This window comes from Chelonoidis abingdonii, chromosome 7 (assembly GCF_003597395.2).
Source record: "Chelonoidis abingdonii isolate Lonesome George chromosome 7, CheloAbing_2.0, whole genome shotgun sequence".
In the NCBI taxonomy this organism is placed as follows: domain Eukaryota; kingdom Metazoa; phylum Chordata; order Testudines; family Testudinidae; genus Chelonoidis; species Chelonoidis abingdonii.
The window spans coordinates 38,880,614-39,168,971 of NC_133775.1; the positions used below are offsets into that span (position 1 = coordinate 38,880,614).

Genomic DNA, 288,358 nt, shown 5'->3' on the forward strand with positions numbered 1-288,358 from the left:
CCCCTTTGATTGATTACCTCCTGTACCACAAACAAAAGAACAAAAGAAAATGATAAATGATCACATGTACTTATGCTAGCTAGCAGGCCTAAGAATGTAAACTTCTGACCCCACGCCATATTGCCTAGTTACTTGGAGCTTTTCTCCCCCACCCCTCCCAACGATGCTGAGCATGCATAAGCATCATGTATGTCACACTTTATACAGGGGCAAGTGAATCACTTGAGATTATTACGTTAAATCCTTGCTGCTGTGGAAAGCATACAAAAAACTATCATTCCTATGAACTGGAGGTTTCCATCCAAACAGATGGACAACACACAATGTACAGAGAGAGGAAGGTTCTTCCTTAGGTTGTATTTTTTCTTTTTCACTTTAACATACCGGGGCACTGCATTTACAAAGCTCTTATTCTGGGGTGAAAGTAACACTCAACACTTATGGGTACGGAGCTGGCTCCCCCAGCCAGCCCATCTGCGCTGCCTGGCCCGCGCCGCGGGGGCTCCAGTGGCAATTTAAAGCACTTTAAGCAGGGTCCTTTGTCCCGGCAGCACTAACGTTGTTGCCTCTATTGGCCCACCTCCCCCATAGCAGCCCTGTCGGTAGGGACCTGGCAGGGCTGCAGACGGGGAGCACACAAGGGGTAGTGACACTACACTGGTAATGCTTTAATGTCGGTTGCTACTGACCAGTACTGGTAGCCACTTTTTACCAGTACATTGTACAGGTCTGTACTGGCTTACTTTCACCCCTGATATTTCTTATTACAAGGTGGGTTACAGTACATCTTCTTCTCACTGACTTTCCATCATGCTCCCAGGCCATGACCTCCCTTCTCTGGCTCCGAGTATTGTTCCCCTGCAGTCTCTGACTCAGGGTTTGGCACAACGTGTGCACTTGGCCTGCCCTCTCCTCTCTTAGTACCTGGGGGGGAGGGGAGACAGATTGTATCAGTTAAATTATCATGCTGTCTTTTCCAGGCACTGCCCCAACACCTATATGACTGCTGGGTCCTGACCTCACACCCCATGGCCCCCCACCACCTTAGATACCTACAGACCCCTCTGCCCCAAACACTCCCACGCACACCCCATGCCCCCATCACCCTAGATGCCTACAGACCCGTGCCCCAAACACCCCCACGCAACCCACGCCCCATCACCTAGATACCTACAGCCCCGTGCCAAACCACCCACGCACACACACGCACCATCACTAGATACTACAGACAAGTGCCTCAACACCCCACGCACCCCAACCCATCACCCTAATACCACAGACTCCTCGTGCAACACACCACGCACACACGAACGCCCATCGACCCTAGAACATACAGACTCTGTGCCAAACACCCCCACATTTACGCCACGCCCCCAATCCAACCTAGATACCTTACAACCTGTCCCCAAACACACCACGCAACACACCTAGCCCCCATCACCCTAGATAAATACAACTCTGTCCCCAAACACACACGCAACGCCCGCCCTCGTAGCCTTACATCTTTTTGGACGAGCCACAAACCGCCTCGTCCTGCAGCGCTCGGGCTGCGGCGGCTCCGGGCCGGGGTGGGGCAGCCCAGCCGCTTCCCGCGGCGCACGAGGCCAAGCCGGGGACCGCCGGCGGCGACACGGCTCAGATAGAGCTGAGAGCGGAGCCAGCTCGCTGCGCGCCAGGTCTTGGGAACCGAGCAGGCGGGGCAGCGGCTGCAGCCGGGGCCTTTGCGGAGCTGGACCGACCTAGACCTGGCAGCCGGAAGCGCCTGCACAGCGCCGTGCGGGCCGGCGGCGAGGGGCTGGCAGGGAGCGGGGCCGTGCTCCCAGCGCGGGAGGTGAGACGCCTCCTGGGGTCGGGGCAGGGGCAAGGGTCAGCTCGGTCAGGGCCGAGACCGGGTAGCTACGGGACTGAGGGGCCGGGCATGGGATTGGGACAGCCCCGGCGAGGGGCTGGGGTGGGGAGAGGGGGTTGTATGGGGGAAGGATATAGGATTAGGGTGGCCCGGAGGAGGAGAGGGGGGCTGTATGGGGCGGCTGTATGGGGCGGCAGGGCACAGGATTGGGATAATCCCCAGGGGAGGAGAGGGAGGCTGTATGGGGGGCGCAGGGCACAGGATTGGGGTAATCCCCAGGAGAGGAGAGGGAGGCTGTATAGGGGGCGCAGGGCACAGGATTGGGGTAGCTTCTGGGGGGAGGAAGGGGGGCTGTATGAGGGGCAGGGCACAGAATTGGGGTAGTCTCTGGGGGGGGAGAGGAGGGATGTATAGGGGGAGGGGGTGACGTGTGTGAGTGGGGGGGGCTAGGTTATGATATTGGGGTAGAGGATATATGTTGGCTTGAGGAACAGGAAGTTGTGTTGAAATAGCCAGGGAGAGGATGAGGTGAGATCAGGAAGCAAAAAAACATGGACAGCAGATGTTTCTCAATTCCGGATGATGAAATCCCAGTTGTCACTCACCTGCCTGGGACAGTATCTCTGATTCACACCAATATAAAATACACACACAGATCCCTTCAAATAGCACATAAATTATACCACATTTAATACAGTACTAGGTATATTTTATAAGAAAAATTTTGTAACATTGGAACTTTGTATCGGGCTTTTGAGATCAAAATTTTTACAATCTACATCAAGCAAACAGAAAATGAAGACAAAGGACACAGTAGGCAAGAGTAAACAATACTGAGAATTGCACTGAATGAAGTGTATATTTTAATTGAGAATGTGGCAGAAGGGAAAGGAGGTTGCTTGTGGAAAGCAAGGGAAAAGCAGTCTTTTGAGGAAGAATTTGGAGGAGACTGAGAACATTTGATACACTGAAAGAAGGATGTCATTTTGAGCAGTGTGGAAAACACATACAACAGACTATTCAGCAGTTAAGCTTCCACAACAATGTTAATTCATCTGCATTATACAGAAGTATAATTTGATTTGTAATTACTGGTTTTTGCTAATAAGCACCTGTGGGTTTGTCTTCATTGTGAGTTAGCTCAAGTGAGAGTGGCCACACTGTGAAACAACACTTGAACTACACAGAATGGTTGTATTAGCAGTTATTTGTAGCTGCATCCCCATTAGTAGCTGAGTCATCAGCAGTATTCATGGTTCAACCGATAACCCTGCAAACTAGCTTGAGTTTAAAGCACTAATTAATTCAAATTGGAGGTTTTTGTGTGTGTGGACAGGAGTTGGGATGGGGACAGTACTTGAGTTATACTTGGGACTAATACTGTAGTGAAGACAAGCTCTTTGTATGCATTTATATTTGAGGTGGGGTCTGAACCAAAACCCAGAGCTGAAGACCCTCAGATTTTGGGGAAATTCAGATTAGATCTGAATTTTGCAGCTCAGACCTGTTTCTACAGTGATATGTACAATGAATAGTACAGTGTATGCACTGTTTTTTTGTTTGTTTTTTTTTTTGAAAGAGAGAGAGAGAAATTTGATACCGTATGCCTTACTGCCTATGTTGACAGACAAGGTTTGGCTTGATAAATGTTATGTCAATGTAAAACTTTTACACCAGGATGTGTGTACAATAACTCTTAATATCATAAACACTACTGATATTAGATTCAACTCAATAACTTCCTCAATTTCCTACGTAAAGGAATACTGAATGTTTACAGGTTCAATATTTGATCTCGCTTACTGGTCATCTAACTTGTGAGATCTTATTTCTAGGCTCTACATTTGTGTGTAAGAGGTGAGGTAGAGAAGGAGCTGCAGATTTAACCTCAGGTAACTTTAAATATCTCATGCAATACTTGAGCTTCTCAGTTTCCAATTCTTGCTGTTCATATATATGCATATAGGGTTGTGGTGGTGTTATTTTTTTCTAAATAAAAAGGTTTTCCAAGAGATTTTTCATTTGAAAAATAAAGAAAGAAAATAAAGATGATTTGTTTTGCAATAGCTCCTGAAAGCTCACAATCCCAATGGAGTCCCCTAAGTTCCCTGTAAGCTGCGTGGCTAAGCAGCAGCCTACTTGGTGCTGCCCGGGCACTCAGGGTACTCGCCCTGCCATGGCCAAGGGAAAGGCGCAGCACGTGCTCCTCCCCGATCCCCCAACTCAGCCCTGGACCTGCCACGGCTGGGGGAGGGACACCTATCCTGCAGCCCCAGCCCTGGAGCCTCTCCCCTCGAGCCCAGGTGCTGCAGCTGGGAGAGCGAGCTGGGGGGACTCCTCTCTCCCCTCTGTAACGCTTGAGCACCTTTGTGCACCCCAAACTCTTCATCTCCAGCCCCACCCCAGAACCGGCACCCCCAGCTGAAGCCCTCACACCCCTGCACCCCAACCCTCTGCCCCAGCCCTGAGCCCCCTCCCACATGCCAAACCCTTCAGCTCCACCCCCGCCACATTAATTTTATGTGCACCATCACCTTCATATTGGTGCACATAACAAAATTGATTCTGCATTTGTATGGGAAAAATTAGAAGGAACACTGGTCCCCAGGCTGCTAGGTTTTCTACAAATGCCGGAAGAGACAGCTGTTGTCCCAAAGAAGTTACAATAGTATTTGAAACTAGACAGGCAAGTGAGGATAAGGACTCCAGTGATGTCAGACATCAGTGATATTGGAGTTTTCCACTTTAATGTACCAGAGTGTCAGTGGCATACCCTCCCTATCCTTAAAGGGGCCCTAACTCTTAGCCACAGAAGACTATCTAATTGAAACAGAGTTGAAAAGGATTCATGGAGAGAGGGAATTTTTAGCAAATAAGTTTTCTTATGTAACTATCCTGTAGAGAATTTTTAAAAAATGCATTTTCTGACACTTAGTCATAGCAGCATGCTCGTAAAAGGGGGAAATGTAGTATTGTGCTCTGGGAGTTCAGTCCCTGTGCTGGAACAATCATCATGTATTTTTTTACTGGATGCATTTTATATTCCCATCATGAAAATATTCAGTTGCAGGTTGTTGTGTTTTTAAACTCCTTAACTGGATAGAAAAAGTAGAAAAGCTGCCCTTAGAAAAGCTCCTATTGAAAACAAAACTTTGTTGGCTGAGCAAGTGTTGTTGGCTGAGCTTCTGCAAGTGGAGAGAGGGGGAAAATCTTTGCTTGAGCATTTTTTATTTAATGTGAAAACATTGCTGAAGAAAGTGTGTACGAAGAGAAATACAACTTGTTTTACAGTATTGACTTTAAAGTGCCTTACAAAGAGAATGAGTCACAAACAGAAGAACAAAAGAATGTGACTGAGGTGAGATTTGAAATGATAAAATGATTTAATGGCTTGGATGGAAGAAGTGCAGTTGAAGGTGTGCCTGACAACCAAGGAGAGTTAATAGGAGGGGACAGAGGCCACATCTAGACTACGCGCCGTATTGGCGCGTTAAAATCGATTGCTCGGGGATCGATATATCGCGTCTGATCTAGACGGGATATATCGATCCCTGAGCACACTTATATCGATTCCGGAACTCCACCAAAACCAACGGAGTTCCGGAATCGACATGGCGAGCCGCGGACATCGATCCCGCGCGGTGAAGACGGGTGAGTAAATCGATTTTAGATATTCGATTTCAGCTACGCTATTCTCATAGCTGAAATTGCGTATCTAAAATCGATTTTTGCGCGTAGTGTAGACCTGGCCAGAGAGGAAACCAATGTTAAGAGTGCGGTTTGAGAGTGGAGCTGGTCTGTGGAGAGTTTTTAAAACAAGAAGCATAGTAATTGGGATTAGTCCAAGTGCAATTATTTATAAAACCAATTGTGACTTTGCACACACAGTATAGAGACTACATATTGAAAAAATGTCATTTTTCTGGTCTTTACTATTTAGCAAAACTTGTGACATTTAGGAAGTGTTAGTGGATATCTAAATTCCAGCACATAAACTAGTTCAACAATACTTTTTGGTAGACTTTTAGTTATTAAGAATTTCTGTGCATTCTAATTGCCATCTGTGTCCTGCGTCCCACTCATTGAATATTTTACTACATTAGATATACTTTAGGGCTATCGATTAATTGCAGTTAAACTCATGCAATTAACTAAAAAAAATTAACTGCAATTAAAAAATTAATCACAATCACACTGTTACACAACAGAATACCAATTGAAATTTATTAAATATTTTGGATGGTTTTTCTACATATTCAAATATATTGATTTCTATTACAATACAGAATACAAAGTGTACAGTGCTCACTTTATATTATTTTAATACAAATATTTGCACTGTAAAAATGATAAAAGAAATCGTATTTTTCAATTCACCTCATACACGTACTGTAGTACAATCTCTATCATGAAAGTGTAACTTACAAATGTAGATTTTTTTGTTGTTGTATATAACTGCACTCAAAAACAAAACAATGGAAAACTTTAGAGCCTACAAGTCCACTCAGTCCTACTTCTTGTTCAGCCAATCGCTAAGACAAACAAGTTTGTTTACATTTATGGGAGATAATACTGCCTTTTTCTTATTTACAATGCCACCTGAAAGTGAGAACAGGCATTCATATGGCACTTTTTTAGCCAGCATTGCAAGGTATTTACGTGCCAGGTATGCTAAACATTTGTGTGCCCCTTCATGCTTCAGCCACCATTCCAGAGGACATGCTTCCATGTTAATGATGATGATCATTAAAAAAATAGTGCGTTAATTAGATTTGTGACTGAACTCCTTCGGGGAGAATTGTATGTCCCCTGCTCTGTTCTACTCGCATTCTGCCATATATTTTGTGTTATAGCAGTCTCGGATGATGACCCAGCCCGTGTTGTTTGATTTATGAACACTGTCACTGCAGATTTGACAAAATGCAAAGAAGGTACCAATGTGAGATTTCTAAAAACAGCTGCAGCACTTGACCCAAGGTTTAAGACTCTGAAGTGCTGTCCAAAATCTGAGAGTGATGAGGTGTGGAGCATGCTTTCGGAAGTCTTAAAAGAGCAACATTCAGATGTGGAAACTACAGAACCTGAACCACCAAAAAAGAAAATCAACCTTCTGCTGGTGTCATCTGACTCAGATGATGAAAATGGACATGCATCAGTCTGCTCTGCTTTGGATCGTTATGGAGCAGAACCTGTCATCAGCATGAATGCATATCCTCTGGAATGGTGGTTGAAGCATGAAGGGACATATGAATCTTTAACACATCTGGCGTGTAAATATCTTGCAACACTGGCTACAACAGTGCCATGTGAACACCTGTTCTCGCTTTCAGGTCACATTGTAAACAAGAAGTGGGCAGCATTATCTCCTGCAAATGTAACCGAACTTGTTTGTCTGAGGATTTGGCTGAAGTAGGACCAAGTGGACTTGTAGGCTCTGAAGTTGTACATTGTTTTATTTTTGAATGCAGTTATTTTTTTGTACATAGTTCAACATTTGTGTGTTCAACTTTCATGATAAAGAAATTGCACTACAGTACTTATATTAGGTGAATTGAAAATATTATTTTGTTTTTTACAGCACAAATATTTGTAATCAAAAATAAATATAGTGAGCACTGTACACTTTGTAGTCTGTGTTGTAACTGAAATCAATATATTTGAAAATGTAGAAAACATCTTAAATATTTAAATAAATGGTATTCTATTATTGTTTAATAGTGCAATTAATCACAATTAATTTTTTAATCACTTAACAGCCCTAATATACTTTATTGAACCCTTACATCTTGTGCAGAAAGACTTTCTGATACACTCAGCTGCTGAAAAAGATTTAAGGAATAGAACAATCATACAAAAAATTTTAGTTTTGTTATTTTAAATAGCCCGTATTCATGTTATCTAATATGGGCGGAAGAGTAAAATGTCAGAGTTGGACTGGAGTTTAGGGAGAAAGAAAAGGGACATATGACATTGTACGGAGAAATTGCATTTGAAAATGGATCCTTCAAATTGTATGTACCAGAAGCTTCATACTCTGTGCATTGCATCAGTATTTAGTAGAATTCAGAGAAGTTTGCTTCCACTCGTTTTTTCTTCTTCATTTTCCATCCCTTGTTTGCCAAAGTCTTGTTAATAACATTTCTCTCTGAGCTAAGAGGTGAAAACATTATCTAAAAGTTGTATCTGTTCTTATCAGTTTAATATTTGTCAGCTGTGGCATTAACAACTCAAACAACAAGGAATCTGGTGGCACCTTAAAGACTAACAGATTTATTTGGGCATAAGCTTTCGTGGGTTAAAAAACCTCAGTTCTTCTGTTGCATCTGAAGAAATGAGGTTTTTTGCCCATGAAAGCTTATACCCAAATAAATCTGTTAGTCTTTAAGGTGCCACCAGACTCCTTGTTGTTAGTCTGTGTCCACAAAAACACAGCTACCCCCTGATTATTAACAACTCAGTTCATGTCCCTCTTTTGTATTCCATTTTCCGGAAATGCAAACACAGGTGGTATGCACAGACCTGTTTAACTTTTTTTCAGAAATGCAGGTGTCTTGATTAAATGTTTTCTTGTTTTAATTTTTTTTCTGTGCAAAAACACACTTATAGTCAAATGCACTAACATTCCAGCGGAGCAGAACGTCCTGTCACTCAACGCTTATGTTCTAAAAGAGCCTCAACCCTGGAAATGTCAAATGTATTTAGTTTTTAGCCATCCTGAGTGCAGCTTATGTTAGCATATAATTGTCACTGTGAAGGCTGAAAATGGAACAATAGAAACAATCTGAGACTGTTTTATTTATTTTAAAATTTAACTTTCAGTAAAACAAAAAAGAAAGATAGGATAGTAACAAAAGATATTTTCTTGCCAAACATTTTTTGTGAATCAGTACAAAGTAGTTTAAACATTGACTCCAGCTCTCTGTTGTGGCACATGAAACAATATTAACACACACTTTGTGTTTACACTATGCTGTCGTTTTGTGATCTACAGCCACAGACTAAGACCTTAATCTTGCAAGCTGTTACTGGTGTGCAAAAACCTGTAGCTGCCTGGAGTCCCAGGGTCTGCCCACATGGCATGTGTTGCAGGATAAGAGTCTAAAATGGAAATCAATATGCCTTCGCTATTTTTTTTTAAATGTCCATGGTTCAATCAATACTGGAGCATTTTGAGGATGCATCAGTGATTGTCAGTGTTAAGTGCACCCTTATGTGTAGACAAAATTTTATGAAGATGTCACCAGCATGCATTACTTCTAGACTGAATTAAAGAGGTGCTAACCTCCTATAGTTTAAATTGCCTTAGTCTCTAAAGACTTGATCCTCAAAAGTACAGTGTGGCTGCCATTCCTGATGAGGCCTTTGTGAGATGTAGACTTTAAACTTGTGAATTAATTATATATTAATCCCAGGGCCTGACAGAAAATGACAGTTAAAGGAATTGCAAATGGATGATAGCTAATAATAAAAGTAAGGAAATAATTATTATAGGAAGAATAGAGTGAGAATTTTCATAATCTTTATAGGGCTGTTTTTGAGTACTGTATTAGTCATTTTATAGCTGAGAACAAGACACTCAGATTTTTCTCAACTTGTAGTGATAATAGTCTCACTTTTACGAACGCTTAATATCAGAATGTGAAAATCACGGATGCATTGGAATTTGTAACAAATTCATTATTTAAATCTACTTTTATAATGTTTTTGGGACACGGGAATATAAGATATAGTTACTGCTACAAAACAGAGCATGTAAGTTTAGAAGTTTTTCACATCTACCACAAAGGTTTTGTGTCTTTTGTACTCTTGCTACATCTAATTTAATGTTTCTGATTTCAGTAAGACTGGCATTTTGTTACTTGGCTGAGAAAATATGAATCAGTAGTAGTACAGTAACTCCTCACTTGATGTCCTTCCACTTAACGTTGTTTCAAAGTTATGTCACTGCTCAGTTAGGGAACATGCTCGTTTAAAGTTGTGCAGTGCTCCCTTATAATGTCACTTGGCTGCCTGCTCTGTCCACTGCTTGTAAGATTCTGTGGAAGAGCAGTGACTTTATAAGGGAGCATTGCACAAGTTCTTCTTCTCTGCCTTCTCCCACTCCCTCCCAGCGCTGCCCCCGCCGCCAAACAGCTGTTTGGCAGCACTTAGGACTTTCTGAGTGGGAGGGGGAGGAGCAGGGAAGCACCATGTCTCCATTCCTCCCCTCCCTCCCAGAAAGTCCTAAGCGCCGCCAAACAGCTGTTTGGTGGCACGTAGGACTTGGGCAGCGGGAGGGGAAGAGAAGGAGTGGGGATGTGGCTGCTCCGGAGAGGAGGTGGAGTGGAGGTGGGAAGACGTGAGCCTGGAGTGTTGTGAGGCCAGGAAGAGGCAGGCCTGGAGCATCCCCCAGCAAAGTCGGTGCCTGTTCTTCCCTGGGGAAGCTGCTGCTGCGAAGGTGTTTCCTGGTGTCCTTGCCTGCAGTGGACTGTGCCTATGTGGGCTAAGCCAGGGGCACTTCCCAACCACCGTACAGTACAGTATATGATGCCTTTTGTCTGCCCATAAAAAGTTTCCTTGGAACCTAACCCCCCACATTTACATTAAATCTTATGGGAAAATTAGATCCGTTTAACATTGTTTCACTTAAAGTTGCATTTTTCAGGAACATAACTACAATGTTAAGTGAGGAGTTACTGTAGTAGTATGATGTTTAGTGTTGGTAGATCAGTTATTTGGCAGGAAACTTCATGGTAAATCAGTTTGTTTTATTTAGTGTTATAGTCATTTGTAACTTTAACTGGCCCCTTTCTGCTTCCCATGACTTGTTAGCATGAATGATAACTTGCATTGTACTTTGGCTGTTCATCGTGTAATATAGAATCATAGAACTGGAAGGGACCTCGAGAGGTCATCTAGTCCAATCCCCTGCCCTCAAGGCAGGACTAAGTATTATCTAAACCCTCCCTAGGTAATTTATTCTAGTGCTTAACCAGTCTGACAGTTAGGAAGTTTTTCCTAATGTCCAACCTAAGCCGCCCTTGCTGCAATTTAAGCCCATTGCTTCTTGTCCTATCCTCAGAGGTTAAGAAGAACAATTTTTCTCCTTCCGCCTTGTAACAACCTTTTATGTGCTTGAAAACTGTTATCATGTCCCACCTCAGTCTTCTCTTCTCCAGACTAAACAAAGCCAATTTTTTAAATCTTCCATCATAGGTCATGTTTTCTAGATGTTTAATAATTTTTGTTGCTCTTCTCTGGACTTTCTCCAATTTGACCACATCTTTCCTGAAATGTGGCGCCCAGAACTGGAACTTCAGTTGAGGCCTAATCAGCGCGGAGTAGAGTGGAAGAATTACTTCTCACGTCTTACAGTACTCCTGCTAATACATCCCAGAATGATTGTTGCAAAAAAAGCAAACATGTTACATGTTGACTCATATTTAGCTTTTGATCCAGTATGGCCCCCAGATCCCTTTCTGCAGTTCTCCTTCCTGGGAAGTTGTTTCCCATTTTGTATGTGTGCAACTGATCATTCCTTCCGAAGTGGAGTACTTTGCATTTCCTGATTGAATTTCATCCTATTTACTTAGACCATTTCTCCAGTTTGTCCAGATCATTTTGAATTTTAATCCTGTCCTCTAAAGCACTTGCAACCCCTCCCAACTTGGTATCATCCACAAATTTTATAAGTATACTCTCTATACCATTATCTAAATCATTGATGAAGATATTGAAAAGAACCAGAACTGATCCCTGTGGGACCACACTTGTTAGGTCCTTCCAGCATGACTGCGAACCACTGACGACTACTCTCTAGGAATGGTTTTTCAACCAGTTATGCACCCACCTTATAGTAGCCCCATCTAGGTTGTATTTCCCTAGTTTGTTTATGAGAAGTTCATGTGAGACAGTATCAAAAGCCTTACTAAAGTCAAGATATACCACATCTACCACTTCCCCACTATCCACAAAGCTTGTTACCATATCAAAGAAAGCTATCAGGTTGGTTTGACACGATTTGTTCTTGACAATTCCATGCTGACTGTTATTTATCACCTCATTATCTTCTAGGTTTCTGCAAATTGATTTCTTCATTATTTGCTCCATTATCTTTTCGGGTACAGAAGTTAAGCTGACTGATCTGTAATTCCTGGGGTTGTCTTTATTTTCCTTTTTATAGATGGGCACTATATTTGCCCTTTTTCCACTCTTCTGGAATCTCTCCCATCTTCCATGACTTTTCAAAGATAATTGCTAATGGCTCAGATATCTCCTCAGTCAGCTCCTTGCGTATTCTAGGATGCATTTCATCAGGCCCTGGTGATTTGAAGACATCTGACTTGCCTAAGTAATTTTTAACTTGTTTTTTCCTTATTTTAGACTTTGATCCTACCTCATTTTCACTGGTATTCACTGTGTCAGACATCCAATCGCCACCAGCCTTCTTGTTGAAAACCAAAACGAAGTCATTAAGCACCTCTGCCATTTCCACATTTTCTGTTATGGTCTTTCCCACCTCATCGAGTAATGCGCCTACTCTGTCATTGGTCTTCCTCTTGCTTCTAATGTATTTGTAAAATGTTTTCTTGTTACCCTTTATGTCCCTAGCTAGTTTGATCTCATTTTATGTGTTGGCCTTTCTAATTTTGTCCGTACATACTTGTGTTATTTGTTTATATTCATCCTTTGTAATTTGACTGAGTTTCCACTTTTTGTAGGACTCTTTTCTGAGTTTTAGATAATTGAAGATCTCCTGGTTAAGCCAGGGTGGTCTCTTGCCATACTTCCTATCTTTCGCAGTGGGATAGTTTTCTCTTGTGTCCTTAATAATGTCTCTTTGAAAAACTGTCAACTGTTTTCAGTTGTTTTTCCCCTTAGACTTGCTTCCCATGGGATTTCACCTACCAACTCCCTGAGTTTGCTAAACTCTGCCCTTTTGAAATCCACTGTCTTTATTGTGCTGTTCTCCCTCCTACTATTCCTTAGAATCATGAACTCTACCATTTCATGATCACTTTCACCCAACCCAAACAGCAAAAATTAAGTTGTTTGTACACAAATGCGAGGAGCCTAGGTAACAAAATGGAGGAACTAGAGCTACTGGTGCAGGAAGTGAAACCAGATATTATGGGATAACAGAAACATGGTTGAATAGTAGTCATAACTGGAGTACAGGTATTGAAGGGTATGTGCTGTTTAGGAAAGACGAAAATAACGGCAGAGGTGGTGGAGTAAGACTGTAAAGAAATAAGTGATGGAATGGAGTCTGTCTGGGCAAAAATCACATTGGGGAAGAAAGCTACTAGATCCTCCCCTGGGATAGTGCTTGGGGTGTGCTAAAGACCACTGGGATCTGATCTGGATATGGATAGAGACCTCTTTAATGTTTTTAATGAAGTAAATACTAATGAGAATTGTGTGATCATGGGAGACTTTAACTTCCCAGATATAGACAGGGGAAAAGTGCAAGTAATAATAATATGGTTCACATTTTCCTGGATGTGAAGCTGATGGATTCCTTCACCAAGTAGTTGCTGAGCCAACAAGAGGGGATATCATTTTAGGTTTGGTTTTGGTGAGTAGTGAGGACCTCATAGAAGAAATGGTTTTAGGGGAAAACCTTGGTTCGAGTGATCATGAGCTAATTCAGTTCAAACTAAATGGCAGGATAAACAAAAATAGATCTGTGAGTAGGGTTTTTTATTTCAAAACAGCTAACTTAAAAAAAATTAAGGAAATTAGGGAAGCAGATTAGACTGAAGAACTTGTGGATCTAAAGGAGGAGGAGGCCTGGAATTACTTCAGATCAAAGTTGAAAAAATTATCAGAAGCCTGCATCCCAAGAAAGGGACAAAAATTCATAGGCAGGAGTTGCAGATCAAGCTGGATGAGCAAGCATCTCAGAGAGGTGATTAAGAAAAAGCAGAAAGCCTACAAGGAGTGGAAGATGAGAGGCATCAGCAAGGAAAGCTACCTTATTGGGGTCAGAACATGTAGGGATAAAGTGAGGAAGACCAAAAGCCATGTAGAATTGGACCTTGCAAAGGGAATTAAAACCAATAGGTTCTATAACCAGGACCAGCTCTAGGCACCAGTAAAGCAAGCACGTGCTTGAGGCGGACATTTCCAGGGGCGGCATTCTGGTTGTCGGCTGGGCTGGGCTGCGTGTCACGCAGCAGCAGGGCCAGCAGCCAGAGCACGGCCTGCAAGAGCAGTGCAGAGACGCGGGGACGCATGGGCTGGGAGCGCGGCAGCGAGCAAATGATGGCCAGGTAGTGCTCGAAGCTGAGGCAGCCCAGGCAGAAGGCGGAGGCAAACATGTTGAGCAGCACCAGGCAGCTGCTGAGCTTGAACAGCGCTGAGCTGAAGGGCCAGTGGAAGCACAGCACCATGTAGCTGGCCCACAGCGGCAGGGTCACCACAAAGGCCAGGTCGGCCAGCACCAGGCTGCCAATGTAGGTGTCAGCGGAGCGGTATAGTGCTTGGCCTGCGGGTCCCCCCATAAGATGAAGATCACCAGCCTTCTGCCCGAAAACCACAGCACAAAGACCAGCATGTAGAGCACAGACAGCAGCGAGGACACCACCCAGTCTGCTGGCCACTCACACTGCATGCCTGGCCCGCTCTCGTTCGCCTCCCCATAGTAATAGTAGGGCTCGCCGCCCAGCGGGTCTGTGGCCACACCCTCCATGGCCCTGCATTGTGCCCCACTGCTGTCTATAAAGGAGGGTCCCGCCACTGCCCCCACCCCCTGCGGCGCACTCAGAGAGCCACCTCCGGCTGCCACTCTGCCAGCCCAGCCTTCCGGGGGCCAGACTGTCCCAGGCCAGCGTCCTGCTCTCCTTCCCAGGCATACCCTGGTCCAGAATCCCAGCCCTTGACCCAGGCACATCACTTTCCCCCGCCACTTTCCAGACAACCCCTACCCCCTGCCTCCCAGCACAGAGTGAAGCTTGAAAAGAGACAGAAAGGGAACAAGGGGGGCTCCTGTTTGCTTAGCATGGGGGCTGAGTAGAATCCTGGGGGAGCCAAAACAAAAAACAAAACAAAAAAAAAACCATTGCAAAGTGCAAATGTGTAAAAGCCAAAACAAAAGTGGCGGGGGGGGCTTCCAAATGTGTTTTGCTTGGGGCAGCAAAAAACCTAGAACTGGCCCTGTCTGTAACTATATAAATAAGAAGAAAACAAAGAAAGAAGTAGTGAGACCGCTAAACACTGAGGATGGGGTGGAGGTTAAGGGTAGTCTAGGCATGGCCCAATATCTAAACAAATACTTTGCCTCAGTCTTTAATTAGGCTAATGAGGAGCTTGGGGATAATGGAAGGATGACAAATGGAAATGAGGTTATGGAGGTAGATATTACCACATCCGAGGTAGAAGCCAAACTCAAACAGCTTAATGGGACTAAATCAGGGGGCCAGATAATCTTCATCCAAGAATATTAAATATTAAACATGAAATTGCAAGCCCATTTGCAAGATTTTTTAATGAATCTGTAAACTCAGGGGTTGTATGATCGGAGAATTGCTAACATAGGTTCTATTTTTAAGAAAGGGAAAAAAAGTGATCCGAGTAACTACAGGCCTGTTACTTTGACATCTGTAGTATGCAAGGTCTTAGGAAAAATTGTGAAGGAGAAAGTAGTTAAAGATGTTGAGGTCAGTGGTAATTGGGACAAAATACAATATGGTTTTACAAAAGGTAGATCATGCGAAACCAATCTGATCTCCTTCTTTGAGAAGGTAACAGATTTTTTTAGACAAAGGAAATGCAGTGGATCTAATTTACCTCGATTTCAGTAAGGCATTTCAGATTGGTTCCACATGGGGAATTATTAGTTAATTGAAAAGATGGGATCAATATGAAAATTGAAAGGTGGATAAGGAACTGGTTAAAGGGGAGACTACAAGCGGTCATTCTGAAAGTAACTGTCAGGCTGGAAGGAGGTTACTAGTGGGTTCCTTAGGGACTGGTTTTGGGACCACCTTATTTAACCTTTTAATTGCTGATTTGCGACAAAAAGGGGGAGTGTGGTAATAAAGTTTGTGGAGACACAGCTGGGAGGTTTGCTAACACGGAGAAGGACCAGAATATCATACAGGAAGATCTGGATGACCTTGTAAATTGGAGTAATAGCAATAGGATAAATTTAATAGTGAAAAGTGCAAAGTATGCGTTTAGGGATTAATAACATGAAAATTGTTATAAATGTGTGACTCATCAATGAAGTAACAGAGGAGGAGAAGGACTTGAAGTATTTCGTGATCACAGGATGACTAGAGTGCCAATGTGATATGGCCTTTAAAAAGCTATGCAGTCTTGGGATGCATCAGGCGAGGTATTTCAGTAGAGATAGGGAGGTGTAGTACGTTACACTGTGTGGAGGTTGGTCTCCCATGTTTAAGAGGCAGGGAATTCAACTGCGAGCAGTACGAAGAATGACTACGAGGATGATTCTGAGCATGGAAAACCTCTGGTATGAAAGAGAACTCAAAGAGCTTGGCTGTTAGGCCCAACCAAAGAAGGACTGAGGGGAATATCTGATTGGCACTCTAATATATAGAGGTGATAAATACCAGGAGGGAGAGGAATTATTAAGCTCAAGTACCATGTAGGACACAAGAACAAATGGATTTAAACTGAACACTAGGAAGTTTAGACTTGAAATTAGATGAAGGTTTCTAATCATCAGAGGAGTGAAGTTCTGGAACAGCCTTCCAAGGGGAGCAGTTGGGGCGAAAGACATCTGGCTTCAAGACTAAGCTTGATAAGTTTATGGAGGGGAGGGTATGATGGGATAGCCTATTTTTGGCAATTAATTGATCATTATTAATAGTAAATATGCCCAATATAGGCCTGTGATGGGATGTTAGATGAGGTGGGATCTGAGTTACTACAGAGAATTCTTTCCTGGGTGTCTGGCTGGTGAGTCTTGCCCACTTGCTCAGGGTTAGCTGATCGCCATATTTGGGGTGGGGAAGGAATTTTCCTCCAGGGCAGATTGGCAGAGGCCCTTGGGGGGTTTTGCCTTCCTCTGCGATATGGGGCACGGGTCACTTGCTGGAGGATTCTCTGCACCTTGAAGTCTTTAAACCATGATTTGAGGACTTTAGTAGCTCAGACATAGGTTAGAGGTTTATTACAGGAGTGTGTGGGTGAGATTCTGTGACCTGCGTTGTACAGGAGGTCAGACTAGACGATCATGATAGTCCCTTCTGACCTTAAAGTCTATGAGTCTAAGTTACCTTCAACTTTCAAATTCTGAACCAGTTCCTCCCTATTTGTCAAAATCAAATCTAGAACAACCTCTCTCTTAATAGTTTTCTCCACCTTCTGAAATAAAAAAATTGTCTCCAATACATTCCAAGAATTTGTTGCCTAATCTGTCCCCAGCTGTGTTATTTTCCCAACAAGTGTCTGGGTAGTTGAAGTTCCCCATCACCCCCAACTCCTGTGCTTTGGATTATTTTGTTAGTTGTTTAAAAAAAGCCTCATCTACCTCTTCTTCCTGGTTTGGTGGTCTGTAGCAGACCCCTGAGATAACATCACCCTTGTTTTCTCCCACTTTTATCCTTACCCAGAGACTTTCAGCAAGTCTGTCTCTTATTTCTGTCTCAGCCTCAGTCCAAGTGTATACATTTTTAATATGTAAGGCAATACCACCTCTCTTTTTTCCTTACCTGTCCTTCCTGAGCAAGCTGTACCCTTCTATACCACTATTCCAGTCATGTGCATAATGTTGTCATGCATATATAATGTTGTCATAATGCTTTCTCTTTTACTTTTTCATTGGGGCACTCCTTGTTTCAGTATTCTCTTCTTGCACTCACCACTTCTCATTTTAATATTCCTGAAACAGTGTTTCTCAGACTGTAAAGCTGGCCTTTCTGGAGAAGTTTCACAAAATGATGTGTAGGTGAGCTGTAGTAGGTGTGGGAAGAGGAATACTACAATTCAGCTTGAACTATTCAAATCTAATGAAGGATATTGAATAATTTTGGATAATCAGAACACTGTCTGTGTGAGTGATAGACACAGGAGCAAGGAACCCAAAGTCAGATGATTGAAATTTGGATAATCGTGGTTAACTATAGTCGTTGTTTAGTTCTTGCCAAAAATATAACCCAGGATTATTTTGTACTGACTCCTCTATATATGATTTCTCTCTTCGTAACGGCCAAATTGAAAATGACCCAGCAAAAAAGGATCAGCCTGCCTGCATTCACATCATTAAGATTTATTTCCCAAAACAATTTATTTTCTAATTTTCCCCTACAAAATACTTGTGTAACAGTAAAAAAACAGGTTTGCAGCATGAGAGGCCTCACTACTCTTTCAGCGTTTCAGAAAGAAATGCTGTGAGAGCTAGCAGAGCTGAGTGCAGAGTACTGGGCTTCCTGATAGACAGTAGGCCAAATGTTCATTCCTGTGGAAAGTGTAAGTAAATGAGCTTTGTTTTGGGAGTTTTCTGTGAGGATCCGGGAGGACAGAATCTTGTTCCTTCCTAAGCTGTATAGCACCAGTGGAGGTGCTCACTTTGCTACTTCAGCAACTGCCACAGCCTTTGAACTCTCCGCCAGTTGAAGTTGGCAAGTCATGGAATTGCTGCTCATGCCCCTGCTTTCAAAATCTCAGTGATATGTGGTAACTCTGCATATCATACCACATATCATTGTTCTATGGCACGCAGGACAGGGACTAAGTTGTCCTATGTAGCATCTCTGCAGCTGGGACTTGCACTCAGTGCTGATTTTGCTGCTCTTGGAACTTTCTGCAGATCTTCTACAGGAATTGACCTTTAGTGAGCAAACAACGTATAGCTCACTAAAACTGGATAGCGTACATATAAAACACTTGATGAGGCCATACTACTCGGACAGGAAACTGCTGCTGAGCCCCTCCATCCTAAAGGATGTTGGGGGCCTTTTGAAGGGCCACTTCTGGGAAATTCTGTGGAGGATTCCAGCCTCTTGATGCTCCTGCAAAAGGAGTTTTTGGCGGGGCTACTGAGACCAATGCAGTGTAAGGCAAAGGAAGAAAGATATGATTTTAACACTTGTTAAAATCCTAGTGCAGATAATGCATTTTGTAGTTTTAGCACGTTAGTTGGTTGAGGTAAATCCTGGCGGAAGCCTGGTTTTCCTCAACCAGCTGAGCTATGAAAATTGCAAATTGCCTTGTGTGTACTAGGATGTTTACACAGGGTTAAAAACACACTTTTTCCCTCATGAAGTCAAAGTACCTATGCCACCAAATTCCTAGCTTTGATTAGCCCCTCCCTTGGCCTTAGGTGCTGCTGGCAGCCACTGCTATTTTAATGTCTTGCGAAGTGCTGAGCAGACTAGCAACTCACCTAAGCATATGCTTGTCTCCAAGCATGTGAGTAGTCCCACTGAAGCCAATGAAACTATTCAGAGGCTCAAAAGTTCAGTACCCATTTATGTGTTTCAATGGATCCAAGTCCAATTTGCACTGAGTTGTACAAGCTGATATGTGATCCTTCTGGAAAAGAAGAAGAAAGACACTAAGCAAAGCTAATAAGCTTACTGGCAAGTTAGAAAGGTGAATGCGTGGATGATTTATTGAAGTGCGTAAGTTCAATTGTTACGCAATTCCTGGCATGTGACTTATCTGATATATAGAACCAGCCCTACCGTCTAGAATTCAGTGAGATTATTATGTACAAACCTGTGTTGCTGAACACTGCTGAGGCCACTTTTCATGGATTATCCTAAATTCAACTCTTAACTCCGAGAACATTTTTTTTTCCTCTATATCACTGACCATACTTAGGGTTGTTGTGGTGTTTTTTTGGTTTTGTTGTTTGGTTTTTTTGCATCATTTGTAAAACTGTGTGGCTTCTTCAGGGAATTATGAAATGCAAATATGACATTCTACTGCTACTACCGTTTTGAGGCACTTTATCCAATTTAAAAATCTGCTTAGAAGGAGTTTGGGGGGGGGGGGGGGAAGAATTGGTTGAAAAAAATAACCCAAGGATTTGTAACCAATTTTAAGGAGGCAAGCTTAAATAAATAATGTTACCATCTTAAAATTTCTGTTTTCCGGAATCATGGCAGCTAATGAACAGAAGATTGTACTACAAAACAACATTTCTGTATGTATTTTTCACATTTGTCTAGTGTATGTTTGTTTTGTTTTTAATGGAAAAGTTTTTGTGATGGTATTTGTGATGCTGAATATTAACTTAACAGTCATCATAGCTAAACCATTAGTGCTATTTTTAAATTACTTAATAAAATGATGCGTTTCAATAAATGGAAATGGGCAGTATTTACTGATGATATGACCCATTTTAAAGATCATCCCAGAGCACTGTTCAAAACTCCATTTGTAGGGATGACCTGTATTTCAGTATTGCTTTGCTAGTTCCCAGAATACAGAAGTTCACGATCAAAGGATTCTGCAAAGGTCTTTATTCTAATTTATATGTATTTATTTCAAAGGAATTTGTTCAGAAGCATTTTGATTGTGAGTTTTAAAAAGTTTTGGAAAAAACTTATCTGTAAATGTATTTTAGGAGAAACACATATTTTCTTTAACCATCTAATGGTGATTGTGTTGCCAGATCCCAAACACTCCCTGTTAAAAGAAAGGATGGGTACCATAGAAGGTAGTAGGAATTGTTTGGTGTGAATGAAAATGATAATTGTTAAAACTCTCATATTAATATGCAAGATCACCTTCTACCAAAAAAAGAATAAGAAAATATGGTGGCTTGAAATTCATACATTGTAATATGAAATTAATTTAATAGAATACTACTGGGTTTCAGCCCTAAGATCTGCTGGCTTCAGAAGCAACCTAATACAACATGGACAAGCTGTAATCCCACACCTATGAAAATAAAACGGGGAAATATTAGGTCTCTTCTATACTGGGAAAATTAGCTCCTCTGTTTCATCATCAGTGTAGCTTCACTATGCCAGCAACAGTGAAGGCTGTAGTGTAGACAGGACTCAGGTGTTTGTCAACTGTATAGCCTCCACCATTGCTACTACAAGTGGAAAGTTATCCAAGTTTTCTTTGTGTAGCAGCCTAAGAATAATGTGCTTATCTCTCAAACTCGAGTGCTGCCTTCTACACCATTCCAGGTGTCAAAAACTCCAAGTACAGAAATCTTCAACTTTACCTTAACATCTTCTCTAAAATAGTACATCTCCAATGCACTGAAGATATAAAAATGTTGGCGTAGCATAAAACTTAATTTAATATCAAATTATGTAAATAAATGATATTGTAGTAACATTCATTTTCATATTTAGTTAAATAACTCAGTTTTTGCATTTATCTAAAACTGCTAAAAAATCTTCAGTCTGCCTTACCCGATTGCCACAGCGTTGAGGTGAGACTTGCTGCAAAGTACATAGGTCTTTATATTGCTCAATTCTGGTTAATGATCAACCAGTTAATTTTCAACACCAGTAGTCTTGTATTGCCTCTTACTCCAGAAGTTTTTCTACTTAATTTATTCCAGTAAATAGCACAAACAGTACAAATGGGCTTTTACAAAAATGTATGCAGCCAGATATTACATACTGCAAATAATCTTAGTGCTCAGAGAACAGAAATGCAGTTAATCTCCATCTGTGGCTGAATGGTTACAAATCTTGTCCAATTTTTGTTGTTTCCTTAAGTACCCACATTTTATAGCCACTTTACATACTTACCTGGAAAAAATCCATCTAAACTCTGACACCATATCTATATAAGACAGAATTATATTAATAGTACAGCTGTGCAGATCTGGGAAAGAATAACTACTTTTATAAAATATATTTTGACACAGAACTGCAGTCATTTTAAAATAGCTTTAATTTCAGGTGCAAATTTTCAAACATACTTGCATATTTTCTACATGTTCAGCTTTACACACAACGCCAGATACTTGCAAGTCAAGATTTATATATCACCTGTGTGAGTATATGCACCTCTCCACCTTGTGCATGCATTGGGCATTGCATATATCAAGCACAGAAACTTAAAAATGTGGACCAGAATGACTTGTCTTGAATTTTACTCTTTTTGTTTATTCTACTTGTATGCTCATGGACTTCCTTTTTTTATGTTTTTTAAAAGTATTATGATTTTGGTTCAATATACAAATAGCGAATGCTGTAATTGGTACATTTTCCATGGAATGTAAAGTTGATGTGTCTTCAGTATAAATCTATTTGTATTGTAAGCATTCATAACTAATAACTGGGAGGAGTAGAAGAAAATGAAGGACCTATAATGTACTTAATTCCAGTGATACTGTTCTAGATTTCCTTGTTAACACGAAGCATTTTGCTAGTTCAACTAAAACAGGCCTAATCATCTCTCTTGCCGTCTGTACTAGGTGCTGCTTAGCTCAGATCTGATAAATACAGTGCTTAAAGTGATGGTAGTAGCCAGAGGCCTATATACATTGATTCCTGATGTTGATTCAGCTTCACTGGTGTAATCAGTATTAGCTTCAGTGAATTTTCATACTTTAGACAGGGCATTTAGGCTTTGCCATTTGCTGATGTATTTGCAGAATTGGGTCTTTGTTCTTTTCATCTTACTGATATGATGTAATTGAAGTTATACCTGTAGTTTCAGTGTTGGCCTTTCTCAAGGCTACAGTGTTTGACAGACAGGTGAATTTTCAGTACAGGGATTAGGTTCATCAACACTGATTATAACTGGAGTTACTGTAAATGTAGTTAGTAACTATTGTACTGTGAAACATGTTAAACATGTGCATAAGTGTTGGCAGATTTAGGGCCTCTCAACATTTCAAATGTTTCTAAAGTAGAAATTTGAGGGACTATCTTAGTGACTACTATTTGGTCTCTAATTGGTAAATTAGGAGATAATATGTAGAAATGTACAGTGGGAGAACCTGCATTAATAGTTATCGTAAAGATGTCTGTGACATTTTTCATTACCCAGAGCAAATATAAGGAATATTTAATTTTAATACAATAATCAGCATATTGTATGACATCACTGCAATGTTTGTTGTTGGATCTATATTCTTCTTATCTATAATCATGTATTATGAAAAACATTTAAGGTTTTTAGGCTTTTATATCCCTTTTTATTAACATTGTCAAATTAGATTTATTTATTTCAATAGATCTTTGAATGTGCAAGGAACCGTTCTATTCATGACTGCCATGTTACTATACTAAACCTTATTATGTGGAATATTTACTTTCCATAATCTCTTAAGTATCAAAGTCCTATTTAAACATGTTTATTCCACCCTTGACTGGAATGAAGTCTCGTATAGTAATAATAAAAACTGAGTGAGAATCAAGAGCATTATTATTGCAGGTGTTTCTTATGCAATAAGGATTATTCTTCCTAAAACTTTGGTAGCATCACCATGTGTTATTTTACTACATACAGCCCCCTGGAAATGAATTCATTCTTTACGCCATTGTTTTCTGATTAGGGAATTGGATAGACACTGAAGGGAATTATGTTCCCTGGATACCCTTTAAAAATGCTAATTCACAGAGAAACTGTCTGGTTTTGGTTTTAACTTTTAATTTTTTTCCTTTTTATTCTGTTTCAGGAAACTGAAAGTCAAGCAATGTCTACTAATTTAAAATACCTTTCCCTGGGGATCTTGGTCTTTCAGACCACTAGTTTAGTTTTGACTATGCGATATTCTCGGACATTGAAAGAGGAAGGACCTCGTTACTTATCCTCTACTGCAGTAGTTGTTGCTGAATTTTTGAAGATTATGGCCTGCATTTTATTGGTCTACAAAGACAGCAGTATGTTTCAGATTTTAATCTAGAAGTAGCTTTCCTATATTTTTATCAATTGTTGTATTTTGGTGACAACTGCAAAAACAGGTGCTCGAATGCTGTGATAAGGAGCTATGTGAATGCCAAGATAGAGAGAACAAAAGATTGCCCTTCCCACATCAAAATATGTGAAAAGAAGATCTAAAACCATTTCTATGAGAAAGTTAACCTACAGGCAGGAAAGACTTCTGTTTTGTACTTCATACCTAAGCACGCAGTATAATCTTTTGTAAACTTTGTATAAAAATATACTCAAAAGATTCCACTTGACAGGTCATGGATGTAGGGCAAGAATTGTTGTCCTGGTAACAGGCCTGCACCTTCTGTTTACCCAGAAAGCATCTCTAGAGAAGAATGAGTAGGAGAAAGGGAAGGCACAAGGCTGTACATGTGCTTGAAGCATAAGTGACAAGTGCACAAGCCACAGTGAGGTCATACAAGCATGAAAGGAGAGAAGCTGTTTCAGTATTATAGGAAGAAGCACAATATCTAAGATCAAAATAACTTGCTGTATTTTCAAACTCACTTTAGTTCTCACATTCTATGTTTTATATATAGCACAATCATTTTCCTCTTTCCAGAATCTCAATATCTTGTCCTTAGTTTTCAACCCTCAAACAAAAATCTTCCCATTTGGTTCAAGTGACACATCCATAAACACATAAAGGGTTTTCATAAGCTTGGTATAAATTTAAAGAAAAGATTGAGCTGCAAAATGAAGCGATGTTGAAGTTTCAAGTGGAAAGATTTCTACTTAATTGCCTTTTTTTTTTTTTTTTTTTTTTTGAGGAAGGCTTATTAAATTCTTAGTCACAGAAATTGTAATCAGCATAGGATTTGTGAACACTATTTTGGATAATCGTTTCAGCTTTAGTATTTTGGGCTAATGCGGACACTTTGTATGATAGCAAAGTATCAGGAGTTGCATACCTGATAGAATCAATGTAAAAACCTGAGAAAGGTCATACAGCATTTTGAGTTTTCTGAAGACAAAAGTTGTCATAAAAAGTGTGTAGCCATCTAAAAAAACTGTTACAAATTGTAGCCCTCCCATTTTCCCTCTCTTTCTTTTTTCTTAATCTTTATCTCTTTTATTGTTTCTTTGAGTAGAGTGCAATTTACGGGCTCTGAACAGAGTGCTACATGATGAAATCCTTAACAAGCCTATGGAAACACTTAAACTTGCTATTCCATCAGGGATTTATACTCTCCAAAATAACTTGCTGTATGTAGCACTGTCAAATCTAGATGCAGCCACTTATCAGGTATTGTGTTTTTAGATTTTTCCATGATTGTACAGACAAAAAACAGGTCGTATAGTGATAACTTTATTTTGTCTTTTCAGGTCACATATCAATTAAAAATTCTTACTACAGCATTATTTTCTGTGTCCATGCTAAGTAAGAAATTAGGTGTATACCAATGGTTATCATTAGTGATTTTGATGACGGGAGTTGCATTTGTACAGGTAAATATAGTATGTGTCTAAGTTATTTGCAATTTCTTTTATTCTTTTTATTAAGGAACACAAGTATTTGAGTGTAGGTAATTATATTGTGCCCCTGGAACTAATTGAGTCGAATACAAAGTTTCCAAAATTTCCAGGGTAGAATCATAGGACAGGAGAGTTTGCGGAGATAGATTAAATATTTTTTGTCTGCTCTGAAGTTTGAGAGTTACTTTTTATTTTTTTAACCTCTTACAGTTCTTAAACTTTTCAGTATGTCTTTGCCTACAGCCTTGCATCATTTTTATAAAATAGTAAACATCATACACACAGACACTACATATAATATCTATCCTCCTTCCATTCATAAGATATCTTGGGTGGAATCCTGGCCCTGTAGAAGCTGGTGAGAGTTTTGCTTGTAATTTCAGTGAGCACAGAATTTTATCCCTTATTCAACAAGATACAGAGGAAAAAATTTTAACAGTAGATTTGGTGAAATTTTCAAAAATATATGATAACAGAATACAAGACTTTACAATCATGCAATAAACCTCTCTGCATTTATCAGCAGTACAGACCCTTGATAGAAAACAAACATGCATTCTATAAACATTAAAACTTAATTTTATGAAATAATTTATATCATTTTTTTAAAATGTACACACATTGTTTTGTTTTTACACTTAGTGGCCCTCAGATTCTCAAGCAACAACTACTAAAGAGTTGTCAGCAGGATCTCAATTTGTTGGTCTTATAGCAGTCCTTATAGCCTGCTTTTCAAGTGGATTTGCTGGGGTTTATTTTGAGAAAATTTTAAAAGAAACCAAACAGTCTGTCTGGATCAGAAACATCCAACTTGGTAAGTCCAGTTTTGGCCATTTAAAAAGGAGATACTGCGTTCAGATGAACAGTGAACAAAATTCAGATATACAGTAAAATAAGTATAATAATATTTTATCATGCTGTGGATAATCAAATTATTACATAAACATTTAGCAAGTTTGATATCTGTTTTTCTAACAGGAACACCAGCAGTTGCATCCTGCTCTAAACTCACTTATTGTATTTAACTTGCTAATTCAACATTTGTAAGTCTGTTTACTTTGATTTAAAATGGAGACTAATTGGTTCTAGAGAACAACTGGAATATAGCCAGTTGAATTTGGACTGTGGAGCATTTGAAATAAAGGTACCCTATGTGACTTATTTGAAAGATTGTGTGATTTGTCTTATAAAGTAATTGAGTAATATGTGTCCAGTAATATGAATCCAACATGTTTCATAAACACTGAATTGATTTAAAAAGTATGGACACTATCTAACAAGGTTTTTATAGAATTTAGACATACAGTAGAACAAAATAAATGTTTAAAGCTATATTTGTGTAAGAATTTAGAAATAAACATAACCCCTATATCTCTGACTATAGGAATTATAGACTGACATTTTTAAAGACACAATGAACTCCTTCATTACTCCCATTTGTTCACATGTGTGAACTATGACCCTAGCTCTTCACTGTCCTCATCTGCTGCATGCTCTATCTCTCTCATACTACTCATCTCAAAAGTGATTCTGAATCCCCTGGAAACTGGCTTTTGAAGATGACAGGGACAATCTATTCTGAACTGGCTTTCAAACCAGTTTCCTCACGTTGATGGAAAACAGCAATACCTCCCCTGTTCCCCTGCCTCTTAACGGGCTGTAGAAGGAGACACCCTTCTTCTAGTAGGCAGAGGATGGACATATAATCTCCATCTATTGCAACTGAAGTCTAAGTATTTACATTTAAGTAAATGCCTCCATCAGGATTTGAACTCTTTTATTTTTCCTTTGAGCTCTCCTTGTTGCAATGAAGTGAACTAAAAATATTCATAATTTCTCTAGAATATAGAGAAGAGTATTATAAGATTTGAATACCTGTTGAAAAGGTATTTTAATTTAGGGAACTGTATATATTCTTACTCTTTCAAAATAGAAGGAAAATTAATGCACCTGTTTACTTATGGTTACTTACTGATGTATATATTTGAACAGTCATCTTAATTTATTTTCTGGTTCCTTTCCTCCTGCTTAACAGGAAAACAGGATTCACTATACTTCTAACTGTCTACACACGCACACACACGTCAGGTCTGAATACATGAGTTATGCTTACTGTCTCTTAGGGTCCCACAGATTTGATCTCACCCACCCTTTTCATGGCATAGAATTTGGATGGAGGGTGAGAAACTTGCAGTGAATCTTGGGTTTTTAGATGTGGACCACAATCATAATCAAAGTACTTTGTAGGGGAACCCATGTTTATTTGAACCAGGCCAAGTCTAAAATTTAACTAAAACTCTGGAGTCATCCTCACTGTAAGGAACTAACAGCAGAACACACGTTTGAAATGATTGCATAGTAAATATTCATAACTATGTTGAAAAGTGATGATTCTTTGATAAATTGTTCTTCAGATTTTCTTCTACAGTGCAGAAAGGAATCTACAAAAACAGTTTGATGTTGTCCCTGGTCTCCACCCCAGCCCCCCAATGTTCCATTACTTGGTATACAAGAACAATTACATTCTCAAAACAGGGTTTTAAAGTGCCTGTATGGGGTAATGATACGTTGAGCTATGAGTTTAAATTTGAGGTTTATAATAGTGAAAGGCATGTCAGCTTTTTCAGAAAAATATTTAACATTTTCAGTTATTTTAACTTAAGCTGATGGAATAATTTGAATAATGTCTGATTATGTAAAATGTTTAGAAATTTTTAAGTTGTCTATTCAGAAATTAAAGGAATATTAGTCACAATTTCCTTTTTAAATATTTTTCTAAAATTTGTAAAATACATGATTACGATCTAATGGATTTTTTTCTCATCATTTATTTCTGTAGTAGAAGTAATGCTCTAACACTTCCAACTCCAATACAAACAGAACATTCAGGAGAAATTCTGTAACAACAAACGAGTTTATGAAAGAACTTTTTAAAAAATATAAGGAAACAAATTTTAAGTTTCTTAAAGGTTCATTATAAACTGAAAATAATATTTAAAATAAAAAAATCCTTTGGGCGTATCTTTTTTAAAAATTATATCCGTACACCAGAGTTATCTGCTTATATGTAAAGCAATGCAGGCCAAGAATACATCAGTCTTATAACTGAAATGATCAAAATCTGTTATAAGAGGAAAAACTATTTTAAAAAAAAAAGTTCCTGTCAGATCCACTGGTTGGATTTAAACATGGTTATTATATTGCAAACCAAAGCCTGATCTTGAGACTTGATTTACTTGGGCAGACCCCAGTAGACATGCAGATCCAGTTATAGGAATGGGGACCCTCCCGCCACCCTTTTTTTGTTTGTTTCAAGCTTTCAAGTCTGTCTTTTATCTTGTAGGATTTTTTGGTAGCATATTTGGATTGATGGGTGTGTACATATATGATGGAGAACTTCTGTCAAAGAATGGATTTTTTCAAGGATATAACAAACTTACCTGGATAGTTGTAGTTCTACAGGTAATGTATCTAAACCCATATGCCTGCATAAAAGACACTTGGAATCTATTTCCCCATAAATGCTTGGGGAAATTACACTGGTAGTTCCCATTAATGCTAATAGGAATTTTGCAAGTAAATGTCCCTTGCATCGGTGGCAAAATAGACCTCTAAATAGAGAAATTGCAAATTATCAATCCAAGCATTGAGTTACCAAACATTCTGCACAATAAAATTCTGTAACAATATTGATTTTGTAATATTAAAAACTGATTAATAAAGAAAATAAAGCCTACCAGCAATTATACAACCCACCCTAATAACCAACTTTATGAGCCAAAAATGTACACTTACTCACTAGTAACGTCCTCTTGATAACATAATCGATGACCCCTTAATCTGCAGAAAGAGTTCTGTTGTCAATTGCTTTCATGGCGGGTGCAAGGATGTTTTGCGCCCTAGGCTCCTGCCCCCCCGGCCTATGGAGCCATGCAACAGCTCCCCACCCCAGCTCACTTCTGCTCTGCTTCCTCCACGAGCACGCCGTCACCGCTCCACTTCTCTCGCCTCCCAGGCTTGTGGCGCCAATCAGCTGTTTGGCGCTGCAAGACTGGGAGGGAGAGAAGCAGAGTGGGGCAGCTCTGGGGAGGAGGCGAGCAGAGGTGAGTTGAGGTGGGGAGTGGTTCCCTTGCATCCTGTGCCCCCCTCTTACTTGCTGCAGGCGATCCTCCCTGCGCCCCCCTGCCCCAGGTCCTTCCGCCTAAATGCTGCCACTGACTAGGGCGGCCAAAGATCAGGCCGCCACGGTTGCCATTGAAGGATCCGAAATGCCACCCCCCAAATGCTAGCACTCTAGGCGACCACCTAGGTCCCCTAATGGGTTGCATCGGCCCTGATCACTTTCATCCACCATATCTACAACGGCTTAAAATATACCTAATGCCTTTATACATAGCTAAAAACTTTTTAAGAAATGTGTGCAAATATATTGAAATAGATGTTACCATTGAAATAATCAATTACATATCACAGTTTCAGGTAACAGCACCTTTAATTCCTGTCTGTGGTCTTCTGAAGGAATGCCTTCTCAGGTCTCAGGCCTTTAGCCTTCAGCTCTCCTCTGATCAGGGGTCTGCATCCCCACCATCTTCTGACCAGGATTTTAGGCTGCAGCTGCCTGTAGTTGCATTGTGATTCTCGGCAAGCATGTCTGGCCAGTGTCTAACTCTTTCTCTCTGCTTTCTCGACAAGGACAATGTTCTTATCAGTGGTTAGTGTTCTTATTAGTGGTTACAAGTTACCACACAGCTCTTTCAAAGCAGAGCTCATTCAGTCTAGGATAAAAAATGTTAAGAGAAAATTTATAAAATGAAAACAGGATCTCAAGCACTTGGCTATAGCTCCCCATCAGTCCTGTGGAGACCCTGACAAGATTCCAGTCTTTAAGTGAAACCCTTCAACATGGTTGAGTCCTCTCTTATAGAAAAGATCATGTCCTTTTGCCGAATCAGAAAGAAAACCTTTTAGTCTGTTTACACGCAGCCTTTATATGCCAAAGGCCTTTGTCTCCAAGCCTCCCAAAAACAGGTAAAACCAGTCATTGTCCCTTCCTCTTCAGGCAACCCAAGCCTTAAGGGGCTGGGACTCTGCATAGCCAGCTTTGGGATTTTACAGTAATTGCCCCCTAGTAATTCCAGAAGCCAGAGGAAGCCTCCCCCCTCACCCTGTGAGTTAGGAACATACGAATATATATAGCATGTATTGGTACAAAGGTCTATAAATATTCCACTGGCTCATATCTTGCTCATCTCATTATAATGGTCTTTGAAATTTTCATGTTTTCAGGGCCTGGCTCAAACACACTGATTAACATTTCATAACTTTAAATACAGTAGTCTGAAGATAGGTCTGTGTTTGCCATATCTGTCATTTTAAAAAATATCTAAAATATGTGCTAATCTTAAATGTGTTTCAAACTTTTTGCAGGCACTGGGAGGCCTTGTGATTGCTGCTGTTATAAAATATGCAGACAATATTTTGAAAGGATTTGCAACATCTTTGTCAATTATATTGTCAACATTGATCTCCTATTTCTGGCTGCAAGATTTTGTCCCAACCAGGTGAGAGTTATTGTCCATGCATACGGGAATATAAAAGTTGCTGAAAAATTTAGATACTTAATGAGTATTGGTGTATATATAGAAGAATGGTTGAAATTATTTTTGAAGGGATTAGATGGATTCTTGAGCTAAAATACAGAGATAAGGATTCTGGACTTCATTTAATAACATGATAGTTCATTACATTTTGCTTAAGTATTGTGGTATAGGTGACAATATTATATTTTCTCTGAGAGCTCTCCAACCAGAGCCCAGAAAGTGATGTAGAATTGAACTTCCCTCTGCTGTTTTTCTCTAAGCACTCTGCCCTTATCTTTCCCCCTTCCCAACCCACATGCTTTTCGGCTTGCTCTTTTCCTTCTTCTCTCTTCCCTGTTTGCCACCCCCTGTTATTTCAGCTTCCCCAAAGGTTTGTTCAAGCATGTGGTTTCTCTCTGCCTGTCCTCCCCCCCCCCCCCTCCGCCCCTTTTTAGTTTGTCCTCTCTTTATCTTATCTTTATCTGGTTCCACTTTTTTTTGTTTGTTTGTTTGTTTGTTTTTTATCTTTAGTTGGTTCTACCCCCACCAGGTCCTCAGTTTTTACCTTGTCCCTCCAAAATTTCTGTCCTTTCCCCATTCCCAATTTTACACTTCACTGTTTTTGACTTCACTGTTGATAGGTTCAGGCTTCTTCGTTTCTTTCCATCTCTCCCTATTCTCATAGTTTAAGAATAATAGATGAGTAAGTTGCCAGTTCATTACAAATTGAAGGAACATATTTTCCCCCCACTAGAAATAACATAGAGAATGAATGTTATTTCTTCTGACCAGATAATATAAATACAATTGTACTGACTGAAAAAGGTTACTTCTTTTTCCCCCCATTCCATTCAGTGTCTTTTTCTTTGGAGCCATTCTTGTGATAGCAGCTACATTCCTATACGGTTATGATCCAAAACCTGCAAGCAATCCTATCAAGGCATAGCAGATTTCGTGATCAGCCTGTTTCTCAAGACTGTGCATTAGGGACCTCAACAAGAATTCCTTATGAAAGATTTCATCATGCACTGGAAGGAAAGGATCACTACACTGAATCTGAGCAAGAACATGCTAATGGTTTTGGAGAACCCAAGAGTTAAAGACAGAAGATAATGTATGTAAAGCTGATGAAAAAAAAATAAAGGGGAAAGCCTAGTGCAAGTTGCTTATAAAAACTTGAAAGGAACAAAATGTTTCCAAGTAACTACAATTAGGAATGTTTACAGCTTGAACTTGAGGTTATATTAGATGATTTTACTGTTTTGATTGCTGCAGAAATATATCCTATGCACTCTTTGCAAGAGCACATGACAATATTTGTCAGACTGTATCTGTTTTTGCAAATTGATTATATTTAATGTTAGTAAATGTTTTTAACTGTTTGTCTATAGAGATCAAATTGAATATAATGGTTTTGATTAGGGGTTCCATATTAAAGCTGTGAATACTGTGATTGAAAGACATTTTCACACATATCCAAGATCTTTATATTTATGGAAGGCTGATTTTAATAAACAGAAATCTGAATTCTGTTGCTTAACTATATAAAGTTTTTATAAGGTCAAGGTTCTGACCTAAATCTGTAAAAAAGAGAAATTCAAAGTTGGGGCTAGACATTCCAAACTTAACTAAGATGGTCACTAGTTTTATAAGCCATCTAATAACTCCACATGAACACCTGCCATAGATTCCAGCAATTACCCGGCACAATGGCATTGGTGTTAAAGATGGAGTGCTTGCTTGGATAACATTCATTCTTTTATCCCTATTGATATAAATCAACTTCTGAGTATTACCTTAAAATAGTTTTTATGGTTTGTTTCCTTTGGAGATTTTTTTTTTAAATTGTATGTTTTTGTTTTTTGGAAACCTTAACAAATAAATGTTTTAAATTATTATTATCTTTTACAGCTTGTTTTGGATCCATTATGGTATATACCATAATGTACCATATTACAAAGGTTTTTTTAAATGGGTGTTAACTCATACGAACTCCTCCAAGGCTGTTTCAGTACATTTTTATATAATGGCTTGCTTAGAGATTTTTTTGTTTCCAGTGTCACTGAACCAATAGCTAAATGAATCTTCTGGAGCTATTCAGTCTAGTGTTAGAATTACATAATTAGGAAACATGGTGATTATAGTAAACAAGAAAATCATGGAAAATAGTTACTTTGTAATAGATAAATAAAAACATATAATCTTTTTTTACCTAAAAATACCAAAAGCAATTAGACCATGTTATGGACAAATCTCTTGCTAAATTATTTACATATACCTATTTGTTCCACTCATATTGTTCCTCTTCCCCACCCCCCCAACCTTCCCCAAAAGCTTAAAAATAAATTGTTTTCATAAGATCTTTTATGACAAGTATTAATGTGGAGTGACTCCTCATCTAAGTATTACACTTGTGAAAATATAAATTTTTAATAGAAATGTTGACAGTCCCTTACCTGTAGCATCACAGATAGTGGAAAATCAAAGTATTTAATGTCACACATGTACGGGTCAGCAGAAATTAAAATTGTTATGACAAAAGAGTTTTAAAAAATGTTTACCAGAGTATTGCAACCAGTTTTCCAAAATGTTTTAGTAATGGACTAATAGAGAATTCCACAGAAAATGTGGTAAAATGCCATGAGATTTTAAAGTAAACTATTATAACGGAGAAGGCAAAAATCATTATTTTCAGCAGGTAAGAATAATGATTTTTTCTAGGTAACAATATGGATTTGACTTTAATCGAACTTTTGTGTTTACTACTAGGGAAATAGAATAGAGGACTCCCAAAGTGCATGCAATTGGTTGAACTAGAGATACTATTGGCTCTAAGATCTGTGGATAATTGTTATGCTCTGATCTCCAGATCACGGAATATCATACCTTCAAGACCAATCTTATAGGTTTCATAAAGTGATTTACAAACTGGATCACTTCACTCACCACTGAAATGCACTGCTGAGGTAAAGTGTGGTAACTAGCAATGCACAGCAATACTTACATAGCAGTTTAGGACAGGAAGTGAAAGATGCCTCATCTTCTTGAAACTGCATAAGGAATTTATGTAGTTGGAATACAGTTACCTGAACTGGAACTTGGCCAGGACAATAATATCCTCAATTTTATGATATTTATAGCAGTGGTAATTAGCAGGTCACTTCTATTGACTAATCCATTGAGAAACTTCTTTCAATTTGAAGAAAAGCAAGGGAACGTGTATTGGGGGAGGAAATAGTCAAAAGGCACTGCGTTGTCAGGCCCTAGACAGTGATTGGCAGGGTTTGTTGTAAGAAATCCAGTCTTGCTCTTTCACCCAGGGCTGAACCAATATCACAACAAGCATCAATTTAAAGGGAGGAACAGACACATATGACTCTGTGAATAAAATAGGTCACCTCCAGGCTTTGGAAAACATCTCTCTGCTGCATTAAGAGGCATATCCTGTTCCTGAGATACATGGAACCAATGTGGTTGCTGTGGAAAGGAATAGGACAGGATTTGAAGAGGTTACACAGGTTGTCTGCATCTCATGGGTGAAGCAATGCTGTCTGGAGGGCACAGTTACACTTTCTCACAGGAATAGTTTCAGAGCCAGGTAGGATGACATGCAACTGCGGATCCACTGGCCAGCCATTCCTATGGAGAAAGTACAGGAATTGCAGAACTATGGCCATTGCAGAGCATTCAGAAGCCTGGAAAATAGCAGGGACATGGTGTGCTTTACACATATCCCAAAGCTAATTTTTAGCACACAGACTAGCTTTCTGACCCATCTTTTCATTCTTTAGACTAGCTGATCAATTAATTTAGTTTGTATATTTAGGTAGCTTATGTATACTTAGTACCAAGCTTTTATGTTAATATTTATAAAGTTATAACGCAGTATTTATCTACAACAACATGAATGTGTGATCATTTGTTTTTTGAAAGGCACGCAGTATGGAATTACCAGTATTTTATTTAATACTGTATTTGGAAATGACCTTAGGACCTCTAGCATGTGCAGCAACAGTAAACTGTCAGGACAGCTAGAACAGAAGAAAAGCAGCATAGCTTAAAACTACTGATATTTATCCTGCAAGTGAAATAAACCAGCAGCTCAGTGGTGGGAAAAACATGTGAGATTGAAAAAATACATTTTCTTCACAAATTGACATAATCTATCCACAAGTGCCCATTAAAACTTTTGTATCACAGAGAATTCAAATGTTTGCTTGTAGCTTTATTAAACTTACTTGTTTTTGACAAAGTACAACACAGTTGCTCTGTCACCAAGAATTTTGAAACTTGTGGGTAGATCGTTAGATTAGTGTTCTAGTTCTTAACTGTATAAAATAACTTGTGTTTCCTGTGTTTTTTACCTTTTTGTTTCCTTTCTCTTCATGAAATGGATCTTGTGTTTTGGCATTATACTTGCTTTTCAGTTACTTAGACCAGTTTCACATGCAGTGGATTTAAAAAAAAAAGAACTAAAGGAATGCAGTACATGTTTGGGGAACATGTAATTGTTTAGGGGGGGTTAAACTTATTTTCATGGGTATAATTTAGAAGAATGTAGTTGGTTTGCTTTTTTTGTTCAACTGTTTTTCAACTGACAAATCAATCTTGGCATTTGTTATGCCACCACTTCTCAAACTTTAGCAGTCCGAGGACCCTTCTATATCCTACCCTCCTACCCTTCCCCATCCCTCTTCAGGGACCCTTCTCATGACCACTTACTGCACACAGAAGTGGCACATCTTCTACAACTAGGTGCAGTAGAACCTGTGCCAACACAACTTCAAGGGACAGGTTTCTACTCCCATTACTTTCTGACTTGGAAAAAGACCAGAGGATGGAGGCCTATACTAGACCTATGCCAACTGAACAAATTCGTGAGGATACAAAGATTCAAGATGGTCACACTGGGCACTATAATACCTGCACTGGATCAAGGGGACTGATTCACAGCCCTCGACCTACAGGATGCTTATTTTCATATATCAGTTCATCCAGCTCACAGATGCTTCCTACGATTCACAATCGGTCACGACCATTTTCAGTACAGAGTTCTTCCTTTCGGATTCTCCACAGCACTAAGAGTTTTCTCCAAGACTCTCGCCATGGTCGTGGCTCACAGCCGCAAACACGGGATCACGCTTTTCCCCTACCTGGACGATTGCCTCATCAAGGGCAATTTCTATGGCGAGACACTTCAAGCTACCCATTTCGCCATCTCCCTCTTTCACAGCCTAGGCCTCCAAATAAACATCTAAAAATCCACCCTGACACCTATACAACAGATTGAGTTCATTGGAGCTCAGCTCAGCTCAATCCAGAGCAGGGCCTCGCTCCCATATCACAGATTCCTCGCTATCACGCAGCTCATATGCACACTATTTGTCCTAGGACACAGGCAAGAATCTTTCTACAGCTCCTTGGTCACATGGCAGCCACCACCTTCGTGGTTCAGCACATCAGGCTACACATGAGATGTCTCCAGGGCTGGCTCAATTCCAATCTCAAATCCAACAGACAGACCTTAGGGATGCTGCTAACTCCTCCTCCCAATGTTATAGCTTCCTTACATAGGTAGACAAGACCAGAAAACCTCTGCATGGGGGTTTCCTTCCAGCAACGATCCCCAAAGCTCATGCTCACCACAGACACTTCCCTAATCAGTTGGAGAGTGCACCTAGAGGGACAGAGCGTACAAGGCCAGTGGTCCGCGTCAGAGACGCACCTACACATAAATCTCTAGAGCGCAGAGCAGTGAGACGAGCTTGCCTTCACTTTCTTCCCCTCATAAGAAACAAATCTCTTCAGGTCTTAACAGACAACATAGCATGCATGTACTACATAAACAGACCCAGGGGAGCCCGATCACATTCCCATCACATGGAAGCCATCTGACTATGGAATTGGTACATACAGCATCGAATACGAATCATTGCTTCCTACCTACCAGGCTGCCACAACACTACTGCCGATGCACTTAGCAGACACTTATTGACAAAACACGAATGGAAGCTGCACCCCGCAATACTCCAACAGCTCTTCTCCGTCTGGGGCACCCCATCAATAGATCTCTTTGCCACAACCCAGAATCGCAAATGTCTATTTTGTTCAAGAGCGGGACGCACACACTCAGGAAGATTCCAATGAGACAGGAGATACCAACTGAGTGCGTGCATCCTGACCAGGCACTGCTACCAAAAATCTCCGATCAACGGCGCCGGGCTGCACTGTCACGTAGAGGAACTAGAGTGGAGCACCCACAGGGGGACACATCTTAAAGAACTTCAGTTACTGCAAGGTGAGTAACTTTCTCTTTTTTTCCTATATTAAGTCAATCCAGAACTAAGGAATTCCACTCTTTCCAGGTGAACACATTGTTTGTATTCATGCATACATATGTGCCTGAGAATCAAAAGACATTAGTGGGAAAGATATAGGGAGAAGTAAGCGAAATACATGGCTTTATACTGGATGACCTAAATGATCTCTTCTGACCCGTCTCTTTTTCAGCCACATTCTTTCCTCTGATGAATGTATGGTTTCTACTAGAATCAGAGGTAGCCACAAACCAAATTCTGCTCTTGTGCAATGTGACATCCGTTCCTCAATGAGTGCTCCAGGTACAGTTTCAAGGGCAGAATTTGAACTTGAAGAGCACAATCTGTTTAGCTCACCAAAGAGAGAAGTGAGAGGTGACTTGATTACTGTGTATCAGTGCCTTCACAGGGAGAAAATACAGGGTACAAGGGCTCTTTAAACTAACCGAGGAAAGCATAACAAAAACCAGTGGCTGTAAGCTGAAGACAGACCAATTCAAATGAAAAATAATACACAATTTTTTAACAGTGCAATTAACCATTGGAACAGACCACCAAGGGAAAGGGGGGATTTGTGATCTTTTGATGTGTTCGCATCAAGACTAGAGGCATTTCTGGAAGACATTCTTTAGTTGATCATAAATCACCAGGCTCAGTACAGGGGTAACTAGGTGAAATTTTGCAGCCTGTGTTATACAAGAGGTTAGACTAGTTGATCTAATGCTTCCTTCTAGCCTTAAAATCTCTTCTTAAAGTCCTGCTTTGTGGGTGTGGACAGCCCTTATTAATGGAAGTACAGTGGAAGTGGTTCTGTAGAGGAAGGAGAATCTGGTGTGTGGTCTGAGTGGTCCTGATGGAAGAACTCTAAGAGCAGCTGAAGCTGGAAGAAAGGTGTGATCTTTATTATTTTATTGCTATTTTGTCAGTGAAGCCAAACCCCAGATCCATGTTTGTGAAGCTGCTTTGGAAAGGTATCTGCTCACACATGGCTTCTGAAAAACCTAGGGTCCCTACCTGCCATAGGACCCACTCATCAGAAAGCAGGTCTACAGTATTACAAATGTGGCTGAGGCAAGAACCATAATAATCCTTATCTTTTCTGAAGGCAATTATGAGGTGAAGCCCGAATGCCACTCTTAGAGTGGCAAAATTGTAAATTAATAATGTATTAATGACAAATAATGTTAGTGAAGGCAGGTGGCAGCCAGAATTCATTAAGCAGCAGGATGATAGTGCACCCCATGCTCCTCTAGTGCTCCATCTCAGTCACACAACTAAGTGTCCCCTTTGCTTTCTTCTCCCACTCTTGTCTCTGTGCCGTCTTCTCTGATGCTCCCTATTACTGGAACTGCCCTTCCTCTCCTTGCCCAGCATGTCTCTATCCTCTCCTTCACATCTTTCCGTAAAACGCATCGTCCATGATCCTATAAACCCTTACTCTCCATTTAGAGAAGAATTGACATCACAGTTAACCACTTCGATTTCTGTTGCATCTCAGATCTCTTTATCTGGTCAGATTAGAAGCCCTTCCATGTAGGAGTCTTCGCTTCTGCAAAGTGCCTGCTTCAGTTTTGTGCTATATGAATAATAATACATAACTAGTAAAAGAGTGGTAAGAAGGGGAACGTGTTGTTGGAGCTGAAATACTGGTCAGGCCCCACTGGGACGCTCCCAAGGTTTGTATATTTTAATTCTTTAATGGGCACATTTGAGGTGACTCCATGCTTTGAACAAGCTTCTCCCCTTGTACTATGGGAGGGACTCTCATAATCAACTAGTAGTAACTGGAGAAAATTATTATACATTGCCATGGCGAGTAAGCAGCTTCTATTTATGAGCTGTGTTGTGTATGATACTAGGCAGTGCAATGTACATCTGCTAACTCCTCCCATGAGCAAAACAGCCCTCTCTTCCTTCCTCTCTGACTCCTCCTCTAGCTGTAAATTGGATTTTCCAGTCTGTGCTATTGCACTCCCCCAGACAGCAGAGATTGGTAAAATCTGACAGGAGGTAGGCAGGAATACTGACATGTAATGGTACAGGCTCAGTACTGCTTAATGGGGCCTTATCTCATTGTGTTGACTCTTGCAGAAGACTATAAAGGGCTGTCGATAGCAATCTGTAGCACCCAGATGTTTTGCACTGATTTTTAAGGCCAGGTAGTGTAGTAGTTTCTGCAATACACTGAGGATAACAGAGCTGATATAATACAAACATAGTCTGAACAGTAAAATAAGTACAGTATATGGTGAGGCTATGAACACTTTCCCTGCAGGATTCTTCAGCAGATCTTCTTTTTTTTTGGCTCTTTGCAGCACATTACAATGTCATGTGTTAATAGACACAGGAGAGTGACACTAAAACACAACACTGCAGGATACATGTGAGCTGAGTAGAGAGGCACAAATGATTTTTCTTTTGTTTCTTGTGTCATCATATATGCTATTGTACGCTCTAATTTTCTTACGTTATACCTGCTGCCTGGTAGCAACCATCATATTTACAGTAAAGTAATTGTTGCTGTCTACCCAAGTCAGACAAAAGAAGAATAGTTAATGTCAGAACTTGTAACCTTCTGTCGTCATGTGCTCATAACATACAACAAAATGCACAAATCCTTCTATACTTCATCTCAACCCAGAGGTGAATAATTTTTGGAAAGTTTGAGAAAGAAAAATGTCTCAGCTGTTACTGGAGGTGCAAGGAATATGAAAAAAATATCAGCCTTTTGATACTACTTTTTCTCCCTGAACAACTGAAATGAACACAAACTCTCCAGACTGTATATGTGAATAGTCCCTTTTGAGGACTCCCAGCACTCTGCTGGGTTTTGGAATTAAAGAATTAAAAACAAAATTAAAAAAAAATAAAAACTTCTGAGCATGCTGAAAATCATGTGCTCTGGGACTAGATTAGCTGAATGAAGCCCTTCCCTTTTGTGCACAATTGCCTGGGTAACAGCAGATATTGAGATTCCTGATGTGGCAAAGGATAGTGGCCTTTGTTCCCATTATCCAGAGCAGGTGCCAGGAATTAAGTTCAGACAATACTTCTATAAGTAATACTTGTATTAGACCAGTGGTTCCCAAACTTTAATAACCTATGAACCCCTTTCACTAAAATGTCAAGTCTCGCAAATCCCCTTCCAAAAATGAATATTTCCTGGGATTTTTCTCCTTTACCTGAGTATAAATTATAAAAGCAGTGATCTTGGAAATATAATTTTTATGACATTCTTATTACACACTATTATTAATTATTATTCACCATTACAGTATTTTATTACATTATGAAAATGGCAACGTTCTTCCAAGATCTCACTTTTGTAGCTTGTATCACTTTGAATAACCCTGTTATAAGACAAGGCTCTTATGTTTCCTCAAGGAGTATCAGATGTGAAACAGCATGAAAGTATTTAAGAAGCCAACTCACAGAGTTCCTCCTACACAAGTATTCAGGTCTTGAGCAGTCCATGCAAACAACGCATGTTACAACAAAGCTTAAACGTATTGTTTTTAAAATTATTATGAAGAACACTGTCTGTTTAATTTTGAAAACAGCAAAAAATATCCACTTTCCTTTCCATTTCTTATAAGAAGTCTTGAAGTTTAAATTTACTCAGTGTGTTAGATATGCTTGCTTTGATCTGCTTAGCTCTTGGAAATCCAGGGGCTCTTGGCTGCTGGCCCTATTGGGTCCCTGTGAACAGCTCTGTCCGCCATTAGGGATTTTTTTCCCAAGAACCCCCTGTAACATTTCGCAAACCCCCAGAGGTTCATGAACACCAGTTTTGGAATCACTATATTAGACCATGGACTCCTGACAGAGCAAGCTATAGGAAGGAGATTTGTCACAGAATCTTTCAAAAGATAAAAATTCAGGGCACGAGCCTATTCCTTTGGAAGGCAATAAGAGAACTCTCATGGGCTTCAAGGACAGCAAGATGAAGACATTAAAATGTATCTTTTTTTTTTTCCTGGTTCTGTTGCCATCATCTGTTGTTTTTTATATATATATATGGTGCAGCCTTATTTGTCCAGCCCTGAAGAAGAATCTCTCGTTGTTTTTTCACAAATCAACCAACCAACCAGCAAACAAAACAAAAAACTAAGGAAATTAAATGCAAAAACTTATGTGAATGCAACATTGAGGGCATACGTTTAAATACAGAAAGGTAGTGAAAGTAAAAGTTACGGTTTTCAGAGTAACAATTTTCCCACTTAGTGCACCTATGATATTTTAGATTACTTGTTAGGGCATTATCAAGAATTAGGATGAAATGAAAAGAAAAGCTGTAATATCAGCATTTTGGAGTTAAAAGGATTAGAGCAAGGATCGGCAATGTTTGGCACGCGGCTCACCAGGGTAAGCACCCTGGTGGGCCGGCCAGTTTGTTTACCTGCCACGTCCGCAGGTTCACCAGTCACGGCTTCCACTGGCCACAGTTCGCTACTCCAGGCTGCAGTGGGAGCTGTGATCGGCCAAACCTGCGGACGTGGCAAGTAAACAAACTGGCCAGGACTGCCAGGGTGCCAAAGATTGCCAATCCCTGGATTAGAGGGAAATGTGATTTTTATCAGTTTTATTAGAACAAATATTAAAGAACTAAGCCCTCCACCCCACACACAACCCCCCAATAAGCAAAAACAAAAGAACAAAAACTTTCATAGCTTACTTTTTGTTGCCGTGAGAGACTCGACAACAAAATGGCAGATGAAATTCAACAGTGGTAAGTGCAAAGTAATACCCATTGGAAAAAATAATCCTGACTACACATATATAATATGTTCTAAATTAGCTGTTACAATTCAAGGAAGAGATCTTGGAGTCATCATGGATAGTTCTCTGAAAATTTCATCTCAGTGCTCAGCAGTGGTAAAAAAGCTAACCTTCCATTTGAGGAGAGACTAAAAAGATTAGGGCTGTTCATTTTAGAAAAGGGACAATTAAAAGGCAATATGATAGAGGTCTATAAAATCATGAATAGTGTGGAAAAAGTGAATAAAGAAGTGTTATTTACCCTTTCCCAAAATACAAAGTTAATAGGTAGCAGGTTTAATAGAAACAAGAGGAAATCCTGTATTGCACAATGTACAGTTACCCTGTGGAACTCATTGCCTTGCAATGTTGTGATGTCCAAAAGTATAACTGGGTTCAAAAAAGAACTAGATAAGTTCATGGAGGATAGGTGCACCAATAGCTATTAGCCAAGATAGTCAGGAATGTAATCCCATGCTGATGGCAACTCTAAACCTCTGATTGCCAGAAGCTGGAATAGGAAAATGGGTAGATCTCTCCAAAATTGCTCTGTATGGTATACTGCCTATGATGCTCTGGTATTGGCCCCTACTGGAGACAGGATATGGGTTACATGGACCATTGGTCTGACCCAATGTGGCTGTTCTTACATTCCTACCTTATGGACACCTCCTGTTACCAGTGATAATTTAGTGGCAGAACATTGTCATATTTGAATGGGGGTGGGTTTGGGGTTTTTTTGTTGTTTTTTTGGTTTTTGCTTTTTGGGGGGAGGGAGATTGGACATGGGATATAAATGGAATTTTATTTATGGTGACAAAGGGAAACATGTGTTTTCCCCAGGAAAGCACATCATAATTTTTCCAGAAGTTGCTAGAATTGCCCACGCAAGGAGAAATGTTCCAGTGTTTCCTTTAAGATTGGTATTGAGGTTGCACTACATTTCCTGTAAGTTACATTTCAAATAGGTCTATCTTTATAGGTTTTGATGACACCAGGAGGTTTTTTAATTCTAGCATAAAACCTTCTGATGACTTTGAAGAACTTCACCAAGATTTAGGAAATTAGTTTGATGTAATGAAGAATTTTCCTTTTTTTTTTTTAATTTTATTTTAAAGAGATTGCAATTGTTACGTCAGAACCTCAGATATGGGTACTTCATAGTGCAGATTAGCTGACATAACCCTGTCATGTGCACTTTACAGTCTAAGTTCCTGATCCGACACAGAGCTCTGCAGGGGTGACCCACCTACTTCACTGTGCTTGAATGCAATGATTCACCTGCACAGAATTCACTGCAAGAGTATAGACTGGGGTTCTAGAGTGGGCACAAGGGTTGCAATCAGATGGCCTGCATTTGATGCAGATTTTATCTCCAAAACCTGCTGCAAAATTTTAAAAATCAGGATGTTGGTTAAGGGGGGGATTTTCTAAGGTGTCTTAGGGAATTAGGCTAACTCCCATCGACTTAGCTCCCTTAGGCTCTTTTGAAACACCTGCATTAATGGTTTAAATTTCAATAGCCATTTTGGGCATTCTCTTTTTTCATTTTTTCTTCAATACTTTCAGGCTTCTCCTTATATGAGCAAGTAATTGCCTAGTGCCTTCTCCCAAATGGACCATTTCACACTAAATAAATTGAAACCTGGAGAGTTTTTGGCTTGGAAGAGTATTTGAAAGCAATGTGGATATAACACATGCATGAAATCCATCATGCTGACATTACAGAGTGGAGAATCATAACTGGAAGAGACCTCAAGAGGTTATCTAGTCCAGTCCCCTGCACTCAAGGCAGGACTTAAGTATTATCTAGACCATCTCTGGCAGGTGTTTGTCCAATCTGCTCTTAATAATCCCCAATGATGGAGATTCCATAACCTCCCTAGGCGATTTATTCCTGTGTTTTAACTACTCTGACAGGAAGTTTTCCCTAATGTCCAACCTAAACTGCCCTTGCTGCAATTTAAGCCCACTGCTTCTTGTCCTATCCTCAGAGGCTAAGAACAATTTTTCTCCCTCCTCCTTATAACAACCTTTTATGTACTTGAAAACTGTTATCATGTCCCCTCTGTCATCCCTTCTCCAGACCAAACACACCCAATTTTTTCAATCTTCCCTCATAGGTCATGTTTTCTAGACCTTTAATCATTTTTACTGATCTTCTCTGGACTTTGTCCAATTTGTCCACATCTTTCCTGAAATGTGGCGCCCAGAACTGGACACAATACTCCAGGTGAGGCCTAATCAGCGTGGAGTAGAGCGGAAGAATTACTTCTCATGTCTTGCTTACAATACTCCTACTAATACGTCCCAGAATGATGTTTGCTTTTTTTGCAACAGTGTTACACTGTTGACTCATATTTAGCTTGTGATCCACTTTCTGCAGTACTCCTTCCTAGGCAGTCATTTTCCATTCTGTCAATTCTGTCAACAGTCAGCACAGAGGAAGATTAATTAAAGATAAGAAAACAGCAAAATAACCTTTAATCTTAAAAGCAGTATTGAAGCCAAGCGTACAACACTTCTAGAACAGAGTGCAATGTATTTGTCCTACAGTTATCATTTAGGGGATGACTTGATCTCTCCTTTCGCTTTTGTCTTATTTTTCTCTAATGGACAGCTGTTTCCTTTCATGATGTTCAGTAAGGCCAAGAGAACAGTGCTTTCTTCTTTCCCATTCTGGTCTTTTTGTGTGCTGGCACAGGGTGACATTTATGGGGAGATGGATCGAGCTTCGCCTGTGATTAATCTGAGGTAGTGGGACTAGGGATCAGCTGGTAGCCTGGTTGAAGGACTACCAAGAGCTCCGTTGAGGGAGTGAACTGCAAGTGGCAAAGGGAAAAATCCAGTTATTAGCTGCCTCCCAGATGGCCTGGTAAAGGAGAACTGCAGGAAGTCCCTAGGTTAGTGCAATGACCCAGAGGGGCTAGGAAAAGCCTCTGGGAGCTGTAGCATTGTTGGGCAGAGGAACTACTTTATTTTGATATTTTACCTAAGTTCATGCTTAATCAATAAATTGTGCACTGAGGCAAGGGCCTGAAACAGCTTTTGGCATGGTACTGATCCTTCTCTGGCTGGTGAGAGAGCCCACCAGCTTGCACATGGGTACAGTGGTTGAGCGTCTAGCACACTACACTGAACTCTTGATAAGTTCGAGACAAATAGTTCTGGTCAAAATCTGAGCCAGCCCCAAGCCAGTCAGGTTGAGTTGGCAGGACATCGTGAACTGGAATCAGTAGACATGCAGCATTGCACATCGCAGTACTGACATTATCAACCCAATTTTTCAACATAGAAGAACATCTCCGGGAGCTGCTGCCACTTTGGGATGTGGCATGTCTCTGTGAACAATCAGAGGTCCATGGACAGCAGAAAGGGGAATGCTGGTTTAGATCAATGTTCATTAACCTTTCATGATCTTAGGACTATTACTTGGAGGTTGCTACATCAACCCTTTTTTCAGAACTTGTTCAGACTGAAGCTTACATAGTTGGTGACGTCCAATGTATTTTAGTAAAACATTACCTACTAACATATGAAGGAATGCAGAACCCTCTAGGATGAGACTGATGCAAGATTCCAGTTCATTCTGATCTGTTTTCAAATGGTTAAAAGTATATTGAAAAAGGGGCTTCTTGAAACAACACACTTGGGCTTTTGTTTTCAGGTTACATTGAACTTGCTGACAAAGGCCTCCACAGTCAAACTAAAAGATTATTCGAAAGAAATAATAGCAACACTATTCCTTTAGTTCCTCAAAAGGAGCAACACTATTCCTTTAATTCCTGGAAACAGGCTAGTTTCCATTGCCATCCAACATCTGCATTAGAAAATAAATTACAACCAACCAGAGATTTTGGAACTGTGGATATTTTGGCAACGGCTGTTATTGAGGCAAATGGCTTAGTACTACATGTTTTTGTTTGTTTGCTTAAAGAATTGGGCATGTATAGAAATAAAAATAGAGCCTACCTCCCGTACACTAGGTGGGATAAAATTTCCAGGGGGAACTACTGTATACATAACTGCATAAAGTGTACTGCAGCATCAATTATTCATGAGAAGGTATTCAGGGTGATGCTGCAAGTGCGCCAGAGAGGTTTATTTGTCCGGCAAGTGAGCAAAGAGGACCTTTATGTCAAAATCAGCTGGTGGGTTTTTGTTTTGTTTTGTTTTTTGCTAAAATATTAGGCTGAAACAATGGATTTTCCACCAAAATGAAAACATTCATTTTGATAGAAACTTTGCAGTTTTTCAACAAAAGAACAAAAATGGTTCCTTCCTTATTTTTATCTTGTGTAGTGGAATTCAGGCACAGTGGAAGGCAGAAGGTGTCTCTGTGCTTTGGCATAATTATGTCTCTTTGTACAGCCAAAGCATCTAACGTTCACTCTCCAGATAAGTAAAGAAATCCATCTGAAAGTCGTTTTTTTTTTCTTCGTTCCTTTTGCACCTGTATTTCAATTAGGTTTGTTAAAAGGTTTTGTGATGTAGTTTACTAATAATGAAAACTTTTTTTTATCCCAGCTCGAACAGTGTCCTGTACTTTTAGTGATCTTGTTAAAAGAACTCAAATTAACAAATTCCATCAGATTAAGGAGTGTGTGACACACACTAGATCCATTACAGTTAATGGCAGTTATCTCTGTAAATCAAAGGGAGAATAAAGCTTTAAAAGCCTAATTATTTATGGCATCAAATTACAGTAAAGTGGAGACAGCTTTAATTGTAGATTTTCTAATCTCAAGAGTAATCAGAGTAATAACATGTTGAAGCTCATCTGGATTCTCTCTTCTCTACACCATTTATTTATTATTGATTATATAGACCAGAGCTGACCCTAGACCAAATGCCACCACAGGCAAGGAGTGTCTTGGGCACCCCCGCCCTCCTCCATTTGTTAAACTTTTGAATACCTTATTCTTTGTTGCAGTTGCAGCCCATATCACAACTTTAATGTATAAGTTGCATTCATGATTTATCTCTGTCATATAAAATGAACTTCAGAAAAGCAGACTGACTGCCTCAGAGAACTGATGGGCAGAATCCCCTGGAAGGAAAGGAGTCCAGGAGAGCTGGCTGTTTTTAAAAGAAGCCTTCTGAGGCTACATGAACAAACCATCCCGCTGTGCAGAAAGAATAACAAATATGGCAGGTGACCAGCTTGGCTTAACAGAGAACTCTTCGGTAAGTGTAAACACAGAATGGAAGCTTACAAGAAGTGGAACTTGGACAGATGACTAGGGAGAAGTATAAAATTATTTCCCAGTCATGCAGGGGTGTAATTAGGAAGGCCAAAGCACAATTGGTGTTGCAGCTTGCAAGGGATGTGAAAGGTAACAAGAAGGGTTACTACACGTATGTTAGCAAGATGATCAGGGAAAGTGTGGGACACTTACTGAATGGGGGAGGCAACCTAGTGACAGATGATGTAGAAAAAGCTGAAATACTCAAATTTTTTTTTTTTGCCTCAGTCTTCACAGACAAGGTATCTCTCAGACTGCTGCACTGGGCAGCACAGTATGGGGAGGAAGTGAGCAACCTCAGTGATGAAAGAACAGGTTAAGGACTATTTATAAAAGCTGGACATGCACAAGTCCATGGGTTCAGATCTAATACATCTGAGGGTGCTGAGGGAGTTGTCTGATGTGACTGCAGAACAATTGGCCATTATCTTTGAAAACTCGTGGCTATTAGGGGAGGTCTCGGATGATTGGAAAAAAGCAAGTATTGTGCCCTCCTTTAAAAAAGGGAAGGAGGAGAATCCGGGGAACTACAGTCCAGTCAACCTCACCTCAGTCCCTGCAAAAATCATGGAGCAGGTCCTCAAGGAATCCATTTGGAAGAACTTGGAGAAGAGGAAGGTGATCAGGAACAGTCAACATGGATTCCCCAAGGCCAAGTGATGCCTGACCAACCTCATTGCTTTCTATGATGAGATAACTGACTCTGTGGATATGAGAAAAGCGGTGGATGTGATATATCTTGACTTTAGCTAAGCTTTTGATACAGTCCCTCACAGTATTCTTGCCTGCAAGTTAAAAAAAGTATGGATTGGATGACTGGAGTATAAAGTGGATAGATTGTCGGGCTCAATGGGTAGTAATCAAGGGCTCGATGTCTAGGTGGCAGCCAGTATCAAGCGGAATACTCCAGGGGTCAGTCCTGGGGCCAGTTTTGTTGTACTAGTAGAAAAACTATTTGTACATAAGGCTTTAGTTAACTTTACCTACACTTCCAAACCTGTTATATTTCCTACCCGGCTTAAACATCCTCTCTCATGGGTGTCTCAACTCCATTTTTTAATGTTAATTTGCCAATACTATTCCATTGCTCTTCTACCCCATGGATGGTGGAGTCTGCTGTCATAAGTGGTACTGGGGCAAAGTGAGTGAGAAAATACTGTATTTGTAATTGGCCAACTTGTGTTGGCAAGTGAGATAAGCTTTCAAGCTACACCGAGTTCTTTGGGTAGGGCGATGCAACAGTATGATGTCCAAAAATAAGTGTAGTAGTATTCCTCGTCTGTTGCACACAAATCAAGCTTAATGGGAACCTGGATTGGTCTCACGGGGAAAGGATACCATGCCATGACTATCAGGACAATGACTCCTCCTCACCCCTACCCCCCAGCCTTGCCAGCTCTTTTAAACAGACCAAGGACCCTGGAGCCAGGGCCAGTGCAAGGATATTTTGCGCCCTAGACAAAACTTCCACCTCGTACCCCCCGCTTCCCTCCCTCCAGAGCATCGCTTATTATAAACTCAAAAGTCTGGAGTTCCATCGGCTGGCTCCTGCCAGCCAGGGTACCGGCCACCGGCTCCACTGAGCCCAGTGCCAGATGAGTGAATGGAACCCCAGGCTGGCAGCAGGCTCAGTGGTGGCCAGGACCCGCAGCCTGCCATTAAAAGTGGCTCACATGCCGCCTTTGGCATGCGTGCCATAGGTTCAGAACCCCTGTTCTAGTGTATACAGTGTATACTATCAACGGGGTAGCCGTGTTAGTCTGGATCTGTAAAAGCAGCAAAGAGTCCTGTGGCACCTTATAGACCAACAGACGTATTGGAGCATGAGCTTTCGTGGGTGAATACCCGCTTCGTCGGATGCATGTAGGGGAAATTTCCAGAGGCAGGTATAAATAGACAAACAGGAGTGAGTCAGGCTTGCCTATTTATACCTGCCTCTGGAAATTTCCCCTACATGCATCCGACGAAGTGGGTATTCACCCACGAAAGCTCATGCTCCAATACGTCTGTTGGTCTATAAGGTGCCACAGGACTCTTTGCTGCTTTTACAATGTATAGTGAAAATTACCATAAAATACAGTATATGTAATTTTCCTCTTACACACTGACCTCAGAACCTAACCCCCACATAAGATGAGACTCCACTGAAGTGTTAAAAATAATAATAATTATGCACTGCTTTTTGGTGCCCCCAAATCTTGTCGCTCGGCCTGGAGGCACTTTAGTCAGTCGTGGCTGACAGGTGTGGTGGGGATGAGGGACAAAAATCTTCAGTGCTTGTGAGCTATGCTGACCTAACCCCTTCGGTTTATGATACTCTCAGGGCTTGTCTGCACTCCACAGCTTTTAGCGACAGGCTGTGTCGCTACAGCCGAGCTGCTAGGGCTGCAGGAGGAAGGCGTAAGCCCTGTGCCCCAGGGGGCCCGGTGAGAGGGACACTCTGTCGTCCCTGCCTGGGGCACGTAACCCTTCTCGGCAGCGGTGAGGAGCGACAGGGAGACGATGCGGGGGCCGAGCGCCGTCCCTCCACCCGGAAGCGGCGGTGGAGAGTGGAGGCCCCGCGCGGGAGCATCGCGGAGCTGGAAAACCCCAGCGGCTGGCGGGCTGCCAGGAAAGCGGGCACTCACCCACCGTCAGACGTTCCCGCCCTGCTGCCTCGTTCCAGCTCGCGAGGAGGCGGGGTATACGTGCCCACGTGCCGCGCTCAGCCAATGGGGGGATCGCGTGATGTGAGGGTGGGTAGTGCTGTTCCCCAAGGTGGTGGCGCTAGCTCGGAAGCGAAGGCCTGGCTGCTGGGGAAGGGCCCGCGCCGCTCTCGCCCCCCCCCCCCGGGGCCCTAGGATGGTAAAATGACCCAGGGGGGGAAGAAGAAGAAACGGGCCGTGAACCGCAGCATCATGCTGGCCAAGAAGATCATCATTAAGGACGGCGGCACGGTGAGGCCTGGGGGCTGGTCGGGCCGTGACTGGGGCTGGTTGTGGCACGGAGGGAAGTGCTGAGGCCGCTGGGGTGAGGCCTTGGTTGGAGGGAAGGGGCTGGCCTGGCCCGGCCCGGAGGCGTGCGGGGACGGTGGCTAGACCCAGTGAAGCAGGGGGAGGGAGCGTGGGGTGAGGTCAGGCCAGGCCAGGCCCGGGTACATGTAGGGGACTGGCCTTTGCTGCGGGGAGGCCAGGCTGGCGCAGTGCGGCCTGGGGGGTGGCCGGGAGCCGATGAGGCATGGTGCGTTGGGGTTCGGGCAGCCGGGCCTGGGAAGAGGCGGACCTAGCGAAGTGAGGCTAGTCTAGCTAAACCCCGGACCGGGGAAGGGCATTGAAACGCTGAACGCAGTGAGGTGGACACAGGAGCCTGAGTGCCCAGAGAATCCTTGTGGTCTGGTCTGTAAGGGAGTTTGGGGTTGGCATTAGGGGGGCCCGCTGCCTGGTTTTCAGCCAGAAAGTCTGGTCAGGAATGGGAACGTGACGGTGTCTGGTCAGAGCTACTGACAGGACACTCAAAGTCCGGTTACTGCGGGTGGGGGAGCCGAAGAGGCACCAGTCATCGCGTGTGTCAGCTCCTACTCAACTCGCTCTGCCTCCTACCTGCCTTGGGTGGCCCCAGCTTCCACCTGAGCTCCACAGGAGAGGCCCTTGGGTGGGGGGGAAGGAATGGATGGGGTGAGGCCTTGAGGGAAGAAGTAGGGGCAGAGCTGTGGGGTGGGGGAGATGCAGGGGAGATTCCAGCATGCCTACTGAAGTGTCCTGGTTTTAAAATATTAAGTTGGTAACCCTAATTGGCATGGTAGATTCTGGCTTGAGGGCAATGCCTAAAACAGGTCAACCTGGGACAGAAGTCTGGCGCTAGCTAATAGGGTCATGAGGGAGACAATGCCACATTGTCTCTACTTGCTAGTTTGTGGGGAGATTCTCTATTTCATCGGCTCTCCACCAGGAGTCTGGGACTCCTGGGGTGGGGTGGGGGGCTGTAAGCAGGTTTCAGGGTGTCTGCTAAAATAAACCAACCATAGAGCAGAGGAAGAAAGCTGTATCCCGAGCCCCGCTGCCTGGGCTGAAGCCGAACCCTGAGCAACTTAACTTTGCAAGGCCACCTGTGGCATGGGGCCCCTAGGCTACAGCTCTGCTTGCTATCACCTAACTCTGGCCCTGGCTTTTAATCTACTGAAAAACAGTTGTTGTGGCACATGGAATTTTTATAACATGTTGCGGAGATGGCTCAGAAAGAAAAAGATTGAGAAGCCCTGCTGTAGATGGAGCTACCTGGGACCTGTGATGAAGAAGCTACCCTATAAACTCTTCTGTTGCAAGGGCTCCTGCCTCTGACTTCTTGTCAGATGAACATTTGACCTGAGGCCTAACTTGGCCTCCACTCTCTGGTTGCTTTCTACCAGAGCTGGGTTCATGCTGAGTTCTGAAGGTAGCACATAAGCTGGGCATAGGAACTTTGTTCCCAAAGAACTTCTGACACTTTTTCCCTGGCGTGGCTGGCCGGCACCCTTGGGTGGGAAGGACTAAAACTATGTTCTTTGCTGCTGCCTCATGTAGGATCAAGAATTCTGGGCTGTGCAGGTTTTTTTGCCATTATTTCATGGTAGGTTTCCTTGTTATCAGGTGTTTCGTCTCTATCTTATTGGCATCCATCTGGTCATCATTTGTTAGTTTAAAAGTATTTCTTAAATAATCTATACCAATAGGATGATGATTTGCGTTTACTCTCAAGTAGTAAGTTTGAGTACTGAGCATTTGTGTCAAGATTCAATATAAGGTAACTTTACTTAAATCCATGCATTTACCGTTCTATATAAATATGTGTAAGTCTGCAGCATTTATGGATTAGATAATATTTAAACTCTTAATCTTGAAAGGAAATACCACCTAGAAAACTGCTGTGTGTTTTCAGACAGCAGTTGGTTTCACAATAGCCTAGGTCAGGATGATGGCAGGCAGTAAACCATAGAATAGGTAGAATAGAGCAGGGAGTTCTGAGTATAATAAGTAGGATGTGGTTCTGCTGTTGGTGAAAAGCCCATCTGTGATGTGCTTTACCCATACAGTGTGTGCATCGCCATCATGGGATCCTTTGGTGTTTGTTCTGTCTCCTTCGGCTTCCATATTCTGAAAAAGAATAGGTGGGTAAGTGTGAGACAAACTTCTGTATCAAAGTAGTAATGTAAGGTTTTCCAGTTCACTGGAAATGTGATAAAATGTTTCCCAACAAATAGTTAAGTATTTTATGTAACAGAACTTGGAATACTTAGTGATTGAATGAAGTTGCCATAGATGCTTTTTAAAAAAAATCTATAAGCAGCATAAGTCAGTTACAGTTAACTTGGTCAAAATAACTGTAACAATGTATGTCTTGCTTTACTCATGTAGTTTAGATTCCTTTTCAAAATGCATTAAAATCATATTGCTTTAAGATGGGTCTTTCAAATAAAAGTAAAACATCAGTTTGCTGGTCTTTTGTATAAGCAGCCAAGAACTGTCTTCATCGACTTGATGGGCTACTCTGTAGATTACTTCAGGGTCGGAGGCAAAGTAAGTTAATATTTGACTGAGAAATATCTACTGTGAAAGACCAATATTACTGTTCGTAATTTCTTTACAAAGTAAAAACTTATGGCATTACAAACATATAGGCACATGTTTTTTACAGGACTAATATAGTGAGTGAATACAGACAGTAACTTTTTTTCTGCTCCACTAGTTCGTGCAACTGGTGAAATTAGAATTTCTTACTGGAAAAAAATTGAGTTGTTACAATAGTGCCATTCCTCTAATTTCCACTTGGATGAACTGCATCCGGGGATAAGGAGAAAGATTTAATGTGTCGTTCAGTTATACCTAAAATAGTGCCTTCGGTGTCAGTTACCAGTATTAAAAGCTGAGTGCAAGCCCATCTGAAAGTACATTGAGTTCAAATGTACAGAAACATGCAACTATTTGGGAAGTCATTAGATAACAGATATTGGTATGTGATCTGTTTGTGGAAATATTTGCCTATTCTCAAATGCAGGTAGGGAAAGGGTATTGAGACTTTTTATTTTTTGTGAGTTAATGACCTGTTGAGGCTGTATGCTGTTATACTAGACTATGTTTTTTAAAACGGCAGCAAGAACTGCTTAGATGCATGGATCATGCTGTAGACATTTAAAAAAAAAAAAAAAAACACCATAAATTAGCCCTCGGTTCTGTTCTCATCCTCCCCAATTCCTCACTTGCCTGACATGCTAAATGATATTTTGGGGATCAGGTAAACTGAAAGAGCCTTGAATTTCTCTAATTTGGGGACCAGTAGCAATAAAAAAAACTTAAATATGCATATTTAAGTTTATCAATTACTTATGGGGTAAAATCATTATATTTTGAATTTTTTAGCCCCAAAGAAACTCAATAGTCCCTTTCTCTGCAAGAATTCATTGTCAGTAGCTCAAATGCATGATAGGGTAGGTCTGTAGGTCTAATATAGTATATGCTTATCCCTAGTGATTGAAACCATTATTACTCTGGTTCCCCTGTGCCCCTCTCCAGTTCTGCTACACTAGCCCAATGTTAGCTTTGTGATTAGGTTTCCCATCCAAGCACATTCACAAAGCTTTTTCAGAGCTTGGGAGTGTATACTTTCCTAAACAAGGTGTAGAGGTATACACCATTAATTTCAGCAAGATTTTCTGTAAAAAGACTAGAGTATGGTGGCAATGTGTAGGAATGTTTTTTTTAATAATAATGTGGCTTCTTGTGTACTCTGTAATATCAGAACATCAGTCAAACCTGTTTTGGCAGTAATGTCACTAGTATTATTCTTATAACTCACAGTCCTGATTAAATTTAAGAAGGTGTTTACATCAGTGACTGCAGGTAGACTTCCTGTAACTACGATAAAGATCTTACAGTAGTGCTGTCCTCCTTTGTACAGTTGTTAAATAGCCATAGTCAAATAAATGAAATACAAAATACAATTAGTAAAATACTTGTGATGTAGGCTGACCAAAGGAAGGTAATAATAGTAGTTCAGGCCCTCTCCTTAATTCATCCTGTTCTGATGATTTATTGCAATTCGTATCATATGTACAATACTCATTCTTCTCAGACCACTGATGAAAGGAAATTTGAACTATGATACTTGGGTATGACAGGGTGACTTAGAGCAGGAGAATTCAAATATTTTTCTTGTAATGTACATCTATACTTTTTCTGGTTTGTAAACTATATTAATTACAAGTGGATTCTCAGCGTTTATGATTGTACATTTGAAGTTGTCCTTGCATTAGAGGTTTTTACAGTGTTGTATCAGTAGAAGTATCTTCTAGCTATGATCCACGTACAAGTTTATTTTATTGCTGGCTTGATCTATAATACAAAATCCTCTTGGACTAGAAGGACCCCTGTCTGACCTGGCAGATGGGATTTCTGTAGTTCAACTAGTGTGCCACCTGTCCCAACACAACTGCAATGCTCGGAATAGATAATCAAAGAACATCTGCTTCTACCATGAGTGTCAGATTCCGGTTATAACTTGAGTATTTAGCTACACTTTTGCCTTTAGACTTTAATTTTTATAGCTAAAATACATTTCTGTTGTGGAAGATGTAAAAATGTTGTTTTGAAATGCCTTTAGTGTTTTCTCCTTTAGTTTGTTCATACTTAGTTGATGGATACTACTACAGTGTTTTATGTAACTAATTTTCAGACTTCAGGCCTACTTGATGTATTAATCAAATCCCATGACAGTCAAAGTTCTGCAGAATCCTGAAACTTGCATTTTTATAAATTAAGTTTCTTGTACTTGTGGTTACAACAAAAATATTCTAAATGTAATGTTGTCTTTTCATTCAGTAGACAGAGAAGCTGATATGGTAGCTCTGACAAGTTAGCTCCCTCCCTCTCAACTCAGTTGTCTGTTACTGCTTAAGCCTATTGGTTTATATTTCAACACTAATTCATATCTGATCATTTTAGCGCACACATCCAGTTAAATGATCTTATGCCTTATGCAGTGGCAAATAAGGGTAGTAACCTTCCCCCATCTCTTTAAAAATATTTACTGCTGTAAGCAGTGAAGCTCTTCAGTGCAGTCTCGGATTCATTTCCTTGACCTGCTCTCACCTGCCCAAGATAAGGTGTTAGTGGGGTAGAGGGAAACTGCCATTTCTTCATCCCTTGCCCATAATAGAAATGTTGGAAAAGCTCTTGACCTCTGACTCTTGGGGTCGTGAGGTGGTTGTCTGCTGAGCAGCTGCCAGTAACTACTTCTCTTACCCCGACTCTGCCAACTGTTTCTTTACTCTCTGGTACAGTGAGGAACCAGCAATAGCAACTGAGAGGGAGGCTCCATTTTGCAGGAGCAAGTCTGATGCTGATCTGTAGCCTGGAAAGGAAAAGAGTATTTGTTGCCCATGGTGCTTGAAGAAGTTTACTCTTTGGATCCTGTACTGTAGTCAGGGTGTGATGGGAGTGAAACCTAGAGGAGCTCCTGCAGGCCTGGGTGATGCTGTGAATTCAAGCTGCTCTCTGGCCCCTTTACAAAATTGTAAAGTCATCTCTGCTCACTGGAAAACAGAAAAGTGTAGCGAAAGAATATTTATGAATATGCTGGACTTGTGTGTGGTAACTAGGGAAGGAAGAAGAAAAGGGCGGAAGTAACCATGGTACTAAAAGTACTCTGAAACATGTTTTCCACTAAACATTACAGAATATAAAGCTTTTTATTAGAGATGGGTCGAAACAACAAGCTTTTTTCCAAATCTGTTCAAATTCTATGGGTGGTGGGTGCAGTTTACCAGTTCCAGTAGCTGTATTTAGGCCTGCTCCTATAGCTTTGGTTACAAGTCACCGGATGCAAAACCAGAAAAATTATTTTTCTAGCTTGGATGGTGCCAAAATCTTGTAAGAATAGCTGAATTAGAGTGGCAGAAATCTCAAGATGGCAAGAACAGCTGATAAGATTTGAGCACTGTTAAATCCAAATCTTTGTCTGTTTGTATTTAATCATATGAACACAGTACACCAAATCTAATTCAGGGCTGAGAATTGCCTCTTCGTTCCCCAGTCTCCCTTGAGTGTTGAAAGAGTAGGTGTTGAGGCAGAGCTTTTGACTTAAAAATTAAAAAAAAAAAAAAAAAAGTCCACTTGTGTAGCATTTTTAATGTGGAGGTCATTCGTGTCATTCTGTTGTGAAATAATTCTCCAGTGTTTCCTGGCATGGGTAGTAATACACTGGCAAGTTGACATAGCATGTAATGAAGTATCTGAGCCTAATCAGGATTTCTCTCCCCACCCCAAATCCCTTCCACACTTAACTTTCTATCTCCATACATTCCCTTCTGTGGAAGCCACTTTTAGCTTAAGTCAACAATATAAAGAAGCATTTCAAACTCTGTCCCACATTTGATGTACGTATTGAGTCTATTTGTTGGCTTCCGCAGCATTTGGGGAAAACCTTCTAATACTAGTCTCAAGTTGTGGTGGGCTTTCCATTGTATGAATTTATTTTCTTTCATATGGGTTTTAGATAATGTATTTCAACAAGTTTTTGTATTTAGTTAGATACAAGCTTTTACTAATAGAAGCACTGTTTGTTGGTAAGAACCAAAGTTGGTTGGTAAGCCAGTTAATCAGGATTTGGAATAATTAAATCTTGGTTTTTGACTTCTAATTGCTATGTGAACTTAATTGTTTCCTTCCCTGAGGAGAAAAAGATGTGAAATTCCCCAACAAAAGAGTCTCACTTCAAATAGTAGAATCTTGTTAGAGGGAAGTCATTTTTCCTCAGTTTTCTCTATACATGGAGGTTTATAATTGGCATTGCAGTTTGTACAGTGCTGTTTTTTACGACACTTCCAGTCGTTCATTATACTTCACCATATGCAAGACAGTTATTCAGATTCCTGAAACAGCTTGTTTTGAGCCATACTTCATCTTAACAATTTCTTGCTTATAAACCAACATTTGACAACTTTCTTATTAATAATGCAGCTTTTTAAATATTCTGTAGTAACAACTTTTTTGTTTCTGTGTTTTAGCCTCAAGGAATAGGTTCGCCTAGTGTCTACCATGCTGTCATAGTGATTTTTTTGGAGTTTTTTGCTTGGGGACTTTTGACAGCACCTACTTTGGTGGTAAGTGATGTGATTAATGAACTTCTGTATTGCATGAAAAGTTTATTTTAGCCTTTTTTTATTATTATTATTATTATTAGTTCATTGCAGTATTATCACTGCATTAAACTTCAAAATAAAGTTTGGGTGGAATTGAGCTGGCCTGAACTTCACACTTGGAAGAACATCTTGTGTTATGTTACTGAATGTGGTGAAGATTAAACAATCCATGTAGAGTTGGGTTTATTGATATTAGCCACATAGCATAGATTACATATGTTGATAACTGCGCACACTTTTGAGACGAAATACTAAAAAAAAAAACCAAAAAAACAAAACCTCAAACTTTCTATTTCTATTACCCCCACAGACAGAGGTCTATCTTGAGCACAAGAGTAGGATCTTGGAATGTGAGGGATTCCAGTCCCAATTTTAAGAACTTTGTGACTTTGATCTTAAAGGAGCATTACTGAACCTGGCCATTCTTTAAAACTAACTCATTAAATATTGTATATTTTTCTGTACTGTCTTTTTAACCTTTGGTAATTAACAAGGTGATGGCAAGTAGAAACTTTCTCTTTTGTAAACATGTTTTCACTCCTGCCTAAGTAATTCATTTATGCTACAGTCAGTGATATGACTTAACTTCTCTGAAATAAAGTGTGATACCACCCACCCCTGAAGTCTATGGACAGATATTGTATCCTGATAAACTGCAATATAAGGAAAGGAGATTTTTAACTTTTGTTCTGGTTAATATGCCATAATTATGCACCATGGCTTACAGAGATTCAGGCTAGAGTTAAACTTAAAAGTTTTGCCAGCCTAGCTCTGTTGGTTAGGGAAGTAATGGTTTGGAGGGGAAGGGGGGTGGGGGTTGTGTCATGGCTGCAGTGTAGAAATCTATAGGTAAAAAAGTGTGTTTAACCTTGTAGACTAGGCTTAAGAATGTCAAGCGCTCTGGAGGGATAGCTCAGTGGTTTGAGTATTGGCCTGCTAACCCCAGGGTTGTGAGTTCAATCCTTGAGGGGGCCATTTAGGGATCTGGGGCAAAAATCTGTCTGGGGATTGGTCCTGCTTTGAGCAGGAGGTTGAATTAGATGACTTCCTGAGGTCCCTTCCAATCCTGATATTCTATTCTAATGATCCTATCTTGTAAAACTTCAGTCAACCTAATGCCTATTGTAGAAGCAGGTTGTTTGACCTAATTATGTTGCACAAGGCACAAAATTTGCACAGCTCTGAGTGCTGTACCTAGATTAATATAATTTGTAGGTGTAGCTGAGGCTTTAGTATGCAAAAAAGTGTATTCAAACCATCTGAGCAGTTCGTTCATTCTCCATGCAGTATCTACATGGAGTATACTACACATGTGGTACTAGTTTTGTGTTCCATAATATTGAAGTCCTTTTAAGCAGAACAAGACCTTTGTGAAAAGTAGTGTGTATTTGGTGTCTGAATCAGTCTATCACATAAGTACAGCATATCCTTATTTAAGGAAATCCTACACAGTATTCCTCTTCATTGAAGTAGGAATGATACTTTTATCAAACTTAATGAAATTTTTGCCAGTCTTATGTGGTAAAAAGTGGAGAAAATATACTGATTTTGAAGATTTTTCTTTCCTAGTTTTACTGACCTGCAGCTGTAGTGCTAACATTGTAGCTTATCCACTGGTGCTTTTATTTCTGGAAAGTAAGAAGCATAGCAGAATTTACTATTAGAAATTGTGTAGTCTACCATGCAAATGTCTGTAGTGGACTATTTGACAATGAGATTATTGATGTTGAATTTCATGGTGGATTTTACTGTAATTATATTAAAATATGCCTCAGATATATTAATTCTTGAGTCTGTATTCATATTTAGTACTGTGAAATATGGATAATGCAGTATGTAATGTGCATAATTCTTTCATAGGTGTTACATGAAACCTTCCCAAAGCATACATTTCTAATGAATGGCCTAATCCAAGGAGTAAAGGTAGGATGAAAATTCAGTCTAAATCAATAGAGTACAACTTAAAATAAATCAATAAAGGGTACATACATGAGTGCTGATGCTTCCTTAAGTGGAATAAGGAGAGCCTTCCAATATAGCTTTCAAGCTGTGAATAAAACGTGAGGGTAGATTTACCATGGAGAGCTCAAATGCAGCACTTTATTTTAATCCTGCTTTTGCTAAAATTTTTACTTGGTTTGACTGAAGAATAAATAGGCCATTTGAATAGCCCAAGATCATACAATCAGTTGGTGTCACAGCACATAAGAATGTAAGATACCTGTTGACACCCAATCCTTTACTCCGATTGCTAGACCACATGTCCTCAATGTGTTGAAAAATGGTCTCTCCCCTAAATACAGCATATGAAAATGCATTTTATTAAGCTGTGTGGTGACTGCATTTGGATTTCACATTTTGGGTTTCTATGGGATAGTAAAATTCAAATTGCAGATAACTGCTGCTGAGTGGAAAAGGGGGATGATGATAGAAGATACTGCTTGACACATTGTTCCATATAGCCAACATTTATCATTAATCTGCAAAACAAAATCAGTCAGTTTCTAACAATCTTTCAACTATTGTATTTTCTTTCATTTCTTGGTTTTTATTTAAAATTTGTTTTTACTTTTCAGGGCTTGTTATCGTTTCTCAGTGCCCCCCTCATAGGTGCTCTCTCTGATGTTTGGGGACGAAAGTCCTTCTTACTCTTAACGGTATTTTTCACTTGTGCACCAATTCCATTAATGAAGATCAGCCCATGGTTAGTAACAAACATAGTTATTTATGGCTTTGTCTTTAGTGTGTTCTTGGTGTACATAATTTATAAGGTAGCATTTATAATAGCACTTGTGTTCTAGTTAATTTACCAGATGTTGTTTAATTCTTAGTGCACCTCTGTGAGGTAGGTGCGGAAGTACTAATCCATTGCAGAGTTGGGGAAACTGAGATGGGGTGAAGTGACTTGCTGAATGCCTCAAAGCCAGGCTTAGAATTTTGGATCTCCAGACTGTTAGCCCCGTGCTTGCTTCTAAGCTAGTCATTAGTACTGGAGTGACTTGTGACTTTTTAGTGGCGTTTGCTTATGTAGCAAAGAAAGCCCAAGAACTTGGAAGATGTATGGCCTGTGAGCTGGTCTATTTCTTGTTTTTTTAAGCCTCTTGGGGGTCAATAACTTAATAGTTAAGTATAATTTTATACAGTATATTTCCCAGTACCTTCAGAGAATGTCTCTCTAATCCTTGCATATCTTTATTTGGCCGTAATTTTCAGCAAAATCATTTCAGTACTAAGTAAATAGTCATAAGAATTGAAAATAGTCTACAGAACTAGTGTATATCTTAAGCACTAGTGTGTAACATTAAAACTGGTACTGAAAAAGTAGTTGCAGCTTTTTTATTATAGTTGTGCTTGTCAAATATTAGAATCTAGCAAATTTTGACTAGCCGGAATTTTAGTAGTCTGATACACCTCCATTCATAGTCTAATGCCCCTAGGATAATGGCTAGGTCACAATTGTTTCAGATTTGTACTGCTCCTGAAGATAAATCTGAAGTAACATAAGACACAGTCTTAGCACTGATAGAGGTCTGAGAGTCAACTGTTCATATTGTATCTGAGGCTAATTTGGTTTGCTATCTAGCCTTAAAGTCTTTTGTGGTCTCTCCATTTTGATCCCTATTCCTGGGTGATAGGCGTTTTGTTTAACAGTTTATATTTTGCAACATGCATTTTGAGTGAAATAATTGCTAGTCTGTGGACTCGGGGCTAAGGCTAATGTTGAAGGATCTGTAATGAACTATCCTAATTTAATCCACAAAGCATTTTTTGTCAAATGGCTGGTAATTCTGTTATACACTCAGTGCACACTGGAGAGATTTCTTAACCATATAAAGATACATGCATACTGACTTTATAAATTACTTGTCGAGTAAATTGGACAATCATAGATCCCTTAATCTGTCTGGAAGTGTTCAGAAGTTCACCGCTGGTTATGTTTAGCTCCACTGAGCTATTCTTTTTCTGATTCCTTTGTCCCCAGGTGGTACTTTGCTGTTATCTCTGTTTCTGGGGTTTTTGCCGTGACTTTCTCAGTGGTGTTTGCTTATGTAGCAGATATAACCCAAGAACATGAAAGAAGCATGGCCTATGGGCTGGTATGTACTTAATTCCTCTGTACCTTTTAAGCTTCGTGAGGGTCAACAACTAGAGTTCTCTTAATGAAGCTTTGTCACATTGCTGCTGGAGACACAAGCTTTTCAAAGTTGATATCTTTCCCACTATAAACTTATTTTGGCCAGTCCATTTTTTCAAAAAACACTTCCAGATGGGAACTACTTTCCAGTTCTGCGTCTCCTGTTGAATTTCTTGTCAGCTTAAATTTAAAATGGCCATTATATAATCTTTTCTCTCCATTCTTTTCTGGTTGTCAGGATGGTGCTATTTTCCATTTTGTTTGCATATGCAACTTTTACTATATAATGTAAATTCTGTGATTCATTAAGAGCTGTGGATGTTGTGCAACTAAGCATAGTTTCTAATACCACCCCCAAAAGAAAATGTTATGCTGAGTCTCCTTGCCCCTCCCCCCTGCCCGTCAGACCTCTGTGTCTAAACTTCACACATTTGACACAGTCACAAGGCTATACAGTGCTGCCCCACTTAACCACATTTTTTCATTAAAAATGTCAGATGTCTGAAATCTTGGTTGCTGCTGCAATGCTAGAGAAAAGAACTGTACATTTTAGTTCAGAACTTGTGCACCTGATTAGGGTGATTTGTAACTAAGTTTATGGAAGTGAAGGTGCTGAAAGTGAAGTCAGGAAAAAAAGGTTGGATAAGTTTGATCTTCCTTACTGGAAAACTTATTCTCATACAGATTTTTGCCTGTTACAGGTTTCAGCAACCTTTGCAGCAAGTTTAGTTACCAGCCCAGCTATTGGTGCCTACCTTGGTCGAGTCTATGGAAACAGCCTGGTAGTGGTCCTAGCTACAGCTATAGCTTTGTTGGATATTTGTTTTATTCTTGTTGCTGTACCAGAATCACTGCCTGAGAAGATGAGGCCAGCATCATGGGGAGCACCCATTTCTTGGGAACAGGCTGACCCCTTTGCAGTAAGCTATTTAAATGTTTAAGCATGGAGTGGTGGCTTGATATATGCAAATTTGGATCTGTACTGCTTTTGAGTCAGGAATGGGACTGATAGTAATTATCTCCTGATTTGGGTTTTAAAAAAAGTGTTTGAGGAGTTCCTAGGTTTATTGGGGAAGGGTGTGAGTAATTTCAAATCCCTGCTTAGCAGGGATTTGCAAATGCAAATTAGCATGTGCTGAAGGACATGTTTCAGTGGTGATGTATTTATTAAAGGGCATCTGCCTCTTTCAGTGTTCATTTTGTATATCATTGCTTAGGAATAATGAAGAGGTAGATGTTTTCTGTTGTTGACCTTACAGCTGTGTCTTTTTTGTCCTAGTCACTAAAGAAAGTGGGTCAAGATTCCATAGTGCTGCTAATCTGCATAACGGTCTTTCTTTCCTACCTCCCAGAGGCAGGTCAATATTCCAGCTTCTTCCTGTACCTCAGACAGGTAAGAATCTGCATATGAAGAAATGTCTGATAAGGGAAACTAAGGCCTTGGCTACACTGGCACTTTACAGCGCTGCAACTGGGGTGTGAAAAAACACCCCCCTGAGCACTGCAAGATGCAGCGCTGTAAAGTGTCAGTGTAATCAGGGCGGCAGCGCTGGGAACGCGGCTCCCAGCGCTGCACGCTACACCCGTAAGGGATGTGGTTTACAAGCAGCGCTGGGAGAGCTCTCTCCCAGCGCTGCGGCTTTGACTACACTCACACTTCAAAGCGCTGCCAGGGCAGCGCTTTGAAATGTCTAATGTAGCCAAGCCCTAAATTTATAGAAGGGAGTATTCTTTGCACTTGTTACATTACTTTAGCAATATATGGGTAGTCAATATGATTAATGGCTGTTGATAGTGGCTTTTAGTTACTCTGATAGTTAATAAAGAGATGAATCTGTTCTCAAAATAAGTCTCATGTTTCTTAGTCACTTCCATTATTCCTTGAAGTACAAATTCCACTACACTGCAGTGGTTAAAATTCGCTTTTGTTAGCTGATAAAATATTTTTAGTCTCTTACAGTATGGGGTCAGTTTTCTTTCAAGTTCCATACTCAGTTATAGAAGTTATTTTCTGTTCCACACTAATCTTTATTTTATGCAAGAGTAAATGTTAGTTTCAATGGATTATGGGATTAAATAAAATCAGGGATGTCTTCCTCTATTTCAGATTAAGCGTTTTTCTGGTTACTCCATTTATTCTTCCACTGATGTCACAAAACATGAAAGACGTGTCAATATACATTTGAAGTTTAATGATCAAATTACTCCTTCTCTAATGTAGATAATGGGATTTTCACCTGAAAGTGTTGCAGCTTTTATAGCAGTTCTTGGGATTCTCTCCATTATTGCACAGGTGAATATTAATCTATAAATTTCACTAATATAATGGGTTCAAGTGAGAGCTAAATATTATGACAGTCCCTGTAACTGTAATTCCAGGAACCCAGCCTATCTGGTTTCAGAAGGTTAGAATAGAAAAGGAAAGATGCTTTGAATTCTGATCTCATTTTATGTAGCTTCCTTTTTTTTTTTCCCATCACCTTATGTCTGACCAGTTCATAAACAATTCATTCTCACATCCTGGGAAGTAGAAAAATATCACCCATTTGTGGAAGAACTGTGATGCACAGACATTGAGACTGCCTTAAATCTGTCAGAGCTGGGAATATAATCCACATCATGAATTGTAGTCTAGTGCCTTAACCTTAATTTATTTCTTCCTTAGCCACAGTCCCAAACCTCTTAGAAGTTGATTCAATCTTCTCCTTAAGCTTAGTTTGGGTTGAAAAATAGCTTGTTTAAGCCATCAGGGCAGATTAAATAATATATTCCCAGTGTATGGAGTCCTCAAGGAAAATATAAATTGTTCCACATCAAGAGCAAGGTAACAATCTCTTCACGCATCTCTCTCCTTTATTATGTGTTTCAGTCTCTGTCTAGAAAATACTACATCATAGAACTTTACTAGTTTTGACAGAAGCAAAGTACACATTTTATATGTATTGCTGTATAATATGAGTAGTCACAATTAAAATATTACATTCTTTTTCCCATCAGACAGTAGTTTTGAGTTTACTTATGCGGTCCATTGGAAATAAAAACACCATCTTACTGGGTCTGGGATTTCAAATATTACAGCTTGCATGGTATGGTTTTGGCTCGGAGCCTTGGTACGTATATTTCATTTTAGTTGATACTAAGTTAATACTAAGATTTTAAATTACTTCCTACTTAATAAAGAGACATTCACAAAGGCTTTTTTTTTTTGTTTTGTTTTTTACATGCATCAGTTTCACATGAGCTGTTATAGGCAACGTGTCCTTTTTAAGATGGAAACTTTTATTTTTTTTTTTAAAGATGTAATTGGTTTATACTTGGTGCAGTCAAAGAAACACTGTCTGGTGAACCATCCCAAACCAAGAATTTGGTATTGTGCTGGATGATTGACCTAAACAATGTCAATCTCTTGTGCCAATAGTCTTCATAAGACCAAAAATTGTTCATGGATATTTTCCATCTATGGACACCAAACAACATTGAGAAATGCTTTGTCCTCTTTTCTCTAACAGTCAGATTTTCTTGGTTTGTTTTGTTTGTAGTAGACTGCATCGACTTGTCAATATGTCAGCTTACATCAATTGTAGCACTCCCCCGGTCTCTTCCCCTCCCCCCCATGATTGCACCCTTTATACATGCTAACATACCAATGACCTAATGGGGAAAAACTAACTTACATTCACTTTTTGGATGTTCACCTCCTCTTAATTTGGGAGGAGAGTTTACAAAATACATGATCAATGCTTCCCAGCAAGCATCAGGATTTTTCAAGGACTGGGGACTTTTCTAATCATATCTTAAATTATTTTACACCATTTGTTAAACTCAGAATAATTGATAGGTATGAAATCCAGCAATAATTAACTTGTGACTTCTCTGTTGCATGGGGAGCGTGTGCAGTTCTTTCTAAACTTTTAAGTTAGAGGTATATGGAAGGTAGAAATTCAGAATTCTTATCTTGATTTTTCTCTTAACACTTATGTTTTTCAGGATGATGTGGGCAGCAGGGGCTGTTGCAGCAATGTCTAGTATTACGTTCCCAGCAGTAAGTGCACTAGTTTCACGAACTGCTGATGCTGATCAACAGGGTATGTTTCATAGGTCTTGTTGTTAATTTTAAGGAATGTTCAGACTAGGACTGTTCTGACCTCCTTAGCATCAGATGTATCAATGCTGTCTTACTGGTACTCAAAGATTATCCTTAACCTCCATGCTAGTTTACAGGACAAATTAGCTAACATAACAGTATGTTAATGTAAATGAGAAACATTAGTGTAGTTTTAACTTCACTGTAGATGAGTGGTAGTTCTCAAAGGCCTGTGGACTGTTTGGAGGCAGCTGGGCTATCCTCTTTAAACAAGGTAGATGAATAATGAGTGCCTCTAGCATAGGGAAAACCAGAGGTGAATGTAAGCCAGTCTGGTACAGCGTACCGGCAAGAGCCAGTATGCTGTGCCAGGTTGGACTGGCTTCCACGGCAGTGATTTAAAGGGCCCAGGGCTCCAGCCGCTGCAGGGAGCCCCGGGCCCTTTAAAGCGCTGCCGGAGCTCCAGCAGCTGGGCTCCCACAGTGATTTAAAGGGCTTGGAGCTCTGCAGTGGCCAGAGCCTTGGGCCCTTTAATTCGCCCCTGAGCTCCCAGCTTCCTCTGCAGCGGGTAGCTCCAGGGTGATTTTAAAGGCCCTGGGGCTCCCGGCCACAGTCAGAGCCCCAGGGCCTTTAAATCTTGAAAGGCCCCATCTCTTCTGGTTGAGGCCATGCCCCTGCTCAGGATTCCAGTGTACCGGTAAGTCCTTTAAGTTACTTTCGCCCCTGGGGAAAACCCATGCATTGAAGGTAGCATAATACTACATCACTACTCCTTTTGATTCAGTACATCAGCTGATCATTTCAATTCTTCTCTCCCACCATGCATGGATTTACTCAATTCTTCAAGTGCATTTATTTATTATTACTGTAGTGTCTTGGAGCCCCAGTAATGTTTTTGCTTTTCGCTGAAGCATAGATAGCTGTCAGAGACAACATACCAGATTTGATAGTCTTTTGGTCAGTATGGCATAGGAAATGCTGTGCTCTGACTAAAACATAGTTTGTCTTGCCCAATGTTCCTCATTGTTTTGGTTCTGGTGTAGGCATGATTCTCCTCTCACATCAGTCTTACAGAGGTGTATCTCAATTGATTTTAGTGAAGTTACTCTTAGTTTACACCAGCATGGGGGAAAAAGTGAATCGGGTCCGATTGCATGTTAGACAATTGCCAAAAAGCATTTTAAACAGTCTTCATTGTATACACATCTAATTTTATGGAATGCCTTTTTCTTTAGGTGTTGTTCAAGGGATGATAACAGGAATTCGAGGATTGTGTAATGGTTTGGGACCAGCACTTTATGGTTTTATATTCTACATATTCCATGTAGAATTGAATGAACTCCCAGTGACTGAAACTGAATTGGGAGGTAACGTGGCCACACAACACCATTCGCAACAGGTATTGTTCCTGTTTATTTATAAGTTATAAGAAATGCAGCAAAGATAAATTCTAGACCAGTGGTTTCAAACTTCTTTATTTTTTCCTGCAGACCACTTGAAAATTGCTGAGGGTCTCAGCAGACCACTTAATGATCTTTCCAAATGTTGTTCATACCATTAGCTAACTATTGTAAAGCACTTTGGATAAAAGTGCTATATTAAAAAAAAAAAAAAAACCTCCATATTTTAATATCAGTAGTCTTACCTTTCTGGTGTGCTGGCTGTGCCCTCTCTCACCGCAGCCCCCAAGCTGTGGCTGGGAGGGAGGGAGGTCTCTCCCCTGTCGCAGCAGCCCCTGAGGGGAAAGTTGCCTCTTTCTCTGGCCATCGCAGCCCTGCATGTCCCAAATTCCCCCTCCCACCTACCCCCTATTTTCCCCCCTCTCCCCCAAGGCCACCACCTCACCTTACATGTGCATCTTCTCCAAGGTTCAGGCACCTAATTAGTGGAGTCATGCCTGCATGACTCCACTGATTAGGTGGATGGCCCTTCATTCTTTTGTGTGCGGCCACCCAGGCATGCATCTTAGAAGGAACTATCCATGGGCCACCTGAATGGAGCTTGCGGGCCACTGGTGGTTCATGGACCACAGTTTGAGAACCTCTGTGCTAGACCTTGGGAAGGGGGTGGGGGAAATAAATTGGATACTCTAGTTCATCTTGCTGCCCTGTGACACATTCTACAGTGCATTAGACAGTCCAGCTTTAAATGAATCGAGCAAAGGGACTTCTCTAACCATTTCTATTGTGAGACTCTTGATGTGTCTAATAACTCTTGCAATTAAGACAATCCTCTTGATATTGAGCCTAAATTTTCCAGTGACTAATCAATCCCATTGCTCCTTTGGATCATCCTAAAAAGAACCCCGTTGGTTCATGTTTTTAAACACTTTCCTATTCTCCATCTTCTGACCAAGTTTACACATCTCTTCATTCTTTCCTTGTATGCTGGTCTCTCTTGCCTGTTAACTTCCGCTTTTCTCTAAATTTTCTTAAACTTGTAAATATTTTTTTCTGGTACTAACGTGCCCAGAATTGTATCTTAAGTCTATTGAATATTTAAAAACACATGATTTAAACTGGACACTAAAAAGCTGAATATGCTTTGCTCTTTTCATACTTTCTTGTGGCACAGTTCTTGTCCTTGCCACTTTCTACTCTTTATCTGACATTGGAAAATGTTTTGGTCTGTCGATATGCATCTGCCTAAAAGGAGGCATAAATTGCCATTATGGTCATAGATACCAGCCTATGCACTACTTCTTCATTTCTTGAAAGCAACTTGAGTGCCATTTCTGGTCCTTCCAGCTATAGTTTACTTTGAAAAATAATTTATCTAAAACTTACTGCTTCAAAATAAGGGCTTGGCTACACTGGCACTTTACAGCGCTGCAACTTTCGCGCTCAGGGGTGTGAAAAAACACCCCCCTGAGCGCTGCAAGATGCAGCGCTGTAAAGTGTCAGTGTAATCAGGGCGGCAGCGCTGGGAGTGGGGCTCCCAGCGCTGCACGCTACACCCATAAGGGATGTGGTTTACAAGCAGCGCTGGGAGAGCTCTCTCCCAGCCCTGCGGCTTTGACTACACTCACACTTTGCTTTGAAATTTCTAATGTAGCCATAGCCTAAGTCTACAAGTCAGCCAGTCTTTTTGATGGTGTGGTGAAAGACAAAGCTTGAAGATATTGTCCTTTGTTTACACTTGCCTGGGGCGGGGCGGGGGGAGAGGTTGGTTTACTCAATTTACTTGAAGTATTAATGCTCAAATCACATGAGCGCATGAATGAAAAGAGTAAAACCATAGAATGAAATCCTGTAAATAAAGTAACTTTCTGGGTGAGACGAAAAATAAGCAAAGTGAGTTAGATCATAGTCCCTTTTGTATAGTTAAATGACTTCTTACAGTGTCTAGGTCTGTGAACACTGCACCATTGTAATGTCTGCAACAGAATATAGAAGGGTGAAGGAGGGTAGTCTTCTGCTTTTGTATTTTCTGTTTAATTCACAGTCTTGGTTAACTTTTTAAATAGTAGTTAGTACCTTGGCTTTTCTTGTTTAAATGTGGCTGTTAATGTTGATGGGTTGGCAAGCTAGAGATTTGTGTGTATTTGAAAGGAGCTGGGCTTGGGACAGAGCTTGAGTTTTACCCCAGGCTAATAACAGGGCAGTGAAGACTAGCCCTGTACTTCATCTGGTAGCTACAGTGAGTTTTAATTACAGGGCTGGAAATAGCAGTTCAACTGTATGATTCTATAAGTCTGTATTTCTGGCAGGTAAGACACTAGGTAGTGGCACACTTCCTGTGAAGTTTAAAGAGAATTCTGCAGTTTAAAAAACACCCAAAGAGAAACTCGTCTAACAGGTTTCTCCTCTTCTGGATTTCCTCCCTCAGCCTTTGCGAATGACTATCCTTCACCTATGAATAAGGTTTACTAGGGCTGGGTATTGAAATAGCCCACTCATAAGAGAGTATTCTGCCCTAAACTAATGAAAGCATAAAATATGTTTTTTTGTTATTAAGTACAGAGCCTGATGTGGACCAACTAGTGTCTGTGAACTATGGATTTACTTAACAGTTCCTCCTAGAAAATAAGTGTTTTTGTTATTTTCAGAACTCCATAATTCCTGGACCCCCTTTCTTGTTTGGAGCATGCTCTGTGCTGTTGGCTTTGCTTGTTGCCTTATTTATTCCTGAACACACCAATCTAAATGTACGGTCCAGCAATTGGAAAAAACACAGTGGTGGTCATGGTAATCCACACAGTCCACAGGCCCCTGGTGAGGCCAAAGAACCTTTATTGCAAGACACAAATGTATGATGACAAAATCCAGAAAAACGTTTTTATATTTCATAGGTCTTGTTTCCAGTTCTGGATATACATTCCATTTACATAAAAAATGTAATTTCTTAACAGTATCTTAAAAAATGTATCTTTCTGCATGAAATTTGTAGGAACTACAGACAGGAACTGGAAATTTCTCCAAAGACGTTACAATTAAATTAACTTGCTTTTAAAAAGAAGAAACTAAGCACTGGTCTCATACTATTAATATAATTTAACCTTTTCATCCTAGTTCTGAGACAAAAAGGAAAACATATTCAAGGTATCAGCATGTGTCCCTGTGTCCATTTCCTTAAGGTGTAAAGCTTTAATTCACTTCATGCTAAGTCTCAATGAGACATACTAGCATATTTGTGGACCCATTCATTTTATGTTGTAAAATTTTGGGTCAGATAGTACAAAGCCTTAATGTAAATGCACTCAAGTAAGGAAAAAGTGAATTGGTTTCATTTTAAAATCACTGTATAGGAGGTTTTATTTTAAGTTTCTGCTAATACAAAATCATGTGGTGAGCACACTTGCTGAACAAACAGTTAGTATTTAGATTAGTGGATCTTTTGAGCCTACAAGATTTTAATATGGGCTCTAAAACTCTGCTTTCTCAGATACAGTTTATACCACTATTTCTGATGTTTGTGTAATTATAAGGACCTCAAAACTTGAATACACAAACTGAAATATAAGCTGATAGCCTTGAAAATGTCCGTGTGCTATATAGTGGCCTTTCAGGACTGGCTAGTAACTTTTTACTTTTACAGAGCTAATGTTTTAGTCCTAAATTTTCAGGGCTCTAGTACAGGAGAGAGAGCTTTATAGTTACTGATGTGAATTTCTCTAAAAATGTGTATATTTTGTGTCCAGTTGTATTATTTAAACAAGTATTCCTTTGTATAAATTGTGCATAAGGTATAGTTTAAAATGTTGTGGTTACTGCTTACTGGTTTTTTAACTTTGAACATTCACCATGGTTGACAGAGCTAAAGATTTGTAAATATATTGTTTAATAAATGAATATTTTAATGAATTTTTAAATTGTCTTTGAAATCAGTTCAAACCATAGATTGTCTGTATCTGAATTCTGTAATGTGTCTTGTAGCCTGCTGAATGTATTGTAGCCTTAATATTGCTTTCTCACTTCCTGTCAAGTTTTTGGGTTCCTTAGTGCTTTGAATGTAATTTGATTCAACAGACAGATACCAATTGTAGGTAAATTGTGTGAATTTTATCCTTTTCATTCTCATATACCTGTAATAACTTTTGTCCCAGTATGGCAAAATTTTCATGAAAAGCTTTTTCTTAATAGTGGTATTGTGTTAAATCAGCAAGAAACTAATGGGCAATCTATTGCCAAGTAGAGCGCTGCATGGGACATTTTTAATCCCACTCTTGGCCTGCCCTGCAACCCACTCCCACCTGGTCCTGCATTTTTTATCCTGCTCCCATCCACAAAAAGCTTAGATGCTGTAAGAGATTCCCTGCTGTTACTTAAAAAAAAAAAAAAAAAAATTTTCCTCCTGCAGGGCTCTACTTCGTTTAATTTTGAACTTGTCATTGACATTAACAAGCTGTTTATACCTTAAATCAGGTTAGCTCTAAACAAAGTGTGATGCACCTATCCTATGAATACTTATTCTGATGCTGTAAAACGTACAGCTGGGCCTGTGTGTTTTGAAAAAAGTAGCAATAAAATCAACTCTGAGCTGATAGGGATGGGCAAACTTTTTGGCCCAAGGGCCACATCTGGGTATGGAAATTTGTATGGTAGGCTATGAATGCTCCTGAAATTGGGGCTGGGGCCAAAAATGAAGAGTTTGGGGTGCAGGTTCCAGGTGGCACTTGCCACTGCTTCCAGGAGCTGCTTGAGGTATGTTCCCCCTCTGGTTTCTATGCAGAGAAGCAGTCAGATGGCTCTGTGCACTGCCCTGTCTGTAGGCACCACCCCTGCAGCTCCTGTTGGCCATGGTTCCAAGTGAAGCATGTGAAGACCCCTGGCTGCTCCTATGTGTAGTAGCTGGAGGAGGGACATGCCTCTGCTTCTAGGAGCTGTGCAGAGCCATGGCATGCCCCCCAACCCTGCTCCCTGGTGGGAGTTTATGGGCTGGATTAAAATGTCTGAAGGGCTGATGTGGTGCCTTGGCTGTAGTTTGCCCACCCCTGTGATGGAAGGTATTCACTGGATACAAGTTCCCAGTTATACCATCAGAGGAGTGAGGGTGGGCGCGCTGCAACTCTCATTTACTTGCCATAGGGAACATATCTATGGATATTAGAGGGGAATGACTGGACTTACCTTGTTTCTCAAATCAGGATGTAGTAAAAGATCCTGTCATTGACTGATTATCTTGTTTTATTCAAAATGTATCTTTCCCCTGCAAAAAAGGGCAAACTAATACATTCAATCAATTAGAATTGATTGTTTATCTTTTGAGAAGTACTAATGTTGCCCAAATCAAAACTTACTCATGGACTAACTTTAGAGCAACTTAAAATATATTCAGTGAATGTTACTGGCATACCTCTTTTCTTAATGTTTCATTTTCTCATTCTTGCACCCATCTTGTCATGCAACATCTAAAAGAATGTTACTGAATAAAATTAAGTAAAAAGCCTAATTTTAAACTTACTTGGTATTAAGTCATTTACCACTGAATTAATGGGCCACATACCTGAAGCAGGCTACTTCTGATTAAAAGATGGACTTATATTCAGAAGTATCTTTTCCCCTTGGACTACAGCACTGCAAAAGGAGTTACCAGTAATCTTTGACAGAAGAAGGAGAGGTAGAAAGTATTGTCAAGCAGCAACTTTTAGCAAAGTTTAACCTAAACTAATTGTTAGAAGTCATTGATGTCTTTGCCACAATAGCAGATGGTGTGAAGTTAACTTCATTATCAATAATAATCAAATATGATAACACTTGAAAGAGAACAGCATTTTAATGTGTTGAGGTAAAGCAGAGTCCAGTCAGATGAAAATTGCGGTGTCTGGCTTGGAATTACTAGACTCAAACAATGTTATCTAGTACACAGATGAATACTGTATGACTAAGATTGAATACAGGAAACAGCAGAGAGACAGTCTTCAAGTCTGCTTAAACCAGCTCTTTACTAAATGAATTATAGGTAGGGCTTGAGCTGGTATCACCTTTAGCAGTAGGATCAGAGCCATATGCAGGAAAGGAAGGACTGACAAAACAGCCAGCCATGCTCTTACTTTCACTGTTAAAATACCTGCCTCTTTAACAGAGGAGTCAATTTCAGTGATTACATTCTATCTGTGTACAAGTGATTATTAAAAAAGTCTTACATATGAGTGTAGCTCTGGCCAAATGCAAATACATGGACTCAGGCTGTAGTGCATTAGCCAAGTTTGGCCTCTTTGTGTAACTTTTCAGGCTGCATGATCACAACACCCTGTCCTCCAGATTTTATGCATGTAGGTTTTTTTTACCCCTAGAAGTTCCTTCTACCTTTTTAAAAGAGAGCCTCCAGCAGAATACTTTACTAATGTACTGTTTACTCATTTAAATTGCTACTAAGCTGCTACTAAATAGACCCAGGAGCAAGATGCCTGCATAGTTGCTAACAGGTAAGTGTTTTGGGTTTTTTAAAGTCTTAAAGACTGGAGTGGGATAATGTGAGAATTTGTCATGGCCATCCTGTACCACCCCCTTTCAAGTAAATACCACCACCAAACAGTGACAGTAACTTAATCTTGCTTAGCTGACAGGTGCTTAAGATGTAGAACTTTCCCTATGCATTGTCTAGGATGCCTGGATGCCAGGCTCTGAATTCCACTGGGCAGCAAGGTACCACACCATTTAAGTTTCTTTGAAGGATCTAGTCCCCAGTTTAAGTTTCATACTGATTTCTAATACTACTGCATTGTGTGAAAGTGTATTTAGTCATTTTATAAAAATATTCAATTACATGTTCTGAGAAGCTTTTATAAATCCCAAAGTTTTGGACTATGCAACTTGATAAGTGGGCCATGAAGTTGTCTGGCAAAATAGTACCAATTACTGGTCTTGACTGTAGTGAAGTTAACTTTGCTCTACTTCTGGTTTTAAAATATTTGAGTGAAACCTCTCTCCCCCTAATGTTTCCACTTAACTGCAGCTGACCAGAAACATTTTTACTGAAACCATTTTAATTTCCATTAACATACATTTCTAAAAGCAACTCCATATACACACAAATACAAATTGATTATAAACAAATATACAAACTTTATACTCTAAAATGTTTATATACATTTGGACAGTAATGTGCAAAATTTAGGACGATTAGCCACTCAAACATTAAGGGAAAGAGGAGTAGATTGATACAATGTATTACAGAATTGTAAGAGCTACGGGCATAAATTGAGTCCAAGATATTATTGGAAAATTCCCTACAAGTGTGCTGTCCTTTTTAAAATGACTAGTTTGATATTAGAATATGGTTCATATAAGATGCAGAGAAAAATTTACTTCAATTCCATGTAACTGGCTTTCTCAGTCTTCACTGGGACTCTCAGTGGAAGAACACAGACTTGGGCTTGGGCTCGGGCTCATTGGTGGACTCGTGCTACAACGTAAGTGGTAAGTACAGTTAGTTTTTCTTGTTCTGTACACCACTGTAGTCACCAGTGCAGGCATCTTTGATTACAGTAATAGAATATGGAAGTTTCCAGATGTTCTAATTACTGCTTCATAAAACTACTGGAACAAGACAGTTCAGCTACTTAGTTGTAATTTCCAATGTATTACAAACTAGCCCATTATATGTGGAATCATCTGCTATGGAGAGAGAGAAAAATAAGCAGAGTCTGTGACAAGATGTGAAATTTATAGCCATAACTCAATTGTGTGCTTTCACTAAGGTAAGTATTTAGGATCTCATTAAGTAGCTAATTTAAATATTTGACTATTGATCCACCAGATGAAAATCTGCACACACATTCACATATGTAAAAGTAGTTGGTTTAAGAAAGCAACCATCTGAAACCTATATTAAATAAATGTCCTGCGTAATTTTAAAGCTAGGAAATGTCTCTATTAGGAACATGAGTGATCCCACAATGCTTCAGCTCTTATATTTATGAAATTTAACATGCTTCCAGTTTAAGAAATTTGCAGGAGTCCTAGGCCAGAAGCAGTGTGCTCACTCCTTCAACCCTTACATTCTTGTAACTGAGTTTTGGAAGATATGCCTATACTTGCAATTACATGTTGTGATTATAACTCAAGCAGACATCCCCAGTCTAGCCAGTTTGGGTACTGGAACAGTGAAGGTGCTGCAGTAACAGGTGCTTCAGTCTAGGCTGTACAGGCCTGCCCAGAATCCTGAGTAATTACTTGTGGAGCTAGTCCAAAGTGAAGCAGTTTCACTGCTCTTATTTGAACTAGGTACAGTAAAGCTAGTGCAGGTATGTCTACTTGGACTGCAACCGCACCCTGAGACTGCAGGATAGCCATACCCTGACAGGAAACAATGTTCCACTGGTGGCAGGTCACCTCAGTGGACAGGCCAATGAAATATACTCCACATCCCGCTGCATCTTACAAAACCGTTCTCCAGAAATGAATGCCAGAGTGTATAGTTCATCCATACATGCAGTGTGACTAGTAGCATAATGTTGATCCAGACTATATTCTCCTTGTACAGGATTTTCACAATGCACCTCCTGGTCTTAGCTGACCTGGGTCATTACACTGATAGCCCCTAAATCAACACTTGTGTCAGGGTAAGGAGTCCAGAGAAGTTCAAAATGCTATACAAACATGTCTCAGTATAGAAACCAAAAATTAGATTAAAACTCCAAACAGATATAGGCATAACTTGGGAAAAGAAGTTTCCTATACTAGGAAACTGCCCAGCACAATTACCACTGACTTCAGCGATTGCTGAGGTTGCTGTGCACTTTCCAGGAGCAAGATCCTAAAGTTACTAGGTATTTTTAAGGAGAAACTCCAAGCAGGACCTGAGTTTCAGCATAATGATAGAACTATTAGCAATATCATGAGTTGTGGATTTCTGGCAAGGGGAAAGATTAAAATAGGTTGTTTACTACACAAACTCCTATGTGGTTCTTGGTGCTCCATAACCATTTATAAACTTTTTTTTTAAAGGCTTTGCCTCATTTTATAAATGGTCATTTCTAAACAATCCTTTTGTAGCATGTGACTAAACTAGTTAATTTTCCCCTCCATCTTTTACTCTTCTGGTTGGAATTGTATACTGATATCTATGTAAATCATCTTGCTTTCTTCACAAAAGCTAAATATTATACAAATGTAAGGTAAAGTTAACTCATTTTACATGGTTACTTTGACATTTTAAGGGGTAATTGTATTTAGTATCTTAATTAAAAGCCATCCAAAATCTTCCATAGTTGGTAATATAAAAGATTTCATCTAATGATTATGTTTGCACTCCAGGGAAGTAAGCAGAGGCTGTAGACTGTACTCCGGGTTTTGATGAAGTTGGTGTTTTTGTTGATGTGGAGGATTTCGGATACTCTGCAAATAGGGGGAAATACTATTAACTTCTAGGGGGTACAAGTAGCACCTTCTTAAAGCAGAAAGCATTTTGAAATAAGATTTGTTTACTTTCATGGAACTACTGCCATTCCTACCTGAGGAGTTAAATGTATTTTGGCTGAGACCTCGTAAAGGAATGCTGTCTTCTCTCTTCTTTAAATACTTCAATTCCAATCCCAAATTCTCACCACTAACCAAAAGAAAATGGAATCATGCTTAAAATAGAAAAATTTAACACTTACCTAATTTTGTAAGCTTGTTTTTGATGTAGTAAAGCTTACTCATAATATACTTAAGGGCCTAAAATAAAGGCCCTTCAAAGAGATTGACTGAAGCAGCAGCACCCTAAAAGACATCTCAAATACTTGTTTTAGCACCTGCATTGATGTTTTTATGGTAAACACAATAGCAATGTAATGGTTACTTACTTTGCAGTAAGTCTGGTACTTTTGAAATATTGTAATCCATGGTGCATACCACTGTAGGTATGCAAGACTAATCTGAACAGCTGTGTCTGTTGGGATCATGCCTGTATCCAGCATGTGCCCTCAAATGGGGGGTACAAATGGCAGGGCAGCCACAACAATCCCTCCAGTTTCTCGCTAATCCTGATTTTCATCTAGAGGAGACTCCAAAAGAGCAAGAACGGAAGGTGCTTGTGGGAGCTACTCAGACAAAACATAAGAACCACAGTTACTGCCAACTAAGTAACAGTTCTTTCTTCAATTAATTTTCCATGTGGATCTCATTCTAACTCACTGGCCAGCAGTATCTCAGCTGGAAGGTGGGAATGAGTGTTCCTAGCTCACTCACTAAACAATGCCTTTCCCAATTTGGCATCTGATCTCAAAGCTGGGTCCAGGCAGTGTTTGGCATGTCACTGAAACAGTATAAGGGAGGGGGATGAGCCACAAGGGACAGAAGTTCACTCACCCATCTGGCTTACGTAATGGCCACCAAAAAAAGCGATCTGAGAATAAGGTAGTGAGAGAACATTCAGAGGAGTTTAAAGGGGGACTTCATGAGACCTGTGAGTATATTTAGATCAAGATATAGATGGATGCCTGGAAATATGTTTGAAACACTGAACCAATCTATCTTACCTTGGAGGCAGTACCAGCCTTTGGTGCCAAGCTGATTTCTGGCAGTTGTGGATGGCTTGTCAGATCTCTTACTGGTACTGGTCTTGAGTTGCATTCTGGCTACAGAAGTGCTGACTGACTGGGACTCAGAGGTAGAAGGTCCTATTTTGGAGCCTTGTACCTGTTCTGGGTCTGAAGTGCCCCTCAGACTGCTCCAGAAGTAGTAATAATAATAGCCAACTGACCCTGGATTTTCTCAGTCTTGAAAAGCAGATAGTCCAACTGTCAAACACAGGGCTTCTGCTCAAACAGAACAAAGAATGGCTATATTTCTGTCTCTGCAGGGAATGAGTCCATTGCCCAATGAACAGGGAGTTCAAGCCTGAGAGCTTTGAATCCACTATAACAATCGCAGTGATGCAAACTGCCAAGCACTTAAAGAGGGATGGATACGACTGCTCTGCCCTCAGATGGGGAAGGCACGAGGACAGGCACAGTTCCAATGCACATTGCTGTTCAAAGATTCTGATTTCGCATGCAATAGATACCTAGTGTAGGACCTACATGGACAATGATTCAATGTTAAGTTTATGCAGTACTATATAAAGTGTTTACATTTTATTTTAAAAGTTTTATATAGATTCAATATTCCAGCCATGTCTACACAGCAAACTGTTTCTTTAACCAGTCTGACACTCATCCAACCCAGTTACAACAAATAACAGTTGTCTGCATGGCAGCATTTTCTACCTCAAAACCACACGACAAGGTTTGTTCATCCACATTTATAACAGTGCCAAGGGGTCTTTGGATCGGTGCTTTCCTAGAAAATTTGGGCAGCTCTCTCAATGACTCAGAAGAAGAAAGCATTCCCAAATACAGAGCAATGCATTCTGGGACATCCCCCACAGAGCAATGGAGAGCTGGAAAGTAGAGCCAACTGAGATGAGAGACAGTTGGAGGCAGTCCTATCTATACCACAAAAACAGTTTGCAAAATTTGTTTCAGGAAGACATTGGCCAGTTCAAGACACTAGTGATATAACTGGGATTAACCATGTAATTAACTGGTTAAATGCAGTTAAAATATGCAGTGCAGCAAGAGCTTAATGTGTTCACTTACTCATCCCACTGGGCCTATCTCCTTCATTGTATGATTTCTAAAACCACTCACTATTGGTACACTCCAGCACCACTCTGGTAAACTGGAATAAAGAAACTAGATGTCATCTGCAAATGGAATTATTACAGTTACATCACTTTAAGCAACGGGTTCTGAATGCCAGACTTGCTAGGGAGTCAGCATATCAACAAACGAATATTCATTGCCCTCACTCTACTTTTCAGGTCACTATGACATCCATTTCCAGAGTAGCTGGCCCCCATTAAGCTGATACTCCCACATACCAATATCATTGCTATTGTGGAACTCCACTGAAGAACAGAATTGTCACGATACAGGGTCAGGTAAAGTCATTAGTGCTGTCTGACAGTTTGGTTTGTGTAGTGTATCCCAAGAGAGCTGAATAATGAAAAAATTAGACTACTTTAAAAAGCCTTACAGCCAAACAGGTTGTTTTTTTGGTGGAGATAGGTAAATCTGCAAACAAGACAATTATTTCACTAGAAATGCAATATGGCTTCTTCAGAACTCTTCCAAAGACACTCAGACAGAGGTCCACATTTTCAAAAACAGCCTCTAAAATACAGGTTTATTTCGTGAGTGTAAGTCTGTGCATGCTCACTTGAGCATAATACAATATGTATTTACAAACTTGGGTATAAAAAAACTTCTAAAAAATGTCCAATGATTTTAGAAAGGCTGGGCTGAGGTGTGTCTGAAAATTGGGCCTCAAAATAATTTCTGTAGGCACAATTATGATACTCACTTTTCTGTATTTGTTAGATGACCAGTTGCAGTAGGAAATCCTGGCTGAATGTCTGAACTTTTATTATTTTTTGAAAGCTGCATGCTAAACTGAACCTGCCAAAAGATCAAAGGTTTCACACATTCAACATTTTGGTTCCAGATATTATGCACCAAGAAAATGTATAGACTGAGGACTTTTGTCCGACTGTGAGCACCTCAGGCAATAAGATTCCACACCATGTTTAGCAAATGCTTAACAAATAAGATAGTATAGATATAAAACAAAGATGCAATTCAGATGAGAAGTCTGCTGTGTATAAATATGATAGTACAGGGTGAATTACTGATACATATCAACATGGTTTGGTATCCAATAAAAACAGGAAATAGTTGCTGCTTCTCAACTTTCAGTTAATGTTAAATTTAAGATTTAGGGTGGAACAGCAGTTTACAGCTCACTAATAGAGTGCTGACTAGTATCTGATTGAAGTCAGTTATGCCAAAGGAAAGCTGATATTTCCCAAGGAAGCCTTTGTTTAAAATTTTGGTGTCTTTTTCTGAAACAGCAGGTTTGATTGTTTTTAGTAAGATAAGCCTTTTGCTGAGTGTAATAGGGTGGTCTGCCTCTTTAAGAAGATGAGGCCAATCCTGTTTATTAACCTGATCCGGCTGAGTAGGGACAGGTGTTCTCCCAAAAAGAGGCTCAGCAGAATTCATTTTAAAAAACATGTCACTGGATAACATTGTTTAAGCTTTTTTTTTTTAAATGCAATCAATTTAAATTTTCAAAGTATGGGGGAAATCAGACAATTATTTTGTATGTGGCAGCGGGGGCTTTGAATTGACATTTACTGATGAAAATCTGATCCTTCCAAGCTTATCCATAAAGAGCAGCAGGAAGAGGCTGCAGAGAGCAGAAAGTTTTGCAGGCCCTCTCTGGGAACAGGAAGAGAGGCCAGAAGCCAGGGGGCCTGGGTAGCAGAAGGAGATACTGGAGCAAGAGGAAGACCCAGGAAAACAACTCTTTGGCCACTCTCACGTACAAGGGCAGGGAGCTGAGAGAGAATCCAGGAGGGACACAGGACTTTTATTAAGCCCACCATGGGCAGCCACTTTTTGCATTATTGCTTGGTCTGAGCATTTCAACTCTAGGAGGAGATTCCACAGTTAAATCTGAGAACCCTCTAGTCTGAAGGACAATAGAGCCTGGAGTCTAAGGCAGTGGCAAAGCCTAACCCTTTTGAGTTACGGTATTGAACTTTAGTTTATGATTTGAGGTGCCTCTATTAATATATTACTCTGACATGGGTGTTATTAGTAAGGCTATGGTTTTGTCACGGAAGTCATGGATTCTGTGACTTCCAAAGACCTCCATGACTTCAGCCTGCGGTGGCTGGGAACCGCAGGGTCCCGCCACCCTGCAGGTGGCAGCAGGACCCCCACAGCTCCAAGCACTCATCTGTGGTGGGGACCCCTGGAGCTTCCAGCCAGACCCCCGCAACTGCCTCCCATTTTGTCATGGATATTTTTAGAAGAAGTCAGGAACAGGTCATGAGTTTACATGAATTTTTCTTTATTGCCCATGACCTTTACTACAAATAACTAAAGCTAAGGTTTTTGCCATGGATATTAGCCTAAAACAGTTTTGGAGAAGTATTGAGGAACCCTGAGAAGGGGAATCAAAAAGTGGGATGCCTGCAGGGCCACCCCATGCCAGCGGGATACTCTGAAATAATGATGCTATGACACTGAGCCATAGTAATTTCAATCCCAAACTGCAGAATATATGAAGTGTTTTTGTGTACTACAAACTACTTCTGTAAGGAATAAAGAAACACAAAGATATACAAAGGAACAACTGAAAAGGTAACCTTGCTGACTTCTGTAAACTAGTGAGAAAGAAGTTCTCATAGGACGTTTACTATAATAAAATAGAAATTAGGGAAGTTACTTTTGGGAGGCAGTGTGGTATATTAGACTAAAAACCCAGAGGTAATTGCCAGTAATTTTCGTGTTCTAGGTTTAATGCTACAACTAATTTGCTGTGTAGCTTTTGTTCACAGGAAAATTCATGACAAGGTAGAAAATATCTTACAGGAGAGTCATGAAAATTAGGGTTTGTAAACTGCTTTGAAAATGCCAGGTACTATTACCATTATAATAATGTAGAGGTTATAACCAAATTCTTGCTGTCTAACACAAAAACCATATCATAGCATATTGTGTTAATAACTTTTGGAAATATCCAATTAAGTCAAACTGTTCACAAAGAGTAAATGTAAATGCCTGCCTTTGGTCCTGAAACCTGCTGGTTGGCACTTTTCACAGGTGCTGTTTCTGGAAAGGTTTGGAAAGCGCATACTGGAGAGATGGGGTAACTGATTCCTGAGCTAGTAAAACGGAGTCTGTTGTCAAGCTGTAAGAGAGAAAAATAAAATATAGAAAAAAGAGGAAACAGCAGTGCAACAGTAGAAAATCAAAATCTATGCATCTCTAGTTCAGCAATCTATTTTTCTTTTTACTAGTGGTTCACTTAAAGTAGAACCCAGATATTCAAGAGCACTAAACTGGGACTCAGGGGACCGAGGTTTTCTTCCTAGCTCTGCCACTAGTTTGCTGGGTGTCCTTAGGAAGGTCACTTCCCTTCTTGGTATCTGTTTCCCCAACTGTAAAATGAGAGATCCATTGATGAAAAGTGCTATAAAAGAGTAGATATTCATATTCTTACCGGTAATCATGACTGGCAGGCTTCAATGACATGTAATTTCACTGAGCATAGATGTAAAAATTTAAAACTTTGTAATCACAAAATATTACTACAAATTAATGTTTATGAATTATAGTCACTAAAAAGTACAGGAAAAAGCTTGTTTTCCTATGCTTACATTCTTAAAAGCAATATTTGCAGAAAGTGAATGGATACTAGACAAGGTAAGCATTATTTTACTAGCACTTTTCCCCTAACAAACCACAAGATTTGACTAATACTCTTGACTATCCTCTTATTACAAGTATATGTAAGTGACACAAGACTCTGTGCATCAAAGAGAAATGTAGCAATGCAAACAGGTTGGGGTTTTTTTGTTTGTTTTTTTTTTTGTTTTTTTAAGATTAAACAGCTGCAGATCTACAGGCCTTAGTTACTGGAAGGGGAACAGAACAATAGATAAGTAAAACCTGCTAGCTGAGGTAAAACGGGTACATGCTAAATACGTGGAATCAAAAAATAATGAAACAACCAAATAAACACTGACTGATTTGAGAACTCCTTGAAAGCATCACCACACATCTCAAGAGCCAGCAGGCCTACTTTAATTTAGTCTCTTTAAACAAGAATATTTTATGAGAATTTTTTACTCCTCACTTCCCTTGTGCTCTTCAAAATACCTTACTGGCCCTAAGTTAAAAAACTGTTCATGTACAAATTAATGACTATCTGGAAAATTTGTTAGTAACCATTTCTAGCAGTATGAAGATGCCTAGCAGCAAGACACACCCCCACTTTTTCTTATGCAATTTGTTAGTGTTGTAATAGTTTTCTGTATATTTGCAGATTTTTAAATTCTAATTTCATGTTAAATTCAAAAGTGAAAGGGACATTCCAGGCAGAGGAAAAATACCTCTACATCCCCTTCCACCTGGTAAATAACTGGTAGTTATATAAAGAGCAATCCAGAATACTTTGACCTCTGCTTGGCAGCATGTCTAGCATGTGTTATATAGCCTATCTTTCTATTCACATACAGTTTCTGGTGTTTGGTTTAAGTGCAGTGTAATGGACTGTTAGAGAAGGACATTCTTGACTAATTTTAGAGAAGGATCTGAAGAATATTAGACATGTAGATGCATGCACTTATAAGCATATGCTATTTCACTAGCCCAAACGCATTACACATCTGTGCATTTTAACAGTTTTTATTGCTTATTAAAGACTGAGAATTTAGGAAGTTCTTATTTATGATACTGGTAATTTTGTTGCATCCATTAAACAGCGTATACAACTTGATGAGAAAAATTCAATTACGGGGCAAAAGGAATACCAAAGTATTTCTCCTAGGTACTATAAGCTCTTTACTTGGTGTGTATCTTTATTTCTAAAAATATACAGAAAGTACCAAGTTTTGTAAGTGGGTAGCTTACCATATTGTGAGGTGAAGTGCCAGTTCTAATAGTGCCATTGCTTGAATGTGTAAGTGGAATGGTAGAAGTTCCCAATATCTCTTGCTTTCTTGCCATCTGAATTTCATTCAGTTGCTTATTTAACCATGTGATTACTATACAGAAAAAGGAGTAAAACTCTAATTTTCAAGCATTTTGTTTTCCATCCCTTTTATTAGTACTATAAATCAAACACAAATTACACCAAGAAATCTTGAATGATTCTATTTCATGTTATATTAGCAAACAAAACATAATTTTGACGTCCCCGTCTCTTTACTCCTTCCCCTCCAGGCTTCTCATTTGATCTGTCCCCTTCCACATTTTTCCCCTAGTTTCAGTACCAGGCTCCTTGTCCTATCCCAATCTGCTCCCTCTGCCACAGGGATAGCTCATACCATCTGCATTCAAGTGAGGCAGCAGGATCACAAACCACAACGGGAATACTGACAGTCTCTGTGCTCTTAGTTCCTGTGTCTGACAGGACAGTGGCTTGCAGCAACCAGGAGGATTGCAAGAAAAGTCATGCATGGCTCCTGCTGCCCACCCCACCACAAAGTCCCATCTCTCAAAGATCCCAGGTCTGATTAACTTTCCCCTTCAACATCTAAAGATGGCTTTAAAAAAAAATAAATAAATAAAAATAAAAATAAAAATCAGGTCACCTTAAAGAACATAGTCATCTTTTAAATTTCCATTATTATAACCTGTTATTCTATTGCTGTTCTATGAAAGATTAAGTATTAATTAGAACTGACAAACTATAGGGAGGTAAACATTTAGTAATTAGAGACCCCGGAGCTAGATTTAAGTTCATGGAGTTCAATATACTTTGGATTATGCCCCATAAGGAGTAAGACATCTAAAAACATACTAACTTTAAGCACGTAAACTTTCCCACAGAGTTCAATGAAACTGTTTACCTGCTTAAAGTTAAGCATGTGTATTAGTAGGATGCACAGCTGGAGCCTATGTTTTCAAAGCATCAATTTGTAACTTAGCTATGCAATTCTTGTTTTAACTGATGTGGGCATGTAGCTTAAATTTAGAATCGCATGTAAACTCTCTCAAATTCTAAACTGTAACACTTAGAAAGTTGTAAGGGAAATTCTGTTTTATGTGAAGAACCACACCAAAGAAATTTAGGGCTACTATAATACACGGGAAACAAACTCAGAGGTTCCTAAATTGTTTGATCCTTGTGGGCTGTGGGGTGGCAGGAGTGAAGGGGAACAGGAGGAAATCACACGTATGCCATGATAGAAATGAGGAAATTTTTCTAGCTTCAAAATGAAATAAAATGTTTTTAATACAGATTTTTACTCCTGAGAGCATTCTGTGCCAAAAAAAATTAAAAATCCTGTGCACAGTATTTTAAAATTTGGCAAATTTTATTTCTCAAATGAATGTGGAGGCTCCAGCATGGCACTGGGGAGCACAGACCACTGGCTGCACAGAGGTGGGAGATCACTGTGCAGCTTCCCCAGAGGACATAGACTCAGTGATGAGGCTGCACTCAACTCTGACAGCACAACAACAGGGCCTGCTCCAGGTGTGGGCCAGGCAGGCTCAAAGCAGGATCCAAGTGTGGAGGGGCTTAGTGGGGGGTAATCCAGGTGTGGGCTGAGAGGGTTCTGTGGGGGCCAATCTGGGTGCAAGCAGCTCAGTGGGGGATCTGGGTGCAACGGTAATGGGATTCTACAGGGGAATCCAGGTGAGGCGTTCATCGGGATAATCCAGGTGCAGGGGGAGTGGGGCTGGTTGTGGGGGGTTGGGCGCGGGGGTGACGCTTGGCAGGAGGGTTGGGTATGAGGGGGTCTGGATGCATGGGGGTTGGGCGGATGAGGAGCAGCTCCCTGTACTGTGATCCTTCCCCTGCAGCTGAGGAGCAATAGGTACAGGAAGTGTGTGTGGGGGGCGGGGGGGGGGGTGGGTTTGCAGAGCTTCCTACAGCCAGAGAAGAAATCTGTGGGTGGGTCTGACAGTCCCAGATGCTGCGCAGGGGAAGAGGAAGTCCCATCCTCCCCAGCCCAGCTGGGACTAGCAGCTGAGCCCAGTGCCAGGTCTTCCCCAGTCCTGCCCCCTTCCCCAGAGTGATTCACCTCTCTGCCAGCTGCCCTGAGCCCCCAAAACATACTGCTGGGGAGGGTGGCATGACCACTCTTGTGGCTTCCCAATCAGAAAGTCATTTTTCTGCAGGGAAGCAAAGAAATCTGAGGGGATCATAAATTCTGCACATGCACAGTAGTTCAGAATTCCCCCACGAGTAACAAAAACAGGGAGACCTAAAGAAGGAATCCTGTAAACCTACCATTTTCATTGGTTTTTAGCAGTTGCTTGCTTTCTTCCAGTTTTTGTACTGTAGATTCTAACTGTTCTTGCAACTTGCAGACCTGAAAAATTTCCATAATTACATCAAGCATAATCAAGAAATGTCAATAATTAAGAACTGAAGAAAATAAGTGTAAATAAATATCAAGGATTTAGAAGTACAGTTGAGCTTAAAGCAACACTGAAATTATTTAGATTCAAAATTAATCATAGTACAAAAAGGGTGTGACTACACAGTGAAAAGATCCTTTTATTCTTGGCATTGATTTCAAAGGCACAAGTGTCAGTTGGCATTGGGCAACTATTTATGCCTTTGAAAATCTCTCTCAATTTTTGCCTGTTTCTGCCCTTCAGAAGTATGTTGATTCATAGCTCTGTACACTCTGTTGTATTCACTCAACGTTTTGTACTCTGTAAATTCTAACCCTGTACAAATATAGGATCCTCTCTCTATTTGTATTTAAAGGGGTAACCAGGTAAAGCGTTTTCACTGTAGGAGTTAGCTTTTGTTAAAAGATTTGCTAACTTGAATAGTAACTGAAATCTGATATGGCCCTGAACCCCGGCTGTCTTTGCTGGAAGTTCTGTCCAGATCTGAAGTTTGCAGTTCCAAACCACATTCATGTACTGTTTGTGGGGGGTTTTTTATTTTAAATATGCAAGAGAATCAGAAACCTGAACTGACCAGTGTGTTTTCATGCTCAAAACGGAATAAAATACCAAATGCAAACAAAACAAAGTATAAAGCATAAATAGTGGGTGAAACTTAGATAAAATATGAAAGACTTTAAAAAAAGTAATACAAGAAAAATCTCTTTAAAAATAACTTTTTTAATTAGAATGTCTCTTTAGGTCAACAGCATATTGATCCAACCATTGTTTGTAATTATTTTAGCTATTTTTACTGGACTTCACAATTTGTCAAATTTAGCGCAGTTACTAAAATTTGAGTTTTGCTTCAACTGGGCTCTCTATTCCCTCTATGCTATAATCAACCAGAAAAATACACTACACTAACATTTGCCAGAATTCTATGTTTCAGTAAACCATTTAATAAATGGATAAAGTCATTCAGTTTTATAAAAAGAACAAGTGTACTTGTGGCACCTTAGAGACTAATAAATTTATTTGACTATAAGCTTTCGTGGCCTACAGCCCACTTCGTCGGCTGCATAGAATGGAACATATAGTGAGAAGACACACACACACAGGTGGGAGTTGCCCAACCAACTCTAAGAGGCTAATTAAGATGAACTGTGTCAGCAAAAAAACCTTTGTAGACAGTAATTGAAGGCTAATCCTGCAAACATTTAAACACATGCTTAACTTAAAATACATGCATAAGTGGTTACAGTGCTAAAGCTTAAGATAATGCATTAAGTTACCTCTTGCTCTTTTACTCTAAGAGATTGTCCTGTCTCCTGCAGTTCCCTTTGCTCTTTCTGTAGTTTCTCTTCTTTTTCAGCCAAGAGTTTTTCTTGCTGAATTGTTACTGTATTTTTCAATTTCAATTTACTCATTAGAGTTTTCAGATCTCCTTGTAACTTCTTGATAATTTCGTTAGCCTATTAAACAACATCAGAGTCCTTTCTAAATTAAACAACAATGCATAAAATTAAATGAAGAAATCCCATAAGGACAATTTCATGTTTAAACAAACCTTAAGAAGTTCAGCTGATAATGACTTTATTGTTGCTTCAAGTTTTCCTATATGAACTTGTTTCTTCTCTGTATTTTCTTCCAGTCTCACCTTCAAAAATCAAAAAGTTTTCCCCATTAGCAAGGTTTTATGCTTCTTGAAAAAGAAAAAGCACAATACTTAAATCTGATTTAGATAAGCTTGTTAACATTTGTGTTAGAAGGGAGAGGTTAACCCCCCTGTACAATCACTGTAGTTCTTCGGGATGTGGTCCCTGTGAACGCTCCATTTCAGAGGGACGCACCAATGCACCTCCGAATTGGAGATTTTAGCTAGCAGTGCATGTTTGGCCCATGCATGTCCTCTACTAACCCTAGTACTCTGCAACATGGCTAAACATATCTGTGCAGGCAACCCACTCAATTCCTTCTCTATCGCAAAGATCCACAGCAGAGAAATCTGAAGCAGAGGGCAAGGACGTGGAGTAGTGAAGCACCCATAGGGGGACACATCTCAAAGAATTAGTTACTGAATAGGGTGTGTAACCTCTCCTCCTTTAAACAGTGTCCCTATGGGTGCTCCACTTCAGGTGACTACCAAGCAGTATCTTCTAAGGAGAGGAAGGGCTTTGGAGTCTAATCCAAAATCGAAAACAGTATAGTAGAGCCAAACACAGCATCAGAAGCTGAATCATGAATTACTGCATAATGTTCAGAAAAGCTATGTATGGAGGTCCAAGTTGTGGCTTTACATATCTCAGCAATAGGAACTTTAAGGGAAGCTATTGAAGTAGAATGAGGCCCCGTTGAATGGGAGTACTCTGGAAAGAGGCTGGAGATGATGAGACTGATAGCAAAACGTAATGCAGATAGATATCCATCTAGAGCAATGGTTCTTAACTTGTGGTCCAAACAGCACACAGCTGCAGCCCATATGACACCCTCAGGGGCACGCAGGTAGTATATAGTGTGGATGCAGCCCTCATAACACAGAGAGAGTTGCATATGCTGCCCACAATGGCAAACAGGTTGAGAACCACTGACCTAGAGAGTCTTTGCTTGGAAACTGGAAATCCCTTAGATCTTCTACAAAAAGATACAAACAACCCAGGAGATTTTCTAAATGGCTTAGTCCTGTTCAAGTATAAGGCTAATGCCCTCCTGATGTCAAAATGTACATAATACCACATCCTCCTTATTCAGGTGTGGATTAGGAAAGCAAACTGGAAGATGAATAGATTGGTAAATGTGCAAGTCAGATGACAGCTTTAGAATTTGGGATGTGGTTGCAACGTGACCTCATCCTTGAAGAATACAGCAAAGCAGGGATATGCCATCAGAGTTTCTATCTCCTCAACTCTTTGAGCAGAAGTAATGATTACCAGGAAGGTTGTTTTCATAGATAGGTAGAGAACAGGTTGCCATTGGCTCAAGGACAGGTCTCGTAAAGCATCTAAGACTAAGCTAAGATCCCAAACGGGCAGGATATTTGACTTGTGGACATTGGACTTGCAGTCATCAGATGTGTGTACATTGAAAAGCCTGTAACAGCTGCCCAAGGTACCCTAATGGAACTTAAAAAAACAACTTGTTTTCAGTTTAAGATGTAATTTAGTAGATCTGACAGCAAAAAGGAAGGACAGCAAGTAAATGGTGTCTTAGGTCACACCAGAGACTAAATCTCATCTACTTTTGTAGTTAGCTATTACAGATAGACTGCTCCCTACTATGTAATGATACTCTTCTCACTTCCTCAGAATAGGTTGTTTCTAGCCCAGTGAACCAGTGATCAGCCATGCTTTTAGGTGAAGAACCCCAAGGCGGGGGTGAATAATCTGACTGACATCCTAAGAGAAGATGAGGGACGGTCCAGAGGCTTGACTGATTGACAGGCAGCCAACGAAACCATGTCTGTCTTGGCCACGTTGGAACCACCAGAATAACTCTGGCCTTGTCTTTCCTTATCTTGATCAACACCTTGGATGTTAGAGGAGTTGGATGAAACACATACAACAGATCTGAAATCCAGCAAAGGAGAAAGGTATCTCCCAAGGAGTGGTGGCCCAGTCCCCTCCTCAAGTAGAACTGGAAGCACTTCCTGTGTCTGGCCATGACAAACAGGTCTATCTATGGAATGCCCCAACATTTAAATATGCAGTGGAGTACAATGGGATCTCTCTCCCACTCATGATCCCAAGAGAGGCATCCGCTGAGGCTATCTGCGGTGATGTTTTGAATGCTGGGAAGGTAAGCTGTTGAGATGCTGATGTGACTTCACACACACCAATTCCAGAATCTCACTGCTTTCGCTCTCCCTTGATAGTTGATATAAAACATGCATGACATCTTGTCTATCATGATCTTCATTCTATGCTGTTGAGCAGGGCAAATATGTGGAGACAAGCATTTGTGATTGTCCTGAGCAGTTTCTATTAAGATGTGCTCCCCCAATCCCAACAGGGATGCATCTGTTCTTATTATGACTGTTGAAGATAATTGAGCAAAGATGACTTTGGCACAAATGTTGTAAAAGTCTTTCCACCTGCTAAAGGACTTCTTCACAGCAGTGGGAACCAAGAATAGTTTGTTCAAGCTGTGTTTACTCAGCAAATAAAAACAGTTCTGATTTAACTAGATAGGGGTGTAAACCTATGTGTTGGGAGGTAGGTGTTGGCTGCTACTGCCTAGAGATAAGCTACTATGAACTCCAATCTTCGCACTTGTATCAAGGTGGACTTCTGAACATTAAGTGCAGTTTCAGGCCAAGAAACAGTGCTATGGCCTTTTGAATGGCCACTGTGGTAGGAATGCCCCTTTAGCAGCCAATTGTTGAAATACAGGAATATTAGGATTCCCCTTCTGCAAAGGTAAGCCGCTATCACTGACAGAACCTTCAAACACACTCTGGAAGTGGAAGAGAAACCAAATGTAAGCACTCTGTATTGAAAATGGTTTTGACCTGTAGGAAGAGTGAAGCACTATATGGAAATATGCACCTGACTGGTTTATTTTGAATTTTTGTATTTCACAAACCTGTTGAGAAACCAGCAAGTACCTGGAATAGAACCTTTGTGTATATTGTAAAAAACTGGTTCTATAGCATCTAAGTTCAGAAAGAAATCTATTTCCTGTATTAGAAGATGCTCATGAAAGGGGTATCTGAAAAGGGATGGGAGAAGGGAAGTAAAGTAGATGGAGTATCCTTCTGATATCTCAAACTCTGTAGTGATACTCTCTTAAGTTTGTCAGAATTGAATAAGGCAGTCAGGGCTGCCGAGAGCGGGTTCGGGCCCCAGGGAAAAAAATTTTTGGCCCCCCTAGCAAGAGCAGACCGGCTAAACTAGGCCGACAAAGCCAGGCCCCAGGCTCCCTTCTGGACCGCCGGGCCCCGGTAATTTGTACCTCATTACCTGCTCTTGCCTCCTGCTTCTCAAAAGCCTCTCCTTGTGATTCAGGGCTTCAAGAGAGGATGGGGGAGATTATTTAGCCCTATCATGGCAATGAGTGATGCTAGGAGTCCTAGAGAAATGTTGGCAATATGCCACCAATTGATCTCATTACAGCGATTGAGTGGGCTCATCCGGTATAGGTGGGGGCATCCACAAATGCTAATACCACTGGGATGGAACTTGAGGGTGTCTCTCAAATATGTTCCACCTCCCTAGCAGTCTCCAGAAAAATACTCCTCTGATAGTGAGAAGGGGAAATGTGAACCAGAATTTGAGAAACCTATGAGAAATCCCCAATATCATCATCTTCAACATGACTTTGTAGGTGGCAGCAGTAGAAAAAGGTGGTGACTGTCAGTACTGCGTGAATATCTGGAGATTTAGCAGTCCTCAGTACAGAACAAAAGGGGAGTCAGGCATCTCTGTCACTGCGAGGTGTTGTGAAAATTTAACCTCCTGCAGTATCAACATGGTAGTCAGTACTGAGGCTGCAGCCTGAGCAGAGGTGATTATGGTAAAGGGAGCAAACGGTACTGTAGGCTTTATGCACTCCAGTGAATGACTACTAGATGATAGGCTGGTCTTCTGCAGTAATGAAATGGGAGGCACCAAGAACCTGGCTGATTCTTTGAGTACTAACTTAGAAGAGATAGTCTTCTCCTTGTTGTCTCAATCTCCTGATAGTACCAATGATGTGCTGGAACCCTTAGATTCTTCGGGTTTAGTGGTGGTAACCATACCTGAGGAACCTACAATCTCATGGGTACTGAGTCAGGAACTGGCAGGTGCAAAAGTACTCTCAATCAGTGACCAGCGCTTCTTTGAAGGAGATTCCCTATCTGGGGAACCCGAGCTCCTTTTCCTAGAGTCTTTAAGAGGATTCTTGAGTTCTCTCTTAGAAGCTCTAAGGCAGTGTTACGCCAAAGTGGTCGAAGAGCTCAACTTGTTTGGAGACCAGTGTATGGAGGGGGTCAACCTAGCCTGGTTCAGAAACTGGACGGACACAGCTCTCCATCACAAGGCAATGCAATTTAATCTTCAGGTTCTTTCTGGCTCTTGATTTTAATGCCAAGCAAAAATTACACTTCTGAGGGATGTGTGACTTCCCAAGGCAATGGATGTACTGGGAGTGCCCATCACTCACCAGGACAGCCTCCCAGCATGAAAGCCAATGTTTCAAATCTGAAGAGCTGGGCATACCCTCTCAGCAACCTGAAGTTTCCTGCAGGGAAAAAACCCTGAAAGGACAGTCAATTAATAATAATTAATTACTAACTACTATCACTACAACTAGCTAGCTATGAAAAACTATGAAAAAAAACCTAGTTGAAATAAGCTCAACTCAGACACTTCTGAGGCTCCATCTTAGCCCAAGGCTGCTGAGAAAAAAACTGAAGGCAGAGTAGAATGCATGTAAGGGACAAACGGGCACTCCTACCTAACATCTCTGATAGAAGATGCCATGGGGCACATGCACAGTTGAAGTGGAGCACCCCTAGAGACACTACTAGAAGAACCACCTCACTAATTTTCACATCACTAATCCAGTTTTTAAATAAACAGAAAAATCCAGTCTCATGTCAGCAAAGATCTAATAGTAAGAGATTAATATATTTTGTAAAAGTAGTGTACATTTACTGTTGGACTACAAAGTATTATAATTGTAACTGAACTACATTTGTCAAAATGAGTCAAATATATTTTTCAATGCTGTAATCTTAATTCTTTAAATCAAGGTTGATCATCTATTTATGAAGTTCACAAAATCTGGTAATCCACAATTGCCTAGTTGTGAATAGCAATTAAGCATGGTTCTACAGTACTTTAGAAACAGTATATTTAGAAAGTAACAGAACCTTTTGTTCTTGTGTTGCATCTAATACTTCTTTTGTCCTAATAATTAGCTGGTCCTTATCTTTGATCTCTTGTTCCAAAACTGCAACTCGTGTTTGTAGCTGATTAATGTGTTTCTCTTTTTCATGGCATTCAGCATCCAGCGTAGTATTCTCCCGACGCAACGACAGCACTTCTTGCTTTGCTCTCTGGCACTCCTAGAACATTTGGAAAAAATATTAAAAAACCCCAAAACACTGCCATAACTTAAGTTTGAATAAACGTATCTAACTCTTAACCAAGGATATCAATAAGACAACAGAAATAGGTTGTAAAAATAAATAAATCACAACCTGAAGTATGGATTCTCACAACCTGAACATTTGCTGTATTTTCACAGATTACACTGTATCTTGTCTGAGTATATTGATCATGTTATCCCTATACAAATATTGATTTGAAAATACAAATGAACATTCCATACATCATCTATCCCAGAGAGTTTTGCTTTAAGTTCTCTAATTGTGGAGTCTCCTTTGTATCTCCTTTCTGTTAGGTCCTTGTTGGCAATCTCTAGTTCTGACAGTCGATTCTGTAGCTGTTGGATACTTTTCTGATGCAAGCTTTCCAATTCCTTTTTCTGTTGTTCATGTTGTTGTTGGTACTGAGTCTGCACCTATAATGAAAAGAAGTTGGAAAACAAAGGAAGAAGTGCTTCAGTGAACCTAACCTTAAAACTAAAACTACTAAATGTGTACCAATATTTTTGGTTTGTTTTTCCTTCAGTTCTCATACCTGGAGAGCTTTTTCCTTCTCATTTGTCAATTCTTGAGTGTGCTTATTTGTTAGCATTGTTGTATGTGACGTCCATTCACTTCTCAACTTATCTAATTCCCGGCTCTTTTCTGACAAGCTCTATGTTTGTTGAGACAGCATAAAGAATCTTGAAAAATGTATCATATTATACTGAACAATACTTTGCACTATATTGTGATTTTCATCCAAGGAGCTCAAAGTGCTTTACAGAATGAACTGAAACCTCATACCACCAAGTGACATACATCTCAGCTTTACAGATGGGAAACAGAGGGTCATCAAACAATGACAAAGCCGGTAAAAGAATCATAATTTCCAACCTTATGCTCTAACTACAGTAAAAGAGTGAATACACTCAACAACCAGGCCACAGCACTGTAAAAACCAGCTTTTCAGTATGAAAAATATACTTCTTGGTAGCATTTTTCTTTTAACTTTGCATGACAGAAGTATACAGTAGTTCCAATTCTATAAAAATTAAGAAAGAATTGTGTTTTTAAAATGTCAGCTGTCTGACAAGCTCACAGAAGGGGGAAAAAAAAACAAACATTCAGGCTCAATAACTTAAGAGTGACCAAAGTGCAGTCTGTGTAGCTTTACTGTATGACGCACAGCTGTCATCCTCTAAAAAAGGAGTGAACCCACAACAGGGCCCACCATCCATCTTAAATGGAATTTTAGAACATAAATACCAACAATTTTAATTCTATTTTTCTTTGCTTCATACATAACACAAAGTAAAGGGTTCCAAAATATCTCCATTGTGTGACACATTTCAATATAGAGACAGTCTTGTGAACTACTTATTCTCTTATATCTGATTGCATAATATTTCTATGGCAACCACAGCAGGTGCTTACGGGGAAAAGTAAAGTGGTTTTAGTTGTGTTTAGTGTAATGTTTTGACCTTTCTTCAGAACAGTTCATCACACTGGCTACTTTTGAACTTCACCTTCTTCTGCCCTGCCAAAATTTGTTGTTTCTCAGCACCATGTAACCAACCAGACCTCTATTAGCCACCAGCAGTAAATGCTCCCTAGGCCACAAAATTCAAAATAAATGCACAGATATAAGATTAGATACAAAATAAGAACAGATAATATTTTACCAAGTGGTCTATAAACTGGACCCTACTGAAATTCTGCAATTTGTAGTATATCTTTACATGTGGTTGGATATACAGAAAATTCAGAAGACTGAACACTTATACCAAAGGCAAGAAGGCCTAACATCAATTACCTGCTGTGTGTAGCTCAGCTGTCTGGTAAGGTCATCTTCAGTTTTTTTAAGCTTTTGTTCCAATAACGACTTTTCTTCCTACATATAATTGACATTTAAAAACATTTAGCATCCATATTCCATTATTTCTACATGTAAAGTCCAAAAATACATGTCCATTATGCTAACAACAAATTCTTATCAAGATACATATTATTTAGTATTTAGGCTATTTCATGAATCCTAAAGTCAAAACCGTTTTTCCATTGTAAAAATGTAATTCAGTACAAATGCAGACAAATCTGAATCAAGTTTGTTTTCCTTAAAATTTCCCTAAGAAATCAGGATTTTTCCACTTTAAACTATTGTTTGAAAAGGAGTTGCATTAACACCTAGATCAGGGGTTGGGAACCTTTGGCACACAGCTCCCTAGGGTAAGCACCCTGGCAGGCCGGGCCAGTTTGTTTACCTGCTGTGTCCCCAGGTTCGGCCAATCACGGCTCCCACTGGCTGCGGTTCGCAGTCCCAGGCCAATGGGGGCTGCAGGAAGCGGCATGGGTTGAGGAATGTGCTGACTGCGGCCAGTTGGAGCCGCGATCAGCCAAACCTGCGGACGTGGCAGGTAAACAAACTGACCAGCCCACCAGAGCGCTTACCCTGACAAGCCACATGCCAAAGGTTGCCGACCCCTGACCTAGATGATGAGGGGTTCTCAAACTGGGGGTCGTGAGATTATTATAGGAGTGTTGCAAGCTGCCAGCCCCCATGCATGCTGGGGCTCCAGCTGCCACCCCAAGCCCTTCAGATCTGGGTGAATAGAGAGCAGCAGCCACTGGCCAGGTGCCCAGCTCTGAAGGCAGCACTGACCCCAGCAACAGCGCAGAAGTAGGGGAGGGAAGGGAAGGGTATGGCAGGGTCTTCACAGCCTGAAATATTTTCAAAGGGGGTCCCAGCAAAAGAATTTGATAACCCTGAACAATGTTCCCTCTAATTTTTTATATCCATGTGCGGAATTAATTTTATGTGCACCACTACAGAGGTGATATGTGGTGGGGGCGAGGGGTTCGGAATGTGGGAGGAAGGCCAGGGCAGAGGGTTGAGGTGCGGGCGGGTAAGGGTTCTGGCCGAGGGTGCAGGCTCTGGGGTGGGGCCTGGGATGAGGGGTTTGAAGAGGATGGGCTCAGGGCTATGGCAGAGTGCGAGAGACTGAGGGATCTGGCTGGGGGTGTGGGCTCTCAGGGAGACTGAGGATGAGGGATTTGGGGCTGGGGCTGGGGCATGCAGCAGGGAGAGGTGGCTCTCCTCCAGCCCTCTCCCCACCAGCAGCAGCTCCAAGACCAGGGCTGGAGGAGAGCCACCTCTCCCTGCTGCATGCCTGCATGGCCCTTGATAGCCTGCTGCAAAGCTGCACCGCTTAGAGGGAACTTAGACCCTAACCTAGAGTTTAAGGGGAAAAATCTTTGTGAACCTTTTCTTTTAAAAACAGTTTGTTACAGAGGCAGTTTACATTTACATTGCACTAAAATAAAAAGGAGACAAAAATTATGTGTGAAGAAATTAGTGAGATGTGGACTGCAGGCTGAGGATTTTTCAAACTCTGAGATCATTGTTCATTTCAAAACATTATTTAAACCTGATATGCTACCAAGCACATCAATTTCACATCCCAATCTATAAATAGCAAACGAAACCATATTGAATTAAAGAAGGCTCTGTACTTACACATGGGTATGCATATGCAGATCCAATAGCAGGATCGAAATCCATAACTTTACAGTATTTTACTCTTGCATTTGTACAGCGGGTCAGCACAAAGCCAGGAAGCAACCGATACTGAGAGGCTCAATTAACGCAACAATTGCATTGCCACATTCATCACATATCTAAAATGTCTAATTTCTGCCAATTCAGATGACCAGATTTTGTTTTAAATTAAGGCCATTATTAATTGCACTTAACTCAAGAGATTAACGCAAAACAAATTAACTAGATTTAAAAAATAGTAGCAATTAACCGACATTTTAATCTCCCTGTTAACAAAATACCAATTTAAATTTATTATAAATATTTTTGAATGTTTTTCTACATTTTCAAATATATCGATGTCAATTATAACAGAATACAAAGTGTACAGTGCTCACTATTTTATTTTTACAAATATTTGCACTGTAAAAAAATAGTATTTTTCAATTCACCTCATAAGTACAGTAGTGCTATCTATCATGATATTTTTTTTCATAACTGCACTCAAAAACAAAACATTCTTATTCAGCCAAATAAGTTTGCTTACATTTACGGGAGATAAAGCTGCCTGCTTCTTATTTACAATGTCACCTGAAAGTAGGAACAGGCATTCGCATGGCACTATTGTAGCTGGCATTGCAAGGTATTTATGTACCAGAGACGCTAAACATTCATATGCCACTTCATGCTTTGACTTGTAGATTGCAGATATTTGTAATCAAAAATAAAAAAGTGATCACTGTATACTTTGTATTGTGTTGCAACTGAAACCAATATATTTGAAAACAGAGAAAAAATCCCAAAATATTCATAATAATTTAAATTGGTATTCTATTGTTTAGTGTGATTAATGGTGACTTTTTTAATCTCAAATTGCGATTTTTTTAATAATTTGATAGCTCTGTTTTAAATACACGCGCCTTTGATATTTTTATTCTTAGAGAGAGAGTGTATTGATTTAATTACAATATATACCTATATAACTATTTGCAAAGCCACAACATGAACTGAAATTAACCAAAACAAAAATTAAAATAAAACCCACAACATTAAGTGTTTGGAGGATTAGGACCTAATTACAGATATTACAAATCTATAATCTTACCTTAATACATTTCAAGCAGATTGCTAAAAACTTCTTTATTTCAGCATCATTTCCTGGCAGAAATTTTAGTGAGAGATGTGTAAGATGTTTAAATGGATTTGTCTCCACTACATTTAAAAAAGCAGGTGTGTGATCTAAAACAGATGCTGAAGAAACTAATTGCAGCAAAAACCTTAAAAAAACACAAATGAAAAAGAACCACATTTAGTACATAACATATCTTTGTTTACAAAACTATCTGTAAATTTCAGGGGTTTTTTTCCACTTTATAAAATCATCATCATTAAGGCACTTATCACACAACTGGATCTGTATAGTTCCAGAAGCTCTACCTGCTTGGATTCAGTTGCAGGATCAGGGCCTAAATCTTTACCAAATTAATGTTATGTTAATATAAAAGAGAATCCGATACTACAACAGTATCTTCACATAAATATCATATAATGCTAGCACCAAAAAGATTCCTGTATGCATAATAAATAAATACAGCCAGTGAATATGTATGAATATGCTTTTTCTGAGATTTTATAAAAGTGAGTCACTCATGTTATATTTGAAATTGCAAATAAAAAGACCTCTAAAGATGCATGCACTTTAAAAGAACTTTGTAAAAATAAACACACTGGATAAGGGGTAACATTTTCAAAGGCACTGAAGTGAAAATTCTCATTTTCAAAAGTGACTTAGGCACCTGAAGCCTAAGTCCCATTGACTTTCCTTGTTCTTATTTTGCTTCTTGGAGTGCTTGGATTATTGTGTGTGTGTTTTGTTTAAGAATTTTTTTAAAAAGTTAGTAATGCAGTACCAAAATATTATTTACCTTGGGGTATCTTTGTTTTGTTCCTGAATACACTGTTGAAGTAGATCTACAAATCTTTGTGGAAAAGCAGAGAAATCTACCAAAAGACCCTGCTGGCATTTTAAACTATATAAAGAAAGAGGGGAAATACAAGTTACATTCCTATCAAATATTTTTGTTTGCACTAAATATTTTACTGATTAATTCATTAAAAGTTTAACACCTATCATTTCAATTTTTAATCCAGAGTAGAAAAGAAACACTGTCAAATAGCTAATCACAATCACAAGAGGTGTGGTATTTTAATTTTGAATGTTTTGCAAATTAGCTTTCACTAAACAAAATTATGTGGGAACAAATATGTCTCTTTCAAATTAAAATCTTCTTTGAGCACACTATATTGTATAGGATTAACAATTACTTGGATACACGTACTAAATAGGGGACTTAACAATGCAAATTCTTTGAGGCAGGAACTTTCTTTTCCTGTGTGTATGTACATTAAGCCTAGCATAATGGAACAGATATGATTGTGACCGCTCAAAACTACTATAATACAAATAAGTTTGGGGTTTTATTTCTCCTTTTTAACTGCCACTACATATTGATCAGAGATTTTCATTGAGCTGTCCACACTGAGGTCTTTTTCCAGAGTGATTACTATTAAATTGAGACCCAACAATGTGATGATCCAAAATATATCTTTAATTGAATGGCCCTATTCTATGAACCCTTGCTCCTAGAAATAATCCTTTTGAGAGTATTCCAACTGAAATCCTTGCAAAATGTTCCCAAACACCCAGAAAAGGTTTTAGATGTACAAAAATAGGAGGCAGTGTAGTCTAGTGGTTATGGTACTGGACTGAAACTTAGGAAACCAGGGTTCCATCATTGCCCTGGATGACTTTGGACAAGTCACTTCACCTCTCTATGCTTCAGTTTTCCCATCTATACATGGAGGAGAATGCTTAGTGCTTTACTGAAGAAAATAGTATCAATCTATGGCAGAAAAATGCAATAAGAGCCAAGTTCTATTTCACTGTCAAGCAGAACTTTTTTAAATTAAATATCCATTTCTTATTACCATTTCTTAATGTTTCATAAGAAGCACATTAACTTGACATCTTACCTTTGAAAATCTTCCTCAGATATAACCAGGTTATAAAGGAAAAAGGGGTCAGTATCATCAGTCAACTGCACAACTAAGTCCTAAAAATAAACATTTTTAAATATTATTTTAAACATTATAAACTAGTTATATTAATATACTCAGGCAGTACCCAAAAATGTTTTAACTTTCTACAGCAAATAAGACTCCTGTGACCACTAATAAGAGGAAAAAAGAACATTAGTTATATTGCATTTTAGAACAATTTCTATTTTAAATATTACAAAAGAGAAAAAAACTACCTCCCACAAAGAGATTATATTCTTAAAGCAAAGCCGTGTTAACTTTCAACAGCGAAGATTTCCAAAACAAAGGTATTTACTGGACTATATTTGACTGTTCCAAGTACAAATGATAAAAATGGACTGCATTAAAAACAGAACAGAAACCAATGAATGGTAACTGCAGAAAGGCCAACAAGCCTGCTAGCATTAGAGAACTCACAGGCCTGAGGGAGAGGGTTAAGGTTAAACCAGTGGTTCTCAACCTTTATTCTTTTGCGGACCACTAAAAAATTTCAAATGGTGGTGGGGACCTCTGAAAATTTTGAGTGGAGGTGCGGATTCCTTTGGAAATCTATTGTCTATGCATATAGAAGAATTCTGTTCAGTCAGTTTTCGGTCTAAGTCTTTCATGGACCTCTTAGACATAGTCTGCAGACCCCTAGGAGTCTGCAGACCACAGGCTGAGAACCACTGCTTTAAACCACCATTGCATCCTCAATTTTGGGCTGTTTGCACCCCAGAATAAGTTACATAGCCCTGGGGGCGGGTCTCTAAAATATGGCAGCTTGTCCCACATTCCTACATGCAGCAGTACAATCCAGACTCTCCAAAGCATGCTGCAGCTTTACCACCTACACAAGGACCTGCAAGACAGCCCTCAGAAGACAGCCTGTGACTGCTGTCTTCCTCAGTTCCTGCACTGTGAGAATTCTCCCCCACTTAGGACCAGGGCTTTTAAAGTCCCTTTATGCTGGGTAAAAAGGCCACAACAATGTAAAGGGCTAGAAAAAGGGTGAGTCTCACCTGAGATTATTTTTTTTTTAGCACATCCCAGATGTTTAGAAATAACATTATGAGGCCTTTTCTTGCAATAGGCAGAATGATGCTGTGATGATGGGCTACACGTTCAAAATATCTAACACAGCTATCTATAAAATTACAATGTATTACATTCACCATATCATGAAGAAGTGCTTCTTTTAATTAAATAGGAAAGGGAATTGTGTGACATTCAGACAACATCTTCAAAATCAACAGTTTAGAATTCTAAATTAAGAATTAAAAGTCAAACATAATGAAGATGGGTCACTGCTGGAAAAAAAACAACCTCTGTTGCTAGCCATGGGCTCTCTAAACTGTTGTGGTTATCACACCTCAAATACATCATATGTTACAAAAGTGTAAAACTGAGATAAAGGGCTAATAAGGCAAAGAAAAAAACATAACCAAACACGTGCCAACAAACCTGAATACTAATAAAACAAGATTTTTTAAGACCCTAACCTGCTAAATGACAAATGTAGTAAAACTTCATGTTGCTTTCTCTTTACATATCGGTAAGAAGATATTTAAAATACTTAAGGAACAGCAAAGAAAACACCACACACCTTTTTATGAACAGGATTAGATGTTGATTGTAGCTCAATCCTTACTCGAACATTTATCCTCCTATGTAAAAAATATCCAACTGTAAAGTACTATTATCAAATCAAGAACTTGTTCCTCAAACAATTATTTAAATAAAGATATGGAGCTTAAAAGGAAAATTTAGATCAAATGTCAAGAAACCATTCCTAACAATGAGGAGTAAAAGACTAGAATACCATCCCAAGTGAAATACTGGAAGCAGTTTAATTATTATAGTTGGAGCTGGTAGCAACATCTATAATTAAGGTTACCCAATACTTCACATTATAACACCCTGGTTTTAGTTACTTATAACTTTACCTGACTTTAAGGATTCAGGCTGAAATTTCCCATGCCAGACACTTGCCTAAAGACTGATTTTATTTATTTATTTTATAGTTTTAACAAAAATGTAGCAGCCATTTTCAAGTATGTGATTGGGGGAAAGTATATTGTTTTGCTCATATTAAAAAAATTCTTACACCAATCGCATTGAGAAGTTTGTGTGCCCATGTTTTGGAGCAAGGGCTTGAAATTTGACAGGGATGTACCTTTTGCCATACCTATGAAAAACTACCCCAAATTGATCAAGTTATAAGCCTCTGAAAAATTTCAATTTGTACATGCTCAACAGAGACTCGTTAGAGTCTCCAAAATTGCTATACATGATGAGCTGGACTTTCTTTGCAATTTCTGTGGGTCCCAGGGGTGACAAGCACAAGAACAGAGAGGAGGAAGACTCAGGTGTTCCCAGTGCTCCCTATACTGGTGCCCAGGCAGCATGGAGAAGGACACTGCCTCACTCAGATGCAGAGGGGACTAGAGCTGGACCACGGTGGGGCAGTGGAAGTAATAGTCTGGGACAAAGAGCTGTTAGGGTTGCCAACTTTCTAATCACACAAAACTGAACACCCTTACCCTGCCCCTGCCCCACCATCACTCGTTCCATCCCCCTTCCCTCTCTCACTTGCTCTCTCCCACCCTCACACACTTTCACCAGTCTGGGGCAGGGGGGTGGGGTGCAGGAGGGGGTGAGTGGTCTGGCTGGGGTGAAGGCTCTGGGGGTAGGGCCAGGGATGAGTGGTTTGGGGTGCAGGAGGGGGCTCTGGCCAAGGGGTTTGGGATGTGGGAGGAGGCTCAGGATTGGGGTTCAGGAGAGGGTGTGATCTCCATCTGGGGGTGTGATGTAGGCTCAGGGCAGTGGTTTGGGTGCAGGAGGGTGGTGTGAGGGCTCTGGGAAGGAGTGTGGGTGTGGGAGGGGGCGAGGGGTATGGGCTCCAGCTGGGCAGCACATACCCCAGGTGGCTCCCAGAATCGGCCAGCATGTCTGGCTCCTAGGCAGAGGCGCAGCCAGACAACTATACACACTCCCCCCGCCCCAAGGTGCCGCTCCTGGAGCTCCCCTTGGCCATGGTTCACAGCCAATAGGAGCTGCGGAGCCAGCACTCAGGGCATGGGCAGTGCATGGAGCCCCATGGCTGCCCCTGCACCTAGGAGCTGGACAAGCCTGTGTGGTTTCTGGAAGCAGCCAAGTCAGGACAGAAAGGGAGCCTGCCTTAGCACCGCTGGACTTTTAATGTCCCAGTCAGCGATGCTGACCAGAGCTGCCAGCGTCCCTTTTCAACCAAAAGTTTCAATCAGAAATCAGACACCTGACAACCTAGGAGCTAGGAATACTTGAGGAGAGGGGAACCTGAGATTAGAGGAGGTCCTTGGAGGAATGTGAGTTTGGGACAAGGAGCCTGGTGGGAGACTGGCATGAGGACTCCAGGTAGGGAGATTGGGAGCCAAAATAGGGGAAAGACTGGGACTGGCTAGGAGTTGGAGAAGGAGAGAAAGCTCAGGAGCTACAGTAGCGAGGATAGGGCAGGAAGACAAGCCAGGGACATAGGCAGAAGGGTCTATGACCACTAGAATATACTCTTCTCTGGAACCTGGATGGAATTCAAGATGCCCGAGTCTCAGCATTCTTCTGCTGTTAGCAAATATCTATGAAACCCACTGGCAAAGTGTCTCTCATTCACCCTCTCATGGCTGTTCCACATGGAGTATGACAACCTACTACTTTTGTAAGTTATTACTGTTAGCTCAAGTGAAACAAGACTGTAATGTGAATCTATAGTTTCTAACCCTGCTCATGAACCATATGGGTCAATGTGATTCCACATTGTGAAATTTCTGCTTTCAGGTTGTTGTTTTTAACTTAGGAAATTACACACAAAAATACAAGTTCTCTAGACTGGGCCTAAGTTTCTGAAATTAACTATATTTCAGATTGACAGTGTTTCCTTAAGGTTGAAGCTTTAGCCTGACTTTCCCAAACACCATCAGCCAAACATATTATTTGGCAACTCACTTGCTACATCCTAAGTTCTAGCTAATGGTTGCCAATTGGTGCCCTAAGAGACATCTGGTTGGGGAGGCCTCAGAATTGAGGATTTTAGGATGGAAAAGCTCTGGGGAGAATAAATTCCTTCATCACCTCCCCAGATACTAGTGTGCATGGAAACAGAGAAAAACAGCTAATACTATGTTACCACAACACTTCTGCTAGGAGCTTTAAGTAGTTGTTCTGGTTTGAGTGGAAGTGGATAATTCTCCAGCAAACAGGGAGACAAGTTTGCGGAGGATCTGCCTACAACAGTGGTTTTCAACCTGTGATCCATGGACCCCTGGGGGGTCTGCAGACTATGTCTAATATTTCCAAAGAGGTCAGCACCTCCATGTGAAATTTTTTAGCGGTCTGCAAATGAAAAGGGGTTGAAAACCACAGATCTAGAGTTAATGAGAACAGTTTACAGGTGGTCTGCTCTGGGCTTCCGATTGTAAACGCCTTACACGTCTGCAAGCCAAGCACTCAGCACACACTGGGACACCCTGGAAATGCCAATGCAGCGGTGCGCGCTCCTACAGCGAGCGGACAGGGTTGCCCATGCTGCACTAGCCGCCTCTACTGTTTGCATGTCCGAGAGACTCCATGGCAATCCCGGAAACTCCCCGCGCATTGAGCCGCTGGGTGGTGACGAGCTCCTGGCCCTGCTGCAGGCCATGGATAAACTCGGAGACTTGGGATTTCCCCAGGACTGTGCCACGGTGCCCGGGCTGCAGAGAAACGCTGCAGGGCTGCCCCTACCCCTTACGGCGGATGCTGTCTGGGGAGCCACCCAGGGTACCCTCAGCTGCTCTAGGCCCACCCCTTGACAGGTCCATAGGGACCCAGGGGAGCTCGAGCAGCGGCAAGGCCAGAGCCGCCCATGTTATAGAGATGGGATGGACGCTCAGCCCCGCCGGCCTCTCACCCCAGCTCAGGGCGGCTGGCTGGAGTGGGGGGGGAGGTGGCCTCAGGGCCCTGCTCCGAGATCCCGCATGGCCGACCCCAGCCCAGTACAGAAGGTCTCACTGTGGCCGCGCCTCCCCGGGCCGGCTCTCACCTGTCCTCGCAGCCCTGGCACTTCACCTGCACCGGCACCAACCGGCTGAACAGACTCTCCGCCGCCATCTTGCGCTTTGAGTTTGGCGCTCGGCTCCCGCGAGGGGCGGGGCACCAAGATGGCGGCCGAGCCGGCTGGGGCCGCGGGGCTCCGGGCTCCTGTGCTCGGACGGTGCGGTTACTTCGTGGAGCGGAAGAAGCGGTTCTGCAGGATGATCCCGGCTCAGGGAAGACGCTTCTGCGGGGAGCACGGACACCAGGAGGTACCGGGGCGCCGGGCACTGCCCGCCCGCCAGGCGGCCCCAGTCACGGAGGGGTGGCTGGTTGGGCCCCTCACCTTTGGGGCTTTAGGAAGGGGTGGGGAGTCCCTCTCCTGAGGGCTCTTTTATAGCCTCCCATGGACTCGCTTGGGGGAGGGGCTGGCACGGATCCCCAGAGCTAGTCCCATAGACGGGCCGTACTCGCCAAGTTTCCCCGCGGGGTAGTGGGGCCCGTGCCCAGCCCGACCCCTGGGGCTGACCGCCCTGTGCCCTGCTAGGCCTGGCGACGGCAAAGCCAACGCAACCCCCCGCTGCTCCGCCAGGCCCCGGGCAGATGGAGTCAGAGCCTGCGTGCCGTGATCGCTGGTGGGGTGTCAGCCTCTCATCCAGCTCCCCAGTAGTTTCCCAGGTGCGGGAGAAGAGGGCTGTTGTCCCCCATCTCCTCTGTCTACTTTTCTGTGCTTTGAATTTCTTGCTAAATCTGCTATGCTGTTAGTTACTCTTCGCTTCGGGATCCTCAGGTGACATCCCCTTCTTGGAAACCTTACTAAGAAATTACTACTGGTCTCTGCAGAGCCTGACAGCGAGCTAGAACCCCAGAAGGTGTAGGTAGAATAATGGCTACCTGTCACAAGGGACCAAGAGCACCTGTGCTTCTCTGGGCTTGGTGATGTACTGCACAATATTCCTCCATCCATCACCCAGTGAAATTGCATGGTTTATCCAACTGAAAAAAAAATTGTGTTTCTCCATTTGATCAGATTCCAATAAATCGAGGCTGGATTTTTATTTTTGTGACCCAGAGACACATTTCTAGACAGATTTTCTAAAATTAGGACATTGAGCGCACCATAATTTTGTGCTAACAAAATAAACATTTTCTTTCTCATTAGGAAGAAAATGACAGGAAAAGAATTCCATGCCCTCTTGACCCAAAACAGTAAGTGTGTTTTAAATACATTCGTAGGTTCATTGTTCATTGTTAAAATTGTGACTTGTTGCTTATTTCTCTTTCTCTGATTTTAGCACAGTATATGAAGATCAATTACAAAAGCATTTAAAAAAGTGTAATTCAAGAGAGAAGCCAAAGCCTGTAAGTGTGATGTAAATTAAATGCCATATAACTGTATATTAGAGCAGTATAAACTAAGCAGTGGCACAAATTGGAGTGGAGGAGAGTCGAACACCCATAGTTGTTGCATTTGCTCAAAGTTCCATAGACTGCGGAGCCAGGGGGCAATGCCCTGACAACTTTTAAGCAGTCGTCCCATACTAGATCAGTATGGATGCCACTGGAGCAGCCTGGATGTCGCTCTGGCTGTATGGTTGCAACACCGCTGACAGTCTGTACAGACAGAGGGACAACAGGGCCAAATGATGTTAAGACTTCGTGCATGGGGAGTCTGTTCCTATATGGAGTGCTCAGGGGAATCCTCCAAAAGCTCAACTCTTGGCATCACTTGCCTATGCACTGTGTGGGTAAGAGAGAGGGGAGACTCCAAAGCTCAAGGAGATATGGGACCAGTGGTATAGAGAATTTATCACTGACTCAAATCAGAGAGTAATAGTCCTTATAGAGAGACTAATAATGGGAAGAAACTGAAGCTCTCTAAGTGCTGGATTAAATGAATTGATGCTGATGCTGTATGCATGCTTCCAGTGCTGTATGTAAATTTAGAATCTTACTTTAGGATAGTATCAGAGGGGTAGCCATGTTAGTCTGGATCTGTAAAAGCAGCAGAGTCTTGTGGCACCTTATAGACTAACAGACGTTTTGGAACATGAGCTTTCATGGGTGAATACATTCGACGAAGTGGGTATTCACCCGCAAAAGCGCATGCTCCAAAACGTCTGTTAATCTATAAGGCGCCACAAGACTCTTTGCTGCTTTTACTTTAGGATAATTTTTTCAGCCAGGAGTGGAAGTGCTGTCCAGGGACTCACATTGAACTAGCTTTCCTAAAAAATGTTCCTGGGGAGCATTGCCGCACCAGGCCCCTAGAATTAATGATTTATGACTTCTGCTGTGAATGGATCTTATATATTCTGTTGAGTATTGGGGTTGATGTGTCCCCTTTCAGAATATGTTAGCTGAACTTGATGCACATACAACAACCAAAAATATTAAGTCAGCTCTACTCTTATATTTATTATTCCTGAATTGTAATGTTAACTGAGGCATCCCCCCCCCACCCTGTCATGAAATTAAATATCTTCCTTTCTGATATGTGCTAAGAAGGCAGCTTGTTTATTTTTTTAACAAAAGTGTCTACCATATGTTAAAAGCCTTGCTTGATTTCCTTGTATAGCTACATGATGAAAGTGGCTTTTGCCCATATTTGAGAACTGGATTCATATATATATTCAGTGATCCAAATGCCAGTGTACTGCAGTGTACTTCTTTCTGATGAATACTGTGCTGCCAATGCATCTGTTTGACTATATATGCCAATGCATCTGTTTGACTTAAAATATGCCTGTATATATGAAATGTCAATAATCAGGAAGCTTAAAGAATAACTACTGGAAAGAGAAATTCCTCTGTATTATAAGAATCGACAATCAAACAAGGTGCAAAGTGCTAGTAGAAGACAGGACTCAGCCTTGCAAAAGCATTAATACTGTAATGCTTGCTGTGGTGCTTAGTCCCATTGAAATCTATCAGACTAATCACCCTAATAAGCACTATACCCATTGGAGAGTTTTTGCAGAATTGTGTCCTAAAACAGTGAGAGAGAGAATCTTTTCTCAGAACTACTTTCTTCATTTCTAATTATTTTACTTTTGCTAGGTGAACTACTATCAATGCACTGTGAAGCATTCTTTTGCTTTACATGCTGTTCTGTCTTTATTACAATCTCCTTGCTTTTCATGCTGTTTTTATTTTTATTTTTTATTAAGGCCTACTTTGTTCAAGATATTAATGCAGGATTAAAAGATGCAACAGAAATACTTGACGAACAGGTGAGTCCATTTCTCTGTTATTTTAAGAGACAAATAGATAAAATACAAGGAGAACCTTTTTGGTTTTTGTATTTTTTTTCCCAGCAGTTACCAATTTCTTCCCTGTCTAAAGAAGAGTTAGAGGACTTGATTAAAAAGCTGAAAAAAGCAAGTAATGGTGAGTCTGCTTAATTTTGAAATATTTTAAATTGCTTTCTCCAGAATTGATCAAATACTTCATGGCTATTTTAGTGTTAAATATCTTCCAGGATTAAAAAAAGAAGAGATTAATAGGAGTACTTATTTTTGTCATTTGTCTTGATCTGAAATTGAAATCTTGTAATGGTTAAAGAACTGCCTACATGACACTGTTAGTATTTTTTCCTCATCTCAGTCTTTTTTGTTCTTTTGAATAAAAGTTAATTTTGTTTGATGAAATTAATGACTTTTGTTTTACATTCTTCTTTGTGCACCATGATTAGGTGATGACGTTACAGCTCTGGGAAAAGCATTTATTAGAAAACTATTGCTTCTGACCCATTAGAGAGCAATTACCTGGGGCTGAAGTTGAAGCCTGAGCAACTTAGGTTTTCAGGGCCACCTGTGGCGTGGGGTCCTGGGCAATAGCCTTTCTTGCTACCCCCTAACACCGGCTCTGGTTTTTATATGCAGAAAAAAGTTGTTGCGACACAGCTGGGCCATTGAGTTTTTATAACATGTTGGGGACACCTCAGAAAGAAAAAGGTTGAGAACCCCTGTTGCAGATTATTTTGTTGATGGCAGAAGATAGGGAAATTTTCATGTGTTGAATTAAAAACAAAAATACATGTTTGGAGTTTGAAGAACATTACCTATAAGATCATCACAATTTTTAGGTGTCAGTTTGTGGGCTTAAACTATTTGATAGTGTCACTTTGACTTGTTTCCAATAGTCAGTATGCTAACTCTGTAAAGAGTCTTCAGGGTCAAATAGTTTGCATACTAAGTACTGTATGCAGTCACTTCAATATGCAGATGGGAGCTAGATTGATGTTAGGTGGCCTTTTTAATGGAATCTGTGAAGAGTACTTCTGCATTTGATGCAGGTATAAAACCAATACTTAAGGATCAAATGCTGTCCCATCAGGCCTTACAAGAAGCCTTAAATGACCCAAAGAATGGAGAGTCTGCTTTCAAGCACTTGAAACAACAGGTATGGGCATTTCCTTACTAATAGCTGTCGTGGTCTTTACTGTAGTTTTCTCCTTATGGATTCCAACTAATCCATACTACAGTTATTTCATGTAAAAGAAACTTCAAGTATCAGAGGGGTAGCCGTGTTAGTCTGGATCTGTAAAAAGCGACAGAGTGTCCTGTGGGGCACCTTATAGACTAACAGAAGTATTGGAGCATAAGCTTTCATGAGTGAATACCCACTTTGTCAGACTCATGAGAAAAGAAACGAAACTTGTAACAGTTCCAGATTGTCCCCATGCTACCAGTTTAAGTATTAGTCTATTGATAGTATACTCCTCTTTATTCAAATAGACTGACGAGGAGTGGGGGGGGGGGAGAGGGGGCATTAGAAAGTTTCAGATAAACTGGCGTTCAGATAAACAGAAGTGCTATTAACTAACTTAGGGCTACATGGAGGACACAGTGTGGATTCAGTTCCCTTTATCCAAAAATCCCAGTTATGTGGACTATGTCGACCCCCTACATTGTCCATAACTGCTTTGAAATTATAAGTGTTAGTAACAGAAGTTTATTTTGATCCTGAAATACCTAACAAGCTTGTCTTCTCCTCATTCATGAGCCTAGATTATTCCCTCTCATAAAAAATGAGAGAGGTTATAAAAAACTGAGATTTGCCTTATGATATTTTCAGGAAATTGTGCTCTTGAGAGAGAGGAATTTTTAGGGGATACAGAGTGAGTGAGCGGTTATGAACTTCCAACACAGCAAATCCTTTGAATTCTTGGGAAAGGGAAGCCAGAGAATGATAAAAGGGTCCATGGGAATATTAGTAATTCCTATCTCTTTTATATAGTACTTCCACCACCTGATCTCAATGTGCTTCACAGTCTTTTTAATGAATTTATCCTCATAACACTCCTGTAAGGTAGGGAAGTACTATTATCTCCCTTTTGCAGATGGAGAACTGAGGTGCAGAGAAGCTAAGTGACTTGCCTACTGGCAGGGCAAAGACTTGAACCTAGATCTCCCAAGTGCTAGGCTAATGCCCTAAGCACTGCCATGTTGGTGCCTTTCAGCTACAGAGAGGGCTCTGCTGGAAGAGATGCCTCACAAAAGTCCACTGGAACATCCATGTGACTTGTCCAAAGGTTAGCTGAGAACAATACACGAATGTATGCCTGGTCCCTAACTCTACCCCCAAAACACAGTGGATAAGATTCTGTGGGTGTTAGAAAAAGGAAAAGATGATGCCATGGATCATCTGCACTCTTGATTCACAACATCTCTACCCCTGCATTCATGAAAGAGGTGTTGACATTCTGCAGCATGGTTATTTAATCAGTACGAGCTATGGGCGAGACTGTAAGTTAAGTTAGCATTTTTCCCACAGAAATCATCAGACAGAATGTATATTTGGCTTGGTTCATAAATAATCTTTTGAAGTTTGTAGGCTTCGATTTTAGGTAATATGGAAAAGTTACATTTGCTTGGGCCAGGAAGATGTTTTATTGAGTTTGGAGCTGGACGAGGAAAGCTGTCTCACTGGGTTGATATTGCCTTACAAGATGCTGAAAATGTTCACTTTCTGCTTGTTGAAAGGGCAACTACACGATTCAAGGTAAGACAGTCTATTGTGGAGTTGGCCAAGTCTCATTTTTGGAATTGTTGTTCTTGGTAAATGTGCCTTTTTCTCAGAAAGTCTGGTTACCTTTTAAAAGAAAGATGAAAACATATATATTTGTCAGGTAAGGGCTTTGAAAAGTTAAGGGCTTTGAAAAATTTAATTGATCTTTATTGTAGTTTTAAGGCATGCCAGTAACTCAGTTGGGGTACAAGATGCCTGCTGGCTGATACTGAAAATGTTAGTGTTCATTTGAAAGGGGCTTGTTTTGTTTTTAAAAAATTAATAACCTTAGCACATTCTCGTAATTATTTATTAGTTAGGTGCCCAACACTTTTTAATAATGTGATACCCTATTCACACAGGTAGATGGTAAACACAGAAAAAGAGACTACATATTTGAAAGGCTTCAAGTTGATATCCAACACTTATGTTTAAGTAAGTTGCTACTTGGCTTGTAAAACTATCAGCAATACTAAGATGATTGCTTAAAAACTTGATTGTGTAGTACCAGAGTGCAGGAAAATTTTACACTTAGTATAGGTTAATTAATATAATGTTTAGAAGACTGTTCTCAGTGTTTTGGTCATTCTTATGTTGTCCTTTTGTTTTTCAGTTACTAGATGGATATTATATGATTTCTAACAACATGTACAAATTATCTTGAATTTATAAGACTTTATTTTGAGTCAGAATCACCAAACAGTTTCAGGGTTAGATGCTTTCACTTATGTATTTTAGCTGTGCTGTATTTTGATACAAGTATTATTACTGAATGAGGCAAGTCTCAGATGACCTTATTAACGATGAAAGCAGCAGAGAATCCTGTGGCATCTTATAGACTAACAGAGGTTTTGGAGCGTGAGCTTTCGTGGGTGAATACCCACTTCGTCAGACCCCTGCGTATTCACCCACGAAAGCTCACGCTCCAAAACCTCTGTTAGTCTATAAGGTGCCACAGGATTCTCTGCTGCTTTCACAGATCCAGACTAACACGGCTACCGCTCTGATACTTATTAACGATGAACACGGGGATTCTGGAATACCACATTCAAAAGAAGTTGCGTTAAATTTAGTGGGTGGTTTATGGTGATGAACAGAACTTGCATTAGTTAAATGGATAAAAGTGATTACCACATTACTTAACCAATGTAATCTAATGCATTGCCAGCATGATTCAGATACTGTATTTAATGCAAAATATATATTTATCTCTATGCCTTTCCTTATGTTGTTATAACATAAGGTGACTCTGTTCCCATCTGGTATACCACAGTAGAAGCATATATTGTACTTGTTTTGGTGCCACAAAGTCACTTAATTCCTTATACCTATATCTTTCATGACTAGATCATGTATGATTGGGCCATACAGATGGTTGAAACTTAAATTATGAATGGCATATGTAGAAGGACAAAAGAATGCAGAGAATAACATTTTTTATAAATAATGAGCAAGATTGTTTGCTAATGTGGTGTGCACACTGAAGGAACATGGTACATTGTAGCATGTTAAAAAAGTAATTTATATTAATCTTGTATTTGTTTTCTCTAAACTGTACATTCACTTGGTTTACTGTAAATTAACATTAGAAAGTTACATGAGAATATTAATCCACCATGGGTAGAAGAGTTGAATTTATTAAAGCACAGGACTAAGAATACAAAAACCTGAAATTTATTACCAACTCTGCCACAGGCTGTCACTGTGATTTTAGGTAAGTCGCTTGGTGTCCAGTGCTGCTCTCAAAATTTTTAATGGGAACAGGTCATGGTTTTAATTTCTGCCCGTTTTTGAGGCATATGGTGAGTTTAAATCAACTGATTATGGTAAACTGCTTTGTGATCTATAGCTAGAAGGCTCTGTAGATACAGAGTATTACTACTATTCAATATATGGATCAAGTTGGCCTGCAATGTATGAACAGTGTCTTCTGGAGTATTGGGTTTTTTTAAGTATTTGACAGATTTTGAATTGCTGTCTATCAGAAAATTATCTTACGTCTCAATAAAGTCTTGATTGATTGGAATGATTCATTTATTTATTGAGGCAACATACCACAAATAGCTTGAACTCCCCACCATAAGCAAGAACTATTTTCAGAGTTTTATACTTTTCTGCTTTTGTATTGGTGTACAAAAAGAAGTATTGACTTTTGCTACACTAGGAACATAACATAATGTTTGTAGACTAGAACGGAACATATCAGAAAGTAAAATTGTTTTATTTCCAAGCTGCTAACAATGAATGTTTTTAAAAAGTTCCTTTCTAAGTTAAACTTATTCCCTTTGTACAATCTGAAGTTGTTTAAAAATAAGGAGGAAAAATTAAATATGCTATTTAAACATACTGAATAGCTATTCTTTTCAGTTCATGAAAATTATACTGTATTATGTTTCCATCTTATCTTTCAGTGTGACATAACACTAGCTACCCTTTGGAGATGCAGACAATTGTAGTTTTTTTATAATAGTTGAGGGAGGAACTTGAGTTTTCTGACCTATTGTTTCAGTTGTGTGTGGTGGAATGATATTACCCAGCAAGACGATGTCCAGCTCCAGTAATCTAGGTTCTGTTTCTTTCAGATAAAGTACCTATTCTTGAGAGAGAAAAGCTTCCTGTGGTAGGAATTGGAAAGCATTTATGTGGTGCTGCAACAGGTATGAACTATACAAATGTATTGGTGTAAGTGCAGATACAAAGTGGAATGCTGATTTAATCCTCTTGAATAATACGATGCTTCTAACAGTTCTTTTGTACTATTTTTTTCTGTCAAATTCTTTGACTGCTGCCTACTGTACCGGTTGTGTTCTAAATATCCATTGATTTCAGAGGAACTTGGATGATGGCAAGCAGCAAAGGGGTTAAGCCAGATGGAAATAAACATTAATGCTTGTGTACAGCGAAATGAAGAATGAATGTTATATATAATTGTGTTCTTAAACTGACAGAAGCATGTTTTTCATAGTACTTTTCTTCCCACTGTCTTAAGCTTGGACAACAATTTTGGAAAAACTTAACTTGATTAAAAATGTCCTGGACAACTTGAATACTGTAATATAGTAAGATCATTTTCAACTTGTCCAAGATATTTTCAACAAATTAATTTTTTTCAGCGTTACATCCCAGGTATGTGGGGAAAGGTGTTTCAGGTATGACATACTGTGTGTATATATTATATACATTTTATTGGGACACTGTTAACCATGATGTCTTTGTAATGGTATTTACAGTTCTTAAGTAAATGGATTGTATGCTTTAATTCTCCATCAAACTTCTACATAAATGTCCTCTTGTAATAAAAAGGCCAAGGAGCTGAAGTTTTCCCAGTGATCTGTGGAACAAGTATTCTCAAGAGTATTGATCACTAGAAAGTCAGATGGTTGTGACAGGATCCCCGAGGTACAACCTGGAACCATGGGGCCACTGTCTCGCCTTAACTTTCTATCCTGGATTCTCTCTCACAAACCTATGTCAGTGACAAGCAGTAACATCCCTCCAGGCACTATGATCTGTCAACCATCAGCATCTGGAGCCCCACAGCCAGCTATATTATGCTCCCTGATTCATTCATGAATCATACAGAGAGAGAGGCACCAGTCAATGGCCCCAGCTTTGCACCCCAGAAATGTCCTTTCTTACATTGCTCAAGATTCCCTTGGACAGTGAAAGCTAATTAATAAGTTCGCCACTCCAACAAAAGGGTAGCGGATGTGCAGCAGCTCTTGTTAAGCTGAGCTAAGATTCCCCAAGCACTTAAACCAAAAATACAGTCTTAGATAAAATATAAAACAGATTTATTAACTACAGAAAGATACATTTCAAGTGACTAAGTAGCAGGCATAGAGAGCAAAGTTGGTTACCTAAGAAATACAAATAGAAACAGTCTAAATTCTTACTTTAACAAACTAAGTGAGATTTGAATCAAGCGGTTTCTCACCCTAACAGATGTTTCAGGCAGCTTATAGTTCCTCAATGCACAGACTGGACTCGCTTCCAGCCTGGGATCAATCTCCCTAGTTCAAAGTCTTTGTCTTCCAGATGTTGAGATTTGGAGTTGGGGGGAAGAGGCCAAGTGATGATGTCACTGTCTCTCTTTTTGTACCTTCTTCCAGCTGCTAGAAAGATCCTTGCTGATGGTCAGTCTGTCTGCGTTGCATATGTGCCTTCTCTGAGAAGCCTCTGGGATATTGGATTGTTCTTCATGAGCTGTTAACGCCTGTCTGGCCAATGATTGTTGCTCCTTTGTCCATACTGAAAGGCCAGCTGTGAGCATCTCCCAACCTCACAACATATTTCAGTAGCACATACTTCATGTAAAATGATAGTACATACAATCCAAACAGGAAATCAGTGTTCAGCAGATCAAGACTTTTAAGATAATGCTTCACAAGGCATGCATTGTACAAAATTTGTCGTCATTGTGTCACAGTGGTGAATATGAGGGCTCCAGGGTGCTATTTGAGGTACAGTGTGTCAAAGTGGTCTTATTGTGATTTTGTAAATACATTAATATTTGGTAAACTGAACTTGAAATATATGATTTCATTTCATCTTAAAGTAGCTGACAGTATTTAAGTAAACTTTTGTCAACTTGTTGCTTTTGGAATTACTTTGTAAAGTGCTTTTATCCTCTTATTTTTGAGGAAAGTTCCTTTCCTGTCTTTGAGTATAAATGCAAAACACTGTTTGAGAGTTTTTTAAAACAGTTGTTTGTTCACAGATCTTGCTCTGAGATGTTTATTTGAAAGTTACTCAACCCAATATGATGAAAAAAATGAAGAACCTTCACCTAAACGTTTCAAGAGTGATAAAACAGACATAGCTTGTAACAATTCTGCTGATGAAAGGAGTGGAAAGAATGTTTCAGAAAACTGGAAGCCTGTGGCTGGAATTGTTATTGCGCTGTGTTGCCACCACAGATGTCAGTGGAAGCATTATGTAGGCCGAGAGTTCTTTAGAACAGTGGGACTTGGGCCAGTGGAATTTAATTATTTTCAGAGAATGACCAGCTGGGCCACTTGTGGCATGCGAGAAACCATCACTGAAGCATCTACCGTTGATGCAAAGACCAAAGACCAAAGCAGTGATACAGAAGAACATGACCAAGTACACAACAGAATTGACTGCAGTTCTGATAGTCTGCAAGGGTAGGTGATTTTTTTTTGTAGCACGTAAACATCTCCAGGAAGGTAGAAATAATGGATTAGACAGTCATTTATAGCTGAATGATTAAGCATTTTTGAATGTCAGAATGGCTCATTTTACAGAAACATATCCATCTGAAGTACTTAAATGAAAAAAATGCAAATTTAAGTGACATAATAGTCTTCAAAATCTTATTCTAAAACAGTCACACTTTGTCTGCATTGAAGTGCATCAGTTAGTTTTTACAGCTTTTCTGATCTTGAACCATTTGTGTTGACTAATTCATGTTTTTTTCTTTTTGGAGCTAGGCAACTTACTGTTGAAGAACGAAAACAGATAGGTCGTCTTTGTAAACTCTTGATTGACCAGGGACGAATCAAATATTTACAGCAGAGAGGGTACAATGCTACATTACAATACTATACAGATTCTTCTGTTTCCTTGGAGAATGTACTCTTGACAGCTGTACCAAATCAATCTTCAGTACCTCAGCCAACTGCATAATGGGAGACAGATTTGGAATGGGCAGGACACAGAACTCGACAAAACTTCTCTGGATTTTTTTAAAACCTTATTCACAGATTTAGTACTTTTAGAAAACATTTTGTAGTCTTTTAGTACCTACAAAAGCATTGAAATTAAATTTCTTTTGGAATCACAGAAAGATGCCAGCTGACTCCTAGCAGTGTAAAAGTCATAAGGCGTTTTTTCTCGGCACACTGCAATGTTGCTGTTTTCTCTGTTCAGAAGAAGTAGAATTTATATTTTCTTCCACACACAAGTTCAGTTTGGCGGTTGTTTAATTTTTTATTCATCATCATTAATGGTGTCAGAAGCAACAGGTATACAGTTGTCCAGGTTTTCTGAAAATCAATAGGTTAAAATGTAAAAAATGGATATGCTTAATAACCTGTCTCCATTTTGAAATTCATGAGGGCTTTTAATCTTGTTTTCTATGCCTCGAATTTTATTTTGAGTTCTGACTATTTGTGGAATTGGCTAAAGAAAAACATTTAGCTGGAAATCAAATGCCACCTCATTGTTTTAGTAATTACATTCCCATTCATAAAGCTTTGCTATGGCGTGGAATAAAAGCTGAAATTGACATGATCTCTGAGTTAACCTCATTATTTTAGCGTTTTGTTTTAAGCTTTCCTAATATGTGGGTGAACTTAATGAGATGAAATATTGATACCTTGCATCAGTGAAATTCGCTGTTCACATAATAGATATAGCCAAGGGCACTAGCTCATGATGCTCTGCTAATATAACTCAATCCTGACCTTCATTTACAGCCTCTGTGGGTAATTCATTGTCCAGTCCTTATCTCTCAGCAGACAGTGCTAGTTGATGTGCTTTGTCATATTGCTACTTTTCCATGAGGAAGCAGGGTGAAATAGCCATATATACACTGCTACCTCAATATTACGCCACCTGATATAACACAAATTTGGATATAACGTGGTAGGGGGGGGGGGGGGGGGGGGGGTGCTGCGCACTCCAGTGGATCAATGCAAGTTCAATATAACACAGTTTTCTATGACACAGTAAGATTTTTTGGCTCCCAAGGACCACGTTATATCGAGGTAGAGGTGTACTTGTTCATAAGATGAATTTTTTTTAGTAAACGGAAGCACCAGAGAAGGGGGTCGGCTTATGAACGGGCATAGAGAGGGAGAAGTGGGACACAGCCCCTCCCCCCAACAAAGGGAGCAAGTAGAGGCAGCACAGCCAGAAGGGAAGAGGTGGGGCCAGAGTCTCTCTGCTTCTGACCACGCTGCTGTCCCCCAAGCCTCCGAAGCAGCTGCAGCTCTGAGGCTGGCAGGCTGCAGCCGTGCTGCCCGGGCTCGAGCTGGAGCACGCTGCGGCCATGCCACCCAGTCTGTCAGAGCATCTCCGGCCAGGCCAGAAACATCTTCCCTAGGCCCTCCCCAGATAAGGTGGGAAGGGATGGGATGGGGAGAGTGTGGGGGTGGTCACAGGGGTTACTCCCCTGACTCCCAGCTTCTCCCCCCCAAATAAATTTCCCCACCAGTTGCTGTCCTGGCCTATCATCAGGTAAGCAACTGGCGGGCCAGGACACTATTTACTTAGGTTTACCTCCATGCCTGTGGATGCTCGACATAAACAAACCATCTCGGCCCACCAGCGGCTTATCCTCATGGCCCAAGAACCAAGTTTGCTGACCCCTGAATTACGGGGTCAGCTTATGAATGCGTCAAACATTTTCCATTTTTACTTATCCAACTTGGGGCAGGGGGGTCAGTTTATAAAGGAACTGGTTCATGATCGAGTATATACAGTAATTTATTTCACTTAGGTAACTAGATCTTTCTAGAAACACCCCATATTTCCCCATCACATGTTGGTGCTTTTCCACTTGCTGGCAGGAAATGCTGGGAACTCCAGAAACTCCATGACAAAAGCATCAGCTTCTCCTGCTGCTACTTCAGTGTAACTTCCAGCTCAAGGAGACATATCTGTGCTAGCTGTGATTAAGCTAGTGAGGTAAAAATAGAAGTGTCACCACAGTGGAACACATGACAGGAGAGGCTTGTTAGAGTTAAGTATGTATGTACCACGATCATATTCAGAGGTAACTACATTTCTATTCTTAGCATGTTAGCTCATGTATGTCTCCTCGAGCTGGAATTGACACCAGCGTAGACACACCCTAATTCTGCTTTACTGCATTTTAATGTTTTCTAATATTTTTGTATTCATGCTGTAGTTACAGACAATACAAATCTCATACCTGCTCTGCTGAGTGACTCTTGAATATACATATGCATGAACTGAATCCCAAACAATTCCCGTTCCTCCTCCTCTTCCGTATTCGTGCATGGGGGAAGTGTTACCTGCAGCTCCAGTGGGTTGTCTCTGAAGTTGACAAATCTGGTAATTCATCAGAAAACATGGCTCTTGGAGGTCCTTTCCTCCCCAACCGAGAACAACTGTCTGAAAACTAAATTAGGCTGCACTGAACAGTGCTTCAGCAAAATAAAATGTAATAAAGCAATTTCTCAGGACATTAGCTTTCAAGTAGTTTTTCTACTTAATGGTAGTGTGGTATGTGCTTTATCTTAACTGATTTAGAAATAGTCTTCATCTGAACATTATTTACATCATTTCTTAAAATGGTTTCTATGCCAAACTTATAGTTTGTACAGTTTAACAAGGAATCCCTATCATGTTTAATATGTTGTGCACACACTTGAAAATATAGACCTTAGTACCTGTGGCCAGCACCAAGGCCAATTCAAGCAAATCTAGGATCTCCAGTGAACAAATTCAGGTGTTCTTACTATCCCTATGTTTATTTAAGAACATGTTTGTACAGCTCAGTAAGATAATGTTACACATTTTTGTAATATTTCAACAGAGTTTGTGCATTTCTAGATATAGCAGCATCCCCAAATAACTTGAAAACATAGGAATTGCCATACTACATCAGACCATGTGGGTATGAGCTTGACTGGCTATCCCAAGCCCCTGCTTGTGCTACCTGGATGCACTGCGATTTTTACCGTAGTAGCTCAAGCAGTGCTTGCACAGGTACGTGTACGCAAGCTGGAATTACATCCTCGGCTTCAAGTGGAGACATAGCCTTAGTTGGTATCCTGTCTCAGAGAATGGTGAATACCAAGTACTTAAGAGAAAGCAACAAGAAACCTGCCATAGTGAATAATAATAATAATAAAAAAATCTGCCCATAAAGACTCGAAAGAAGTTTTCCCATCATTTCCTGGTTAGCTTATATCCTCAAGCATTAAGATTTATAGCTCACATTTTTATCCCCAAATATAAATAGATATTCTCATTATTGATATCTTAATATCTAATCCTTTTTTGAAGGGTTTTAGGTTTTTGACCTCTCTGATACCTTGTGGCAGTGAATTCCCCAGGTGAAATATATGTTTTACAAAACGTTCTCCTTTTATCAGTTTTTAAATTGTTGCTTTTCAATTTTTGTCCCTTGTTCTTGTGTTATGAGAGAGGCTAAAATAGTGATGCCCAACTGTTCCACTGAAAACCAGCATCCACAACCCTCACAGATCAAGAAGAGCCGAAAGATTCCCTTAACCTTTGGGACTCTAAATACTGTGTTTACATCTGCAATAAATCCATTTGGTGAAATGAAGGAACTCAATACTGTCACAAAACTTTCTGGTCCAGATTCTCACCTGGCATAAATCTGTAGTTCCACTGATCTCAATGGAGCTATATTAGTTGATGCCAGCTGAGGATCTGGGTCCTTATCTATTTGTTATGCAGCAGTCTGCACTGTAGGGGAATTTTTAAAGGCAGCCTTCAGGTACCTGCAGTATTGTTAATATTTTACCTGAGATTTGTCATTTGTTGCATGCAAGCCGGAATATCCCGCAGTTTGTTGTTGCTGAGGACAAGAGTACTCAGATTTTTCATATTACTGATGGTTTCCGGTAAATGGGTTATTTCATTCCGTTGGAGCCATAAAGTATGGAGGTTCTCCATTCTGTAGAAGTAGAGGTTTCTACAATTAATCCAGCATTAAGGAATACGTGATGATTAACCATTAATTTAAAGGAGTTGATTCACTTCAACAGTCGTGTATCTGATATAAAGAATGCAGTAATGCTGAACAGTCTGAGAGCATGTGTAATTCTGTGGGCAAGTTAATGACAGAAAGGTAAGAGAGCTGTCATTTGATTCATAAAATCTACAGAATCATAATTTCAGTTATTTAATCTGAACATTATTTATATTACTTCTTAAAACGGTTCCTATGCCAAACATGTACAGTTTAACATAGAGCTAGGCTAACTAGTGGGATGACTAAGTTTTAAGGGATGCAGACGTTGGCATCTGCATCCTTGGCTCATGCACGTGTTCAGTGGTGTAGCATAGCAGAGGGGATGTTGCTGCCCTCCCCGGCTCCCAGCTCCACGCCACTGGTTGGTGGAAATTGTGATAATACAATGTGATACATTTGAAAGCCTTTTCTTCTCAGACACAAATACGGCAAACCTAGAACGATTATGTAGAATATATGTAGATATATATTCAAGAAAAATCAACCTTTTAAATTATATTTTAACAGATGCATTGATTGCATAAAAAAAGGATATTAATCTTAGGAAACACAGGTTGAAGATAGTAGCCAAAATTATAAGTTGAAAATTTCTACAGCAAGAAGATTTAACTTGACAACAGGAATTTAATGTCTTACTAAGTATCAAGTCAGTTGCAAGGAATTTTCCTTCTGAACAAAAAAAATGAGTTCTCGTAAGGAAATATTCTGCTTTGAGATATTCCAGTTATTTTAACAGTATAAGTAGATGATGCCATTTTAGAATAAGCAGCACAATGTTAAGTAGCTTGCTTTATTTTGTTATAAAGTCAATTTTGATACTTGTTAATATTTTAGAACAGAGTTGCATAACTAAATTTTCAATGCAATGGAATTAAAACTAAGTGTTTTTACCTGTCAATCGTATCAGGGAGTTGCTGAAGTTTGTTGCTCCCCATGTCTAACCATTCTAGACTTGGCATGTTCAGGAGAGCTGAAGGGATGGTAGTAAATTGGTTCATACTCAGATCTACATGGTAAAGCTTCTTTAGGTCACTGAGCTAAATAGAAATGGGAAGACTCATTAATATGATTTCTTAATGCACATTTGTACAGACTGTGCAGTAAGCAATGTTTCATCACAGCTGCTATTTAACCATCTTGGCCACAATGACAGAAAAATTCAGAAAATACTACAACATGTTCTGGAACCCATGCCAGACAAGTGATTCTGGGTTGTATGAGATAAGACAGAAGTCCAGAATCTCATTTACACTATTGCTCCAGTGATGTAAAGAGACTTCAGTATAAGTAAGAATCTAGTCTAGAATCTTAAAATGTATTTTTGTCAGGAAACATTCACTTGACCTCATAAAAGAGGGTGACCGGACAGCAAGTGTGAAAAATTGGGACAGGGAGTAGGGGAAAGGGGGAGGGGTAAGACAAAACCCCAAATATTGGGACTGTCCCTATAAAATCGGGACATTATAAAATATTGCTAACTTTGCTAGTTGAACAACAGCCAGAAACATTTGGTAACTTCTGGTATTCAGTTAATATTATATATGTTTGTTTATTTTAAAGCTGCCCAGTCTGTTGGGTTTTACAGACAATGTTTGAACTTAATTCTGCAAGGCACCGAGCACCCTAAGGGCTAGTCTACCCTGGCAACGCTAAGGTGCTGCTACGGCAGTGCTTTAACATGCCTTGTGTGGTTGCAGCGGAGCACTGGGAGAGAGCTCTAAAAAACCCGCCTCACTGAGGGACGCAGCTCCCAGCACTGGGGCACTGTTTACACTGGCACTTTACAGCACTGAAACTTGCTGCGCTCAGGGGGGTGTTTTTTCACACCTCTGAGTGAGAAAGTTGCAGTGCTTTTATCCTCAGTCTCCTGTAAAGTCTGTGGGGATTGAGGTTACTTTAATATCTGTCAGGGCTGTCATTTTGTAGCAAATACAACTAAATAAATATCAGAAGTATTTGGTTACTTTGTCGCCAAGGGACTGATATGGAGATATGGATCCTTTTCACATGTACGTCATCAGTTACGATTCAGCCCAGGTAAGTAGAGAGCAAAAGTTATTACACTCAGCTGTTCTGTGTCCTCTGTCGAAGGAGTGAATTCACTTCCTTGTGCACATGCAGTTGTCTGCATCACACAAATCACTACCAGAAGCAGCAGTCTTTGTAGAGAGACCACTAGCTGAATGGGGAGGGAATGAACTATGCCAGGGTGGCTAAACTTACTCACTCTCCAAACTGCATATGACAATCTTCAGAAGTTCGAGAGATGGGATGCGTCTGCTGGGGCTCAGGGCTTCAGCTCCACTTCTGCGGAAGCCCCAAGCGCTGGCAGGCATGCCCCACGAGGAAGAAGCCCATAGCCCCACCACCCTGCCGCAGGGCAGAAGCCCCATCTCACCCCCTCCAGTCTGGTAGGCAGAGAATGGGGGAGGGCAGGGGGAGGTCTGCGAGCCACATTTTAACTGTAAGAGAGCCATATATGATTCATGAGCCTCATTTGGGCACCCTGAACTATGTTTTCACCCTTAAAGGTGACTTCTCTAAGGTCATAGTTGAGCCAGTGGGCCAGATCCTCAGCTGGTGTAAAACAGCATAGTTTAATTAAAATCAATGGCCTGATGCCAATTTACAGCAACTAAGCAGCTGGCTCATTATTTATATACTCCCCTATAAGCCTGGGCAAAATTAGGCTCAGTTCCTGCAAATACTTTGTTACTCATGTGATTAGTCCCACTGGCTCCCATGAAACTAGTCATATAAACAAACATTATGCATATTCTTAAATATTTGTAAAATCAATGTCTTAAAAATAAAGTGAAAACAACCCATCTATCAGGCAGTTCATGCAAGACCTTCCAGTGGAAATGTACTGTGTCATTTTACAGTCTAGAAGAAAACAGAAGTTAAATTTTTTTCCTGAGAATAATTTTTCTAGCTAGTGAAAACATTTAATATATACTTATAGATAAAAGGATTTTTTTTCCTCAAACCTGAAGTGGAAGGTCACAGATATCCCTGTTCACAGCCAGTTCCAGTCTTCCAAGGCTGATGCAGTTACTTAGCTCTTTCGGAACAGATTTAATTTTGTTGTAACTGAGGAGCAGCTCTTGGAGGTTAGGCAGCTGGCCTGCAAAGGCAATGATCAAAGAGAATCCACCTGAATATTGGGTCTGAGGAACAAATTAAACCTTTCAGCTGTGAAGTTCTGGGGTTAAACCTTACTTTATTGTGTTTGCTCATTAGTCTAGTGTGAGTGCTCTTGGTCTGCTTATTGAAAGAAAGATGCAGTTCATGGAAATTATGGGATTTGGTGTGATGGCTGTTTAATCCAGAAGCAGTGCTCCAGCTGAGTAACACAGAGTAGCTGGTTTTTGTTGTTGTGTTTAAATACCACTTACCAATCTCTTTAGGTAGCTTTTCAATGGCATTTCGGGATAGGTCCAGCACAATGAGATTTTGAAACCTTCCAATGAATTCAGGAATTTTCACCAAACTAATTCTGTGAAGCTGCCATTCCTGGAGGTGGTTCAGTTTCAGTAAGCAAGAAGGTAACATCTAAAAATTAAAAAAAAAATAAAATCAGAAGGAAATTCCACTTAGTTTATAGAATGAAAATGGACTAATTGTTAGTGTCGGAAGATTTTGGGAACATGGACATTTAGAATTACGTTAGAGAGGAAGGAAACAGTTTTGTTTTTCTGATTACTAGCTACACAACATGCAGAAATTAATTCTCATTACACCTCAAGAGTAACCAACCCTTCTGTTTGTGCCCAGAATTTAGGCACCTGCACTGCCAGGACTCAGAAATGCAAGATCCCAGAACCAAAACAAACAAAAGTGTTTGAACTTAAATGATGTTTAGTGCCTGTCATGTGGATTTCATAACATCTGTTCAAAATAAAATGACAATGTTAGGTAACTGCACTGTAGAATGTATTTACATGTTTTATATTAAAAAACAACCACCTATAACTTCCAAAATTGTACAACATTTCTAAACAATTGCTTACTATAAAATAATTATAGAATAGGTTTAGTAATTTGGTTTGAAATTCATTGCTCTGAGTGGTTACACAGGGTTTGTATGGGATGGAGGGACTGCAGTTTGTCAGGAATTAAATCTTCCCCAAACTCCTGTGTAAGACACATCACCTCCCTGGACTGAAGTAGGCACCATGGCTGTTACAGTGTAAGCTGAAGTCACACCTTCACCAGCCTGTACCTGATCCAACTCCCATCAATGCCAATGGAAAGATTCCCAATGACTTAAAACTAAAATTGGCTCAGGCATCTTGTCTTCAACTTCTCTTCATGGTGGACACTGGAACTAGCATAAAGCCAGTTCTGCAACCTACAGGGACTGGCAGGGTCCACCCTGCCACATACTCTGCTGCTGCCCACCTTCCATGCACTGGAACCACAGAGGTCCCATTGTTCTGAGAGCCTCTGTGCCATTGAATGAATTTCACCCTTAGAAAGAGAAGAGAAATAACCCCAAGAAATCTTTTCATTTTGTTTACAACACATGACTTTCACATTACAATATATGTCTGTGTAGTTAGCAAAATTAATACTTCTTGAATTAAATGCATGAGACATAAAATACCATTAAGTTTTCCTGTTCATGTGGGAAGACTTTCTGGGCTGTGGCGAAATTACTTAGCATTCATTATTCTACTATTAGAGTGAGCAAGTTTAATTTCAGTAAAATCAGGTTTTATTTACATTCACAGCAATAATTCAACTCTCCAGCCCTAATCATCTGTGTATAGTGCTGAGCATAATGTGGGCACTTAATAGATGAAAAGTAATGCAAGTAGCTGGGCTAAAGATGTAAAATAGCTTAACTCTGTAATTCACTAACCATGCAACCCAAACAATTTCCTGTTAACATTACCTTCCATTCTTCTTGTTCTATCCTTAATATAACTCTTCCATCTTCAGTGATAACTTTTTCTTTGAGCTTGGCTAAACTGACTCTTTCCTCCCAGACAAGCGTCAGTCTACAAGACAAAGAACTCTTCTTAGTTGTGCAGCTGTGCTGAGCAACATTTACTATCCTATTTTGATTGCCTGACATAGCAAAGAGGCAACTTTTTGGTGAGAAGCCTTCATGGAGGTCAAAGTATTTATCTTAATGGGATACTAGATACACTTTGGGAGGGCTGGAAATGTAGCAGTTCATTAGCTTAGAGAATTAACAGGCATTCTAATGTTTTGAGTAATGTACAAATGTTTTGGAATTCTGTGAGATCATATTTTAAAATCTGTATGAAGCTATTTTATAGAGATAAACTAACTACTTCCATCAAGTTTTATAATGTTTCACCAAGAACAGAGTGAAAAATAATGTAAGGGGACTGTCCCAAAGACGATTCATTTTAAGGGGAGCTTGTAGCTTTTTTATAGGTGGGAGAAGCACTTAACTTCCTTAATCTTTTCACTTCCACAGCCTCTAGATGCTATAACATAGATTATCCATCCAGAGACAGCAATCTGGTCACAGACAAAAGATAATTGACTTCTTTACATCCATATGTATGAAGTCAGCTTGAATTCAAATAAAGTTAATGCAAGTCATCATAGACTAATCAGTGACTATAAGAGATCAAAATAATATTAAGTGGAGACTGTTTCTAAATGGAGGGCACTTGTCAACAACTTGTGCTATAAAAACATGAAGAATTTCTTTTACGCTATTGCAGTGCTATGAAGACAGTGGAAGCGGCTGTAGTTTGATATATATGCCAGTAGAATCAGCAGATGCACTAATTTCTATTTACAGTTGAACATAATTCTCTGGTAGAGCTGAGTCTACAGTCAGATTTCTTTCAGTGGGAATTTTACCAGAGCAAAGATTGCAGGAGTGAATCTTGCGTGTTCCAGAAATGACCAATCATATCTCCTCTGTTTAGCTTCACATTTCTTCCTAACTTATTAGGGACATACCTGCCTATAGCCCTCTGCCTGAATTCCTTTTCCTTCCGTAGTTCTTCATTTATTTTCTGAATTCTCACTTCCCAAAGTGTCTTAACAGCAGAGAATGATCCAATGCATGGTGCAGTTTCAGTCATTGTTCTTACACATTCCAGTTCAGCCATAGGTATCTGCTTTTGAATAGCGCACTGATTGCCATCATCATTATAATCCCATACGAGAGCTGGACATGCCAGAAGGAGACATCAATGTAAAAAAAATGATATGCCAGTTTGCTTAATTGAACACAATCACTCAGTGAGCAGAGCTGTGATGGAACTCACATCAACTGACTCCTGTCACATATATAGACTAGTTAATCATGTGTGCCTAGTTATCTCATCACATAATACAGCAATAAGGAGATAAGACCTAAGAACAGCCATACTGAGTCAGACCAAAGGTCCATCTATCCCAGTATCCTGTCTTCCGACAGTGACCAATGCCAGGTACCACAGAGGGAATGAACAGACCAGGTAATCATCAAGTGCTCCATCCCCTGCCGCCCATTCCCAGGTTCTGGCAAACAGAGGCTAGAGACACCATCCCTGCCCACCCTGGCTAATAGCCATTGATGGATCGATCTTCCGTGAACTTATCTAGTTCTTTTTTGAACCCTGTTATAGTCCTGGCCTTCACAACAGCCTCTGGCAAAGAGTTCCACAGGTGGATTGTGCATTGTGTGAATAAATACTTCCTTTTGTTTGTTTTAAACCTGCTGCCTATTAATGTAATTTAGTGATCCCTAGTTCTTGTGTTATGAGAAGGTGTAAATAACACTTCCTTATTTACTTTCTCCACACCAGTCATGATTTTATAGACTTCTATAATATCCCCCCTTAGTCATCTCTTTTCCAAGCTGAAAAGTCCCAGTTTTATTAATCTCTCCTCATACAGAAGCCATTCCTTACCCCTAATAATTTTTGATGGCATTTTATGATCCTTTTCCAATTCCAATATTCAATTAAGTTAAAAGGTAACAAAGGTAAAAACAGCTAGAAGATCATACATTCTACTCAGCACAGAATTAGCCTGTGGAATTCACTGCCATGAGCTATCTTTGAGTCCAAGAGCTTGGTAGGATTCAAAAAAGGTCAGAGTCTAACACAGAGCGTGAGAACATCCAGAGTGACATAAAACATGATTAAAAAGTATAGGGGTTAACCTTTATGCATCAGGGGATCAGTCAGTCATTAATTGCCTGGGGTTAGGAAGAAAGCTGCCCTACAGGCTGGCTACTAATAACAGCCTGTTTGAAGGCTTCCTGAACATTCTGGTACTAGTGCCCGGCAGGCAGGACATTTGGTCATTCCTGTGCTCCTGTCTGGAAGGCTTCCTCTCAGCCACTCTTGCATTGGGTTTTTGTATTCTAGCAATAGGCTAAAACTGTGAAGTTCAGATCTGGCGCTGAACTCTCCCAAAGTTTGGGGCAAGGTTGGATTGGGGTTCAGAGTCAGCATATAGATTTGCAGGGCTATGTAGCAATGCTAAGACCACATTAAACATTGCATCAAATTTTTTATTATAAATGCCTGCTACTTGGTGGAAGAGAGAGAAGGAATACTGTCTCAAAAACCCAGCGTCAATCTGAAAAGCCTGAGAATGTTTCTTCAGACAGCTTGCTCTCCAACAATGAAAGTGGAATATCAACCTTTTCCCTGTAAGCATCTTTCTTCCAATGGCCAGTGTAGAATCACTTGTTTGAAGGTGTCTTTCCCAGCATGCTTTTCTTTTAACTGGCCTTTTAAATGTGGCAGAGCCAAACCAGCTGCTGCACTACGATGGCTATTTGATGGCTACTTGCTAGATATTTCTGCATCCAAGCTGATAAGTATTCCTACTATGTTTTCCCTTTCTCTTATTGCAGTGGTGTATCCAATAGCCAGATAGTATATGGGGACTTACATCAAAGAAATCTAGAAGAATACAAAAAGGTGGAAAAAGTACAAAGAAATGATCACTGAAAATGGCTCCTCATTGGAAAGACAGTATAGACTGGAGAATGGCGTTCCTCTGGAGCTACACTGATCTAAAAAAGAATTTGGCCCAACTATTTTTGCACTGCTAATTCTTAACTGTGCTATAAGAATAGAAGCTGTTGAGGGGGAAGATGGAGGTTTTGACAGCTGAGGCTGTTGGTGCCCAGGAAGGTATGAGTGGTAGTTTAGTTTTGGAGCTCCCAAAAAGTGGTTAAGGCTTTTTTGCAATGGAGAATGGGTGCATCTTCTTCTTCTCCCTCCCAGTCTCATGTGGGTATGAACACAAACATCTTGATGTATATTCAGGGATTAATTCGCCATCCCTGTAGCCCTTTCCAGTAATCAGCTACGCACTGCTCCTCACCCCGATATCTGCATTTGCACCCAACATGACTAAACACATTAGCTAAAGGTTTCTGTTGAATGATTCGTAACTGAATTTAAAGTGTTATTAGTAGGCTTCAGAGTTAACTCTCATTGAGACAGCTCAGTCAATTCCTGCTTCTCATAGCTATTATTTTAGGTTGTTTGGAGGCTGGGAAAACAACATTTCAGCAGTTGACATTCAGTTTAAATTCCTGTATTATAAGCTAGTGTCATGTCAGGAACTGTATTTGCTATGTGTCTATGATACCTAACGTAACGGGACTCTCAACCTCTGACTGGGGTTTCTAATGCTACTTGTAATACTAAAAAATTGAAGGTTTTTTGGCCATCTATTTTAAAATTAAAACTCAGGTTTTGGACCACTGTTTTGTGGGAGAGGGTGAATTCTTCAGTAAATTGCACAGCTACAGAAATCATGGAACACATGAGGCCCCAAGTATAGGCTTTTGTTTTAAACATATGTAACTACGTAATGAGAAAACTGTGAAAAGTTGAAAGTAGAACATTTTGACCCCACCCCTTATACTTCTCTCTCGTAGACACAATAATACAATAGCAATCATGAACTGCCAGCCATTCAGAAGTGCATTCCCAATTTTAGCTGTAAAACAACTGCAAATGTTCTATCTTGTAACCAGAGCTCCTGCCCTTGATTTCCTCCCCACATTCACTTCCAGACATATGGAAGCATTTTAGAACTTACCTAAATCATTTGATGTATTCACAGATTTTCCACAACTCATTGATTTCTGTGCAAGAGCAGAGCGAGGTTATGAACCTTATCTGTGTTACTAATGTCTGTCTCTGATACAGACTCCAATTAAGTGAAATGTAATGCCAGCCCAGTTCTAATTTTAATCCATGACATTGCTGGGATATCACATGGGACTACTTTGCAAAGCCAGAAAGCATTTACCACTGAATGTGTTGCCATTTTTTGGAACACAATAACCTGTGTAAACTGTTTATGAAATAAACACAATTCAATACTTGTGATAAAAAAGAATCAGTTAATATATTTGCTATGCCAAATAACACAACTAGATTAGAGTTTAGAATGACAATTGTTTGCTTTACACTTGCAATGTTTTGCTGCAAATAACAGTTTCATAAAAATATTAAATATTTGCCTACTGTGAAAAGTATTACAAAGTAAAATTAAACCCTAAAATGCACTGTCTTTGGAAGAGAAAAGGGTTGCTTTGTATTGTTCTGCTCAGCAACACTTGTAGTAAATTTAAACATTTGTGAAATTCCCAGACGCACTGCTATGCAGTTCTTTCTCTTCACAATAAAGTCCAGGGTACCAGCTGAACAGCAATAGTAATGAACCAAGAAGTTGTTCACTCAGTGCTTCTGGCTGCAGAAGAAGAATTTGAGGTTTTGTTTTTGCTGGTGGGTTTTTTTTTCTTTTTTTTCTTCAGAATCTTGATGTAAATAACTTTTATAAAGGGCCATATTGTCCTCCATGCAGGAAAAACCTGCACAGGAAACTGAGTTTTACCTTGCAGGTATGATCCATCATGGGAGCTTGCATTAGAACAGGCAGAGTTTGGTCCTCTACGATGGCTTTGCTGAAATCAGTGTGAATCACAGGACACACAGCTCTCTGGCGACCATCTGCTTTTCCCAATGCAGTATAGTTCTCTCAGGAGAGTTTTGCTATTCTCTGGGACCACGGGGTCTCACTCTCTGGAAATAGGGATGTCATTAAGACAAAACCAGTGTACAACCAGTATGACAAGATCATCGCTATATTAGGCTTCACAATCCCAGTGGAAATAAAGCGATGTGATGCTGTGGGGACCGGTCTCCCTCTCCACTCTCTTTTCAGGCAGAAATCCCAACAGCTTAGAGCACTTGCACAGAAGTTTCCACAGGATCAGGAGAAAGGGGAATTTGCATAGGAGACGCTGCTGTCCCTCCCTTCTACACTCCCACCCAAGCAGTATTTGACTGGGCTTCTCTCTGCACAATTCCATCTGATAAATATTAAAGGTGAACTTTTAGGTAAGTGGGGTTTGTCTCTCTACCCCAAAAAAGAAGCAGGCCACAACCCCATGGATCCTCCAAGATCTGAGCACATCTCAGCCACGGCTTCTGGAGAACTCAGTCCCCAGAGATTCTGTGCCCCAGTGCTGGCTCACGGGACCACCTCCTTGAGCTCCCTGAAAGCACAGACCCAACCACAGGCATCCCTGGGATCTCCTGTGAAGTCTAACCCCTGCACTGATTCCCAATGGGTTTAAGGGAATTGTGCACCCAGTCCCTCGCTCTGCCCGTCTTGCCAACAGCACACTGGATCCCAAGAGAGGGGTGTCTGAAGAACAGGACAGAAATCACAGATCACTGCTTGAAAGAGAATCAGTAAAACCATGTCCTCCTTAATGACACTGCCCGAGAGTGCTGCTTGTGAAGACAGCTTTTGTAATGTGGATTCATAACCACTATGTCAAATCCTCATCAAATGGCAATGATTTCGTCACTACCAACCTGGGCCAGATTAGAACTGGTTCTATGTGAAGGTAAAAGGCTCCATAATCCATCACTAACCCCCTGATCCCCGTTAGTTCCCCCCACATCCATTTATAGATACCAACTGTACTCACTTTTCAATCTTCTAAGATTTTTTTCTGATCTAGTTATCAAAAACTTCTCTTCAATACCCAATTTCCTTCCTGATTTAATTAACTACTCAGATAAGTAGAAATGATTGCAGAAAATAGACTGTCCATTTTGTTAAGGATTTGACAGACCAAAAATAGAAATCTGGCTCCCTTTGCTGGCAGAGTAGTTTAATCTATCTAAGGTATTTCTAAGGCACCTATCATGTTGTATCATTCCTTCAGCCCTTCAATTTGGTTCTCATCCACGGTCATAAGGTTTTCACATGCATCATTTGGATTGCAGCCCTTAGAGTAACACAAACGATAGGTGAGTGGCCTTTAGTCCGTGTCCTTTTGCTAAGTCACGAGAGGTAGACTCCAAGCACCCCTTCTTTGTGATCTCGACTAGGAAGTAGAAGATTTGTTCTCCTGTTCAGGATTGTCTGCATGAAATTCCCAAATAAAAAGATCCAAAGCACAAAGCTTGTCATAAGTTTTATTAATAGAAAAATCAGATTAAAACGAATCTTGTCTTACACTGCAAAAGCTAATACAGATAGAAACCACTGTTCATAGGAACATGAGTAGCAGCTTGTATTTCTGGTTTATATCCTCTCCCCACAGCTTGAGAGTTTCTTCCTCACCCCTTAAGCCGTTAGCACATCAGGGATTGGGTCTCTAGTCTCAAGTGTCTCGCATCTTCCTCCCTTCCTTCTCATGGTCTCTCAGTTACACCTTTCAGGTTACTTATATCTACTCACCACAGGGCCTGACTTCCCCAAATTGTTTGGTTACATTACAATGATCCTGTAGTGTTTCTGCAACTCAGCATTCTCTGGCATGTGTATGCGCACAATGGTTTTTCTTTGCATCTTATTTGCAAACCTGCATTCCTACTGTCCATTGTTTTAGCCTAAAACAACACATATGCTATTTGTCCTGGGGGTGCTAACCTAAATCGTATTGACTGTCTGCCTTGCACATGAGTTTAGAGAGGATTTATCTAATTCTTATGCTCTGTTTACACAGATTCTATTTCATATCAAATATTGATGTTACACCCTGGTATCTGAACAAACAATAGATGTCATGTGCAAGGTGACGACAGTCTTTTAGAGCACAGTAGCTGTTTGCTAGGTTATGGTAATGATAAACAATGGTGGTAAGCAGTTATTTGTTTAGTAACGGAAAACCTAGTCATGGCATCCTTTTGCAGGCTGTTGCTTCCCAGAAGAAAACTCTAAGAGCATGTAAACAATCCTACATACGTTCAGCCTACCAGAGTTTGGTGCAAGACAGTTCTACAGTGTTATTACAAAGAGTTGTTGGATACTAGTAAATATTCTGAAACTGTGCAGGAAGTAAATTTTGGGGGATATTGTCATCTTCCATCGTCACCTGATACTGAGTACCTGTGCTAAGAACTTTCTATGTATAAGAGGACTAGAGGAAACATCAACACCATTAAACAATAAAAAGTCCACTGGACATCTTTAAAGATAATCATAAAGACCTTTTATTTGTACATTATTTCTGCATAATTTCTTTCAGGAACTTGGAAATATTCCATTAGATTTGTTAAAATAAATTCCTGTTTTCAACCAGGAATAACTGTGACGTAACTTCCCTTCTATCCGGACTAAGCAGTTTAAAAGTACTGCAGACATGTAGATATCTGTCTTTCAGTAATGTCAGCTCAGTGGCAGTCAGCACATATTATCAAGAGTCAGGCACTAAATACTTCCCCCCATTACATTTAGAAGTCACACCATGACCTATTAAGTATGACAGCCTCCCACAGAATAAACTACAAAACTACCCATTTTAATTGAAAAGAATGGAACAGGTTATCAATAGACTGACATAGGCTCTTGAGACCTTTCAACATAATATAATTGTATAATAAGAAAAGTACTAACGGACATATGCTAGCATAGCTAGCTTTTATAATTATTGAGTTTATTCCCCCAAAGTTTAGGGATGTGTTCTGGCATTAGTGTTCTTTATTTAAGATCTAGCAGCATGGAAGCAGGGTTCTCCAAATAGGATTTCCACAAGTTAGAAAAACGGGCCATTGTAGCTCCATCAATAATTCTATGATCAGCTGACCAGCTCACATTCATTATCTGTGCTTTAAATACTTCCCCATTACCATTAAATCGGGGAAGAACCTAGAAAGAAGAGAAGGGAAGAAAATAGGAAACTGATGAAAGAAACGATACAAACATGATTCTTGTCTTAACAATTGCTAGAGTAGATATAGAGCAATATTTCAATTAAGAGAATACAGATTTGCCCCCAATTGTTTATGTAGAGGGTCTCAAACAGAATTACCACCTACCACTCCTAAGCAACCCTGCTGAGTTTATCGTAATTCCTCCCTGACTCCAAATCATCCAGCTAGACCAGAGGTCCCCAAACTGTGGGGTGCGCTTCCTACAGGGGCAAGAAGGAACATTTGGGGGTGTGTGGCTGGGTCTGGGCCAGTCCCCATGTGGGGCAGGGAAGGAACACCACCCAGCCCCACTCCGCGCTCTGCTCAGGCCCTTCCTCCAGCCTTAGCCCGTTGCCATGACACCTAGCCCTGGTCCTGGCCCCAGATCTGCCCTGAGCTACAGCCCAAGCCTTGGCCCCCTTACCCTCATCCGCGTCCCTTCAGCCCCTCAGGGGAGCTGCGGTTCCACCCCCAGCCTCAGGGGGTGTGGACAGGGATACAGGAGGTATGACTCTGAAAAGTCTGGGGATCACTGTGCTAGAGAAGTTGACTGAACCTTCGGTGCTGAGGTGACACATGCCTCCCAAACCTTCCCCAGAAGCTCAAAAAGGCATTGGGGAAATATAAGAAAAGTATTATCCACTAAGAAATGTAGGGGGAGGGTCTGTTTTGGTTTTTTGCTCTTCTATACTAACAAATGTATTTATCTGACTGTACAAAGTTCTTAGACAGATTCAAATCTCTGGATCACATAACAAAACTTCAATATCAGAAGCAATTTGTTTTAAGTCTTCTCCTGGTTTGAAACCCTGCAAGTATTCTTTCTGAACAAAGATGGTATTATAAAACCCCTACAAATATCAGAATATAATCTAATTTTTTTTCTTTTATACCTAGAAGCCAACAAGTTAAATAAAAACATCATGAGGTGAATATAATGGGCTTCTGGTAGACAATCCCAAGCCAGAGACAAAAGATTGTTTATATTTGTTGTCTGTGCTCAGCCTTTTAAGTCTTATAAAAACAGTGTAAGATTTCATTTACAAAGTTTACATGGTGTCCTTCTTCCACATCTTGTAGAAAAAATGCTTTCAGTAAGAACAATGTACCTCAGAGTTACAACACCAGAGTTACAAACTGACCAGTCAACCACGAATCTCGTTTGGAACCAGAAGTATACAATCAGGCAGCAGTAGAGACGAACACTCCACACCAAAAACAAATAAAATTCAGTACTGTGTTAAATGTAAACTACTAAAAAAATAAAGGGAAAGCTTTTTTTTAAAAAAATTGACAATATAAGGAAACTGGTTCTGTGCTTGTTTCATTTAAGATAGTTAAAAACAGCATTTTTCTTCTGCATAGTAAAGTTTCAAAGCTGTATTAAGTCAATGTTCAACTCTAAACTTTTGAAAGAACAACCATAACGTTTTGTTCAGAGGTACGAACATTTCAGAGTTATGAACAACTTCCATTTCCAAGGTGTTCGTAACTCTGAAGTTCTACTATATTGAAGGTAGACAAAATGCAAAGTTTTAATTGAACATGGCCTTACTACAGTACAAGCACCTGTGTCTTTGTAGTTGGATCAACATACATGTACCTGTATCTTTCCAAGAGCACCAATAGCTACTTCAGGAGGTAGTATCACTGGTTTGGCATAGGTACCACCAATCTAAAAAGGGAAACCAAGAAAATTAGCTCAAGAATATTCCAGGAGTGCCCATTTGCAGTAGCAGCATGTTTCTTGTATGCTGTACTGTAATATTTGTTATAGAAAACACTTTTTTCTAACAATTACATATTTATCAATGTAACAGGTAGCAGTTATTTTTTAAACCAATTTTTTCAATGTAAAAACTTTTTTTTTTAACTCACTGTGCCAATATTGGAGAGAGTGAATGTTCCCCCAGTGAGGTCATTTGTTCCCAACTGGCCTGCAGAGCCCAAGGTCAGAAGGCGATTTAATTCAGAAGCAATCTCAAACACGCTACAGACTTGAACATTTTTCACATTAGGGACAGTCAAGCCTTGTTCTGTGTCCATAGCAACTCCAATGTTGTGAGAAGCCTACAATATATTCAGTTACAATACAGTAAGTTTCACTAACCAACCATGCGTTATATGTAAGTTAATGCAAAAAATGGAAATATGAATTAGCTTTATTTTATACAAACTAAAGTGCTAAAATATTGTTTTCAGTATTTCCACTAAGGAAGTTTCTGTTCAGAATAAACCACACTCTATGCAAATTTGAATTTTTTAAAGACAAGTCTCTTTGGTACTCTCCATATAATTTTGGAACTGTAAAGGCAACCTCCAAATTGTTTTTGGGGAGTTTAAATCTAGGATCCTGAGTTTGACATCCCCTTGGAAATAGGAATTCTTTATTCTGTTAACAAATCTGTGCACACATCGTAACAATATGCTGTCAGTCTCAGCAGTGAGACCATGAATTTAAAGGAAACAGAGACTGAACTGCCCTTTCATCCTCTGAAGTGATTCAGAAAGAGTAAGTCTCAGAGATGTGGGGTAAGACACAAGGGAAGCTTGCATTGCCGCCACCTGTGCTACATCATTTCTGTAAATATAGGAGTTCAGTCCTCAGGACCATCAACCCAGTATCTTTCACAAGTGCAACATAAATCCATGCAAAATGTGTATTCTGCATAGCCCAGACCACAAACTCCCTATGTTTTCTATGCTACATGTCAAGTTTCCTGCTTTCTGTCATACCAAGACAATCCCATTTTTTTTTTAAATAGAAAGGTGACTTATTTAAGACATCAGGTTTGATAGACAGAACAGTGTCACCATTGCCACAGTAAAAAAACATTTCTACCCCTACATTTTTATGGGTTATGGTTTGGAACTGCTCGGCCCCTTGTCAGAAAGAAGAGCAAGAGAGCAGGTTGCTAACATGGCTAGCAGTGGCATGTCTTTCTTAGCAGGTGCTATATAAATAGCATCAATTGCATTAATCTAGCCCTCTTCATTCAATCCATTTTGATATTAGATAGAAGTGGTATGGATCATTTTTTATCACAGTACTTAAGAATTGCTTTGGGCTCAATTTTTTCGCCCAAAGTTAATTCATTTGTACTGAAAAAGAGCCCTGATTATTAGATGCTTGGAGGAGCATTACTTTTTTGGCACAGGAGTCTTTTCATAAAATTGCACAAACCTTGTATGTGATATTTTGACAGTTTTCATCCACAGACGCATTAAGAATAGGATAATGCAGTAATCCCAGAGAAGCTGCCTGGTAAACATAAAAAACAATATTAACACTAAGAGCTCTCTTAATACTCTTATCACCCAATGGAGAAAGGAAGGGGCAGGATGAGTGTACCTCAGGCAGCTCATAATATCCAGAATGCAATCAAGAGTTTGTCTAGGTTACTCTAATTTCTATTTTGAAATACTCTGGAGATCCATACAAGTACCTAGATAGGTAAAGGGAACGGGTTACTGTAAGCAAGAAGAGTTCTCACTGTAGAACGAAAGAGAGGTTTTGTGTGTTGATGATTGTAATGATGAGAGGGATAAAATAAAAAGACAATTAAAAGAGCTGGATGAAACTAAATGAAAAAAATGCAGAAGAAAAGCAAGTTTTTCCTTCCTGCCCACTATGTCCTTTGCTATCAACGGTATATGCCATTAGGAATCCTGTTCTGAAATGCACCTATGACTCACCTTTATGAAGAAAGGCATAAAGGAGAGTTTAACTCCACGAACTTGTGCTAGAGGTTTCAATTCTTCTCTCAATTGAACGAGCTGAGTTAAGTCAATCTCATCACAATAACCAAAGTGAGGAATCTTCAATGCAGCAGTCATGGTCTTTACCATTGCCTTGTGAAAGCCTGAAAAATATTCAATGGGTGCTTTTACCAATAAAAAGCTTTTAGAAACTTTAGAGTTAGCCAGTTTCTAACGTTCAGTTTTGTTTGAAAAACTATAAATCTTTCTTTCAAAAGCTGGGATAGAATCCACTTATGATCATTCTTGCTTGGGCACCAAGTCACTTTAGTACTACAACAAGAGCTACTAAAATAGCACTGGATACAACTGGACACTTTGAGTACCTTTCCCAGACCTGAAGAAGAGTAGCTTTGTGTAAGCTCAAAAGCTTGTCTTTCTCACCAACAGAAGCTGGTCCAATAAAGGACACTACCTCACCCATCTTGTCTCTTTGTATACAATAGGAATTTTACCATGAGTGTGAAAATATTGATATGGAGACTCGTTATATACCTGAAACAGGTACCCGATAACTTCAGTAAAGAATTTATGTTGCCTCAAATGTTTGGAATTATTTCCGTATCCTAGCATCTGCCTCTAGATCATTCCTACAGGCTAACCTTGTGTGCAAGGCCCACAAATGTTAAGCTGCATCAGTCTTTTCATCCTTTATAGCCCAAATATTATGTAACTGAGGAAAACAGAAATGTAATTTGCTCTCCCAGTGCATCTTGTCTTATCTGTGTCCATCTTAGAGCTCTAGATGGCAAGACTGATTACATCACACATAAACAATCCTACTCATTGATCCTGCTAATAAATTACATAATGATTTCTATAGGAATAGTATTTGCAATACTGTTTGAAGAATTCCAGAGTACCTATTTCCAAAATTTTGCACAAAATGTTTTTAGAGGTTCATAATGAACACTTCAAAAACTAGGATTTAAAATGAGCAGGTGCAAGTAACAGCCCGATGCTACTAGCAGAGAACATAATGAAACCACACATGCCAGAGAAGAACACTGACAGCCCTGTCTGACCACCATCTGAAAAATTATTTCAAACTCCTCCTTTCTGCAAACCACACTTACCTTTCCTGATTCTCATTGTCTCCCCACACTAGTGTGATTACAAGACGAAAGCTGGCTCTCCATCAATGGGAATAGGAGAATCAATTTAAATGTTATCATTCACTGACTAATTATTTAGAAGCTATATCAACAATGAGTGCTACTTCATGATTGCATTTATGTTTTTACCTGTCACAGCCTCAGTTTTATCTTTCCCTGCAAACACGATGGGCTTGGAAATGGGTATAGGAATTTTAGTTCCTCTGTCCTTTGCAGCAGCTGGCACAGTCTCCGATTTTGGTAATGGTGGGATAATTTCAGGTTTTGGTGATGGAGGTAAAATAGCTCCCGTCTGCTTGGCCAAATAATTGAGAATATCTTCTTTAAGGATGCGGTTATCTTTCCCTGTTCCAACAACTTCACTCAGTTTAATCTGAAAAGTATATAACAAACTATAGAACTTCTGCTATATAGCACAAGTAGAGGAATTATATGTTGTAATTGGATTATAAATACGAAAATGTTACAGGTACTCGAGCAACATTCCTCAGGTTAATACCTTCTTGTGACTTAGTATCTGCTCAAACACTATCTATACTTTCTGAAAAACCCTCTGTGTCCTTAATTACATATATACATTAAGGCAGAATAATGATTATTTAAAAGGTACCTTTTTCATAGAGGAGAAATATTATGTACAAGCAGTTCACAGCTTCAACAGTGAAACACTATTCATTTGAAGCGAGCCATTTATCAACAACTTTTTTCATTGCTGTTCCCTGGCAATTCACCACCAGCTTTCAATAATATTAGACTTTTATTGCCCTCTCAGATACAGTCAGACTAATATACAAGCAATGGATATAAAACAGAGCTGGCTTCAATAGAACACAAACCTACATTGTTTTCCATGGCAAGGCGACGGACTGCAGGGGTTGCCAGTGTTTTGTGGCCTTTTATCTCTTGGTGTGTGTGTTCTTCATGAGACACAGCAGGTGTCTCAACAACATCCTCTTCTGAGGCTACATCTGAAAATAATATAAAAACTGCTTTAACTATACTACATTGCTCAAAGTGGTTTTGATTAAAACAGAGATATGTATACAGGTTATGGTTATGAATATATATATATATACACACACACACACATATAGACAGATATAGAGATATAAACGGTAATTGTAACTCTGGTTCAACTTCAGCATCACCTCACAAAAGGATGATGAAGCACTACAGAAGGGAGGGGCTATATTCCCAACCACAGGAGACTGGTTTCAAGCACCTTGAATGGTCTTGATCTAGAGATCTTGATCTGTTTTATCTTGTATTTAGCTGTACCATTCTGAGTACCTTTCTCAGACCTGAGGCAGGGCTCTGTGTAGCTTGAAAGCCGGTCTCTCTCACCAACAGAAGTTGGTCCAATGAAAGATATTATCTCATCCACTTTGTCCTCTCTCTGCGACTGATATGGCTACTACACTGCATATACCAGGCCCTTGTCCGGCCCAGGAGTAAATAACGAGGAATCATCAAAGCAAGTGGGAACAGCTTGAAACTGAAAAGAAACCCCAGTCTTCAGAAACTAAGACAGGAGAGAGTTTTCTCCACTTTGAATATCTGTAATAACTGAAGAAAAAAACTGCCACCCCTTTTAAAACGGAAGGAGTTTGTACTGAAGATCATCCAGAATTTGAAGGACTGTCTTGATCCCTCCTACAGGTTGGCTGGGAAACAGTTTAAGGCAACAGGTAACTCTTATTAGAAAAGGGATTTTATCTGATATGAAAGTAAAAAGCTTGAGGTTGTCTCTTTATGTTTGTTTTCTGTATAACTTGTATATATGTTTGCTGTTCCTTACTATTCCATCTCTGAATCTATGGTTTTTCTATTGAATAAACTTTATTTTTATCCCAGGTAGGTGCCCGGTGTGCAAACTGTGTGGAGTGTGTATGCCATAGTGAGCTAACTGGAAGAATGGTTTCATGGCTTCAGGGGTTATGAGCCAGAGGGGAACAGTCCAAGCACCTGGTAATTCAGAACTCAGGGAGGATTTATTTGGAGAGACTTGGGACCGGAGGGCTGTTGTTATCGTCTCTGCAAAGAATAACTACACTGGTGAAAGCCAAGGTAAGACCTTATGCCTGTGGGCAGACTGCTGATGTCAGGGAATTGAACCCATAGCTGCACAGTACAAAGGCACCCACAAGATGCAAGGTAGGCAGTGACAAAACTCCTTACTGGTCTGGATGGAACCCAAAACATCACAGGAAATCTTATAAGAAACTGTCCATTTTGGGACTTTTTAAAAACAATCACAAGATCAAATCAAGCAGTTTTGTCATTTTTTTTAAACACAGTCAGGAAGAGAATTAACCTCAAGAAATTATGGATTTTCTAATCTCTAACTGACTGTACGAACAGTAAAAAAATCCCACTCTAGTGTAAAAAACTAAATGATTGTGGAGATAAAACTGTGTTTACACACACACAGTTTTTTTTTCTTTTGGCAATAATACTACCACTAGGGTATGTCACTTTACCTGAAGTAATTTAAATGTAATTAATGTTAATACATTTAGAAGTGGATCAGAAAAATACACAACAGTGTGAGATATTATTAAAGTGATTAATGCCACATCAAGTTAAAAAAGCTTATTTGCAAATAAAGATTTAAGGTATCTATGTGATATTTAAATAAATTACTAAACAGACATTATTTTATTTGAAATTCTAGTTAGTCCCTTACATTTTACTCCCTAAAAGATAGCTCAGAAGTGTGTGTGTTCTGACGGGTAACAAAAGTTCCAACAATTGAAACTGTCCCCAGTGTTGAAGTTTAGAGGTGCAGTTGTTTACATTTCTCTGAAATATTGCTCCACTCAGAAGTTATTGCAGCAAGGAGTCCTGTGGCACCTTACAGACTAACAGACGTATTGGAGCATGAGCTTTCGTGGGTGAATATCCGCTTCGTCAGATGCATCCCACAAAAGCTCATGCTCCAATATGTCTGTTAGTCTATAAGGTGCCACAGGACTCCTTGCTGCTTTTACAGATCCAGACTAACACGGCTACCCCCCTGATACTCAGAAGTTATTGTAATTCTCTCCCATACCTTTGGAAGCCGGAAGTCTGGGGAAAGTGTATACTTTGCTACTGTGTGATTTGTGGCATTTGCCATCACATGAAAAGAAAACAAGTAACAGTTGCAAATTTATTGTATGTAACCCAAATTATAGAATTATCCTTTTCATAAGTATGTTTCATTATTGTGGTTTCACTTGAGATTATCACTTTAGAGATTTAGGCTAACATTTAAAAAAATCTCAGTGACTCTGAGGCTACGTCTACACTGCACGATTATTTCGAAGTAGTTTAAACCGATATTACGAAACCGATGTTATAAAATCGGTTTTGCGCGTCCACAATGCGATCACAAAATCGATTGCTTGTGTCCATGGTCCAAGGCTACCATCGATTTCAGGAGCGGTGCACTGTGGGTAGCTGTTCCTCAGCTATCCCATAGTTCCCACTTCCGTGCATGTTGAGAGCACGTGCCTGATGGGCCAGAAACATTGCCCGGTGGTGCTGGGTACAGCCTCACCCTCCCTTTGTGAGGGCAGCAGAACCCTTTGGCGCGTTTTCGCGGAGTGCATTGAGCAAACGCCATAGCACAGCAATCATGACCCTGAATCACAAACGGTATCCTGACCGTTGTCAACACCTCGCGTACTCTCGTGCTGATTATACTGAACAATGAACCGCAAGGCAGGAGGAGAGGAGGAGCAGCTATTGCTGAGCGGCGAGGACAGCGATGACGAGATGGAGGCGAATTTCCATAACCGCTGGCCCCAGCGTTTTGGAGCTACTGCTATTAAGGGCATCTACTACCCATGACGCCGAATTTGGGCACGGGAAACAAGCACAGACTGGTGGGACCGCATTGTTTGACGGTTGGGACGATTCGCAGTGGCTGCGAAACTTTCGCATGCGTAAAGCACTTTCTTAGAACTTTGTGACATGCTTCCTGCCTGAAACGCCGTTACAAACATGAGAGCAGCCTCACCGTGGAGAAGCGAGTGGCAATAGCCCTTGGAAGCTTGCAACGCCAGACAGCTACCGTCGTCGGGAATCACTTTGGAGTGGGCAAATCTACTGTGGGGGCTGCAGTGATGCAGTAGCCAAAGCAATGTTAAGCTGCTGCTACGAAAGGTTGTAACTCTGGGAAACGTGCAGGTGATAGTGGATGGCTTTGCTGCAATGGGTTTTCGAACTGTGTGGGGCCTAGATGGAACCATATCCCTATCTTGGCCCAGAACCACCAGGGACCCAGTACGTGAACCGCAAGGGGTACTTTCAATGGTGCTGCAAGCACTGGTGGACCACAAGGACGTTTCACCACATCACGTGGGATGGCCAGGAAGGGTTCATGACGCTCGCGTCTTCAGGAGCACTAGTCTGTTTAAACGCTGCAGCAGGGAATTACTTCCCAGACCAGAAAATAACCGTTGGGAATGTTTCAAATGCCTATAGTTATCCTGGGGACCCAGCCTACCCCTTGATGCCATGGCTCATGAAGCCATACATGGCAGCCTGGACGTGGTCAGGAGCTGTTCAACTACAGGCTGAGCAAGTGCCGGATGGTGGTAGGAAGTGCATTTGGCCGTTTAAAGGTCGCTGGCGATCATTACTTACTCGCTCAGACCTCAGCCAAACCATGTCCGCTGCTATTGCTGCTTGCTGTGTGCTCCACAATCTTTGTGAGACTAAGGGGGAGACATTTATGGTGGGTGGGAGGCTGAGGCAAATTACCTGGCGCGGAGTACGAGAGCCAGAGACCAGGGCGATTAGAAGAGCACCTGAGGCGCTGCGCATCAGAGGAAGCCTTGAAAACGAGTTTCAGCACGGGCCAGGGTACGGTGTGACTGTTTGCTTCCCCTTGATGAACCTCCGTACTTGATGGACTTATCAGTGTAAGCACCACCCCCCCTTCTATTACAGGTTGGCGAAGGAATAAATTCTGTATCGTTTAAAATTATTTTAATTCATTAAAAGTAATTATGCATCTGTTAAAAATCATGAGTTTTTCCTTACTAGATTTCCCTGTAAGCAACCCACCCTCCCCTTTCGATGTATTCTGTATTACAAAGGAACTATAAAAAAGGCAGAGAATTAGGAAGTGTTCCTGACTGCTGTGCTTTGGAAGGAGGGGAAGGGAAAGGTACTAAGCACATTGTAGCGTAATTACAGCCTTTTCCTTGAACTCTGCAGGGGTTGGAGGAGTAGGCGGGTGCAGAAAGCCTTCCACCACGCGTTCTTCACGTTCTGGTGAGGGGAGTATGGGACGTGGGCTTGCAGGGAGGTTATACAGGGCTGCAGTGGCACTCTGCTACTGTGCTGCTCTTCCTGAAGCTCCACCATGCGTTGGAGGATTTCAGTTTGAGACGCAGCAGATCCAGCGTTTCTTCTCTCCAACGCTGGTCTTCCTGCCTAGCCCTCTCAGATCGTTCACTGGCATCTTTCCTGTACTTTGCTACCACATCCTTCCAATCATTCTGTTTTATCCCTCTCATTGCGTGTTACTTCAATAATTTCTGTGAACTTTCATCTCGCGTTTCTTTCTCTCCTCCGCCGTATCACAGCACACCCTTGATGGCATAGGATTCTGAGAATGTGCGCTGTATGGGGAAGGCAAACCAGGTGATAAGTATGTGGAAAGATACCTTTTACAGAGCATGATAGTACTCTTTCACATAGAACACTATCCACCTTACAGAGCACATGTGATCTCTATACAAGGTCGCATTTTGTAGCGTTTAAAATTCAGTGTCTGCTGTGACTGGTGTGGCACACACACAGACGCAGGTACGGCCAAACGTACGTCCACGCGGGCGATGGTAAGTGAGGCTTTTAAAATTTTGACTTCTCCGCCGTTCATATACACAGTGATCTATATGATGCCTGCTCTGTTAAGAGGAGCCTGCAAAGCCAAACCCCCTCTTTCAATCCACCACAGCGCATGGTCCTATCATATACGATCACTGCTAGTGATCACCCTACATCACCCCGCATCGCGTTGTGGTGCAGGGAAGATCTGCTTGCCAGACGCTGAAACTCATCGCTATCCCTCCTCTCCCATCCCCCCGCTCTGGCCAGTAGCAAAATCGCCATGTCTGCCCCCTGTTTACATTCCTGATGTTCTACAAGTAACAATGGATGATATCTCTCTCCTGACAATAGCACCGCAGGAGGCAGATCGTTTGTTTATGCAATGCCTTCAGTGCAATGCCTTCAATGCCTGCAGTACCAAATGTCTTGCAAAATGCAAGGCGTTGAAAAGTTACCTACTATGGGGGAACGGAGAAGGCTGTCTTGGCCAGAAATGTTCTCATATAGCATAAGGGTTTTTGAGTTCCTCCACGATCGATTCATGGACATTAATTTGGAGGATTTTCACTCCATCCCCAGACATGTTAACGAAATTTTCCTGTAACAGTAATGGCTGCGACTGCAGCAAAAGCCCTGGTGTCAATGCGATCTACAAAAACCGTCTTGTTTTAATCCGTGTTTGGTACAGAATGAAGGGACACTTACCGGAGGTCGCTTCCATGGCTTCACTGTCTGGGCTTCTCGCTTGGGAGCGCAGGGACTGTGATTCTTGGGTCTCAAAAAGATCCTGGCTGTTGGGGTTTACGGACTGCTGTGTGCTATCACCACGGTCATCTTCATCCTCAAATTCGTCTCCATCTTCCCCCTCGGCTACATCCTCAGAAACACTTGATATTTCAATCCCAAAGTCTGAATCCACGGACAGGGGGGCACTGGTAGCGCTGAACCCCCAAAATTGCATGTAGTTCAGCATAGAAGCGGCATGTTTTCGGCTCAGAGCCTGACCTTCCGTTTGCTTCTCTGGCTTTCTGGTAACCCTGTCTAAGTTCCTTCAGTTTCACTCGGCACTGAAGGGAGTCTCTGCTGTGACCTTTATCAGCCATAGACTTTGAAATTCTTTCAAAAACTTTTTCATTTCGTCTTTTGGAACGCAGTGCTGTGAGCACTGAGTCCTCACCCCAGATAGCGATCAGATCCAGAACCTCCTGTGTGGTCCAAGCTGGCGCTCTTCTTCGAATATCAGGAGACTGCATTGTGACGAGTGCAAATGAGCTCTGTGTGGTCACCTGTGTGTGTGCTGACCCTCACGGTGGACAATCAGGAATGGAATTCAAAAGTTCGCGGGGATTCAGGCTTTTTCCTGTTTACCTGGCCAGTGCATCACAGTTTAGTGTCCGATGCTATCATGAGTGCCCCTGTGACAATGGTTCTGAAACCCAAATTGGGAGTGGCTCACTTGGGCAGAGTCAATCGCTCCCTTCTGGTTTCTAAAAATTGAGTATGTCCTGCCTGGACTGTCATAGCCACGACTGCCTGCCTCCAAGTGACCCCCCCCCCCCCGTTTATGTCACAAATAAGTCTATGTTTCTTATTCTTGTATTCCTCACGACTGCATGACAGAAATGGGGGGTGGGCCCTGCCACGGTAGCTGCAGAGTTGGGAGAGAAGTGAAGCAATGAGTGCGGTTCTTGCGGGAGAACCCCCTGTTAATACAGCCATGGAGTAGCTGCGCTCTTCTAATACACTTGACTCTTCCTTCAGAGGAGTAGCCGTGTTAGTCTGGATCTGTAAAAGCAGCAGAGAATCCTGTGGCACCTTATAGACTAACAGACGTCTGTTAGTCTGTAAGGTGCCACAGGATTCTCTGCTGCTTTGACTCTTCTTGTAGTCAGGACTGACTCTATTTTTAGACAGCATAAGGGAGGGATTGACTCAGTGGCCAGTGAGTCAATCCCAAGTTTGCTTTTGCGTTGCGCCCCCGGCTGATTTTAGCCAGGGCACTCATGATAGCAGCGGACAGTTTAGAGAAGGAGAGATAACCGTCATGTCATTGCCAGTTTTCTCTGGCAGTAGACGGTACAGAACGACTGGTAACCATCTCTGCTATCATTGCAAAAGCAATTGAATGCTGGTGTGTAGCGCTCGAGTGTCGCCTCTGTCTCCACGGCATCTAGTACACAAATGTGACGGGAAAAACAAAAAGCCGACGGTCTCTAGTGCTGCCGTGCTATTGTTTCTGCAAGGGCAATCCAGGAGAAAAATGTGCGAAAGGACTGTCTGCTGATGTTTTCCCGGAGCAAGGAATGACTGACGACGTTTACCCAGAACCCCCCGTGACCATTAACATTTGCATCAGGGCCGGGGGATCATGGAGGACAGAACGGGGGTGCTGAGGACTCCCGCTATCCCACAGTCCTCAGCAGTCTCTTAAAACTATTTGCATTCTTGGCTTAGCGCCCAGTGTCTGTAGCTTACAACACGGTGTCTTTTATGGTTCACGGAACAGCTATCAGTTTCCTTCCCCTACCCCAGCACGAGAAATGAAAGTTAAATAAAGCAATCCTTGAGTACTTACAATGTCACCCTCTTTTACTGAATGCTACTGACAGAGGCGAATCTGCAGCACTGAGGAGCATTAGAGCTTTGCACAGTGGCAGTATCATAACCAATGAAGTTAATCTGAGGTGTGATTATTGCTACTTGAAAATCTGCTCCTTTCCTGGTGGTAGATGGTACAGTACTACTGGAAACAGCAGAAACTGTTACCATCTCCCTCTTTTTGTTACACTCACCAGTAAATGGGACAGAACGGATAATAACCCTGTGTAAATTTTTGAAAGGAAAATGGGGATTAACTCACTTGGGACTGGGTCAATCCTGCCCTTTACGGTTAATAAAAATAGAGTCAGTCCAGACAAGAATAGGATACAGTGTATTAAAATCAGTGTAGCACAGCGCAGCTGCTCCGCATCAGTATTCACAGAGGGAGCCGCTGCAAGTAACGCAACCGTTGCTTCCCACCTACCTGGGCTACCACAGCAGTGCCCCCCCCACCCATTGTTGGCATGATGTTATGAAGAATGCATGAATAAGAATCACAGAGTAGTTACTGAGATCAATGAGGGGGAGGGAGCCACCATGGGCTATGACAGTCCATGCAGTTCAGAATCTTTTCTTTACGCAAGAGAGGAAGGGGTCTGATGAAGCTCAGCCCCCAGGTGATAAGATGAAGAGACAGTTACCAGGCGTTCTGTACCATTCACTGTCAGAAAAAGGGAGTCATTCCCATTTTCACCCCGGAGCCCCCGGCCACACTCAGCCAGGAGCAATCACTGGGCAGCCGTCTACCCCTGGGGAGGGGGCAGAGGAGCGGATACTGCTCTTCACCGCAGCAGCATCGCGTCTGCCAGCAGCATTCAGTACACAGAGGGTGACATTTACAGTACTCAAGGAATTATTTATTTCACTTTTTTTTACCGTGCTGGAGGGGGAAAAAAACTGACGAGCTGTTCCGTGAACCACGCAAGACACCGTGTATTACGCTGCAGACATTGGGCGCGCAGCCAAAAATGCAAATATTTTCAGAGACCGCTGTGGAGACTGGTAGCTGTAGTCCTCATTACCCCCTCCCTCCCTCCATGACCATCCGTTTGAGTGTCTGGCTTCCCGTTACTGTTGTCACGCACCGCTGTGTATCCTGTAGTTTATTTTTCAAAGGCTTTGGCATTTCCTGTTCTTTAACGGAGCTCTGATAAAAGAGATTTGTCTCACCATACAGCGATAACATCTGCTATCTCCCGTAAGGTTCAATGCAGGAGATACTTTTGCATTTGAACTGCATCGCCACCCGTGGTGATCAGAGCTGGACACGTGAAAGCAGGAAATGTCACTGTAAAGCTCTCGGGGATTTCCCTGTTTACCGCACTCCGCATCCGAGTTCGGATTGCGGACCAGAGCGGTCAGTGGTGCACTGTCCTGCCTAGAATAATAGGCAAGTGTAACAGAGATCCAGTGTATCAGAGAGCACAGGTGCTCCGTGTCAGTATTCACAGGGGTTGCCCCTGCAAGAAGCGCACCCGTTGCTTTCCTCCTCCCTCAACCTTCCTGGGCTACCGTGTCATTTCCCCTCCCCCGTTTGTGTCATGAAGTATTAAGGAATACCAGAATAAGAAACAGAGACTTGTTAGTGAGAGAAAATGATGTCGGGGGGGAGGCACTTGGAGGCAGCCTCCCGGGCTATGACAGTCCAGGCAGAATGGACTCTATTTTTAGATACCATAAGGGAGATAAGGAAATTTGACTCATTGCAACGAGTCAATCCATGTGGATTGCCAAATTTTTACCCATTTCAATGATTAAGCTTGTTATTTTAGGTTTTGTCCTATCTTACTGCTGAGGTTAGCAATGTTGCCCTCAGATGTTAAGCAGTTTAGCGGTTCTCCTGATGGTGGGCGTCCTCTGAGAAGTGGACTACACCACCAGAGAGTAGAGACGGATACTGTCTACCCCAGTGCTAGTAGGTCACGCTAACTTAAGCAACATTCAGTACACATTAGGTGAACTATGAGTAGTGCAAGGAAGTTGTTATTCTTTCCCGCTTTTTTTTCACGTGTGGACAGGGGGGGGGAAATATAACTGGAGGAAGCTGTTCCCTGAACCACGCCAGCAATGTGTTTGAACCACAGACATTTGGGAGCTCTGCCAATATGCAAATATTTCATAGACTGCTGATGGACTAGTGGGATAGCTGGAGTCCCTCAGTACCCCTCCCTCCCTTCATAGGTCATCCATTTGAGTCTTGCATGCCTCATTCACGCTTTTGTTCACTGTCCGTCGTCTGTTACTGCAAACTGCAGTTTTTATTTACAAACGCTTTGGCGTTTAGTGAGTTCTGTAACGGAGCTGGAGCAACAGAATTTTGTCTCCAATACTGCGAATAGACTGATCTCCCGTACGGTCCATCTTGAGCTCTTTTTGGATCTTCAGGACTGCTAGCGCCAGCACAAGCTGATCGGAGCAGCGCACAGCTTTGGAGCTAAGCAGGAAATTGCAATTCAAAAGTTCGGGCTTTTCCCTGTTTACCTGCACGCTGCAATCCGGAGTTCGATGCTGTTCCAGAGCGTCACTGCAGCACTCTGGGATGCGCCCGGAGGCCGAATAACGATCGATTTCGTCCACACGACCCTAAACCGAGTTTATCACTATCGATTTTAGCGCTACTCCTCTCGTTTGGGAGGAGTTCCGAAATCGATTTAAGGAGGCGGTAAAATCGATATTAATGACGACGTCATGTGAACGGATACAGCGTTAAATCGGTATATTGGCCATTAAACCGATTTAAAGTCGCAGTGTAGACCTGGCCTGAATGTCAGTAGACTTAGACTAGTAAGTCATCTAGGTTCTTAAAAATATTTCACCATTACAGCTATAATATAATTAGTCAACAAGACATCTGGTGGACTCCTAAGATAACCAATACTTAATTTTATTCTCCTTCCCACAAACCATAGCTAGTTTGGTACCAAATACAAAGATATTATGGAAAACTGGACCACTAATTTATTTTTACTGAGTTCATCGCAGTACTGAAGGCTTCTTTTTCAATATATAGTACCCAATGAAAATGCAGCTCCTTCTCTGTTATTAAAAAATAAGCTCATCTAGGGATATTTTTAATAGATAGCTGAATAAAAGAAAATCTTTAGCCCCTCCCAGAGATCTGACACAGAGCAAAATAGAAAATCATCCATTTTTCTTGAACTAAGATAAATCTATCTTTTTGCCCCTAAAAAAAAATTAGTCTCATCCCTTAGCACCCCTTCTCTATTTGTACTACACTGATGACATCTTCATCATATGGACCCATGAAAAGGAGGCCCTTGAAGAATTCCACCTTCAACAATTTCCACCTCATCATCAACCTCAGCCTGGCCCAGTCCACACAAGAGATCCACTTCCTGGACACTATAGTGCAAATGAGTGATGGTCACATAAACATCATCCTATACCGAAAACCTACTGACCGCTATACTTACCTACATACCTCCAGCTTCCATCCAGGACACATCACACGATCCATTGTCTACAGCCAAGCACTGAGGTACAACCGCATCTGCTCTAACCCCTCAGACAGAGACAAACACCTACAAAATCTTTATCAAGCATTCTTAAAACTACAATACCTACCTGGGGAAGTGAGGAAACAGACTGAAAGAGCGAGACAGCCCAACAGTGAAAATAACAGAACACCACTGGCCATCATGTACAGCCCCCAGCTAAAACTTCTCCAGCGCATTATCAACAATCTACAACCTATCCTGGAAAACGATCTCTTACTCTCAGAGACCTTGGGAGGCAAGCCAGTCCTTGCTTACAGACAACCCCTAACCTGACGCAAATACTCACCAGCAAATACACACCACAGCACAGAAACACCAACCCAGGAACTAATCCCTGTAGCAAACCTTGTTCCCTACTCTGTCCCCATATCTACTCTAGCGACACCATCAGAGGACCCAACGACATCAGCCAGACCATCAAGGGCTCATTCTCCTGCACGTCTACTAATGTTATATATGCCATCATGTGCCACCAATGCCCCTCTGCCATGCACACTGGCCAAACCGAACAGTCCCTACATAAAAGAATAAATGGACACAAATCGGACATCAGGAATGGTAACATACAAAAGGCAGTAGGCGAACACTTCAATTTTCCTGGACATTCTATAACACATTTAAAAGTAACTATTCTTAAAAAAAAAACTTCAAAAACAGCAGAACTAAAATTTATTTGAAAATTTAACACCATTAATTTGGTGTTGAATAGGGACTGGGAGTGGCTTGCTCACTACAGAAGCAGCTTTCCCTCTCCTGAAATTGACACCTCCTCATGTATTATTGGGAGTGGACTACATCCGTCCTGACTGAATTGGCTCTGTCAACACTGGTTCTCCACTTGCCAGGTACTCCCTTCTCTTCACGTCATTACATAATGCCTACATTTGTAACTTTCACTCCATGCATCTAAAGAAATGAGGTTTTTTACCCATGAAAGCTTATGTCCAAATAAATCTGTTAGTCTTTAAGATGCCACTGGACTCCTTGTTGTTTTTGTGGCTACAGACTAACACGGCTACCCCCGGATACTAGTCTGTCTGATAGTTATTTACAGACACAGGACAAACAAATGCATCCTCGTCTTAAAATTGTTTTAAAAAAAATCCTATATGGAAGTTTAAACACTGAGCCTTATTCAATAAATATTACACACAGCCCTCCCAACCATGCAAAGCCTGGCAAAGCCAGAGGCAAAACCCCTAGATTTAAATCCTGGCTCAAGTGAAGCCAATGGCAAAACTGTCACAGACTTCATGGGACCAGAATTTCATCCCGAATTTTCAGGAGAGAATTAAGGTCACTTGCCATGCACCCCAACTCCTGACTCTATCTCTTGGGCTAGATATGTACAAGAATGCAAAACTGCCAGTATATCATTGCAGTGTTGTGGCTGATTTTAAAAGCACAAACTAGTTGAAACTTAAAGCTTCGATTCCCAGAGTAATACATCCCCTTGTAGAGATGCAATACTGTTTATTGTATCGGATATAGAATTGCATGCCTCTATGTACAATGGAGCTGTTACAGTTTTTATGGGAATGATGATTTTGAATTGTCTGACTTGAAATTTTCAAACTTTACCACCACCAATTTTGCATTTTTTTCTTTTTTTTTTTTTGGTATAAAAAAGTGAAAAGAATTTTGATAATATTTAAATGCATGCATCACTGTTCTACTTTGTGTAGTTCAGAGGTGGGAAACCTCTTTTGTGTCAGGGGCCATTGATCCATCCAAAAACTCAATGGTGGGCCAAACATGTTCAACTCACCTGCCTGGGTGGCACGGAGGCTCAGGGCTTCTCCCCTCCCTGCAGCAGGGCAAGCTGGTGCTCATGGCTCCAGCCCCGCCAGGCGGGAGGGGGAGCGGAGGAGGGCACCAAGATTCAGAGCTTCCTCCCTGTGGCAGGGAGAGCCGGCACTTGCAGCTCCAGTCCGTCGGCACCAGCCCTGCGGGCAGGAAGCCCCGAGCCTCCGTGTTCCCACACCCCTCCAGCAGGTGAGCTAAAGTGTGTGGTCCATGGGCCGGATGAAAATGAGCAAGAGGCCGGATCTGGCCCATGGGCTATAGGTTCCACACCCATGGTGTAGTTTCTTATATACAGAAGTTAAATTTTAAGATTTTAATTAAATTCATTTTCTGCAAAAAATGTAATCTTAATCTTGAATTCCCCTGAATACCTGGATGGTTTTGACAACAAAAATAAATTAATATGCAAGAGGGAAAGTGTTTACAATACCTTTCAGGGCATCAGTTTCTATGTCCACTAATGGTTTTCCAACATAAGCAATTTCATCTAGATTATAATAGAGTTTTCTAATGATGCCATCATAACGACTAGTGATAGTGACCGAAGCTTTATCACTTTGTACTTCACAGATGCTATCAAACTGAGACACACTATCACCTTCTTTTACATACCTATGGGGAGGAAAAGACAGGCTTACATAGCACATGAGAGTAAAATCATACTGGCTCAATGTATTCTTTTAATAAACCCAATTATGAATAACAGTATAATATAATATGTTGTTTAAAATGTGAATGTATTCTGTTGTATACCTCTTGCCAGCCTACAGACAGGAGAACTATCTTTGATATGCAAAATGTTACCATGACTTTGGATTCTTCCCCACAATACACTTGTTCTATCATTTTACTGCAAATATTAGTGTTCTCTTGACAGTATACAAACCATTTCTAACTAAAAGCCTCATGTTCAGTTAATTAATAGCACAGGATGGTCTGATCCTGACAACATGAATAGATGACAGGGAAGCTCTACAGCTGGAGAGTCTATCTCCTATTCCAAAAGAAAAGTACACCTCCAGCTGACACTGAGCAAGAAGCATTCCATGGCTGCTTTTCCCCTAGTGGAGTCTCAATTCTATTCAATCAATTTACCATTGAGTTTTGAGAATGATTTCTGTGCTAGGTTCTTCCATTTTAAAAGGAATTATGGGCCTAACTGAGGTTTTCCTAGCCAGAAGTTCCTTTCCAAAATTCAGCTTAACACATGTGGCCCAAACTTAAACCTCCTGCAACCCTAAAATAGTCATTGTGGAGGGAAGAGAGAGAGTGATACATTCAGCTGTAATTAAATAATGGACTCTCCCCCAAAGCAGTCCATGATGAGCTAGAACAATAGAATATTAAACTCAGATTATACAGGGCATGGGTCTTCAAAATGTGGCAAACATAATTCAAAAAAGCCTACACAGGTAACACAAAAAGGTTATTCACAATCTATTGATAATTAATGTAGACATTAAAGCATTTTTAATTTCTAAGTATATTAGTAACAAAATTAAACTTACCATTCTTTCACAGTCACCTCTGTAATTCCTTCTCCAATATCAGAGAGCTTAAACTGGACAATTTGGCCATTTGAAACTTGAAACAGATAATCAGACAAAAATAGCAAGTTAAATATTAAATCTAAAATGCCAGCTAGAAAAATGTTAATGCACCAAATACACTAGATTATGTACTAGTAATAAGATGCAAATCACAGACTACTAACATAATAGGAGTGTAAAATAAGTTACTTAAACATGAAAAAAAACTTACTAGCAGACGTTCTGAATGATGTGTGTTGATGACTAAACTTGAATGCAGATTTGTCAAATATGCTTATGTATTTGGACTTTATAAAGCGAACACTGCTACACGGTCTAATATGGTGAACACAAATCTGGAGGAAAAAGATCTTAAGTATTAAAAAGGTGGGGTCTTAAATTACAATTGAAAACATTCTATAATGTATACAGATTCTAAATTAGCACAGGCTTTATTTGTCATATATATTTATACAGTTTTACTAATACAACACTTGGGAGTTCAAAGACTTCAAAACATCAAGCATTTTGTCATCGCTAGTGAATAAAAATCATGACAAGATTTGGCATCAGATATATAGCTGTTATTGTTTCTAAGCAACTGGCATATGTTTTACAAAGATTACATACACACACTAAACACAAGTACAGCCATTGGAAATATTCATATGCAAAATGCATGCTGGAAAGAACTCTTAATGTAAGAGAAAAAATCTGTACATTTTCCTTTGTCTTCATAGCAATCACAGGTTGATCTGAGGTGCTAGTTAGAAAGTAACTGTCATAGGGCACAAACAATTGCCTTTCCATTCCCATTTAAAACAATCTAGAACTGGCACTTATCTTCAGGTAATTATTCTTTAACATCAACTTTATTAAATTATTTTAGCATTGGGTATAATTTGCATGTTTTCTTTAGATTTGAAATTATATTCAGTCCAGAAACCTAATTCAGGAGTCAATACAATAGTCTGAAAAGTTCTGTGATATAGAAGCATTGTATAGTCACAGAAGCAGTAATTTTGGATATATGCCTACAGGCCAAGAGTGCTCCCACTGAAGTTAATGGGTGTTTTATTATTAACCTCAATGGCAGTTAGATCAAGTCCTTAGAAACAGAAACCAGTTTACTACCTTAGTATGAAAAACGTCTATTTAAATTTTATTCTGGTTTTATGTTGTCTAAAAATGATCCATAAAGCTAACAAAAAAAACTTTAAATAAATTAACTGCTGAGATTTGCTACTAAAAAACAAAACTCAGGTGCTACAATGTACTCAAGTGGCTCAGACTGTAAAATTTAGACGTTATCTTCTTAGAGGATCCAGAAAACAGGATACCTGCACGGGAAGGTTTGCAATTAGGTGTTTTAATTTAATTTTGCCCCTCTCTTAGTTCAGACAGATAGAAAAGCATATTAACTTCCTATACACAAAGAATATTAAACTTCTCCCAGAAACTAGGAAAGGACTGGTTTTATGTGACACCTTTCATAAGAAAGGTAATCCAGAATACTATGCTATATTGAATTAGGTACTGTTCACGTATTTCTTATGCATACTAGTATATATAATTTGATCTGATATATAAATATCCATAACTGTTTCCTTCCTCTCCAGAAACAATATTTACATTGCACAGGCTAACTCTAACAACATTCCAATGTAATTTTCAGCTACCTTTTAGCTATTTGTTACTGAGACCATCTCTGTTGAACCAGAATAAGTATTTTTCTGATTCCCCCAATGAATAATATCGCTTCCTGCCTATTTTCATGACAAAAATTCAGCAAAATAATATTAAACAACAGTAGCTCCTGTTTCATGAAAGCATTTAAAATTTATGGTAAATTAGATTATATTCCAGTAAAGTGTGAATGACTTTTCTGCCCTGATTTTTGGATTTTTTGTTTATTATGTTTACATCTCCTCACTTGAGATCATGGCTATATTGTTTGCTCAATAAGGCTTATTCATTCAGAACATAAAATACAATTCTATTCCCCTGTAAAGCCCCTAACTGGAAAACGCTCAATATTTACCTGAATAGATGATCACAAGCAGCAGCCTCAAACCTCTGAACTATCACTAAATCTGAAGTTTCATGAATGCATTCCATTTGATTTTAACATTAGGTTACCATTGAAGATAGTAAATTAGTACTGTCACTGCCAAAAAAACAGACTGGTTTTGGTACAGAAGATTTTCAGTCCTGTCTTGAGTTGACATTTTTAGGAATAATTAAAAACTAATTCAGTGTTTTAAATGAAATTTGTCTTTGATTTTTAATACTACACATTCTTTATGAAAAAACTTGGTGTGTTAAAGGTTAACATATTAAATGAATCATTCAGCATGTAGTCTCTTTATACAATAAGGTGTTCCTTTCTTAACAGCTCAAATCCATGGACTAAAGATGCTGGTAATTTCACTGCATAATATCATTATAGCAATATTTATTGTTTCATTGAACAAATCACAAAATAATTTGTTATGACATGAAATAAGAGATTCACTCTATTAATCCTATACTAGGTGTACCATTAAAATAATCCAACAAATATAAGAATGTTAAACACATGCACTGATCTTTGTAGGGTTGGGCCTTAGTTAGAAACTGAGTCGAAATAAGCTTTCTAGGCCAGCTAAAGCCAGAAAATATTTATGAAAACAAGTGCTTGACGCACAGGATATGTCTTTACTGGTTGATTGGTACCCAGGTCTGAACACCAGAGTCAGCCTAGACTGGGTTTGAATGTTTCCATAGTAAAGTCATACCGATGTTACTGCGTCCTCCCTGTTTCTGCACTTGCTTGTGTGTACTTGGGGACATATCTATGGTTCTTTGTGCTGAGACACTAAGGGCATGGCTACACTTACATTTTTGCAGCGCTGGTAGTTACAGCTGTGGTCGTACAGCTGTGTAGGGCCAGCGCTGCAGTGTGGCCACACTGACAGCAACCAGCGCTGCAGTGTGGCCACATTTGCAGCATTTGCAGCGCTGTTGGGAGTGGTGCATTGTGGGCAGCTATCCCAGCGTTCAAGTGGCTGCAACGTGCTTTTCAAAGAGGGGGTGGGTGGGAGTGTGACAGGGAGCTTGCGGGAGACAGAGAGAGTGGTTTTTGGAGCAGACCTGTGACAGCTCCCTGCCTTGCAAGTTCAAAGAGGGGGTGTGGGTGAGAGTGTGACAGTGAGCGTCGGGGAGACAGAGAGAGTGGATTTTTGAGCAGACACTGTGTGACAGCTCCCTGCTTTGCAAATTATGGCCATTTCCCCCACCCCTCTCTCAATCACTCTTAAATGTAAAAAGGCTTCAGACCAGATAAGCAGCTTCTCTGACGGGATCCCTTCCCGCCCCCGCGCCCCCCCCCCCCCGCGTGCTGTTTGTCTCCTCAAGCAAACAGCTGGAAAATTCCAAAGCTCGGCTCGCTCGCTCGCTGCAGCAAAGAGCAGCTGTGTTTGTTTTTTAGATAAGTAGCTCCGGGGAGTACCTTCCGGTTTGTTGTATACAGGAATTGTGGGATACCTCCTAATACCCTGGAGGCCAATAACAGCGCTGGTGAATGTCCACACCTGATGAGCAGTGCTGTATCAGCAGCGCTGGATTCGCTACACCCATAGCAGACCAGGTGTACAGCCACCGCTGCAGGAAGGGAGTTGCAGCGCTGGCCGAACTCTGTAAGTGTGGACACCTGGTAAGTTGCAGCGCTGTAACCCCCTCACCAGGCTGCAACTTGCAAGTGTAGCCAAGCCCTAAGATTCTTTCCTAGTCAATTGCGGGAGAACTTGTCTGTCCTTTGAGGGGTACTATAGGAAGGGTATTAGAGGACTGCCAGCACTCAAGTGATTTTACCTGGATCCTCAGTGTAGAGCAGGCTGGTTTCTGCTCAAGTGAAAGCAGCAGATTCTAATCTATACTCTCAGCCATGTAAACTAGCCCCAATGTGAAGTACCTCCAAACCTGGGTCACGAGTTTTTCTATGAAGATAATAAGGGGATGTGGGCTAAAATCTGGGTAAAAGCCCAAGTTGACTGCACACTGAAGATATTTACATCAACACTGCCATTGTCTGACACTGATAGTAACACAAGAGTCTTCCCATGCAAACAAACATTCCCAGAAAGGCTCTGTTGACCCAATTTTGCTCCTGGATTTCTAGCTGGCACAGGGGCCTCTTTTACCTTTCTCAGTCTACAGCTGTCCAGGAGACTATACTGCTAACTTCACAACAGCAGTAGATGCCGTAATCAAGCCTGAAGGGAATATCATTATATATTTTACTTAAAGCTACTACTTAAGTCCATGTGGAAGCTTCAGTTAGTGGATAATGCCACTGTTTTCTTTCTAAGTGGGGAAGCTGGAACAACATATGTGCTCATATCTTTGCATTGACTGTTAGTTTGCAGGTACAATGCAAGGTGTTGATCTTTACAGACCTGAATTAAAGTTATGGGACCAGTTAAATTAAACTGAAAGCACTCAATCTCAAAATCCAGTCTAATACAGTGCGTTCAGCATAAGGCCTTTCAGTGGAGAATGCCTACCTTTGGAACTCGTCTCGGCAGTCTCTAAGAACTAGAACATAAGTGAACTTCAGGATAAGTAATTTTTTAAAAAAATATGTTTAAATTTTGTTTTGCATACATTTTCTATATTTGAAAGTGCACAGCTGCCTTCATAGAAATCAGTAAAATAAAAATTGTATCGCAATATTATTTTATCATGAAACCTCAACATAAGTTACAGGCAAAATATATTTACTGAATCCTGACAACCTTCATGACTCTTTGCAGTGGATGTTTTCAGGAAGAGAAATGGAATGTCTTCCAAGAATAAGAGAAAATGCACGCAATAAGGTATCCAATATAAACAGACAATGCTAAATTACAGACCAGATAACTCACTGATGCAAACAGACAAAAGAACCACTTTTACCTTAACACAGTCTTCCTCTGGATATGAAAAGCAGGAAGCCTGATTAGATAGAAGACTAACAAGACAATGCAGACACAAGAAGCAGGAGTTTTCAAAATGCTTTGACAATTACAGTGAGTTGAATATTGTCTAAAAAATGGTTGATTGATAAACTGTTTAGATTGTCACAAAAATCCTTCATTACAGTATTATTAAATGAATCCTAAATAAGAGGGAAAACTTGGTAGGTCTGTGATTAGATGGAATTGGATATAATTGTTTATAGCTGATAAGATGCTGTGGGGACAAAAAATATCCACTTCTCTCACAAAGCAGGATATATGTTCATTTTAAACGGTTTTTCACTTGGAAAAGCTTATATTTTCATTTTTGTGACGTTCCACACGACAGCAATCATATAACCCTACACCAACATGCTTCAGTAAAGGTTACAATATAGACAGTTACAAATACTTAGCATCATTTCGCAGAAAACATTTTTAATTGACGAGATTACAAGTTTTATTAAAAGCAGACTGTTTGAACCCCTCCCAGTAGAGGGGGGGAGGGATAGCTCAGTGGTTTGAGCATTGGCCTGCTAAACCCAGGATTGTGAGTTCAATCCTTGAAGGGGCCATTTGGGGATTGGTCCTGCCTTGTGCAGGGGGTTGGATTAGATGATCTCCTGAGGTCCCTTCCAACCCTGATATTCTAAGTCAGGAGGCTGCTTATTCAAGCTCTTTGGAGTTACACATACAACGTGGTTGCTACACAAGGACCATATATAAGGATGTATTAGTATATGAAAGGAGTTGCCATATGTGTGGGATATATAGGTGATGCAATGGGACAGATAACTGAGGCTTACCTAAAAAAGGGTATAGTTGGCTTATGAAAATACACATCTGAGATGTGGATTTCCTTGTAGAGATGTTTGTATATTGAAGGGATATGAAACAGTAAGGAAACATCTGGACTGGTGGGTTATGGAGTGGGGAGGGGTCCACATTGGGGTGTCTGAGCTGGGAGGCTCTGGCATGGAGACCACACTGGGATGTCAGCTATGGCAAGGGATAATTCAGCACAGGGGAGTCTTGGACAGGAGCTATGGCACAGGAATGGGTCCACATGGGTATCTGGGACAGGGGGCTCTGGGGTGTCAGGGATGAGTCTGCACTGAGGTGCCTGGGAAAGGAGGCTATAGCTGAGGTGCTTGGGGATGGGACTGTGGGAAGGGGCAGGTCTGCACTAGAGTGTCTGGGGTAGGGAGTCTGAGGTATCTGGGACAGGAGACTATAGCCTGTGGGAGGGGTCCATACTGGGGTGCTTGAGATGGGGCTGTGGGAAGGAGCAGGTCTGCACTGGGGTGTCTGGGATGGGGCTGTGAGAAGAGGTAGGTCTGCCCTAGGGTGTCTGGGGCAGGGGGACTGAGGTAGCCGGGACAGAAGACTATAGCCTGTGGGAGGGGTTGGGACAGGGGCTGTGGGAAGGGGCAGGTCTGGGATGGGGCTGTGGAAAGGGGCAGGTCTGCATTAGGGTGTCTGGGGCAGGGGGTCTGAGGTAGCCGGGACAGGAGACTATAGCCTGTGAGAGGGGTTGGGACAGGGGCTGTGGGAAAGGGCAGGTCTGCACTGGGGTGTCTGGGATGGGGCTGTGAGTTGGGGACGGGTCCAAAGTGGGGTTACGGGGCAAGTGGAGGTGTCTGGGGCGGCGGTCTCTCCACTAGGGACCTTCCTCTCTCCCCTGCTCAGGCGAAGCAGAAGGTGCCAGAGGCAGCGGCTCCCCGGCGGGCCCGCGCACCCGAGAAGGCGGGGGTGCACGCGCTACCTGTCCCCGCAGAAGCTCGCAAGACGCCCCGCCTCCCTTACCAGGCACCCCGCAGTCCGCGAGCAGCTCCTCAGCGCCCTCACTGCCGCCATCTTAAACAGGAAAAAGAGAAGGCCCCCTCAACGCCCCCCACACAGCCCAGCCTTCAACCAATCAGAAGTCAGCTTCAGACACAGCAGCCAATCAGGAGATAGACGGGTAGCCCACCCCCACGGCCAGTCGGTGGTCTAGGGAGCAGCAAGGTCGGGGGTACCAGTTTGTTAGGGCGCGGGGGAGCTTTGTGATTTGGGGCGGCCAGCGCGTGGGCGTGGCTGGGCGGCGAGCGGGCACCCCCCCCAGAGGTGAAACTGCTGGGGAAGGGACTTCGGGGAGACTCGTACCGCACAGCACGGGGCGGAGCAAGGAATGGTGGCAGCTTCAGACGGGCCAGTCTCACAGCGCCTATCTGTGCAGAGTCCCCACGCCCATGCTTATACCAACACCAAAGGCTTTCCCTGGATATTGGAAATGATTGTCTTTCCCACTCCCCTGCAGGAAAGACACACAGAATGGGGGGGGGGGGGCGCAGGACGAAATTGACTATTACAGCACGGAGTCTTCAACAGTGATGTTTGCATTGATTCAAGCACTCGCAAATGATGCCCTCAATGCACAAAGTCAACAAATTGGGGGAGCCGAGGAGGATGACAGTTTTTCTTTGATCTTTCAGTTACAGGGATTTTAGAGGTTACCTAATAGGTACAAACATATCAGACTGAAATATGACTATAAAATGGAATTTCCATTTTAATTTTCATAAAACCTTATGCTCAAATAAATTTGTTAGTCTCTAAGGTGCAACAAGTACGCCTGTTCTTTTTGCTGATACAGACTAACAGGGCTGCTACTCTGAAACTTGCCATTAAAGAGTGAGTGATCATCTAATAAAGTTGGTATTTCTCATTATTTTAGTTGTTTAAACTCTTTACTCTCTGAGATTATTATTCATTTATTTTTATTTAATTTAATATTCCCAAAGGAGAGCCCTGCAAATCTGCAGATATTCACTTTATATCTGCATGTGCAGGCCATTTTTGCAGATCATGGATGGATGCTGATCCAAATTTTATATTTAAAGCCCTGCAAATCTGAAGATATCCATGGATTATTTTTGCGGATCACAGATCACATGTGGATACAATTTTTGTATCCATGTAGGGCTCTGTCTTGGAGATTTCACAGCAACTGAAAATGCATACTATCAAAATTGTCCCTTATATCTCCACAGTAAAACCTTGTCTGCATACAGTGTTCCTAATGTGGATGCAGTTATATTGGTGTAAATGTGCTTATAACAACATCATTTATTCCTAGGAAGCAGAATAAGCTAAACCAGTAGAAGCACATTTACACTAATATAACTGCATTCAACGTAGAGGTTGTACTGGTATAACTATTGCAGTAAAAAAAAAACACCCAAAAAATTATATCCATAAAAAATCTGTAAAAAATATTATATCCTTTTATTTTATGCCCCTTTTTTTCTTGTTAATTTTGACTGCCTTATCATGTATTGGATTGATAGTTTTCTTAACTTTTCCCCAGTTGTTTCCTGCTTTATGACTGGCAAAAGCAACTATAAAAGGTTAATTTATTCTACCATATTGTGTATAGCTATGCAAATTACAGTCTGGATTAGTATCCTTAATTTGATAATTTTATTCAAAACAGACTCCGCAGCTGTATAATGTTTGGACATTACTAATCCACACCAATTTTGAAATGATTATCTGTGGTCATAATAAGAATGGTCCTTGTAGGGACCTGAGGTGCCTACAATTAAATATTTGCAGCATTGGGGACTGAGCATTCTCTTTTTGTATATTGAAAGCAATTAGTTTGTTGTCTGTAAACATCTCTTACCCTCATTAATAGCATAGGTACGTTTAGAAATCAAGTTCCTCCTTTGTGGTCCCAACACGTAATAGCGCCTTATAGTCCATTGAAATTCTGCTGCAAACTTCCCTTGTTGCAGAAACAAACATACTCTCGAAACATAAGCCAGTTTCCAGACAGTTATAGCAAACAGCTGTTTTAAGCTGTTAGAAGCCAGGCTTCTTTATGATGAGTTTTTGGGGCCTCCGGCCTGGCTGATCTTATTCTCTGCTGCTCTACATTCTTCACACATCTAGGAATACATCTTGGAGTATGGTGGAATAGGCAATAAGGAAGCACAGTCAAAATATGCTGATAAAGCGGAAATGTAAACAAAGGGAAGTGCTCTTTGTTTTCACTGACTTCAGAGGGGGCGCAGGTGTTCAGCGCCTGGCAGGAGTGGGGCCAAGATCTAGGCACTTTTCCTCATTCCCGCCACCCCCCAAACTTCTCTGCGGACCGGCCTGAACGTGCTCACTTCCCCACACTGAGGGAGAGTCGGGCCGGGTCTATCGGCTCTCCGAGCTGCTCTTCACAGCTACGTCGCTCTCCAGAAGCCGCAGTCGGGAGGCGGCCCCCCTCACTCTGCAGTTGCCAGGCAGCCAGTGGCATTTCAGCGCTGGCTGCAGCCTCCGCCGCTAGCTCAGAGCCCGGCTGCTGCGCCCTGACTCTCCCCAGCCACGTGTTACCGGCTCCAGCTCCCTCCCTGCACTGTGCCCGGCCTAGGGAGCCTGTTCCGCCGGGGCCTCGCTGTCTGCGGAGCCCAGCCAACTCCCCATCGTCTCGGCCGCTCTTCCCCTGGGAGGCGCCGCGGCTGCCTGTTGCCTATGGACGGGGACAGGGTGGAGATAGATGGCGGGGTCATGGAGGGGGTGAGTACAAGGAGCAGGCCCTGTGGATCGGCCCGGCCTTCCTGGTGGGACAGCACAGAGCTGGGCTGCGGGGGGCTCCGGGGTGGGCCTGACTCCCGCGGAAGGAGGGTAGAGAGTGCATGGATGGCCGGCTAGGCCCCGGGCTGGGGGGGTGGTCCTAGCGGGCTCCCAGAAACCCTCGGGCTGCGCCTTGGGGATGCAGGGTGGGGTGGGGTGGATCCTGGCTTGGCTCTCGTCCCTGGCTGGGGATGGAGGTGGAGAAGGGATTGGCTTTAGGGCCTTGATGGGAAGGGGTGGTGGTTAGCCCGGCTTACGGGCTTGGAGGAGTGGGGTGGAGGTAGACCCCTAGCCCAGCCATCCCTGCCCAGTGCTCCGTGGGGGAGCTGACCACCTGACACCCCCTTGCAGGGTGGCCAGATCTTGCGAGTCTCCACCGCCTTGAGCTGCCTCCTGGGGCTTCCCCTGCGAGTGCGGAGGATCCGAGCTGGGAGGAGCCAGCCTGGCCTCAGGTAAGCTTCCCCCAGTGACCCAGAACTGGGAGACTTTCCATTAAAACGGGTTGAGGGAAAAACATGCCTAAAATTGTGAGGGGTGTCAGGCAAGCATCCCACTCAACACACCTGGCATTGGCTGTGTCTACACTGATCCTTTGCTCAAACTCCTTCTGTGTTGCTGTGACACTAATGCAACTCCAACAGAGGTAGCAGTGGTGGCAGTGCTAGTGTAAGTTGGGGCATGGGTATTTTTTTATCACCACATTGCCTAATCCTACCTATATCAAGGTTTTGAGGGCACAATAATAATAAAAATGCCACCAGATAATAGTATTCTTCACTAGAGCTACACTACAGCTGCTGCAATAGTAAGAGATTTTTAGCAAAACGCTATTGTGTCAGGAAAAGATTCAAGATTGAACTCCAGAAACTCTGAAGTCCTAACCTGTTCACGTGCTTCATGTAAATATATTAGCTTCTGGTGTACACTTTTGGCATCATCTATATAGTTTGTCATGGCAAAAGAGTATTTGAATTTGTTTCACCTAGGAGGGCTTCTGTCCCCATGACTCTCCACTTGAGTCTGGCTGCCTTATTCCGTTTCCCATAAGAGATCCCATCAGTTACATCTTGTTATAAAAACATCATATGACAATATGAGATTTCAAATATGATCAAAATTGTAAAATGTCTTGCAGAAACACTGCAAAATATTCCATCCCTAGCAAGGGAGACTGCAAACATGTCTATAAACAATGTCCCCAAATAGTGAGTCTCCTCATACCACGGCACAGAGATCTGAATGTTTTTACCTAGACTGTTTAAGGAGCTGATGGTTAATGACTTTTTATGTGGCTGGTGTCAGTACCATGTAGGTTTTGCTCCGGACACTTGGCATTAATTTTAGAAACAGAACCTAAAACAACAAAGAGAGGCCATATTTGGTTTTAAAAGATTGTCTCAGGCTATATGCTTTTTTTCCACTGTACAAACTTCACAAATTTTTGTCACACATGTGTACCTATCAAACTCAATTTAGTATACCTCTACCCTGATATAACGCTGTCCTTGGGAGCCAAAAAATCTTATCGTGTTATAGGTGAAACCGTGTTATATCAAACTTGCTTTGATCCACCAAAGTTCGCAGCCCTGCCCCCCCGGAGCACTGCTTTACTGCGTTATATCCAAATTCGTGTTATATCGGGTCGCGTTATATCGGCGTAGAGGTGTAATTGACATTCTTGTCTGTAGGCCTCTTCAGCTCCCTTAAAAAACTACTGTCTGTCTTTGATTTGTGACATACTACTCTAATCACAGTGTCACAGTTACAAGGCTATGGCATATAAAAGCCAACAGAGCTAATTATACTTATTACATTATTTTAATTTGAATTACAGAAACTGGACCCCTAGCAGTTGTATACATCGCACATTGTTTATATATTTAAGTTGACAGTGTCAATTTGAAACTAGTCAGCTTCACCAAAATCATTTTGAAGTTGACTTGCCCTGCCTTTGAGTACCCTTGCACACTTCAAAAAAAAGTTTTGACCATCTTTTCCTATTTTATTTCCCCAATGTTTTTCTCTCCTCTTGTTTTGTGGAAGACCCACACAAATAGGAGAGTGAATGTCTGCACAGCAGGAGCTATCAGGACAGATATTGCAGGAGAGCTCTGATCACCCAGCTGTGCACCTGACTCTAAAATGTGCTTGAGTCAAGTGACTGCCCCTGATTCTGTTCCAGTCCTCCTCTCTGGCTCCATATAGTGGCCTGGAATTGGGGCTTATCACCTTTCCCACTGCATTTTGGCTCAAGCTTTAACAAGTTCTTGTAGGGAAGGCAGGGGATTCCTGCTGCACCCCGCCTCAGTCCCATCTCTCTACCCTGTCCTGCTCCTGTGGAAGAGAAACAGGATTCCCACTAATTCCATAAGACTATTCTGGTTCCTGTGGTTTACAGGTAGTCATGAAACTCTGTGGGAATCAGTTTGAATTTCTACTGTTTTGGTTTGGGCTGAAGCTTGCAATTGTTATACTATTACTAAATATGTAATAGTTCTGTAATCTAATGTGAGTGAGTAGACAGTCTGATGTATGTCTTAATGTAATATTATGGCTTGCAGGCCTCAACATCTGTCTGGACTAGAAATGATTCGAGATTTATGTGATGGGCAGCTGGATGGTGGAGAAATTGGTTCAACAGAAATAACCTTCACTCCTGGGAAGATCAAAGGTGGAACCCACATAGCGGATACCAAAACAGCAGGGTATGTGTGTTGTAATACCTACTATTAACTGATGTAATAACTAGTTTTAACTGTTCTTCAGTAGTTTTTAGGTTATGGCAAACATTAGAAAAAACAAGGAAATTCATGCTGAGGACTGATACTATCTCCTTAATCCATGCTATTAGTAATGTAGATGTATGAGGGAAATAAACAAGAAACCTATGTTAATTTCCCCCTCCAATGAGAGTGTATAGAAAACTTGATTGATCAAAGATAAAAGAAAAATCTTAGGAAAAAATCTTTATTTTCTGGCTTGTAAAGAAACATCAGTGACAAAAAGGTACATGTTAGGATTTTGACAGGGTAATATATGTTAGAGGAATGTCTAATGTCATTTCACTAATGATTATCTTCAGATTGAAATATTCCAATTTATATCATATGTAAAATGCTCTTGAAACTTCACTTGCTGACTGATAATTTACTGGTTTAAGTGTATTATGCCTGCATTACCTGTGAGTGTTTTCCAATTCCATTTTAGGAGCGTGTGCCTCCTGTTGCAGGTAGCAATGCCATGTGTGCTGTTTGCTGCTTCCCCTTCAGAACTTCGTTTAAAAGGTGGGACTAATGCTGAGATGGCTCCACAGATAGACTACACAGTGTTGGTAGGGAACAGCTTCTTTGATTTATTAAATCTTTCAGGTGCAAAAGTAACTTGTTTACTTCTGTATGTTCCTATTGCTGCTTATATCATCAGTGGTAACTGTAGAGCAGGGGTAGGCAACCTATGGCACGCATGCCGAAGGCGGCATGCAAGCTGATTTTCAGTGGCACTCACACTGCCCAGGTCCTGGCCGCCAATCCAGGGGGGCTCTGCATTTTAATTTAATTTTAAATGAAGCTTCTTAAACATTTTAAAAACCTTATTTACTTTACATACAACAATAGTTTAGTTATATATTATAGACTTATAGAAAGAGATCTTCTAAAAACGTTAAAATGTATTACTGGCATGTGAAACCTTAAATTAGAGTGAACAAATGAAGACTCGGCACACTGCTTCTCAAAGGTTGCCGACCCCTGCTCTAGAGTAATCATAGCAATTTTTTGCTTTTTTTGCTGTTTCAAATGTGAAATAAAATATAATAACCTCCTTTCTATTTAAATGCTAAAATATACAAGTGAAAAATAATGTGTTTGATATATTACTAGTACAATATTTCCATACTGTATGTTTAAAGGACATCAAATGCCTCACAGAATTCCTTGAAACACAAAGAAGTCTGTCTTGTCTATTTCTCTTTTTATTTTCAGTTGCTAAAGATAATTTGAATTAAAAGTCTCTGTTCTAGAAATGCTGAGCATTAATAGGGAAGGAGGGGAGCAGGTCCTTAAGAGAATCTCTCTTACAAAATGGTCTGCAAAATAAAATGTAGAGATCCCAATCTAATTCATTTTTCATGACGCTGAATATTTTCTATAGAGTATTTTGAGATCTTCACTGTAGACCAGTGTATATATATATTTCTCTCTGGGGATTGAATGATAGGGCGGGATGTGTTTAAATGCAAAATAGTTCTGCATTTTTAAAGTATGCTTTAAACTCCTCAGGTCTTTAAACCAATAATTGAAAAGTTCAATTTCACCTTTGACTGTGACATAAAAAGGAGGTAAGTTATACTGTTATGGCTTTTGAAATACTTTGTGCTGGAGACCGGTCTCTAAGTGGAATGTGAGTCCTTTATGTTTGAGTGCTTTCCAGCCCCATTTTGTCCACTGAAGACAAAAGAAATTTTTTTTTTGACTTCAGTGGAAGTTGTATCAGACCTGCTAACGGCCTTCAGTTTACCCACCTACGAAAAGAGGATAAGATATATCTACTCATGGTTGTTGAGTGGCTTAATTAATGTTTATAAATTGCTTTGAGAACATTAAATGACAATGTTATTTAAATGCAAAGTATTATTTTAATTTCTTACATAGTGCTTACCATGCTAGTTGCTTATAGTCTCTACCCCAAAGAGTTTACTGCCTGTTCTTAGACATGGCTCAGCAGATGAGAATAAGAAACAGCAGGATGTGAGAAAAGAGGAATAAAACATGGACTACGCTAATAAGCAGGGTGGATAAAAATTGATGATCAAAAATTGGATTTTTAATTTAAATTAGATTTTGTTTAAATTAAATGCAGTTTTATTTTTAAAAATTATTTAAAATTAAAAAATTGACAACCTATAAGGCCCAAATTTATTATAATCTTATTAAGATTATTTACATTAAATACAAAAACATAATTTTAAGTAGTATTTGCTCACTACCAAGTTTTAAAGAAAGGCAAACCACTGACCTAGTGGAAAGGACTGGCTAAGCGCCTGGAATCATAGTCCATTAAAAAGCTAAATTAGCTTTTGACAACTGTGGCACCTCTTCTGCAGGTACAGAGAGAATGTTTTCTTCACTTCAGTTTATTCAGTTAGTTTAGTTCAATAACTATTTCATTCAAAATTAAGAAACCAATTGGGAGCTGAAAAAGCAGGAAAGATTATTTTCTTCTTCCAGTCTATGAATAAAAAACTAGCTATAAGAGGATGAGATCTACTAGTTCTAAAATCTTGCAGGAGATGGTGACAAGAAACAATCAGTTCAAATCAGTAGCAACATATAATGCTTCATTTGTTTAATAAAATCAGTTACTTTTAAAGCAAAGCCTGTTTTATTAGAAAAAAAGTTTATCAGAAGTTTATGTATCCAACATGTTTAAGGTAGTTTTATTGAGTAAAAAATAAAGGTGTGTTGTGCATTTTTAATTAATTTTGAATTTCCACCCAAATAGAGCTTGACACAAAATAATCACAAGTAAAAAAAATAAGTCCTCATCTGGTAAATAAGAATTGCATGATTCATCATTTTCTGACACTATAAAAATTAAGAACCTGAACAAATGTATGTTAAGCTGTATAATGCTTAAATAGATAAAATGTCGTCCTGATTAGCAAAAAGCAGCACCAAATTTAATATAAAGGCCATGTTTAGTTGCAAATATGTTAAAATAATGTTTTAATGAATACCAACTAATAAGAATCATCCTTTCTTTAGGAAAATTAAAATTGATGATTTAAATCAAGGTTTCCTGCTTGCTGATTTAAATAATTATGAAAATCAGTGTTTTTAATCAAACTACCTCAGAGGTCGGCAACCTCTAGCACGTGGCTCGCCAGGGTAAGCACCCTGGTGGGCCAGGCCAGTTTGTTTACCCGCCGCATCGGCAGATTTGGCGGACTATGGCTCCAACTGCCCGCAGTTCGCCATCCCAGGCCAATGGAGGTGGCAGGAAGTGGCGCGGGCAAAGGATGTGCTGGCTGCGGCTTCCCACCATCCCTATTGGATTCGGACGGCGAACCGTGGCCAGTGGGAGCCGCGATCAGCTGAACCTGCCAATGCAGGAGGTAAACAAACTGGCCCAGCCCGACATGGTGCTGGCCCAGCCCACCAGGGTGCTTACCCTGGCGAGCCACATGCCAGAGGTTGCTGACCCCTGATCTACCCTGTTAATAAGATTGTGCAATTAATTAGGTTCATTCTATGCATGTTGAAAGTAATGCTATGTTTTTATTTTTTGTACTTATTTCTGTGGTACACATCACAAATTTCTAAGCCACTTCATCTGTCTAAAGTAGCATGTTAAGGATAAGACACATACTAGCAAACAAATATGCTAAATCCATTTTTAGTTTTCTTGCTTATAGGAATAACTTAATTTGTAATGTCACGCACCCCTTTTCTTTCCATTTAACCATATCTGATACCCATTTTTAATAGGGGCTACTACCCCCAAGGTGGTGGTGAAGTGATAGTCCGAATGTCACCAGTCAAACAGTTAAGCCCAATAAACTTAACTGAACGTGGCACTGTGACAAAGATACATGGAAGAGCATTTGTTGCTGGAGCCTTACCCATTAAAGTGAGTGCCTGTAATATTCCTAGAAGTAAGGGGATGTAATTTTATATAGTGTAAATAAATATTATACAATTATTCGTCTATTAAGCAATCTTTATATGTAGTTCTATAAATTTATTGGTATTTTTTTCTGTAGTTCTCTACCTGTAAACCCAGGCAACCATTGTACAATGAATCCAACTGTACAGACCTTCCAAGGAGAGGAAAATTATAACAAATACAAATTTAGAGAATTCCAAAATGAAGTATTATTATATAGACTATGGTAGCACCCAAAATGGTAGGAGAGAACATTGTCCTTGTTGTAACCATTCGGAAGCCCTTGGCAGAGATTCAAGATTGGATACCTTTCTAAAATATAGGCTTTTGCTCAACCAGAAGTGATGGCTTTCATGCAGAAATCTCTGGTTGAAATTGTCTGTCCTGTATTATACAGGAGGTCAGGCTAAATGAACCTAAGGGCCTTTCTGGCCTTGAAATCTTAAGAACCTATGAAACTGTGCTATGAGCTTTCCAAATACTGAGGTATTTAGAATCTCAGTCTCAAAGAGCTTGTGACTGTGACCTAAAATAGCTCTCCACTACGTAAAATGTTCTGATTTTTAAGATCGGATATCTCTAGCTTTATCAGGGCTAGATATAAAATCCTTATCTTGTAGAATGGGGGGAATCCTGAATTTCTATTGGTATTTAAGCTCCTATGTACAGCTTTAAAATCTGTCATTGGTCCAGGACTGAATATTACCTAAACTTTGTACGAAAACTGCACACTGAGGGGAAGGAGGATAAGTTAAATGTCATTGTACAGTTTTTAGTAGTGTACAATAATAATGAGGTACATTCATTTTAAAATCTAGTCTCCTTATAGCTTGAAATAACATTCAAATATGCATTCATATGATTAAGTATATAGGGAAAATGTTAGATCAAACATTTATTTTAACTACTGTACCCGGTTCTTTCTTGTTTTACCATGCTAGCTAGCAAAAGACATGGCATCAGCAGCAGTGAGATGCATCAGAAAAGAAATCGGGGATCTTTACGTTAATATTCAGCCTGTTCGAGAACCTGATAATCAAGCCTTTGGAACTGGAAGTGGAATAATGTGAGACAAGACACAAGCCTCCTATTTACTTATTTTACTGTGTTGTTAGCTGAGAATATGGTAATGATCCTTCTGTGACTGAGAGAGGTAGTAAACAAAAGAAAGCAATACCCCTTTCCTTCTTATTAAGAATAGTAATTAGGGCACTTTATAATAAGCCAAGAAATTTATATTTTTATTTCATCTTTGGCAGGAGAGGTTGGTGTGTGTAAATCTTTTGCTAGGAACTTGTCAGGAGTTTGAATTAAATACATGTTAACAAAAACAAACTAAAACTTTGTTTTTAAGCATCTGTCTGAAGCTTGAGCAGTTGAGAGAGGGAGGGATTTTTAGTTTTTTAATGTTATAATCTCAGTAGTTCTCGAGCCATTCATGGAGTTCTCTAGCAAAAACAGAGTACTCAGGACCTGGTATTTCTCATTTAAAAGCAGGAGACATTTTGTGTGTTTGGCATAAATGCATGCCTGTTTCATATCACAGAAATGCAAAAAAGGGAACAAATGTTATCTCCTTTTCAACTATATTGAAGCCACATTTAACATACATATTTAAAGACAACACATTTATAATATAGTTACGAGTTAGGTCACTAACTATGCCTAAATATATACCATATGTGCAGTGTGAGTAATTTTTTACTATAAGGATATTACATCTGTCTTCTCTAGCTTTTTAATATATATAATATATATATATATAACCTTCCATGCTGAATTTCTGTATTTTCTAGCCACGTGACTGTGCTTTTTTGACATGACATCTCTTCCAGCCTGGTATCCTCTAGCGTTACGTCAGGGTTGTCAGTTGGTGCGTACTCAGAGGAGTACCATCTGCTGAGTGAGCAATGAACCTCTTCCCCATCTGTGTATTTTTTCTTGGACATTTCCCATCCAGTTAGTGAGATCAGCCCTAGAAGTCACAGTGTATGTTTCCATTGACTTTAACAGGAATTGATTTGGGTCTCAAGTACTGATCATACCAACCATTCTTATCTTGTTATCATAACCCAGTGTGCTGTGGTTGCAGATGAATGCCTAATTGCTATCTGATAATTTACTTAATTGTTCTGTTTAGTATTGTTGCAGAAACTTCAACAGGATGTCTGTTTGCTGGATCATCACTTGGTAAAAGAGGTGAGAATTGTGTAAAGTATATCATGTTTTGTGCATATAGTTTCCTACTGGATATTAAATCCATATTGTTAGTAACCAGGGGCAACAGGCATTCACGGATTTTAGTTTTGCTTTATAGAATCTTAAACTTTCATTTAAAAAAATACATCTTTACATCCATGTTTTTTCTGCAGCATGGTGAATCAATCAACAAAGTTGTGAATTTATCCACTTATTTTAATGGATTTTTAGAGATCACTGATTTGGGAAGACTTCTGAATTATTAAAACATACACACTGCAACCCAATTCATCTGATATAGGATTTGTCCTGTACTATATAAAGCAGAATATATATGTTAAAGGTGTAGGAGTGAATTTGATTTAATTGGTATCTTGTTTGGCTAAGTGTAAGGAGGCCTAGACTCTTCCCAATGCTGAGGAAGCAGGTACCATATTTATCCAGATGCGCCAGTGGGATGATAGATCACAGTACTCAGAGTGACAAGTGAACATTTGAGACAAGAGTGTGGCAATAAAGGTGTACTTAACTGCCTTCTGTTTCCTGTTTTTTCACATTCTACAGTGAATGAATATTATAAATGTTCTGGAGCTTCTTAATCCTCCTAAACTCTTTCCCTAGGTAAGAATTCTGACAGGGTTGGAATTGAAGCTGCAGAGATGCTGCTTGGAAATCTTAGGCATGGGGGAGCAGTGGATGACTATCTGCAAGACCAGGTAAGAATCCCATACATTGACTTTAAGATGAAGTTAGGGCAGCAAGCACATAGCAAGCGGAATTGACTGTGTATTGAATGTACATCAAGAGAGGAAAAAAAAAGTCTTGAATTTCAGAGTTAAAATTGCATTTCCACAGCAAGCCACAGATTTACATTCAAATAGCTACTACAGCCATAACTTTAGGAGGTGTTCAGGGTCTCCCAAATCCAGTCACCCTGAAGTCATAGAGGAGGGGCTAGTAAATAGCCTTTTCTGGTTCCTGCCCCTTAAGTGTTAGAAAGCTCCATGGAGGGGACCTCGCAGCATGAGTAGAAATAGCAACCTACCACGATAAGCCAAAATGGACTTTTTAGGAAGTTTAAACAAGCCCCTTAAGCTCATGGGGAAACGCACATGACACCTGGAAAGGCTCATGAGGCCCAAGGAGGGGTGTCAGCTAGCCTCCTACGACTCACTTGACGTTTCCTCTTCCTGCAAACCTCAATAAATCCAGAGGAAGAGGGTGGGAATTCCCTTCCCCCACCTCCCCACATCCACTCTCTCTAGATCCCTCCGCTACATAACAGATCTAAGGTCTGCAAGAGCAGGGCTGTCTTCCCAAGTGCCTCAGGAGGTGACTAGGTGACAGCAAGGGAGAACATACTGAGGGAATATTCTTTTCCATCTTGCTTACCTGGCTTCATGCAGGAGACCTGGGGAATGAAGAACCCTTCAGGTTTCTCCAGCTACACTACATTTAGCGCCAGGCCAGGGTGCAACAATCAACGTGCCAGAGTGGTGTTTCTAATTCAAGTCAACTACTACATATGTGGTGAATACCTCTTTGAGTGTGTCATCATTCAGAAACCTCATTCCCAATGTCCTGTTCAGCCCCAGGTGTAACCTAGCAATCTGAAGTCTTTTTTTTGGTGTGGATTTTAGCAAGGGGACTAGAATCAGGATTGCACCCATGTTACCGTTATAAACTTAACTCGGGAATGGCGGTTACCATTCTATAACATACCTTGAAGAAGCAAACCTACTTGCTTTCAGTTTACTTGTGTGCTGCTCTGACACTTTCGTGGAGCAGTGTTATGGAGCTGTAGTAATGGTTTAAAAACTAATTCTTTTTTTTTTCTTCTTAAGCTGATCATTTTCATGGCTTTAGCAAATGGGGTATCTAGAGTGAAAAGTGGACCAATTACGCTTCATACTCAAACAGCTGTGCATTTTGCAGAACAGCTAACAAAGGTGAATCCAGAGCATGGAGAATAGTACTATCAATGGGCATTCATCCTGTGGCTTAGGCTTAGCATGTAGCAAGCCAAAGCATGAATCTACAACACACTAGCCTGTTGCACACTAAGGCCAGGTCTACACTACAAATTTACACGGATACAACTACGTTGCTCAGGGATGTGAAAAATCCACTGCCCCATAGCATTGTTGTTATACCAACCTAACATCCTGTGTGGACAGCGCTGTGTCGACAGGAAGCCTTCTCCAGTCGACATAGCTACTGCCTCTCATGAAAGTGGAATACCGACATGCTGACAGGAGAAGCCCTCCCATCACTGTAGGTAGCATCTTCACTGAAGCGTTACAGCAATGCTACTGCACCATTTAAGTGTAGACCTGCCCAGAGTCATTGGGTGGACCCCTGCTAGCAGCCAGAACTTGTACATTAACTCCCTGGTTTGCCATGCACTAAATCTCTGTGTAGCCAAGCCCTTAATAAGTATACATTTGTAGCGTCACCCTCTGATGGCTTCTTTGTGGTGTATGTGAAATGAGTTTGGTGTTGGGATACAGATGGTCCGAACACTGCAGTTCTTACTAATTACTGGCAAACACCCCTGAAAATAAAGAATGGTGTGTTTAGAGTTCAATTTTAAATTCCTTGGCATTGGTTAGATGCGTTCACAACCTTAATTAAAAATATTTTCAGCTGAATTAATTATATATACATGTACATCTGTTTGACTAAATATAATATTATTAGAAATCTAATACTCAGGGCTGGTCTAACTACATTATAAGTTTTCTAATATTTTGTCCTCATCATTGCAGGCTAAGTTTACTGTGACAAAATCAGAAGATGAAGATTCCACTAAAGATACCTACTTTATTGAGTGCCAAGGAATGGGGATGATAAACTCAAGCTTGTAGTTTTTCTTTAAAGAAAAAACATACCTCTGATGTATTGCACTACATTTCAGTTGACATGCTACACAGTGGGGAACAGGAGTTACTTTTATCATAAATAATTGATTTGATTTAAATTCAGAGGTGATGTAGCGATTTCGTGGTATGCTGAGAATACTTCCTGTCCTTCCTTTGGCTATTAACAGCAAAATGAGATAGCAAATGGAATAAAATGCAAGTGTTCAGGAGAACTGAAACTAGAGTTGAGTAGCTTTAAGGACATGAGTGCACCAGAGTTGATAACTATCATTACAACTTTTAAAAGTTACTTAAATGACACAACCATTCCCCTTAAAGCATGTAGGTTTATCATGTGGGATCCTTTACATATTTATGTTACAAATAATTCATTTCTGTTTATCTGTCAACCTTTGTCTCTAAGTTATTCTGTTTCTGTAGTCATTTTGCTGAAATTGATATGGAAAAAATAAAGCAATTTTCAGTGTACTTTAATTGGATATTTTTTTGCTTATGATCTCTCCAGCAGTTTGTTAAAGTGAGATAGATTCATTAGCTGTGAGTTAAGCTGTTTGCAAACACCATCTGGAACTTCTTTTCAGTTATCCAGGAAGGATTGTAGACACTCTGCTTTAAAGTCATCATCTTTCTTGCATTAAGGGGTCAGCTCTACAAGTCTTCTGTGCCGTAACCTGTCTTTGTTTATAACTTTGTCTACACTTGCAGCGATGCGTAGGGTGTGTGTAACTATATGCCACAGTGAAAGATAGGCTGCATCTACACTCTCTGGGGTGTAGCTACACACAGCATTGAAAGGCTCTGGTAGTGGGGAGGGCTCCGGCTGGGGGTGCAGGGGTAGGGGTGGGTATGAAGAGCTTTGGGTGTAGGAGGGTGCTCTGGGCTGGGACTGACAGGTTTGGAGGGCAGGAGGGGGGATCAGGGCTGGGGCAGGGGGTTGGGGCATGGGGAGAGGTTCAGGGGTGCTGGTTCGGGGTGGCGCTTACCTTAAGTGACTCCTGGAAGCAGCGGCAAATCCTTTCTCTGACTTCTAGGCAGAAGTACGGCCAGGCGATTCTGCACACCCCCATCTGCAAGAATCACCCCTGCAGCTCCCATTGGCTGCGGTTCCCGGCCAATGGGGGTGGCGCTTGGGGCAGGGGCAGTGTGCAGAGCGGAGCTCCCTGGCTGCCCCTATGTGTAGGAGCTGGAGCAGAGCCATGCCACTGCTTCCAGGAGCTGCGTGAAGCAGTCCCCAACCCTGCTCCCCGGTTGGAGTGCTGGAGCGGGGCCATGCTGCTGTGTCCAGGAGCTGCGTGGAGCGGCCCCTTACCATGCTTCCTGGTGGGAGCTTGAGGGCTGGATTAAAACAGCTGGTGGGCTGGATGGAGCCCATAGTTTGCCCACCCCTGGCCTAAATGTTGCATTTAGGCACCTAAAATGGCCCTTAAGCACCTAAGTCCCTTTGTGGATCTAGCCTGAAGTGACTTACACAAGGTCACACAAGAAACTAACTGCAGCCAAAGTAGAGGGACCAGATGTCCTGATTTTATAGGGACAGTCCCGATTTTTTGGAGCTTTTTCTTACATAGGCACCTATTACTCTCCACCCCCTGTCCCAATTTTTCATGCTTGCTATCTCGTCAACCTAAGCAGAAGCAGGAACTGAACCTAGATCTCCAGCATTTTAAATAAGAGCCTGAACCACAAGACCTCCTTCCTACTCTAGATTGTGTCTATGGTATTTGATTTTGAGAGCTGCAGCTCCAGTGTGGTACTCCCGTTTATTTTATGTTCATTCAGATCATTAGCTGCAGTTGCTTCACTGTGCATTTTAATTGGGATTAAAGCATTGAATTTAGGACTGAAGAATGCCCACTGAAGCTAGGAAATCGTTCCATATGTATCTGGTTAACAATATCTGCCTCTCCTTACAACTTCTTTTCTCTTAGAAATCTGTCATGCACAGAAATTGGGCAGGATTAAATTTTGTAACCAATAGAAATAGCCCTTAAGAAGCTTGTATTTCTAATATTAGGAATGGCCTGGTGGTGGCAGTAGGCAACCTAATAAGCCAGTGTTGTATGAATTAAAATTTAGTTTTAAAGTTGATATCAGGAACACATCTCTCAAACACCATTCCAGGCTCTTGATTTTCAGTGCTAGTACAGGCAGATGAAAGACCCAGAAAATACTTATCCAGAAGTGGAGAAGCTTGAAGAGATGCATACATGTAGCTAACACCTACTTTCATCAAAAGACACTGCTCTAAAACAGATGTTAAAGAAGCCTTCCCTGAGATTTTTTTAAAATTTTCATTACACACGAGATTAGCATACATTCCTTATTTTCCAGAGTTGTAGGTGCTGTAGAAAAACCTAGGATAGCGAAAAGAGAGAGGGAACTGATTATGATGTTTTAATTTTGACATCTCTGAAGATACTAGCTGGTGTGTATCTTGGAGTAGGGTGTGCTGTGAAGACTCTCCCTCAGTTTAAACTAAAAAAAAAAAAAGAAGCCAAAATTGGGTCAGTTCCTCTGATGTGGCCATGTTCCACTCAGTGCCAGTGTGGGACATGAAACTAAGAAGAGGCAAAAGTGACTATGTTTTTCCTGATATCAAGGCCACTTTGGTCCCAAAGGCAAGTAAGAGCAGTGTCAGAGTTGCCATAAATTATGCTCAGCTAATAGTAACCCCCAAGGGATCATTTTAACAGCTGCTCAACTTGGGGAAGACAGGAGAAGGTGGCAAAAAATCAGCTATCCACTTCTACATTACCTAGGAAAGTCTATGCTTGGAGAATCCTCAGGTAGCTGGCTTTTGGAGCTGCTTTGCGCTGAAAGACTGGCACCAAGCAGCCATATCGGAGCCCAGGATTTAAGTTGCTCTAAAATCCAGAACAAGAATTATGATCATTATGACATGTTTTAATTCTAGACTCTGTCATATGTTATGGTTTCAAAAGCTTGAAACAAAACAGAAAAACCTCCTCTAACACAGTCACCTACGTGTTTAAAGGCAGGATTTTAGAGTAATATAATTTCTGGATTATAAATGGATTAATAGTTTTATAAGAGTACCTTATCAAAGACTTGATCAGTCATAGTTGGATCTTTCCTAGTATGCAAATAATCCAATTCAGAGTTCAGTTCTAAGCACTTTAAACCTTTGTGTAATGTATTTCACAAGGGATATTTACATTGACATTCTTTTTACAAGATGTCCACATTTACTTGAAAAGAACCAGGAGTGCCTACCTCCCCACATACTGCAGTTTGGCAACTAATGCCTTCCCTTCAGATTGAAAAAAACCACCATTAGAAATTCTTTTAAATACTGTTTTTCTTACCCTATAATCACTGCTACATTTTCACAGTCAAAGAGGAATGTCTTACTTTCCAACCACAAAGGGTCCATTAAGCAACAATTGTACTTAGGATAAGTTAATTCTTAGACATTTTGAAGATTAAATGAACAATCCTTGTAATACTAAGAAAAGTCCATGAATGAAATCATTGATACATTAATCTACGTCTTTTAGCTTTATGTAATCCTTTATATTCTTTTGAGTGTGTATATGACACATGCTGCTTTAAAGGTAGTAGTAATATTTAGGATTTGCACAAGTATGATTAAAAAAACAACAACCCACACCCTTTGGCCAGATGTGCAGAATGTGTAAACTGTTATAGCTCCTTTGCCTTCTGCCCCGATATGTACTACTTGCAAATTGAACAAAATAGTATTTTTACTGAGAAAAGTATGGTCTGTTGGTTTAAACCTGGGACTAAGAGTCAGATAGTCCTAGGGTACGTCTGCACTACGGGATTATTCCGATTTTACATAAACTGGTTTTATAAAACAGATTGTATAAAGTGGAGTGCACGCAGCCGCACTAAGCACAGTAATTCGGCGGTGTGTGTCCATGGTCCAAGGCTAGCGTCGATTTCCGGAGCGTTGCACTGTAGGTAGCTATTCCATAGCTATCCCATAGTTCCCGCAGTCTCCCCTGCCCCTTAGAATTCTGGGTTGAGAGCACAGTGGCTGATGGGGCAAAAATCGTGGTCACAAGGTGTTCTGGGTAAAGTCGTCAAGTCAATTCCTTCCTCGGGGAAAAGCAACGGCAGACAATCATTTTGCGCCTTTTCCTTGGATTGCCTGGCAGATGCCATAAGCATGGCAACCATGGGGCCCGTTCAGCTTTTTTTTTATACAGTCTGTATGGAAACTGGATCTGTGGACAGAGGCGATAACCCAGGCTACAACAGCAGCATTCATTTGCTTTTGCATGATAGCAGAGACGGTTTATCAGTCGTTCTGTAGCGTCTGCTGCCGGGTAAAATTAGCAATGAGATGACAGTTATCGTCCCTCTGTAACTGTTTGCTGATATCAAATGGTGCCCCCTGGCTGAGATCGGCCAGGGGTGCAAAAGCAAAACTGGGAATGACTGCCCCCCAAGTCAATCCCTCCTTTATGGATTCCTTAAAATACAGTCAGTGCTGCTCAAATATGGGGCAAGTGTCTAGAGAAACTCAGTGTAATCAAGAGAGCAGCAGTGCTCCATGTCAGATCCGCAAAATGATGAGCTACATGCCTTCACGGGGGTGCCCCTGCAACAACCTCACCTGTTGCTTCCCTCCTCCCCCAACTTCCTGGGCTACCATGGCATGTGTCCCCCCCATTTGTGTCCATGAAGTAATAAAGAATGCAGGAATAAGAAACACTGAGTATTTGTAGTGAGATAAAATGAGGGGGAGGCAGCCTCCAAGTGCTTATGACAGTCCAGAGGAATTAAGCGTGCGGGGGGAGAATCGCAGCATGTCGCTGCTATGCTAGTTCGCAGCAGGACAGAATCTTTCTTTAACACGGAAAGGGAGGGGCTGAATTGAAGCTCAGCCCAGTTGCTATGATGAAGACGGTTACCAGCCATCTGTACCATCTACTGGGAATGACCAGGATCATTCCTATTTTTACCCAGGCGCCCCCCCCAGCACCTCACCTCAGGTCAGCCAGGGGTATTCAAGCCAAGTTATCAAGCATAGGAGCACTCACGGGTTTGATAAGGAATAGTTACCAAGTCCTACGCACTCAAAAAAAAAAAAAATAAAAAAAATTTGCCAACTAGGGACGGGAGAGAGCGAATACTGCGCTTCACTGCTGCAGCATCGCGTCTACCAGCAGCATTCAGTAGAACATAAGGTGACATTGAAAAAAGTCAAGAAACGATTTCTCTTTTTTTTCACGGGGGGCGGGGAATAAATTGAGGAGCTATTTCCCGGAACCATGCCCGGACAGTGTTTGAACCTACAGCTTGGCAATGCGCGCGCGGCATGGGACTCAGCCCAAAGAATGCAAATACGGTTTCGGAGACTGTTGTGGATGGTGGAATAAGCTGGAGTCCTCAGTACCGCCTCCTCCATGAGCGTCCATTTGAGTTCTCATGCTATCCGATAACGCTTGTCGACCGCAGCACTGTGTATCCTGGCAGATTTTTTTTTTCAAAACGCTTTGGCATTTCGTTCTTCTGTAAACGGCAGCTCTGATAGAACAGATTTTGTCTTTCCCAATGCAGCGATCAGATCCAGTAATCTCCATACCGGTCCATTGCTGGAGCTCTTTGTTGTATTGGGACTGCGAGTTGCGCACCCATAGCTGTATCAGAGCTCCACCCTGGGCAAACAGTGGAAATGAAAATCTAAATTCTCACAGGGCTTTTCCTGTTACCTGGCCACAGCATCCGAGTTAGATTGCTTTCCAGAAGCGGTCACAGTGGTGCAACTGTGGATACGCAGGCCGAGAGGCCATATTGTCATTTCCGGCCACACTAAACCCTAATCCGATTGGTAATACCGATTTTAGCACTACTCCTCTCGTTGGGGAGGAGTACAGAAACCGATTTAAAGAGCCCTTTATATTGATATAAAGAGCATTGTAGTGTGGACGAGTACAGCGTTAAATCGGTTTAACGCTGCTAAAATCGGTTTAAACGCGTAGTGTAGACCAGGCCCTAGACCTTTCACTTGCCCCCGCTGTAGTTTTGGCAAATCACTCCATCTCTCTGCCTCTGTTTCTTCATCTACAAACGGAATAGTATATACCTGCCCCATATGGAAGAGTAATAAATAGTTAACTTTAAAAATATTACTATTCAAAGAGACCTTGGGTACAAGGTGTTCTGTGTAGTATGGTAATTCTAGCACCAAATGGTTTTCACAAGAACATTTACAAAAATTAATTTAGCAAAATGTGAAACTCACCCCTTTTCTTCACTCCATTCATTTCTGTGAGGTTTGTTTAGAGTCATTATGGGCCATTTAAATGCTAACGTTAAGTACAGACGTTTTGTTAATAAAAACAAAATAAGGACATTCCAATGCAAAACACTCATATTAACATGGCATTGATTCTATGTGTACCCCTTCTGCCAGTGTCAATGGTAGCTACAAAGGCTGGGTTCTAAAACATAGAAGAGTTCTTCTTGGAAAATAACACAACAACTTGCGTGCCCACTCAGTCTTTGATTTCAGCTCTGAGAAAAATAAAATAAACTCTCCAGATCAGTGGTTCTTTCCTACTTGGGAGGACTCTTGAGTTTATTTGGCATCTAAAATAGGAATATTTTAATAAGGGAAAAGGGAACACAGACAAAAGAATAGAGCTGGGTGAAGAAACTTTGATGGAATCATATAGGACGTCAAAAATATAAAAAATGGTTTGCAAAATGAAGTCAATTTCACTGGAATTTTGTTTTGGAAAAAACCATGGAAAGAAAGTTCAGACAGCACCAAAACTGCTAGGAGTTTATCCAAAGCCCATAACCACCACTGCAACCTGCCACAATAAGTGTCCATGGCTGGAAGTCCAACACCCTGATTACCCACAGTTCCACCCAGCTGAAACCCTACTCACAATTTGAGTCAGGGCATATGGTGTGGCCAGTCCTCTGCTGACTCAGCTCTAGTCCAAGCCTGGTTCCATCCCAATGCATAACCCTCTGGTCCAGCCCTTGATTCAACTTGCTTCAGCACTGAATGGGTCAGGGTGCAGTAAAATCTGCTCTGCTCCCCTCTGCCAGCACTGCTGTGGAATCTACTCCACTAGTCCAGAATCTGCATCCCCCTGCTGCTGGTCCAGCCAGTACTCACCAGAAGCTCTCTCTCAACTGCTGTTCCAAGCAGTACTTATGAGCTATCAGCTCTACTCCATAGGCCGTTGCTGGTCTGATCAAGCCTTATCTGTAAACCCTTCCTCACGGTATAAAAGGTCTTCCAGATGATAAAAATCTACAGCAAACTGTATTCTTAGATAAAACCCCTACTCCTTAGACTAAAGTTTTCACCTCTAGAGCAAAGCCTTTTCCCTACCCTAGCTTCATTATCCACCCTTAGTTCACATCTTGTATCCTTATGGTGACCCTCTCACCCAGGGCATGGTTAGCACAGCTTCTATATCCTTTTTTTAGGCAATAAGGATAATTTCGTATCACATGCATTTAGAACAAACTTTAATCAAAACAACAAAACCAAACATGGTAGAATTAGTTATAACAATATGCAAATTAAGCTGACCAGAGTTGGTTTTTCCCCTTCTTATCAACAGAGGGCTCCATCCCCTAAATCTTCTGACCATGAGGCTTGTATATGAATTTAAACTCACAAGTCAAAATATGGGTTACAATTCTCTTAGTAAATAACATTCCTACATTGCACATGCTGTACATATTTATATTTACATGTCACAGCACAGTCATAAAAAATTCCAGGTGTGAGTTAGGTGTTAGCAGTAAATTGTTATATAGCTAATTTTCTGGAAGCTGAATCAGAACTTATAACCATCGTGCATTAGCGGGAGTGTTCACCTTTCATGAATATCCATCTAAAAATCAGGTAAGCTGACTTATTGTGATAAGGCTAGACTAAGTTATTTGTAGGGAATTTATTAATATTTTGTTTAGTACAAGATGAAAGATCACTTGCACCTGCTATATAAGTATGCCCTGAGTTTTCTTATGTTATTTAGCGCAAATCAATGTCTCACATAAAAACATTACTGTGAGTGTTTAGTTAAGGCTAAGATGGTTATATTCACAAATAAGCTCCTATATGTACCATGGAATCAGATGTGGTTATTCATCTCAAATGGTGTTAAGTGCCCTATCTAGTATGTTTCCACTGGATAAGAATTAAATTTTTAAGTGAATTTAGTGGTCGGAAGGGTGGTGGGTGGCATAGATCAACGTTCACTTTGCACTTCCCAGCAATACCTGGCCCAAGCCGGGGAAGCTAGTGATCCAACCAGCAGACCAAATTCAGTGATGAATCCTGGTCACATGCCACCTGAGGCACATTGTACATATGCTAAGAAGCATGGTCAGAGAAAGATATCGGATTAAAAGATCTGGAAACTGAAGTCCTCAGCCAAATAAGTTCATTACATACAGCCTCTCTGTTACAAAAATTTCCCCATATTAGAAAATAATGAAATTCAGTTTTGATTTATTTCATTCCTCCCAAGAAGAAAAGTAAATCTTTAAACCTTTTCTCATCTTGCTGTCTGAATAGAGTCATCATAGAATCATAGAAGATCAGGTTTGGAAGAGACCTCAGAAGGTCATCTAGTCCAACCTCCTGCTCAAAGCAGGACCAACATCAACTAAATCATCCCAGCCAGGGCTTTGTCAAGCTGGGCCTTAAAAACCTTTAAGGATGGAGATTCCACCAACTCCCTAGGTAACCCATTTTAGTGCTTCACCACCCTCCTAGTGAAACTGCATTTCCTAATATCCAACCTAGACCTCCTGCACTGCAACTTGAGACCATTGCTCCTTGTTCTGTCGTCTGCCACCACTGAGAACAGCCAAGCACCATCCTCTTTGGAACCTCCCTTCAGGTAGTTGAAGGCTGCTATCAAATCCCCTCTCACTTCTCTCTTCTGCACACTAAACAAGCCCAGTTCCCTCAGCCTTTCCTAATAACTCATGTGCCCCAGCCCCCTGATCATTTTTGTTGTCCTCTGATGGACTTTCTCTAATTTGTCCACATCCTTTCTTTAATGAGGGGCCCAAAACTGGATGTAATAGTCCAGATGTGACCTCACCAGTGCTAAATAGAGGGGAATAATCTCTTCCCTCAATCTACAGGCAATGCTCCTACTAATGCAGCCCAATATGCTGTTAGCCTTTCTGGCAACAAGGGCACATTGCTGACTCATATCCAGCTTCTTATTCACTGTAATCCCCCGGTCCTTTTCTGCAGAACTGCTGCTTAGCCAGTGTAACCCTCCTGCCTGTCAGAGTTGGGAGCAACAAGGGCCAGGTTCAGTATTTAGGGGTTCCGTTTCAATAACACAATGCAAAACCGGCTTGAGCCCCCACTCAATGATGTGAGGCAATTACATACCACCCCTCTGGGCACCTCTAAGAGGCAATGCTTCCCCTCTCTCAAGCACAGAGTCTGAGTGTTTCAAAAGCCTTTTAATAAAGGAGGGAAACAGTGCGGCATTATCTTGTGGAAACACCACAACTGGATTTATAACATAAATCATGAAAAAAAGACCCATTTCCAAGTAAGTTTGGCAGTGTCCTTTTCCCCTCAGGGTCTCAAGTCCAGCAACCCAACAGTCACCCCACCCATAGTTTCTGACGTTGGTCAATGCAGCCCCCAGAGTTCAGAAGTTCCTCTGCAGAGTTTACCTCCCAGCCTGGGTGGAAGTGGGGGTAGGTATGAGGAGGGGGATCTCATATGGTCCACTGCTTGGGTTGGGCCATGCCTCTCCCTGGAGTTCTGCCGCAGTCTTCACTACCAACTGTGTCTCTCCACCAGTCTATCCACTCCACTTGCCACACCTCTCTGCTATCCGCTCCTCTCCACTAGCCATCCTGCTAGCCACTTTGCCAGCTGCCCTCCTATCTGCTCTGCTTTACTCACCACGCCTCTCCGCTATCCGCTCCTCTCCATTAGTCGTTCTGCTAGCTGCTCACCAACTTGTCTTCAGCCCCCTACCCCCCTACTTAACACAGCTCTCAGCAATCTCGGCTCTTTAGTGACTTCAGCTCTCAGTAATTTTAGCTGGCAGTAGGGAGCCTTTGCTAGTGCACCAATAGCCCGAAGTAGGTTTAATGCCTAGACCCAAGTATCAGTGATTTCATCTCTGCAGCATGTAACAAGACTCCTAATGGAGTCAAAATTAGCTGTATTATTGCACACTGAAAAGAGAAAGGGTAAAAGTGGTGTTTAGGGCCCCATGTTCCTTGCCTAGTGACTGCTACTTAGTTGAGGGCGAGTCCCTCCGTCATAAAATGCCAAGTACAGTTCTACTGTCCTTGATTCCCATAATCAGAATAACAACCATTTATTACTCCTGCCCCAGTAACAAAGAAACTGGGGATCCCCCAGCAGCCAGTGACCATTTGGGCAAGCAGTCCATCATACTAGATAGGGTGAGTGTGCCCATGCAAACAAAATCAGCCCCTAAAGTCCTTTCCATAGCTCACCACCAGATGTTAGGGGAGAGCTCATTCTGACTCTGCTTGCACCAGACAGTCCCCAGCCTGTAGCAGTGCATGGGATTCTTTCATTCTAAGTGCAGGACTCTGCACTTGTCCTTGTTGAATCTCATTAGGTTACCTTACAAGTCCCTGCCTCAGAGCCAGAGGTTAAAATTTTGCAGATTGCCTATACACAGGAATTGTCTGTGTTTAATGTAAATAACCTAAAAAATCTGATTTAGTAAACAAGTGCAAGCCCTTGTGTGGATAGTTATCAGTATGTCCACAAAGTTGCACCATTTAAATACCAGCATTTAATTAAACCAGTTTAACTTTGTGTGTAGACCAGGCCTAAAACTCACTCTCCTGTTTCTGGGCATGATTCCCTGCTATGTTACTCCAGTTTTATGACGGTGTAACTTCAAATGGGGGTAATGCAGGGATGAATGAGACCCTTTGATTTTAAGATTGGAAAATGCCCTTATGAAACAATATTTTCCCCTCTGTATATTTGTAATTTGTATCACTCTTGACTCTGGGTATTTCATTCTACTGTTCACGTTAGGCACTCAGATACCATTGTGAGGGGCAACACTATGAAAAACAAGTAGACAGATGTTGATGTTATTATTGCATATTGCAGTATAAAACTGGAATGCAGGTTCTACAAAAACAGAACTGAACATTGTATATGTTAGAGATTATCCGTGTATTAAGGATAATTTAAACTAACAAGATCACTTTATAAATGTCATGCCTAAGCACCAAAGAATTCCAAAGAAATGCTCCAGCAAAGAAGTTATGCTTTTTTGGAAAACTGTTGCTTGTTTTATTTATTAATATGACCTATATATTAAATAAAACATTATAAGTGATAACACTCTGTCTATAAAAATGCTCAGATAAAATCAAATGGTTTGAAAGTTTAACCGTGGAAAGCTAACATAGTTACATTTTAGAATCAGAGCTACCTCTCTGACTAAAAATTAATTAGGAAGTAAATGCACAGGAATAATCTACTGCAAGGGTCCTGAGGTGCCCCTTCAACTTGCTAGAAAAACTACAGGGCCCAGCGGGGGAGGTGGAGGTGGGGTACTTGGGGCTCCGGGATAAGGGTGGGAACCCTTGGGCATAGGTGTAGTTTGACTTCTGTTTTTTGGGGGGGAAGGGCTGGTGGGGCTCCAGGGAGGGAGCGCCACCACCATCCCCAACTCACTTCAGCAGGCCACTCACCTGTCTGGGCCTGTGTGCCAGAGGCTACTCCCCAAGGGCTCCACTGGGCCAGGAGCTGCCCAGGCAGCTCTGACTAGCTGTTTGAGCAGTCAAAGCGGACTGGGAGCTGAGGAGAAGCCACAATGCCGGCCAGTCACCAGCAGCAGTTGGGGGGATGCCATGTATGCTCACTCCATGGCACCACCAACTAGGGTAGCCAATTTGTTTTGGATGTATTTCTGCAGATTTCATCACATGACATTAATCTTTAATTAAAGATTAACCTTTAATTCCTGGAGACTCCAGGCCAATCTGGGAGGGTTGGCAACCCAACCATCACCCAGAGGAGTCACACACTGCCTGACTCCGGCTTCCCGCTCAAGACCTGGCCAGAGGGTGAGGCCTGAGGGTGGCTGAGGGAGAGGAGGATGAGGAGATGGGGGGGGGGTGCAGTTGCACCCAGGACTTTCCCACTCTGGGTAAGGCACTGCAGTGTAGGGATAACACCCTTGTACTCCCCCAACTCTGCCCATGGGCTCAAGGTTTCTGCTCACACTGAGGTTTCAGCCCCCACTCCCAGCTTCAGCAGGGGGAAGGGGAAAGCTGGAGTTTCAATCCTGCACTGCTTCCCGCTTCAGCCCCGCTTGAGGAACTGGGTTTCAGCGGCGGGGATTCACAGCCCCCCTGAAAGGGCTTGCAGACCACCATGGGGCTGCATACCTGCAGTTGAGAACCACTGATCTACTGGATACTGAAAGGAATGTGGTCTAGAAAACTGAGAACTAAAACCAATACTTGAAAAGCATGCAAGGTGCTCAGAGCAGTCAAAAAGAAGGCCTGTTCCCCTGTTTCATTCTGTCACATATTGTAAAGGTTTGAGAAAACCTTCGTATAAGGTGGTTTCCAGCTGAGACCAGCAGTGGCACAGCTGAATACTGAGTTGTGTGCAAGTGGAGACAGAGCTGTAAGAGCTCTTTCTTTAGGCCAGGAGACACAGGTACATTCCAGACCCTGGGAAGCAGAGCAGTGAGTCTACTCACAAGCTAAGGAGCTATGTGTATATTTAAGAAGTGGACCCAGTTTAGTTGTAGTGCTAGTGCAACCTTTGCTTTATGATCCTAGCTAAAAGCTGTGTAAGCCGCCCACGAGTCCACAGTGCATTCCAGACACAAAACCAGAGCCCAGAGAAAATAGAGGAATTTTGCTGGAACAAGGAACTCTGATTTAAAAATACCATTTTAAATAATTGCCTGATTTCTTTCTATGTGTACTTGAGACATGTAACAGATGGAGATCTCAGACAAATTCAGTCTGTCACCTCTCACAAGTGCTCAATTTACCAAAAAAGAGAGAGAGAGAGAAGGAGATTCCATAAAGGCAAACTTTGTTGTCTCAGAAAACAACCAGGAATATTTCCCTTCCTCTCCTTCCAAATAAATTTATTGAGCAGCTTAATGTATTTCAGTGCCAGACGAAAAGAAGCGCTTAAAGACGATAAAGTCATTGCAGAGAACCTAAATAGATTCTTTGCTTCAGTCTTCACGGCTGAGGATGTTAGGGAGATTCCCAAACTTGAGCTGGCTTTTGTAGGTGATAAATCTGAGGAACTGTCACAGATTGAAGTGTCACTAGAGGAGGTTTTGGAATTAATTGATAAACTCAACATTAACAAGTCACCAGGACCAGATGGCATTCACCCAAGAGTTCTGAAAGAACTCAAATGTGAAGCTTGCGAAACTAATTAACTAAGGTTGTAACCTGTCCTTTAAATCAGCTTTCTGTATACAATGAATGGAAGTTAGATGGTAATGTAACGCCAATATTTAAAAAGGGCTCTAGAAGTGTGATCTGGCAATTACAGACCTAGTAAGTCTTAACGTCGTACTGGCAAATTAGTCGAAACAATAGTTAAGAAAAAAATTGTCAGACACATAGAAAAACATAAACTGTTGAGCAAATGCTCAACATGGTTTCTGTAAAGGGAAATGTGTCTTACCTACATGCTATTAGAGTTCTTTGAAGGGGTCAAAAACAGTGTGGACAAGGGGGATCCAGTTGACATAGTGTTACTTTTAGATTTCGCAGAAAGCCTTTGACAAGGTCCTTCCACCAAAGCGTTCTTACGTTAAATTAAGCTGTCATGGGAATAAAAGGGAAGGTCCTTTCATGGATTTGAGAACTGGTTAAAAGACAGGGAACAAAGGGTAGGAATATTAATGGTAAATTCTCAGAATGGAGAGGGTAACTAGTGTGTTCCCCAAGGGTCAGTCCTAGGACCAATCCTATTCAATTTATTCATAAATGATCTGGAGAAAGGGGGTAAACAGTGAGGTGGCAAAGTTTGCAGATGATACTAAACTGCTCAAGATAGTTAAGACCAAAGCAGACTGTGAAGAACTTCAAAAAGATCTCACAAACTAAGTGATTGGGCAACAAAATGGCAAATGAAATTTAATGTGGATAAATGTAAAGTAATGCACATTGGAAAAAATAACCCCAACTATACATACAATATGATGGGGGCTAATTTAGCTACAAACGAGTCAGGAAAAAGATCTTGGAGTCATCGTGGATAGTTCTCTGAAGATGTCCACGCAGTGTGCAGAGGCTAGTCAAAAAAAGCAAACAGGATGTTAGGAATCATTAAAAAGGGATAGAGAAATAAGACTGAGAATATATTATTGCCCTTATATAAATCCATGGTACACCCACATCTCGAATACTGTGTACAGATGTGTTCTCCTCACCTCAAAAAAAGATATACTGGCACTAGAAAAGGTTCAGAAAAGGCAACTAAAATGATTAGGGGTTTGGAGAGGGTCCATATGAGGAATATGAGGAAAGATTAAAGAGGCTAGGTCTCTTCAGCTTGGAAAAGAGGAGACTAAGCGGGGATATGATAGAGGTATATAAAATCATGAGTGATGTGGAGAAAAGTTATTTACTTACTCCCATAATACAAGAACTAGGGGTCACCAAATGAAATTAATAGGCAGCAAGTTTAAAACAAATAAGAGGAAGATCTTCTTCATGCAGCACACAGTCAACTTGTGGAACTCCTTACCTGAGAAGGTTGTGAAGGCTAGGAGTATAACAGTGTTTAAAAGAGAACTGAATAAATTCATGGTGGTGAAGTCCATAAATGGCTATTAGTCAGGATGGGTAAGGAATGGTGTCCCTAGCGTCTGTTTGTCAGAGGATGGAGATGGATGGCAGGAGAGAGATCACTTGATTATTGCCTGTTAGGTTCACTGTCTCTGGGGCACCTGGTATTGGTCACTGTTGGTAGACAGATACTGGGCTAGATGGACCTTTGGTCTGACCCTGTACGGCTGTTCTTATGTTCTTATGTTCTTATGAATGATCCCTATACAAACAATCAGTAAAGCACTTCATGTTTCTTCTGGGTGAAAGACTCTTTACGGATGGAAGATTAACACACATTCTGCATTGTATTGTTTATACAACTTCAGGTGAGTTCCAGTAATCTGGAAGTGAGCAAGCTGAGTATGTTATGCCTTCCTAGTCCTTAGTGTTTATCATAACTTTGAGGCTTATTCTGATTGTTGTGTTCTTTCTTACGTTGTCTTTATAGTTTATGAAGAAAATGTGGAGAATGAAGCATATTTCCTTTTTACAGCATCTATTTCAACATAGGATTTTGTATATGAAGGCTGCACAACATGGAAGGATAGACCCCAGTACACAGTAATTTAAATTCATAGGACCAGATTCTATTCTTGTTTATACCATGGTATAGCCAGAGTAATTGCATTGACTTCAATGGAGCTACTCCAGCTTTCAGCTGGTGTAAATTAGAATAACCTTAGGGCCTGGCTGGTATGGCTTGTTAAGGGACATTTCACAGCCAAGAACAGAGCACAGATTGTTCCAGCTACACCTCCTCCTTCCCTCAATATACCATCTTTTCCAGGAGCTGCAAAGTGGAGCACTGTAGAACCGTTGCAGCAGTTCTGTCTCACCTGGGAAATTCTCTTAAACCAGGCTAGTTCCTTGACTTTATAGCCCTGTTTACAGTCTGAGCAGCAGGGACAGAGGTTTCAGGACTAGAAAAGTTAGTTCCCAAAGGTCAGCTCACAATCCAAGACCTCTGCATGTGTGAATAGACTCATCTATACATAAATAACCCAGCAGTGAGAGCAGTTCAGCTGCCTACAAGTCATTCCTACTGGCCTACAAAGCACACCTCTTCAGATTTTAACTGCCAATGCCAGATATTAACTAGCAAAATTACACTCCAGGCTTCTGTGCGATGAGGCTGTGAAATTTTGGAGCCGATGTGTCCAGCACACAACACTTACATGGCAAAAGAATAGCCTAGTAACAGGTTTAGCAGGAAGCACAGCACCCAGTGTGATGGTTTCTCAAAAAGTCATCAGCCAACATTGTTCCTGAGGTAGGGAACTCTTCATGTGGCCCTGTTTGCCACAATGCCAAGCTGCTTCTGTCTGCATTCCTTCCAATTTCTGCTCTCCACAAGGTTCTGCACAAGATCAACCAGGGCAAGTGCAAAATGCTGATCATAGCCCCAGATCACTGTGTTGCTAACACAGTTCAAACATTATTGAGTCACTGGTCTGCCTAGCGTAGCGAGATAATGAAACTACTGGCCAAGAATAATCATAAAAGTCATTCCGTGAGGCTGATAGTAGAGCGAGACTTCACATACTGTCTTGAATGGAGATAAGGCGGATATTATTGCTGTTGGGACAATGAAACAACCTGGAGTAAATGTAGAGGGACCCAAAAGAGAGCCATGTGTCTGAAACTCATCCCAGCATACCCTGAAATTTGCTTGTTCAACTCAGATAGGATGAACTCAGATCCAAACCACTCCTGGTTAGAGTTTTGCTCATCTTTAGCAAAAAGTTTACTTCAGAATAATACACAAGGAAAAGCTTTTCTTTAGAAACTTTAATGTATGTCAATTCTCCTCCCCCGCATTCCCTAAAACACTCAACAATGCATTAGATTAAATGTTTAGCTTTTCTCCCTTTTATAATAGGAAGAAATAAACTAGGACTGAGTTCGTAGCCATTTTAAGATTGATGTCCCTCTGTAACAATCTATACCCCTGTATTCAGTCCTTACACACTACTATAATAATCTCTGTATAAAGTATGCTTTGTGAGGTATCATTTTAAAACTCATAATTTGTTGGTCAATATTGTCCTGATAAAATGTGTGTGGAACATTGTATATAAAGTTATAAGATTCCGCCTGTTCCAAACCACAGCGTGGCCCAAACAGAAGTTGGCAAACAAGTCTGTCACAACCAAAAGAAGGCATGCTGTGCTTAATTTGCATTTAAGCAGTAAACAGTCATGAAGCACAAAGGGAGATCCAACAGGTGGGAAAACCGGCAGGATATATCCTCTCCAATAGATTTTCTGTCTCCTGAAACTCGGCTGGAAAAGTTTTCTAAGAGAGGGACTGATACTACAAAAATGAGGGACAAACACTGCCACGGACCCCTCCTCTTCTGCTCTCACTCTGTCCATCGATTGACTATACCAAAAGGAACTAAGAGCATGTGGTAGGAAAAACTTTGGTTTGACTTTAATATAGTTTTTTAAGTTAGGCATTAGTTGCATTTCATCTTTATTGCTCTTGTAACCATTTCTGATTTTTATGTTCCATTACTTATATTCACTTAAATCTCCCTCCTTGTAGTTAATAAACCTGTTTTATTGTTTTATCTAAACCAGTGTGTCTGAAGTGTTTGGGAAACTAACTCCAGTTGGGATAACAGGATTTGTGAATATTTTCTTTTAATAAAATTACAGATTTTATATGAGCTTGCATTGTCCAGGAGAGGTTGGGCAATACAAGACATACATTTCTGGGGGGAAAGTCTGGGTCTAAGTGTGCTGGAGTCACCCTGAAGTATAATTCAGGCTCATGAAACCCTAAATCTGACTGGTAGTTTTCAAGTACAGACAGACATAGCTAGGTGTGACTTATATACTAGAGGCTGCTTGTGAGCAGTCCAGGAGAAGAGGCAAAAACAGCAAAGCAGCATCCAGGTTAGAGGGCAGGGAGGACACAGATACTTATAGTCCAGACTGTAACCTGGTTATGTCACTCACTTTGTACATTCCCTCTTTACATCCAGAGTGACTCCACTGAAATTACACTGGAAATAAATGAAAGATTCTGGCCCCTTCGTGATTAAGAAATATCAACATGTGTTGACAGACCTTAGATAAAGAAGTTGGGGTAGTCATTATGGAGTACTGAGGATAACCACATGGCCTCTATGTGTTCAAGTGATCTGGTGATGCTGTATAAAGCTCTCTTATCTGAAGCAAGATTATTAGCATTCTCCTCTATGTTGGTGGGTTTGTTTTTGTGATCAATTTCACAGATTTGCTGAATAGCAAATGTTCTAGAATAAACAGACTAATAACAGGAGGATATATGGTCAGAGCTCAGAATATGAGTTATATAATTATGTTTCACAAAGCCAAGCATATTCATTAACAAATATTAGGCCTGACCTTGTCATCTTTATAGAGACAAAACTACCATTGACTTCAACACAAGTTTTTGCCCAAATAGGGAGTGCAACACTGGGCTTAGCGTTGCCAGGTGTCTGGTTGAAAAGGGACCCTGGCGGCTCTGGTCAGCACTGCTGACCAGGCCGTTAAAAGTCCAGACGGCAGTGCTGCAGGGTTGAGGCAGACTAGTCCCTACCTGTGCTGGCACCGCTCTGTGTCCCAGAAGCGGCCAGCAGGTCCGGCTCCCAGGTGGTGGTGGGGGTCACAGGGCTCTGCGCGCTGCCCCAGCCCTGAGCACCAGCTCCACACTCCCATTGGCCAGAAACCTGGGTCAATGGGAGCTGGGGGGCAGTGCCTGCAGGTGAGAGCCGCCCGGAGCCTCCTGGCCCACCTGCCTAAGAGCCAGACATGCTGGCTGCTTCTGGGGCACAGCATGATGCCTGGACAGGCAGGGATCCTGCCTTAGCCCTGCTGTGCCGCTGGCCGGGAGCCGCCCGATGTAAGCCTGTGCCCCAACTCCAGCATCAATACCCTTCCCCTGCCCTGAGCCCCCCCAAATCCAGAGCCCCCTTTTATGCCCCAAACCCCTCTTCCCCAGGCCCACCCAAGAGTCCACACCTGCAGCCCAGAGCCCGTACCACCTCCTGCAACCCAACCCCTTGCCTCAACCTGCAGCCCCCACCCACACTCCGAATCCCTCTGCTCCATGCCCCAGTCCGGAGCCCCCTCCTACATCCCAAAACTCTCATCCCCAAATCCACCCCAAAGCCCAACTCTAGCCCAGAGCCCTCACCCCCTCCTGCACCCCAACTCCCTCTCGTAGCCCAGATCCCCCTCCTGCACCCTGAACCCTTAATTTCTGGCCCAGAGCTATTTAATCCCAGAGCCTGCACCCTGATGGTAGGGGACAGCGAGCCACCAAGGGAGGGAGAATGTAGTGAGCAGGGGCAGGGCCTTGGGGAAGGGGCAGGGCTAGAGTGTTTGGTTTTGTGCGATTAGAAAGTTAGCAACCCTAACTAGGCATCAACTTTGAGCTTTATCAGCTCATATGCTATTCACAATTCATTTTAATTTTACCATTTTTACCATTGCTTAATTGATAAACCGTCCTAAAAATAATTAAGCTTCTTTATGCCCATTCCAAAATTACAAGGGCATTTGAAAACAATACCTAGTGCTGGACAAGGAACAATTTGAAAGATAAAGATCAACTTGTGATATTGTGTGTGTTGGAAGGTTAAGGAAAGACGTCTCTTACCATCTGAAAAAGTCATCCAAAGCAATGATTCCGTTCAGTCTGAAAAGCATCTGGATTCTGGGCCAAAATGTTCAAACTTGGATGCTTAAGTTGGACATCTTTTCAAAGCACTGAAGTGATTTCGGAGTACAAGCCCTATTGACTTCCATTGGAACACATGCTCCCAAGTCACTTAAGTGTTTTTGAACATTCCACCCCCCCTCAAATCCATATCTACGTGTCTATCTGAATGGGTCTGCTTTTCAAGGTGTTGAGCATTTGCGGCTCCCATTGAAGTCTATGGACTGTGCAGGTACTCCATACCTCTGAAAATTAGGCCTAAAGTGCCCAGCTGTAGGCAGCCAAGTGTGAAAATGTGTGTGAAAATGTGGGCCTTATTGCTTTACCTCTGTTGTACTAGTGTGCTTGTCTTACTGTTTCAATACACTTGCTTAGTTTGCTTTCCTTTGTCTCTGTCTGCTGTAAAAAGTTTTGCTATCCAGAAATGGCCGAGTGCCTGTTGGTTAGGGATAATGAAATGGAAAGGTTTAGAATAAGCTAATACTCTTCACTCTACAAAAACCACATACATGAGAAACATATGTGGTTCCATCTGCTCTGCAACAGGAGTTAGGATACCTGAGCCAGTGTTAAACAATGTTCTGCTAAGAGCAGGTTAAAATGATTTCAGACTAACTTGCTTTAAACATGGTTTGGTCAGTCAGCACAAATAGTTTTGAAACCATGTCCCCAGGCAGTTTTCCTTGTTTCCCACATGGAAGTTAGGGACCGAGCCTTATATCAGCAGCCACCGGTTAGCTGGTTACTTTCTGTTTCATTGCTATTTATTAAGATAAAACAATTAAAACTAGTCTTCTTTGCAATGAGATCAAGTGACTGCATAAAGTTCAGGTTTCCTGTAAAACAGAGGCATGTACTTTCTGATGGGAATGGATAAACAACCTTCCCTCCCCATTCACATTGCAGTGGTTTCTGTAAATATCTCTGACTACTAGAGATGGGTAGGAGACAGTGGAACAGCTCCAAATTTTGAATGGGAGTGAGAGACTGATTACATCCCTACGGTTATGCCACTCATCTTGGATGTGGGAGAAAGGCAGAGCAAGGACTTGAACCAGGCTCTCCCACTTCCCAGATGAGTGCCCTGTTAGACTGGTCTGGGGTGGGAGTCTCTCTTATGTTGACTAGAAATTCCATCCTGAACCACAGAAATCTTTCTGGCTAAACATTTTTTCACAACTGCAATGTTTCCACAAAAAGCTTCCATTTTGATGAGTCAGCCTTTCTGGGAAAGGCAGCTGGTGGAAAGTTTCACTGGAAAATTCCCAACCAGTTCCACTGTCTACAGAGGGTGCATTCAGACTGATTCAAACAGATTTAAATCTTTTAAAAGATCTAGGTTTGTGTCCCATTAAAAATTTGGGCTGAGTTTCAATTAGGTCACTTGTATTATCAACACCAGTTCAATCCAGCCATCACCTATGAGAAAAAATTGGCAACAAAGCTAGATTAAAGACTGAACATTCAAAATAAACTTACCCGGATTGGTGGGTAGTGTTTGATGTATCGGGGATCGATTTATCACATCTCGTCTGGACACGATAAATCAATCTGCTAATCAACGCCCGTACTACACCTCGGCAGGAGAAGTAAGCGGAGTTAACTCGCCAGCGTGAGGACGGCCAGGTAAGTCGAACTAAGATACTTACGTAAATAGCATAGCTGAAGTTGCGTATCTTAGTTCGAACCCCCCAGCTAGTGTAGCCCAGGCCTTATAAGTATTGTTTATATTAAGATAATGTCTTGTTTAAAAACCAAAGTCATAATGAATTCACTGAATAGACTCCATTCACTAGCGATAAAGTTTTAAATAGTTCAAGCCTTTGCTTAAATAGGTTATAGATACTAGTGATTAATACATTAAATAGCTCCTTTGGGGTGATATTACAACTGAATGCAAATAGAGAAATTATTTCCCCCATTTATTTTGACAGCAAATGCAAATAATGTCAGCCGTGATGTCAATTTCCAAATTTAGGTCAGAGGATTAATTGTTGGGAGCAGGAGTGGCTGTACTCTCCACTTATATGTTGTGCTTCTGTGCAGAAGCCCATCAGCTAGTAGTCATTATAAATGTGATAATACACAGGCATCTGTCTAGTCAAATTTACCTTAGAGACCCTGAATACTGAGCTCCTCCTAAGCCATGGATGTTCTGTCCTATGAAGAGAAAAAATGATAGGAAAAGTAACAACCTTAGCAATTTGTTGGGTTTAAATTCCTGAGTCATAGATATTGACACTAAGATCATTTTTTGATTATTTATAGCTGAACAAGTAGGGGATAGAGGACACAGAATGCCAGGAACAGCAGCTGTTCTTAGCCAGCTCTCTTTGTCAAAACAATGCTGGAAAGCTGCTGACATATGAATATGAAGCATGTCTTGTTTCTATGGAACATCTGCTAGAGGTAATGCACCATGTAGATTCATTTTTTAGAGGTTTATTACAGGATGTGAATAATGAGCCAACAACAATTTTAGAAAGCTCCTCTCCTTATTTGACAGGTTGCTCTAGGAGGAGTTCTAGTTCCATGGTGCAGCTTTTCTCCTGGGCGTCCCCTGAGGAGTGATGCGGCTCTGAACCACCCCAGTGCAGGCCAGTGCCTACAAGACATGCTTGAATTTTTGTGTATTGTTCCCACCTAATTTAGTTTTTAAAGTGAGAGACTTGCACAGCTATAATGATAAAGGAACAACAGATGATATCTCATATAATGGACTTCATCGCTTGCACAGGTCCTGAAAAGTGATTGTAAAATGAAGAGTTTAAGGAATACTGATTACACTGGAGAAATGAAATCTCCATTTATAGTGAGATGCAAGAGAAGTTTTCATTTCCCATAGGTACCAATGATGGCACTGATCATTCCCATGAGCATCACTGATGGAAAACATTTTCCTCTTTTTCAATATTATTATACCAAACAAAAAATATTGAGGAAAACAGTAGCCCTTATAATTTTGCCCAGGAAGACAGCTTATTTTGAAATTGGCTTCAAACTGTGTTAGTTAATTATGGATAACTTACTAAACGGTTTTTGAAACTACCCCAGACAGAAGGGCAGTACATCCATCAAAGTTGCTGAAGGGCATTAGCAGGTCAGAGACCTTCCTCAGCAATGGCTCAAACCTGCACCCATTGACTTCATTAGTGCAGAATCAGGCCTCCAGCGTCCAACATGAGATAGAGATGAAGGAGAACTGTGTGGGGACTGAGTGCTCTGTTGTCTGCTGCAGTCTTCTGTATGTTTGGGTACTTCAGCTAAACCTCTGAACTCTGGAGGCTTCCTCCACAGCTAGATTTATATGGGGTTTGCTAATTTATAACTGGATGTTTCATATAGTGTGCCTACTCCATGACTAGTTTACAGCATGTTTTCACATATTGTTTGGCTGGGTCAGGCTGGAATTTTCACTTCTTTAATGTTATTCTGTATACTGACAATATACAGGTCATAGGAATCAATTTCAACCACCCTTAATATTTCCCTACCTCACTGGGGTGTTGTGAGTTTAATGTTTGTAAAGTGCTTTGAGAACCTCAGATGAAAGGCACCATGGCTCTGAGGCAGCAAATCATTTAAGTATTTGCATAGTCCTATTGATTTCAATGAGTCTACATGTGTGCTTAAGTGCTTTCTTGCTTGGGGCAGGGTGGGACCATATACATAAGAAGCATAGCAAACAAGTATACCATTTGTGAACAGTTGACCACACTTTTCAAGTGTTTGCTGATTTTGGATATCTAGCTTGAGACATCTAGGCTTTAAATTATCAGATGTGCTAAACACTGGCAACTCCCATAATTCTGAAGCTTTCTCTGGGATTACTAATTGTCCTTAATACCCATGCTGGAATAGTGCACTAAACAGCATTAAGTCTCAGAAAGTTATAAATAAGGCAATAAAATTAAAAAAAACACTCAAGGGAAATGAAAAATATTCTCTCAGCAATTTGGAATGTCGAGGTCAAGTTAAATTTTTAAATTAAAAACGGATCTGTTGAAAGAAGTTAATTGTCTCCAGTTTCCTATAGGAAATGCTCACTGTATGATGTTGTCATGCTGTCTAGAGCAGCTCACATCAGTAAGTGCCTACCTCAGGGCAGACTGTCAAAAACAGGGCAGACACCGCAACCTGGAGGTAAGTTCTATAATTAGATTTCTCCAGGCCAGTGACAAAAGTGAATTCCTTCATCATTATAACAGTCTCACCACAACATCACAGACAGTTCCCTTAGACTCTCCAGTCTACCTTGCTGCCCAGGCAAACGGGATTTAGTGATAAATGGTCATCAGACACCAAAAATTGCATCACATTCAGGTTGCTTCCAGTCTCAAAAGATCTGTCACTTACCCCAGACAATGCCTTATACCAAAGACAATGCCTGTAACTAATCTTGTAATACATTATCTAAAGGTTTATTAATTAAGAAAAAGAAATGAGTTATTTGCAAACACACACACACACACACACTCACACAAATGAGTTGCAGTCTAAATTCTAAGAGTGACAGAGTTGTAGCGATATGTCAATTCAAAGTGTCCTTCAGGGCAGACCCAGGAGGTAGCCTGGGGATCTCTGGCTTCAATTTGGTGTCTCTGGCCTGGTGAGAGTTCAAACAGCAAAGAGATGGAAAATTTTCCCATCTTTCTTTCCATCATTCATCTTCCAAGTCCACAGGACAAGCTTCCTTTTATGTAGTATCCAAGGTGTGATAGGACCACTAACTGATTCTTTGTATCACAATGTTCCTTAATGGTCCATCTGATTTTAATAGTTCTTCTGGGAGGCAGAGGGAAACACACTTCCCATCTGAATTTACAAGTTTACAGCAAACATTTTCAAAGTAGAAAGCAAAACTTACATATTTCCTTATAGCAAGACATTACAAGCAAGATTAATGCATGAAGCAACTTACAAACATTCTATAGAGTCAAAACACTAAACCATCCATTTGGAGCAACACTAACACATAAATGAACTGGACCCGTCGCCAGCTATGAGTTTGCCAGTTCTTAGCTAATGCCTGCAACCTTTGCAAGAGCTGGCAGCTGGCCCGCCAACATCACAGACATACTGTATAATAATTACTGAAATATGTTTTATTAAGTCAAGTACGTGTTTTGCAATGGTACTAACTGCCTGATAAGTAAAACATCTCCATAAAGACCTCTGCTCAATGTACGGCTGTGGCTAGAAATGCTAACAATATGTTACATTGCAAAAGGAATGGATGGTGAATAATACAAGGAGTATTATAATGTCCTTTATATAAATCAGTGGCACTGCCACAGCTGGAACATTGAGTACAGTTCTGGTCACCCCATCCCAAAAAGAGTATTGCAGAACTAGAAAAGGTTCAGAGAAGAGCAATGAGAATGATTGAGGGTCTTGAAAAACTCTCAGATGTAGAGAAATTGAAAAGATTGAGATTGTTTACTTTAGAAAGGAGATGAATAAGAGGAGCCATGCTAAAAGTATTCATCAGCTCTCAACCATTCATTATTATAGCCTAGAAGCATCTGTCCTCCCTGTCTCATAACAAGACCAAGGGGACATTGAATGAAATTAAAAGGTGGGAAATTAATAATAATAATAATAATAATAATAATAATAAAAAAAAATGAAATAAAATACTCTGTCACACAATAAAATGTGGAAGACACTAAAGCCAATAACTTAATAAGAGACATGAAGGGACTGGATATTTATATGGATATCAAGACTATCCAGACTTATAATTAATGACAACAAACATTTTGGAGGAGATATTAAACCTTGGGCTTCAGGGTCAGAGCCAATATCTAACTATTAGAGACCAGGATGAGACCTATATAGGTGGGCAGATTATCCCTCATCTGTCTGCTGCAGGTTTCTTACACTAGCCCCTGAAGCATCTGGCACTGGCCACTGTCAGAGACAGGATATTTGTCTAGTCTAGAAGGACTTTGGATCTGATCCAGTATGGCAGTTCCTGTGTTCCTAATATTATAAAGCAACAGTGCTGCATGAAAAACTGCCTACTATGCCTTCTAAGAGAGAATTTCATCCTTCCTGGAAACAGAAATATGTTAACAGAAGAGGAAGACTATTCAATGTATTTTAAGTACATTCATCCAAATAAAGTCCATGAAAGCTGCCATTATTATGCCACAAAGGCAAGAGACACCCGTATTTATGTTGTTTTTTTTTAAACCTTAGATCGCTTCTCAATTTAGTTTATTTTCAACTTGTTGCTTGGCCTTATAATCTGTTACTAAAGCCAAAGTTGAAAAAGCAAGGCTTTAAGGCCCCGAGTCAGAAAAAACAAATATTTTTGAGCACATGCTTAAGCCTGCTTCCTGCTTTTGAAAAATCGAAGCTCAAAGTATTGAGTCTGCACTAAGAAAACAAGTTTAACTAATTACATTGCAAAAGCATTGATTAGATGTTTAATATCCAAGTTCTTTCACAGTTATGGGTTTTCATGTAAATCATATTATTGAAAAGTTTGCATGAACCCATTTATAAGCCATTTATAAACCATATTATTGAAAAGTACTCAACAGTTCCATTATCGAGATTTATTATGATTGCCACTACATTTCTGAATGGGGCTGTATAAAATGCTGGCAATGGAATATGAGGTCCACATGTATTGCAATTTCACAAAAAATGATTTTTATGAAAAGCAAGGAAATGAAATTATGTAGGTTGACAACTGCAATCATTTCAATCATTGTATAAACACTCAAGATGCTGAATTCTAAATTTTGAAATTCAGTTTTCCATTCAGGTGAAAATCATTATTGTCATGCAAATATGAAAATCTGGACTTTCACATTTCTTTCAATGTGAAAACCTCACTTTGTAGCATTAAAATAAAAAGAGAAATGTAGCAGGCACAAAATCACTGGAGATGGAATTGCAAACAAACATTTTTGCAACTTTGCATGAACCCATTTATAAACCATATTATTGAAAAGGGATGTTAATAAAATTCTTATTTATTTGTACTAGGGTAGCACCTAGGAATCAGGGTCCCATTTTACGAGGTGCGGTACAAACATAACAAGGAGCACCCTGATTTCTCACTGATGTTAACAGGATATGAAGGTGCACAGCACCTTTAAAAATCTAGGCCAGTTCTCATTGAGGAGCCTATTGTTTTATTAAATTTTGGTCAAAGTCTGGATTTTTTTTATTATTCCAATAGTGATCTCTTGAGATTTAATGAATAATCTCAATTCCTTCCTTTAAAATGGCCACATTTTTAGCCATCCACCAATGCCAGTATTCTTTTTTCTTTTAAAAATATTCAGTTATATTTCAAGAGTAAACAGAAATAGTGCTCTCCTAGGAGTCTGAATATCTTCCTTTAAAATAAAAATTCAAGTTTTCTTTCCTCTACGCCTAGTATTACACAAAATACTTCCCCTTTACTTTTACTGGACAATGAGGTGTTCTGCTGATGTTTATAGTTTTAAAAATGCATAAGAATGAAAAATACCTAAGAAAGTTCTTCAGATTTGAAAGTGAGGTTTTGCTTAACTCTCTAGCATAAAGTACTGTCATTGCCAATCTGCATTACTGTACTCTGAATCATTGTCTTTACTATATTTAGCACTTGCAGTCCAATATCTTAATTGTATGTGATCATTGGTTCCCTCCTACTGCTGACAGGTCACAGCAATGTTGCTCAGACTTCCTTGCACCATATTCTCTCAGTCTTATATACTATCTAGAAATCCAGAGAGACAGCTCAGCAATGAAAGGTTACTCAAGCTTCCGCCTTCAGGTTTCCTTCATTTTGGGACCAACCATTCTATTTACTAATAGGCAGAATACAAAAATGAAAAAACAAAACAAAACAAAAAACCATCCCCCACACCTTGGTGGATAGGTACTTGCAGTCCCTTGGGACAGATCACCATCTGATAGAAAAACCTGCAGGAGAGCAAGAGAACCTCAGAAAGCCTGGAGTGCTACCCTACTGGACTAAGTGCTGCCTCTCTGCAGAAAGCATGGAGTGTGGCATTCCAGCCCTGCAGATGTCCTCAAATCCATGAGGAAATCCAGAATGTTAGTTCATAGGACTAGCATCTCTATATAAATTCCCTTGACTCTTTATTCCTCTTGGCACTAAAAATTCTGGAGCCAATGCTTCATCACTATGGTATTTGTGCAACCCCCATGCACCTCCCCACCCACACACTCATGGAGGTTTGCCATCATGGAGCAGGAACCCATGGAGATAAATGGATATAGGGTCCACATTAATTTTTGCCAGTACATCCCTGCGGTGTTGCCAGATCCATACAGTGGCCTTCCCTCAACCTTGTTTCCTGTCCACTCAGTCATGCCCCCACCACTAGATCACTAGCTGTGCCAAGTTCACATGAAGACTTCCATAAGATTGAGGCTAGCATAGCCTTTTATCTTGCTTAGCAGCAATTCACAGAACCTTCATTGACTTAAGCAGGTTAGCATATCTGGTATGCCAAGACAGGGCTGGTCCTTTGTCTCTCATCACCAGATCTCCCAGGAAGGGTGTGAGTATATAAGTATATGAGCTCATGCAAAGAATGATACCAAAGACAGTCCCAATACTATATTACTTTTATTTGTTTATCTGGTCTTGAGTTTTCTTGTCTTTACTGGTTGTGCGTAAAAGTGGCTGAGGCTTTGCTTTGCCCTCACTGTGAGTGTCTTTGGCATATACCCCACCATTCCAAAGATATTGAACTTGTTAGTTTTAATTCTATTGTGTCTGATTCTGGGACTAGAACCCTATTGCTCCCAGCCCATTAAGTTAGTATGAACTGGCAATGAATAAAATTAACAATGGTTAAAGAATCAGACTAACTATTAATCAGGCTAAGTAACAACTGTTAAAGAATCAAGTGTAGCCCAAGTCTGTCTATCAGGGTTTCATAACCCTTGCAAGAGAGTTTTGCTCACAGAAACTATGACAGAGTTTTCTGGGAAGTGAATTCTCACCTTCAACCCAGAGGCAAGGCCCAATGCACTCTGGTTGCGTTCAGCTAATAGCGAGTATGGGGTGGTGAGGAAGAGGGAGGAAGCCTGCTCATTCCTCCCCTCATACATGGATTAGTCACCATGTGTATTCTTTTTTCAGTGCATATAGCTGCTGCCTATTCCTATAACCCACCCATGCTCATCCCCTTGTGATACAAGGGGAAAGGCCATGGAGAAGTCCTCTAAATTAGTTTTCAGATCTAACAGAAGGTGAGTCTACAGCATGTGTTATAACTACATGTTGTATGAATATTATGTATCTAAATCACTTCTACATGTAAATAAAATTTCACATAACATGAATCAAGTATCTTGTGCATTGTCTCTGCTGCTGTAGTATGCACAGTATGGGCAGGCAGTTCTTCCGTCACGTTCTTTGGGCTCTTATTTTTTAATTCAAACAGAAAACTTGGGAAAAGTGATTTGTGCCAAGGTCACTCTGTTTTTTTTCAGACAAGCTAGGAGTTTATTTGCCAACCACAAACAGAATCTAACTGCCTACCCGCTCCGAGCTTCCTTATCAGCACTAAGCCCTTCATTATGAACAGAACTAAAAATAAAAAAACAATAATGTGGCACTGAACTGGTACTCTGTGCGTATGTAGCGCATGGGGCTTTCCTATCATTTATCCTGCAGCATATATACAAACACGTCATTGTCTCTGTAAAAGTGTGTTTGTTTCTGTGTACACTTCAGATACGAGAGCCTCAATATCTTATCCCAGAGGAGAAATAGGTCTTGCTGCCTTATTTTCCTGTTGTGGTACTTTGCTATAGTGTGAGTGGCAAAAGTCCTTCATTAAAAGCAAATTGTGTACAAATCATAAGAAAATGATAATAGCTAAATTGTTAAGTTATTTTTAAATATAAACCATCCTCACCCCTAAAAAGAGCCTCTCAAGGTTTTGTTTGCTCCCGGAGGATATTGAATTAGCAGATGATACTGACTTTCACGAGAAGTAGTGTGCAGCACTAAACAGAAATAGTTTATCTGCCTTTGGTTCTGCAGTACTAATGTGCAGTACTAAACAGAAAACACCTGCCTTTGGTTCTTGTATGGTTTTGCTGCTTATGTGGATTGATAAGAGGACAGGGCACACTGGCAACTGTACGTCTATACATCACAGATCCCAGTTTTTGGGATTTCCCTTCATGTCTGAAGGTAAGGCAGGACAGGGTCAGTACCTGCTGCTGTGAACAGGTCAGGTCCTTCACTAACACACACACACACACACACCAAGGAGCACTAGACGATGGTGGACTACTTCATCTAGTACAGGGGTGTGCAACCTATGGCATGTGCGCCAAAGGCGGCACATGAGCTGTGTGGCACTCACACTGCCAGGGTCTTGGCCACCGGTTCAGATGGGCTCTGCATTTTAATTTAATTTTAAATGAAGCTTCTGAAATATTTTAAAAACCTTATCTACTTTACATACAACAATAGTTTAGTAAGATATTATAGACTTATAGAAATAAACTTTCTAAAAATGTTAAAATGTATTAGTGGCACGCGAAACCTTAAGTTAGAGTGAATAAATGAAGACTCGGCACACCACTTCTGAAAGGTTACCGACCCCTGATCTAGTAGGTTGAATTAGCCTCTGTGAAGAGGCTCCATGGTCTAGTTGGGAGGATTCTGTTTGGGTTACACAGCTTCCATCAGTGCAGTATCTGACCCCTCCCAATATTAATAAACAAGATGCTGGTGGAGTATTGAAACATTACTATCCCCATTTTACAGATGAGGAGCTGAGTCATACTGGAAGTCTATTGTAGAACCACAAACTGGAGTCCTGTGCTGGGGCTTTTACCACAAGATTCCCTGATATCCCCTGGCTCCTCTTTTGTGCAGTATCTGTTACACATACCTATACCTGGCAAGAATTTAATGGGTCCTGGCTTTTGCAGGTGTCCTGAATCTTATGTCTGGATTGAGAATGAGTGTTCTTTCATCTCAGCATTGGCATCATTTCTGCAAACTATTTAGATATATTCCCTTTAAGTGACAGCCCAATATCTAACTCAAGCAGGCAGCACTGGCTCTCAGAATTCACAGTATTTTACTTTACCACAGTTAAATCCAGTGGCTAGGTCACTGTGGTTTATACGTGTTTCTTTCTGTTTCAACAAGCCATTAATATAGCTTTAATTCACTCCAGTGCAGCAACGTTAATTAGATCAACTGCATTTGACAGTTTGTGGTGTTCTCAGACGTCGTCATTCAGAAACATCTCGCGTATGTCTCACAATGAATGACTTCATTTCAGGTCACATAACTCTGGAGATCAAATGGTTCTAGGGGACCAGTGGCTCTGCCCAACATTTATGTTGTTGTTGACACCAATGCCACAAGAGTTATTCCCACTTTTTTGAGTTCACAAATCCTAGCACTTAAGGCATGTCTACACTGCAGCAGGGAGTCAGCCTCTAGCAAGGCTCGAGCTAGTGTGCTAAAAACATAGTAGTGTGGATGTTGTGGCTCCAGGCCACTCAGGTTAATCATCTGAGCTCAGACCTAGGGTGTTGGGTGGGTGTGGGACCCTAAGCTACCACCAAGCAGCAACAGCCACACTGCTATTTTTAGCACATTAGCGTGAGCCAAGCTACCTCAAGTTCATGATCTACCTGGGTGAGGGGGCTCACTCCAAGCTCAGTGTAGTGTAGACCTACCTTAGATGGTGAAATACTTGCTTTACACCAGCAACAAGTGAATAGTGCTCACAGATTCACTAACTAACCTTTTTACAGAGATGACACAGGGTGCCTCCATCACTGCCCGGTGAACCTCACTGCTTCATTAGTTCAGGGGGTTTGGCAGTCAAACACACACTAGGCTGTTTATCCTTCACCAAGGTATACATTTATTTTCCTCTTATAGCACCCCAAAAGGCTTTTAGCAAGGACAGTTTCCCTGCAGCCCTCACTACCCAGCAGTGCTTCTATATCATGATGCCAACTTTTCCCAACCTAGTGCTAAAAAATTCCCAAATCTGGTGAAAAATTCCCAGATAAAGTTTTTTATAGTGTTTCAGTATCCCAGGAAATTTCCCCAAACCTGGGAATTTGTGAGTAAAATGTTTCAAGTTGGGAAATTGGGAATTTTACTCACAAATTCCCAGGTTTGGGGAAATTTCCTGGGATATAGAAGCACTGCACTGCAGCCCAGGCTCACCCTCTGCACTTCCTTCTGAACTCCTGCTGAGTTCCCTCCTAACCTGACAATGCTTCCCATTTCCTCTCCTTACAGTCTCCCCCAATTACCTCGTTAACCCAGTGATTGTCACCCAGGTGCTCACAATCCCACACCAAAAAGTATATAATTGCCCTCAGCTAATCTTGTAGCTGCTTCCAGGCTACAGGGCCAAAAGCTGCTGCTGCTGCCGCCACCTCCTTCTCTTTCTCCTCAGTCACAGGCATAGCAAGTCCTGGGCACAGTAGAACCTCCCCACTGTGAACTTCAGGCCTCATGTGTAATAGAGCTCTCGTTCCATACTCTGCAGCAGCATGGAAGGACTACTGGAATAAAACACTGGAGGATCAAAGGCAGAAATAGCCAGTGGATTCACCACTATGGTTACTTGGTGGCTGTCCAGTTACTCAGAACTACAAATAATATGATGCCAGTAGCTAAGCACAACTGCACTCACTCTTTTTATGTATGAAAATATTTGAATTGCTTTTTTCATTAGTTATTTGGCTTGGAGAGAAGATAGATGCTGAATGAACCACAAAAGGTTCAGAGTTTAGAGTCTGCTTGGGTGGGCATTTCAGTGTTCAGACATTTACCTGCACTATCTTAACCAGTTTGCCCCTTGCTAGGTACCTTCCTCCCTCTCTGTATTTCCAGAATCACCTTCCCTGTAATACAACTTTGCTCCTCTCATCAGACATGGCCCCTCCTACCTTGGGGAGGTTAGACTAGTCCAGTGCACTCTGTAGAGTCTTAGCCCCATATTATTAAATGGCCAATAGCAGTTGCAGCAATGGCCCACAGCACACTCTTTGAATGTGGCTGCCCATTCACCTGAGATCTGGAACAAGAGCTGATCTACCAAACTAGCCCTGATTCAAGTGAACAGTTGGAAAGGGAAGCCAGCTGCAAATGAGGTGGTACTGTCTAAGGAACAGCCACATACTGTAATATCTCACTGAGAAATACTCTTCTCTTTCACTGAATATCCACTATGCTTCTTGTTATATTAAATTTGTTACATTCTAGCAGAACTATTGTTCCAAACAATAATAATGGCCAGTGATGACATGCAAAAAAGCATAAAAGTTACAGAAGTAATATACTTATTATATTATAAAAATATTATGGATATTATCCATTTTTTCTGCAAATAAAATAAATAAGCTGGGTCAAATTCATTCCCAGTGTAACTCTATTGAAGTTCACAGAAGATGAATGTGAGCCATTATATGAAGTGAAAAACACTTCCATGTAAATATCATTATTTTAAGAAATCACTTACAAATAGCTGTTTGTCTTAGAACACGGAAGCGTCCTTTCTTTTAAAGCAATGGTTCAACTTCATCTCAAGTAACTTCAGCCATGATTTCAACAGTTACACAGGGAACAAGAAACATTTCCAAATGCTATTGCTAAGTAAAGGTAGATAACATTGTTTGGGTGAATAAAAGACACAGGCCCAGATTCTGTGATCACTTGTCCCTGCACAGAGCACAGGAACTGAGGAAGCACAGGTGAGTGGGAAGAAGCAGAAGGCTTAAAGCCAACTCTGTGCTCTTGACATTTGGAGGTGTGCTCACATGGCCCCTGGAGTAATTCAGAGCAGCTTTAGGACTTCTCTAACTTAAATTCTGATTTCCATGCTCCCCTATGGGCCATGGTGAACAGAGAATAGCCACAGTACAATTTATTCTGGCCACAATCCTTCCTCATCTCTGTACATTAATTTATGATTTTTTATAAAATACATAAAACTTGTAATTTCTACTTATGTAATTAGTGTCACTGACTTTATTTGGCACTATTGAAAACAATGAGGTTTTTCAGCAAATTCTGTGTTTGAGAGCACAATTCCTTACATCAAAATGAATGAATAATTTAGCTGAAATTTTTAAGCCTCAAGTAATTGTTTGCTATAGGATTGTATGATTTATTTGTCATTTTTGTACTTTGGGATGTTATAAACATCTCAAAATTGTTACAAATTGCTTAATGAAATAAAGAAGTTGCATCTAAAACAACAATGCATGTTATCAATGCCACCAAAGGCATTTCTGTGATTAAGCTATTACTCTCACTTCTCCAACCTTTATCTTCCAATAAAACCAGTTACTTACAGAAGCCTTGAATGAGCTTGTTCCTCTTATTCACATGGAGCCTGATTCTGCAGCAGTGCTTGATTCTCCGGTGTATGATAGCGCTATTGGCTTCAATTACGTTACTCCTGATCGGCACAGGTGTAAGTGAGAGGCCATTCAGGTCCACAGGCGTGTATCCATAAAGACATTACTGTAAAGCATCACATCTTTTTTTTTTTTTGCGCCCAGAAAGTATTTATTCTGGACCAGTTGGTGAAGGGTGACAATAAGTAGGATGTTGGGACATGCTTTTGAACCCAGCTGTTTGTTTTTTTTAAACCGCCTTGTTTATTAATAGAGAGACAAGGTAGGTGCAGTAATATCTTTTATTGGACCAACTTCTGTTGTGAGAGAGTGACAAGTTTTTGAACTTAGAGAGCTCTTCTTCAGGTCTGGGAAACGTGTATTAATAGTCACACACTAAGGCTGTTGTTACGGTAAACACACAGAGAGAAATCTGTTCTAAAGGCGGAGAGATAACTGATGTTTCTGGGCACAGAAGCCAGGCACCCCATTGTAGATGGGATAAAATGTGGCTCTAATCTGGTGAAGCCAGTGGATGTAACATCATATACCCCAGAGTTGGTATAACATCATATTTTACTGCCTGATATAATCTGAGGCTTTGCTATTATTGAGCAAGCTCTGTAACAACTGCTGAAGTGGCTACCCTTACATGGGCCTCTATTGGCCTTAATAGGCAGGGCTTAAAAGGGGATGATGCAAATCAGAAGGGAGAGATGGGCAGAACTGGTGCAAGGGGACAAAATGAATGCACTGGAGGGCCAGCGGCTGGAGGCAATGAAAGAAGAGGGGCCCAGAGGCAAAACCAGGGACGGGGGAAGGAGCTGGAGTTAAAATAGGCAGATGTACCGCCAGACAGTGGAAAGGGGGCAAAACCTCAGATAGGGAGAGGGTAAAGGTTACCAGAAATGAGGTGAACTATCTGCAGTGGTTGCAAAAATAAAAGTTGGATAGCAGAGGGGCTTCTTCTCACATCCTCAGGATGGTACCTCTCAGCAACCAGGAAGGAGACTTGATTCAGTGAAATATTTTACAACCCGGCCCCCCCCAAAAGTGTCACACATATTTTCCATGTTTAAGAGAGTCCCATAGCAGTTTATATGCCCATGTAAAGCCTCATAGCAGTTAACACATTTGTTTTTTCTCCTTTTCTGATTTCCTGAACTGGACTTCTTTTCTTGCAATCTTTTGTGAATGTAATTTTACTCCTTTTTGTTGTTTACTTTTTAAAATGCTATTTTATTACTCTCATTATTCTTAGCACTTAATCATTAACCTTCATTAGCCTTGTGTAGATGGGTGACATTGTGCTATTTTACTTATATTTTAATACCAGAGAATAATTGAAAATATTAATAGTTGCTGTAGTTTTAGTAATGACATCTCAATGTGTTTCTTCCTATGTATTTATTTTGATATTGTAATTTACAATTCTAACTTTTTTAAATAGAGCACAGTTATTCTTTTGTACCATGTGATTTCAAGGCTGACTGATTTACAGGGCGGGTGTCAAAACTTCTTCAAAGTTTTATTTGATCCGTCAATAGAGAAGGCCATTCTCACCTGTTACTTTTTCTGTCAATCCAACACCTTAGTGCTTTTTTACATGTTGCTACTTGTGTCTAGGTGTTGGTTCTCAAATATTCACTAAGGGCAGTATAATATATCATGTGAACTCCTATGTTCAGTGAAAATTACAGTAGATATTTAACTTTGAGAAGATCTACAACCGCAAGGGAGACTGGCAAGCACAAGAATTAAAAAATCATGAGTTATATACCCAAACGTCATAACATTTTAAAAAAGAAATAGATCATTTTGGGTTCCTTTTTTTTGTCTTTTTATACTTGAGCCTTTAGGATCAGATCCACAAGGTATTTAGGCTCCTAACTTCCACTGAAGTTAAAAGCCGAAATACCTTTGTGGTTCTGGGCCTTGCCTCCTATGTTTGCTGTTAATTCTCCCAAAGAATCCATATACCAACACTGTTGTACAGTCCTATAACATTCAACACAGTTTTGGTTCCCCCCCTGCCCTTAACTGAAACATTATAAAACATCCTTATTTCTGTAAGTCAGGGGTAGGCAACCTATGGCACAGGTGCCGAAGGCGGCACACGAGCTGATTTTCAGTGGCACTTACACTGCCCAGGTCCTGGCCACTGGTCCAGGGGGCTCTGCATTTTAATTTAATTTTAAATGAAGCTTATTAAACATTCTGAAACCTTATTTACTTTACATACAACTATAGTTTAGTTATATATTATAGACTTAGAGAAAGAGACGTTCTAAAAAGGTTAAAATGTATTACTGGCATGCAAAACCTTACATTAGAGTGAATAAATGAAGGCTCGGCACAGCACTTCTGAAGGGTTGCCGACCCCGGCTGAAAGTAATTCCCAGTCCTGCAAACATTGAAGCACATGTTTTATTCTCCTATTTCTTCATTTGCTGCATACATAGATATTGATTTTTCTACAACTTGTTTACATTTCTGAGTGCATACTTTACAGTTACTGCTTTTTACATATGATACGTATCTTTGGTCTGATGCATTTCAGCGATGTTCTTCAAACTGATTAGTTTACTGTTTTGCACTGCCAAATTCAATATATTTTTTAATGAATTATGCTGTTTCTCCTTTGCATTGGTTGGGCAGGGGCATAGTGCTGACTTCATCTACTTTACTTTTTGGTAAAACTAAAGTGCCGCGTCTGCCATTACATTTTTACAGTGGGAGAGCTAATGCATGTTAGTTGCACCATGGTAAAAAAACACACATTGTTGCTAGTCCCACATTTAACCCTTTCCTTTTACTCACAGTGTTCTCTTAGGAAAATTTAATTTACATAGTATTGTCTCTTTTACCTTTCTTATGGTGTCATAGTAATATTTATGAGTTCATGACTGTGATAGCCACAGTGAGGACACATTTTGATTGGCTGAAATAAAGATATTTTCAGCTCACTTATAATACTACAACAGGGGTGGGCAAACTATGGCCCGGTGGCCACATCTGACCCTTCAGATGTTTTAATCTGGCCCTCGAGTTCCCGCTGGGTAGCGGGGTCTGTGGCTTGCCCTGCTCCATATGTGCCCCAAGCATCATCCCTGCAGCTCCCATTGGCTGGAAATTGCAGCCAATGGGAGCGGCAGGGGCGGCACCTGTGGACGGAGCCGCCTGGTCACACCTCCGCCTAGGAGCTGGAGCAGAAACATGCTGCTGCTTCTGGGAACTGCTTGAGGTAAGTGCTGCCCGGAGCCTGCACCCCTGACCCCCTCCTGTCCCCCAGCCTCCAGCCTTGATCTCCTTCTCACCTTCAGAACCCCTTGGTCCCAGCCTGGAGCACCCTCCTGCACCTCTACCGCTCATTCCTAGTCTCATCCCAGAGCCCGCACCCCAAGTTGGAGCCCCCCCTTGCACTCAAACCCCTGCCCCAGCCCAGATCCCCCTCTTGCACCCTGAACTCATCATTTCTGGCCCTACCCCATAGCTCGCACCTCCAGCCAGAGTGCTCACCCCCTCGCGCAGCCCAATCCCCAATTTTGTGAGCATTTATGGCCCGCCATACAATTTCCATACCCAGATGTGGCCCTGGGCCAAAAAGTTTGCCCACCCTTGCACTACAATCTTGTGTCTCGGTACACCTGCGGAATGCAGGGATATCATCTGGCCCCAAAACATCCACAAATAGTGTGAGGCAGTTCCTAGACATGCTCTGTGTTTGTTTTTGAAACTGTGTAGGTAGTTTTCATTGTGTGCAATCTACCTGGCTGGTCATTCCCTGTTGCTCACCTGGTAGCTAAGCCAGTCAGCTCTCAAGAGGGAAAATGTTGTACATATATTAGTTCAAGACACCCCTCTGATATCATGGCTCATTGCTGCAAGATCAAGTGTGTGTCTGCTGTGAAGGCTGGGTTTGCCAACAACACAGAAGTATTTTGAAAAGAAGGATCTGATGTCCTTATCAAGATCTGAAGAAACCAGGTGTGTACATTGCATATTAGGGCTACATTATAGACCCTTAGGTCTATGAGCTATTCTGAGGTAACAGTGCAGTGAGGACAAGGCACTTGACTTTTAGCAGTGAGGAAAAGGCCTGAGAAAATGTCTCTGAAATAAGATCAGAGGGCAACATGCTGACGTGTGTACCGAAGTACAGAAATGTAAATTTAGTGTTGAAACACTGTTGTTCAAGATGTGTATAAAAGACAAAGAGGGAAATTCTGTATAAAGAACTATAGTAGATTTTCTGTCTAATAGTTTGTGTTCAAAGGGAATTCATAAGTATTCTGAATACTATTTATAATGTTTACACTATCTTCAGTGTTTTGTGTACATTAAATGTTTCTTTACTGAGAAACCGTGTGGCCTACTCTGAACTGGAAAGGGACCAATAAAGGAATACTAAAACCTTCACTTCTTGTTTTACATACAATAGCCCAAGTGTTTAACTCCATAGAATGCTTTTTAAAAAGTCCTGAAAAGACAGAGGTCTCTGAGCTGGTCCTTACTGCTCAAAAAATAGTTGTTTTTTAACAAGGGATATCTCAAAGGTATTGTGATGACCTTGCCTAGGCAGCTTGTCTACTTAAGTGCCACTTAAGATTTTTAGCTACAAACTTAATGGAGATAAGATATTTCAGTTTTACTGTGATGTAACATGGGATTTGTCAGCCCAGATAGGGGTACACTCCTGACCTTGCTTACGTGTCTTGCTTACCTCAAGTGTCTTCACTTACCATTCTCCAGTGAAATAACTATCCTGCCAGGACAGCTTATCCTTCAACACGCTGGGAGCCCGTTAGTAGAAATCCTGTGTACCCAAAGAATTAGGTCCTCCCTGGCTGAGTACATCAAGCTCCAAGTGGTCAAGGGCATTAAACAAAACATCTCTGACAGCACTTTGTGTTTTTAAAATGTATTTCATGCTTGTGATCTTATCACAATACTGAAATGTGTACACATGAGTTTATTGTTTCTCACAGATTCTTTTGAATTACAACATACCCTATTTTTTTTCCAAAAAACAATCATAAGGGGAAAAAAACCCCACTGTAATAAACATCAGTGTGGAAGATAAAGGAGAGGTTTCAGTAAATATTCTGTTGGTTTTTTAACACATAATCCAATATCCTGTATTTTTTCAAAATTGATATTATTTTTGTGCTGTTATATTTCCTGTTCCCAGTAACTATGACCTAATTAACTGAAATGAAAATTGATCTCCATTGGTTGTATATGGGCAGATTTTATTTATATTATGTAGTAAAGGAAATTCTGTAGGATATTGAAAGAAAATGGGCAATATTAATCCCGGTCCCATTGAAGTTAATGGTAACACTCCGAACAACCCCGGTGGTGCAGGATCAGGCCCATCATTTATGTGCTGAAGATTTCATTGTACTCTATGACATTAGTACATTAAAAAGTGTTGCATGCATCCCACAAAAATCTCATTTGCTACATATTTAGCTACTCTAAGAAATGTATTTGTGTGAGTTGCATGATAAATGTCAAAAAATTAAAATATTACAAAAATATGCTATAATTCAACTTTATTTCTGGATCAGGTTAGTAGTGTATCCACAAACAGCAATAATAATCCATAGATTTTCACTGAACAATGATTTCTAATTTTAAGAATTTTCAACAGCCAGTTATAACCCTATAGTAAAATTCTTCTCTCTCCCATACTCAAACCATCACAGCTCACACTATATACAGACATCTCTTTATACAGATACTTTAAAAACTATGTGCTAATTGCTTAACTGCAACACAATGTCATCAACATATCTCCATCCAACGCATTTCCATTCTGCAAAAGGTAGAAAGGTTGAAGTTACTATGCACACCATGAAACAAGCCCTTCAACTGTCTGAATGTTATCAAGATAGTCCAACTTGTGGACATCAAGGAATAGTAAAAACAAGAATTGCACTGATATCAAAATACTATTGCCCAGGAATGGCAAAAGATATCAAGGACTGAATATGTACAGTAATGAAGCAAAACCCCCTAATTTAAATTTAAATACAAATTTGAAATTTATGTTGCAAAGAAAGCTATTTAACCATTTGGTGTGAAAATGTGAGCTCCATTCCCATGCAATAACATTTTAATACATGAATATTAATACCATCATATTCTCTCCAAACCATGCTGAGAGATGTCTGCATTTCCAGAAAGTAGGAATGGAATTAAATTTGGATACCACCTTGAAAAACTTTTAAAGTTAATTTTGAACTCTCCTATTTCTACTATCTATCTTTCCATTTTTTAAAAATCCCTTACATTGTCAATGCATTAGGAATGTTCTCAGTGCAGGTTACATACACATGACACAAAGTCTTAGTCACGTCCTTAAAAAACAGAGAGGAAGCTTTGAAGGAATGTCCAAGAAAATTATTTATTGTTATTTGTGTTTATCATTGCTACACAATTAGGCCTCCAATTGGTGACATGTGCAATGCATATGGATGGCATGACATAGTGCAACAATATCCTCTATTGCTCTTTGCGCTGGCACATCATATTTATGCTGATTTATTCTTGAAGGACTTTTTCTATCCCTATCTCTATATTTCTTTACTTTCTTAAGTAAAGTGGATTCTGATTGTATGGTTGTTTAAACCACTGTGAAAACCACATCATAGTGTTTACTCTGTTTAGTACATATGGGTGTATTAAGAAAACATATTAGGAGAGATCCAAAGTGTAACCTGTACCCCCGCATACAGGCCCAGAGGCCCTGGGAATTGGTAGGAATGGATTTAATGGGGCCATTACCAGTAACAAAGGAAACCAGTACATATTGACAGCTACAGATCATCTTACAAAATGGGTGGAAGCATCTCCACTTAGAAATAACACAGCACATGAGATAGTGAAGAAAATCAGTAAAATTATAAATTGATTTGGATGGCTAGAGCAGATACTGACTGTTCATGGTTCTGACTTCAATAATGAGGTAATGACTTATTTTTGAGATTCTTTTCACTATTTCTTCAACTATACAATCAGGTCATAGATACTCAACGGTGAACCTCGGCTTCATTGCTTTCCTGATTATTTTTTTTAAGGAAAATTGTTGCTGACAACTTTTTCTATGTATCTTCTCACAGCCACAAATAAATAAATAAATAAATTGCAACTTGATTTACTAACATATTTATTTTTCCACGTAGTAATACTAAGAGATGGGATAGGAAACCCTAGTACTAGCACACAATATCAACAGGAAATAGGGAGAGGAACATAAATGTGCACATTGCCAAAGGAAAGTTTACAGCATACATTCTTTCCAGTTTAACCTTGCCTTTGGTGAAAAAAATGGGGGTAGAACATAGCTTCAACCTATTCAACCCAAACACCAACAAATCCACCCAATAGTAATTTTAGGGAATTTTTTTTCCAGAGGTAAAGGTAAGTAGACAGGACCATTCTGTAAACTGTGTAGTGATAATAAATCTTCAAAGTCTTTTTACTGTATCACATGTGAAATGAAAAAAAAAATCATTGCAATGCCCAGCTTACACCTTGTTGATTCTATGTATTGTCTGTCTCAGTCAAGATGTTATATTAACTATTTCTTTGCACAAACTAATCAATCATTACTTTTTTACAAAGCGTTGTGGAAATTGGTTGACAGCAAGTGTAATTGGAATGAATTTCTTTGTTTTTTTTCTCCTTTGAGCTCTAAACCACACATGACAACCAAAATGTCACCCTTTCAAACTATTACATGGTCATGAAACAAGGTTTCCAGACCAAGTTCAGACCAGGTTTATAATTACACTGTAAGTGTATATAAATACTATCAGCTTTCATGTAAATATGTTAGTTTGTGATTCTCCATTTCTTGAATACAACACCTTCTCCATTTATTTACAAAGCCACAAGCTTTCAAGGAATTCAGTGAAAAATACTACAGAGTACAGTATTAATCTGAAACTGCAATCGATGTTGACATTGCATAGGTTGTTAGTAATATTTCTAAAGCATAAAAAAACCCAAGAAGTATACTATGCTAGAAGAAATTTCTAAATATGGGAAAATAACATGCAAAGTTGGGGAACACATTGTGTTACTGAATGCAAGAAGGAGAACAAGAAAGGGAGGGATACTATAATGTATTTATCAAGGACCATACAAAGTTACCATTATTGTAGTAATAAATTTAAAGTGGAAACCTTATAAGGGAAGATTTTAGGATATATATACAGTATCTCTCACTTAAAACCATATAAAAAGCCACCAGCATTAGATACTGAAAAGAAATTGTCAAAGGAAAACATCCAAACAGACGTGGGTGACACTGAGAACCCAGTCCCCTCAGCCATTATTAGAAAAATGGGTGGTGATGTAGCAGAGAACCCTGATAACAGCAGTGTGATAAACTTGGAGGTCACAGACACAGAAGAAAATGAATGTATGGCAGCAGAAGAAAAGAAACAAGTAACAGCAGAAGTTGAAAGCAGCAATCCAATTGATACTGATGACATGTTTCTGGAAGATATGGAAGAAAAAGAATGGTTTCACAAAGGTAATTGTTTACCATGTCGGTGTAATTTTTAAATATTTTGATAATATACTTCAATTTATGAAGTATGGTTAAAGGTTTTGAGGTAAAAATATCAACAAATGACAGCATACACAATGGTGAAATAGAGAAAAAGGAGATTGTTTTCCGTGCTAATGTGTGTTACATTTCTTGTCCAGTAACATTTGTGCAGACTCACAAAGTTACAGCCAGAGTGGAGGCAAAAGTGAGGAAAAACGAGTTTGCACGGCCCGTCATGTCATGACCTGATGACAAGAAGCTGGCTGGGTGGTAAGGTAAATGTAAATAACAGTAAACATGGAGGGCAACTGGACTGAATCGTCAAATGTTTTTGAAACAATAACTTTTTCCTCATTGTCTAATGTAGGTGATCAATGTGAATTTGAGTGTGTTGTTGAGAAAACAAGCAGAAAGGTAAGCAACTTCTTGTGTTGCTACATGGAAATATTAATTATATCAATAATGAAATGGTCAAAATAATGGTCTTAAAAATATTCAAGTCCAAATAGCATGGAAGTATGAATATAAACCAACAGCTGCAGCAGTTTGCTGTATTTCCTGTTGCCAAATGTGTATTCAATAGTATTTTGATATATATACCTGAGGTACAGTACTTGATATGCTGAAGGCAACATTAGTTTTACTATAGAGTTCAGTGGGGCATTGACTCCAACACGGTATCTGCACTGGTTAGTCAGTTTTTAAAGCAAGTAAGATAGAACATGTGGGTATTAAAAATAAAGAAATGCTTGTAATGTGTGTTCCATATCAACTTATTTTTAACAGTGAGTACCCCTTCTAGGTATGTATTTATGAACTACATTATATTCTTTGTGTGACAGAATGATTAATTCGTTTAATACAAGCTTATGCCTAAACAAGCATAAGCCATGCCATCTCTGGAGTAGTTTCCACTAGCATTCTGTCAGGGAGACCGAGAAATGAAATTTGAGATGGTAAATGTTAATAATTTTTCATGCCCACCCTGGAGGCAAAACATATTATAATAAAGGCAGCTAAGCACAGTCTTAAGTAACAGTAAATACAATGTGATGTAAGAGAATTAATAAAAGTAAGCAGGTACTTAAGCAATTATTTAAACTGGAAAATACAGTATCATCTCGAGCATGTAGTTTACTTAATTGACCAGTATAACTGCAGATTTTTTCTCTTTTTTTAAATGAAACACAGAGTGGAATCATGCAAAATTATATACTTCCTTACAATGCATTAGGTCATTGGATTGTTATGGTAAAATATTTTCCATCCTTATTCTTTGGGATTATCTCAACTAAGGTCATTCAAATACAGCTAGTAGCTGTGATGTTTTTTCCTGTATTATTATTGTGGGTTTTCAATAAATTGAATAGATGCAAATAAAAATAAACTTTGTTGTAAGGTTTGGAATTATGCAAACTGCAGTTTAAGAAATAAAATGCTAGTTTGAAGAATTTTTTATTGTGTTGATAATGTATATTTAAACAATATACACTGTAGTGTTTTAACAGAGGCACTCACAATATTACTTTCTCATGGGTATTAGTGAGAAATTACAAATGACATTATCTATATGCATTGTTTTGAAAAATTCTAAAATTGTTTAAATTATATGAACAGTGACATATATGTATGTATATTTACACTTACAGTTAACATTAATGGAAACAAAAGAAATGTTAATAACTGAACCCATCTGTGATGAGACGAGATATGAAAGAAACTTGCTGAGAACTGGTACTTATTTCTGTAGCTAACATGAAGTGTTAGTATCATGTGGTTTTCAATAAATGTGATTTAACAACAATATAAGAGAGTACGTTCCTGATAGCTACAGATAAAAATGAGAATAGCACATACTTGTGCTTACTCTCTTTAATACTAGACATTGATTGAATTGGTAGGATTGGTAATCAGTCTCCACCTCCTCTGATAGAATGGAAGGAAGGATGATGATTGTCACACTGTCTGGAGTGGCTCACGACGATGAGTGCCAACCTCAGGGCAGACTCTCAAGAAGCCCCAAACTGGTTGTTTATGCTATAACTAGATTTCACCCACCCAGTAAGAAATGTGAACTACTAAAGCACTAAACAGTCTTACTGTGGTGTCACAAACTGTCCCCTTGGGCATTCCAGTTCATCTCGCCAGCCAGGCAAGCTAGACGTAATGCTCTACACCAAAGATCACCAAATATTCAGGTAACTCCCTGTCCCAGGAGACCTAACACTTACCCCAGGTTAATTGGTATCTTAGAGCTCAGACCAAAGACAGCACTGTAGCCAAACCTATAGTAAACTATTTATGGATTTATTAACTAAGAAAAGAATTAGAATTATTACAAAGTTAAAGGTGGCAAGCAAGCATACATACAAATGAGTTAGTCTGTGGTTTTACAAAGTGATACAGTTGTAGTGATCTGTTAGCTCTAAATGTCTTTTAGGGCTAACCCAAACTGACCCTGGGGATCTCAGATTCTGTTTCGTAGTTCTGGCCCTGTAAGAGTCAAACAGCAAAAGAGACGAAAAAGAATCTTGTCAGCTGTTTTTAATTTCTTCTTCCAGAATTCAAGCCCTTTTGCACACAGCCTCTTCATAGGTGCAATGGGATAATTACCAAGGTCTTTGTATTGTGATGTTCCACAGTGGCACACTTATTTTTGATAGGCCTTCTTGAGGGGCAGGAGATCCCTCCTGCCTGGTTCACAGTTTGTATAGTTACAAAGCAAAAACTTAAATGTTACCGTGTAGCATGTGATAAAGAAATTATCTGTGATGTTAAGGCATGCGGCAACTTACAAGCATTTCATAAGGTCTAAACACAAAACATACCCTCTTAACCATACTAACACAGAGACAGGTTCCCAGCAATTAATTTGTCAGTATTTGGCTGGGCCTAAAGCCTTGGCACAAGTTGGCCCCTGGCCTGCCAGCATCACAATGATGTCACAGAGGCTGTGGAAGGTCCCCCTTTCCAAGCAGAAGGGAGAGAACCAGTATGAAGTTCTAGGGGGCAAATTCAACTCTGAGAGGCCCAGACAGGCCCAAAGTATTGTTAAGAAGAGATGACCCTGGCAGACTTTTTACTCCCTTGGAGTTGTGCTCCAGGCCCTAGTCCTGCTTTATTCCTTAACTAGGGAAGAACTTTCTCTCTTCAGGATTGGTAGAAGCAGTATGTTAGGTGCTTTTTACAACGACATCTCTTCATTTCTTCTCCTGACAGAATTTTCTAGTACCCAGGACCACATACTGCTTTGTGACAACTAATTAATAATACTTACTAAGTCTACAGCAGCTGCTGCTTTTGTACTGGTGCCATCTATAGAATGTACACATTAACTCTCTGAGTTTTCCCTTGTACAAGCTAGTCTGTGTCCTGGGTCCCATTACTGCTACACACCATACAAGATAGAAAGCAAAACAAATAAATACACCACCTAGTTTCAGCGTTTTGACCACTTTGCTTTTCAAAGAAATAAGGATTAACAAGTGGCAATATAGCAAACATACATGTTCCATCTCACTATTACATGGGCATTGGTTGGGAATTTCAAATGAATAAACCTTTCTATGAACAAAAATACAGTACCAAGAACAGGAGACAGTGAAATATTTAGAAACTTCATCTAAATATGTTGTCAATTTTTTTACGAGTCTAACAAATTCTTTGTCTATTCAATAAAAGTTGAATATGTGTATTGGAGCCTTGTTACCATTCATGATTAACAGCAATACCCCAAGGTGGATTTATTTTAGTGTGAAAGTCTATAAAAAATGTTTATTTCTTCTAAATTATGGGCCTGCCCACAGTGAAGTCAATGAAAATCTTGTTATATACTTTAAAGTGACAAGACCCCAAACAAATACCATACCATTGTACATCTCACATGCTACAGTAGATTATACCTTAACCCCAAACAGATACTTGCTGAATTACATTTATAACTGTTACATGCGTATCAAAAGCTTTGGCACATTTATTAAACAAAAGTTAAAAAGTTTTTAATTGACTCTGAAGGATTTGCATTTGAGACAATTAATTAGAAACAAAAGGCCAAATTCTCTTCTCATTTATACCATGCAGTTTTACTGGAGACAATGGAGTTATGTTGGCATAAATCAGAGGAGGACCTGGAACACATTACATGCAGTACTAAAGTACCACCAACAAACATTTTACACCAATTATATTTAAAACACTCACTATTAAATAATGCCAAAATAGTCTAATCGGTTCAAATAGTGTTGATTTATATCTCAGGAAACAATATTTCTATGTACAGCTGCAATAGGATATTGGAATTTCCAAACTGGTATTCACTTGAATGTGTTTATAATACATATGTACAAGACATGGGATACTATCTACAAACTTAGCACTTCAGAGAACTCTTCCTGTTGAGCACGCTTCAATAGGGAAGCGATTCACCTATTTCTAAGGCAGTGTCTTATTTTTCCCTTTAATGTAAAGGCTGTCGTATTTATCATGGAACAGACCATTTTTTCATGTTTTTCATGACAATGTTACAAAAAGTCATATAATGTTGCATGTCATATAATGTCATGGAATGAAGAAGGTTAGTCACTTGCTTAAACATTTGGTTTTGGTGCATTTACAGGACTGTAAGATCCATTTATCTTTGCTTTCCTTGACATGTAAACCAATATTGCAAGCACAGGGATTGCCATTGGTGATAAACAAGAGAGCACAACAATCAGAGGAATCACATAATCTCTTTCTTCCACCATTTCTGCAAAACGAGAAAAAAAAAGAAGAGACAGAAGAAGTTGATTAAAAACTGTTACAAGTAGATATATGCACATCACTGTAAAGGCAATGCTACCGTTATGTTATCTTCCTCTCCTTCAGCTTGGAGCATATTATCTGACCCCTTTGAATTCTTTCACTGGATTCCTCTCTCTTACTGCATCACATTCAAGGTCTTGTCCACATGTACAAGGCCCTCTGTAATCTTGGTACATCTACATCTCTGATCCCATTTCCCTATTTCCTCACCCTACCCTCTTTCCAATCTGTTCATCTTTCTGTTGCCATCATCTCCTGACTCCTTCCACACTGGGTTCGCACTTTTTATAGTGCAGTTCCCTATGCCCAGTGGTGTCTATCGGACAAAGATTTGCACAGGGGAGCTCTAGCTTTCCTGAGCTCCACTTATGCTCAATAATTCAGGGTATCTTAGAAAGTGCCCCCCAGTACTGTGCTCCATGATGTTCTGCCCTGGAGCTCCAAAATGAATGTGAACATGTGCATGATATAGTCTGGGGCACTGAAGCAGTTGTTCCACATTGATCCTGCTCTGAAAGAGCTATCCACCCATGTTAATAGCTATGAATGGGTGAATTGACTTTATTATGGTTTTAGTTTCTCATATTTCTGAGTACAGCAGTGCCCCAGCCATTGCAATGGGACAGATCCTACTGCCTTCAACTGGAACACGCACCTGGTTCTCATCTGCATCACACTCTCCCTTCAAATCCCTTCTTAAAACCCACTTCTTCAAGCAATCTGTCTTGCATTCTCTTCTTCAGTAAACACCTTCCCTACCAACTTAATTGTTGCTCAGTGTCTTGGGTTTGTTAGTCTTAGGTAAGTTCAGGCCTGTTTGGCACAGTGCACAATAACACATGTTGTAAGCAGACTGCTTCAGGGACGACCAGGAGGCATTCTCATATCGAAGACAACATTAGTTTTACTATAGAGTTCAGTGGGACCATGACTCCAACATGGTATCTGCACTGGTTAGTTAGTTTTTAAAGCAAGTAAGACAGAACATGTGGGTATTAAAAATAAAGAAATGCTTGTAATATGTGTTCCATATCAACTTATTTTTAACAGTGAGTATCCCTTCTAGGTATGTATTTATGAACTACATTATATTCTTTGTGTGACAGAATGATTAATCCATTTAATACAAGCTTATGCCTAAACAAGAATAAGCCATGCCATCTCTGGAGTAGGCTGCACTAGCATTCTGTCAGGGAGACTGAGAAATTAAATTTGTGAAGATAAATGTTAATAATTTTTCATGCCAGACAGAGTGCCTCCAGCAGCTCTCCAGCACACAGCAGAGCACTCTTTATCTCTTTTTGTGGGGTGCAGGATTCTTCTCCCTATGTGCCAATCTTGCTCTGCAGACTGGTGCATAGAGGAAGTGGGGCTATGCCTGCCTTCTCCCCACCTCCCTTGAGCCACCATGCCACTTTGGGGTAGCATTACTAAGAGTATTAGTGCTGTATAGGAGACAATTACATTACTGATATTCACTAGTGAACTGTTCTGTTTTTCACCACTAACATTGTGTATCTATGTGTGGGTGAACAGTACACTAGCTGTGCTAACAGCAACCTTTCAATCACTGGAGCATAACAATACAAGTAAGTTCAAAGCAACATATATACCTACCTACAACAGTTATCTCAATCACATCAGTGTTATTTCCAGTCTCATTGTAAGCAACCAGGTATATGCCTGGGGAATTTTTGATGACTCTATAGAGTGTAGAGGTGTCATTCTGTGACGAGAGGATGGTTGTATTGCTCGGATGGATCTTTTGCGGGACTGTCTGTGGAGGTGAATTACTAGAAGTTGTACTCATAATAGTGATATTTTCCCCTTCATCAACATTGTCTGATGGAGACATTAAGTCTGGAGTATTCTGGGGAGGAACTAAAAGGAAAGAAATTGTCGGGTAAGATTTAAATGCAAATGTAGAGACTGACATTCTGCAACAGGCTCTCAGGGCCTTAATTCAGCTGAATGAGTCACCACAATCTTTTCTTTAAAATCGACTTGATCACTAGCTAAAGGTACTCTCTAGTCTTCTAGTCTGCTGGCAGGAAGGATATTTTATTAATTGATGGACATAGCACCCTTCACTTTATACCGAACTTTTTTTCTTTAATTTAAAATGATTATGTATATTCATGAAAGGAGGAAAATAGACAAGCATAGCTTCTGAAGTCCTCATTCTACAGGAAACTGGCACAGCAAAGGCAAAGACAAAGGAACAGAAGCTAAAAAAGAACATGTTTGCCCAGCCTTCAAACACGTGACCTTTCTCTGAGAAAGTCATTAGGATTCCATGATTTCAAACCCTGTTTTGCGGGACCCCAGTGTAAGGGACTGTTAAAAGATTTTGGAGAACAATTGTTTTCTGATGTCTGGATCTTTCTGGAGAACAGTCTTCCTTGTTGATCCATTCCTACTAATTATATATGACAAGACTCTGGGTAACTCACTACATGACACACACAACATTAAAATCCTAGAGAATGGCAAAAAATGACCCCAAAATCTAGAGTCTGAAGAAGTTGGCTGATATTTTAGACCATGTTTTATGCCTCTGGCAAAAACAAACAAACCCAACTTCATTAACATAGAGAACATTATTTTAACTGACTTTTGACATCAAGCATTATGTTTTTAAATTGCTGTCCGAACTCATTGCTGGATTCACATTCATACATTTCTGCATCCTGTAGCTGAGCCCCATTTATGGTACATCTGCCACTTTCACATACTATGAGCATGTCTACACAGCCCATGGCAATGAGCCTTTCAGCCTGGGCTGACAGCCTCAGGCTCATGGGTATTGTGCTGTTTCTTAAACATTGCTGTGTGCCTATTGTGGCTTGGGCTGGAGCTCGGGCTCTGAAGCTCGACTCTCTCCCTAAGGCTCAGAGCTCAAGTTCCAGGCCAAGCCACAATTTAAACATGCTGCCTACACAGCTATTTTTAGTGCAGTAGCTCAAGCCCTATGAGTTTGAGTCTGTCGCCTCAGCATGGAGGCTTTCTGCAGGCTGCCAGTGGCTGTGTAGATGCACTTGATGGAACTCTAGTGATTTAGAGAGCTTTGCATGAAGTAAATTTTACCCTTAATGACTAAGGGGCATTCTTGGCATCACAGAAGTAAAAGGCAAAATTCTCACAGATTTCAGTCTGAGCAAGATTAGCCCTAAAATTTCGAAGCAAGGCTTACAATGTATCATGTTGTACGCACCTTGAACAATTAAGTCCACAGTTTTTTTCTCTCTTCCAAACTGGTTAACTCCTTCACACTCATAAAGCCCCAAGTCTTCAGCCTTTACATTATTTATAGTTAAAGTTGCATTTTCAGAAAGAAACTGTGACACTCCACTGATCAAATGCTTTGTCCAGAAGATCTTTGGAGCTGGATTACCATAGCTGGTACATGTCATTGTCACAGCTCCCCCTTCTTTCACTGTGGTGGAGGGGGTGACAGAAACTGTCGTATTTCTTGGTCCATCTAAAACAAAGGATCCATTATTAGTTATTAATAACAGGAACAAAGAGAGGGTGTTTTATTAGGTGCTAGACACTGAAATCCTCTATTTAGCCTCAAATCAAATACAACACAGATAGCTGTTGAGCTTCAGTGCAAGCCCTCCTTAGCCAATGTGCCTCAGTCCTGACCAAGAGGGTCTGTTTACATGGATGGGAGGGCAGTACTGTCTCAATCCCCACTCAGTCCTAGACCTAAGACTGCCACCACTCTGAGGGCTAAATGGGGACTAGCCCTTACGCACTGCACATTGGGACAACTCCCCTCGCCTTTTGTATAAGGGCTACTCATTCACAGCCCCTGTGCTCAGGGGACCACAGAGAATGTGACTTACGATAGATTATGATATATTTGATTTGTGCCTGCAGGGAGGTGGCAGATTTCCTATACTCTCACATTTCTGCCTGCAGTCAATTGCAAGTAGCATACTGGGCCCTGATCCTGCAATGAGTTCCTTGGGTGCGCAAGGATCTGTCCAGAGGATGCTCATTACAGGATTGAGGCCTTAGAGGCTAGAATGACACCCTTTTGGAATGTTGACCATGAATTCTACTGTATATTTGTTTTTGTGACGTTGCTGTCCAAATGTAGTTAAACTGGATTCATTATAGGGATAACTTTATTGTATACACCTCCCATCAGACATGTGAATCCCATTATGAAATTTCCTAATAGTGCTGTATAGGGTTGGAAAAGAATTAATAAATAATGGTGAAGCAAGGGACTCTGACTTGTCATTGTCTGATTGCTTTGATTGATGCAATGCACCGAGGTGTCTTGGCAACAATCTTATGTTTTAAGTAAACAATTAAGTATTATAGAGAATGATCCTGCAGTTCTTTTTCAGAGACTGAACTTGAGTTTTGCCAAAGGCAGGACCTGCAGGACTGGGCCTGTCATAAGAAGAATATAGTTGAAAGGCATAGGGACAGGAGAAAAGATTCAGGTGAGATTTCAAAGAGGTAGTCAATGAAACAGACAATAGATGACATCTTTAATTCATCATATTTTAAACTTTACTGGAGGAAATGGTCTCTAAAAGAAATTCATACATTGCAAAGACAACATTTGACACAAAATTTATTTAAATGTCGATGGCTCAGCAGGTTTCATAAAACAAAGTCACATATGTTGGCAGCCTGGTGCATACACAAACCACCTGGAAACATAATTACCTGGCAGATTTTGGGAGCAGCACAGGGCTCCTGAGCAATGTGCCATACACAGCTACGTGTATAGTGGCATTCCAGTCTTAAAGGAGGTTATTGTTTAGGGTGACTACCATATTCACATGGAGCCAGAGAGGCTCTTAAGTGCCTGTTTCAGAGAACAGTCTTAAATGTAGGTTGGGTGAGTCACCCAGAGGACATAGGAGAAATTTTACCCACACTGGGTCATTGACTGGGGGGAGCTATGTATATGTTTATCTCAAGGAAACACTTCAGATACTAGGAAACGTTTCAAAAGCAGTGATGTCAATGGAGCAGTGAGGACAATGGAACAATTTTCCCAGAGAGCTCAGTGAGGAATCAACACTAGAGGTTTTCCAAGAGGAACTGCTTAGAGCCAAATTCTGCTCCCCGATATATGCATGTGGATCCCATTGACTAAAATGGGAATTACATGGGCATTCAAGGGAAATTTTTCAAAAAAGCACCTCTGCTTAGACAGTTATTGGTCTCTCTGATTCAGACTGTGTGTGTTTGCCCTCTGACTGAATTCTGCACCAGCTACCAAAGAAAAGGCGAGAGGAATGAGCCACAGTGGTGGTTCTGAAGGTTTACGTGTATTGCTTTTTTCCCACTGTTACTAAATGCAACAGTTAACTTTAATAACACAGGGTGCTCCATGTGGAGAATGCTCATTGAAGTCAATGGTTATTCTTCACATGAAGGGATTACAGATCTGTGCCCAGAGATGATACGACCTCAGGGCCATGTCCTATCCTTGATCTTTGTGCAGTACAGTCACTGACATCAGTGCGAGATCCAGCATGGATCAGGAGTACTTTTGTTTATATCCCTAACTTTGTAGCCCTAGCCCATGAATCCTACTGTAAAATTTAACCCCTAATATAAATATACTTACAGTTTACAGTCAATCTCTGCGAAGTCTGTCTTTTCTTGGGTTCAAATTCCATTTCATCAATCGGTAATTCAGCCACACAAGTAATTGCTTTCCCAGTGTCTTCAAAGGTGGGGATGAAAGTCAATGTCAGATGTTTTGTCTCTGTGGTTTCGGTGTGTTCTTCATGATAAAACTCTTTCGTGCCAAGAACAGATTCATCTTTCTCCAGCTGCATCTTCAAACGCTCAGAAGGATACACTTTGGGAACCATACAGGTGATACTGGCTTTTTCCCCAACAGTCATGGGTGTGCTGATCTCAATGACTGGATCACTGGGAAAAGCTGAAAGAACAATACCAGTTACTTTTTATTAGAGACAGGTCAAAGAGACAACCATTGAAACTAGAGACAGAATTAAAAACCCCTCAAGTTTGTTCATATGTGTTCACGACTTGTGTTTTGATTTAGTCCACTACAGTAAAGAAATATGGGTCCATATTTTGGGTTTTAGACTCTCCAGACTCTTTGCCCTGACACACTCAAAGTTGGAGGTTTTAGAATCTGGGATAAAGATTGGATCCATCTTTCCTTTTAATACATGTCCATGTTAAAAACATAATGGCATTTTATGAAAAGTAGAAAAATACTGATCTTTTTTAACGGATAGAATTAGAAAATAACAGCTACCATATATATATATATATATTTTTTTTCTTCTAAATTAGTGACAGACAACAATAATACTGTTCTTACAAATAACTGGAATAAAAAGGCATAGCATGTGCTGTATATTCATTTAGAAGGCCCAGAATCTATTAATTTTAATTATTACCCCCAGCAGCTCTTAGATGTGGCTTCCAAATAACAATAGTTACCATTAAATATAAAAACCTTCCTATATCAAGCCAAAATATTAAGGTATATAGGACTGAATTGTTCCCAACGAACTCAGTGACAAAACATTGATTTCAGTGGTGTAGGAGCATGCCTTGTATTTGCAGCTAATATAGTGGCAGGCAGAGAGAATTTACAAAATCTCCGTAATCTGAGCCAACTCCTGTTCACTTCACAAGAGTAGGTTTGTTGGAGTCAGTGGAACAATTTGCATCAGCAAAGTAGCAAAGTGGGCAGGATTTGGCCCTAGGGGTCAGATCCAATACCCACTGATGTCAACAGAAAGACTTTGATTGACTTCAGTGGGCTTTGGATTAGGCCTTTAATACACCATTTTTCCCCAAACATTTCTACCCAGAGCATATTTTTTTCAGCTTTTTGAACACTTCAGGGGGACTATCTTCTGGCTTTCATATACTCTGAAGAAAATGCCAAGAGCAAATAAAACCAGGAAGACTAAATTCATTCTAGGTAGCCTAGTTCAAGATGCCTAATAAGAAATCCCTGCACCAATCTATGACCCCTACCAGGAAATATATGTTTAAACATACCAGAGTTGTTGTGCTAGGGATATAATTGACCCCTCTTTGTAGGAATGATTAATAGCATTTATTATGAATGAGCATTGCACCAATGTCACATATAAAGGGAATAAATCACTTACAGTAAACATCAACCTTGATGCTTCTTTCTTTTTTCACATGGTCACAAAATGCACTGCAGAGATACTCATTGTCATTCCCAAAGCCAACAGGATCCATAGTTAAGATGGAGCGGCTCCCCTTGCTGTTCACGGACCCATCTAGGGGCTTGTCCAACTGGCTTCTCCAAGTGAAACTTGGGGATTCACAGCCAGTAGTACTACAGGTCAGCTCAAGTTTATCTCCAATCTGAGCAGCAACATTGTATTCAGGTGTAATCTCAATTTCAAAAGCTTTCGCTGAAAAAGAGAGAAAAATGCAAACTCAGAAGCATTCATTGCTCATGTTCTCCTTTGCACCAGCTATCTAGTAAAGTATATGAGATTATTAAAGCCTGCCTCTAGTTTCACTATTTTTAAACTAATAGTTGTGTAGGGCAAGTTAAATTAATAATACTTAGCACTTAAATAGTGCTTTCCCTCTCCAAAATACTCTACACACATTAACTAATCAACTGATGAACAATGTAAATCCACTGAAGTCAATGGAACAACATGACTTTACACCAGCTGGGATCTGTCTCTAAAACTTTGCAGCAGACTGATAGGTAAATATCTTACCAAGGGAGGTTATAGAATCACCTTCACTGCAGATATACTTGACTGATATCTATCAGGGATGCTTCAGGGATAATAAAATCAAACCTACAGTGATGTGCTAGGGATCTCTTCTAACTGAAACAATTCTATGAGTCTATAGTGCAAATCAAACTAAATTACAAAATGACTGCATTACTACAGAAGTAGCAATAAATTTTTTCTTGCTATTTAAACAGAACATCTTAACTGAGCTTAACACATTTTTATTACTGAAATGCAAAATCATTTTCTGTAAAGAGAAATGATTCTGAAATAAAGGAAAATGCAAATTAACTACAACAATTCATTATGCAACAAAACAATAACTCACAAGTCACAAACACCAGTAAAAGCACTGTCACTGATGGAATTATTCTTCCCATTTGTCTAAATTTTTGCAATTGATATATTATGAAAAGAAAGCTAGCTCCAAACCCCGGCTCTCTGTTCTCTCTCAAGAAACACCGTGTGAGTCTGCAGCTCTGAAAATGACAGTTGTAACAGTTACTCAGCTATTTATAACAATTCTGGTTGGGGTGGAGTGTAGGAAATCTCTACATGGGGAAACCCACAGCGCAGTTAGGAAAAATCCCCCTGGAGGCTGTGTAGATGGTTTCAGCGCCCTCTGCTGCTTTCAGATACAGGATTACAATGTGTCTTCTTCACACTAATTCCAAAACTGAACTGGCAAAATAAATATACCGGAAATGGAGAATATCAAGAACAGCTCAGGGAAAAAAAATCTTTTCAAGCCCAGGATAAAATTAATTATTTTTGCATTGTTATTGCATATCACAGATATAAGGAGCAAAATAAGGACCTGATCATGCAGATGTTTAGTCATGTGAAAGAAGCTATTCATATGAGCAGTTCCACTGAAGTCAATGGGACTATTCACCTAGTTAAAGTTACTCACATGCATATTTTTTGCATGATTGGGTTTTATGAGGACAATGCTACAAACACTTGAGTAATTTTACTCAAGTGAGTTGTCCCTTTGAAATCAGCAGGACAACTTGCACGAATAAAGCTAAACAAACACCTGTGGTTTTGGGGAATGAGCTATAAGAATACGGAAATGAGTCAGGTAATGAAGGACTAGAGATGAGCTCAAATCAAAATCCTGGATCCTAACACCCCTGATCCAGATCCAGTCTTTGAGGCTCAGGCCAATCATCTACAGCTGAATAGAATGACTGTTGGATTGAGACTGATGGTTCCAGTAGGGCAACTGAACAGATTCATTGTTTTTAATGGCATCGGAAGAGCAATTGCCTCTAAAATGGCTCTTTTTTCTGAGACACCACAGATTGATTTCCCCCTAGACTGTCGATCTATTTCTGCAATCATACATTGTCCTATTTAAATAATGGAATCATAGACTCATAGACTCAGACTTTAAGGTCAGAAGGGACCATTATGATCATCTAGTCTGACCTCCTGCACAATGCAGGCCACAGAATCTCACCCATCCACTTCTATAACAAACCCCTAACCTATGTCTAAGTTATTGCAGTCCTCAAATTGTGGTTTGAAGGCCTCAAGCTGCAGAGAATCCTCCAGCAAGTGACCCGTGCCCCATGCTGCAGAGGAAGGCGAAAAACCTCCAGGGCCCTGCCAATCTGCCCTGGAGGAAAATTCCTTCCCGAGCCCAAATATGGCGATCAGCTAAACCCTGAGCATGTGGGCAAGACTCACCAGCCAGCACCCAGGAAAGAATTCTCTGTAGTAATTCATTTCCAACCCATCTAACATCCCATCACAGACCACTGGGCATACTTACCTGCTATAATCAAAGCTCAATTGCCAAATTAATTGCCAAAATTAGGCTATCTCATCATACCATCCCCTCCATAAACGTATCAAGCTTAGTCTTAAAGCCAGATATGTCTTTGCCTCCACTACTCCCCTTGGAAGGCTGTTCCAGAATTTCACCTCCTAATGGTTAGAAACCTTCATCTAATTTCAAGTCTAAACTTCCTAGTGTTCAGTTTAAATCCATTTGTTCTTGTGTCCACATTGGTACTAAGCTTAAATAATTCCTCTTCCTCCCTAATATTAATCGGTCTGATATATTTATAAGGAGCAACCATATAAACAACTGACAAATTTTAGGTTGTTAAACTGTAGGTGAATTAAAAAAAAGGTTGTCTTTTGTCTTTTAAAAGAAGCAATTTAAACTGACATCTTCCAGCTGTCATGCCCTTACTCAGTAATAGGGAGAGTGAACATGTTATGAACACAATGTTCCTATTTTCAGTGTTTTTGTTCAAGGGGTTATATGAGGCCAGTATTTAGCAAAGGATATTTTGGGGGACAAGCGCTGGCTAGTAGGAAGCTGTCATTAGAAACAAAGTAAAAGCAGATTTTCTGTGTCCAGTTTAAACTGAGAAAATGCCACTAATGGAAAATATTGAGAAGCAGAGTTTGCAGAATATCAAGCAGATAGTGCTTATTAATTTTTGTAGTGTTCAGTTTTTTATTCAGAGGGCATGCCCTTAATTGTCAAGTACAAGTGGCAAGAAATCCAGGACAAAAACGTAAAACAGGCTTTAAAAACTGTCTTTGATGAATTAATTAAGTTTAATATGTGATCATTTAACTGATAAGCTAATTTCTGTAAAACGTGGCTGTTATGTAGTGCTTATTTAATCTCTGGTCCTAATCCAGGTATCAAGGAATAATCTGCATAAAATAAATGAGAAAATATAGAAAAAATAAACACAAATCCATAAACTCCAAATATAAATAACAGTGAGCAAAGAAAGGTGCCACACTGAAATCCTACTTTTTGAGTCATGTAGATCATGAGGTAAACACATTATTTATTGGAGTTAATAATGGTTTCATTTTACTCCATTCAGGTAAGAGCAGTAGCAGCAGATACAAGGAATATGTAATGTGCTCCTGCTGGGCCCTAGAGACCGTGGCTTTAGCAGGAACCATTTGTCCAGGTTCTCTCTTGACTGCAGCTGCCCCTGGAATCCCTCCTACAGGGAAATTTTATTGCACAAGTTAATAAACTCCCTGGAACACTAAAATGATTGTATATTGTAATAAATGCATAAATCCCAGTAAGAATCTCAGTACCATGTCCAATAAGAGACAACAGCATCTATGTATTTAAATATCACAGATAATAAAAACACCAACACAAAAGGTAGGAAGCAAAAATTAGCTCCAAAGAGAAAATGGACATCTAGGTCAGAAAGGTGAAGAAAACCAGAAATACAGGAGTGTTAAAAGAGACAACCCACTAATTACCAAGAGAACCCTGGAAGAAGGAGACACTTGAGCTTAGAATCCCTAACCTGAAGTGAAGACCATGAGTTTGTCATTGTCATGGTTGACAAAAAAGAAAAATCCTCTCAGGAAATGGGAAGAGAAAAGGTTCTGGAGTATAGTCCTTACATGCTTGAAAACTCTCAAATCACAGAGCACAGACTGTGTGCAGTGTACAGTCTGGGTAATGGTGCTTGGACTCAACAAAAAAAAAAAAGATTTTTGAAGGGGAAGTAAAATTCCCCTTCTTAGCAAAGTTGCTGATACTTTGTCATCACTACAGAGGAGAGAGGTCATACATATGGTGATTCCAAAGTCTGGACTGTTCAGATACTTCCAGTGTAGATTTCCATGAAGGGCATGTTCTCAGTCCCCAGGAATGAGACAGCATAAAAGTGGTAGGGCATGTCGGCACCCTGAAAGCATTGCAAAGGAAAGCTACAAATGTTGGGGGATCTTTCATCAAATAACATGGAATGGGACATGTCGGCCTGATCCAACTGCTACTAAACTTAGTAGGACACTTTTGATTGACTTTGAAGGGAGCTGGATCAGGCCCTGAGCTGGTATGCCAGGCCCCGAGCCAACTAGACATCAGCCATATATTTAGCAGAGACAGCAAAGGTAACTGTACTGATATCTGGACAAATATGTTGCTGGTATCAGAGCAGTACCCATTTTACATATTGTTAGAGGAAGTGCAAGAGGCAGTGGTTCCTCACTACAGGAAGATCCTGCCGCTCAGCTGACTTCCACATTTGCCTTTCTGGTTCCTATTTTAAAAAGAAAAGGTACTTTATTGCTGCCACTGCCATCCCCAGCAGTGTGCCTGCCACAGGAGTCAAGGGAGTGCCACTTCTGCTTGGTGCAGGACTGGATCTCTGTGGAAGCAGATAGAGAATAGCTGACAGTTTTTAGGTGTTAACTTCAAAGGTTCAGATCCCACATGTCATTTGAATTAAAAATCTGGAGTGAGGTAAAAAAGAGAAGGGGCATTAAATGAGGATGAACACCACAGAAAACACTGGCAGGAATTCTGACATGACAGGCAGAGTGTAATGAGACCAAATATGCTAAGTGTTACAAGAGTTCAGTATAAAAGAGATGTCTGCATATATCTGATTAATTAAGAGATAAAAGGGCCAGTAGATAGTGCTCAAGTATATGCAGCATTGTTCCTGGGTGGGACCAATAAAACGTGTGCGCTGCAAATGGCTTCTTTGTGTGCAACTCTTAACCCTGTGTCAAAAAGCAGCGTTCTCGTTGCTTCTGGGCCCATGGCAAAGGATATCACGCAGGAGGGCAAGTTGACAAATATGCTAAATCTAAAAGTTCTAAGCTCTTTTGGAATTAAAGCTGTAGCAGTAGCAGGAGGCCAGGAAAATGCAGAAAGGTTGTGGCACTGCAGAAGCAACTTCATCTGAAAACATTTTCAACAGCCGGTTGCAGATCTGAGGCGTATCAACACGGCACGATTTCAGTTCTTCACATCAATTTGCTGGATGTCCCCGGTCCCACCCCAGCCTCTTGCTAGCAAGCTGCATGGACAAAAGACTGAAAGAGTTAAAATCCAGGACTGATGTGTCTTTCCACTATTTCCAATAATTGACATTTGCTTTACTCAAGGTTTGGAGGGGGAATCCCAGATGGTTGGTGTGACTGGAAAGGGGTTCACTTACAAAGTACATAGTACAAGTACACAGGGATTTTATCTCTGATCTGAAAACAGGACATAAAGCTGCTTTTCAGGAAACTGACATGGGACTTTTTGGCATGTAAAGAGAAGGAAAGGGAAGCTGCTACTGATGTAAAGATTCAGCATTAGCTTTAGTTCATGCTCCTATAACTTTGCTGAACAGCTACCTGATGGAGTTGAAGAGGCCAATTTGCTCAAGACATAAAAAAATAATCACAGGATACAGATTTATTTGATTAATTACTCTTGTAATCTGCATGTAAAGGAGGATAGTCTATTAATTGGCCATCATAACTAAAGGCTCAAATCCTATTGGACAGGGACCATGGAATTATACGGCACTCCCCATGTTAACAACTCTCATTTTATCACAACTCTCATGACATTTCATGTTTTATTTAAGCCCCAGCATCTGGAGCCAAGTGATTAGGTGAGAATCTCAGATTTTTTAAAAGTAGGTCTCTATTTTTTTATTTTTGCATCCCTCATCGCTGTGGAGAAATGCTTGAAAATGTGACCCAATCACACCCTGACAGCTCACAAACCAGAAGGCAAAATAAAAAACCCCAACATTCATTTTTACTTTTGTGAGGCTGATTCATGATTTTTGAAAGCTTGGGGTTGGCAATACTGCACTCCCCATTCTCTTGCAAGTCCTTTCCTTGTTCCTTCCCCATCCAGTTTCAGTACTGATGGCTTACTGGCTTACCGTAACATTAAATCTAATGTATTTTACTTAGTCCCCACATTTTCAGTGTGCTGCAGAGCTTTGTATTATAACCCATTGTTGCCTTGTGAAAGGTTTCAGGGGAAACATGGAGGGTTTGATTAGTGGGTAGGGGAAAGCTGAGGCTGCAGCACCTAAAAAAGCCTGGGAGGTGGTTTTGTGTTTCAGTGTCCAAGGCACAGTTGAGATTTTTAGTACTAGAGAGGGGATTAATCGATCTCTTTTCCCCTCCCCCCATGTTTTTCCAGGGATAGAAGTGACTTCAAATATGAGAGATGTGGGTTGAGTTTTAATTTCTTATTTTCCCTCCAGCAGCCCTTGACAGCAACTAACTGCTCTGCTGCACCCCACCCTAGCCCCACCAACAAGGGATATAGGATATTTCTGTTTGATCTTTCTGCTAAAAATGCCCAGCATTGAAATAGCTAACTGCATTAGCACATATAGCTCCATTCCAGCAAAGCACTTAAGCATATGCATAACTTTAAGGATCTGTGCTGTTTCATTGACTTAATCCATTGGTGCTTCTACCTCACCGACTGCTAGCCTCCACTGTAGCTGTGCTATTTTCTCTGACTCATTGCCATGGGCCGGTGCCTGGCTCCATTCCCAGATCCTGATGCTGCCCTCTGTATGGTTCCAGGAAGGGGAAATGTGGTACACTGCTGCTGAGTCAACTAGTCCCCTTTCACCTCACATTTTTGCTGAGATTCACATATAGATCTAAGTAAGCATAATTAGGTCGCATGGGCAACCCTAACTCAGTTCCTGTGTACACGGGTAGGGCCCATGCATTGATATGGAATCCACCCCTTATGGCAGAATTGTATTCCAGGTTGTAAGATATTATCTATTTAAAAAATTCTGAGGCAGTTTTTCAGGACTATTTCAATCCCTTTGCTCCCCAAGGAAATGCTGAGATGTGTGGAAGTGACATAGCTGGCTCATACATCATCCTCACCACACAACATAGTTGCTTCACTTTCCATTCCTGCCAGTTTAACAGAAAAATATCTGAAGGCATCCAGACTCAGGAAAAGGGACTATCAAAAGGAAAATAAAATTTAGGCGTTTACACATATGACAAAATAGATAATTTCTAATTAGGTTTTGTTCAGAGACACTGTTTATTTGATTAAAAAAATGCTGACATTTATATACAAAATAAATGAGCCCTCTGTCGCCTGAAAAAAATTCCCTGATCTCCATTCTAATCTATTGTTGTTCGCAGAGAGTGCAGGCTGTGGAAATTCCAAGTTTTAAGTTTCAAAGTGAGAAAGCAATGACTTTCATTAAGAAAGCCCTATCTAAAATTGGACTTCTGGTGCATATCCTGTTTTTAAACCCACATTGCCAGGAAAAGTACAATTGAAATTAAAAGACAATTTAAAAAGGAAATTTTATCAATTTGGACAGATTAAATTTCACTTTCTTTAATGGTGCAATAGAAAGGGTTTGTTTTGTTTTTTTAAATCACAAATATTTCAAGGCTTCAAAAATGGGAGTAACTGGGGGCAAATGTACTTAGCAAGCATGTGTGTGTAAGTGCCCAGTGCACACACAGTTCTGTCTTGATTTCTATACCAAGTGCATGTTAAAAAGCAGTAGTGGTATTGTACATGCTACTATATCATTTCCAACGGCTTATCTTTAAAACTGGTTTCATAATAGACTTATATGAAGAAATTGATATGGAAAATATTGCAAAATTTGCCAGATAAATTCTTAGAAAAACTAGATCTTTTATGCTGGGCTAGAAGCAAAGCCCTAGATCAAAACATGCCCTAAATTCTGTAAAATCTGACACCCCAGATTCAGACCTGAATTTTGCAAGTGGCCCTTGTCTTTATAAAGGTCCAGATCCAAACACTGCTAAACTTTCAAATTTTGCTGCTTGAGCCTAGCTCTACATCTACATTTTTGTTTGTGAGCCAAATGAATTCAGACATGTCAAAGGCACCTGTCCTCACTGAAGACAACTGTAATTGAACCCCTCTGGAATTATAAATTAAGAGACAACACTTGTTTTGAATTACATTTTTTGTTTTCATTCATGTATCTATTGGATTTTGTTCTGGGTTCATTGGACTTTGGCCTAGGGCAGGCTGCAGGCTCAGAACATGTGCAAGAACAAAAATAATACAAGTCAAAAACATTTAACAACGAATTATGAACAAGCTGCTTACCTCCTAGAGTCTCAGCACCCACACATGGCAGTTCTCACTGAAGTAGATCCCTAGAGTACAATGCTGGCTCAATGGATGTCAATAGAACTTTTGCCATTGATTTCAGTATAGCCAGGGTTTCACCTAGTCTTCAGAACTAGAGTCAATCAAGGAGAAGGTGCAGGGGAGCTTTGTGACCAACTTCTGCTATTGCTCACCTGCGACTGTGCAAGGGCACTGCGCTCCAGGACATGTGTGGATCCACAAACATGACAAAGGCAATTGTTGAGATCGGCCATTGTAACAAACCATTGGTGTTACACTACAAGTAAAACATCAGAGAAGAGAAATAAGTGTAAAAAATTCCTGTGTTGGTCCTCCCAGCTACACTGTAGTTTGCTACCTAAATATCGTTTGGATTTATGAAAACTAAACAACCTACAAAATACCAGACTATACAAGTATCCTACCAACTATGTACCAGACACGAAGTTCTTCATTCTCTTATAATGCCCTTGCTGAAGAGTTACATACATGCCAATAAGCAGAGGGAGACAGAATGGTTTAGCCCTATGTAAGTTCAGAAACTTTAAGATGGTTTAGCCCTATGTAAGTTCAGGAACTCTTAACTGATGAAAACTTGAGGGGTGACTCACTCTCCTTGTTTTCTTCCCCCACCTGCCCAATGAGCTCACTAGGACTAGTGTTTGACCTGATGAGCACTTACTTTTTTTTCTCTAGGGAATGAGCTGGAAACTCCACTCCAAAGGACCAAACACCAAAGAGATGGCGCCATTGCACCTGGTAGAGCATTATGTTACTATCTGCATCACAAAAATATAACAATTTTAAAAGCCAGATGCTAGTCTGTGACCATCGTGGCGCTTTTTCTGCATGATCATCATGGTATTACAGTAGATTTAAAATAAACAAAATAACTAATTTTAATCTAGTCTAAATGTCTATGCATTTTTCAGCAAGAAGCATCATCCCAGCACCTTGCTCTGTTAGCACTTGAGTAGCAAGAACATGCTAACGTATGAGTAGCTAATAGCCTGATAAGGATTGTAGGCAATGTGTCTTACAGAGGAGCCAAGTTAATGGAGACATGAATTCCTGGGATTTATTCTCCCTTTCAAGGGAATTATCTGGCCAGGCTTCAAAGCCAAGAGTCCTTGTTGCTAGAGATAGATAGCCAAGCAAGAATGACTTTCATGGCAGTGTTACCCTCTATCAGAGGCCATGGTAATTTTTAAGCGATAAGAAAGGTAACTTGAGAATTGTGATGCATGTATGAAATTGCTGGCAGGCACTGTGAGGCTTTGTACTGAATTAACTCAAAAAGAGTGTCTGACTTTTAAAATCACCATATTTCTTAGCAAAGGAAGTTTCTCAAAATGCTTTTGTAACATTAATTCTTAAAGAACAGATTGGTCTGAAGAGCCAATTAGTGGGATAAATTCTGCTTCCACTGGCACCCTGGTAAAGCCCAAGGAGTTCTACTGACATCAACAGGAATACTTTGGATGTGTATCAGTTTAAATTAGGATAGGATTTGTTCAGTTCCTTAGGGGAGACATGCTAAATGGTAACACCTGAGACCTAGCCTCCAAATACAGATAAGCTTTGTTGCAACACATATTAACCTGATCTTGCAACCACGCTTCTCTAAATGTTCTTTGTCCATTAACATCTCATATGATATGATGACTCAATATCCCTAAGGCCAGGTGGCCATTTCAAGTTCCAGTTGGCAGCCTGTTATAATATTCATGAGTGAATTCATCTAGATCACTGCTTAGATTTTACCCAAATTACCCTGACTCCTCAGATGCCTATTGTACTTCAGTGATTACAACAAATATATATCAGAATGAAGATGAATTCTTTTCTCTTATTTATAATTACATGTATAGCTAACATTTGATTTTGTGTTCCTATAGAAATCCTCAACAGAGGTAGATTTGGTAGAATTACCCGATCTGCTGTTCCCTCTAGTACTATTGAGAATCACAATTCCTGTTCTATATTTCCAGGTTGCAGCTGATTACTTGGATTTCCTTCAGCACTCCAGGAGTGGCTTGTTCCGTGAATGTGTGAAATTTGGAGAAGTGAAGAGGTGAGCACTTCATCGTAGTTGTTTGTCTCTTTTGCTTGTCATCTTGGTTGCTGGTCAGTATGCTTGCTGGTCACTTTTGAAGGAGAAAGTGTATTTGTTTGTAATTTTTTAATCTGCAAATGTAATCTGTTAATTATATAGGATCTTGTATGGCATGATGACTTGGTATCCCTAAGACCACCAAACCAGCTGGCCATTTCAGGTTTCATTTTTCAGCCTTCAGTTATTATTATTAACATTTATAGCTATCATTTGATTTCATATTCCTACAGTTAGATTTTTGGTAAGATCTTCGCCTCTATCTGATCTACTGTTTCCTCCATCACTACTGGGAACTACAGTTCCTGTCCATGGTTTCAAGCTGCAGCTGTTCCACGAATGTGCTGAATTTTAAGAAGTAATTATATAATTCTGTGAAGTAACCCTGTCTCAGGGTCAGTATAGGGTTGTTACTGGTCACTTCTGAGTGAGGGGAAAGTATATTGTGTATACTTTTAAAATCTACAAATATCTCTGATTAAGGGTCTAAGGTAGTTTTGAAAAAATGTTTTATTGTTTTATTTTATAAAGTATTTCAGTTTCCTTTAAATTGGAAATTGCTGATTATAAAAAAGTGCTAAAGAATCATGCCAGGAGAAGATCGCTATATGTAATGCAAATGAGGACAGATTAATGTGCTCCGTACATCCTTCCCCCATGTTCTCTCATTAAATACATGATACAGGATGATTGGAGGAATAGGATGCAAAAATATATCAACTAACAAACAAACCAAGCATTTTCTTCATATTATAGGTCATAACTCTTGCTGTGTGAGTAGCTGATTTTTTGGTTCGCTCAATTGAAATATTGAAAAAAGAAATTGTTTCAGGTTGAACCAAATTGTGGTTCAGCCTCACATCAAATGTTTCATTTACATTATCAAGTTTAACTCTTTTAAAAATACAATTGAGGTAAAATTCAGAAGAAAATGTTATTTTGAATCAGAAAATCAAAATGTTTTATTTTGAAAATGCTGAAATGAAAAGTTTAATTTTTTTCAGATTTTTTTTTCTGTTCTTTTTCCCAACCAATGAACCAAAAAAAATTGGCTAATTCGACGTGGCAAAATGTTTTGGTCAACTTGAATCTCCATTTTTTACCCAAAACTATTTTTGGTCAAAAAATTTCACCCAGCTTTAGATTCACAGATTCCAAGGCCAGAAGACACCACTGTGATCTTATAGTTGGCTCTCCTTTATAACACAGGCCACAGAACTTCCCCAAAATAATTTCTAGAGCAGATCTTTTAGAAAACATCCAATCCTGATTGAAAAATGGCCAGTGCTGAAGAATCCACAACAACTCTTAGTAAATTGTTCCACTGGTTAATTACCCTCCCATAGCAATACATTAGAAGCAAGAGGAAGACCAAGGACAGGGTAGGCCCACTGCTCAGTGAGGAGGGAGAAACAGTAACAGGAAGCTTGGAAATGGCAGAGATGCTTAATGACGTCTTTGTTTCGGTCTTCACCGAGAAGTCTGAAGGAATGCCTAACATAGATTAATTGGGAAGGGTAGGTTTAGAGATAAAAGTGAAAAAAAGTCACAAGTTAAAAATCACTTAGAAAAATTAGCGCCTGCAAGTCCCCAGGGCCTGATGAAATGTATCCTAGAATATCAAGGAAGCTAAGAGGAGTATCTGAGCCTCTAGCTATTATCTTTGAAAATCATGGAGACAGTGAGAGATTCCAGAAACTGGAAAAGGGGCAAATATAGTGCCCATCTATAAAAAAGGGACTAAAAACAACCAGTAAATACTACAGCCAGTTAACTCTTAGTTTAACTTCTGTGCCAGTGAAGATAATGGAGAAGTGGTTAAGGAATCATCTACAAGACACTTGTAAAAGGTGTAAGGTGATAGGGAATAGCGCATGGATTTGTAAAGAACAATCATATCAAACCAATCTGATAAGCTTTCTTTGATAGGATAACAAGTCTTGTGAATAAAAGCGGTAGATGTGGTATGCGGACTTAGTAAGGCATTTGATAACGGTTCGGCATATATTTCGCATCAATAAAACTAGACAAATCAACTTAAATGGGTGTACGTAAGGTGGTCATAATGGCTGGATAACCGATTCAGAGTAAGTTTTAATGGTTCCCATCCTGCTGGAAAGGTATAACAAGTGGGAGTTCTTTAGGGTCTTATTTTGGAATGGCTCTCTTGCAAATACCTCATCAATGATTAGATGCTTGGCAATAGAAAGTACGCTATTAAGTTGTAGATGACACCACAGACTAGGAGGATTGCCACTGCTTGGAGAATAGGGTCATTAATTCAAAATGATCTGAACAAATTGGAGAAATGGTACAAAGATAAACAGAATGAAGTTGAATAAAAGACAATGCAAAGTGCTCCAGCTTAGGAAGGAACATCAATTTTCACACATACAGAATGGGGAAGACTGTCTAGGAAGGATAACGGCATAAAGGGATTTAGGGTTATAGTGACCAGCTAAATACTGTTCACAGTGTGATGCTGTTGCAAAAAAAGCAAACATGATTCTGGATGCATAACAGAGGTTGTGAGCGACATGAGAAGTCATTCTTCCGCTCTATCTGCACTGTTAGGCTCAGCTGGAGTATTAGTGCCAGTATCTGGACCACACATTTTCAAGAAATGTATGGAAAATTAGAGAGGGTTCAGAGCAGAGAACCAAGAATGATTAAGGCTAGAGAACATGACATATGAAGGAAGGCTGAAAGAATTGGATTTGTTTAGTTTGGAAAAGAGAAGACTGAGAGGGGACATGATAGCAGTTTTCAGGTATCTAAAACGGTGTCATAAGGAGGAGGGAGAAAACTTGTTCATTTTAGGATTGAACAAGAAGCAATGGGCTTAAACTGCAGCAAGGGAGGTTTAGGTTGGACATTAGGAAAAAGTTCCTAATTATCGGGGTGGTTAAACACTGGAATAAATTTTCTAGGGAGGCTGTGGAATCTCCACCTCTGGAGATATTTAAGAGTAGGTTACATAAATGTCTATTAGGGATGGTCAAGACAGTATTTGGTCCTGCCATGAGAGGAGGGGACTGGACTCGATGACCTCTCAAGGTCCCTTCCAGCCCTACAATCTATGAATTTATGAATTTAAAAAATCATACAGCAGACACCACTGGTCATAATACTTGAGAGAAGCAGCTACTAAGGTCATCTGCACCATTTACTAGTGCCTGTTGAACCGTGATATTTGTATTTTAAGGGAGTTATGCAGATTCAGCATTCTATGTCATGGTATCCAAATGAGTAGATAGCATTTGGGTATCCTCTAATTGTAGAAAGGGTTATTAATTTGGAATAAAGTTTGAGATTATCATTATACATAAAGCTGATTGAATTTTTCATTTTGGGTAATTCATTTTTTATTAATGAAACATTTATGAATTGAGCCTGGTTTACTTTACATGGATTTTTTTTTTGTTCTTAAAAATTAAACAAAATAGTTTTGACAGATGATTTTCAGCCTAAAGGTTGTAGGTTGTTTGCATAGATTGTTCAGTATTCACGCTGTGTAACTGGATATCTGGTCATATGGTACTTGTTCTGCTCCCTAATTGGATGACTGAAACTTTTTGAACAAGAGAATAAAGAACAATGCAATTGTGATACACATTTTTTGGCTATGAAGATTTGAAAACCTTTTCATATGTACATAGTGGCCTTCTAAATACTCAGGTGAAAGTGAACCAAACTCAGTACTTTGGCTGATAAAATATTTCCTCATCAGATTTGTTTTTACTGTTTGATCAGTTCTGACAGTAAATAGCACTTTACTGGCGTATGTAAAGTCTCAGAGGAAAAGATTGTGAATAACTGGAAACCTTAACAAGATCCAATCTGCAAAACTAATCTGAAGAAAGTTATCTGAAATTGCTAAGGAAATTGGTGGTTAGTAACTAAATTATATCAGTTCTAATTGTTTAACAATAGACATTTGTTGCTGAGTAAGGTCACTGAAAATGAAACACAACAGAAGCTGCTGGACTTTGTGATAGAGCCCTTCCATGTTTCTCTTGGCTTTAATTTCTCACCCTCCCTCAAAAGGAAAAAAAAATTGGCTATGTAGAGAGCTCTGTCGTGTTGTAAAGTCAATGGCATTTGAAGAGGCTGGAATGAAAGGGAATATAACTGATACTGTCACATCTGGGTTTACAACATGTACCAGTGCTCTGTAAAAGTGGCTAGAGGCTAAGGCGGATATTATCAAATTAATGGGAAATATGTATCCAACTCCTTTAAGAGGCTGTAAAAATCTCAACATTAAGGGGCAAAGTCTGCCATCCTGCTCATGTTGAGTGACACCTTACCCTATGGGGAACTCACCAGGCACCTTACAGAGTGAGGTGCTGTTCAGTATGAATATAGGTGGCAGAAAATGGGCCTTGTTTATTTGTACACTTCCAAAGATGGGCAGAATGAGAAGCCACACAATGATCTCAGAGCTGTGAACTACAGCAGATAGCAGCCTGGATACAAACACTGATCTCCAGAGGCTCTAAGCACCATTCCATTCAGTGTGGGTGGAGGGCACTCAGCAGCTTGCGGGATTCGGCTCATAGTTAGCAAGTTAAAATGCAAATCACAAAAAGAACATGGGACTAAATGATGACTTTTGGGACAGCCTTACACAGCAATCAGTCCGTAAACTGCTGCACCATCCCAAGAAGCATTGTGACTCAGCTCTTGTCTACATTGCAAATTTAGGTCAGTATAACTATGTAGCTGTGGGGTGTAGGAAATCCATGCCCCTGAGTGAAGCAGTTATACCCACCGAGCTCCCCATGTAGACAGCGCTATGTTGATGGGAGGGCTTCTGCGATCAATAGAGCTGCCGCCTCTTAGGGAGAAGGAGTATCTATGGTGATGAGAGAAGCTCTCCCGTCAGTGTAGGTAGTGTCTTCACTAAGCACTACAGTGGCACCTCTGCAGCACTGTAAGTGTAGACAAGCACTCAGAGACACACCCCTGAGTCATAATTCCTCCTCTGCTTCCTTCTTTCTCTCTCCAGCTCCAGAACGCATGGTTAGTGACTCACAGTCGGCATGTTCCAGCAGCAAATTATACCCTTCACCCTATGTATGCTCAGTTACTGTGGCCAACAGTTGGTGAGGGTGGAGCCAAGGCTCTGCCCATTTCCTACTCTCCCATGCCCACCTGCTCCAGTCTAAGTGGCACACGGCTGTTTAGTCCTTCATGTCCAGAGCAAAGGTCTGAGTAGCCTGTGTAAGAGTAAATAGGAGTTCTTACTTCCTCTTACTTCCCTGCATAGATGCTCAGCCTGAGTCAAAATCTAGGCCAGAGGATGTATATCAATACATGTAATGGAGCCAATTCTGCTCATTGCCAGGTACTCAGGCAGCATTCCCACTGAAGTAAATAGAAATTTTGCTTGAATCAGGGGGTGTGATGTTTGGCTCAGTCTTTGTAGCATGGTTCATGGTGCATGGAAAAAGAAAGGCAGGAAAAAATTCTGAAGAAACAAAATGCAAAGTATTCTTATACAAACAGAGTCCCTCTCTTCCACAACTGCTCCAGATGTTTCCAGGCAAATCTCAGCTCTGTGTTCAGGAATATTATTTACAAACCCTCCACATGTCATGATAAATAATGCTAAGGGAGGAAGAGAAGAGAGAGGGGATACATTGCAGGAAATAAGCACTCTGGCTGAAACCAATCAGAATATTTTTTTAATTCTGGAAGATCAAATGTTGCTGCCACTTCAAATTTAAAGACCTGATAATAGAAAACATTATATATAAAAACATTTCTTTTGATATGTCAGATATGTTCTGGAGTTGCAGTTCTTCCCTTATTTCTTATGGTTAGGGATACTTGCATGAAAAAGGGATCTTTGCTCCTTACAAGTTCTGCTGTTGCTGGCTGCCTATTTCTGCCCTGGATTTAAAATGAGCTGTTCATGACATCATATTCTGCATGGTAATTGATGTATTGTAATGAAAACATAGTAGCTTTGATTTAAAGCAAAAGTGCACCTTCAAGAGCCATGGAGAAAGAACCAAAGGATTCCTCATGCCCAGAAATGGAATTCACCTTCCATTATGGTATTAAAGGGGATTAATTCAAAGTACTATTGTCTATCTGTTGATGTGGCTTTTGAGCCATCGTGCCCAGTTTCCCAGGACTACAGAGAAGTCGATGAGAAACTGCAGGATTGAGAGGAGACCTAGTTGGAAAGTTAAAAGGGAAAACATCAGTGGGAATTTCTCTCAGCTGGTTTGCATTATTTTTCGGTCTGGCTGAAATTCAGTTTCCCTTTTTCTGGTATTTTTAATGCAAACTAATTATTATTCTGATAAAGTGGAGATTCCAGAAGGCTGCAACTGGACACAGTACTAAAGGTCCATAGTTCAATAATGCAAGACCTTTGCCTGTACATTGAATGGGTTTTGTACCCTGTACATGCTGGCTCTTAATGTACATGGCATTTTACTAGATTTTGACACATACTATTGACTTCTGTTGTTTGTATGTAATTTAGATTTTTACCCTAATTAAAGACATTACAACATTTTCCCTTCCAAGTTGATTCTTTTTAGACTGAAATGTTTTTTCAGAACTCCTCAGGCACTAACAGGAAGAGTTTCAAAAGTGCTCAAGGGATTTAGGATCACAAATGCCACCAACGTTCAAGACTTGTGCTCCTAAATCTCCTTGGTGCTTTTGAAATCTCCCAACTATACCAATTCACCTAGAGTTCAAAGATCACCCATCTGCCACTGGAAAACCAACTCAGTTGGCCCCCAGAACCTGTCTGTGGACCAGCACTGCTGCAAAGCCACTTCTGCTGCCCTCTAATTTCTACCTTCATGCTGTTGCAAAGCAAGCTCAGCCACCCACTGAATCTGGCCTACACGACACTATTGCTAAGTCACCTCAGATGACTCTGTCTCAGGCTCCCAATTCTGTACTGCTGCTTCTGCCACCTCTTGCTTCTGTGCTTCTGCAATGCCACCTCAGCCAGCCCCCTGCTCCCACCTCTGTGCTTCTGCTACACAGGAGCCTCAGCCACCTGGTACCTTCATGTCCAGTGCTTCTGCAAAGCTGCCCATTGACTCTCACCTCTCTGCTGTTAAGCTGCCCCTGAGATCAGCATGCACCTGCTGTCTTGTACCTTCACTGTTAGCATGAGCGAAAGTCCAGGGGAAATCTTCACTGGACTTTGGATTTGTCCCTTTGACCCCTGTGTAACTCTTCCATATGGTCAGATTTTAAAAATTTATTTTATTTCTTAAAATTGCAACTGTTAATACTGATCAGTATCAATGGAAATTCATTTCTGATTTTTTCTACATTGTGGAGGAAAACTAAAAAATATCAGGTTTCCAGAACAGGTTAGAAATGAGTTCTCCCCATCAAATATTTTGATGACCATGCGAAAAAAAATCACTTTTGTCAATAATTTCTATGGAAAATTCATTAAATTTCTTTTTTTAAAAATGGGGGGGAGGGTGTCTACCAAAACCTAGAAGTTTTTGGTCTTCAGAGAAAAAGTCTGACAAAAACTTCAATATTTTCCACAGAAAGCTGATACTGTAAAAAAAAAAAATTGTTCAGTTGAAAACCTACTTTTCTCTTGACAAACAATCTTGATAGCTAACTTTTGATCAGCCCTAGAGTTTGCACTTTGTGATTAATTTTCAGAGTACTAGGAATCCTGTTTAAAATTTCAGAAGGTAGCAAACACATTCAGCTCTCTAGTTCCTGACTGATGGTGAAGCTTGAGAAGAATCTCTGGGTTCAAAGAGGTTACTGCATCCCTGTCTCAGAAACCATCTTTCTCCTTCCAGGTGTCTCTACCTTGCTTCCCCTATTCTGATAACAAGTAAGCCCCTTTCATAGTTTCCCTTAACTGGCTCATTGAAGTAGAAGAGGTCAATTATCCTCATTAGTGGATTTCCAGATGAATCTCACTTAACTTGTCTCCAGGCAAACAGGAAAGACTGGAACACCTGCTCATCCAATCTACAGCAACTGTGCTCCCAGGGATCCATCCATATGACTAGGTTAGGATCATGACAAGGAACTGGTTCCAATAAATATCACTGATGGACTCTCAACACATTTAGCCACCCAACGCTTGAGATTTGCTTTAGGATGGATATGTTTTTAGTCCAGGAGGGTGTCTCAAAAAGCAAAGAAGGGCTTGAATACGCTGTTACACAATGGCCTTAAATCTTTAGCTAAGTTGGGAAAGGGAGCTTTGCAATAGAACTAGGAAATTTATGTTTTTCTAACCAATCTCACAGAATACATGAAACTTTCAGATGGAACATACAGAATGGTGAATCTCTAAGGCATGTCTAAGGAGAAACTTTTCCTTTTCTACATTTCTTCCTGTTCTGCACATATGGCAAAAAGATGCCAGCTAATATTTCAGTGGGACCCATTCTCACTTTTCAACATTTCTAGACTTCAGCAGAAGTTTTTTGTTTTTCCAAATATATCACATGTGAAACCTTCCCATGGCTTTTGTCCTTTTCAAAATCTTACTGGCACATAGGGCACAATGAAAGAGACAGGATATCCAAGTAAACTATACAACAATGGGAAGAAGTTTGTTTATGAAACAGCAATCAAAGTCCTGACATATACAATATTCTGATTGTTTTTTCCTTTGCCATAATATTTCTGACCCTCCTGTTATGTTTTCCTGGTTGAGTTATTCTTCAGCATTGTCTATCGCTATGTGTATTTATGTCAAAAGATCCTTAGGAAGGGAGACCCCCCTCCCCACATATGCTTCCATAAGGGCAGTAAAGAAAGAACATCAATTTGTTGTCATGACAAAAGCTGACCACCGGCACAAAGATATATTAGCACTCAAATCAGTTCCGTCATACTCTAGTGCTATCAGGCAGGGTTTGCTTGAGGAACAGATGATTTGTCATATCAGCACACTGACCATTCATCCTATATCCTGCTTCTGGCAATAGTTAACAGCTGGTGCTTTAGAGGAAGGTGAAGACTCCACACAAAGGACTTAACTTACTTTGCAATGCTACAAATTATTCCCTCATTGAGACTGTTTTATGTCCCTGGGCATAAGATTTGATTTTCTTTCTGTTTCTTAGTTTATTTTACTATTAATTTTCTTCCCTCAACAAATGTGCGCAATGAGACTCAGTTACAATGTGTATTAAATATAGGAGTAAGTAATTCTGCATAAAGCTACACCATTTCTTCTTAAAAAACAAACCAACCAAATATGGCAGTCTCCCAGTATGAGATGAAACCTATTTATGGCTAAAAGCACTGGTAACAGTGAAGAGATTACTGGAAATAATATAAAATCCAGATGTTATGAAATAGAAACTATTTCATTCAAGGAATAAAATGTGAACTGACTGGAAATGAGAAAGAGGTTTCTTTTGCAGAATTAAAATGAATGCTTTTCTTTTTCTGATAACAAAAATGCATCTCTGGCTGCATTTAGTTTATGTGGGATTATTCTGTACTCCAAATAGTGCTAAGTATCTGACTTTTTGAATCAGTGATTTATAAGAAGAATGAATGCAATAAATGAAAAAAGCAAAGCTCTAAAGAAACCAAGTACTGAGATTTGTACTAGCCTAGAAGCTGAAATAACTGCCATGCAGAAACTAACAATCCCCTTCTTGAATGTTATAAATAGACTCAGTTTACCTCCTGGTCTAGAGAGGTATTACCGAACCTTTAACAAGAGAAAAGCCTCTGTCATCAAATGGAGGCATAAAATATAGCAGATTAAATGTAAAACATGTTAGTAAATTATAGTTAATACATTCATAAAAAGAGCTGAGGCTCGAATGAGTCATTATAAAAAAAATCAAAGCATAAGATGGCACTTTAGTAATCTACAAGTGCAAACAGATTTTACTCAAGTAAATAGAATGATTGTTTTGTTTTAAACTGACATTTTTTCCCAGGACAAACAGCACATTGTTATTAAGACTTCACATAGAGCCTTCTCTTAGAGGAGAGTCTATTGATAGAGATTCTCTAGGTTTTAGTAAGGAGGAGAGAATGGAAGAGGTTAAACTAGGGGCCAGATCAGACAAGAAACATTCACATACAAAAGAATCCGACACATCAGAAAAAGGCAGACAAATAAACAGTGACAAGTTTTTAAAGTGCTTGTACACAAATGCTACAAATCTAAATAATAAGATGGGTGAACTAGAGTGCCTCATGTTAAAGGAGGATATGGATATAGTAGGCATCACAGAAACCTAATGGAGTGAGGACAATCAATGGGACACAATCATTCCAGGGTACAAAATAGATCAGAAGAACAGAACAGGTCGTGCAGTAGGGGAATGGCACTATATGTGAAAGAAAATGTAGATTCAAATGAAGTAAAAATCTTAAGTCAATCCACATGTTCCATAGAATCTCTATGGATAGTAATTCCATGCTCTTATAAGAATATAACATTAGGGATCTTTTATTGACCACCTGACCAGGACAGTAATAGCAACAATGAAATGCTAAGGGAGATTAGAGAAGCTATCAAAATAAAGAACTCAGTAATAGTGGGGCATTTTAGTTAGCCCCATATTGACTGGGTACATGTCACCTCAGGACAAAATGCAGAGACAAAATTTCTCGATACTTTAAATGACTGCTTCTTGGAGCAGCTGGTACAGGAAACCACAAGAGGAGAGGCAATTCTCGATTTAGTTCTGAGTGGCGCGCAGGATCTGGTCCAAGAGGTAACTATAACAGGACCACTTGGAAATAGTGATCATAATATAATAACTTTTAACATTCCTGTGGTGGGAAGAACATCTCAACAGCCCAACACTGTAGCATTTAACTTCAGAAAGGGGAACTATGCAAAAATATGGGGGCTAGTTAAACAGAAATTAAAAGGTACAGTGACTAGAGTGAAATTCCTGCAAGCTGCATGGACTCTTTGCAAAGACACCATAATAGAGGCCCAACTTAAATGTATACCCCAAATTAACACAGTAAAAGAACTAAAAAAGAGCCACCGTGGCTTAACAACCATGTAAAAGAAGCAGTGGAAGATAAAAAGGCATCTTTTTAAAAGTGGAAGTCAAATCCTAGTGAGGTAAATAGAAAGGAGCATAAACACTGCCAAATTAAGTGTAAAAATGTAATAAGAAAAGCCAAAAAAGAGTTTGAAGACCAGCTAGCCAAAAACTCAAAAGGTAATAACAAAATGTTTTTAAGTACATCAGAAGCAGGAAGCCTGCTAAACAACCAGTGGGGGCCCTGGATGATCAAGATACAAAAGGAGCACTTAAAGACAATAAAGTCATTGCAGGGAAACTAAATGAATTCTTCGCTTCAGTTATCACGACTGAGGATGTAAGGAGATTCCAAACATAGCCAGCGTTTGTTAGGTGAAAATGGAGAATTGTCACAGATTGGGTGTCACTAGAGGAGGTTGAATTAATGAATAAAGCTCAACATTAAAGTCACCGGGACCGAGAAAAATTCACCAAAGGTCTGAAAGATCTCAAATGTGAATTGCGGAACTACTAACTAAGGTTGTAACCTGTCCTTTAAATTGTCCAATGACTGGAAGTTAGCTAATGTAATTCAATATTTAAAAAGGCTCTACAAGGTGATCCCGACATTACAGACTGGTAGTCTAATGCCAGTACCATGCAAATCAGCTGAAGGCAATCGTAAAGGATAAATTGTCAAGACATGAAGAACATAAATTGTTGGCAAAAGTCACATGGTTTCTGTAAAGGGAAATCATTAGTCTTACTAATCTATTAGATATCAGAGGATCTGTAAAAGTGGGTGAATACCCACTTCGTCAGATTCACCCATAAAGCTCATGCTCCAATACATTTGTTAGTCTATAAGTTGCTACAGAACTCTTTGGCTGCTATGTATAGAGTTTCTGAAGGGGTCACAACCTTGTGGACAAGAGGATCAGTGGACATAGGTACTTAAGATTTCCAGAAAGCTTTGACAAGGTCCCTCACCAAAGGCTCTATGTAAATTAAGTTGTCCGGTATAAGACATTAGTAGAGGGAAAATCTTTTCATGGGTTGAGACTGGTTAAAAAGACAGGAACAAGGTAGGAATAAATAGTAAATTTTCAGAATGGAGAGGGGTAAACTAGTGGTGTTCCCAAGGTCAGTCCTAGGAAATCCTATTCACACTTGTTCAAAATGATCTGGAGAAAGGGTAACAACAGAGGTGATACAAAGTTTGCAGATGATACTAAACTGCTCAAGATAGTTAAGACCAAGCAAGACTGTGAGAACTTCAAAAAGGTCTCACAAAACTAAGTGATTGGGCAACAAAATGGCAAATGAAATTAAATGGATAAATAAAAGTAATGCAAATTGGGAAAATAACCCCAACTATACATACAATATGATGGGGGCTATTTAGCTAGAACTGAAGCAGGAAAGAGATCTTGGAGTCAATCGTGATTGTTTTTTCTCTGAAGATGCCCACACAGTGTGCAGTGGCAGTCAAAAAAGTAAACAGGATGTTAGGAATCATTAAAAAGGGGATAGAGAATAAGACTGAGAATATGTTATTGCCCTTATATAAATCCATGGTACGCCCACATCTTGAATACTGCATACAGATGTGGTCTCCTCATCTCGAAAAAGATATACTGGCATTAGAGAAGCTTCAGAGAAGGGCAACTAAAATGATTAGGGGTTTGGAACAGGTTCCACATGAGGTGAGATTAAAGAAGTTAGGACTTTTCAGCTTGGAAGAGAGGAGACTAAGGGGTATATGACAGATGTACATAAAATCATGAGTGATGTGGAGAAAGTAAATAAGGAAAAGTTATTTACTTATTCCCATAATATAAGAACAAATGAAATTAATGGGCAGCAGGTTTAAAACAAATAAAAGAAGTTCTTCTTCACACAGCGCACAGTCAACTTGTGGAACTCCTTACCTGAGGAGGTTGTGAACACTAGGACTATAATAGGGTTTAAAAGACCCCTGGATAACTTCACGGTGGTTAAGTTCATTCCTGGCTATTTGCCAGGATGGGTAAGGAATGGTGTCCCTAGCCTCTGTTTGTCAGAGAGTGGTGATGGACAGCAGGAGAGAGCTCACTTGATCATTACCTGTTAGGTTCACTCCCTCTGGGACACCTGGCATTGACCACTGTCAGTAGACAGGATACTGGGCTGGATGGACCTTTGGTATGACCCAGTATGGCCATTCTTATGTTCTTATTAGTAAGAAAAATGTATCCACAAAGAGTTGCTGATGAGCCATTCCAGTGCGTGTGTGTGTGTTTATAAAACTGCCATGACCAGTATCATATATGTATCTATATGAGGTCCAGATTTAGGGGCAGATGATCACCTGGAGTGCCGGGTTTGGGGTGCTGTTTTTGTAACTAGAGACAAAAGGGAAAATACAAAGTAAAATGTTTCAGGTATTCAGTATGTGGATTCATTTTTCACTAACCTCCTAGAATGTACATACATATAAAGTCTCAGAGGAAAAGTTGTGAATAACTGCAAACCCTAACAAGATCCAATCTGCAGGACTAATCTGCAAAAAGTCATCTGAAATTGCTAAGGAACTTGATGGTTAGTAACTAAATTATATCAGTTCTAACTGTTTAACAATAGACATTTGTTGCTGAATAAGGTCACTGAAAATGAATCACAACGGAAGCTGCCGTACTCTGTGATAGAGCCCTTCCATGTTCCTCTTGGCTTTGATTGCTCGCCCTCCCTCAAAAAGCAAAAATATAGGTTATGTAGAGAGCTCTGTCATGTTGTAAAGTCAATGGCATTTGAAGAGGCTGGAATGAAACAGAATATAACTGATACTGTCACGTCTGGGTTTACAACATGTAGCAGTGCTCCGTAATGGAGCCAATTCTGCTCATTGCCAGTTACTCAGACAACATTCCCACTGAAGTAAATAGAAATTTTGCTTGAATCAGGGGTGTGATATTTGGCTCAGTCTTTGTAGCATGGTTCACAGTGCATGGAGAAGGAAAGGCAGGAAAAAATTCTGAAGAAACAAAATACAAAGTAGTCTTATACAGAGTCCCTCTCTTCCACAACTGCTCCAGATGTTTCCAGACAAATCTTAACTCTGTGTTCAGGAATATTATTTACAAACCCTCCACAAGCCATGATAAATAATGCTAAGGGAGGAAGAAAAGAGAGAGGGGATATATTCAGGACTGGGGTTTCTGGCGCCCTAGGCGCCAGGCCATTTCGCCACCCCGCGTGCGGGTCTCGCGGCTCCGGTGGACCTGCCGCAGGCATTCCCGCGGAGGGTCCGCTGGTCCGCGGTTCTGGTGGAGCTGCCGCAGGCATGCCTGCGGCAGGTCCACCTGAGCCACGGGACCAGCAAACAGTCTGCAGAAATGCCTGCGGCAGGTCCACTGGAGCCGCGAGACCAGCAAACCCTCCGCAGGCACGACTGCTGCAGCTCCACCGGAGCCGCCTGCCGCGCCCCCGGCAAAATACCCCCTCCCCCCCCCATAATGCTGGCGCCCTAGGCGACTGCCTAAGTCGCCTAAATGAAAGTGCTGGCCCTGGATATATTGCAGGAAATAAGCACTTTGGCTGAAACCAATCAGAATTTGGAAGATCAAATGTTGCTGTCACTTCAAATTTAAAGACCTGATGATAGAAAACATTATATATAAAAACATTTCTTCTGATATATCAGATATGTTCTGGGGTAGAAGTTCTTCCCTTATTTCTTATGGTTAGGGATACTTGCATGAAAAAGGGATCTTTGCTCCTTACAAGTTTTGCTGTTGCTGACTGCCTATTTCTGCCTTGGATTTAAAATGAGCTGTTTTTTACATCATACTCTGCATGGTAATTGATGTATTGTAATGAAAACATAGTAGCTTTGATTTAAAGCAAAAATGTTGTGGGGGAAAAATGGTCAGGGCCTAAACTTTCAGTTACGCAGTCTGCATAGTATGGCCTGAAGGTAGAAAATGTGGGGGGGGGGGGGAGGGCCGGAGATAGAAAAAGAAGGGTAAGGAGAAATCATAAAAGCAGAACTAACTGTAAAAATTATAAAAGTAGAATTAACCTTTTGTAACAGCTTATGAATAATAGCTGCCAGGTGACAGAGCAAGAAACCGCAAAAGGCAAAAGTAAGGAAAAGCAGAAAAGGCTTGATTTGCTCCTTATATGGATGTAAAATTTTAAGGCAGTATATGTAATTTTTGTGGTTTTATCCTATATAAGCTCTTGCATTTCATTTGTCGGGGAGGGGGGGTTCGGCTGCTTTGGCTGACTCCCCATGCACGCATGTTTGATTGATCAATAAAGAAGCCTCAGGCTGTCTGATCCAAAATCAACCATGTGGTCAATTTTCCACAACAGTGTACCTTTAAGAGCCATGGAGAAAGAACCAAAGAATTCCTCATGCCCAGAAATGGAATTCACTTCCCACTATGGTATTAAAGGGGATTAATTCAAAGTACTATTGTCTGTCTGTTGATGTGACTTTTGAGCCATTGTGCCCAGTTTCCCAGGACTACAGAGAAGTCAATGAGAAACTGCAGGATTGAGAGGAGACCTAGTTGGAAAGTTAAAAGGGAAAACATCAGTGGGAATTTCCCTCAGCTAGTTTGCATTGTTCTTCGGTCTGGCTGAAATTCAGTTTCACTTTTTTGGGTTATTTTTAATGCAAACCAATTATTATTCTGACAGAGTGGAGATTCCAGAAGGTCTGCAACCGGACTCAGTACTAAAGGTCCATAATTAAATAATGCAAGAACTTTGCCTGTACATTGAATGGGTTTTGTACCCTGTACATGCTGGCTCTTAATGTACATGGCATTTTACTAGATTTTGACACATACTATTGACTTCTATTGTTTGCACCTAATTTAGATTTTTACCCTAATTAAAGACATTACAACATTTTCCCTTCGATGTTGATTCTTTTTAGATTGAAATGTTTTTTCAGTTGCAGAATTTAATACAAGAAGAAATCCTCAGGCACTAACAGGAAGAGTTTCAAAAGTGCCCAAGGGATTTAGGACACAAATATCACCAACTTTCAAGACTTGTGCTCCTAAATCTCCTTGGTGCTTTTGAAATCTCCCAACTATACCAATTCACCTAGAGTTCAAAGATCACCCATCTGCCACTGGAAAATCAACTCAGTTGGCCCCCAGAACCTGTCTGTGGACCAGCACTGCTGCAAAGTCACTTCTGCTGCCCTCTAATTTCATGTGCACCAGTCCCCTGATCATTTTCATTGCCCTCCGCTGAACTCTCTCCAATTTGTTCACACCCTTTCTGTACTCAGGGGCCCAAAACTGGATGCAATACTCCAGATGTGGCCTCACCAGTGCCGAATAGAGGGGAATAATCACTTCCCTCTATCTGCTGGCAATACTCCTACTAATTTAGCCCAATATGCCGTTAGCCTTTTGGGAACAAGGGCACACTGCTGGCTCATATCCAGCTTCTCATCCACTGTAATTCCCAGGTCCTTTTCTGCAGAACTGCCTCTTATCCAGTCGGTACCCAGCCTGTAACAGTGCATGGGATTCTTCCATACTAAGTGCAGGACTCTGCACTTGTCCTTGATGAACTTCATCAGATTTCTTTTGGCCCAATCTTCCAATTTGTCTAGGTCACTCTGGATTCTATCCCTACCCTCCAGCATATCTAGCTCTCTCCCCATCTTAGTGTCATGTGCAAACTTGCTTAGTGTCAATCCATTCCATCATCCAGATCATTAATGAAGATTTGAACAAAACCAGCCCCAGGACCTACCCCAGGGGCAGTCCGTTTGATACCAGCTGCCACCTGGACATCGAGCCATTGATCACCGCCCATTGAGCCCAACGACCTAGCCAGCTTTCTATCCACTTTATATTCCATTCATCCAATCCATTCTTTAAAAAACAGCCATCTCTCCTGGACTCCTTTCCCTCTCATATTAGCCTCTCAGGGGATCCTGCCCATCAGTTCCCTGAGACAATCAAAGTCTGCTTCTCTGAAGTCCACGGTCTGAAGTCCATCTTATATGACAGGGATAAATCATAAATGCAATTTGTGCAACAAAGCTGTGACATGAAATATAAATGCAATAAAAAGTAAGGTATTCAAAAGTTTAACAAATGTGGTGGGGGGGAGGGAGGCGCCAAAGACACTCTTTCCCTGTGGCACCATTTGGTCAAGGGTCGGCTTTGGTCTATATAATCAATAATAAATAAATGTGTAGGAAAATCCTGATGAGCTTCAACATTGTACTAGTCTGATCTCTCGTGAGATTGGGAAACCTACAATTAAAGCTGTCATTTCTTTACTGTAATTTGATGCCATAAATAATTAGGCTTTTAAAGCTTTATTCTCCCTTTGATTTACAGAGGTAGCTGCCATTAACAGTAATGGATCTAGGGTGTGTCACACACCAAAGGGATACTATGGACTGCTTAATCTGATTAAATTTGTTAATTTGAGTTCTTTTAACAAGATCACTAAAAGTACAGGACACCATTCCAGCTGGGATAAAAAAGGTTTTCATTATTAATTATCTAGCATCTCTAAACCTTTTAACAAACCTAACTGAAATACAGGCCCAAAAGGAAAGTAGGAAAAAAAAAAGACTTTCAGATGGATCTATTTATTTATCTGAAGACTGAATGTTAGATGCTTTCGCTGTAAAAAAAGACATAATTATGCCAAAGCACAGAGATACCTTCTGCCCTCCAGTGTGCCTGAATTCCACTACAAAAGATAAAAAATAAGGAAGGAACCATTTTTGTTCTTTTGTTGAAAAACTGCAAAATTTCTATCAAAATGACTGTTTTCATTTTGGTGGAAAGTCCATTCTTTCAGTCTAATGTTTTAGCAAAAAACAAAACAAAAACAAAAACCCACCAGCTGTAGTGCTGGTTTTGACATAATGGTCATTTTTGCTCACTTGCCAGACACATAAAGCATCCCAGATCTCTCTGGGGCACATGCATCATTACCCTGAAAATCTTTTCATAAATAACTGATGCTGCAGTACACTTTATGCAGTGATGTATACAGTAGTTCGCCTCTGTAATTTTATCCCACCTAGTGTATGGGAGGTAGGTGCTATTTTTATTTCTATAAATGCCCAATCCTTTAAGCAAACAAACAAAAACATATAGTACTAAGCCATTTCCCTCAATAACAGCCCTTGTTAAAATATCCACAGTTCCAAAATCTCTGGTTGGTTTTCATTTGTTTTCTAATGTAGATATTAGATGGCAATGGAAACTAATCTGTCCACTTCTTTTAAGGAATTAAAGGAATAGTGTTGCTATGGAATAAAGGTTCAGTGTTGTTAATATTGTAAGAGGGTGTTTTTCAAATGTAAATAGCACCACCAAGGCAAGGGAGAAGCGCTGCTCCCTTTTCTGTGCTTGTCTGTCTGTGGGGAACATGTGGGTACAGAGATCTGAGTCCAAGGAGGAAGTGGACACACCAGAATTAGATTTGATTTGTGTAGTTCCTGCAAATCCCACGGTTTGTCAGGAAATGCTACAGAGATTTTTTTTTCTGAAGCAATCATTTAATTTGGATTTCTTTTAGCCATGGATTGCACAGATGAATTAAAAGAGGATGGAGACAACTTGCCTTCCTGTAAGTGGACGTCAGAATCTCAAATGACTGCCAACAGAAGTAGCCTTTGCCAGAAGAAATGGTGTTAAAACAATGCATTAGTTCACTGGAATTTTTCTTCTAAGGAATTTCATACAGGGACTTTTCTATGTTTGTGCCTCCTACCTAAAGTAATAGCGAAAAAGCCAATTAACCTGTCTATGGGGAAATACCTTAAGTGAAACATCTAATGTTAAAAATATCTTTTAAAAATTGGTAAGTCAATGCTAAGAAGACTGGAAACTGGTTAGCTCTGTTCAGCAATGGGTGACTAATTTGGCATCCTGACTCCCAAACCATGTTACTTTGGGCAACACTAGTGAGCAGGTGGCTCAAAAATGCCAATTTTAATGAAAATCTTCCCTTTCAAAGATAACTGGAAATTTGCACGTGTTGAGAAATGCTTCTGATGGTGAGAACTTGCAAGAAGGCTGCACAGAGATGAATGGCTGCTGGTCTCTTTCGAATAATCTTTTAGCTTGACTATGGAGGCCTTTGTCAGCAAGTTCAATGTATCTGAAAACAAAAGCCCAAGTGTGTAGTTTCAAGAAGCCCCTTTTTCAGTACACACTTTTACCATTTGAAAACAGATCAGAATGAACCGGAATCTTGCATCAGTCTCAGCCTAAAGGGTTTTACCTGCTAATGTATGAAGGAATGCAATGTTTTCCTAAATACATTGGACGTCACCAACTACGTAAACTTCAGTCTGAACAAGTTCTGAAAAAAGGGTTGATGTAGCAACCTCCAAGTAATAGTCCTAAAATAAAGTAGAAATGTCAGATCATGAAAGGTTAATGAACATTGACCTAAGCCAGCATTCCCCTTTGTGTGTTCCATGGACCTCTGATTGTTCACAGAGACATGCTGCATTCCAAAATGGCAGCAGCTTCTGGAGATGCTCTTCTGTGTTGAAAGTTTGGCTTGACAATATCAGTACTGCGACGTGCCATGCTGCATGTCTACCAATTCCAGTTCACAATGCCCCGCCACCTAAATCTGAATGGCCTGGGGCTGGCTCAGATTTTGGCCAGAACTATTTGTCTTGAACTAATCAAGAGTTCAGTGCAGTGTGCTGATGTTCAACCACTGTACCCATGTGCAAGCTGGAGGGCTTTCTCACCAGCCAGGGAAGGATCAGTGCCATGCCAGCAGCTGGTTCAGGCCCTTGCCTTAGAGTACAATTTATTGGTCAACCACAAATTTAGATAAAATATCAAAATAAAGTAGTTCCTTTGCCCAACAATGCTACAGTTCCCAGAAACTTTTCCTGCCCCCCCCCCCCAGGTTGTTGCACTAACCCAGGAACTCCTATGGGAGCCTTCCTGCTCTCTGCAGTTCTCCTTTACCAGGCCACCTGGGAGGCAGCTAATAACTGGGTTCTTTCCCCTGCTCCTTGAAGTTCACGCCCTTAACTGAGCTCTCCATAGCCCTTCAGGAAGTCATTCAAGTAGAAATAATTTCTCGTCAATACTTCACTTATGGGAGGGACACAAGGGGGGCACAGCCGGGGGCCCCCATGCTCTCCCTGTCCCCTCTGACACGCTGTTTGTATATACAAACACCAACATTCTTATCTACTCACTTCCCCCCCACATATATAGTATTCAGTCTGTTTATATGGAATATGGGAGTTGCGTGAGGAGCCATTTCAGCACATGTATGACTTATTAAAAGACAAATTTTAAGTAGAATTCTATCCTAAACTGCTTTATGGTATTGTACACAAACATTGTATTTCAATGCGGGATTCAACTTCCTTTATAGGAACAGACTCCTGAAACTCTTACCAGTCAACAAAAATGGTCTATAGTTAGGCAAATAATCCCATTGTCTTCAGTGGGATTGAAGAAACGATTAAGTGTTTACAGGATTAGGTTCCTAGTTTGCAAATTGTTCTAGATGAAACTGACAATGCCTGAACTGTCAGATCAGAAGGAGCTTCATTTGAATAAAGGTGGGTAGATGTGTGATACGTTTTAGCTCTGTTGCTAAGATGAGGAACATATTTTCAGCAAAGTTCTTGGCAGATTCCTGAGGCTGCTGGTTTAAAGCTATCAGTGTCCAGCATTATAATCTTCGCTTACAGTTCTCTCACCCATAAAGCTGGAAAATGAGACATTTGTTTTCTTTGTTTTGCTGCTTCAGTTGCGGTTAACAAAATGCATGTTAGACTAGTTTGGCTGCAAAGAACAATTCTATGTACACTGGGAGCAACACCTGATTCTTGTCAGGCTGCAGAACTGTTCTGACTTGAGAATCCAAACATGCGCTCGTCAGTTCAAGCAGAAGCATTTCTCTAATGATCTCGACTTGAAGTAATACAGTATGGATGTCATGGATAATTTAGATCAATGGGGAGAAACAGAATCAAAAACACTGTTTAAACACCTTCCATCCCCCCAACCCCTCTCCTCTTCACAGAACGTAACAGCACAATACATATGCTAACAAACTTAAACAAAGCTGTTGTTTAAGTTTGTTAGCATATGTATTGTGCTGTTAAAGCAACAGAAAGAATGATGCCCTCCCTAACCATGTTATGCTCCTTTAAGGAGCAAAGCACAGCCCCACCCCCTCCCCGGAGTGGGGTAGGCTAGCCCCAAGTCTTTTCGGTACCCCGTACCCGGTAAAAATTTCTTTCCGGTACTGCAGCCTTCAGGCTATTAGCTGATCCCTAGTCCCACATCCTCAGATTAATCACAGGAGAAGCTCTGTCCATTTCCCCATAAAGGTGACATGTCACCCTGTGCCAGCACACAAAAAGACCAGAAGGGGAAAGATGAATGCACTGTTCTCTTGGCCTTACTGATTATCACAAAAGGAAACAGTTGTCCATTCAACAAAAATAAGACAAAAGCCAAAGGAGAGATCAAGTCATCCCCTAAATGATAACTGGAGGACAAACACATTGCACTCTCTTCTAGAACTGTTGTACGCTTGGCTTCAATACTGCTTTTAAGATTAAAGGTTATTTTGCTGATTTCCTATCTTAAATTAATCTTCCCCTGTGCTGATTGTTGACAGAATCCACTTTATAATGGAAGTATGATGGATTTTATGCATGTGTTATAGCCACATTGTTTTCAAATAATCTTCCTAGCCAAAAACTCTCCGGGTTTCAATTTATTTAGTGTGAAATGGTCTATTTGGGAGATGGCACTAGGCAATTACTTTCAGAAATGGCTACTGAAATTTAAACCATTAATGTAGGTATTTCAAAAGAGCCTAAGGGACCTAAATCAAAGGGAATTAGGAGCCTAATTCTCTAAGGCACCTTAGAAAATTCCTCTCTTAACCAACATCCTGATTTTTAAAGTTTTGCAACAGGTTTTAGAGATAACTTTATCAAATGCAGGCCATCTGATTGCAACCTTTGTGCCTACTCTAGAACCCCAGGCTATGCTCTTGCAATGAATTCTGTGCAGGTGGATCATTGTATTCAAGCACAGTGAAGTGGGTGGGTCACCCCTGCAGAGTTTCGTGCAGGATCAGGAACTTAGATTGTAACATGCCCATCAAGGGATTATATCAGCTAATCTGCAGTATGAAGCACCTCACACATATCTGAGGTTCTGTAGTAATAATTACAATCTTTTTAAAATTAAAAACACAAAACAGGAAAATTCTTCATTAAGTCCAACTGATTTCCTAAATCTTGGTGAAGCTCTTCACAGTAATCGGGCGGGGTGGGGGTTATGCTAGAATTAAAAAACCTCCTGATGTCATCAAAACCAGTAAAGATAGACCTACTGAAATGTAACTTACAGGTAAAGCAGTGCAACTGTAATACCAAAATTAAAGGAAACACTGGAATATTTTTTTTCCTAGCATGGGTAATGTTAGCAACTTCTGGAAACATTATTATATGCTTTCCTGGGGAAACACGCCTTTCCCTTTGTCTCCATAAATAAAATTCCATTTATATCCCATGTCCAACCTCCTCTCCCGAAAAAGCAAAAAAACCTCAACCAAACAAAAAAAACCCCACCACCATTCAGTTCTGACAATGTTCTGCCACTAAATTATTAACAGGAGGTGTGCATAAAGTAAGAACATAAGAACAACCATATTGGGTCAGACCAATGGTCCATCTAACACAATATCCTGTCTAGGGACCAATGCCAGAGAATCATAGATAGTATACCATACAGAGCAATTTTGGAGAGATCCACCCGTCGTCCTATTCCAGCTTCTTTATGATATTTCCTATTTTATTATCTATCCTTCTCCTAATAGTTCCTAGCATTCTGTTAGCTTTTTTTACCACTGCTGAGCACTGAGATGAAGTGTTCAAAGACCTATCCATGATGACTGTAAGATCTCTTCCTTGAGTTGTAATAGCTAATTCAGAATGCATCACTGTATATGTGTACTAAGGATTATTTTTTCCAATAGGCATTACTTTGCACTTACCAATGTTGAATTTCATCTGACTTTTTGTTGCAGAGTCACTCACTGTAACTAAAGTAAGCAATGTAAGTTTTTGTTTTTTTATTTTTCTTTATTTGGTTTTTTGTGGTCAGGTGGAGGGTTTGGTTCCTTAATATTTATTCTAATAAAACTGATAAAAATCACACCATTTCCCTCTAATCCTTTTGTTTAATTCCAAAATGCTGATATTACAGCATTAAATTCCCAATTTAATTGAAATAAAACTCAGGCTTTTCTTTTCTTTTCATTTCAACCTAATTCTTGATAATTACTTTGTATTTAGCTCTTCTGAACTCTGTTATTTTCTAATATTTTGAGTATAATTCAGTGAAGTTACTACGCAATTTTTTCCCCCATTGTCTTATGCAAAGGTCATATTCCATTATAATGCTTAGGTCTCTTCCTAGTATAGAGATACAAGGTCATAACAAAGTACACATCAAAGTCCTGCTTTGGGCCTTGAGCCTAGTCACCTTTGAAAACTGTTCCCTGCCTACAACTCACAGCAAACAACGGTACTGTCTCTCTTGACTGTCTGAGGTCATTGGTTTTGAGTTGATCATTCAATGATTATCTTCGTACTTTCTCAAGGTTGTTTTTTAACCACCTCACAAACATAGCCAGGTTGGCTGAGAACACTGATTAACAGGAAGTTTCTTTAAGTACCAGTCAATCTCTGACATTTCTCAGGCTTGTCACTATATTTCTTTATTTTCTAGTAATTTAGATTACCGGATGCAGCCGCATGAATTCTCATGAGGTCTATCCATTGTTTTTTAGCATGCCCCTCAGATTCTCAGACCTCAACACCAGGTTCCAAGAAAAAATTAAAAGTATCAGTTTTAAGATTAATATGGACCTGTGAAACTTTGAACAATAAGGGAGACATTGCCAGTCTCCACCCTCTCCAGGATATTAATTTATAGTAGATGAAGCAATTTATGTGAATAACTGTATTTTCAAATTAAACCTTTTAGTGTCTGAGAATCTATAGCCCAATTTTCAAAGCACCTGTAGCTCTCATTGACATCAGTGGGATTTCATCACTTCTGAAAATCTTAGTAACAGCAATACACTTTATTTTATATTTGTGGAATCATTGCCCTCGAAGGATTCCAAAATTCAGGTTTGATATTTTATAAATAAAGTTTATATCTGTAACACACTTTGCCAAGATATAAATCTAGAAGATTAGATGTACATAGATATGAATATCTATGTGGGCATAGTTGCATTCACGCATACATAGAGTAGAAACATTATTTGTTCTCCTCTTAAATATCTTATACCTTATCTATACATAATATATATTAGGATTTTGTACTGCTTTCCATCACCATAATATATGAATGACTTCCATGTAAAATATATTGGCAATAGTAAAGCCCCTAGTGCATTTCATGTATCTTGCTCATATAAAAAGTTCTTTTGGCATGGCTTTTTTGTATATAATACACACACACATTAATATCAGCAATAACCAAGGTTGCCTGATACTTCCAATTATAAGTCCCTGATTTCAGTTGCTTATAACTTTGCAAAACTTTTAACATCATAGCAGTCTTCAAATACTTGAAAGGCTGCCATAAAAAAGATGGAGAAAAGTTGTTCTCTCTTGCCACAGAGGGCAGGACAAGAGACAATGGGTTCAACCTTCAGCACAGCAGCTTTATATTAAATCTCAGGACAAACTTCCGAACTGTAAGAACAGTAGGACAATGGAACATACTGTCTGAGGAGGCTTTAGAAGCTCCTTCACTGGATGTTTTCAAAAGGAGACTTCTGTCTTGGATAGTTTAGACACAACAAATACTGCATCTTGGCAGGGGGGTAGAGTAGATGACCCTTGTGATCCCTTCTAACCCTATGGTTCATGATCGTTTTGGCTGACATTTTTCATGTTGGGTGCCAACTTCAGACCCTGGGTCTGATTTGCAGAAGTGGTGAGCATTCACAGCTGCATTTGAAGTCAATTGGAGCTGTGCTTGAATATGTAAAGTGCTATGTAATGGTAAATACTCTGAAAAATAAAGTCATAGGCATCTCAAACTGGGCACTCAAAATTAGTGGATACTTTTGACCTTAATCTTTCTTGGGCCTCAATTTCCTATCTGTAAAATGGAGGCAATACCTTCTGACCTCACAGGGGTGTTGTGGAGATTAATGAATGTTTGTGAAGCATTCAGATATGAAAGTGAGGAACACCACAGAAAAGCCCATGAGCCTGTGCAGGGTTTGAATAGTGTTCAGTAGATAAGGCATGGGGCCACGTATTGAACAATAAGGAGACAATGAAATATTGAAAGCTGCTCTCAAACTTTCCATAGATGTGCATAGGGGTACATGCCCTGACACTACCTGGCACCACCCATGGGACCGACCCAGAGATTTGTGGATTTGCAGGATTGAACCAGATCTGGGAAATTCACTACATGATGCCTGGTGCGGCACCACCAACCGTAATCACTCTCAGTGGCACACTGGTCCTTGATAGACTATGTGTGTTTGATGACGAATCATTCCCAGCCTAGGGCCCTTAAATCCATTAAGGGCTTTTGAAAAACATAAATTGCCCACAGCATTGATCTTATAAGAGAGTTTCAAGGATAGTTAAAACCTTTGTGCTGACCAGACACTAAAGGCTACAGTAAAAAAGTTTGGATTTAGATTATTTCCCATTATTAATAACAACCTTCAATAAGGTTATTGGAAACTTATGTATCCCTTTCAATTGCTAGATCGCAAAAGCTTCACAAAGTCACCACTATCAAAAGAATAACATTTTTAACAGTGAAAGAAGAACTATTGGAATAATTTACCAAGGCTTGTGGTGGATTCTCCATCACTACAAATTTTAAATCGAGACTGGATGTTTTTCTAAAAGATCTGAGCTCGGAATTATTTTGGAGAAGTTCTATGACATGTGTTATATAGGAGTTCAGACCAGATGTTCACCATGGTCTTTTTGGCCTTCGAATCTATGAATCCATATTTTCAGATGGGGAAAATGGAGCACAGAGAAGTCGAGTCAAGTCACATAGCAAGGCTAGATGTAGAACTCAGACCTGATTCCCAGTCTTATGTCCCTTCACACTCCATCCCATTTTACATTTTTTTTTCCTTTAACACATTCTCACACTAGGCCTTTCTGTATGGGGACATTATTACTCTGTGGAAATTGGACGGACGTCTAATATTGCCTCTTTTAATGGATCAATCTTGCAATTTTCTTGTGTCTGAGGATTGCTTTTATCAGAGCACTTTAGAATGCCTTGTCTCCTAGTACCAAACACAAGTCTGGGGCATTTTTATTGCTAAAGTGTTAAACAATTACCTCGGCCCTTGGCTTTGGGTGTGTGTATATTTTTTATTATTATTATTATTATTTTTTAATAATAGAAATGCTACAACCTCAGTCAGGATAATTAGAATAACCCACAATATCAAGCTTTCACATGACTTGTCAGTAGATTTGGATTTATGTTTATATGGCTCCTTTTCTACAGAAATCTTAACCACTCACACTAGCCGTTTTCAAACCATAATGATTTCATTGCAATCATGTGTATTTCTTTCCAGGCTTTCTTGTTTAGTCACAGAAAGCGATAGTTTGCTTTTGCTAGATTTTTGCCAGAGAACATAAACAGCTTTTGATGATTTCCTCTTTTCACTTTTACTTTTGATCAGCAAGTGGGCAGTTACAGTTGGTGAGAAGTGCTTCAAGCAATTCAATGCAGTGTGAGATCTGGCAATCAGCAACAAGTATAAATGTTTAAAGAATGCAACTATCTTATGAAAAGATGGCTGCGAAGTAGCTTAATAGGCACTTGGAAAGAAAGTTCCCCCACCACCACTTCAGCAAGTCTGGCACATACTTTTGTAATGATACGAATGGTAAATGCCCCAGAGCTGTGTGGGGGAGTTCAAAATTGGGGAACTATGCAAGTCCATGGAACATTTCAAACAGTACCATAGTTCCCCATTTTCCCTCTCATGAGTTCAGTACCAAGTCTAAATGCATGAGAGCTCTGATGGAAAAGGAGGTCAGTATATTCATATATTTACAGACTTGGAAACAGATTAACAAGATATGAAGAAAAGTCATCTCTCATTTGCTTTTAATAGTCAATGTGTTAAAAAATAACATTACATGACTTCTGTGCCATGCAGCCTATTCATCTCCCAGTCACACCTAAGAACTGAGGTGGGCTGAACTGCTTTTCTATGTACCAAGGCCTCAGTTCAGAGACTGAACTGAGTTCACAGGTCTTTCTCCTGCAAGGTGAGATGACACAAAATCAGGGCTGCCCAGAAGGGGTGGGGGTGGGGAGGCAAGTGGGGCAATTTGCCCCAGGATCCAAGCCTGGCAGGGGCCCCCACGAGAATATAGTATTCTATACTATTGCAACTCTTTTTTATGGAAGGGGCCCCCGAAATTGGTTTGCCCCAGGCTCCCTGAATTCTCTGGGTGGCCCTGTACAAAATAAAACAGATCAAGGAACTGCTATACTATGGACATCAAACAGCAAATTGACCCGGTGTATAGGCCTCACAAGCCCTCCATATGAACTCCCATTAGCTCAGGCCCATTAAGCAGACATTAGCCTTCAGATCCTGCTAAGAGACCAGGTGAGCCTGTAATAGGCTTCTTCACATGGGTGCCCTCCAAAGGGAGCATCATGCCTCCAACTTATGTTAAAGAATTTATGTTCACCTTCTCTTTTGCATTATGAGAGCAATAGCTTCATATGGCTCACAATTTACTCTTCCCCTTATATGTCCATGATTTGGATCACTATAGCAGCCTTAACAGAGAAATTATCCAACATGCGTGTGGGGCTAAATACTATATAAATGTTTTTACAGATGGGAAAAGGATGTTAAATTGCAAAAGTAAACTGTTAGATTTCCCATCTTTCTTTATGTATACGGGGAATGGTCCTGCTATTGTGGGGACCTTTCTGGCTTCTGCACTACCCCGGTGATATAGGCTAGCAGAAAGATCTGAGTCTTTGCTCCTACTTCTTTTACCCAGAGGCCTCACTGCCCTCGAGGACCCCCCCTCCACTCTCCTGTCTGGCAGAGTCCTTGCAACCCCAACAAGGCTGGGCCCAGGATTCCTGGGGGGCTCAACCCCCAACCTTGTCATAGTGACTTAGGGCAGGGGCTAGGGTACTCTCCCCACTCCAGGGTACTCTCTCTGCACTGGACACTGCCCTGACCCACTCATCATTACATACAATTTAAAAGCAAATACAATTTTATTTAATCAGCAATTATTTTCAAAAGGAATAAGGAAAAATAGGAAAGGTTAAAGGAAAACACATCACCCCGCTCTGTGGCACGGAACATCACAAACAATGTCTCTGGAACATCAGGGCAGTTCACAGTCTGTTCCTTGTAGGTCCCAGGCCTCCTTCTCAGGCCCTGGCTGTGCTACAGGGATGCTGTGGGTTGGACACTTGCTCTGGTGGTGACTACACACTTCTGGGCTTTTGGGTCGTGGGACCCTTCTTCCTAGTATCAGCCCCCACCTCACCCCTTCCACTCCCATCGAGTTAAGATCTCCCTCCCAGTCTGGCCTGCAAGGACCCTTGGCTGGGGGTATCTTTCTGCGCTGGGCCCTTTGACCAGGGTCCTCCCTTGGCTGGCCCCAGTTGCTCACCGCACCTGGTTTCAGACTGCTCCAGCTCCAGCTCCAGCTCCACTCTGCCTCAGCACTGATGCTGCTGCTCTGCCTCCAGGCCCCTGGGCTGCTTCTCTGGCCCCTCTGGCTCTGTGGCTGCAGTCCTGCTCCCAGCACAGGATCTGCTCTCCCTGGACTGCGTCTCTGGCTCTGTGGCTGCAGCCCTGCTCCCAGCACAGGATCTGCTCTCCCTGGGCTGCGTCTCTGGCTCTGTGGCTGCAGCCCAGCTCCCAGCACAGGATCTTCTCTCCCTGGGCTGCGTCTCTGGCTCTGGCCTGGTCTACACTATGCGTTTAAACCGAACTTAGCAGCGTTAAACCGATTTAACCCTGCACCCGTCCACACAACAAGGCCCTTAATATCGATATAAAGGGCTCTTTAAACCAGTTTCTGTACTCCTCCCCGACGAGAGGAGTAGCGCTGAAATCGGTATTGCCGTGTCGGATTAGGGTTAGTTGGCCGCAAATTCGGACGGTATTGGCCTCCGGCGGTATCCCACAGTGCACAATTGTGACCACTTCTGAAAGCAAGTCTTGAACTCGAATGCACTGGCCAGGTAGACAGGAAAGCCCGTGAACTTTTTGAATTTCATTGCCTTGTTTTGATCCCAGCGTAGGAGCTCTGATCCAGCCATGGGTGGCCATGCAGTCCCAAATCCAAAAAGACCAAATCATGGACCGTACGGAGATACTGGATCTGATCTCTGTATGGGGAGACACATCGTTTCTATCAGAGCTCCGTTACAGAAGATGAAATGCCAAAGCATTGAAAAAAGATCTCCAGGCCTATGGATTACAGAGTCCCACAGCACAGTGCTGTGTGACAAGTGTAATGGAAAGCCAAAAGAATCAAATGGACACTCATGGAGGGAGGAGGGAGGACTGAGGGACTCCAGCTATCCACCAGTCCCTGCACTCTGATAAAGTATTTGCATTCTTGGCTAGCTCCAATCCTGTGGGTCCAACACATTGTCCGGCTGTTCAGGGTATATCTCATTCAATTTACCCCCCCCCCCTCCATGAAAGAAAAGGGAAAAAAATCATTTCTTGACTTTTTTCAATGTCACCCTATGTCTACTGCAAGCTGCTGGTAGACGCGATGCTGCGGCACTGAACAACAGCATCCTCTCCCCTTCCCTCCCCTCCCCGGTGGCAGATGGTACAGTACAAAAGGACTGATAGCCATCCTTGTCATCAACCTATGAGTGCTCCTGGCTGTCCTCAGGTGAGGTCGGCCGGGGATGCCTGGGTAAAAATAGGAATGATTCCCGATCATTCCCAGCAGATGGTACAGAACGGCTGGTAACCGTCCTCATCATAGCAACTGGGGGCTGAGTTCCATCAGCCTCCCCTTTCATGTCTAAAGAAAAGATTCTGTACTGCCTGGACTATCATAGCAGTGGGATGCTGGGCTCCTCTCCCCCCACACCGTTTAATGTCCTGCCTGGACTATCATAGCAGCTGGAGGCTGCCTCCCCCTCATTTTATCTCACTAAAAACTTAGTGTTTCTTATTCCTGCATTCTTTATTACTTCATCACACAAATGGGGGGACACTGTTATGGTAGCCCAGGAAGGTTGGGGGAGGAGGAAAGCAACAGGTGGGGTTGTTGCAGGCACACCCCTCGCGAATGGCAAGCAGCTCATCATTTCTGCGGCTCTGACATGGAGCGGCTGTGCTCTCTGGTTCTCTGATACACTGGTTCTCTAGTACACTTGCCCCGTATTCTAGGCAGGACTGACTCTATTTTTAGATAAAACATAAAGGAGGGAATGACCCAGGGAGTCATTTCCATTTTTGTCTTTGCGCCCCCGGCTGACCTCAGCTAAGGCAAACCAGGAGCACCCATGACAGCAGCAGACAGTACAGAACGACTGATAACCGTCATCTCATCGCCAATTTACAGTGGCACAGTAGACAGTACAGAATGACTGGTAACCATCTCTGTACCTTGCAAAGGCAAATGAATGCTGCTGTGTACTGCCTCTGTCAGTGGCATCCCAGTACACATATGGTGACAGTGACAAAAGGCAAAATGGGCTCCATGGTTGCCATGCTATAGCGTCTGCCAGGGCAATCCAGGGAAAAAGGGCACAAAATGATTGTCTGCCATTGCTTTCATGGAGGAAGGAATGAGTGACAACATGTACCCAGAATCATGCGCGACACTGTTTTTGCACCATCATGCATTGGGATCTCAACCCAGAATTCCAATGGGCGGAGGAGACTGCAGGAACTATGGGATAGCTACAGGATAGCTACCCACAGTGCAACACTCCAGAAATCGACGCTAGCCTCAGTACAGGGATGCACACCCCCAAATTATTGTGCTTTGTGTGGCCGCGTGCACTCAACTTTATACAATCTGTTTTACAAAATCGGTTTATGTAAAATTGGAATAATCCTGTAGTGCAGACATACCCTCTGTGGCTGCAGCGCAGCTCCCAGCTCAGGATCTTCTCTCCCTGGGCTGTGGCCCTGGCTTTGTGGCTGCAGCCCAGCTCCCAGCACAGGATCTGCTCTCTCCTATTTCCCCATGTTTTCTTCACCCCCCCTCCAGTTCCTTACATCTCCTTGTCAATTGTTGGAAATGGCAATTTTCATTACCACTACAAATAGTTCTTTTTCTCTCCTGCTGTTAACAGCTCATCTTAACTGATCACTCTCCTTATAGTGCGTATGGTAACACCCATTGTTTCATGTTCTCTGTGTATGCGTGTATATATATATATATATCTTCCTACTCTATTTTCCACTACATGCATCCGATGAAGTGGGCTGTAGCCCACAAAAACTTATGCTTAAATAAATTTGTTGGTCTCTAAGGTGCCACAAGTACTCCTGTTCTCTCCCTGGGCTGTCTCTGGCTCTGTGGCTGCAGCCCAGCTCCCAGCACAGAATCTACTCTCCCTGGGCCATGTCTCTGGCTCTGTGGCTGCAGCCCAGTTCCCAGCACAGGATCTGCTCCCTGGGCTGTGTCTCTGGCTCTGTGGCTGCAGCCATCCCCCCCAGGACAGCTCTGCTCTGTGGGCTGCTTCTGTGACTCTGCTTCCAGCTCTGACCTGCTTCCTGGGCTGCTTTTCTAGCCCCTTTTCTAGCTTGGGCAGCAAGCCACTGGGGGCGCTTTGCCGGTCGCCGCGAGGGTGGCAGGCAGGCTGCCTTCCACGGCATGCCTGCGGAGGGTCCACTGGTCCCACGGCTTCGGCGGACTTCCCGTCTGCTGAAGCTGCAGGACCAGCGGACCCTCCGCAGGCAAGCCATCGAAGGCAGCCTGCCTGCCGAGCTTGGAGCGACAAAATGCCTACAACCGCCCCTGCTCCCAGCTCAGCTTGGGCCCCTGCTTTCTCCTTAGCTCGGCCCACTCTGTCTGACCCAGGCAATTCCACACAAAGGAGGGAGGACAGGACCCCTCTGGCCTCCTGACTCCCTGATTAGCCCCTCCCCCTGCAGGTAATGGACCCTGAGCCCATGTGTTCAGTCTGCTAATAAAAAGTTCCTGGAAGTTTAAGTCCTCACAGTTCTCTGATCTGCAAAATTGTTCACAGAACTTAAAGAAACTCAAATTATTTTCCTGTTTAATGTCATAAGAAACTTACTGACAGCAGTTACTAGTGCCTTATTAATGCTAAGCACTTCTCTCAAAGCAAGCACCAATAGCCTAAAATACACTGGCAATCTGCTGACAAGGAGGTAACCTATTCTATCTTTAGAAGTCTGTTCCAACAATATGATCTCCTCCATTAGAACTAAACCTTTACCAGCCAGTTCCTTAGGATGAAAGCTGAAACTGGTAAGCAAGTATTTGTATTGGTTTCATTAAACTTTTTCCACAGTCTCACTTAGCTATCAAATCTCCTTATCGACAAGTTCAGGATTTCCAGCAACCTATCTGTATTAATCAGCTAACAAAATCACAGTCCCTATCAACCCAATCTCACCTGCTAGTATCTTCAGATAGGATCCAAGCTAATATATTCTTTTGTGTAACATTCCTTCTTGGTTCCTGCAGAAGTGCCCACCCAGCCCTCCACTCTACTTTCCCTTTCTTCCATCAACTGGACAGAGATTTTTGTAACCTTTCCCTGCTAATAATTAATTCCTCATCTCATCTTCCTATTCTTTCAGTTCATAGAATCATAGACTCTAAGGTCAGAAAAGAGCATCATGATCATCTAGTCTGTCCTCTTGCTCATTGCAGTCCACATAACTTCGCCCACCCACTCCTGTAATAGACCTATAACTTCTGTCTGAGTTACTACAGTTCTCAACTCATGATTTAAAGCAGTGGTCCCCAACCTTTTCCAAGTGGCGGGTTCCGGACGACAAGCCCCCGAGGACAGTGGCTGGCAGACAAGCATCCACCGAAATGCTGTCAAGAAGCGGCAACATCAAGAGGCGTCACCGCCGAAATGCTGCCAAAAATGAGCGGCATTTTGGCAGCGACACCTCTTGATGACGCCGCTTTTCAGCGGCATTTTGGCAGCAACGCTTCTTGATGACACTGCTTTTCGGCGGCATTTTGGCTGCGATGCCTCTTGATAACACCACTTTTCAGTGGCATTTCAGCGGATGCTTGTCTGCACATAGATGTCCCAGCGGGCACTGTGTTGGGGACCAATGATTTAAGGACTTCAAATTACACAGAATCGGTCATTTATGCTCCTGCAAGTGACCTGTGCCTGAGGCTGCGAAAACCCCCCAGTGTCTCTGCCAATCAGACCTTAGGGAAAATTCCTAGACCCCAAATATGGTCATCAGTTAGATCCTCAACATGTGGGCAAGACCCCCTAGCCAGACACCTGGGAAAGAATTCTCTGTAGTAACTCAGAGCCCTCCCCATCTAGTCTCCCATCACCAGCCAGTGGAAATATTTGCTACTAGCAATCACAGATTGGCTACATGCCATCGTACATCGTCTCAGCGTACCATCCTCTCCATAAACTTATCAAACTCAGTCTTGAAGTCAGTTTTTTTGCCCTCACTACTCCCCTTGAAAGGCTGTTCCAGAACTTCACTCCTCTGATGGTTAGAAAACTTTATCCAATTTCAAGCCTAAACTTGTTGATGGCCAGTTTATATCCATATGCCGCAGTGTGCTGTGAGTGCTGTGAATGGTAGGGATACCATATTTTAACATTTAAAAAACAGGACACTCCACAGGGAGGGAAGCCCCACCCTGCCACCATCCACTCCCTCCACTGCCCCCCACCAGAAATCCAACCCATCCAACCCCCCATGCTCCCTGATCACCGCCCTCCCGAGACACCCTGCCCCTAACTGCCCCCCGGACCCCACTCCCTATCTAAGCAACCACTGGTCCTTGTCCCCTGATTGCCCCCTCCCGGGACCCCTGCCCCTAACTGCCTCCCAGGATCCCACCCCTATCTAAGCCCTCCTTCTCCTGGTCCTCCAACTGCCCCCTGCACTGGACACCCCCCCGCCAACTACCCCCTAGGACCCCACCCCCTACCTGTCCCTGACAACACCCTGCCTGGGACTGCCCATGCTATCCAACACTGCCTGCCCCGACTGCCTCCCTGAACCTTGACCATCATAACCCCCTCTTCCCTGCCCCTGACTGCCCCCCCGGAACCCTCTACCCCCCTCGCCCCTTACCCGTGCCACTCAAGACCAGCGTGTCTGGCTTCGCCTCGCAGCGACACGACATGCTGCCTGCATACAGCTGACCTGTGCTCCCCTGCCGGAGCCCACACCCCTCCCCCCCCTACATACACACCCAGCACCTGCCTTCCAGATTTGAACACCTCCAAAATTCAGGAGCGCTCTAGCTCAGATTTGGCACTGTTTTACCTTCATTTCTCCCTAATCAAATAATACTCATCCACTGTAACTTGCTGTTAAAAAAAGTAGGATATAATTGAGCAATAAATGCTTCCCAGTGTTATTACGGATGAATTGCTATTTTTCAACAGCCATTGCCTTTTTTGTTTGTTGTTTAAAAGGAAGACCAGTGATAGCTGCTTGCCAAATTCCCCATAGAAGAGAAAGGTGGACACAAAGAATATGAGCACCTCAACTTTTTCTCTCATTATGGAGGACAGTCTGATAATATGCATCCAGATATTCCTCCAATCGACACAGTAATTGTTCACACTACTGCAGCTCTGTAACCATATGGGAACAATCCTGTCTGGTTGGGCGCATCCAAAATTCCTGCTGCATTACCTGCCTGGGACATTACCAATGACCCAGTGGCTCGCGGCGGGAAGAAAGGTGCAGGTGTGGTAGGGGAGACGCCCGGCTGGAGGAGCAAGCAGGAGTGTTTAGTGGGGTGCCTGGTGTCGGGGCGGGAAGGGGAGAGCCCAGGGCTGGGGCAGCAGGGGGGGGCAGGAGGGCACGGTGGGGTGGAAGGGGTGTGGGTAGGGGAGGATGCAGCCCAGGCTGAGGCAGCAGGCGGGGGTGCAAGGGGGAGCCCAGGTGCTGGGAGCAGGGGCAGCCAAAATTTTTTTTTGCTGGGGGGGGTGGTGCAAAAAACCCTAGAGCCGGCCCTGACTGCCACAGAGCCCAAATGGGTCACCAGATGCTTTGAACTTGTTACATTTCTGATACTTTTCCAAATTAGTGTAATTCGTAGTATCAAATCCCGCCATTTTAAAGTCTTCCCTTTCTCGTCTAAGCTCTGCCATCAACTTGAAGCTTCTGCTATAGACCATAGCTATTTGTTTTTTGATACAAATTGTTGCTGATTCATGATTCTTCAACTCAGTTGGTCTCAGTTAGTACAGCAAGAGTTACAATTAAATGATTAAGCTACTGTCCTGCACCTTGACAATTACAAAGAGAGTGTTGCACAATGCCCTTTAGCCTATTCTTACTTTTTTCTTTTGTACCCACATGTTAGAAAGCGTGCCATGTCATAAGTAAGTAGGTAAGGGTTATTTCTTTTACCTGTAAAGGGTGAACAAAGGAACTCAAACGCCTGACCAGAAGGACCCAAATCAAGAACTGGATTTTTTAAAAGTAGGGGCGGGAAATTGTGTACTCTGGGCTGTTTTTTCTCCCGCCTATGAGGAAACAGCTTTCCTGCACTCCTATTGTCTTCTAATATTCTCCTACAAGTGTGTAGTACAAAGGAACAAGGCAAATAGGCTGTTATATGCTTGTGTTGTATTTACATGTGGGTTTTACCTGTGCTGTGACTGGTTTAATTGGCGCTTATCGTTTAAATCAGACTGTTTATTCATATTTTCTATATAGCAAGAGCCTGTATTGACTCTTAATGCAGTAATTGATTGTTTGTATTTCTTTCCTTTTTATAAGCTCTTTTACTTGTGGATATCTCTTCTAGTGAGGCAAAGGGATAGAAATTTCTGTACCCAGGTACTCTCCCTCACGAGAAGACAGAGAGGGGAGGAGAGCATTACATCTGTTTGACTTTCCTATTGTTCCCAAGGGAAAACAGGCTCCGGGAAATGAGAGAAAGAATCACGCTGTTCCCTTGTGTTTGAAGGTTTTTCTCATAGTTACGCTACAAGACCAGGAGGGTGAATCTCCTGGTGTGTTAGCTGCGGATAGCTTTGAATGCCTAGCCCGGGGAGAGTAAAATAGCTTTTTGGTTTTGCCATTCAAGGATTAATATAGCATCCGCCCAGCTACCAAGGAAGGGGGGAAGCTGGGGGATGAGATACGGAGACCCAGGGATCTGGTCTTGGATTCCTGCCCAGGGAAAGTTGGGGAGGCCAGAGAGGGGGTCCCTCCCAAGGAATTTGGGGAACTCAGGCCTTGATAGGAGAGCGAGAATCTATCTTGGTGCAGGCGAAAAGTAAAATCCAAGCTGGTAGTGAGCTTGGGGGAGGTTCAGGTAAACACTCAGATGTTGAACTCTAAGTCCAGATTTGAGACAGACGTTTACTACACCCATATATAACTCTATAGAATCCTGAAAAATGTTTAAAAGTTACCAAAACTGCAAAGCGCAAAAGAAAAGAAAAGTAAGAAGAGAAAAGAAAAAACTGAAACAATTAAAAAATAAAAATGCCCATCACACGTGAAATAAAACGAGAAATAAAACCTCAGGTGATTAATTTTTTTCTGAATACTTTTAAACAGTTTTAGTCACACACTAAGCTCAACGTGTTCAAGGTTCCCAAAGTGAGGAAACAATCCTTAAAGCAGATCACAGTTCCTTATGAGTCAGCTACCACGTTTTGAACTATTTACACTTTTGAGCTTGCCCACGGCAGTCTCAGGCTCCATCTAGAAAAAGACATAAGCACACTGTGACAGGTATATAAAGCCCACATGGAAGGGGTGAAGGAGTTGCTTTGGGATGGAGCAGCATTGTCTGACACACCTGCAAGTCATGCCAGGAATGGAGGAGAAGTTTAAAAAGAGGAAGTGCCACTCAGCAGCAGACAGTGGTAGAAAGGGAGCAGGCTGTTGAACTTTCTAAGAAGAGGCCTTGTAGCTAGCAGAGCTTCTACTCATGTGGAAAAGTAGCATAAATCACCTGGGCTTAAAAGGGGAAAGAAACGGTATCCTATAGCTTGTGCTGGAGGCCCAGTGAACCTTGCAGTGGATTGTGGTCCAAAGAGAGGCCAAATATCCTGGCTAGACCTGCTGACAAGTTTTTTTTCCTGCAATCTCTTTTGCTCACCTTGGATTGTTTGTTTCACTCAGAACTCTGAAAGGGGGAGAAATAGTCAGAAGATGTTGGCCGGAGGGCTGAGGACCTGAGTGGACTTGTGTGAATGCGCTTTCCATGTAACATCCAAAGGGGGTGCTCTGATGGAGACAGATCCTTGACATGCATATATACTGTTAAGAATGTGTATCGTTCTGATTACTTATGTATGTAAAGTTATGCACCTGCTTCAGAGCTTTGCTCAAAGAGGCTTTAATATTGTGATGAAGTGATGGTGTTACGGAGCTAGCAGAAAATTCCCTATGCTGTTACATTAAACAATTCATTGTAGTTTGTGTAAAAGGAAGCTGGCCGACTTTTAACAGAGCAACCACAAAATAATAGCTCTTCTGAACACTTGCAAAACGTGCAAAGCAGGTATGGGCCTCTGAAGCTGTAGAAATGCCTAGCAAAAGGAGGAAGTAAGCAAAATAACCATAATAGTAACACAATGGCAATTAGAATTCTGAGTATTCAGAAGTGAAATGAGTAAGCACGTAGGAAAGTTTTTCTTATCTCTTATATTTAGTTAAGCCCTTCAGAGGCGACAATGTTGTTTAAAAAGTCTCCTGCTGGTACCAAGAGTCTTTCGTTGGAAAAGGAGGAGACAATCCACACTTGGATTTCGTCTCGGTGTTGATTTTTTATATAATTCCTGTTGTTTAAACAGACAAACAGAAAGGAGGAAAAGGGCATAGTGTCTCAGTGGTGTCAGCCTCATTCCCATGCTGCATACAGGACACAGACTGGCCAGTCACAAACCGATTTGCTTTAACCTGTGGACTCCAGTTTGCTTCATGGATCTGGGATACCATCTGGCTGGCATACTTTGGGCTTCTCCCACTGGTCCTCCTCAATGCTGGGGCACAAACTGCTCATGTTGTCTTTAACCTACCATCCTAGTGAGGGGGATATTCTGTAGTTAAATTTAATTCCAAGGCTGCACAATCAGACTCAAACAGAAGACAAAAAAGAAAGAAGAAGATAGAGAAGAGTGGATAGAAAGTGACACACAGGGAGGTGAAAGCAGGAATCTAAAACTTTACACTCTAGAGGTGCCTTATAGTCTTCCTGCTGGTCATGGCAAGGCTATGTGGTGCTGCATCTGAGGAGCATACATTGGTGTCACTCAGGCTGCAATGGGTGCCCCAGGAACAAAGGGAAGAGATGCATAGGTAGACAAGCAGGCAGCCCTGTGCATATGAGCTGCTCCACCAGCCAACCATATTAAGAGCTTCAACAGAAGCAGAAGGGAAACATCGGTGACTTTCCATGTGCTGTTTTTCCACAGTGCAGGAGGAGGTTTCTAGTGTGCAAACAGACATAGGCGCTGATTCTGTGAGTGCTCCAGGGCTGGAGCACCACAGAAAAAAAAAAAGGTTGTACCACACCCACTGGAACCCCCATGGGTCAATGCTTCCCCTTATCTCCCCCTCCCCCAGCATCTCCTGTCCACTGGCTGCCCTGCCAATCAGCTCCTCCCTCTTCCTCCCAGCACCTCCTGCCCACCACAGATCAGCTCTTTTGTGGTGGGCAGGAGGCACTGGGGAGGAGGAGCAAGGGAAGGAAGAGGTGGGGGAGGGGTGGGGCCTTGGAGGAAGGGGTAGAGTGGGGGTGGGACCTGAGACAGAGTGGAGTGGGAAAAGGTGGGGCGGGTATGGGGGCTTGGAGGAGGGATGGAGTGCGGGAGGGGCCTGGAGAAGAGCGAGGGTCAAGCACCCCCCAGCAACTAAGTAAGTCGGCTCCTATGGAAGTAGGAGTGGGAAAATGGACTAGAGTCTTGCTTCATCCACACTGATCCTCCTCTCCTCTGCCCTGCTTCCACCCTGATATAGACTGGGAAAGACTGCATTATCTGAGCCAGTACAGCTACTTTCTCTGAGAGCAGAGGGAGTTAAGACCTATCAGGTAATTTGGGATACATGCTACCCAAGAGTAGGATGCTTTTATGGTTTTCTGTTGCTCTGATGTTTTGTCCCTGAAAGCAACACTCAGAGTTGACAACATACAAAAGAGCATCAGAACAGTCATATTAGGTAAGACCAAAGGTCCATCTAGCCCAGTACCCTGTCTTCCAGCAGTGGCCAATGCCAGATGCTTCAAAGGGAATGAACAGAACAGGTAGTCATCCAGTGATCCATCCTATCACCCATTCCCAGTTTCTGGCAAACAGGCTAGGGACACCATCCCTGCCCATCCTGGCAAGTGATGGACCTATCCTCCATGAATTTATCTAGTTCTTTTTTAAACACTGTTATAGTCTTGGCCTTCATAACATCCTCTGGCAAAGAGTCCACAGGGTGACTGTGCATTGTGTAAACTAATACTTCTTTTTGTTTGTTTTAAACCTGCTGCCTATTAATCTCATTCTATGACCCCTAGTTCTTGTGTTATGAGAAGGAGTAAATAACACTTCCTTATTTACTTTCTCCATGCCAGTCATGATTTTATAGACCTCTGTCATATCCCCCCAAAGTCCTCTCTTTTCCAAGATGAAAAGTCCCAGTCTTATTAATCTCTCCTCAGATGGAAGCAGTTCCATACCCCTTATCATTTTTGTTGCTTTTTTCTGTACATTTTCCAATTCCAATACATAGCACTACAGGATTAGATTTTTAATAGAAGGTATCATGGGCACACTTACAATATTTGCATCTCCCACACAGGTCTTGTGAATGCAATGGGTTCACATACATTTTGTGGATGGAAACTCCTTCTGGTCCTAAATGTAAAGTATTAATTTAGGCAAAGAAACTGGGAAGGCTGCAGAAGAAACACTGCTGATCTTCCAGGGCTTTTATCAGTTCCCATGGTAATGGTTATTCTTTTTAGGAGAAGAAAGGAGAAAGATCCAGCATTATGGGTTTACTCAGACAAAGGCAACAAGCTACCCTTGTACAGATACAGATGATCAGGGTCTGCAGTATGATTATAGTGTCTCCTTACAGCTTCCAAACATGATGGAATTTAGGGCCCATCTGCACTTCATGCCCATCTGCATGGTTGTCCAGAACTTTGGGGATGTCTGTTTTGTATCACTATTTGTCCTTGTAGTGCAACTGGGACAACACTTTGGATGATAGAAATGCCCCCAAAATGAGCACACTCTGCAAGAGTCCCAGTGTGATTTTTGGCTTCACTGCTGCAGTTTACGCTAATTGGAAAGAGCAGAAATAGAAAAATTCTATGTACATTGCATAGAGCTAGGTGAATACTGCAAGAAATTGCCGTGACTATTCACTGAACATTTTAAACATATTTGCTTAGCATGTGTTGAGAGCTCTTGTAGTTACTTTCTGCAAACTTCCAAGTGAATGAATTTACTGACAAAACTTAACCAGAACAGTGAATTTTAAGTGAATATTGCAGCATAGTTGACTATAATGTTGAATATTCACACCAGAAACCTGATTGTGAGACTTGTTCTCATCCAATCAGTGAAGAGAAGCATGCCATGTGGCTTAGGTATCTATTCAAAGCAGCATGAATCACAAATGTCTAATATCACGTGCTAGCAAAAGATGGCTCACAAACTAGCTTCAGAACAGGAATTTTGGAAAGAAGTTATTCTTCGTTAATTCAGTATAATGAACACATTCAAGAAGAATTAGCATGTGTTTGTGGACACTTTGTCCCAAATTGACAATGGTACTTAGGCACCTTGCTCCCGTAGATTCCGATCAGGAGTTAGGTGCTTAAGTATCTTTATGAAATTGGGCCTTTGGGTCTGATCCAACTTTGCCGAGTCTTTCCACTGAGTTTATTAGGCTTTGTTCAGACCCTTTGTAAGCAATCTCTGAGCCTAAACTGTAACACACATTATTTATAATTACCCATTCAGATGTTGTATTTAACAAATATACTGCAAAAATCACTTAAAATTCATTGGGTTGGTGAACAGTGTCCATGATAATTTTGCTAACTAGAATATTCATGGAAAGGAAACACAAGACAGCCTCCGACACATGGTAAGGAAATTTGTTAACAAATTTAAATGAATATTCTGGTTAGTTTGTTGTTTTTGTTTTTTTTCAGAATTCATACAGATCTAAAGTGTACTGAATATACCTGCTTCTGTGCTCTTCAGTTAGAATCACCTACAACAGTGAACGCAAAAAATATTACACTAGGATTCTTGCTGAGTTACTCACTTTGGGGTGGGTTGCTGTGACCCAAACTATTACTATTTTCTTTGGCATCAGCACTTCCTAGAAAAACATGTTATTTTTAAAAGAATTCTAGAACATGTACTTTAAGGACACCAGGGGTTGAGGTAAATGTGAAGGGGACATACTGTACACAGTTATTATTATAAGAAACAGAGATCAGATATAATAAGGAAACCCTCACATCCCTAATAATTGAGAAATTGGCACCAGACATTGTTTGTTTAAGGCATACTGTCACCTGCCGCGATACGTCTACGTTGATCCATATACAGCTTGACCCAAGACTTCTGGTGTCCATAAGCAGTAGTTCTGGCTTTTATACATTTGAGCTACAAATAGCTTGGATCTTTAAGAAGTTCAGCCAACATTCAAGCTACTTAAGAATGGCTTGCTTACCCAGACTGAAAGAAAAAATTTTGGGCTTCCTCAAATTTTAGAAAAAAAGTGCTTATACGACAAATATAAAAACAAAAAGTTTGTTCTAAGTCCTTTAAGCACTGTTCACAGTAAGTCTATCTTCTTCCTGCTAAGATGAGATTAAATGCAGAAGTTACATAACTGTGCCTCCATTATCCCAACTCTTCCATTTGCAGCATTGTCAAAGTTTGACTGAGCCTAAAGACAAAGGATGAGTCCTGTTGGCCATTTACCCAGCTTTGTTAGGTTCCTCTGAAGTTCCTTACACTCTTCTCCAGATGTAACTAACTTCAATAATTTATCACCTGCAGATATCACCTGCAAGGATTGCCATCTCACTGTGCACCCCCATTCCAGAACACTAATCAATACGCCTCTACCTCAATATAACGCTATCCTCAGGAGCCAAAAAATCTTACCGCATTATAGTGAAACCGCATTATATCGAATTTGCTTTGATCCGGCAGAGTGCGCAGCCCCTCCCCACTGGAGCGCTGCTTTATTGCATTATATCTGAACTCATGTTATATTGGGTCATGTTATATTGGGGTAGAGGTGTACGTTGTCCACATAGGAGGAATTAATCTCTCATCTGCTGGTGGCTGCTTGATTATTGGTAGACTCTCACTGGAAAAAGAAAAAGAGTCTAACCATCTAGGAATGGTTAAAAAAATGAGAGGTTTTATATGGAAAAATTAACACACCTGTGTCATAAGTAGATAGGTAAGGGTTAATTTTCTTTTACCTGTAAAGGGTGAACAAAGGGGGAACCAAACACCTGACCAGAGGACCAATCAGAGACCTGGATTTTTTTTAAGAGTCTGGGAGGGAACATCGAAACTTGGGGGTCTTTTTGTTTTCCTCGGCTGTGAGTAAACAAGCTTTTCTTCTAACTCCATCTTCTTTCAAATATTCTACTAAAGTGTGAGTACAAAGGAACCAAAAGTAATCGGCTGTGTGTGCTTTGAGTTGTATTTACATGGGTGTTGATTGCTGGACTGGGTTAATTGGGCTATCTTTTAAACCAGACTGTATTCTATTCTTTATAGCCATATTCCCTGTATTGAAATTTCTTAATGCAGAGTTAGTATATGTAAGTCTTTCTTTTTTTTTTTTATATAAGTTCTTTTTAAAATTTGTGGGAGTTTCTTTCCTAGTGAGGCAAAGGGATAGAAATTTCTGTACCAGGTATCTGCCTCCCTCACGGGAAGACAGGGAGGGGGAGAGAAGCATTACATTCTGTGTTGACTTTCCTATTGTCCCCAGGGCGGGAACAGGCTACGGGGAAAGAGAGAAAGAATCACTCTGTTCCCTTGTGTTTTGAGGTTTTTCTCTAGTTACTGCTAACGAGACAAGGAAGGGGTGAATCTCCTGGTGTGTTAGCTGTGACTAGCTTTGAAGGCATAGCCTCGAGGGAGGTAAATAGCTTCTTGGTTTGCATTCAAGGAGTTTAGTATAGCATCGCCCAGGCTCACCCAGGGAAAGGGGGGGGAGCTGGGGATGAGATAGGGAACCAGGTTGGGTCTTTGAGGGGGTCCCCAGGGAAAGGTTGGGGTGACTCGGGGTACAGGAACCCTAAATAAATCCTGGTTGGGTGGCAGCGATATCAGATCCAAGCTGGTATAAGCTTGGGGAGGAGTCACAGTAAACACTCAGATTTTGAACTAGTCCAGATTTGAGACAACGTTTACCACAACCTGTTAGTACTCAGTAAAACAGACGGTCATAGATAGATCCTTGGATACTGGGTTACCTTTTATTCAGTACTCAAAGTACATTTATGTGCAAAAAATAAAACAAAATACAAAAAACCAGTTATACCTGTCCAATTTTTAAATTTAAAATTTGATAGACTACTTGGTCTGCTAAATGTGTGTAGAGCGATTTACTCAATTTAATAAAGTCACTAGAAAGTGACAGACGTTGTAATGATGCTCAGTCCATAATATCATAATCCCTGTTAAATAGAAAGATCTGATGACTATATTTTTGTATAATTCCTTTTTAAAAAAGCTAACTGTTGTAATTATTGTTTTGTTTCTAGTATCAGAGGGGTATCTGCGTTAGTCTGTATCCAACAAAAATAATGAGGAGGTCCAGTGGCACCTTAAAGACTAACAGATTTATTTGGGCATAAGCTTTCATGGATAAAAAACTCACTTCTTCAGATGCATGAGTGAAATTACAGATATAGGCATAAAATATATTGCACTCTGAAGAGAAGGAAGTTACCTTACAAGTGGAGAAACCAATGTTGAAGGCTAACTCAGTCAGGGTGGATGTGGTCCCTCCCAATATTGATGAGGAGATGTCAATACCAGGAGGGAAAATTGCTTTTGTAGTGAGCCAGCCACTCCCAGTCCCTATTCAAGCCCAAGATTGTGGTGTTATTTGCAAATGAATTGTAGCTCTGCCAGTTTCTCTTTGAAGTTTGTTTTTGAAGTTTTTTTTGTTGAGAATGGCTACTTTTAAATCTGTTATAAAATGCCAGGAGATTTAAGTGTTCTCCTACTGCTTTTGTATGTTACCACTTCCTGATGTCTGATTGTGTCCATGAAATAAAGGATGTTAGGGTCTATCCATTTTTCCGTGGACGCAAATCAACATCAGGAATGGTAACATCAAAAGCCAGTAGAACACTTCAGTCTCCTGTACATTCTATAACAGATTTAAAGTAGCCATACTCCAACAGGCAACCTAGTGACAGAGGGATGTGGAAAAAGCTAATGTACTCAATGTTTTTTGCCTCTGTCTTCATGAACAAGTCAGCTCCTAGACTACCGCACTGGGCAGTACAGTATGGGGAGGAGGTGACAAGCCCTCTTGGAGAAAGAAGTGGTTCAGGATGATTTAGAAAAGCTAGACGAGCACAAGTCCATGGGCAGATGCACTGCATCTGAGGGGTGCTAAAGGAGTTGGTGGATGTGGATTGCGAGAGCCATTGGCCATTATCTTTAAAACTCATGGCAATGGGGAGTCCCAGCTGACTGAAAAAAGGCCCGTCTTTTAAAAGGAAGAAGGAGGATCCAGAGAACTACAGGCCTGTCAGCTCATCTCGGTCCCTGAAAATCATGGAGCAGTCCTCAAGGAATCATTTGAAGACTGAGGAGATTCATCATGGTCAGCATGATTCACCAAGGGCAAGTCATGCCTGACTAACCTAATTGCCTTCTATGATGAGATAACAGGCTCTGTGGATGAGGGGAAAGCAGTGGACATGTGCTTTGACTTTAGCAAGCTTTTGATATAGTCTCCACAGTATTCCTTGCCAGCAAGTTAAAGAAGTAGGGCTGATGAATGACTATAAGGTGGATAGAAAGCTTGCTGGATCATCAGTCAATGGGAAGTGAACAATGGCTCTATGTCTAGTTGTCAGCTATATAAACGGAGTGCGCCAAGGGTCAGTCCTGGGGCCGGTTGTTCAATATCTCCTTAATGATCTGGAGGATGGCATGGACTGCACCCTAGCAAATTTGCAGATGACACTAAACTGGGAGGATGGTAGATACGCTGGAGGGTAGGGATAGGATACAGAGGAACCTAGAAAATTAGAGGATTGGACCAAAAGAAATCTGTGAGAAATTCAGCAAGGACAAGTGCAGATCCTGCACATAGGACGGAAGAATCCCATGCACTGCTACAGACTAGGGACTGAGTGCCTAGGCAGCAGTTCTGCAGAAAAAGACCTAGGGGTTACAGTGGATGAAAGACTGATATGAGTCAACAGCGTGTCCTTGTTGCCAAGAAGGCTAACGATTTTGGGCTGTATAAGTGGAGCATTGCCAGCGGATCAAGAAATGATATCCCTTCTATTTGGCATTTCATTGGTGAGGCCTCATCTGGAGTACTATGTCCAGTTTTGGGCCCCACACTACAAGAAGGATGTGGAAAAATTGGAAAGAGTCCAGCGGAGAGCAACAAAAATGATTAGGGGGCTGGAGCACATGACTTATGAGGAGAGGCTGAGGGAACTGGGATTGTTTAGTCTGCAGAAGAGAAGAATGAGGGGAGATTTGATAGCTGATTTTATCTACCTGAAAGGGGGTTCCAAAGAGGATGGATCTAGACCAGGGGTCGTCAACCTATGGCACGCGTGCCAAAGATGGCACGTGAGCCAACTTTTAATGGCACACGGCTGCCTGCTGGGACTCCGCGTGTCATTAAAAATACTGCCGACGCAGCAAGCCGCAGGGTCCGCGGTCCTGGGCTGGAGTGCCAGCCCGAGCGCAGCAAGCCGCTGCCATCTCCCCTGCCTTCCCCTAGAGCCCTGCTGCCACGCGTGCAGCGCTCTGGGGGCTGGGGCTAGGCGCTCCCGCGGGGCAGTGTTTGGCTCCGTGGGGAGGGAAAGATGCTCCCCACTCATCTGGAGCCCTGCTGCCATGCACACAACACTCTGAGGGGTGGGGCGGAGCTGGGCTGCGCGCGCGGGAGTGGCGGTGGCGGCGGCAGGGCTCTGGATGAGCGAGGAGCCTCATGGTAAAGGGGCCGGCTCCTGGGTCGGGAGGGGTTGGGTAAGGGGTGAGGGCAGTCAAGGGACAGGGAGCAGGGTGGGTTGGATGGGGGGATGGTATACTGGGGGGTGTTTAGGGGCGGGGGTCTCTGGAGGGGGCAGTCAGGGAGCAGGGGGAGTGGATGGGGATGGGAGTCCTGGCGTCTGTTTGGGGAGTGGATTGGGGTCAGGGCAGTCAGGGGACAGGGAGCAAAGAGGGTCCTGGGGGAGCAGTTAGGGTGTGTGTGGGGGGTCTCTAGAGGGGTGGTCAGGAGACAAGGAACTAGGGGGGTTGGATGAGTCAGGAGTTCTGGAGGGACTGTCAGGAGGTAGGGGTGTGGAGAGGGGTTGGGGCAGGCAGGGAGCAGGGTGGGGGTTGTATGGGTCCAGAGTTCTGGGGATCCTGTCAGGGGGCAAGGAGCGGTTAGATAGGCATGGGAGTCCAGGGGGGTCTGTCTGGGTGCAGGAGTGTGGATAAGGGTTGGGGCAGTCAGGGGACAGGTAAGCGGTAGGGTCCTAGGGGGCAGTCAGGAGATAAGGGGCAGGGAGGCTTAGATAGGGGGTGGGGTCCCAGGAGGGGGTAGTCGGGACAAGGAGCAGGGGGGTTGGGGGTTCTGGGGGGGCAGTCACCCAGCCCTCTGCCCTGAGCCCTGACCCCCCCCACACACAGCCCTCTTCCCTGAGCCCTGCACCCCCACACACCCCCAGGCCCCTGCCCTGAGACCTGTACCACCCAGCCGTCTGTTGACTCCTTCACCCCCCCATGACCCGAGCCCTGACTGGCACCCCCACACATACCCAGCCCCCCTACCCTGACACCTGCACTCCTCCACATGCCCCCAGCCCTCTGCCCTGACCCTTGCACCCCCCACATCCCCAGCCCCCCACATCCCATACACCCTGCACATCCCCACCCCACCCCCACCCTGATCACCAAATGGGAGCCCCTGCACCCTCACTCACATTCCCACCTGCACCCCTCACACCATGGGAGCTGCCCAGGTAAGTGCCCCCACACCCAAACCTCCTGGCCCAGCCCTGAGCGCCCTCCTTCATTCTAGCTCCTGGCCAGACCCTTCACCCCAGCCCTGTGCTTGTTCCACTCCAACTCTCAGCTCAGTGCAGAGAGAGGAAGAGAATGGGCCAGAAACAGGGAGAAGGTAGGTACCCACTGTATGTGGGCAGGGCTGGGACTCCAGACTGGCACCAGGCTGAGCGGGTTCGGCAGCCAGCATCCCCGCTGGCAGGAGCCAGAAGATGGAACCCCTGAGCGGCAGTGGGCTGAGCCACTCAGCCCACTCCTGGTCTGGGGTCCTGGCCACCAGCCTCACACAGCCTGCTGCCGGTCTGGGGTTCTGGCTGCCAGACCCTTCCCAGCTGTGGTCCTGGCCGCAGGCCCCACTCAGCCCACTGCCGGCCTAGGTGAACAGAACCCCAGAGCAGCAGTAGGCTGAGTGGGTTGGTGGCATAAGATCAACATTTTAATTTAATTTTAAACGAAGCTTACACATTTTGAAAACTTTGTTTATTTTACAATACAACACTAGTTTAGTTATATAATATATAGATTTGTAGAGAGAGACCTTCTAAAAAACATTAAAATGTATGACTGGCACGCGAAACCTTAAATTAGAGTGAATAAATGAAGACTCCACACACTACTTCTGAAAGGTTGCCGACCCCTGATCTAGACTGTTCTCATTGGTACCAGATGACAGAAGAAGGAGTAATAGTCTCAAGTTGCAGTGTGGGAGGTTTAGATTGGAAATTAGGAAAAACTTTTTCACTCAGAGGGTGGGATCTCTTTCCTTAGAGGTTTTTAAGGTCAGGGTTGACAAAGCCCTGGCTGGGATGATTTAGTTGGGGATTGTGTTATGTATTTGGTTGTCGTGGTAATAGAACATTGTTGCTATGGCAACTGAGTTAGATTATTAGGGGATAGCCCAGCCAGTTTGAGCTGGTTTAGTTACTTTAGTGCATGGCAATAAATGGCTGCTTTTAAGGTTTACAGCTCTCTGTGTC

General features: G+C 40.9%; 9 protein-coding genes, 3 long non-coding RNA genes and 1 pseudogene across 26 annotated transcripts; 7 read left to right on the forward strand and 6 right to left on the reverse strand.

The window, feature by feature from the left end:
- The first annotated feature begins 1,722 nt into the window (after window positions 1-1,722).
- Window positions 1,723-32,610, forward strand: SLC35A3 (solute carrier family 35 member A3). Of its 3 annotated transcripts, none has more exons than XM_032804978.2 (8): window positions 1,723-1,831; window positions 23,403-23,607; window positions 24,751-24,905; window positions 24,986-25,108; window positions 25,778-25,949; window positions 28,479-28,597; window positions 30,563-30,696; window positions 31,570-32,610. In XM_032804978.2, the coding sequence occupies exons 2-8, from the start codon at window positions 23,421-23,423 to the stop codon at window positions 31,658-31,660; spliced, it is 981 nt and encodes a 326-aa protein (XP_032660869.1). In that variant the 5' UTR covers window positions 1,723-1,831; window positions 23,403-23,420; the 3' UTR covers window positions 31,661-32,610. The 3 variants fall into 3 exon arrangements, 2 of the variants coding, with proteins under 2 accessions (XP_032660869.1, XP_032660868.1); XM_032804977.2 differs by lacking the exon at window positions 1,723-1,831 and adding an exon at window positions 19,416-19,949; XR_004377071.2 differs by lacking the exons at window positions 1,723-1,831; window positions 30,563-30,696; window positions 31,570-32,610 and adding exons at window positions 19,410-19,949; window positions 26,520-26,743 and having other exon boundaries at window positions 28,479-28,566.
- LOC116839212 (uncharacterized) lies at window positions 8,206-35,357 on the reverse strand. Of its 3 annotated transcripts, XR_012656253.1 has the most exons (5): window positions 33,719-35,357; window positions 29,625-29,910; window positions 19,185-19,333; window positions 17,614-17,752; window positions 8,206-8,528 (listed from the first exon to the last, which is right to left on the reverse strand). It is a non-coding gene; the product is annotated as an uncharacterized LOC116839212 (long non-coding RNA). The 3 variants fall into 3 exon arrangements; XR_012656251.1 differs by lacking the exon at window positions 8,206-8,528 and having other exon boundaries at window positions 16,651-17,752; XR_012656252.1 differs by lacking the exons at window positions 8,206-8,528; window positions 29,625-29,910 and having other exon boundaries at window positions 16,651-17,752.
- LOC142047099 (apelin receptor B-like) lies at window positions 8,526-14,920 on the reverse strand. The gene is given in 3 exon segments (XM_075067826.1): window positions 8,526-12,828; window positions 14,004-14,312; window positions 14,315-14,920. Coding segments are annotated over 3 exon segments (867 nt in total). The 5' UTR covers window positions 14,724-14,920; the 3' UTR covers window positions 8,526-12,679.
- Window positions 35,358-49,741: 14,384 nt separating the features above from the next.
- On the forward strand, window positions 49,742-237,120 carry MFSD14A (major facilitator superfamily domain containing 14A). 6 transcript variants are annotated; one of them, XM_032804934.2, is made up of 13 exons: window positions 49,758-49,971; window positions 52,083-52,161; window positions 57,051-57,146; window positions 59,046-59,108; window positions 59,762-59,889; window positions 61,168-61,282; window positions 62,022-62,240; window positions 62,600-62,713; window positions 63,542-63,613; window positions 64,318-64,430; window positions 65,308-65,405; window positions 66,640-66,803; window positions 69,453-70,707. In XM_032804934.2, exons 2-13 carry the CDS (start codon window positions 52,099-52,101, stop codon window positions 69,657-69,659), a joined length of 1,452 nt encoding a protein of 483 aa, XP_032660825.1. In that variant the 5' UTR covers window positions 49,758-49,971; window positions 52,083-52,098; the 3' UTR covers window positions 69,660-70,707. The 6 variants fall into 6 exon arrangements, 5 of the variants coding, with proteins under 5 accessions (XP_032660824.1, XP_032660825.1, XP_074923929.1 ...); XR_012656254.1 differs by lacking the exon at window positions 52,083-52,161 and adding an exon at window positions 237,103-237,120 and having other exon boundaries at window positions 49,790-49,971; window positions 69,453-70,215; XM_075067829.1 differs by having other exon boundaries at window positions 49,799-49,971; window positions 52,083-52,157.
- On the reverse strand, window positions 73,815-104,586 carry SASS6 (SAS-6 centriolar assembly protein). The gene is made up of 17 exons (XM_032804937.2): window positions 104,478-104,586; window positions 101,028-101,088; window positions 99,377-99,456; window positions 98,269-98,373; window positions 97,449-97,620; window positions 94,622-94,699; window positions 93,362-93,481; window positions 93,051-93,242; window positions 92,590-92,784; window positions 87,307-87,396; window positions 87,032-87,211; window positions 85,627-85,708; window positions 83,298-83,431; window positions 81,448-81,573; window positions 79,177-79,271; window positions 76,302-76,396; window positions 73,815-76,185 (listed from the first exon to the last, which is right to left on the reverse strand). The coding sequence occupies exons 1-17, from the start codon at window positions 104,543-104,545 to the stop codon at window positions 76,088-76,090; spliced, it is 1,971 nt and encodes a 656-aa protein (XP_032660828.1). The 5' UTR covers window positions 104,546-104,586; the 3' UTR covers window positions 73,815-76,087.
- Window positions 104,565-116,734, forward strand: TRMT13 (tRNA methyltransferase 13). Of its 2 annotated transcripts, none has more exons than XM_032804944.2 (11): window positions 104,565-104,739; window positions 105,630-105,676; window positions 105,763-105,829; window positions 107,638-107,700; window positions 107,785-107,857; window positions 108,765-108,871; window positions 110,306-110,473; window positions 110,842-110,914; window positions 113,062-113,136; window positions 115,200-115,626; window positions 115,933-116,734. In XM_032804944.2, exons 1-11 carry the CDS (start codon window positions 104,596-104,598, stop codon window positions 116,126-116,128), a joined length of 1,440 nt encoding a protein of 479 aa, XP_032660835.1. In that variant the 5' UTR covers window positions 104,565-104,595; the 3' UTR covers window positions 116,129-116,734. The 2 variants fall into 2 exon arrangements, with proteins under 2 accessions (XP_032660835.1, XP_032660836.1); XM_032804945.2 differs by having other exon boundaries at window positions 107,788-107,857.
- Window positions 116,432-129,335, reverse strand: LRRC39 (leucine rich repeat containing 39). Its single transcript, XM_032804951.1, has 9 exons — window positions 129,246-129,335; window positions 126,150-126,360; window positions 125,098-125,203; window positions 123,596-123,752; window positions 123,188-123,324; window positions 121,089-121,234; window positions 119,967-120,119; window positions 118,380-118,519; window positions 116,432-116,487 (listed from the first exon to the last, which is right to left on the reverse strand). Exons 1-9 carry the CDS (start codon window positions 129,283-129,285, stop codon window positions 116,432-116,434), a joined length of 1,146 nt encoding a protein of 381 aa, XP_032660842.1. The 5' UTR covers window positions 129,286-129,335.
- DBT (dihydrolipoamide branched chain transacylase E2) lies at window positions 131,631-160,371 on the reverse strand. 5 transcript variants are annotated; one of them, XM_075067827.1, is made up of 12 exons: window positions 160,300-160,368; window positions 155,559-155,684; window positions 153,750-153,873; window positions 153,497-153,572; window positions 152,419-152,600; window positions 139,078-139,205; window positions 138,367-138,610; window positions 137,060-137,226; window positions 136,548-136,625; window positions 135,242-135,433; window positions 134,967-135,038; window positions 131,631-133,319 (listed from the first exon to the last, which is right to left on the reverse strand). In XM_075067827.1, exons 6-12 carry the CDS (start codon window positions 139,087-139,089, stop codon window positions 133,152-133,154), a joined length of 933 nt encoding a protein of 310 aa, XP_074923928.1. In that variant the 5' UTR covers window positions 139,090-139,205; window positions 152,419-152,600; window positions 153,497-153,572; window positions 153,750-153,873; window positions 155,559-155,684; window positions 160,300-160,368; the 3' UTR covers window positions 131,631-133,151. The 5 variants fall into 5 exon arrangements, with proteins under 5 accessions (XP_074923928.1, XP_032660831.1, XP_032660832.1 ...); XM_032804940.1 differs by lacking the exon at window positions 155,559-155,684 and having other exon boundaries at window positions 160,300-160,371; XM_032804943.1 differs by lacking the exon at window positions 155,559-155,684 and having other exon boundaries at window positions 133,231-133,319; window positions 135,242-135,300; window positions 160,300-160,371.
- LOC116839199 (uncharacterized) lies at window positions 139,233-151,376 on the forward strand. The gene is made up of 3 exons (XR_004377069.2): window positions 139,233-139,896; window positions 140,096-140,304; window positions 150,892-151,376. It is a non-coding gene; the product is annotated as an uncharacterized LOC116839199 (long non-coding RNA).
- On the forward strand, window positions 146,703-146,859 carry LOC142047174 (U4 spliceosomal RNA; annotated as a pseudogene).
- On the forward strand, window positions 162,309-175,313 carry RTCA (RNA 3'-terminal phosphate cyclase). Its single transcript, XM_032804948.2, has 11 exons — window positions 162,309-163,044; window positions 163,453-163,553; window positions 165,663-165,806; window positions 166,309-166,432; window positions 167,379-167,437; window positions 169,587-169,728; window positions 170,706-170,830; window positions 171,905-171,963; window positions 172,585-172,679; window positions 173,808-173,912; window positions 174,732-175,313. The coding sequence occupies exons 1-11, from the start codon at window positions 163,000-163,002 to the stop codon at window positions 174,828-174,830; spliced, it is 1,098 nt and encodes a 365-aa protein (XP_032660839.1). The 5' UTR covers window positions 162,309-162,999; the 3' UTR covers window positions 174,831-175,313.
- Window positions 195,668-197,963, forward strand: LOC116839217 (uncharacterized). Its single transcript, XR_004377076.2, has 3 exons — window positions 195,668-195,986; window positions 196,629-196,769; window positions 196,867-197,963. It is a non-coding gene; the product is annotated as an uncharacterized LOC116839217 (long non-coding RNA).
- VCAM1 (vascular cell adhesion molecule 1) lies at window positions 220,426-230,332 on the reverse strand. The gene is made up of 6 exons (XM_032804980.2): window positions 230,197-230,332; window positions 229,251-229,526; window positions 227,714-228,034; window positions 225,323-225,589; window positions 223,726-223,989; window positions 220,426-222,052 (listed from the first exon to the last, which is right to left on the reverse strand). Exons 1-6 carry the CDS (start codon window positions 230,246-230,248, stop codon window positions 221,892-221,894), a joined length of 1,341 nt encoding a protein of 446 aa, XP_032660871.1. The 5' UTR covers window positions 230,249-230,332; the 3' UTR covers window positions 220,426-221,891.
- Window positions 237,121-288,358: the final 51,238 nt, after the last annotated feature.

Excerpts from the sequence above, each read along its gene's own strand:
- SLC35A3 (XM_032804977.2), top strand. The coding sequence starts at position 19,905 with ATGGCAGCTAATGAACAGAAGATTGTACTACAAAACAACATTTCT. Across the intron at positions 23,608-24,750 it reads ATTGGTCTACAAAGACAGCA|AGTGCAATTTACGGGCTCTG; the intron begins GTATGTTTCAGA and ends TTCTTTGAGTAG. Across the intron at positions 25,109-25,777 it reads CGGGAGTTGCATTTGTACAG|TGGCCCTCAGATTCTCAAGC; the intron begins GTAAATATAGTA and ends TTTTACACTTAG.
- MFSD14A (XM_032804933.2), top strand. The coding sequence starts at position 49,885 with ATGACCCAGGGGGGGAAGAAGAAGAAACGGGCCGTGAACCGCAGCATC. Across the intron at positions 61,283-62,021 it reads GAAGCATGGCCTATGGGCTG|GTTTCAGCAACCTTTGCAGC; the intron begins GTATGTACTTAA and ends TGCCTGTTACAG. Across the intron at positions 64,431-65,307 it reads GGTTTTGGCTCGGAGCCTTG|GATGATGTGGGCAGCAGGGG; the intron begins GTACGTATATTT and ends TATGTTTTTCAG.
- SASS6 (XM_032804937.2), bottom strand. The coding sequence starts at position 104,545 with ATGGCGGCGGAGAGTCTGTTCAGCCGGTTGGTGCCGGTGCAGGTGAAG. Across the intron at positions 76,397-79,176 it reads CATCTAACAAATACAGAAAA|TGGTGAGAATTTGGGATTGG; the intron begins GTGAGTATCATA and ends TCTTTTGGTTAG. Across the intron at positions 76,186-76,301 it reads AAATACATTTAACTCCTCAG|AGTATCCGAAATCCTCCACA; the intron begins GTAGGAATGGCA and ends CCCTATTTGCAG.
- TRMT13 (XM_032804944.2), top strand. The coding sequence starts at position 104,596 with ATGGCGGCCGAGCCGGCTGGGGCCGCGGGGCTCCGGGCTCCTGTGCTC. Across the intron at positions 113,137-115,199 it reads TTTATGTGGTGCTGCAACAG|ATCTTGCTCTGAGATGTTTA; the intron begins GTATGAACTATA and ends GTTTGTTCACAG. Across the intron at positions 115,627-115,932 it reads AGTTCTGATAGTCTGCAAGG|GCAACTTACTGTTGAAGAAC; the intron begins GTAGGTGATTTT and ends TTTTGGAGCTAG.
- LRRC39 (XM_032804951.1), bottom strand. The coding sequence starts at position 129,285 with ATGAGTTGTGGAAAATCTGTGAATACATCAAATGATTTAG. Across the intron at positions 121,235-123,187 it reads TCTGTGACCTTCCACTTCAG|CTCAGTGACCTAAAGAAGCT; the intron begins GTTTGAGGAAAA and ends ATTTCTATTTAG. Across the intron at positions 118,520-119,966 it reads CAACAAATGACAAATCTCAG|ATTTGTCAACTTCAGAGACA; the intron begins GTAAAATATTAA and ends ATGAATTACCAG.
- DBT (XM_032804940.1), bottom strand. The coding sequence starts at position 160,350 with ATGGCGGCAGTGAGGGCGCTGAGGAGCTGCTCGCGGACTGCGGGGTGC. Across the intron at positions 135,434-136,547 it reads GTCAAAATATCACATACAAG|GCTTCTCACAACATTGGAGT; the intron begins GTTTGTGCAATT and ends AATATATTGTAG. Across the intron at positions 135,039-135,241 it reads CTCTCTCCAATATTGGCACA|ATTGGTGGTACCTATGCCAA; the intron begins GTGAGTTAAAAA and ends TTCCCTTTTTAG.
- RTCA (XM_032804948.2), top strand. The coding sequence starts at position 163,000 with ATGGACGGGGACAGGGTGGAGATAGATGGCGGGGTCATGGAGGGG. Across the intron at positions 163,045-163,452 it reads ATGGCGGGGTCATGGAGGGG|GGTGGCCAGATCTTGCGAGT; the intron begins GTGAGTACAAGG and ends ACCCCCTTGCAG. Across the intron at positions 167,438-169,586 it reads GACTGTGACATAAAAAGGAG|GGGCTACTACCCCCAAGGTG; the intron begins GTAAGTTATACT and ends CATTTTTAATAG.
- VCAM1 (XM_032804980.2), bottom strand. The coding sequence starts at position 230,248 with ATGGGAAGAATAATTCCATCAGTGACAGTGCTTTTACTGGTGTTTGTG. Across the intron at positions 225,590-227,713 it reads GCAGAGATTGACTGTAAACT|ATGGACCAAGAAATACGACA; the intron begins GTAAGTATATTT and ends CCTTTGTTTTAG. Across the intron at positions 223,990-225,322 it reads TGTGGACTTAATTGTTCAAG|TTCCTCCCCAGAATACTCCA; the intron begins GTGCGTACAACA and ends CTTTCCTTTTAG.